We start from the raw sequence: 288358 nt of genomic DNA, 5'->3' as shown, positions 1-288358 counted from the left end.
CTTGCTGGTGCAGCCCACCTGAAGCCCCTTGGTGAGATCTGTTGTTTTTAATTTCTCGTTCTCCCATAGTTTCTAATTGATGATAAATCACTTCAAACAACTTGGGATATTTACACTTTAGAGACTGTGGAGAAATGTGTTCAAATGGAGGGCTCGTTTGATTTCTGCAAGGGGACATTTAAAGTGAAAACTATCATTTTAAATGAAATGGCTGGGGAAAATAAATTCCCCTGTTTTCCTTCATCTGCGAAGTTGGAATAACTGCAGTCATTAAAAATGCATTAAAAAAAAAAAAAATCTGTTTTTGCCTTGGTGCCAGGCAGCTGTAAATTGTAGGAAAACTGCTTTCTTGATAGCGTGCGCTGCAAATATTCCCAGCAGTGTTGAGAATTGGGTTGGAAAAGCTGGATGGAAGATTTTGAATCACAGAAAGTTTTATTAGTGAGAAGCTAATTGGACCTGCGCTTGACTCTTAAGTTAATGTGGTGTCTGCTCCTGTTGTTCCCTGCAGTTGAATTAGCACAAGTAATAAGATAATCGAAGCCTGTTTATTGCGATCGCTTGGTCTTAATGACTGTGTTGGTTGGTGGTCAGTGATTGAAGATATTCTTTATCTCATTATGACTTGCCCCTGAACCCACAGCACGAGCCGAGGATCAAACACCTGCTATCACAACCCTCTTTTCTATTTCACTCTTTTCTAACCTTTTGATTTCTTCATTTTTCACTTTCTTGCTTCCCCTCTCTGTCTTCCCTCTGTGTTTCACTGCTCCCATACCCCAAAACCAGTTTCTCCTTTCCCCCCTCTAATGAAAGCCAAGGGGAGAGATGAAATGGTGCCACCATCAAACATGCTTTATGTAACAGTCAAGGTACTGTGGGCTGTTTGCGCAGCCACAGCTTCCCAGTGGCCTAATATCCTCTTCTCCTTCTTGACTTGCCACTCTGGAGACCACTGCTGATGGACAAATATTTCTGCAGGCGCACACTTCTCATCACAACCACACCATCACCCGAGGCTTGCCCTTTGTTGGGATATGCGGCAACACAAGCCAACCGGGAAAACCCATTGCGGTAATGAGGGACACTCTGCTCAGGACAGAACAAGAATTAATTATCCTGCTCTGCAGTAAAGAGGGACACACGGTGATATCGAATCATCTGTGACATGCACATTTATGCCAGACTGATAATGAATCGCTTGTGGCTGAACATGCTACGAGGAGCATCTTTCAAGTTCGAATCGTATTCATGAGCGATAGGAAAATATGGCTAGAATTTTTTCCATGACCTACATTGGAGTAGCTCTTATTTTGTAGGTCTTAAACTCACAGAGGGGCGATCAAGATATAAGCTGCGGGAGAAATGTTATGTTGTCGGAAAGGATGCGGAGAAAATGTGTGTGAAATTTGCAGCTGGCCAATCAATCGGCAGTGTGAGAAAATTCCTCGTGCATCCCTAACATAAACATATTAATAGCACAGACTTAAAAAAGTCACTACACTTTTCTTTTCATCTTAAAATATCAACACTTAATTATAATTAAATGTGATCTGTGAGCCTGTTTTTCTTTTGGATGAGTAAAAACAGAAAAACTTTCAATTTCTTTCAAGTTTGTTTCCACGACGACGGCTTTCAGAGCCTCTGGAAATGGAACCTTTTGAAGACGCTGGTACAACACATGGTCGTACTAAATAGTTCTACACGCGTGCAAGGAGATAGAAAGTTACAATAAAGGAATCCAACGTTTTCGTGCTGTTCGCTCTTAAATTTAGCAGTACTTCGCCGATAAAATGTGCAATTTACCACACCATCATCTGGCTGACGTGTAGAGGCACGTTCCTTACCTCTGTGGAGTTTGAATGTAAGTAGAAGTAACAACAAAGTAGGTGAGATGAACTTCAGACATGCAAACAGCTCTTAAAGTGGTCATAACATTTACTGACATGAGCCTCTTATTTCTTGCTTCTTACATACAAACTGCCATCTCTTAGGCATTCCTCCCCAAATAAACAGGGGCTCAGTGAAATAGTAGCAGAATATATATATATAAAACAGCATATTGGAACAATGCTGACGCACACAATGAGCAGGACAGAGCGAGACGGCAGCTCTACGGCTCCCTGATTCTTTTTCACAGAGGACACAAATAATTGATACTGAACCCGCTGAAACTTTACAGTGAAGTATTAAAGAATGATCATTGCTGCACTTCCAAAAGTGTCACAGAAAAAGAATAAATCGCAAGAAAACAAGAGCAGAAATCAATGTCACTTTTCAAAGTGACGATTTAGTTGACGTCTAACTCAATCAAACCTCTCACAATTGCCCGTCTCATATAAATATAAACGCCTGGCATGATGCCGCAGCTGCTGCAGACAGCTGTGATAATGGGACGTGCGCTGAAAGCCATCTTGGTTTTCCCGCAGCCTCCCACAGAGGAGCCGGTGTTGACCTTTCCTGCCGGTTCGCTGTCCTTCGAGGCAGACAGACACATTCATTAAGTGGCGGCTCGCGTCAATAGCAGATCTCTGGTGGACATTTCTGCTTGTTAAAGCCAAAAGCCGTTACGCGGAGACGCAGTAAATCGAGATGAATCATAACAAAGGCCGAGGAGAAAGAGCAGGTTAAAGGGAGTGGAGGGGATGTCAGAAGTTAACATTTTAAGTGGGCTTGATAATCATTACTTTTATATTCAAATTAACACAAGTTGAACTGAGGACAGTAGAACTAACTAAAATAATTTTTTTAATTAATATTTTTAGCCTATAAGGAGCAGGTCTATGGAAAATATAAAACTGTTCAAAGTGGGCGCAACTGAATCACCAAAACTAAATTGATCATTGATCTTCCATTATTCTTTGTTCTCAGTATGTTTTGGTATAATCGTGAGCCACGCTTGAAAAAAAAACAAACAAACAAAAAAAAAAAACTGTTGAGTCATCCTCTGACACAAAAACACTCAGCCTCTGCACCTCCTTTTAAATGGAGATTCTAATTTTATTTCCACTTTTTGCATCAATATTGCAAGATTACCCAACGCCCTAGTGAGTGAGGAGTGTTGAGTGGGTGGAAAGAGGACTTTGAAGAGGTGATGAATGAGGAAAACGAGAGAGGCGGAAGGAGGGATGGAGGAAGTTCAAAGAACCAGTCAGGTGAAAAGGATGAAAGGGGCAACGGACGTTGACCCAGACGACATACCGGTGGAAGTTTGGAGATACCCGAGCGGGCCGTGGAATTCTTGACCAGAATATTTTACACGATCCTGGAAAGTGAGAGGATGGATGAAGAGTGAAGAAGGGGTGTGCTGGTGAAGATCTTCAAGAGCAAGTGTGATGCACAGATCTGCAGGAACTACAGTTCTACAGATAATCATCACACATTCAAGACATGGACAGGAGTTGTTAAAGGGCCAGCTAAAGTTAGGCATTTTACTTATAAAGCCAAAGACATGTTGACATGGTTTGGACGCGTGCTGAGAAGAGATGGTGGATATAATAGAAAAGGCATGTTGCAGACAGAGGATAAAAGGAAGACCCCCACAGTGAAAGAAGGAGTTGAGATGGACGGTGTGACAGGAGGGGAGGCAGAACGTAGGCTGAGAGGGAGGCAAATGATCTGCGAGGGCGACCCCTGAATGGAGCAGATTAAATATTTAGTGGTAGCGGATATTTTAAGTGACCTTGTGGGCCCAACATGAATTAAAAAAATAGTGCAAAGTCATGCAAGTCTGATTTGCATTTGATATTGCTGGGTCTTCAAATTTAATCAAGTCCTAATTAAAATCTGTTAAATTTCTGGGGCTTATGTGGAGTGGCGCTTGGCAGGGATTGGGGGGGGTCACCTTGTTTTGTTGAATAACTGCTCTAATACGTTTTGTACAGGAAGGTACAGTAAGCATTGAAGGACTTTTGTAGTAGATGATGAATTTAGAATTACTCTGGGAAGAGTGTGATTGTGATTTCAGTCTTTTGTTGATTGATTGTCAATTACTGTCTGGCAGTCAACCACAAGTTCTTTCTTTCTTTCTTTCTTTCTACTTCCTGGTTTAATATAATGAAAGTGAATTCAGTTCGTTTATTGTGCTGTGTTGGTATATATGCTGTTTGAACTATTTTGCTGTGACCTGTGGACTGGACCAATAATAATAATAATATTCCCCACCCGGTTGTGTCATGGGTTGTAGGGGTCCTGTGTTCAAGCACCGATTACAGTAGGAAAGGTTTACTGTAACAAACAACAGTACCAAAAAGTCTACGGTCAAAGCCATAACTCCAGTAAAAAATAGAACTTAGAATTAATCATTGACGTATTGCATTTATTCCTCCATATGTGTGTTTGCCTTCACTCTCCTTTCGAAAAATACATCCTATTGGCAAGACAACAATTCAACTGAAAACACCATTTTAGAATTTTTCATTTCAGAAATGTCAGAAAGACCAAAAACATTGGGTTGTTTTCACCACCTTTGGGTGCTGTTGTTTGTTTTTGTAATGAAACAGTACATAGACATTCGTAGGGACAGACGAGCAAGTTGGATTGGTATTACAGGGATTCTCAACTTTAAGACGAACAAGTCCCGTCAGAATATGGTCTTCGAGTCATGACACTCTGGAGGCAAACATTGTTAGTGTTCATCTACTGAGCATGTGCGACAGAACTATTTAATGAGCCCGAGTGTTTTCAAATAGTTGCACTGATTGTCGTATGAGAATGCTCTATGAGTTATGCCATTTGATTTAGATTAATCATGTGAAAAACATGATACAACACACAGTTTCTAGTCGCTTGCTTGTTTCCAATGCTCATACATAACCAAACCATCAACATCAAAGACTACTATGTTAATTTATTTACACAATTAGCAGCATGTGCCAATTAAGGAAGAGGCTACACGAATACATGTATATACTTTGCATGCAAATAATCAATCATTAAAACACGTAGTAGAACTTTTTTCCTTTTTTGATTCATTCTGATATCAGATTCTTTAATTCAGTTTTGAATCAATCAAAATTGGGTGCAACAATAAAGGTGATATAGGAAAGATTTCAAGTCATGTGGCCTTCATGTGCAGTGTTCAGTCTTCATCAGGTGCAGTGTTGTTACTTTCTTGTTACCAGGCCATCAACATATTCCCTATTCCAACCAGTGACTCATTACATCCCCGGGTGGTAAAGACTGATATCATACAAATGGGTGGTGGGGCAAGTTGATTTGCCTTTTAGCGTCTGAATATACCTGAAAAACAGTTTATAATTGAAATTATTAATATAGTATGTTATTAATAGTATTATTGACCAAGCAAATACATCTTTAGGGTTTTTTGGAATTTATTAGTTTTTTTGAAGTTTTGTAAACCCAACTGACACACATATCTTACCTGCTCGCTCCCAGTGGCTCCTCAAGGAGGTTTATTTAAATCATAAAGCTTAAAGAAATAACACTGTACAAGTTTTGTTGAGCTTCATTTAATAATGGACAAGCAAAAACATGATTTCTTGTCCATTTTTTGCTTATGTTTTCACATTTTGTTTTTTTTTTCGTGGGGGGGCACAATATCATACTAAATCATGAATATTTGGATGTCACTCTCACCACTGTCTAATTTCTGTTTGGTTGTGTTTTATCTGTAACATACACCATGCTATACATTTTTGTTTTATGTTTTTATTCCAATAATCTGAGCTCCAACTGCTCTTTGGATTATGCAGGCAGGAAGGTGGCCTGGCTGTCATGATGGACAGTGACTTCAAATGGAACACTCTGCTCTTGCTGGATACCTCATTCTGTGTAAAACAGCTTCACCCAGAGTCTGTGGCAGTGAAGTTTTGTAGATCTTCACCTCCTCCAGCTGTAAGACTTAAAGGAGACATATCATGCTTTTAAATCCTTCCTTTTTACATATAAATCATACAGTTGTGGTCTATACAACGCGAAACTGCAATGCTTGGGTCTGAATTCCTCATTATTAGAGCTCCACAGGCCCCTTTTCAAACCCTTTTCTGATGTGCTTCTGAGAGCAACTCGTTTTGGGGCGGTCTCTTCAAATGCAAATGAGACACTTCATACCCCTCCTCCTCTCCAGGTTGCAGAGGTGATACTCGGTTCAACGCCACCCTGTTCGGCCATCTTTGTAGTTTGATAGAACAGATACAATTATCTAGCGGCGCAGAAACTTTATATTCACACATTATTTACAAAATGTCAACAACGGAAGATTTGTCCATCCAGCCATACATGTTGGAGCCAGAGTCGGACCCGGCGGAGCGAGATGAAAATGACGATGATGCAGCTGCAGAACAACGTCTTCATATGGATGTAACGCAATGGTGTGTTACTATATTTACACTAACTTCTCCATCCATGCCCACTACTACAATACTGCCTGTATTACAACGACTATTTAACACAGAAGTTACATTATAATCTAAAACGAGCACACAGCGCTAACATATGAAGACGGTGCAACTGCTAATGCTAACAAAACAATGACAGGGACGTCTTATCATCACACTTTTTAGCGTTATATACAGCTTACCGAAGTGCTCTGTTCGACGTCTCCATAGATAGAAGGAACTGACCGCTCAATCAGACCAAGTCTTTCGGCAAATCCTTCTTTATACTGGCGGAGGTTGTTGAAGCAGTTGTCCTTAAAGTGATTCGCGCACACAAAAATGACCTTACCCACAGATGTGGGTACATTTCTGTGAAAAATAAAACTCAACCAGGCACTTCGAAAAGGTTCTGATGCTGGGAGACGGTGTAACGAAGCTTGTGGGTTACTACATCCAACAACCGAACATTTCGACTTATCCTCTCGTAACTTCGGTTGGACTACAGAATCGCAGCGAGAAACAAAAATGGCGGATTGCTCGAAATGTCGATGTCCTAATTTGGCAGTTCCGCTGAGAATACTGTGACGTCATTGTTCAAAAAACGTAATAGAGAATAGAAAAATCGAAACCGATCGCAAAATATGACCAAAACAGAATATAAAGATATCAACGGAGCACCTGAAGAGACTACTTTGAACTTTTCTGTACTTCTAAACACTCTAAATATACAACAAAATGCATTTAAGGGCTAAAAAAGTGGATTTAGCATGATATGTCCCCTTTAACAATACACACTGTAAGACCCCGCCACCCCCACCCACCCCTCGAAATACTGATTTTATGACTACGCTGTGTGCAGTATATATACTGCACTGTACGTAGTATGAATAATGTACATGTCTACTTTTATATGGGTTAAGATGCCTATGTTATTACTCGTGCGCTTATGTGTGGAATTATGGAGAATAGAATAGAATAGAATAGAATAGAATAGAATAGAATAGAATAGAAATACTATACTATTGTCCAAGGGAAATTCTTTTCCAGCCTTTTCAGCACATTTCAATATGAACAAGGCTTAACAGTGATGTTCCTATTTGCCTTTTTAATGTTCTGATAGTTCACAGATGAGAGCAGACAAATCCAAACAAAATTTCACAAATGGTAAAATGTATATTGAGCAGAAAGCGGTCCAAAACGACTAAAAGACGTCATCCCTATACCACCAGAAGACGTCCTCAGATGAACCAGAATGAAAGTTTGTTTTACGTCTTTCTTGGACGTTGTATTAACGTCTTGTCTGGACCTCATATGGACGTCAATGAAATTATGTTTCAAAAGAAAAAGGACAGGTCATCAATCTTACACAGGACACACACAGTCAATTTAGTATTACCAATTGCATGCATTTTTGGGGGAATGTGGGAGTGAACCAGGGACCCCAGAGGTAACACATGCACACACAAGTAAACTCCACCAACACCTCCAGCTGGATTTTGATGGAAAATTTGAGTGAGATTCCTAACTAGTGGGCCAATGAGACAATTGACAGTGCTGATAAAACATTTACTCATGTACATAGTTGTATTTACAAGATGAATGGTTATAAAAGTGGCGAGTTTCTCCTTGAAGACTTGAAAAGTTCAATCCCTTGCAACCAAAACAATAAATGGTCATAACTCAGACATTGTGCAGTCTGCATTAAACTTCCCATGCTGTCTCCTCTTGCCTGTCATGGTCGACTTCACTCAATATTTTAATGACAAATCAATAATTATACAGGCGGTTGGGCCTAACAGACAGCTTGTGACCTTTCCATTTGAACTGATTCTGGGTGTCTTAGATGTCCATCATTTTATTTTTATGTGTCATTTGTCAACTAGTTCTGGCTGTCAAAGAGACGTCCAGATTACGGCCTGGACAGACGGACGTGTCTTGGGCGTCTATGGACGTTGCTTGCTCAGTGGGGTTGTACATTTAAATAAATGTTTTAACCTATGTATGTACTAGCCTATAAATCTGTTCATATACAACTGTAGATGTGTTTATACATACATACTTACATAACTGCGTTATAAATAAGGTGTATATAGCAATATGCAACAATATGCTATGCTCATGGATAGATGGATGGGTTAACATGTCACATTGTAGTGTTTGTGAAGATGTAAACAGCGCCCTAATAGCGTGGAGGTTTTCCATTCGCTCTCGGGATCCGTTGCTAGACAACCACTCAACGCGGAAGTCCAGGATTTGTAGTCCAGGAGCGAGCGGATCCGCTGGGCGGACCCGGATGTAGAACTACATTTCCCAGCATTCAGAAACGACTCGTCCATGAGTTGAGTCACATGACTCGCGGGTACACCACTGAGCAACAGCAACCTTCCAGTTGAGCTAATTTTTGTGCAGCTAACGCGTGTTTTTAGGGCTCTTTTTTCGGCTTTTGGGTGTTTTAAAAATGAGACCGGTGTGTTTACTCGCGGTTCTTTGTCTTGGAGTGGGTGTAATGGCTGGAAAATACTCTCGGGAGGTGAACGAGCCCAATCCGAGCGGCAGTGATGGGCAGCCGGTGGAGTTCAGGATAGCTAAACTCAACCAGGTGTGGGAGAAAGCCAAAAGGGTGAGTTCATTAGACAACATCTGATTCAATTATTAACATTCACACGATTATACTGCTGCTTTGGGCCTAAAATGAAGAGTAGAAGCTTTCAATTTACTAAGATTGGAGCTGACACACTGTTCAAGTGGTACACACACACTTTTGATATCAAATTCAACTAGTTCTTAAATGTTTGTGTTAATTATGTTTGGAGTTGTGCCTTAGAAAGAAGATGATGAAGTAATCTTGAGATTTGTAAGCCATCAATCACATTTTTTTTAAAGATAAGTCCGATATAATGTTTGTCACATTACAACAGAATAATACCTAGGGAGTTGTGTATTGTTTTGATATTTAATATTACTTCAGCATCCCTCAGAGCTTTTTGTTGAGTAGTAGAAGTCAGGACCTCAAGTTGAGCTCATCATACTATGAAAACCTTTCCAGGAATGATCAATTCTGGCATATTTTATGCAATATTAATTGCTTGTTATTCATTTCCATAGTGACTTTAGAATAGCTTAAATACTTCGAGTTATACATGTACACAGATTGTAACGCTTTCTCATATGCGTTTTACACTCTGTTGAAATCCTTGACATACAGAGCTCTGCCTTAGAAGTATGCCAAACCTTTGGATTTTCTTGGTTTTCTGCAGTAATCAAACATAAATCTTAGTTCCAAGTAGAAACAAACGTACCCTGTGCAACACAAGCAATGTCCGAACGCGGTGCTCAAGACATCGACCGTATAATTTGAGTCATAATCAGACATGTGAAAAAGTAGAGTAAGCCCTTTACGAGTTAGCAGCTTCTGAGTACTTTCAGGCCACACATTGGTGAAGTGGTTAGTGTTCTTGCCTCACAGTGAGAACAACTCCAGTTCGAGCGGGCTTTTCCATGCAGAGTTTGCATGTTCTCTCTGTGCTTGCTTCTCATCCAGCAGTCAGAAAACATGCATTTGAGGTTCATCTGTGGCTCTAAATTGCCTTCAGGTGTGAAAATATGTGCGTTTGTGATTTCTCTGTTTGTCCTGTGATGGACTGGCGACCTGTCCAAGATGCATCCGGCACCGCTGGTGCTAACGTTGTCCTCTCCTTTCGGTGTGAACGCCCCTCATCTTTCTATCTAACAAGCTCCGTATTGTGCTGCGTTCGGTTTGATAGATGCAGTTGTCCCCGGTGCGCCAGGCTGAGCTGCACAGCGACATCAAGATCCAGGAGAAGGATGAGCTGCTGTGGAAGAAGATGAAGGTGGAAGGACTCGACGAGAATGGAGAGAAAGAGGCACAACTCCGGCGCAACTTCAACGGTGAGACGAGACTTTCTTTTGGCTCGATTTGTCGGTGGCCTTCACCGCGGTACGCTGTGTTACAACCTTTCTGAATTCTGAAGTCTTTTTTTAAAAAATCAAGCTGCCATCGAAAAATAAACTATATGTAACCTTTTATTTACCCGAGTGACTCGCTTGAGATTTGTCATCTCATTTTAGAGGAGCTCCCAACAACGAAAGAATGAATAAAATACAACTAATGTTATGATGTAAAACAAAAACAACTCTAAGATACTCTAACAACAACTAAAAGGCTCAAAGCAAAGATGCAATAGAAAGTATTTTCGTAAACAGTTGTGAGCAGTTTCACTGAAGTGAGAAAACAGAAGGGGATGATTTAATGTCGGCGGATGAATAAATCCAGTCAGATTGTGTTATTAACATGAACGCTGACGTGCCAGTCGTTTTCTTTACATGCAGAAATTTGAGATAGTTGCCTGACACACGAGTAAAAACTAAATGCCATCAGATATTTCTGTCTATTTGAAGAAATGTGATTTGTTTCGAGCAGGAGAGTTTCTGAGTTTGTCAAAGTTAAATTTGCACACGTCAATGTAAACCGTGAAAATACATTTCTCATTGATTTATTTGAATATGTTGATGAGGGTGATGCTGCCAGTGAGAGAAAATTTAAAGAAACCTTTTCTTCTAGCTGAAAGTTTATTACAAGGAATAGTTAAGTCCGTTAGTGTTGCACAATATATTGCAAAGGTGCCGTTGCCGCAATATTAACGTGCAAAAGGTTCCCATTGTAGACGACTGACGAAGCTGCAGTAAATCATGCCGACACGCACAAATCAAACTTTCTGAAACGCTGCCAGTGGGAAATGCACAAAAAGGCTCTGTGTTAAAAACTATTCTTAATGCATAAAAACAATAATATCATCTGCATAAGTGTATTGATCACAAATTGTATTACATGTTTACTTGATATCATGTCAGTCTCTCAAAAAGTGATTTGGAATTTTATTAAAGTTTTTCTGGATCTCCTTCTGAAATAAGCTCACATAGTGAAAAGCACCCTGGTCTCTGCAGTCTTGGAATAGATTGCGAATATGAAAACATTTCTAAATAAGTCTGTATTTATTTATTGACATCACAGGCTTTAGTTTTCAGCATCTTATTGATCCTGTTGAATAAGTGAGGTCTGCTGTCTAAATATAAAGATGTGGGGTTTAGGACTCTTACCAGCCGGCGCCGTCAATAGATGCCCCTCTCCATTGATTATCAACAGTATTGTAATGGAATATGTTTTAAGTTTACCACATGAGCTGAATTTGAGTCAATTGTTGTTACATTTAGATGATCAGTGTCTGCAGATAGGTATTTGGTTTCTATAAAGTATCAGCCAGGTGAGAACAATATGCTATAAACATTAACAATGGGGAGTACACAGACATTCGTATTGACAGACGACCAACAACAACTACTTACTATGGCCGTGGGGTGCAGTAGCAGCATTTCTGCCGTCTACATGGAGCGTTTTCAAAAAGTTCCACCTTGGGAGCCGTCGTCAAAAAGTTGTGTTCTTGCTCCGAACCCTGCGGTCGTATAAACAAATCTTTGAAACGCAATAAAAATGTTGCACTTTCACTTGAAAACGTTGTCGTGTAAACGAGGCCCCAGTTATAAGGTGACATAGTGCAACAGTTAATGATGAAATGCTTCATTACTTCATGAGAAGACCCTGGATAATGAGCATGAAGGGAGTTTTACACCTCTACATCTGTCGGCAGTGAGCCAGGCAGCAGTTGAGAGCCGCTGTGGACGCTTGTGGCAGCTCCACCGGTCCGCCTCTGGACCCGTGTCCTTCCTCCCTCCCCTGTGGTGGAGTGACCTTCCTGTTACCTGCAGAGCAGCACGCTCACTTCCTGCTCCTTAGCTGCACATATATAGATTTTTAACAAGGACGTCATGTAACCTTTTCCCCACTGAGCCGTCTCCATCTCCTTCAGTTATTCTTACAGGGCAAAATAAATGAATTTCTTTACTTTCTCGCCACACTTCTCGATGCGTTTAGTCCGACATGCCGAGAACCAAATGGCAACGCCTTCCTGGCTTCAAACTGTCTGATTCGGAGGCTCACTTTACTGTTTAACCACTTTAGTTAACAATCTCACGATCAGCCTTGAAAACTGAGTAATATGTGAGTTATCCGAGTCCAGTAGAGCTCCAGAGCCTGCGCACTACTGCTGTCATCACGTTAATGAGGCTTTGAAATGAGCTCTTTTATGTCTGGACACCCTTGTAATGAAGTAACAGGAGTTAATAAGTAACTGTGATGAGTTACAACAACGCTGAGGTGGTGCTGAATCAGCTGCTGCCCTAAGAGTTTAATAGAACAGGAAGAGAGAGCTTCAGGTCTGACTTTATTCTCAGTTTGATAGTATTTGAAGTGTTTAACAGTTTTTGCTGTTGCACACGTAGGTTTCCTCTAAGTCCACATCCATAAGTCTTGGTTCCGTTTGGTGACTCCGAGTTCCCCCGGAGATGCGTGACATCTGTGTACATGTGGACTTGTGACAGGCGGACGCCCTTTCCTGGGTTCAACCTGAATTTCACCCTCAGTCAGCTGGGACCAGCTGCAGCTCCTCTGTGACATTATGGTGGATATAGAGGAAATTACAGGATGGCTGGACGAAATAAGATAAAAGAAATATAATGCTGTCATTGGCGAAATCTTTGAACAATGCAGATTGATAGATGACGATCTCAGTCTTTTATCGTCACATCGTATCACATGTGTTTAACCATTTATAGAGAGTTTCCTGTTTTTCTTTGCCGTGGTGCAAAGTAAACGTGATGGAAATGTCTATATTTTCACGAAACCAAACAATTACTATTGAAAATGACTCCAATCTCAACATAAAGCCAATTTTAATGAAACCTGGTGCAAAATACAGTAAAAAATCTTCTCCTATAGCTGCTGCTTTATGCATGTTTTTACAAAACCACCCTGACAACACAGCTTTGAAGCTAGTTTGATCATAACGTAGAGGAATCTATCTTTAATGACAACATCACTGATATCTCAGCTCAGGTCTCAGGGTTGTGTTGTGTTGTGTTGTGTTGAGTTGTGTTGTGTTGTGTGGCTTCTACTCTTATGAAAGTTGTTTTGAAATTTTTTTTATTAATCTTTACAATTTGCCAGTTTTGGCCCACAGGCCTCATGTTTTAAACCCTTGAATTAAACTATGGCTTCATACTCCTGAGTACTACTGTCCTCTAATATGTTCTTTTCAGAAAAACTAAAAGCATTGGAGAATGTCTTGAAAATTGCACTAGTTTTATGGGTTTTTTTGTATTTCTTTATTACGATATCTTCAAGTTAAATTCATAAAATTGGTCAAACTGGGAATAAATCCAGCGATATCACGTCCACAGTTTTATTTACTGCCACCAGCAGCGTAAAGTCATTTATTTGGATCAGTTCCTGTCAGCTTTTCTTACTTTAAACCTTCTATGTTGGCCCTCATTATGTCTCCTCTGCTTTTAATTTTAAAATTTGCAGCCACTTTCTTTGTAATTCATGAGTTACCCTCATGGGGTTTAGTCTTTTTTAAATTACGAATACCTGTGTCTCGGACACTTTGGATGCTCTCGCCTCTGTTGTTTCCCCCTAATGGCCAACGTTGTGATCACTCGCCACCGTTTTAAAGTCTTCTGATCCTCTCGCGCAGTGATCCTGGCAAAGTACGGGATGGATGGGAAAAGAGACACGAGGCCACTGGAGAGCAACTCGCTGAAAGACCACGACAGCAAAGAGGGGGACGTATTTGAAGACCCCCGACTGGACAAACTCTGGAACAAGGTCTGTGTGCAAAGCTGAAATAGTTTTCATGTATGTCCCTTTTGATGGCGCTCTCTGGAGAGAAACACAAAAACACTATCACAGCTGATAAGGCGCACCAAACAATTCACAAGGCTGCACCTCTCCTATGCAGCAGTTACAAAGCTGGCATCCAGCAGCACCAACTCGTTTTAACTTCTGCACGGACACAATATCCGCACTGCTCGTGCTTCGCAGGCTTGTATTGAGGGTTTATCTGTGGGCACATTCACTGCTGCAACACTGTAGAAAACGTTGGAAAAAGAAAGGGTGGAAAGGTTTTCTTCAGATATTTATCCACCGTTGTACAACATTGTTCCAACCCGGGCTGAGAGGTGAGGAGCAACATCTTCTCTCCCAAACCAATAAAACGCTGATGGTTAGAGTAAAAAAAGAAAAGAAATTCAAATGCTGCATCTTAAATAACAATCAAAACTTTTTCAGGTTTCCTCTAAACTTACTGAATAAGAATAAAAATAAATAACTCGATCTATTTTCCATTCTTCTCTTTCAAAGCAAAAATACAACTTTTTTTCTTTTTTTTTTTCTTTTTCTATATATATAGGAGCATGAGTTGGGGCCGTTTGCTTTTGTAATGAAATCACAAACATGCACGCAGATAACAATACAATAAAAACATTAACAATGGCGAGAACACAAACGTTCATATGGACAGACGACAGTTGGATTCCGGGTGACTGCAAACTATAAAACTACCAAGTCTCGGGAGAACATGGACTGGGAGTCCTGACACTCTGGAGGAAAACATTGTTGTTACTGTCCATCCACTCATGCACGTGAGGAAGAACTAGTTACTGCAGCCGTAAAGACTGAGACCGACTGTTTTCAATAAGTTCCAGCTTGGGAACTGTTCTCAAAAAACTGCCTTTCCGGTGCATCGAGAGCACTGTTGTCGTGTAAACGGACACCCGGAACCCAACAGAAGTTTTCCATATTCCCTCGAAAACGTTGCTGTGTAAATGGAGCCTAGAGCTCGGCGGGCTGCACGTTTTTACTGACAAAAACCAACAATTCCACATGAGCAAGCGGAGGAGATGGTAGAGAAGGAAAAGCTCCATTTTAACAGAAAGAAGCCTGCAGAACCAGACGCAGAGGTGGAGATGTCCTGCTGTTCCAGGTGGGGTCAAGGGATAGAAGGACAGGTTTGGGAAGGGTGCAGAGAGTCTATAAATTCAGCTTAGCTTAAGCATAATTAATCACATTTTGTGTAAAATTGTGTCTGATTCATTGTATGATGAAAGTTTTCTTGCTTTCGGAAACTAAAACTATCTCAGCAATGCAAAATATTTTCATTCCCTTGTCGTCCCTCCTACACCTTCTCAGACGTGTTACTTGTGGCTGCACAGTATTGATCCGACCCAGAATGCAAAACGTCCCCGCGCTCCTTGAAGACTCTCTTTCTCGCTCCGCTCTTCCTCCGCCAGGCCAAGAACTCGGGAAAGTTCTCCGACGAGGAGTTGCAGAATCTGAAACGGGAGTTCCAGCACCACAAGGACAAGATCCACGAGTACAACATCCTCATGGACACAGTCAGCAGGACGGAGGGTGAGCCGTGTGACTCACTCTCTTTGCACCGCTGCCAAAGCAGAGGTGTCGCGCCACCTCTGCGTTGTGTTTTACTTCTACCTGAGGCCGAGTTCCCGAGCCTCTGGGCTTTGTTCTCCTCTCTGCTGCCTTGTCCTGGTCTTGTTTAATCGCTCACTGCCGCGTGCCGCGCACGCTCTCGGTCTTCTCAGCTCCCACGTCCTCTTTTCAAGCTTTTTACTTTTTTCTTTTTTCAATACAGGCAAAGGTATTGTTCTGCTGTCAGCTTTGCTCCCAAGCCGGTGGAAGAACTTTAAGAAATAGAGTTTTGCATCAAGGCACAGTAACAGAAGATATATACAGTATATAAATAGATAATGCGTCTGAGGTTTCATGATGGTCGATATTCAGTATCTCTATAGCATTTCATGCATCTCAGCGAGGGGTGAGGACAGGGTGCTATCTGAGCAGGTTGCAGAGAGACAGACGGACAACCACAACCATTAAATGTTGGAAAAGTGTGTGAGATCAAAACGTGGAAAAGGCGCTGGTGGATCCTGAACAACAGTCCAACCGAGGACAGTTAGCGCAGTATCAAACACTGCATGTCAGTATTTGATAGAAGAAGCAACGTTTTCCTCGAGCCCCTCATGCTCACTACATCGTTTTCAGCATTTGTTCCGTTTCCATGTAAACAGAAAACATTTTCAAAACGTTGCTGTGTGAAAGCAAACTGAAAAACGATGCATTTTCACTTGAAATGCTGTGTGAATGGGCTCTAAATGTTTATTATCGGGGTGCTCTCATACATGCTTTCATACTGTTTTTTAAAAAGATATCGTCCCCCATCAGACCGAGCAGTGCAGTCTCACCTGTCTCACGGATTACATTTATCAGCCTACTTCTTCTTCAACATTCAATAATAAATAATACTGTGTTGAAGTCCCAGCCTTACTTCAAGTAAACACTGGTTTCTATATTTTAGACAGCTTAGTTGATGGCCTCGAAAAAAAAAAAAAATCTCCTTTTCTGCCTAACGTGTCCATTGGGGAGCAGTTTTGTAGGTGTGGACTCTGAAGTCTGAGCTCTCGCTGTCTGTTCAGCCACGTGGTCGTGTACGTAGGTGGCAAGTATCAGACTGCACATGTTGCCACCCACCGCTCTCCGCTCTATCAGCCCATGTCACATCACATCACGCTGTGAGTTTTAAGCGGGGCTGACAGGCCCCACTGTGTTTTCAGATCGACGTGTGGAGGACCGGCTCGTCTTTTGTCGGATGTGACTGACACGTTGCAGCTGTTTTGTGCCAGAACTTTTCCGCGAGCGCTCCGCTGCGCGACGGCTCTGCCAAACAAGCCGGGGGTATTTTCTGCCTGTCTGATGCGTTTAAAGCCCGAGCCAATCAGGGGTTGGCTGGAGGGGAGTCTCTGTGCATCTCCACTGCAGCACCCCCCCCCCACCCCCCTCGTCCACAGCTGGGACGGGCTTTCCATTTGGGTGTTTTTTTCAGTTTTTCTGTCTGAATGTCAGCTGTTATCGTTCAGCTGTTACGCTGCTGTCCACCTTGAATGTGCCTTTTCCTAAATTCGCAGTCAGCTGACGAAGTTTAGAGTCATCTTAAAGGCAACATGAGGTTACTATAATAAAAAAAATAAAAAGATTTAAATGACTTGCTATAATTATTAGTTTTTCAGGACATTTTCATGAATATATTAAACATATTCCAATCAGAATATTTAACCAAATGCAACATTACTTGAATAAATTATTTTTTAAACAGTCGAAACAGAAAACGTAAGTTACTTTTGACAAAAGTAAGAGAATCTATTTGGACACGTTCAAATCCTCCTAAATTAAAACTAAATAAAGCCTTTAAAACCAAGTCTATATTCAGTAAATATACACCTAAATTATGGTGCGCATGCAATAACATCTGAAAAGTGGCAGCTGGGAACTCATTTGGTTGCTTTTGCAGAATCTGTGAGCCAAATTAGTAAAGTAATAAGATGACAACCAAAAATAATGCAAAGATGCACAAATAAAATAATACAAATTTTTTGCTTTTACGGAACTAACAAAATGTGATCCTTTTAAAAGAAAAATAAGTGAAATTTCAGCTTGAAAACAGCAGGAAAAGGACGAGGCCTTTTCTCAGTGTATTTAGTTTTTATTGTTTATAGTTTTTCCCCATTCTAATATATACTTGAAACTAATTTATCTAAAGATTCTTTTGTGGCTCATCTGTGCACACTTTGAACGCCTGTGATTAACACGGATGTGAAAAACACCTCAAGTTGTGAACATGTCTGCAAATCAATATTTGGGAAGCTTGCTCATATGAATTCTGCTACGTCACGTTGTGGTTTTACCGAAATACATGTGAAGATATGTAATAATCCCCCGAACATTTATGAAGTGACTGTGTTGAGAAAAAACTAATTGATCTCAACTTTTTCCTGTCTATTCTTCTTGTTTTTCTTCTTGTTTTCTTTCCTCTCACTCCCCTCCCGTCATGCCTCATCACCTCCCCCTCATTCTCATTTCATCTGTCCCCCCCCCCCCCAGAAATTCACAAAAACGTGATCTCCCCGCTGGAGGGTGACACCAAAGAGCACGTGCTGCATCAGAAGCACACGGAGCTGAAGGACAAGATGAGAGGCCTGAACCAGGGATTGGAGCGGCTGAGGAAGATCAGCCACGAGGGCTTCGGCGACGACAGCGGTGAGAACGAAGGAAGTGGCACGCTCTCCGTCTCACTCTGCCGGCTTCCCGGTATTTCTTGGCGAGTCTTTAAAGGCTGAAGTGTTAAGGCCCCTACATACTCCCTTTTTGAACCATAAGAACAAGAAGAAAATTCAGCAGTGACATCAGCCAGCTGCAGAAAAAAAAGCTTTCTCACCAGGACTGTTCATACTCCGATAAGAAGCTGCCGAAGTCGCAGGCCACGCCCCCTCGCAGCAGCCACACGTCTGTGATGCGGCGTTTAAACTTTTCAACTGCACAGTTTATTTCTGGCGCGATGTTGGTCCGCTTTTAACTACAGGAGCTGGCAGCTGTTCGTGATGCGTTCAGGTGCATCACGTCAGCCTGCTCTCCGACATTTTAACGGGCTGCGGCGCTCGTACAGTAGCGAGGTTACAAGCTAAATATGATTAAAATATGACTGAAAGTCATGAGCGAACTGGAACACGCATGCGCAGCACACGGCAGTGCAGAAGTTTCGGCAGTGCGGCTCCCGCATAGTTCGGCCAGGGCGGTCGGCATAGCCGAAACTAATTTCTTCGGCCAGAGGGAGCTGGCCGAAGGAAATGACGTAATTTTGTTCGGCAGGACCCCGCACTGCTGAACTTTCGTCTTGTTCCTATGAAGTATGAAGAGGCCTTTATGTGCCTTCAATTTGAAAACCGAAGTGACGCCCACAATGGACAGGATGTCGCAGAGAAGAGTTTATTTAAAGCAACTGCTGCATTCATTCAGTGACGTAAATGAGCTTTGAAAACGGTCGTTGCACTTCTGCCCACAGTTTGCAGCCTTTTACCTCCCCGCTCCTCACAGAAACCTTGCTCGTGATGAGCCTCTGACTTCGCCTCCTGCCCCTCCAGGTTGTTTGTCATTATATCACGCTTTATGTCTCTATAGATTTTATTTGGCGGCGGGGGGGGGGGGGTCACATTAATATGTCACGAGCACAGCAGTGGAAGCAGGAACAACCTCAGTGACTGGCTTTATGCCTGCAGTTCTTCAGAAATCCGTTGGCGAAGGAGTGAAAATGTGTTGAAGTTGCACCATAAATAAAAGAGTCTGAATCATTACAGCTTATTAACTGCACTGAGGTCTTCAGAGCACTTTTAGCTCCTGCCAAGTGCCTGTTTTGGTCTCATAAGGACTGTATGTGTGAGTAGAAGCTGCCAATCCCAAGAAATCCATGTTCACACTCTGACTGACTGAGACCCCAAAAAACCCCACCCAGATGGAGAAAAAAAGAGAAGCGAGAAAGTGGGGTGAACATGGGGTGAACATCCGAGTCCAAAAGGTTTTCCTTTCTGGACTCGGATGTTTTATGTGGAGGGGGGGGGGAGGAGTCTCTTTCCTATGATCCCTCTTCCCCCACTGGGAGTCGATGGCACAATAAGTTTCTCCGCCGGCTGATAACTCTCCTGAGAGTTGGTCTTCCACTTCTACAGTAAAGCCATACTCGAAAATGCTTCAGCCCCCGTTCACACGACAACTTCCCAAGTGAAAACGTATCATTCTTGTTTTTCTTTCAGAAATGTTTTACTTTGTTTCGCAGCCACCGCAGAAGCACTGAAAACGACGTAGTTAGTATGTTGGGCCACTAGTGGGTGCTGCTGGTTGCTTTTGTAATGAACCCACACACGCGTGCGCACACAGAGAAAAATGCACTATAAACATTAACGATGGTAGTACACAGACATTCGTATGGACAGACAACCGCACAGAGCGCCGCTGTTGTGTAAAGGGAGGTCAGATCCTGAGTGTTTCTCACCGTCTTGTGAGGTTTTACTCTGAATCTGAATCCCTTCATTGCCATCGCATCGTCAAAAATACTTGTGTTGGGTTTTTGCAGCACATCGGCTCTGTAAAAACCTGGCTGAGAGGCGTCTCTTGTTCTGAGGTCAGAGATCAAGTGGGGATTCTCACAACCTTAGGCCATCGTTGTACCATTTGTGCAGTGCGGTGGATTTCAAAGCATCCGTCGGGGATCTGGAGAGAAAGAGGAGGACTCTAAAGGCCAGCTGGATTTATTTTTAAGAAGAAATCCTGGTTAAAAAAAAAAAAGCTTTTAGCAGCTCAAACTTTGGATTTTAATTCCATTAAAAGACACATTTTTAAGACTGACTTGGTCGTAGATATAACGGAAATTAATTAAAATCATAAACTATGTTTTAATAACCATTGATAGCAGACGGTACATAACGACTCATCAAATATTTAAAGTTAAAGCTTCTAACAGGCGTGAGGGAAGTTATTGCCATGAGATATTAATACGATCTAATCTGAGAGGAATATGAGGCATTGAAGGACCCGGGGGGGGGGTAAAGCACTTTCAACACATTCTAATCCAAGTTACTTTGTTCATGTGAATGTTGTGAATGCTGAACATTTCCTTGGAAGCGGGATGAACAGTTTACTTTTCTTCTCCGTTCTAATTGTTTATGACGGAGAACCAGGCCGCTGAGCGTCTTTAACGTTCACGTTCAGTTTCACTCCAGAAAAGAAGCGACTGGTCTGTGAACGGTGAGGCTGTGATTGCTCTTGCAGTGGCTGAAGGAGGAGAGTCATTCTGGGATGTGCCGTTTGGCCCGAGGCCCAATGTAACCCAGACAGTTTGTGGAAGACTTTCTCAGAAAGGGAAAGTAGTTTAATCTTCTCGCTGCCACTCGGCGCCGTCTCGGTTATCTTCTGTGGTCAGTCTCAGTTATTTTCACAACTTGCAGCCCTCCCGTCTCCTCGGTGAAATGTCGTGTCCAGCTGCTTTTGGTCCAGTTGGTTTCCGAGGAGCTTCGATGGACAGGTTCAGATTGAAGCAACACGTTTTCCGTCGGTTCATCATGAATATTCTACTTGTTCTTTTCTCATGCTGCTCCAGGTGACGTCACAACTTGATGGATACATGCCTACATATTCATAGTGAAATAAATATTTAGTCCAGACTAAAATAAAGTACTAGAATGGATGAAACTGTAGTAACACCAACATAACATATTTTCCAGGGAATATTTATACAGATTAAATACAATAAACTATCATCTGTTCATACAAATTAACTGATGTACAGTAACAGCATATTTACCAATATGTACAAATTAAATATAGCACTTGCATATTTAATGATGCCTCCAGATTGAAAACACTAAACCAATATACATTATATAGATTGTATACGGATTAATAACTCCACAATTAACAGAAGCATCTTTATACAGAATAAATTCTCACCAACATATTCACCAATAAATACAGATTAAAGAAAGGCGAGTTTATTTGTTAGTGCCGTTCATACACGAGGCAATTCAAAGTGCTCGAGAGGCAAAGAAATTAAAATTACATTAAAATCATAGAAATAAAACAAGATATTAAGGAAAAAAAGAGCATTTAAATGGTTTAAGGCAATTAAAACAGAAGAATTGTTATAGATTTAAAATTAAACTAATAATTAAATAATATACAATAACAACATATTTACCAATAAGTACAGATTAAAAACACTAAACCAACACATCCAATATTAAATTAATTGAAAAGAATGAAATAGTTCCTAATGTTATATTGTTGTATTAAAGGTGTAACAGAGTTGGTGTTGTGTGTTGGGTGTCCTGAGCTCCACCATGTTGAACCGTCTCTCCACCTTCCCTCCGTCTGGTTGAGTTTTGTGTTGTTTTATATCTAGAAAGCTGCGACTCCACCTCTGAAATCTGAAATCAGCCGTTTCCTCCCCTCATGTTTAGTTTATATCAACAAGGTGATTGAGCTCGGAGGGTGTCTCGTTTCCCTCCCAATCGTCCCCCCAGAAATATCTGCTTCTCTTCAAAGCTTGCCGTCTCTCTGGACGATGTCTCACTTCCTTTCGATGCTCCGCAGAGTTTCGAGAGCCTCGTGTGATTGAGCTGTGGGAGTCTGCCAAGCGATCCAACCTCAGCCGAGAGGAGCTGGACTCTCTGAAGGTAACGCTGTGACAGTCCCGACTCCTCTGTTTCACTAATCTCTTTCTAGACCGCTGCCTTCATTTCGTGGTCCCGACAACTCTTGGAAACGTTTTAATCAAGTGCATTCTGGAGATCGGCCGTTTTTAACGCTGCTGTTTGGCAGTTAAGTGGTCCTCGAGCCACGTAGCCAAGAGCACAACTTATTATAATGAGAATATTTTACCCTCCTATAGCTCTTTGAGCTCCTTCCACCTTTTGTCACTTAAGCAAATTAATGCAGGGAACAACTCCAATTTAAATTTAAAAAAATTTCAAAGCGATGTGGCACAAAGACGAGCTTTATCACAGGGAAACATTCGGCTCGACTTTCCTCCGTGACATTTCCTCTCCAGTCGATGCTCGAGATGCGTATCAGCTCCCCTGTGCAGCTGTGCATGTAATTAAAGGTGCGCTGAATTCATCCTCGCGCTCTCTGACATGCTAATTCAGGAGGAGCTGCATCACTTCGAGACCAAAGTGGAGAAGCACAGCCATTACCAGGAGCAGCTGGAGCTGTCCCACCAGAAGCTGCGACACGTGGAGACTCTGGGCGACAAAGAGCACATCAAGAGGACGCAGGAGAAGTACGACAGCCTCGCCGAGAAGACCAGAGACATGGGATACAAGGTAGGCGAGCGACGTCGGGCGCCCCCTCGCTAAAGCGGCGATGGAACATCTCAGTCTGAGATGGTTTTCATAATGAACAAGAACTTCAAAACAAGTTTAAAAACAAATTCTATCGTAAACAAAAAAACACAAACAAGTGGAACCAACTTTCCAGACATTCAGAATTCTTTCTGCTTTATATCTTTCATGTTTGGTTCAAATCTTGCCTTGTAGCTTTCTTCTCTTGTGGCAACATTTTTCTTGCTGTAGTAACGGAGGTTTTCCAGTGCGACAGTTGTCCCACAGAGACATCTAGTGGTCCCAGATGGCATGTCCCAATATATTTTGACATTCATGTGGCTTAACCAGCCAAGCGACTCCAAATACTGTGACTTCTAGTCCAGAAAATACGGTAATCACACTTGTGTTTATGGAACTAAACTACACACAAAAACTAAAGAAACTTGTGTCTTTGGTAGATTATATCTTTGTTAATGAAGTTTAAACCTTTAAAAGTTCTGATTGTTTCATTCTCAAGTAGTACCATGTTTGTAAGAAACATGCGTTTGTGGATTTCTCTGAAAGAATCTGTCAAGAAGAGCAGTTTCACCACAGAACAAGTCTGATTTGTCCCGAAATGATCCTTCCCTTGTCTTTTTCCTGTGATTCCAGATGAAGAAGCACATGCAGGACTTGTCCAACAAGATCTCCCGTCAGGGACTCCAACACAACGAGCTCTGAGAGGCTCCATCGTCACACAAACTCACACACGTCCCTTCATTCCCTTTTAGCTACCGTTAAAAAGAACAATAACAATCTGTGTTTTCCATTGAAGATTTTTTTTTTTTTTTTACTTTTTCTAGAACAAATTGAATGAATGAAATGTGTTTTGATTGTAAATACTCTGCAGGTTTTGATATAAATCAGCTGTTGTGATTGATGACTTGATCAGTTTATGTGCAAAAATCAATAGTGACGAATAAATGTTGATAAAAATGTGGCTTTACTCCGTTTTAATTGGTCTGAAATGTGTGGGAGTGACGGTAACATTACTATGGAGACTATTTAACAACTGAGCAAAGGATGACAGTGAGCTGAGATTTTTGTTCATCATTAACTATGCAAATAGAACAGATAAATAAAATTACAGGACAAGCCTAAAATTGAGACAACTTCCCATTTCATAAGGCTCTGATTGGGCGGGGGGGAGTTTGGGTGTTTTTATTGTAGTTTTCTGTGTGCATGTATGGCTGGTTCCGTTACTATTATTACCGAAACGACATTGTTTTTCAAACTTTTGTTTGAATGAAAACAGAAAGAAATGTCATCTTCCAGTTGGTCCATCGGGTAAAGCAGGTCTGCAGCATTTAAAAGCTTTTGAACATCTTGTTAATGTATAGCACCTTCTCACTACCCCGGTTTGATCACTTCCAGGAGCTGAATATTTGAGTCCAAATACACTTCAGACATTTTTCCCCAAGAGAAAACCGTCTTCCACTCAAACTAACCTGCTGAAAAAGTTGTAATAGTTTTGTACTAATCGGACAAATTAATACGTTTTATTGAATCACAGAAACATTAAAATAAAACAGCAATCTTTAATATTTAAAAAGGTACAGATGCCAACGATACAAACTGTTTTAAAAAATATAGTTCCATACAATTCTGATTGTCTTTGCATAAATAAAAGTTCCTATTTACACAGGTCGCAGAGGAAAAACGTCTCGACTTCTCCCCTTCCGCCTCGGAGACGCTGATGGAAAACTGAAGCCATAAAAATACACTTGCATCAAATACTGGACGATTTGTCCCGATGATATCTGAAGAGGGAGGCGAGAGATCCGAACAGGCAGCGCTCATCACTTCCTGTCCGCTCACACAGGCTTTCATTAAAGTGATGAATAACGCTCGGGGGGGGGGGGAACACTCGTCTGAAATAATGTCGTCAGACGAGATTTGACTCTCGGATGCTTCTAACTGATGCAGCCTCGCATTTCACACCTGATTGAAATGATCAATCTTATTTGAGAATCCGCTTCTTCTCCAAACGGAGCGTACAAATACAACTCCAACTAAATGACGAACTACACTGAATTGAATTATTAGAGCTTCCAGGGAAAATCGAACAAATTCGAACACTTATATACTGAACTTGAGTTTTGCGAGCCAAAATTCAGAAATAAATAAAAATTGTTGTAATTCAACAGTTTGAATTAAATTATCTTGTTATATTATATGCACCTTTACGCCCCAGCCTGAAGAAAGTAAATCAGAAAGACTTCTATCTACACATTTGATAAGAAAAAAAAAAACTATCCAAGCTGTTGTTTTTCCATGTCCCATCTGTAGCAATGACCCCCCCCCCCCCCCCCCCCCCCCCAGTAATTACGACCGTTTACACTCAAAGCAAAGCAGTCATCTTGAGAGAAAAAAAGTTTTTAAAAAAACACACATTTTCCACAACCCTCAACAGATGTAAGTGCTGTGAAGCAAAGCAAAGTAACATTTCATGGCGTAAAATTGTAAATTCAAACACAATAATGTGAGAAAGACAAGACGAAGATGGCAGCTGCATAAGAGACCTCCCAGACTTGTAAGTGGAATGGACTGTTTGTGGGAATTTCTGAACTCTGTTTAAGTACGTCGATCGACTACGCCGTCGATTACGCGACAACGTTTTCACAAGCAAACGCTAAACGTCCGTTGCGTTGCTTTACAACAATGGCGCCACTGAAAGCACAACTTTTTGAAGTGAATGTCCACACACTTGCCATTGTTAATGTTTAGAGCGTGTGTGTGTGTGTGTGTGTGCACTTTAACACAGCACCCACTAGTGGCACTACTGGAAAACTACATCGTTTCGCTCAAGTGTCGCCGGGTAAGCGTGAAACTGTTCTGAAACCTAAAACGATGCGTTTTCACACGAAACATTGTCGCGTAAACGAGGTCCGCGAGTGAGAGGTTTGTTCATAAAATAGCTTATTGAAGATGGAGAGAATGAAAACTGGGCGTCGCGGAGTCACTCCGGTGGCCGCCGCCACTCGCGCCACCCTGAACAAGCTCCGCCCCCACCCTGGCGGGTGTGTCGAGGCGTCCGAAGCCGATGGAGCGCTCGTCAGTAACTGCTGGGAAACACAGGAAAGGCCAAGTCAACTTAGAAATGTGCTGTGATGTGTAAACGTGTATTTCTTCATCAGGGATTAAAAGATGTAACACATCATTGAAACTGAAGCATTTTTCTTGAAGTGGCTGCATCTTTTTCACAGGTCAAATATCTGTGACTGTGCTACATAAATTAACTTCCTCTCATTAAGATATTCTTTCTTTTAACAGTCTGTTCTCAGTGTGATTCATTCTTAAACATTCTTCCCACAGCTAATGGAAAAAAAACAACAGGATTTTAATGAAACTACATTTATTAAAAGCCTAACCCAGTCTCTGATTTTGGCAGCTACACTACCAAACAGACATTAAATACATCTAAACGCTGAATTATTGTGTTAGTTTGACTGAAGGTAGAATGATCGAAAGAGGCCTGAAAGTCAAACAGCCTGTGGAAACGAAGAACCTCCTGATGTGTCACGAATCCCGCGGGAGAGGATAAACCAGAAAGCTGAAAGATCGCTGAGGTCTGCTTCATTCTTAAGATGTTTGATTCAGGCATTGTCTTCTCATGAGCGCTGCTGCTCAACACTGCCCCCCCCCCCCCCCCCCCCCACAGGTCATTAGTGGTATTACTCTGCTACCTTGAAAACATAACAAATCACACAAGAGGACAACATGCGGCCCGATTTGATCTTAATTGTGACAGAGCAGGAATATGAAGTTTTTCATGTAGTTTTAGTGCAAAAAATATGAAAATGTTTCCATTTGATGAGCTGTAGCACTTGGAAAGGTCTGCTTACTAAAACAGTGGACAATCGAAAAACAGCAGTGAGTTTGTGTGAGGTTTTGTTAATTTGCTGTTGATTGTGACACCACAAGAGGTCGTGTTTGACACTGACTACATGTTTTAGTGAATAAACTCACCCGATCGCTTGTGCTCTAAATATTCATGGACAAATATAAGCAGGTTTCTCTCTGTATCGTGTTCACGCGAGTTTAAACTCTTATGAGCCACATGTACATGAAATATATTTGCATGATAATACTGTGTGTTCTGGCTCTGCGTTCAGCATTATGTTTATTCCAGATGTGATTTACCTCCCGCGGCGCTGCGTGAACTGGGCTCCCGCAGGTTAACATCCATATACATCAAGTCTGCCCTTTTCGCCTGGAGGGGGCTAAAGTGGACATTGACATAATTAACGGTGGCGTGGCCGCCATTCGCGGCGTCCGGAGGTGCGGACGCTTGGTGAGGAGACCGGAAGAAACCTGAAGGAAAAAACGAGCCGCGGCAGAAGAAACCGTAAGCCACAGACGTCGACGTGACGACTCCCTTCATTAGAGATGCTGTTTTAATCTCCTCACCGCAGGCTGATGTGGGTCCGAGCGCGCTGGGCGTGACAGGGCGAGGAGGCGGCGGTGGGGGGTCGGAGGGGGGCAGAGACGCCGCGGACCTCTTCAGACAGTCCTGCTTACAGCCGACGACCCCGCCATCGCTGCACGGCGCTCTCACACACAGGAAAGGGGCTGCGGGCGGATTGTTAACACATTAGTTCAGATTGACACGTTCACACGTGTTCCTCCTGAACCGTAAACATCCGCAGTCCTATTATTTCAATGTGATTTACAGGATTTAATTCAGTTCTTTTCCCATTTGCTGCAAAAATTTCGAACCCACACTTGTCTGATATACAGTGTGTGTGTGTGTGTGTGTGTGTATATATATATATATATATATATATATATATATATATATATATATATATATATGTATATATTTATGTCTAGGGGAGTGCATGCACAAAGTTTTTACTTGCAGTCACAAGTAAACTTGCTCCACTTCTTTCTTTCTTCTTTTCAATTAACTTACTTAAATTACAACTTTCACAATATGTAGCCATTAGGTGTAGTGGAAATACTTCAAAAACAAATCTGCACTCAAACTCACCTTGTGTATCAGCAGAAGCCGACAGGGTTGAAAAGTCGTCAGCCTAAGAAATCAAAAGACATAAATCAGTTGGTTTTGCTTTTTTCTTTTTCTTTTATCCCAACGCATTGCTGGATTTCCATTATAAAGTTTCCTTTTCATTAAATCTCACTTGTAAAGAGTAAAGCTTGTTTGAGTTTCCTTTCCTTTGATTAAAAATGGTACCTTCCTGCATAACTCTCTCAGAATAGCAGCCTCTGTGGGCACGACGATGAAGATAATAGGACACTGAGTTTCCACTCGTCCCTCATGACTCTCTGGAGTTCGCTGCTATAAATACACAAACATTTATCTGTGGCGCGTTAGTCCGTACTGCAGCTCCAGTACAGAGCCACTTCGCAGCGAGCTGATATAGTAACTTCCACATTTCTTCCTGTTTGTGTCTCTCTTTGACTTACCCTTACAACTGAAGTTGTAATATGGTGTACCCCAGGGAATCATTCAGGGTCTGTTATTATTCATATTATTCATTATATATAAGCACCACACACCCCTGGGATATAGTTTGACAATTTCCATTATTATGCCAATGACACACAAATGTATAGTAACAGGTACTTTTAACAACACAGCCCTCTCTTAAAAACATGTATATTTATATTTGATTGCTTGTTTGTTTGTAGTGAATCACTCCAAATCTGAAATGATCATAGTGTAGACTGAAGGGAAACTTTTAGGCTATTAAATCAGTTTAATGTGCTTCTTCTTCTTCACCTGTCCTCCGAGTACATACTAAATGTCAGAAAGGACGTCAGAAATGTCTGATTCTTCTTATTGTCATCATCATCATTAGTGTTATTAGCACAATTAGCAGTAGTATTATATAAACACAGTTTATCCACATTTATGACAAATTATATAGCAATGACTTTTAAATATAAGTAAGTATTTTGAGTTACGGAGGAGGACTGGATAAGTGAAACAAAATCCAAACATCATTTTGTTTTTGTTGCATTTTGGTTTCTTCTTTTTTCATTCCGTCCCTTTTGTGTCGTGTTTTGTCAAGTGTTCTAATGTTTGAAAGAAGGAAAGAAATAAATCATCGCTTATGGCTCACAATAAGAAGCCGACAGTTACGGAATACGTGATTAACGGCGAGGTGTGTGTTGTATGTGAATGATTTCGGAGGCGTTTTCTGCTGATAAACACTGTGGCGCTTCGGCCCTTTGCTCTATACGTCTTTCTTACTTTCAATCTGCACCTGATTTGAAAAAAAAGGACAAATATGTGAATGAATTTGGCGCAAAAAGACAGGATCTCCATTTTCACACCGATGTAAAACACTAGAGTCTTGGATTCAGATTCTTTGCAGACGACTTATGATATCATGAGATTGTAGTACTGAGGCGCTTAAGAGAAAATCCAGTAAAACCTGTATGTCGTTCATCGATTACTTGCGAAAACCTTTATGAGTGCATCGTGAAGGGTTCATTTCTTCTGAGCTTCTATTGCCTGGCAGTGGGAAGTGTCCTGCTTCCTCCTCCTTAACCGTATAAAAGCTCATTTATGACTCTGAAGTAGGCAGATAGGATCTTACCTGAAACAGGCATCTGCCCCTCGCTGACCGCCACTGCGCCGGTGTAATGTAGTTGTCTGCGCCCAGGCTGCACTGAGTGGGGAGACGAGAGCAGTTATAATCAAGGAAGGTTAATCACTTTTTACTGCAACGGCGTGTCTGGCTCGGAGGGAAACTTCGGCTTTTTGAAGGTTCGACGGGAAACGAGATGGAAGGAGACGGGAGACAGAGAGGCTTGATTGGAGGGAGGAGGAGGCAAAGTGTAGGCCAGGAGGTGAAAGAGTAAGAAAAAAATAAATAAATAAAAGAGCTGAGAGGACAGAGCTGACATCTTTAAAGGTGCCAGACGGGAGACAAAAGGGCGTCTCGGGCAGACATGAGCGACAGTGTGTCCCAATTTACCGTTTCCTCCTCCTCCGCAGTTTGGAGGACGACTTCCCAGCCTGCACTTCTGCTTCACTCAGGCAGCGCTTCATTATCAAACATGTAGATTTTGAACTGCTGACACTTTAGGAACGATAAACAAAGGGAAGTCGTTTGTGCCTCCTGCAGCAGGATTCTCCTCTCCCAGGGTTTCTGTCCGTTTCATCACTACTTATTAACTTTGTCCGTCACGTTGCTGTTTCCAATTCTCCGGTCTTCATCATACACATGGTGTACAACACACACACACACACACACACACACACACTATCTGTCAGAACTCACGAGTCATGCTGTTTCCTCTCCTGCTCAGAAGATCATTTAGCCTCTACGAGGGGGAAACGCTTCTCACAGCCCATCAAAACATTAATTAGACACAATGCAGGGAAGTCTCTTATGAGCGCTTTTAAGGTCTCAGACAAAAAGAGTCAAACAATAGATGCCGACAGGTCCGTGACAGACATCCACACCAATTAAACCAGGTCAGCTTTTTAGTTTGTTTTTTGTTTCTTTTAAATCTTTTATGCAAGACGATAAATTATGTATTCAAACGTCAGGCTGTTCTGATCAGCCATGATCACATTTCTCATTTTATCCATTGTTCTTTTTGCCAGAAACAGCTGCTGCTCGCTCCATGATGTTTGCAGCAGATCCTTTGAAACCTGGGTTTAGGTTGTGAGTCATTTAAGGGACAAATCTGTTATTGAACGCAGTTCAAACATAAGGCCCGTGGACCAAAACCGGCCACAAGAGGCTCCAATCCAGCCCGACAAACCATCGAGCAAATTGTTAACGTTTCAAATAAAACGTTGGGATTTTGAACTAATTGAGAAAAAAAACAAAACATGCATAAATATTTTTCACCAGAAGGTTTCACTAAAATTGGCCTCGTATTGAGATTGTAGGTATTTCCAATAAAAAAAAATTTCGTTTTCAGTAGAAATTTCCATCACGTATACTCTGCACCAAAACAAAGAAAAACTTTAAAAGGTTAAAAATTTAAAGGTTATTTATTGCACTATTTTAAGTATCCGACCCACTCAACATGAAACGGGATTGCATGTGGCCCTGGACTCACATGAGTTTAATTCATCACTTTTCTTTCCTTGGATCATTTCTGATCAATACTGACAACTGCACATCAGGAACTCCCTTAAAAAAAAAAAAAAGCATAGATTTGGCAGATGTGGGTCACTGGTCGTCCAGTGAGGACAAGTTTTAAATTTTTCAACTTTAGCGACAGAATTTTGCCTAATGTATCCCGGCCACTAATAAGCGGCTTCATCAAGATATAATAAAGTCTTGCAGAGTGTAATTGTGCAGCAGGAGGTCCAGTCACAGCACAGCAAGAAGGATCCAGAAATAATTAAAGTTCTGTCTGCTCAAAGTCATCCTTAGTCCCTTTAAATTAGATACTGAAACTCCCATATAAAAAAAAAAGAAGGCCTACAAAGTGTGAATGAGTAACTCCTAAAATCTAATATAAATACCAGAGCCAACGAAAAGACACATTGGTGTGGTGCCAGTGAGGAGTGTTTGTGAAGCCAGGACTGCTTTTTATTAAGAAGTGACTGCTGTTTAAGCTTCACCCGCTCTTCTTTTTCTGCTTCTGAAGCAAACTGTACTTGGCTTTTTGCAGTGTGTTCCACTCTCTAATGATCCTATAAGGCACTGAATACTGTAAATCACAATTACAAAAGCAGCCACCCGAGTGGGCCATTAATTCAAAGTATCCGTGCGTGCGTGCGTGCGTGATTGCGTGCGTGCGTGCGTGGAGAGGGCAGATAATTGCTGCTTGAGGTTCTGGTGCCTCAGTGGCAAACACTGCAGAGCTGAATAACACTGAGAGGCGAAAGTTAAAGTGATGGTACGAGAGCGGAGAGGAGAGGAAAACTGCATCGCAGAAGTGGACCCTGATTATCCAGGCTGGCGATGAGAAGCCATCATTTTTAACAGATTGGTAGAAACTTTATGAGAGTGCACTTTTAAGACAAAACATATGATAACGTTACAAAAAAAAAAAAGACAATAAAATGCATTTTTTTGTATCTTCAATACAATATATATGCAATTTAGCTCAGTGGGGGTCTCAAGCAGATTCCAGCTGAACATGGGAATATATAATATATTTAAATGTTAAACTTTAGTTATGGAAGGCCTTTCAAAGAGTCAGAGAAGATAAATCATATCCACTCGTTCAACACCAGTGGAGACGACGTCCAGACAAGCTGCTTGCACACCAGGGGGGGGGGGAAACATGTTTTTCAGCTTCTTACTACCTTTTTGTTTTATTGTTCTGAGACAGAGGAAAGAATCAGTAGGGGGAAAAAAAACCACCATACAATGACAGGGAGAACATGCAAACTCCACAGTGCCAAAGTACAACCCAGCGTGAGACCCTGCCTGAGATACTGTGGAAGACATTCGCCCAACAACACAAAACTTTGGTTGTGGAAATCGTTTCGTTGTTGCGACAGTAATTCCATACCGCCGGTCTCATACTGGCACCATTAACAACTCGGTTCACACGGAAGCGTTTGTGTTTCAAGTATTTTCTCATCAAACTGCCAAGTCAAGCCCGGACCGCTTACATACCGGGTGTGAAAAATATATGTGGGGCTTGTTGTGTGGTGGTGGGACTTTGTGCCGTGATGTCTACGGAGCTGAACTCAAACCTGCTCTAATTGTTTGTGACAGCAGGTGCCAGCCTGGAAAGCCTCAGCTGTCATGTTACTCTTTCTGTCCGTGCTCGTATCGACGAGGAGAACTTGTTTTCCTCTAACGTCATGGAATAGTTACAGAAGACGTATTTGCATAAGAATAACAATGACACGGAGGCTTTCAGAAATGCAAGCAGACGCATTATGGGGATTGGCGTCTGTGGGAGAAAAACCCCGGAGTGATTAGGACGACGACGGTAAACATTTGTTTTCATTTCACTTAATGGGAATGTAACAGCAGACAGGGGGGGTAACAGAGGAGAGGAAGATGCTCGGAGTGACGTGGCGAATACCTGAGTTTCAGCAGCGGGGAAGGCTCCGGGGAGCAGCGGCGGTGTGGGTGTGGAGCTCTCAGCACTGTCAGCAGAGGGCGCCCTCTCGCTGCCCCAGGAGTGCGAGCGCTGCATCGCTGCCTGACGCTGGGCTCTCAGCCCGGAGGTCAGATCACCGGCCGCCTCGCCACCCTGCACGGGCGGCGTTTTCTGGGCCAACCGGTCCGCCTGCAGCAGACTCCTCGGGGTGTCGTACCACAGCCGCAGCAGGCTGGGGATGTGGTACTCGTCACTGTGCCGACGAGCCGCCCGGGAGTCGGACCTGGAGGAGCAGGAGGAGGAGACACGAGAAGAGACGTTCTCTGGGTGGGGCGTGGGCTGCTGAGGAGGAGGAGGAGGAGGAAGAGGTGGCGAAGAAGGAAGTGTCGGTGCAACGGGGAGACTCGCCGCGGAGCCAAACTCCTCCCCTCCTCCGTGACTGGAAGCGTCCAAACTGCCCGTACACGAGGAGGAGCTCCCGGAGTACGACGACTGGCCGATCCCGATCCCGCTGTCCAGCGAGCTCTGCCGCCCGCTGTCATGGAGGCCGCGGGAGTGAGGCTGGGCGGAGGCCGGGCGGCTGGCGGAGCCCGCCATCACCGCGGCGAACAGCCGGTCATCGGAGCCGGTCAGAGTTTTCAGCGTGGACGAGCTGGACGCCGTCTCGCCGGACGGCTGCGAGCGGGCCAGCGGCTCGATCCAGAAGGTCATCGGCCTGCTTCCGTAGCTGGCGTCCGACTGGCTGGAGGAGGAGCTGGAGATGCTGCTGTGGTCGTCCGTGGCAACCGATGTGCTGTAGCTGTAAGTGGAGGCTGAAGAGGAACATGAAGTTATTAGATCCTCATGAAAAGATTCAATAACAAATCTAACAGACACTCAACTGAAAGAAAGTTTAGCCGTTACGTTACGCCGCTCGAAACAGACGGAATTATCATGAGATTTAAAAATGTTTAATTATGCTCTGACTAATATATACTGAAGACTCTGAAATCAGTTTTCAATGATCACTTCTCACTTTCTGCAGTTCAAGGTATTTGAAAGTGTTTCTGTGCATCATTGATGAGCACGAATCAAAAGTATTTGCAGATGTCAGCAGAATTGAATCCTCAATAATCTGCAAGATAATGATTATTATTGCTGATCGGCCACATCAATGTTAGGAACGAGTGCGATTCGTCGCCTCAAATATGAGCGTTCCCTCCTCTGCAGGCTCGCACGTGTCAGAATAGAAACGAGCAAATAATCACTCTACTGGAGCAAAACATCTCAGAAGTTTTGGATAAAACCCGCGACTGCTGCTCCTGTGAACCACATTCTGCTGAGTCGACATCGTTTACCCGGAGACGCTGTGATCCGTCTCAGTAGATAACGCCGCCTCCTTTTAACGTTGTTGAAAGCAAAAGCCTCAGAGAGTCACAGGAATGTGTTGACCTCAGCTACCGGGCGGAGTCCACAGATCCAAGTACCTGTGCTGCTCGCCAGGCTGCAGTGAGACAACATGCTGAGTCGTTTCTCCAGATCCGACGTCTCCTGGCTGATTCGCTCTTCTGCTGAAGACGCCTCGGCGCTGGGATCTGCTGCTGATTGTGACGCACACAGTCCAAAAGATCACAAGCAAATCATTTTTTTATACAAAATTAAAAGAGTCTCAACTATAACAATAATCTGAAATTAAACAAGTTCAATGTTGTGATGAAAGCAACAATTTTCTACTTCAGGTCATCTCTTAAGACTTTATCAGATATTTTAAGAAACTCCTAATTTCCTAATGTTTCTTCAAAATAAACCATGAAGACGTGGATTTTAAAAATGTATGTAAATGATGGTAAAACATGACACAATAAAATTTTGATGTACTCACATGAGCATAGATATGTTTTGGAAATTTAATAAATTATGAATAATTATGATTAATAATGACACTCAGTAAATGTAAATACTTGGTGGGGCAAGATTTTATTTCAGGTCTAGTGACACCACTGAATTCCAAAGTAAAGTGGGTGCACAACCTTTTAGCCACAACATGATAACAATGCTGATCCCGTAAAAAATGTTGAACTTTTGAGATATCCGATCGAAAAAATTATTCAATTAAAAAAAAAAAATGTTTTACTTGATGGCAGGACTTCGAGCAGGCATTTCTAATTGTATAGCGGAGGCTAAACCACTCAACCACCAGCGAAGATGTGATTTCATGAGATTTTTAGAAACTCTTGCTCACCATGTAATTAAGTTTACCACTAGTTACCTTCACTTTCTCCGCTAAAGTAAGAGTTTCAAACTCGTACTCGTGAATAATCAACCTAATATTTTGATTCTTAACTGTTTGTTAGCTTGAGCTGCTAACACGCTGGTATTTGTGACGACTGGCTCCGGTTCTGTGAAGCTCCGCCTCTATCAGCGCCAGCCAATCAGCTCTGAGCATCTAAATGACGTTGTTAGTGGGGCTTCGGGCTTCAAGCCCCACTAGACATCAAAATCACGTGAACTGAATGAATGGAGCCACAGCCTGAGCATGCGCACTTTCACTTTACTGCATCCAATACACACTGAATAGTGAGAGAGGGGCGAGCTACACTAATGCACCATCGGTGTGGATCAGGAGGAAACAACCTGAAACCGCAAGAGGAGACCAATAACCAGGGAGTACAGTCCTCACACAGTAATTATGTGCTATATAAGAGGAAGTTTTATTCACAGACAAGACAATATTGTAGATAATCTTAAAGAATTAATAGCATACTTTGCATGCAGTCCTTTCTGCTGACACCAGGTGGGGCTCAGCCCACCTGCCCCTAATGACCAGACACTGATGAATAATTGTGATGAATAATTATGATATTGTATTAAAATAAACATTACCAAGAAAACAAATAAGAGGTAAATGTCAGAGGTAGTTATTGAGCATTTATAAACTCTAAATAAAACACAGTTGCACATTTTTAAACCACAAATCAGGAACTATATTCAATTCTGCTCAGTTTTAGACTATTGCTAAAGAATTTATTATAAATACTTGAGACATGCTGATGTTAACAAGGTACTTTTGAGATAGTCATCTGGAATTTGACCGTTTAAAAAGTAATTTAATGAGTTAACGATAAAGAGTTAGGCTGCAAGGTCCCACACTGTTACATATTAAATATTGTGTTTTACTTTGGTGAGGATAGTTTGATTTCCCCCCCAAAAAATAGAGGACACTCTTTACTCAAAGATGCCTTATAAATTTAATGTATTGAAATTATGCCTTCTCTGTATCTTTACACAAAGAGAATAAAACGCTCTATTATTCCAGACTGAAATGGTGATAAACTTTTCAAAATTTACAGCAAAAGCTGTATTATGCTGAAAATACATTGTGTTTTACAGAGCCATAAACTTAGCAGCAGAAATTATGGCTACAAATTTATATTTTGCAGCCACATAATACTAACTTGATGCTGAAATACTATTTTCTGGCCATGAATTAGCAATTTCAGGCCACAAATTAATCATTTCTGGCCACGAAATACTATAATGTGGTCATGGTATAGGGATTTACGACCATGAAATAGCAATTTGTGTGCAGGAAAGACTATAATGAAGCCATGATATAGTAATTTGATGCCATGAAATAGTAATTCATGGACACAATTTAAACTTTCCTTTCAGAAGTCACTTCACGGGCTTTATAGAAAATGAATGATGCAAATAAATTTTTTTTTTTGAAAAATTCAAAGGTGGTAAATATAAGAGATTTTATTCATGCTGCTTTAATCGTCTTTTTCTGTGCAGAACTGAAGCGTCTTCCTGTTTGAGCTGCACAGGAGGATTCATCACAGGCAACCACAAAGATATTTCTATTATTTATTAAATATTAGACGAATAGTTGAGAAGGTGAATGTTGGGTAAGATTATCCACGGAGAGGGCACGCAAAGGTGAAGCTGCGAGTCTGTGAGTGTCTGCGTGTGTCGAACTGTCGCTTCGTAAATGTGACATCTCCCTCAGGGCGCTGAAGGCGCCTCGACCATCTATTGAAGCTTCGATTTAGTGGAAAACCGGCCAATTACACACCCGATGCCTGCTGTATATACATATCTGTGAAGGTGAGTGAGAATTAAAGTGTGTGTGTGTGTGTGTGTAGGTCAGAGTGTGTATGAGTGAAGGTGTGAACAACCGAAGCTCTAACTCTCGGCCTCTGGACCGCCCTGAGCTCCGCTGAAGTTCCTTCACTGCGCTCTCTGAGGTGTCAGCTAACATTTGCTAACGTGGCCGATCGGTGCTAATTTTAGCGAGTTGGCAGCCGTGAATGTGGTGAGGTTACAGAGGCCCCGTCACGACCCCCCGACCCCCCGACACGGGCTGGAGTCACTCATTTTCACCTGGATGTTTTCCATTCGTCTTCACTAAAACTGTCAACAATCCTGAACCACAATGAGGAATATTTAATATGAGTGTGAGTGTAAGAGAAAAGTCTTTTGGTGAAATGAGGTTTAATGCTGAAATACATGAAAATACGATTCAATGAACGAGGACTTTTATTTCGGATGTAGGCTATAAATATCAAGGGGAGTTCGAGTGAAAGCTGAGTGAAAATATTGAGGAAAATGTATTAGGAGTTTCTATTTGTTAAGAAAAAGTTAAATAAGTTGATGAAAATATTGTGGATAAACTTAAGTATGATTTGATTTAAAATGCATCAAGAATGTATAAAAGAAAACAGATTTAATCATTTAATTCATTCCAGACATCTGGAAACATACAAAAATACAAATCCATATTAAAAGGATAATATCAGTATCATTTCCTAAGTTTCTTTGATCCAGTGAAGCAAACAAAACACTTTTGCAGAAATAAAACTATTGAAATACGAAGACATTTACTATACATATCTGATGTGTTTGTAAATTTACGCAATAAATAGCCGAAAAGAAAATTCAGCATTTAAATGAGCCCTCCAGCATTTCTATAAAACCACATTTCTGTGTAATGTTTTGGGTAAATATTCATGAATGTTTGCGTTCTATTGCTTCATTTTTTTGGGGGGGGGAAATAATCTACAGCTGCTTTGCCCCAGAAATACACAATCCAGGAGCAGAGGATCACAATACTGCAAAGCAAGAAACATCGAAAGTAAACAATACGCATCTCCAAGTGCAAAAATGAAAGTTTGATGAGGAGAGACTCCGATTCAGCAGCGCGCAGCGAGTTTCCCTCAGAAATAACGAATAAACAGGAAAGAGAGTTTGTGAGGAAGACTCCACGGGACTTCGCTGGCTGCAGCGAGGCTCCGGGTCAGGACCGACCTCCAACTTCTGGCTTGATTTGTGGCCTCAGCAGTTTGAAACCTCAGCAGGGCATAAATAATTCTGGGGGAAATGTATTGATCAGTATGTTGGAAATGATCAGGAAAACGGAGTCTGAGTAAACATTTTCAGATCAACTCTTGACTCTGCAAAAAAGTTTTTCTTTCTGCGGCTGAGCTTTAACCCGTCGTCTGCCAAGCGAACGTTCGCATTTCATGGCCACAGATTACTATTTCGTGAGACCAGTGATCAGTATTTCACGGTCACAAAATAAAAGCGTGTGGCCACAATTTAAAGTTTTATTTTAAATGTCAGGTCTGGGGCTCCATAGAATAAAAAAAAAAAACAACAACAAAAAACCCATAATGGATAAATATAACTACACCATTCACCGTACCGCTTTTTGTGAGCAAACCACACAAAAACGGCAAAAAAGATAAAGGATGATGATGAAAATTATGTCATATTTTTTATTATAGTTATGTTTTATCATATTATTAAGCAAAATGTTACTACGGTATTTGCTCAAATATTTTATTACATCATTGGCTTTATCAAATTTAATATGGGCAATATTCTTGTTCTGTTATTGGAAAGTATTACATTACTGGAATAATAGTACATTATTAGAGAATTCAAATTCAACGAGAACAGGAAGCGTCTTTTGGCTGTTTTCTTTGACACGTTCAAATTCAATTACAACAACATCAGAGCAGGAAAACCCTGAGGAGCCTTTTACACGACAAAGTTTCAAATTAAAACGCATCTATTTTGCATTTCCAGGCGTCCATGTAAACACTGTTTACCAGACTTGATCTCAATCGCATCGAGAAATCGTACGGCCCTGACATGTTGATCACGTTTACAACTGATCACGAGTGTGGAAGCACGTCATCGCGGCGAATTGAGGCCCGTCTCTGCGTCTCTTCCTGACATATTCTGGAGCTGTCAGGTCCTCGCTACGTGTCCCGTCCAGCTCGTACCGACGGAGAGCGAATGCCCTTGAAATTAGCAGGATGCTACCAGGGCAAAGAAGTCGCACGCAAAGCCGCGACCCTTTAATCTGCAGGGCGACCCCTGGCGCCTCGAGCATGCGGCGTTTCCGTTGGAGCCCGGCACAGGTTCTAAACACAAAGCAATAAACAGGCAGTAAACCTCAGAACGGGAGTCAGAGAGTCGCATTCCAACGGGACTGATGGTTCCCTGCAGGGGGGGCTGATTTGCAGATTCTCTCTTGGGGAAAATATTCTCTTTCATGTGATTCGTTTTTTTGTGTTTTTTTTCTGATGCTTTGCTTGAAGTCTGCACGTGTTGACGTTTACCTGGCAGTTTAGGCCGCAGGCCGTGTGGCGCCCTGCTGGGCGTGACGCCTCGCACGACGCAGTCGAACAGGAAACTGATCTGCTCTCCGTCTGAACAGGACAGGAAGAAAACTCCAGCCCCTGCGGGAGGCGGGGGAAACAGGGGGGAAAGAGACTTTGTCACGAAGAGCCTGCACAACGCAAGCCAAAGACGTGTGATTTACTAAGAACAACATCACGAGTGACATAAAACTCAAACGTGAGAATTCAAATGAGGAATTGGAGTGTTTAAGACTGGGAACAACAAAATAGTGCCATAAAATTAATCGTCTTGGTGGCTTGGCGGCCAGATTCTGGTCTTGCGGTACGTTTTGGCCGACAGGCCTTGTGTTTTGACACCTCTGATCTAACATTACCTCCTGCCAGCATTTTGCTTCATCTGGAACATTTGCATGGTTTTTATAGACTCAGAGATTCAGTAGATCGGTCCCACAGTGTGTAAAGGAAAAACGATGAATATCTCAAAGACGTTGTTGGAGTAAACAGTGCGGTGACGAACAATAGCGGTAGTAAAACAGTGACGCTTGGGGGTAAAATCTAATTTCTTGAGCAAGGCCAAACAATAGTCATTCGGGTGTAAAAGCAAGGCCGCTCTTTGAGCTTTTCTCCTAAAAGGTCACGTCAAACGTCCATCAATTCGGCTCCTGCTGTCCGATGGAGTCCACACGGAGGGAGGCGTGAGCGAAAAGACAAGAACAGCAGGAAAAAGAGAGAAGAAAAAAAAAAAATCATGAAACATCCGACTCTCACATCAGGGAGGAAAACACAAAGTGGGCTCTTACTCGGGTTCGGAAAGGAGAAAACATTCATCTTCTTCTAAGTTTGCTGCTAATATATATATCTTTTATAAATCATGTTCACAGTATTTATATAAATTAGATTGCTACTTTTATTAGTTTGACTTAGAAAAAGTTAAAAAATGAGCGACAAAGACGAGTTTTAATTCCGCAGCTAAAACGTTGACACTACAATAAAAACACACCAGCAGAGCGCCGCGCAGCTTCTCAGCCTGACCAAGTGAAAGGAGTTGAATCATTACCGAGTATTAAACATAATGGATCCCAATTAGCTCAATTAGCTGCTGAATGGCTTCTTATGAAGACGGTGGGAGTTTTATACAAGAAGATAAAAAGAAAAAAAGAAAAGAATCCTGATGCGTGCCCTTGATTGGCGCAACAGTTTACACTCTGCTGCTGGTAATAAAGAGTGGACTGAAAACACACAGTGTGAAAAGCAGGAGTTATAAAAGCTTCTGCACACACAGTAAAGTGTAAGAGTGGGGAAAAAAAAAAAAAACGCCGCTCTGAGGTGAACTACGACCTCTGGAGGTGTCGCCGGCTCACGGCAGAACTGCACCAGGACCTGAATTAACTGTTAAAATCTCGCGGCAAGCACATCTCATCTTGCGTACGCCCCCTGACCCGCCGCGGTTTCCTCCCTCGCCGCGCCGCACGCCATCGCCGCGAGGACAATAAACACCAGGTCCCTCTAAATCACCGTCCGCCGGCAGCCGTACCACGCCGTTTAACTACGCGATAAAATCTGCTCGTTCGACTCTCTACTTCATAGAAAAACATTCGCCACCAACCCGAGGAAGCTTTTTATCCTGGGCTATTCCAGGGAGTATTTCTCAGGTGTCACGGAGGAAAAGTTATCGCAGCGTTAATCACGTAATTTAGAGAGAAACGGGACTCCTGGAAATAACTGGACAGAAAGGCACGGGGGAGAACACGCAAACTCCACACAGAAACGTGCACAAATGCGAGACGGCAGTGAGCGACACTGAATCGACACGCAGAAGACAAAGACGTGTGCATTTAGAGAAAAAACCTGTACAGACATGTAGCGGCCATCTGTGAAGTTTAACCTCCAGTAATATGATCAGTTCTGGTTTATTTGGTCACAATTATAGTCACACTATCGATACGAGTCAGTTCAGTTGTCATGGTGTGTGTCATCAGGAGTATTTGAACGTACGATATAAGGACAAATAAACATGTTTTAAAAAATAAACGTGTGATTGGTTTCTCCCAAAAGTCACGATTTGAGGCAAATTATTGTTATAATATGAATTCATGTCATTGAAATCACACTAGATTAATGGATCATTTCCAACACGAGTGTAAAGTTGATGTATTAATACAAAACCTGTTTTTTTCTTAACGTAAAGGACAGAAAGAAAGAAATGCACATACTAATCAAATACCAGATATTAAAGGAATACTTGGAATATTCGATCATACGATGAAATGAATTTAAAGAAACACTCCCGGCTTTAAATCACATTGAAAATTAACAGTTTTGACACATTTTGTGCATCCAAAGGTTGAAAATATAAGTATTGAATATGTTGGAATTAGATAATAAGGAAGAGTTTTAGGGCCACTGAAGAAGAAAAAACATTCGGAGGCTAAAAAAAAAAAAACCTTCATGCACTTCAGAAAAAGTCAAAAATCAAAGTTGAGATTTATTTTTTTCCACGGAGAGACGTCTGTCCATCCCTCATCATTTTCCCGTAGATGTGAAATCACTTTAAATCACTTCATTCTGACTATATTGGGTTGTTTACTGCTTATGGACATGTGATTTAACACAGGATTTCCTTGATTAATAAGAACACATTTAAATAAGCAGCCCGGGATCCGTGCCTTTGTCCTTCGTACTCGACGAACTTCCGCGACGGAACAACGCAGCAGGCTGCTCCGTCTCTTCTAGTCCTGATACAAATGATAACTGCACCGTGTTTATGAGCTAGATTCTGTCCTGAAGCGTCTTTTCACCACTTCATCAAACCGCCTGCGATGCATTTTGAGGAAGCAGTCACAGGCACTGGCATGTGGATGGACGGACTTTGTAAAAAAAAACACTTTATTTTCCACCATAAAAAAAAAAAAAATGGCGACTTTGATTTTCGACTCCATGAAGGTTGTTTTTTTTTTTTTTTGAGCCTCCAAATTTTTTTTTTTTTCTTCAGTGGCCCTAAAACTCTTCTTTAAGATAAGCTCTTCATAGTTTTCCTCTGAAGATATTTGTTAATTTTCCCATGAATGGACCTTATCACGTCCATAACTTCATCTTCCCTCCTTGTAACCGAAGCAAAGCTGCATGTTACTGAAAATAACTCACTCTTTCTGTGTGTGCGTGGGACTGCTGTTGATCTTGTTTGTTTCCATCCGCGAACACGATAAAGCAAGTTAACGGGTAACATTTGATTAAAAAAAAAAAATCACACCCCGTTTCAGAAGTTTTCCGGGCGGAGAGACTGTAACGAAAAGCAGACAGTCGGAGACGGCGAAGCCTCTGAGGGCCGCTGACCCTCCGGATCGCCTGACAAAGCGCTTGCTAAAGTTGGATCCCACTCTTAGAGAACATGAAAAAGCTCGAGAATAACCCTGGGGTACCGCAGAGAGCGAGAATACCTCAGAGAGTGCGAGCACAACGTGCCAAGAAGAGCACGTTCGCACGTGGGTCAACATCCTACAAGAGCGGTGTGTTCGGGGCCCGCTTTGGGACGACGGATTGCTGACACTGCACGTCAGCTTCGGATGGCTTTTTATCCAGATCACGAGGAGCTCTGTGGCCGTCCGAACGCCGCCGAGGAGCAATCTGTTACCCCCGTCTGCAAACGAGCACCGACGGACGGCGCGCGAGAGCCTGTGTGCCGCGGGGTCGACGGGGAACACGTGTCGACCCGATAAGCCAGAAAAAATATCTGTCCCGCTAAGACGTGGGCTCGGCGCCAAACGCCATCGATTACAGGGCACATCGGCCTCATTATCACGTCTAATAGAAGCCCAGGCACCGATGCCGCTGCCGCGGAGAAACGGCCCGTCATGTCGCCGCCTGCATTCGGCTCCGCCGCCACAGATGGGATCATCTGAGACGCAGCTGACTTTCACAATGCAGCTGCAGCAGAACGAAAGCTCCGGGTTCAGCAGCATCGCGACGGCGAAAAGAGGAAAAAAAAAGGCCTCCAGGGAAATGAGGGCAGCTGAGAGGTTGAAAAGAGGAATTCTACATAAAAAAAAAAAATTTTAAAATTAAAAACGCAAAGTAATAAAGAACTATGACTCTTTAGCGGTGTGATTCTCCAACATTTGCACGGATGACGGCGGGATAATCTACGATGGAAACGTAAAGACAAAGTGTCAGTGGGACGACGAGGTGGGAAAAGAGAAAACCAGTGATAAACAATTCAGATTCCGGTTCTTATACTTGGTAACACTGCTGGCTTGAGTGGAGTTAAAAACATTCATTTTCATGAGCCACGTGATCACAATAACTTCCACATGTATTTGCACCACATTCCTCCAAACGTCCTCACATGCTCAACTCCAGTAAAAGTACAGGTACTTCTGGAAGTTAAAGTACCAATTAAACTCTACATGCAAAGAACCCAGATAAAAATGAATTATTCCAGTTTTTTCCAGGTGTGCTCATAGAACAGAATCTAATTTATACATACACACACTCACACACAGTTATTATTGTAATTCATCATCAACTTTTATGTAAAGGGCATCTCGTTCAACAGCTTTTTACCAAGTGCTTTACAATAAAAGAAAATAATAAATTACGTTTACGAAGGGGCTGATGAGTAGAAAGAAATTCAAAGGACTGTAAAAGTGAGTTTTAAAGGAGCTTTTCTTCAATAGATACTGAATCTTCTTGACTCCACGCTCTGGTTGTTTGAGAGGCTGTGATCATGATTCAACTTTATATAAAACACTAAGAACGCCACCAAAGACTGTCATCGATATACCGTCATCACTCTTTCTGCAGCTGCAGTAGAGATCACTGTAACTCCCAATTGTGAAGTTTATCACGAGGAATGAATCAGTTTGAGGAAAGTAGAACGTGCAGATCGCAGTAACTTCTGAACTCCACGTGTGTGGATGTTTTGTGAATCTCACGCGTGAAGTGCTCGCGAGAGATTTGGAGTTATGCATCGATTTATGGCAGGACAGCAAACACCCCGTCATACACATACTTTTATATTTAATGGAATATTTTTTTCTAAAAGTGTCAAACGAACCAAACCCGCACGGATTTATTTCCACAGTGTAGTTATCTGGAACAAATGGAGGATAAACATGATTTTAATTCGTGCACTGTTCCTACATGTTGAAAATCTACGTGTCGTAACCTGGAATAGACGGGAGAGTTACCAATCAGATTACTTGTTAAAAGGATTAACTGCAGGTTTTTCATTTGGCCAATGTGGGTCCAGATTGCACGCAGTGATAATCTTTTACTTTTTTCAAAACTTCATCAGCATTAAAATGAATACTGTGTGGATGAATTAGTGAAAGCATGCACGCCGAAGGCTGAATCTTTCTGCCAGAGAGGCGCTTTGGTTAACATTATAGTAAAATTCCTTTTCTAATATAAATGATCGGTTCTTCATATTGAGTTCTGTAAAAGGTGAATTAAATGTAAAGGTTCTCAAAACGTATGCTGCTGCTGCTTGAGGTGACTGTGTTGTATTTGGCGCTATAAATAAAAATAAACGAATGAGTGAATTTTAAAATCTACGTGCAGGTCCAAAGGTTTGTCAGCACTCTTTAGATTCCTGCTTCGTGTTGGTGAGCGTCACACGTCTGGACTCAGTACAAATGAACATGTGAAAATGTAAACTAACACTTGGTTTTACTTCACACCCACGCGAGGAATGTCACTTTCTCTCCTTCTGTCTGTTTCTCCTGTCACACTTAAAGAGGGCCCCTCTCCTCCTGCCCCACAGCCTGCTGGGTAATATGCAGATGAGGTGGCTGAGAGGGCCGGCGATTGGCCGAGGAGCAGCGGGGGACCTGCTGATTGGCAGCGTGTCCAACGACAGAGGGAGGCTGGTATTTATAGCCGCATCTCATCACATCACTGAAACCAGAGCCTTGTGGACCTCCTGGTTATTCCTGTACACGCTCAGACAGACACACACTGCAAACGTGCACACGCGCACACACACACACACACACACACACACACACACACACACAAAGAAAAACTAACTTCTAGTTTCTGATTGAGGCGACGGTGAGGAAAACGCTTCTACTGTGAAGAAAAGAGGGAGACATTTTGAGGAGCCTGGAACAACATCCTGACACACACACACACACACACACACACACACACACACACACACACACACACACACACACACACACACACACACACACACACACACACACACACACACACACACACACACACACACAACATAAAGCTGCCTCTCATTCTTTGCATTCAAGCCTCCATCAGCTGGACATTCAGATGATACCTGAACCCTGGCGCGCACACACACACACACACACACACACACACACACACGCACGCACGCACGCACGCGCACGCGCACGAGCATATAGGCAGGCTTCACTCACAGAGCACTATCTAACAGGGATTATTCCAGACTATAAACAACTACATTAAATAATTTATTCCATGTGGAGTTTGCATGTTCTCCATGTGTAGGTTTTTCTGGTTTCCTCTCAATTTGGGTGAGTTGGTGATTTTTAATTTCCTGTACGAGTGTGTGAGGCCGTCTGTCTCTTGTGCCTCTTTCACAGGGAGTCGGGTTGAGATGAAGTATGAACACAAATAGTGATCAGATTGGCGTCACATCGGCACAAAGCTGCTATTGTTGGAGAGCTAAAAACTGTTTTGTTTTTTTTCAAACCAGCCTCCAGACTGTAAAGGTCTGAAGACTGGCTCCGCTTCTCGGTCTTTAAGGTGAAACGGTGACGTCAGAGGCCCAAATGGTCATGAGCCTGCACTCACCCTGTCACCCTGCTAACCAACAACACAACAAGAGCGACTCCAGGGTTCTACAGTGCTCATGTCGCACACGTTAATGTGTTGATTTTGGAATCCAGTGAGACCCAAAGCAGGTTTTCCTCTCCTTTGCTCCTGACAAATGATTGATTGTCCCTGTAGGTTTTCAGACTCTGTGTGGATGAGTTCACATTTGCTCCATGATGGACCGATGATCTTGTAGACCACAAGATATGATCAGTTTTGTTCGTCTTCATTGTTCCTTCATCAACATCTTCTCTTGTCAATTGTGGGGTTTTTCCCCACAAAGTTGATTTTGTAGATTTTATCCTCATATTAGTTTGATAACTTCCTCCACCATCATGTCCAACTCCAGACGTCGTCACATTTTATTTTGCGCTCATGTTTTTTTTCTAACCTGGGTAAATCATGTTATAATAATGTTACAATTTCTTATGTTACGGTATTTTATTTTAGAATTTGACATAACATAATATGACATGTTGCGCTAAAAAAATTTTTTTTTAAGTTTTTTAAAAATCACATTTAAAGTGGGTTTTTTTCAGATTGCGTCACATTTGCTCCTGTTTCTAAAGCAGTGTGATCCTCAGTGAAAACATCACAAACAACAGTATCGACACTGACAGAATCGCCGCCGGCCTGAAGTTACTCACAGAATCCACAGCGAGTCCCGCCCTCGAACACGAAGCCGTTCGGGACGGCGCCGTATCGTCTCAACGCCGACAGCTTCCAGTGGCCGACGACGAGCGGCGGGACGCCCCGGCTGAGCACCAGCAGGTTGTTGCACAGGTGGAGGGAGGCGGAGCCGCTCTCCAGCTTCGTCCCGGGTTCCACGTTGACACTGAACCTGTGGACTGAGGCGGAGAGACGACGACAAGAGTTCACGCCGCGATCTGAAGGCTTACGGAGAGTTTGACGGATCATTGATTCTACAGATTATCAATCATGATAGAAGTGAAGCACTGAAGTACATCAGCATCACTCACACACACACACACACACACACACACACACACACACACACACACACACACATTAACACAAATATAAAAGGATGGCTGTGGTTAACGATGATAAAGCCGTTCTTTAAGCTCTGCTGCCTGTAATTTGCCATCACTCACGTTGTGCAGATGGGATAATTTCAGTGCCAAGGACTGCTTCTCCTTCTCTCAGTCTAAACTCTGCCTTTAAGCTCAAATACAGACACGAGGCCTGCGAATAATAAGAAGTGCTGCGTGTAAGTATAAAACTAGCCGCAAGCTATACATACAAATTGCAGCACAAAGAGAGAAAACACGTTTTTTTGGAGGGGTGAGGAGTCGATGAGAAGTTATGAATCAAATGAGGGTCAATTCATTCCAACAATTATGAATGTGGAAGCTTCATTTTTACAGTGTACGGATTTCATGCCGTCCTCCATCCTCACACAACTGAAACGTTACAACTTCTCAGACAAAAACATCAAATAAAGACACAAGAACTCGACTGATGCAGAGCAAAAAACAGTCGAAACATTAAAACCAAGCAACTTTTTAATGATATTCATAATGAGCAGTTCCAGTGTTTTTGATGTGGACTATTAATTGGGCTTTACAGTTAGAATCAGTAGATTTAAAGAAAAACCAAAGGCATTTCTTGATGTTTAGTTCAATTGAGTCTAACAGATTAAAACAGAATATTTTATACAGCAAGTCAAGTTGTATTAGGTTACTATCTATGCAGTATGAATACTATGAATGGTGGGTTAATTGCACTGATTACTGACTTTAAAATTGTTTAAAAGACACTAATAGACGGCGTCCACAGTAAGTCACAGAGATTTCAGGGCGAAAGTAACAGGGGTCAGCTTAAAGACCACACAAAGACAATCCCTAGAAATGCATTCTGAACTCAAGCGTTTGCTCAGTGGTCCTGAGGGGCATTTATAAATCTGTGGAGATGATCAGAACAGTGTGTGACGATTTGGATGTCCTGTGTTGACGATTCACTGTGTTTTATCCCGTTCAAAGTCGGCACAACGTCACAAATGTCAAATCTAAGGCCCGTGGGCTAAAACTTATCGAAACAAGAGGCTCAATAAACCAGCAAACAAATGCAACAGCTACAGAAGTTTAGACCTTTAACTGTATTTTGCAACATTAAAATGGACTTTATGTTGAGATTATCGTCGTTTTCGGGAGTAATTGGTTTTATGAAAACAGATGTTTTCATCATCAAAGATGCAGATTTCCTTCTTTCTCACGACTTTTCAATCAGTGTCAAAACTAGAAGTAACTAGTAAGTGTATTCAAGTGTAAAACTTATTGAACTTGCCCAACATGGGGTGTTACTGAACTGACTGCGGAGAATCCACCTGAACAACTGAAGGCTTTTATTGATTTATTCATCTATTTTTATCCAACCATTATTAAACCAGGTGACTCATTAAGGTCAGGTAAAAGCTCAGGTCCTTGGAAAGAGACGGTGAAGAGGCTAAAACAGACTATAAAGTTAAGATTATCAACAGATTACGTATAGAACGAGTTATGAAATAACCGTAAAAACATCCAAAACACAAAGTCCATATCAAAGCAAACTGTGCGTCACTGCTTTGGATCTAAAGGTCGATCACCTAAATGGAGCAATGATGTATACAGGCTGACAATTTATGAAATATTTTAACATTTTAAATGTAGAATATGCATCTTTCTAGTTTAATGTGGATAAAGTAATATACTCTAAACTAATCATCTGAATGAGACAGGATGCCATCTCAAGTTTTGCCAAAATAAAGTCGGATGTTTAGTCCTGCAATACACGTTTGGACCACTAGATTATGTGTTGAGTTCCCTAAAGAAGCAGCTGAAGGAACGATCAACACAAGCAATGTACATATAAGTGTATCTATGTTTTCACAGTGTTAACCCTGCCCTGCGGACGTGTTGAAGGTTCTGTTTGTCCTCAGGCTCAGGTTCTGGTTCTGGTGTTGGACTGACAGTAACAGAGTCCAGGCTTCGACCTGCTGCTCCGGCATGCCCACCTTTTGGTTGATTCATTGCAAGTAAAATATAATGTAATCAGTTTTACATTGATTGAAATTATTGGGCTCAAAAAACCGAAGAAACTTGCATAACCTTGTTCTTATCGTTTGTTCATTTGTTTTACAAAATCTCTGATGTTCTGCCTTTATCTTCACTCCAGCTCATCAGCAGGTTCCAGGTCTGACCACCAAACAGGAAGAAGGGACTCATCAAGTCTTTTATGGTGAAGTGAATGGAACGTACCAAGTGTGGCAGATTGGAGGGGATAATATATATTATATACACAATATACTCTTTGGTTTTCCTGGATGTCTGTTATTTTAGGACGTTGGTGGTTATAGAATCATGATGAGCTGTTGGTATGGGTGAAGTGTATTTGTAGCAGCTCACAGTAAAGTATATTCATTCATTCATTCAATAATTATTGGTTTGATCTTATGGGACGGGCAGCAGGTATATAAAGCCTGCAGGTACGATTGATAGACAGGGTTGAGTTTTTCTAGATGTGGGCTTGAATCAGGACTCCAAGGTTGAAGTAGTAAAGCGCTGTCAATAAAAACAGCTGGGGAACAAAAACTCCTGCCTCGCTGTGTTTCCTTCATCACTCCACCAACAATCAAATATATGATGATGATGATGCATTTTTCCACCGGACCGCAAACCAAACAAATATTAGCTTCTTCTGAGCTATATACCAAACTATCTTTAATAATAAAAACTGGCTCTAAACATTATTTTCTAATGAAGTATTGACTTTTCTTTAGTTCTGCAAATGGAGGCTTGATGAAGCGCGTCTCCCACCGCAGGAAGAAACTCCAGAAATCCAACATCAACCTTTAAGGATGCATCAATAGCACTGTGAGCATCTCCCTACATAGACGAAGCGCTGAATCCCCACAAACACGCCGCACCGCACAATGTTCTTATGTAACCCAAACTGTGTCTTGAAGGTGGAAAATGATTACTCGGAGATACAAAAAGGTGAAGTGAGGAGACGCTATTCAACATTTTACAGAGGAAACTTCAGGCGTGAAATAGACTTCTGTGTTCTGCAAAAACAGTAGTGACCTCCAGAAGGAAAGAAAAGCATGAATCAGCACTTCAAGGTTGAACTAGTCAAGACAAACTGAGGAGAAGACAACAAAACAGAAAACTATAAGACAGATTGAAACCAAAGGATTAAAAGGCAGAGGGCTCGAGGGGCTCTCGTGCGAACTCTCCGTGAAGGAGTGAAAGCAGTGTGACAGAGGTAATGCTTGATATGAACCAGCAGCAGGACGTGAGTCTGGAAACAGTCCTGCAGGTGAGACTTTGAGAGAACTGACAGTGCCGTCTGCGGCAGTACAACAAAAAAATAAATAAATAACTTATTTCAACTCGCAGCTATGCTTTGGAAAAAAAAAATCGGAAATAAAATTATAAAATTTAAGCAAATTCTTTCAAATCCGGGACAGTTCAGGGAACATTTCATTTCAATAAGGCCCGGCGTGAAAAGCATGTTTAATTAGAAGGAGAATAATTTTCCAGAAGATTCAAGGTTTAAGTTTGACATGAATCTTTTTATTAAAGCCAGAAGAAGCACGAGGGGTTTTAACTTCGTGGTGCGAAGAGGGCTGAAGCGGAGAGAATGACACATAACAGTTTGAATGATTTGCCCTATTATGCAAATCAGTCCAACTTTACTGGGTCGCGGCCCGAACATCTTCTGAAGTAATGCTGAAAGTCATGCACACCTCGGCCGGAGTCACTAGTCCTTCTGCACATGCTCAGTAGGTGGACAATCAGAACAACGTTTGCCTCCAGAGCGTCATGACTCCCAGTCAATGTTCTCCTGGGACTTGGTAGTTTTATAGTTGACAGTCACTTTAATAACAATCTAACTTGGTCGTCTGTCCACAGGAATGTCCGTGTCCTCCCATTGTTAATGGTACACGGTTAAAGTATTTCTCTTGTATAGCATTTTTCCGACGTGTGACCGGTCCCTCAAGCTCTTTACACTGTTACTCACATTCACACGGCAGAGGAGGCGGCGGCCATGCAAGAAGCTCAATCCATCTATTGGGACGCAGCGTCTTGCTCAAGGACACTTCAACATGTGGACATGAGGAGATGTCCAATGAGCCGCAGCCCCTAATGTTTATAATGTTCTCTGCGCACGTGTGCATGAGACTTCCTCAGAAAATTACATTGTTTTCAGTGTTTCTGTGGAAATGGACATAATCTTCAATATTTTGCCGTTAAAAAGGTTTTCTGAACCAAAAACGATGGGATTTCGATTATCCTGAGTGGCCGAGGGAGAACACGCAGCCTCCATCAGAAAGCACCGGACAACTAATTCAGTGTCTGCATTCAAACATTCCTTTGCCTTTTAAAAGGACAGACAGGATGGAGCGCTGCGCCCACACAAACACACAATGAAAGTGACTAAACAAAAAAGAAATAAATCCCAATAGGGCAAAAAAGACAAACAAAAACATCTTACTATAACGTCTGCAAATTGCAACACATCAGCAAACTTATCAAAGAGTGATGTAATCAAACAATACAAGCATTTTCAGATGTAGTGAATCACATATTTTCATTAATCAGCTGGCATAAAGTCCTCCCAGCATTCCGTGTGATCTGACAGACGCGTCTGACGTTTCATATTCATGAAGGCAAACGCGATAACCCCTTAATGTCGCTTATTTTGCACGTCTGTCCGATGCAATCCTGCACACCTTCAGTGGATCAGCCCCTCAGGGTGTGAGCTCATTACAGTCCATCACGGAGAAACAAACTATCGCCTCCAATCACGACTCACACGAATAACAAATCAGCCGACACGATCGTGTCTCCGGATTTCAGAAGGAAGTTGGAGAAAGAAAATAAATAAAAAAGCTCAACACACGCAAACTCCATCAAAGCGGGGTCTCCTCCCTGACTGTGAGGAATTAGTGCAAACCAAAAGGAAGCAAGCTTTCAGCAACTATGAGCTGGAAAAAAAGCAACATCAGAGGAATTCAGTGTCTCGTAGAATCTTTTATAGTTTCCTCTGCTCTCGACTCTCCAGTGAGAAGGAGAAAGCTCCGCAGGCGACACGGCAGACTTCACCGACACAGACAGAAGCTCCGTCATATCCGTCTGTGAAAAGGGTAATTTCTCTGTCTCTCCGCCACTGACCCCAATGTTTTCCTCTTAACCTGCACAAATGACGGCGGAGTGGAACAGTCTGCTGCACATTTCAGCCGTCGGAGGACTTTGTGCTGAGGTCACACTCAACGGACAACTTTCAGGCTTCAGCACTTCTTCGGCATGTGAAAGTTCAACCTACTGACAACGTGTTAAGATGTCATCTCGGGGGGTGAAAAACATCTCCTCTTGTTGCATTTTTTATTTATTTATTTTTTTCAATTAACCGAATACATGACGCCTAAATCTCAGATCCAATATTCTCATTCAAACTCGTCGCTGTTCTCAACAAGCCTAATCTGGATTTAAAATGAAAAGGCCGCCCAGAATTAAAGGCTGTTTTCCCTGGAAATGTCAAAAGAGCTTAAGAAATATTTGATGTCCTTTCAAGACCATTAAATCTTCTGTCATTCAAACTGATTAAAGTGATCGACAAACTTTTTATTCCTTGAAGCTCAAAGGATTTGGTTAAATGAGCCTTTCCAAAAATATATATATATGGTGGAGTCGAAACATGAGCAAAGGGCAGTTTACTATACTGACTTCAAAATAAAAAAAAAACAAAGGATCAAACCAAAGATTCAAAGAAAAAAAAAATAACACGATGGAAAAATACTAAGATGAGGCAATAAATGAATGAAAAAACAAAAAGCTAAAAGAGAATTAAGAGTGAGTTACATGAATAGTTATATACAATAGGCAAAAGATTATTAAATAAATGGTTAAAAAGACGGGTCTTTAAGTTTTGAAATATGTGAATAAAATGATGGCTCACTGTGGACTTTTTAATCCAACTTTAAGGACAAACGGGCCACAACCTGGAGACCAAACGCCTCATATGAGAATAGAATAGAAAATAACTATAATTCTATGTTATTTCCTGAGCTGATGACTGTGACTCGCTCCCACTGACCTTCTCCCAGGCTGTAGCGGATGCGGGCGTCCCAGGCCAGCATGGCGTCCCTGCTGCTGAAGCCGAGGACCAGCGTGTGCAGCAGGCAGAGGATGGAGAGGGTGTAGGAGACTCCATCATACCCGGGGCCCGGCTCCACGCCGCAGATCCCCTGGAGGAGCAGCGGACATGTTCATTAAACACACTACGAGTGGAGCGAACATATGGGAACATATTCCCAACTGGTAAGTTTCCCAGTGTGCAGTTTAGGGCTAAATGATTAATTGCATTTGCGATAATATCGCGATATGATAAAACGGGATTTTCTAATCGTAAGTGCTGCGATTTGACTGCTCACGTGATCTGGTCACGTGACGACTTGCGAGTCCTGCGCGTGTCATCGGCCCACCTTGCCAGAACGGGCTAGTGGTTTTTAGGGTTGGAGCCGATTCAATCCGGGATCCGATATCAACGTAATTCACGCATCGGAAATTTCTGATCCAACCTGCGGAGATTTCTGATCCATGAAGCCTCGTCTGCTTCACGGTTACTGAAATGACTCCACCAGTGTTTCCCTGCTGCTGCAAACTGTGGACTGGATTTCCTGAAGGGAGGCGGGTCTCAATGAGACGAGGAGGAATGAGTCAGGAAATCCATTCCACAGTTTGCAGCCCCCGGCTAGCTCAGTTGGTAGAGCATGAGACTCACAATCTCAGGGTAGTGGGTTCGTGTCCCACGCCGGGCGCCACCTTCCTGTGGCTCACCACCTGCAGGAAGGTTAAATGGTGCAATGCGATCTGGGTGACAGTGCTCAGACTGACACCCCCGTGACCCAGAAACGGATAAGTGGAAGAAAATGAATGAATGAATGAATGAGTTTGCAGCCAGCGAGCAGGCTAGGGAAGTAGCACTGTGCTATCCAACTTTTCATGACAACATGTTGCTGTTTGGACGGATTATTATGCTCACAACACCACAAAGCAACACAGCAACGTGGATGTTTGCAAAGCAGTTGTACAGCGAGGCCGTCGCTTTGTCAACAGACGTCACCGTTTTAAAACTCCAGCTCGCCGAGGAAAACGTCACTGACCGCAGCATCAAAACAATGATCAGCTCGCTCCTCCGCTGTAGCAGGCGATTCACACCTCCGTGAAGCTGCGTCCTACTCCGCGCTAAACTCCCTGAAAATAGTCCCAATCATTTGTGTTGCGTTCGAGCTGGAAGCACTGCTGTTTGTGCTGCGTCGCTAAATTATTTCCCCAGGAATTTATAAAGTGATTCTGAGGTTTGAAAGATAGAACTAGTTTATTATGAGATGATGACGTCACCCAGACCCCCACATTGTCCAAATGGAACAAAAAGTAGTTTGTACTGCTTCTTTTTCTGTTCTGATACTAACCTCAAGTTGTCTTTTGACAGAATACATGCATACATTTGTACAATTCATACATTACTGTAGAGAGGAGTTTATTACAGCCTCATTTAAAGTCAACAATGATGATAATAATAATATTAAAGCAAACAAAGCTCTGCTATCAGAATTGTATCAGCAGATATTTAAATTTAAGTATCGGCATCGGATCGGAAGTGAAAAAACGTGGATCGGTGCTTTCCTACTGCAATGTAGATGAGCAAACTGCTCAAAATCCTTAATGTCCAGCCCTGCATTAGTATAGTGACCAAGCCTGGGTTTAGGGCTTCGAGAAGCACAACGGACTGCAAGTCACAGTACTTAGTAAGTTTACAACTGTAATTGAAGAAGAAGATAAATAAACTGTCTTTCATATTAATACATGCTTCATTTGACTTTATCTTAACATAAGCCTCGCCTATAAGAAAGAACAATTTATGTATAATAAATCTGATATTGTTTATTATAATACAAATTGATTTATTGCTTGTGTTTGTAGAAAAATACACGAGAAGAGGACCTTGAAAAAATAATCGCATATTAAATTGCAATCACAATATTGAGGGGGAAAAATCGTTCAGCCCTAGTGCAGTTGCGTGAATGCTGAATTTGCTTAAAATGCTTAATCAATCTGTCTCATCATCAGTTCATAACATTTTTAGGTTTGATAACAAAATAAAAGGATCAGTTGAGTGGAGAAAAACTTGTATTCCCGCAACTATTGTCAACTAGTGTCATGATGATTATCGATGCATTACTCTATCAGGTAACTACTTATTTAGATGTTTAGGCACTACCTTTCAAAATAAAGTCCTGATTCTCAGTGGTTCAGAGTTGATGACTCTGAAGCAGAAGGAGGACTGAAAGTGTGTGAAGTCAAACCACCGATGAGCCGTTATCAAGCGGAACGTACCTCCAGCGTCACATTCAGCCTCTCCTTGTGGCCGCCGCCTTTCTCCTTCCATTTCTTCTTCTCCTTGTACACCAGCAAAGACAGGCAGTCTGGGGTGCACACACACACACACACACACATAAACACACAGCGATGGGGTTGCACTTTACAGACCAGCAGACACAAAAGTAAATGTTGTCTTTAATAACTGAATAAGAAAAGTGTCACTTTCTGTGATCCCTCGCTGCATGCCTGTCTGACTGTGGAGCCACAGCTGTCACAACAGAGCCTGAAACAATGAACTGATCCACTGGCACAGCTGATGATGAAAGTCAAGGCTTGCACACACACACACTCACTCACACACACACACACACACACACACACACACACACACACACACACACACACACACACACACACACACACACACACACACACACACACACACACACACACACACACACACACACACACACACAGGGCAGAGTTGCTTGACATTATTCTCGCCACTCTTGCCAGTTTCTTCAAGGACACAGCAGTAGCCCTCCAGGCCATATGTTTTTGTATGCTGACAGGCTCAAAATCTGTCCTCACAGCATCTCAAGTGAAGCACTAGCCCCCCCCCCCCCCCCCTTGCCAAGCTTTCAAGGGGAACCTCTGCTGGACTGAGGCAATGTCAAGGTTTATGCGTTTTTGGATGGAAGGCTTTCGTGTAATTAACCTCACATTTGAAGGCAATTTCAGTCCCAGACTGTTGATTTGAAAGGTGCAAACAGGGGTGATCTCATGTCTGTGCCGTTTTATATCACCTCGGGGTTCAGTTTAGTGGATTTTCTCCGGATCGATTGATGTATTTTGCAACATCCACGTGCGTCGACGCACACGTTGCGTTATGGCGCACAGCCAAGAGACAGATTGGCACCATATAATTGGTTATACAGCAGGACATTAGCGGGGATTAGTAATGGGAGATGTCTGAGAATAAAGTGGTGTTTGTGTTCATTGTGAAAATGGGAAAATTTTAAGATTTGATCAGATCCAAGAGAACTTACCTGCGACTGGAGAGGGCTTCCGAAGTACGACCCAGCGCGTCTTCCACTGTGGAGAAGTTTGCAAAAGAAACAATAATTCACTCAATATATTCCCGGCGTTGGTACGAATAAACTGAGGTGCGTTTTAAAGTATCAAATGAACAAGAAAAGTTGGGTTATTAACCTTTTTTCCATCTCTAAATTTGACTTGTCCCTCCGCGACAACTGTATCCGTCATCTTCTGTCATGGTTCCGAGCAGCTGTGTGTGTGTGTGTGTGTGTGTGTGTGTGTGTGTGTGTGTGTGTGTGTGTGTGTGTGTGTGTGTGTGTGTGTGTGTGTGTGTGTGTGTGTGGTGGGGGGGGGGGGGCTTTTCAAAATAGCCTTTACAGCCCACCAGGCTTCAGTCGCTCTCTGTTGTGCCAAACGAGTCCGGTTGCCATCGCGCGTCAGGCTCGTTGTTGTTTATGCGACTAATTCGATTAAAAAAAGAGCGCATTACTGGCGCACCTTTCACTTCACTCCAGGAACTCTGTCTCTCTCTCTCTCTCTCTCTCTCTCTCTCTCTCTCTCTCTCTCTCTCTCTCTCTCTCTCTCTCTCTCTCTCTCTCTCTGCTCTCTCTCTCTCTCCTCCCAGCCGGGTGTTAAAGTGGGATTCATGCCGCCTTAATGCTGATCTGTGGAGCTTCAACTCTGTCGGACTTTAATCTGGCTCAAGAATAACTCCAATTAGGACGCAAGATGAGTGAATTCCTTTGGAAATCCGCCGCAATTGGCGAAATAAATGATTAGAAAGGAGGGCAGCTGCAACTGTAATCGTTGCACTCAAGTAAAAGTAAAACTCTTGTGAAAAAAAGATACACTATTACTTTTCACCCACATTGTCAGAAGGACAAGAAAGAAGATTACTTACCAGGACACATTAACAATCACCAAACAATGTATATTTTCTATAATTAAAAATATGATCTTGAAATGTATCTTACATATAAATGCTAATTTACTGTTATAAGAATATTGGCTGCACAAATGCAGGTCAGCAAGTTTGGTTAGTTTGGTAGAAATCGTAGAATTTTAAAGTATTGAAGGGGATTACGTGGTGTAAATCTTTCTTAAGAGAAAAGAAGTAACCTGATTGGTTATGAGTATTCGAGGTCAGAGAAGCTCATTTTTAGTTGTTTCTTTTTCCTGTACTTTTCCCATGGAGTGAATCGGTGATTTGCAGCACTGTGTGAACACATGAACACATGAGCTTACCTTGAATTGTGGTCCAGCTGCTGCAGGTTCATGGCAGTCAGGATTCGAACCAGTAAAACTTACCAGCTTGTTTCCTAGAACCCCGCGTGCTCAGCACTGCCCCCTACAGTGACGCTGAGGTACTGACTGTCTCACGTTTTATTACTAAATCAACACCTCTTTAGTTCAATCGTCATTGGAGACAAAAAACTGAAACATGGCCGGCCAATTTTTTAGAAACTAAAAGTTCAATAAGAAGTTATCAATGTCAGGTTTTACGTTCAAAATCCGACTTTCATATGTTAAAATTTCACTCCCTGTGTTCGAAACTGAACCATTGCATAGCAGATTTATGGGATGAGTTAGTATTTTTGCGATATTGACAGAAATGTCAAATGTTACAACTCTCTCCAGTCAGCGGGACACGATGTTGAAGGATTTGTAATCACAGTGACACGACTGCTCTCATCCTGAGGTCCATTCGTCTATTAAGTGAGTTATTCCAGAGGTCAGTCATCCGAGCTACAAGGTCCATGTGGAGGTTCAATCTTCCTCCAGCTGCACTTAAACAAGCGGTGTGATGGAATCCGAGGATAAACTCAAGTGACCTCAATTTACCATTGAAATCTTTTATTATATGATGTATTTTACCCCAGAAATCCAGATTTTGAAGATGCTAATACTCATGGTTTTTCGCTCATTTCAAAGTGCCACGACTTTACTGAAGAGCAACACGTCGCTTGAGTCCTCCTTCAATTGAAAAAAAAAAGGAAAAAAAGTGCAAAATTCCAGTCCATACTGGCTGCGTCCCAGTTCTACACCGTGTAACCTTTAATCCTCGTCATAGCCAATAATCTGACTCAGTTTATCACTGCTGCTGCTCATGTTCACTGCAGAGTCAAAGAATCAGCGAAATCCGTTTATTCAAAAGCTGCAACATGTAAACTTGAACACACACACACACACACACACACACACACACACACACACACACACACACACACACACACACACACACACACACACACACACACACACACACACACAGAACCCACAACACGCATGCACTATGAACACACACTGTTCACACATACAGTAGTGTGTGTGTGTGTGTGTGTGTGTGTGTGTGTGTGTGTGTGTGTGTGTGTGTGTGTGTGTGTGTGTGTGTGTGTGTGTGTGTGTGTGTGTGTGTGTGTGTGTGTGTGTGTGTGTGTGTGTGTGTGTGTGTGTGTGTGTGTGTTCAAGTTTACATGTTGCAGCTTTTGAATAAACGGATTTCGCTGATTCTTTGACTCTGCAGTGTGTGTGTGTGTGTGTGTGAGTTTGTAGTGTATTCACAGTGTGTTTATTGTGTGTTCACAGCATATATGTGTGTGTGTTTGTATGCACTGTGTGTTGGGTGTGTCTTTTTGTGCACATCGTGCGTTTGTTGTGTGTCCACAGTGTGTGTGAAGCAATTAGCTCAAATAACTGGGAGTAATTTCCGCTTCACCTCCGTCTGGTACATCCCTCCTTCTCTTCTTTACGTTAAAACCAACTGGAGAACAATTATCTCCACTTAAAGCAGAGGAGTCTGCATGTTTGAGCCATGTCAGTGTTTCTTCTTACTGCTGATTAAAGCCATGAAGACTTTCAAAGAGGGAAAAACCAGGATGCTTCTTTTGGGTGTAACAAGCGCAGGGAGAACATGGTGGAGGCGGAATAATGCAGTGGAGCAGAGTTATTGAGTTACTCGAGTAACTGTACTGCTGCTCGGCGCGGCGTGTGAGCACACAGTGTGGAATTGGGACACAGCTTTGATTAATCTCAGCCTGCCGGCCTCTAATAGCGGTGCTCCGACGGGAGTCGGGGAGCAGCTGCACGCTTGTTGACACCGGGCCCTTTGCCTCCACTTGAAACTGAGACGATGCTTCAGCTGCTGCGGAGACGAAGCCGCCGCGGGCCGGACGAGGCTCGAGTCGGCCAGACGTCCTCACACAAACGTGGCTTTCAGCTTATTGCGCTCTAGTTGACCTTTGACCTCGCCGCGCTCCGACTGCCGTTTCGCCCTCACCATGGAGGGCAGGTCTGAGGTCTGGTACACGGCCGACCGCATCCTGCCGCCGCGGCAGCGCAGCTCCAAGGCCACGCCCTCCCACTTCCTGTCCAGCTCCGAGCCCCGGGACCCCCTGTGAGGAGGCTGCCGGGGGTCTTCTGGGTCGGAGCTGGCATCGATCCTGTCCAAGTCCAAGGCTCGTTTTGGGGTGGCGTGGGAGCGGGACGAGGGCGACTTGGATTTACGGCGGGAGCGAAGAGGAGGCCGGGGCGGAGGAAGAGGAAGAGGAAGAGGAGGGAGAGGAGCAGAGGAGTGGAGGGTGGAAGACGTCGTCTTCCTTCTTGGCATTTTGATACCACCTCCTCCTCTTTCCCTCGCTCTCCGCCCGTCTCTGTCTTTACCTGAGGAGGAGGAGGGCGCTTTAAAAAACAAGAGACGGAGCAGAAATGGCAAAGCTGTCACTGCCACGGCAAACCGTCTGCATGCAGAAAGATTCAGACAGCAAAGAGTCACTCCATCACGCCATCCTCACAACAACAAACACAAAGCTGCTAAATCTCCTGTCCGGGGTGGAGGAAAGAAAGAAAATACTAAACCACACACAGCTTCAAGCTAGAGTGTGTGTGTGTGTGTGTGTGTGTGTGTGTGTGTGTGTGTGCGTGTGTGCGTGTGTGCGTGTGTGCGTGCGTGCGTGCGTGCGTGCGTGCGTGCGTGCGTGCGTGCGTGCGTGCGTGCGTGCGTGCGTGCGTGCGTGATTATTCATCCAAATCAATCTCTGGGTTTTAGGACGCTGGAGCTGATCTCCGACTACAATCACAGAAGATACACCCTGAACACACACACACACACACACACACACACACACACACACACACACACACACACACACACACACACACACAGTATGAACTGAAAAAGTAAAAGACATACACACTGTGAAAGCACAACATAGACAGTACACACACACACACACACACACACACACACACACACACACACACACACACACACACACACACACACACACACACACACCCTGCACAATCTAACTGTATTTCCCACAATGTCACTGCCGGCAGCTAACATGAGAATATCTGTCACATCCACTTAGTTGCAGTCTGGCCACAGCTCTGTGTGTGTGTGTGTGTGTGTGTGTGTGTGTGTGTGTGTGTGTGTGTGTGTGTGTGTGTGTGTGTGTGTGTGTGTGTGTGTGTGTGTGTGTGTGTGTGTGTGTGTGTGTGTGTGTGTGTGTGTGTGTGTGCAGCCTATCCTCTTGTCTCTGTACATACTGCTGCCATCTACTGGCTGAATGAAAGAACAACATTTGGTCTGACTTGTTGCTGATTTGGTTTCTTATTCAAGATCGAGCAAAGGGAAACCTTCTGGGTTTGCATGTTCTCCCTGTGCATGTGTTCTTCTTCCAGGTACTACAGTTTCCTCACACACTGTAAAAACTTGCACTTTGAGGTGAATTGATGTTTCTAAATGTGTTTGCCTGTCCAGGATGTAACATGCCTTCACCAAGTCACCAGGTTGATTGATTCCCTCACTGGGTCTTTTTGTGATTTTCTGAAATTCTTTTTCACAGATTAAAAATCCCTTCAACAGTTGGGAAGCTACTAGTACATTTAGAAATGAATGACAGATTCATATTACAGTAATCAAGATATTTTTTGTACTTTTTTCCTCAAACAAGTTTAATTCACAACTTGTTGGGTTGTGATGTTCTTCAATCGTTAACAGTTTAATATTCTCAATCTGAATTTTTGTGACCAATAATTTTAATATTTGACTGAGAAATTTTAATTTTTTTCTTACTTAAGAGGCAGTAGTGATTACAAAAAAGAAAAAAAAAGACTTTTGTAAAAGCAAAAGTACCGATTCAACTTGTTGAGTGAAAGTAAGAAACTCCTTGTTCTGAAATGTAATGAAATGTTTTGTTTTTGGTGGAGTTCGCTGGGTGGAAGGCGAGGGGCGTGTGTACACACGTACACACATTTGTGAGCTTGTATTGTTTGTTTGGAGTCGGAAACTAAATACTGTCACGAAGAAGAAAACCAGGTAAAAACCTGTTCTTCATTTAAAAAAACACTATTAATTCAATCTGCATGTTCTCCATGTGTACTCCGGTTTCCTCCCACAATTCAAAAACTTGCCCTTGAGGTCGGTTGATGAGTCTCATGACGAGAACGTGAGGAATTCTGACTGGTTGTCTGTCCAGGAGGGATGGAAGTTTAAGCCTGAGTAACTAACTGGAGTTCTAACAGCCACGGTCGAGGCAGGATGCTGTTCTTGCTCAAACGGGAACAAAAATGTTGTTTTCAACCGTTTCTCTCCTCTTTCCTGTCACCACTCTATCCTCCAGCCGTTTGTGATGCAAAGCTAAATTGTGTTCATGCGCTCGGAAGCAATTATTTAGTTGGCCGGCGGACGTGGGCGTAGGAACGGCCAGCGAATGCAAAAAGCCGAGCCAAGACTGGATTCAGATAGCTGCTCCTGCAGATGAGGGTTTCCCATGTAATTAAAGCCACAATCAGATAATTCAATGGGCCCGAACAGGGACGACACCGGGGACCGGCTCGCTGACAGGGAAGAGACGGTCTCTCTTCTTATTCAAATGAGATGTCTTCATCTAACTCAGATCCTCTACTGATTCCACTGGTTTTTATTTAAACGTTCTCTCCTCTGGTTCAGCGGCACCGAGGCTCCGATAACAACCTCCAACCCATCTCACTGGGATTAAAGGTGAAGCACAAGCATATTTTTTATCTCCGCGGCTTCGTGCAGATGTGCTGTTCTCAGTGGACCGGTTGAACAAAGTCAGTTTGCTTCCGCCGTCACATGTTTGTCCTCGAGGAAAACGCAAACGCAGCCGACGACAATGAACAATTACTCTCGTGAAAACCGCCGCCGACCGAAGTCGTCATGTGATGCAAAAGATACACAGATATCGAGAGCCTGTGTGTGTGTGTGTGTGTGTGTGTGTGTGTGTGCGTGTGTGCGTGTGTGCGCGTGTGCGCGTGTGTGCGCGTGCGCGCGTGCGTGCGTGCGTGCGTGCGTGTGTGTGTGTGTGTGTGTGTGTGTGTGTGTGTGTGTGTGTGTGTGTGTGTGTGTGTGTGCGTGTGTGCGTGTGTGTGTGTGTGTGTGTGAGGAAGAAACAGGACCTCGTTTTGTTGGTGGGCTACCAAAGAGCCCAGCACCACAAAGCCAGACTAACAAGGCATTGAGCAGAAGGGAAGCCATGCATAACTAATAGACCAGTCCCCCAAAAGCCTTTGTACCCCACAACAAAAGCCCGGTGCCACACACACACACACACACACACACACACACACACACACACACACACACACACACACACACACACACACACACACACACACACACACACACACACACACACACACACACGGAGAGTAGAGAGGAATATCAAGTGAGATAAATGGGAGGGAGGTCAGACTGATGGGGGACAGAGGACAGAACCAGAGAGTGAAAACTGAACCAGAGGAATCTTTTCTTTAAGGTTTTAGATCAAAGTTTAATAAACTCTTAATGTTATACCCGTTATGCGTATCACGTTTGTGTCATTTGGGCTATTTTTTGTTGTTGTTTTTCCAAAAATGCTTTTTTTTTTTACAAGGAAAAAACTGAGTATCGTATATTTATTTGCAGTTGAAGTGACTGTTTTTAATTGTTTGAAGTGGTTGAGTATACTCTGTAAAAAGTGTAATGGGAGACAAATTAAAATGCAAAATAAGCTTTTACAACCAGCTGAACTCCATCACATTAACACCGATGAATATTAAACTGAAGCTCCAAGCACATAAAGAGTAATGCTCTTTACTGACTATGGATCCCAACAGCTGTTCACTATTATAGCTTCTATACTGCTTTATCCTGTGCAGGGTCACGAGGCGATGGAGCCCATCATAGTACACATACTCTCACAATTTAGGGTCATAAATTAGCCTCACGTGCATGTTTTTTTGGGGGGGTTAACTGTGGGAGGAAACCGGAGTTCTCAGAGAAAACCCACGCACGCAAAAGAGCACGCAAACTCCACACAGAGGCCCGGCTGGTATTTGAACCGGAAGCTTCTCACTGTGAGGTGAGAGCACTAACCACTGCACTGCCATTTAGCCCTGATTAGATCTTGTAATATGAAAAGAAAAGAAAAATAAAGTCTTTAACAACTTTAGTGAGAGTTTGGGGGCTTTATGGTTTTAATGTGATGTCATCAATCCTACACTTTAACATCTGGATTTAATAGAGAAACACGATTTCCTAATGTTGGAAAAGCTTCTAAATCAACACCATAAACACAATATTTCTTAGTCTAATATCATGATAATCTGTGAAGGGAAGCTTTGGGTGCTGTGCAGTGGTTGGCACCGTCACCTCATGGTGAGACATTCCCCCGGTTGGGCTCAGAGAGCCCTTCTGTGCAGTTTGCATGTTCTCCCTGCGCCTCCAGGGGTTTTCTTAAGGGTTCCTCCTTCACAGTCGAAACAGAATTGAGGATCAGCTCCATCGCCTCTGGACTGGATAAAGTGGATAGAAACATCTGGTAGAAGGTATAAAGACTTAGCAGCCTTGAAAAATACCCCATGGGGTTATTTAATAGAAATGATCACTGCTTTGTAAGCAAATTCCTCAAAGACTGTACTAATCTGAACGTAAAAAGGCTCTTATCAATGTGGGATGATGTTAAATATTTTTTTACCAACTAAGCCTTGGTAATATTAACCATTAACCATTACTAATCAACATTTGAAAGCAAATCTGCATGAAAACAGTGAGAAGCACTTCTGCAGCAGCTCGGGGCTGAAGTGACACGGACGAGACGTTTCGGACAGAAATAATATCTGATATATTACCGAAAGTCTAAGAAGAGGAGAAGAAGAAGAAAAAAAAGAAGCTTCTCACAAGAGGCTACAGAGAGAGTTCAACCTCTAAAACATTTATTTGATCTATTTACAGACAGTACAGTCCACTGAACAAAACAGAGAATTGGTTCCTGTTGTGACACAACTGAAGAAAACAGCAGCGCTGCCATTCAACAATGACTACATTTCACAAAGGATACTATATACAAACCAATACTTGTGGCTGAGAACGACGAGAGTTTATTGTTTTTGTTGTTTTGTTTTTCTTTGGGGGGGGGGGGGCAAAGTCAGAAAACGTGTCAAATTCTGTCCAGAGCGCGGACAGAAAAGAGGGAAAAGTGAGCTTTCAGAGTCGGTGCAGAAGCTTCTGGATGATTTGTTCCGAGAAGATCGCATGCATGAGCGCTCGCTATACTGTGTTTTTTCCTTTTTTTAAATAAGTGACACGAGAATGGCCCGAGGTGAGAGGAGAGGAGAGGAAACACAGAATGTACTGTGCTCCGGACGATAAAGAACAGCTGAGCAAATGAGAGCGTGTGTTCACGGTGCCGAGGCATATGTTTGTATTTATGGGGTCAGGTCTGCCGAGTCAGTATGCGGTGTGCTTAAAAGCATGTAATGAGTTGAAAATACCACATGGTCCACGTATAAGTGCCGCGCTGGAGCTGCTGAAACACTCCGGAGTGAGATTCAGCACATATCCATTGTTTTTCTACACCTTGCAACGTAAAAAAACAAACAAAATGAAGCAAAGAAAATTATGATTTTTTTTTTTTTTTTTTTTTAAATGTCTTGTTTGGAATTGGCTAAAGTGCATTGTTAGATTATGTACATGGGGGGGGGGGGGCTGATAGAGATTTGGAGTTTGGCACTAGACATCACCAAAATACACTGAAGCTCGTTCTTGAGATTACATCTCGGGGGGGAAAAAAATAAAATAAAAAATCCACAGCAAATCCGCTGAAAGGTTCACACAGATACACACCAAACAGGGAAAAGAGCAGGAAGGAGTTCTGTCCGAGCCGAATGCATCCACGTTTCCTCGTCGTGTATCAGAGCCAGTTTATTAGAAGACTGCAGGCCGCTTCATAGTGCACATGCTGCTGAATCCACTTCCTACTGTAACGTTATTAGCTCTACCGTTTACATTAGTTGTGTTTTCTCTCTCAGATGAACCTGAAATGTGTGTTTTTCGGTTAAAACGTGAGTCGGGGAGGAGACCTAGATGCATTTTGAGAGCGGCCGACGAGTCGGTTCACGGTGACTTTGGTGGACCTCTGGTCCCTCTCCCAGCCACGTGAAGTCAGAAGAGAAAGTTCGAAAAGGTTCAAACGTTCACACGGGGGAAGTACCTGAGCTAGGCCGACCGTCCTGTGCTTGCTGTTGGGGTCGGGGGTGGGGCTTGCATGGGACGGCTGAGGGGGTGACGTAGTTGAGGCTGGGGCTGTTGAGGTCCGCCTCTCCCACCAGAGTCAGGTCAGAGAGGGTGTCCTCCTCCAGCATCTGGACCGATTCCCCCGCGCCAGAGTCCTGGAGGAGGCCGCGCTGCGAGCCCTGGGCTGCTGGGTGGACGGGGGAGATGGTGCCCGGGAACGGAGGGGGCGGCCTGGCTTTCCTCCCCCCTCCGCTCTCAGTACCCAGAGCAGAGTCCAAGCTCTGGGACTGATAGCTGGCATTCAGCAGCAGGTGGGTACCTCCTCCTCCTCCTCCTCCTTCTCCTCCTCCCCCTCGGTCGTTGCTGTTCGCCTTATTGCCCCGGCGACCGCCACTAGGGAAGCTGCCGTTGTTGGGGTTACGGGAATTGGGGGTGGAGCAGCTGGGCTCGGGGTCGTAGGGAGGCGGCGCGCTCTGGTTGGTTGCCACTGGTGACAGGCGCAGGAAGTCCGGAAGCTGCAGGTCGCTTTTGTTTAGCAGGCCTCGCTGGTCGTCTGCTCGGTTGCTCTGAGCTTTGGATATGAGGTCGAAGAACTCTGCAGGCAGGCAAACACACACACATAACACAGCGTGCAAACACACGCGCGCCGCACACACACGTGAACGTGTGCGCCAACACCTTCCAAAAACAAACAAGACCATCTGAGACCACGCTTTACTGGGAATCATTAAACATGCAGCAAAGTGTGTATTAATTATTCGGACAAGTCAAAGCTACATCCAGTAGAAGCAGAGGTGACTGTGCTACAAGTAGCTAGCTAGCACTGAAAGCGTTCGGTGCTTCTGCAATACTGCAAACAGGCAGAAGGGTTAGTGTGATCACAGCAACACGGCTACAGAGACTAGAGAGAAGGGAGGTCGTTCAGGCTTTACCTTCAGCTTCGTCTATATTTATCTTTTTCTGCTTTCGTTTCTCCGGAGCCTTATGGAGAGAGACAGAGTGGTTGGGTAAGGGCTGGCTGCTTGTGTCAGGGCGGGGCCCAGCCTTGCCGTTTTCCCCATGGGGGTGGGCTGGACCGGCTTTCCCTGACGGCCCGTCCTCCCCCTGGGGGCCACAAGGAGAGCGGAGCCGGGCATTAGAGCCCTGGTGAACGGTGCACGTGTCGGGAGAGCTAAAGTTACCCTCCTCCCGATTCGGAGGATAACCAGTGGTTTCAATATTAAAAAAAGAAGACAAGCTTATTGGGCATCAACGAGAGATGAGTTTACAGGATTTGAACTGTTTTTCAAAGGAAGATGAAGACGTTTTGTAACAATTACATTATGGGCTTGATGTGTTTTACAATTAATGACAGAATCAAATGAAACATTTATGGTTGATCAAACACAGGTGAGATGTTTGCGACATCCATAATGTCCACTGTGTGTACTCAGCATCATCAACATGTCGGCTCGCAGTAACGCACACCACAGCAGCAGAGGGACTAACTACTCACTACTAGAGCTTCACTACTGCGCACAAGGGAGGAAAAACACTTGGGCAGAAGAGTCCACAAGCTGAAAAGGTAATAAATGACCAGCTGGAACCCCAAAGTGACATGAAAAACCCAAAAAGCAGTCGAAAGCTGGATTTTAACCTAAAGCACCGGGAAGCTTCAGGTGAAGGGAACTAAAAAGGTTTACATGAAGGCCTGCGGTTCGGGGTGTTTTATGGCTCCAGGTTGGTTTCTTGGTACTTTTTAAATTTTTAAGGCACTTTATTGATACTTTTTAATCTTTACTGGGAATTCATTGATACTTTCTTTAATTACATTTATTACTACACATACATATTATCCTCTATCTCGGAGACACATGCATATAGAGCCATCGCTATTTCAACTTACTTAGAAGTGGCAGTATTGAGGGGCTACTAGTTGGCAGCATAGCAGCAGGCACAATCAAAATTTCATCTGAAATTTTCTAGTTTATTTATAATGAAAAACACACACACACAATCATGATAAATAAATGAAAACAGGGTTTTGGTTTTTTTTTAAATGGTAAAACCCTGGGAATTAAATTCAAAACTCTGGAAACGTTCTGGCAATGCAGCTTGAAGCTCTACGACTTCCACCACCTACAACGGCGTTCAGCGGCGCGGCAGGACTTTTTCACGGTACTAACGACCAGAAGGAGCTCTGTGAGGCGGCGCGTGCTTTGCCTGGCAGGAGGGTTTTGTTATGGAAGGAAGAGAACCAGCAAACCAGAGAGAGGAGTTGATGATGCATTCGGCCACAGGCAGACCACAACAATGGAACATTAGGAACCTTGACAGTGTGAAGGGGGTTCTGGACCCCCACAGCAACAGTCCACAAAAACATGGTCAACAGACACACACACACACACACACACACACACACACGTACATGTACATAAATACACACAGCTGCACTTTTAAACACTCTGCAAACACACACGGCTGATTGAACACGGCGAGGGAGACACTTAGTAGCGTGATATCATGGAGAAGGAGACATTCGGTGGGTTATGGAACATTCCAGAGTGAGAGGAGGGGAAGACAGATGAGATCTTACTGTTGTTGATTGGTTTCTGCTTGTGGAGGCCTGAAGGTGACTCTTGGAAGCAGCTACTTTCTGTTTATCTAGCGAGAGAAAGGAAGGAGGCAGGTGCGGAGATACAGAGGTAATTCAGATCTCACGGTGATTCATTGAATGAATTCAATGTCTTCTTTTTAGGTTTATTGAATAACAGGGTTGGATAAATGACCAGGAGCTGTCAATCTTGCAGAATGGATATCTGCTGTGAAACCTTTTAAATTCTGTTGCTGTCATGTGCTACATGAATGACCATCAATCCAACGCGTTACATCCCAGACTTTCTGGGATCCCGTTGTGCTTTCTTAGTTCTCTTATGGCACGGAGGTGTAATGGCCATCGCTACCAGTGTCCAATATCCTTGGTTGAAGTTTGGGTTTGAGTTTGCATGTTCTTCCTGAGTGGATGGGGGCTTTTCTGGGTACACAGTTCAATGACATGCGTGAGCGGTTAAATAGTGATTTCAAACTATCCATAAATGTTGACGTTTAGGTGAAAATGAAGCCGCACATTTCTCTCATCGTCATATTATCAAGTTGTTGTTTTTTTTTAATCTTGGTTTTGTTAATCTGAGCCTTTTCTTATTTAACCTCATTGCCCCTATAAACCCTAAAATGGGGACGTTACACAGCCTTTCTCAAGTAATTTATCAATTCATTAGAGGAGCAAAAGTTTTTGGTTTTTTTGCCGCTCATAAAACAAATTTAGCAGACTCTGACCATGCAAAAAGAGTTGAGCTGGTAGTGTCCAGCAGACAAAAATATCTCAAATGATGAGATGATCAACTGGACAGCAGAGCGGAGAAGAATATTAAATAAGGAATGAAGCTTTTGATGTCGTTACATTTCAGGTTTTCTAGAACTTAAAGAAATCCAATCCCTCAGATCCAATTAAAAGTTTATTTTATACTGCTTGTCTTTTGAATATCTCTGTAGGAGAAAGTCTTTACAAGATGTTGCTTTGTCGTGTTTTGGCTGATTTTGTTGTGTGAGACAGAAATACAGTATGTCACCTCAAGTTAATTTTCCACACGTTTAATTCAACTTTATTTGTTACTGACAGACAGTGTGTGTGTGTGTGTGTGTGTGTGTGTGTGTGTGTGTGTGTGTGTGTGTGTGTGTGTGTGTGTGTGTGTGTGTGTGTGTGTGTGCGTGTGGGTGTGTGTGTGTGTGTGTGTGTGTGTGTGTGTGTGCGTGTGTGTGTGTGTGTGTGTGCGTGTGTGTGTGTGTGTGTGTGGCATACCTTTTCCAGGCGCATTTTCTGCTGTATCTAAAACCACTCGCAGCCCATCCAGGTTGGAAATAGGAAGACCTAGATCTAAAGGCTCCGACTCCCCACTCTGAGTCACACACACACACACACACACACACACACACACACACACACACACACACACACACACACACACACACACACACACACACACACACACACACACACACACACACACACACACACACACACACACACACGCAATAAGAATTTAATGTCATTACCTACACGTCTGTCTGTCTGCAGCCTGAAACGTGACTTACAATTCGTGCCACCAAGTCTGAAAGGTGCAGGCCGTATTTGGCCACCACAGGCCTGAGGACCTCGGTCACTGGCTTCGTGGGCTTCGCTTTCAGACCCACCGAACGGTTGATGGGGACCAAGTCGAGTCTAGGAAAGAGGAGACAAGATTTATGCATCTTTCTAGAGTCGGAAACAGATTCAAAGTCTCGTCTGTTCCCGCTTTATGGTTAAATTAGCCAGAATACAATTTTTGGAATTGCGTGTGACCGTACCTGAAGAGGGTGCGTTTTTCTAGTCTGAGGTCCCGCGAGCACAGCGTCATACAGTCTTGATCCAAAACAAGTGGCTGAGAGACACGGAAACAGAGCAAATGGATCATGAACGACGTCCAGATGAACCTCATGTTCATGATAACACTTTAACCACTTGGGGGGGAAAAACTCAGCAAGATCACTACTACCTCATAAACATGCTCAGCTACCCCATGTGCTCTGAAGCTGATATGAAGTATTTAAAACATTTTAGCAAGTGTTTTATTTTTTTTTTTTTTTTTATTGATTGGTGACAATGAATCAAAGCTGTGTGAGTGAAGACCATAAGACAATGGCGTCCAGGGTGAAGTTTGGTACTGTTATAAAAGTATCATTAACACCACACACAGTTACAGGGTCATGTCTTCATGGCAAAAAGTTGCTTTGGGGTTAAAAACACTCTTTTCACGAGTTGTTTTGATTTAGAGAATTGCCAGAAAATGAGCAATGAGTTAGAGCTTCTAAAATGACTTCATGCTTAAATAAGGCCAGAAGGATGCAAGTTGAATTCCTTCGTTTTCTGAAGGTGTCCATGGTGCTCTACCTTTTCCCCTCCAACCAGGAAGAGGTCTATAGCTGCCAGGTTGATGCAGAGCTTCTCACAGAGGCCCAGGAGCAGGTCCCTGATCGACACCCCAGCCCTCAAAGGCACAGAGCAACAAGAACCATCCGGCAAGCTGATGTTGCACTGCCTCAAGGGGGCGCTGCCTCCTCCTCGGTCTGTTGACACGGCGCCACGAGAAGCATCGGCCTGGAGGATGACCAACAAGAAGAAACAAACTGAGAAGTGAGGACGAGGTAAGTTTCTGAGTGTTTTCACTTAATTTAAGTCGTGTGGCTGTTGTACATTAGGTGGCGGTGTTGAGTCACATTCTGTTGAATCTTTTTTTTTTTGCCCCGGCTTTCAGAGTTTTGGCTGTTTGGTTGGTAGTTGCATAAATGGTCTAAACTCAATTATTAACCTAAAGTTTCAGTCTGTGTTACCTAATCCTCCAACTGCCATTTCGAGTGACTCATCGCACCCTCATGTGGTGCAAACGTGCACTGTAAGGCCCCGTTTACACAACAGTTTAAGTGAAAACACAATGATTTTGCGTTGGATTGCTATTCTGCGTGACTCAACTGTAAAACTATCAATCCCAGGAGAATATGGACTGGGAGTCATGACACTCTGGAGGGAAACGTTGTTGTTATTGTCCACCTATTGAGCATGTGCAGAAGAACTCTTTACTGCAGGCACATGTGCAGTAGCAGCGTTTCCAAAAAGTTGCATTTTACCCCCATTTCTATGGGGATAGATTCTGAGCTTTTACAAAGTTTCACCTCGGGAACCATTTTCAAAACACAACGTATATTTTAAATCTTCACTTGAAAAACGTTGTTTGAGTAAAACTAAACTAAAAACAAACAAACTGAGACAACTTGCTGGCTTTGCCAGGTACATAACAAAAAAAACAAAAAAACAAGATATTGTACCTTCAAAACAGAAATGAGATGTCTCTGTGCCCGTCAGAGATGATCTGACTCCAGACTAACCTCGTTCTTTCCTGACCCCGATGTCCCGAGCTCCAGACTGGCTCCTGATGACAGCGAACCCTGCGACTCCCGGCGACCATTACTGCCAGAGAAATCTAGAAAATACACAAAGAGCAAACCTTAGCCTTAGCGTTTCAGAGAAACATGGGAGTAAAACGGAACCACTAAAATAGTAACAAAAAACAAAAACAACTACTGACTGTAGTTGAAGTCCGTCAGGTCTCGTTTCTTGGGGCCTTTGCCGAAGCTCCTGTTGCGAGACCAGGAGAAGAACATGCCTTTCCTCCGGTCTCCTGAATCATCGCGGCTGTCATCGTTTAAAGATCGACCGGATTTGCTCTTTTTGTCCTCCTGTAAGATTACAAAAATAAATAAATAAATGAAAGCAGATGCAGAAAAGTGGACACCTTGATTCAACCACAAACATTTGTCTTTTTTATTTGCGAGCTTTGCGGAGTGGAGGGATCGGTGTCACGTGCCTTCTTGGGCGTGGAGAGGTTGGAGCGGTCCGAACCGGTGGTGCTGTGTTTGGAGGTGGGGCTGCTGGGGATGTGGTAGGGGTCTGGTAACGGCCGGCCCTCCACCTCTGCCAGCATGCACTCCTGGTACAGCAGAGACTTGAGGAACCGTGTGTAGCTGTCAAACTTCATCAGGTTGAAGATCTAAAGGTGGAAAGAAGCAATAAGAGGGAAGAAAAAAACATCAGCGCAGGGAAAGAAATCAGCAGAAGGAAAAAAGCCATGAGGGAGAGAGGATGGAAAAACACACTCGAGCAACAAAAGTGAACATTACAGCCGGGATAAATAATAAAGAAAAATCAGGTATTAGAGAAGATTAAGAAGAATGAAGAACAAAAAAACCTTCAAAAAGATTGAAACAAGATGTTCAGTGGGCGACAGCTGAAGCTAAAACCCAAATAACACAAGATTTATTTAAATCTGAGCTTCATCTGCAGCGGGAACATCCAAAAGTCCCATCTCCAGGCCAGTCGAGGCCTAAAGTCAGATTTTATACTGCGCATACTTTCTGATTTAAAACTTTTTTTTTGCTACAAATTCAACCTGCAATTTCTATTTTGGACTCAAGGTGGCAGCATCATTTTGTAACACTCGTGCAGATGATGCCGCGGGGAGACCAATCAGAGCCTCGCTGGACTTACTGGAGAAGAACAGACGAATTTAATACATTTGACACTTTCCAAGAAATACAAGTGTAAAATCTTCTGTGGAGGAAAAGAAGGAAGGTGGGAGTTGTGTTCGCTTTTCCACCAAAACCTTTGCCTATATCACATTTCTGACCACCCAGACAATAATCATCAGGCATGAAGAGGAAAAAAAAAAGCTCTGTTCTGATGATCTGTGGCAAACAAACTGTGAGAACTTCCAAAAGTTTGGCAGCGAGAAAAGAAGGACGTCAATCTTTTCTCACAGTGGAGCGAGAGAACAAACTTCTCTGTTCTTGTTGAGTTCAATGTGCCGAGGGCTCTGCAGGTGAACGCTGTCGGTTCACTTTCTGAGGCGAATTAAGTTTTAACTGAGCTGCAGCCGACACAGCTACCAAAAGAAAAGAAAAGAAAAAAAAGACATTTATTTCTACTGAAAACTGAAGCGTGTGTGTTTGTGGCCATGAGGCTGTTGCCTGGTGTAACTCTGTATACCCGTGATTCATGGCCAAAGATTCATTATGTCACAGAACTACTAAATTTAAGCATTTTAATTAAAAGCTTTGGCAGCGGGAGAAAAGAGAAAAGCATCAGGCTACAAAGAAAGATAAATCTGTCGAGTTTTCTAAGAGGGCTACATAGAATCTGGCTTCAATGAAGAAATGGAGAAAATTAAAGCCGAATTCATCTTTTGTGGTGAAAAACTGAAGAATGAAAGTCAGAAACTGCAAAATGAACCAGACCACTGAACACCTCCAGACGGAGTGTCACCCCAAAGAGTTTATCCCCGGAGAAAAGGAACTCATCATTACAGAATATAACAAAGAAACTGTATTTCACATATAGTGTTTTATGAGGTTCCTTTAGCTGTTTTTGTAATTGTACAGGGTGTAGAGCGGGTCGCCTCTTTACAATAGCAACAATTGTGAAAAAGGTTGGGAAGCACTACTTTATACAATCATTGAAATACTTTAAAATGAGGTTGTCAAAGGCTTTTATAAGACTGTAACATTTCAAAGTCAGTATATTAAAGGAAATAAATAAATACACCGGCCGCCCTAAGAAAGCTTCTACAATCCGGTTAAGGAATATATTGTAATGGCAAAGCTAAACTGAAGCTTTTCAATATCGGCAGACGTCACCAGAGCTACGGAGTGGTGGTTGGTTGCAATCCGTGTTAAAACCTTTCAGAGGAAGTCAGTTTAACGGAGGCGGTGTTTGCCATGAGAGGAAGGCAAAGTTTGATCTAAAGTGTCACATATTTGGCAGCCAGCACAAACAAAAAGAAGCAAATGCAGCTTGCAATGTCGGGAAATCTGGTCCTCATCAATCAAAAAACAAAAAAAGAAAAAGAAGACAAAACTGTAGTTTGACGGAAAAATGTGATAGTTGCCTTTGAGCACTTTATTTTTACTGAACCACATTAGATCTTCTATTTTTTTTTCTTCTCCCGAACACAACAATCTCTTCCACATGACGAGGGGATGACACCAGAAAACAATACTGAAGAGCACAAAACAGGTGAGGCTTCTTGTGTGTTTGTTTGTTTGTGTGTTTGAGACACTTGTGCACATGTGAGCCAGAAATCTTCTTTCAGCGGTGCCACGAGGTCTTAACAAACCCACGAGCTTCGATGAGTGTGTCCGCAAGAGAAAATGTTTGATGTGCGTGTGAGTGTGTGTGTGTGTGTGTGTGTGTGTGTGTGTGTGTGTGTGTGTGTGTGTGTGTGTGTGTGTGTGTGTCGGGAGGGGCTTGTGACTCTTATCAGAGTTAGAACATCTAAGCTGAAGCTGTTGAAATCAATGGAGCTTTTCAGCGACCGCTGCTTCAACGTGCACATCCAGAATGCCAGCCAGCGATGGTGAATAGTTGACCTTATGCGTGAGCGCACTCGACGCTGTTTTGCAAGTACGCTCTCATTAGGCATTTATTTTGATTCAGCGATGTGAGTAATAACCCATTTGTCCTTCAGGGAAAACCTTCCACGTGGAAGGTCGGTGGTCGGGAGGAAAAAAACATGCAGATGAGAAGCTTTCAGTTTGATACATATGGCTACAAATAACTAATGATTCAGATTAGCAGCGTCCGTGCATCACACGGGATGAAGACTTGGGTCATCTATACAACACCTTACGGGTAAAATGATTGACAGTCAACATCTGATCCATGAGTGTCAAACACATTTCAGTTCAGGGGTCACATTCAGCTTAATGAATGAGAGGGTAAAATAGTGCTGTAATAACTTTTAAATTGAAATCTAAAGTCTTTGTTGTGGCGTGGATTATACATGATGAAAAAGTCTAAATTAAATTAAAACAACAAAAAAAAACAAGCAATTACTACCCAAAAAATGGGTGCATTTTGGGTGCATTATGCATGTTCTTGCAGACTCACCCTCTCACCCTGACAGCATGGCTTTGAGGCTAATACTTTAGGATGTTGCAGCGAGGCAGCTATCAGTTATTGCAGCATCACCGATATGTCAGCGCGCTGTCTCAGCATTGTGTTGATAGTGTCTCTTATAGACCTCAGTCAATGTGTGTCGGGCGTACGCGCTACCTGCAGCTGCTGCTCCTTGAACATGTCGGGTTTGGGGGCGTTGAGGATGTCGTCGGCCAGCTGAGCCTGGCTGTCGATGTTGACCGGGGTGGTGGCTTTACTGGACAGGAAGCTGTTGTAGATCTCTCTGGCGCGCTGAGAGAGCTGGAGACCGACAGGATGAGAAATAAAAACGGCGCTGATCACGGCGCCGGCTTCTCCGAACGTGTGCACGCACGAAACGGGACGTTTGGTACCTGCTTGTTGTCGTTCTCAGGGACATGGCTGAAAAACTCACAAGCCTGCCAGAAGAGGATGTTCTCCTCACTGAACTCTTTTTTCAGGAATTCCTGCAGCCGAAAAGACAAAACCACCGCTTACCGCTGGTTAACCAACGTCACAACCTGCTTCCGATCAGCCACATTCACCCATTCATACTCAAAAAGTATGTCCACACAGCATTGGGAAAAACTGGGGAACGCTTACATGGCGAGACTGGGGGACGAAAACAATACAAATCTGATTTTGTGTGAGGCAAAGTTTTTAAATACCCTGGAAAGTACACGGTAACAACAAAAGTAAGTTATATTTGTTGGAGTAACTGATCTTTGAGGATAAAATACATCTACTTAAAATACTGATCAGTACAATGTTGAAAAGTACAGGCGCACCTCAAATTATTAGAAAAGTTAATTTTTTTGTTATTGTTATTTCTATAAACATAAAATAGAAACTTTTTTTAATTTTAATTATCTCTAATTATTTAACCATCTCTGGTTAAAAAAATTTAAATCTGACCTTTAGAGGTAGCATTTTAAAGTAGAGAAATCATAAGGAATATAATGAATTAAAAAAAAAAAAAGTTTGAAGAACAAATCTAAGCTATATGAAAGCATCTCTTTAAATGTAATTATGGCAAAAACAATCCAGTTGAAAGTTATGCACGCATGCACACAATCACCCTCAGGTATCAGTGATATCAAGAGTGCCGCGGCGCTGCTCTGTTGGCTTACCGAGAAGTATCGGACCCCCACGGGGTCCTGCAGCAGCCTCTCGAAGCAGACGGCCCAGCTGGCCACTCTCCTCTCGGTGTGGCGCCGGTGACTCTGGACGCTGGGCAGGCTGGCATTACTGTTCAGACTGTTGTCGCTGCTGCAGCCCTGCAGCTCCACGCTGTTCAGTTCTGCACACACACACACACACACACACACACACACACACACACAAATACACACGTTTACCACTGATGCTGCAAGTCACATAATCATTTTAACAACAAATCATAGATGATTGATAGAATTAAATCCTATATCAGAAAAAAATTAAATAAAAAATGCTCTTTCATAATAACTATAACCATATATTTGTATTGGACCCTGTTGATCTCTGTTTACAAAGCCGGGAGTGTGAATAGCACAATAGAAACGATGAGACTAATACGGTCTGTATGCTGTCATGCAGCCTGTTGGGTGCGACTGAGCCGTGAGACAGAAGTGGCGCTGATCGCAGCAGTGCTCAACAGAGTAAAAACTGCATTAGAAAAAGTGCCTCAGCAGGAAGGTGGAGGGGTTTACGTTCACAAAACCACAGAGGTTTGATTGTAATCATCGTAGTACGTGAAAACACGGCACGCCTGCATCAAAAAAAACAATCTGGCATATCATCACTCCACTGGAGCAATTTGCACACATATTCAAGTGTGAACGTTTCCCCATCGTGGGGCATATAAAGGCTTATATGACAATATCTTATCTTATTCGGACTTTATCCTGGAAGAACGACTGCAGGCAAATATAAGAAAATACAAAAAATTATTAAAAAAAAACACAAGTTAACTAGGACAGGTAGATTTTCGCCAATGCCACATTTGTCACCATGGAAACCAATGGAATTACAAGGTTATTTGATCCACCACACCACTTCTTCCATTATTTGTCATGGAGGTTTGAATTGCTTCATGTTTTCAGTGTTTGACACAGATTTACAGACATTTTTCAATGTCCATGCGACGACCCCTGACCTTTGACACCCAGCGGCTAACCAGGGCAACGACATCCACTGCATCACGTGGCATCAGAGGATAGGGGATTGAAAACGGGACATTTTTGGCGTTACTTTGACATCAATTGGATTCAAACTGATCATGTTATAACAAAAATATGTTTTTGAACTTTTCGTGCAGTAGAGCTTGACCTTTGACCCAAATCACCCAAAACAATAAATAAATAAATAAATCCTTGCAGACAAAAACATAACCTTCGCCCCAAACTTTCGTTGGTGAAGATTATGAAAGCTAATCACATATTAGCTATTTCTGAGTCATATTCCTTATTTAATCCCATTTGTGTGGACGCTTTTGAAAGTCATGAAGTTTGTTTTTTGAACTATTTCCCACCTCGTTTACGTGAAAAGTTAATCCAGCTGTGGAGAACAGTTGTTGTTGAACCGAGTCGTGTAAAACCCAGAATGTTTCGCTGCACACCGATGAACTGAACTATGTCAAAATAGAAGATGTACTTCCGCTACCTTTCATTAGTGCAACCAAAGTATTTCAAGTAGAGTAACTGCTTCCCTGCAGCTCCATGATGTTCAGATCAAAGCTGTTATGTGTTTGCAAAATCATCGGCTGCACTCTCTTGCAGTCTTTGTGAATTTTATATCCTCATTCATGTACTTTTGATCACTCTCCAGCAACATTAACAGGAAAGCCTGTTGCAGACACCATTTAATATCATACAGCTGTTACAAACCAACTTCATTTATAAGAGGCGCTTAGTGAATCGATGCTTATTCTCTCAAAGAGCAGTCACCGGGCATCTAAGAATGACTTTGTTTTCTCACCACTAGACCATGGCGACTGCACGCCGCGCCATGTTTGGACCAAATCAGACAGCAGAGACAGAAGAGGCACACAGAGAATAAACCGAGAGTATCCAGAGGACGGCTTCAGGCCTGCTGAAATGAAAGTGGGTTGCTAAGTTCAGATAAAACAAAATACAAGTCCTGCCAGAGGGGAGACACCAGCGGTCAGGTGCCTGCGACCACGCAAATCCCGTAAATAAACTGAAAGAGCAGCATCCTGCCCCGAGCCAATGTCCCGGCTGATCCAAAACATGGAGGCCGGCCTATAAATGGACTATTCTCAATCCTGCTCGGACACATTTCTCATCTTTTTAACACCATCAATGACATTTGGAATCGTTCTCCCGGAGCACTCGGCCCATTCACTCTTATTCAGCTCGCAACAGCACAGTAAACAATACAGAGCCGCCACTTAACATTAACGGCCATTTATCACAGTGAATAGGAGGCTCACATTCATCCAAGCGTTGCCTGAACGTCCTGTTCAGTGTCACAAGAGCTGCAGTTTCTCCCTCCGCACAGTCCGATCGACTGTCGATCATCTAGATCAACTCCTTATCAACTCTATATTGACTACAACAGGCAACCCCATACCAGAAAACAACAAAGAAAGAACTTCCGGGGGCCACAAACAATCTCAATTTCATCTGGAGTCGACCCGGACCAGTGCAATAGTAAAATGATCACTTTTAAATTTAAACTTGAAAGTTTTTTTTATTAGAGGGCAAAGTATATATATGATGAAAATAGCTGTATTTTCACAAAACCAAACAATTACTGATGAAAATGACTACAATCTTCACATAAACACAATTTTAAAGAAACCTTCTGGTGCAACATAGTGAGAAGTGTCACAAAAACTTCTCCTGTAGCTGTTACATTATGCATCATTTTACAAACTCATTTTAAATGTTTATTGTGAGACGATGCGACTCTGTAATCTATTCAACTTAAAACTGCATGTTGTCTAAGCTCTGAACAATGGGAACAACACAACTTTCCAATACATTTGATTGGATAAACACATAATACAATGTTCTCGTACCTAAGATAATTTTTTCTATTAAAAGATTCTGATCTTTTTGTTTTCCAGATAAATAAAAAGTTCATATGATCGTAGTGTAGCAAAACTTTTTGAACTATTTACTCGAGGAAAAAAAAAATGAATATTTGTACTCAAATACAAATGCTGCTACTTTACCTGAGTGCTGCTGTTAAAACATACTCAAGCAAAAGTACAAAGAATTTGTCTCTAAAGCTTATGCAACAATCACGCTCATTATTTAACTGTTTTATTAACCGGAGCCTTTTGATTTAATATCGACATTCAAAGCATGCGAATGTAAAAATGGCACGACAAAGGTAGTACGAAAACAGGAATGGTCTCAGTTAGAAAGAAACATAATGCAGAATGAACTACTTAGATGTTTAAAATTGTGCCCAAAGTTCCAGTAGTACCAACAAAAGCCACTAAATTACAGCTGATTGTTCCCACTGTTTGGATTAACCAAAGTTTTGAGTTTCAACACTTTATAAATAGTAACAAATGTCTTACAATTAAACTTTAAGTAGGATTAATAAATAATTTAGTTATGTGGTCTCAACCAAATCCAGTGAGAGGTTATTGTTTACTGTAAAAATGTGGCGTCAGAGAGGATTCAAATGAAGCAAAACTAGTTTGTAGGATTGATTAAAATACCAACAAGTTGTTATCTCTATATTTACTTGACGAAGGTGTCCAGTAAAGAGGAAAAACCAAGACACCGCAGCAGCAGCAGCATTAACAGCTGATTAAAATCCTCCATACAGAAGGATGAAGCTCATTATTGTAATTTGATGGCTCCAAAAACATTCATCTACAACTTTCCCATATAATCAACATCATAAACTGCGCTCTCTGTCATAGTCTGTGTTTCTTACATCCTTCTGCTGGAAAACAAGCCCCCAAACCTCCAGCGGCCTCCTCACCTGGGTAGAGCTGGTAGGAGCCTGTGTGGTGCCAGCGGGGAAGGTAACGAGTCCTGAGGGGCAACCAAGCCCCTCCATCCATACTCGGCCTGTCAGGGCCCCCCTCTCGGCCTCACGGCCTCACGCACACCCGGCCGAGCACACAGGCCAGGACGCATCCGTACACACCCACAACACACACATCACAGCCATCGGAGAACGAGGGGAAAAGGAAAAGTAAGAGAAGCTGCTGCTGCTGCTGAGCAACCTGCATGACAACTCGAGAAACCACAGGCAGAGTCAGGTCACAACACGCACACGCGTGTTGCAGTGTGCATCCACACGCACACAAACCTCTCAGGGCTCCCTGCAAGGTAAGTGATACAAGCACACACAGGCCTCAAGACCGTGAATAATTCAGAGGCCAGAGAGAAAACACACACACACACACACACACACACACACACACACACACACACACACACACACACACACACACACACACACACACACACACACACACATGCGCGCGCGCGCACACACTGCAGTATTGATGAGGAGCTTGTTAAGGGAAGGCCGTGACTGGGACTAATAAGGCCTGCATACACACATGCACAAACACGCACAAACAAGTTGCACCACAAAATGAACTTGCCAGTAAAGGAATTTATTTTTGGTGTTCGATGTAAAAATTAATCTCAAAACAGTCGAAACTTGTTGATTTCCCTTTTGAAAGGAGAAACGTATGTAAGGAACATGCATTTGTGCAATGATTGATTTCAATGAGAAATCTTCTCTGCTGTGACTGGTAATAGTCGGATGGGATGATGAAACATGACATGTTGGGAACAGTTCATTCATATTCTTTAGTATTTCGATAAGATCTGTGATAAATACGGTGCTTTGACATTTTTTCTTCCAAATAAGAGTACTTTTACACTCACTTTCTACCAACTACGATTTATTTTTGTTTTCATCTGCAATTCCCTCCAGAAGCATTTTAGAAAACAGAGCAGCAAGTTCACTTTGTTGTTTTTAAAACATTTTTCCTGATTTGTATGCTTCTGATTTCTGCCATATGGGGCTGTCAATTTAAATGTTTCAGTTAGTTAATTGTTTTTGTGAATTAATCATGATCGGATGTTTCTTTCATATTCACAATTCTGTCATATTGACTTTACAGAGCATCGAAGCACTTCATGTAAGCATGGTGATATCGTGGTACAGGGAATTTGAATACACTGTGCTGCCCATGTCCCTCATACTCAGCTCTGCTGCTCATCCCTCAAATGCAAATGCCTTAAAAACGTGACATGATTAAAAAGAGAGATATGAAGGCTAAAGATTATTTGAGTTCAAATGGAAACTATTTAACAGGACTTGTCTGGAGAACTTCACTATGGGGGAAAGGAAGTATTGTGACTGTGTTTACTGATGCTCTTCTATTAATGTCTGCAGCAATCTGAACTACAGCAGTTGGATGAGAACAGATATTCCAGTCTTCGCTCCTCGTGTGCATCAAAGAGCCTCGGCTGTTCACGACCTGATTTGCTGCTTCTTCTTCAAACCACCTCTGATGGGAACTGAACAATGCAGCCCGGGAACACTTCTTCAAACCGCTTGTCTCGCGGTCACAGTTTGGACTTTGTCAAACTCGCTCAAATCTTTAACCCTTCAGTGGGAAAGTGAGCATATCTGGTCAATTCCAATAACATTGTAATGACAGTCACCAGAATCCATAATGTGCGCTACACATGTCTAGTCAGTGGCTATAAATATCCTATTTGGGGGATTATTTTCACAATTAGAACTCAGAAAACTGCAGTACAGAAGGATACAGCAGTGTGAAGGTTGTGCCAACAGGCTGGCGGCAACAAACATCGACTGAATATGTTTTAAATTCAGAAGCGTTTTTAAGCTTTGAATCAAGAAGTTAATTTTCCTGCACATCTCCACAGATTTAATTATATAGAAATATCATATACACATACATTCTTTCATCCTATTATTCTAAACGTAAAGGAGTATATAAAATAAAGCTTGTGGGAAAGCTTATCCTTTTATAAGCTCTATCCCAATAGAGGAAACGATACCAACTAACACTGGAACCTGGACCCATTATAATATGTGGGCTGATATATAAGTCGCCATTAACAGAAGGATTCCTGAAACGGTAGAACAAGAGAGTTCCATCTGCCATAATATGCGTATTTATAGCCTAATATTTGATCCCAATATGCTGCTCCATGCCCAACAAACATAGACTGTATGGCCACACACTGTTTCCTGACACCCTTTCTATTGAACCAGCATTAAACTTTACAGCGGTTTGAGCTCCTGTCACCTGTTAGACCAACACAGCCGTGCCTTTGTTCCGCCACGCAAATTCACTTTCTCTGCTTTTAACATCAACTTTAAAGTCAAAGCGTCCATCTGCTGCCTCACACATCCCACTGAGCCAACAGGTGCCGTTTCAAAGAGACAATCAGTTGTGTTAATGTCGCCTGTCAGTGGCCAAAATTCCATCGCTGGTCAGTGTTACTGAATGCAGGAACTTTCCAGTATCAAAGGCATCACGTGTTCAAATCCAGAGAGATTCTAAGCAAAATAAGTAATAATTCGATTTGGAAGCATTGAAAGAGACAAACACCGCACATAATATAAACTGGCTCCCTGAGCATACTGTAGTTTGTACAGCACTGATAAAGACGCTGCCAAAACTTCAGCTCGCATCTCTGATCTCTTTATTTTCTCACAGTCATAAAATAGAAAATCCAAGAAGTGAAAGCAGATCTAATAACAGTCCACATAATAACACACACTATTGATTTAGAGCATTTACCCTCATTAATATGGAATACCAGGTATTCTTTTTTCCTGGATCACAGGACAAAACTGGAAGGAGTTCAGGCTATTGAACAATGTGAAATGTTTTTTTTTTTACTCCCTCTGAAAACACTTGCATTGTTTATCGAAGCGAATTTCCTTTATCATATTTGAAAATGACGTGCAAATTGGCTCATCTTCCACCAGAGATGCTGCTGTTATTGTGGATAGAGACATTTCCTCAGTTGGCTTGACTCCTGTTTGCAAAAATTATTACAAGATATTGTTGGACCTCAAATGTCCCCAAATTCAGATCCATTTTCAGCAGAATTCCGGTGGGTATAGTAATTTTCTCCACCGACACTTCCAACACATTTCTGAGCTTGAGTCAGACCCCGTTTAGTCAACATTTCAGGTGAAAATTTATTGTTTTTGCATTTTTGTTTTAAAAAAATGTGGCTTTTATATGGCAACATTTCAGAAACGCTGTAAGTTGTTAGTTGTACTAATAAAACCACACATGAGTAGAGAACAATAAGCTATAAACATTAACAACACCGACATTAGTACGGACAGACAACCAAGTTGGATTTGTTTTTTACGGTGAATGTCGACTATAGAACTACCGAGTCCCAGGAGAATACGCACTGGGAGTCATGATACTCTGGATTAAAACATTGTTGTTATTGCCCATCGACTTGCACACGTGCTGAAGAACTAATTACTGCAGCCGTGGCGCACGTGTGCAGCGTTTACGCCGTTTCCAAGGAGACGCAGGGTTTAAAAAAAAAAGTTCCACCTTGAGGGCCATTTTCAAAAAGATGTGTTCTCAGTGGCTCGGGGCACAGTTGTGTAAACGGAGTTCAATCCCTAACGTGACGTTGTGAGTTCACACAAATGAAAATGGAAATGGTACAGTTTAGATCTCAGGTAAATAGAAGCCGAAGGACACAAATCCGCAATCTGAACGCTCCAGTTTGTGATTAACGTTCTTTACTCTCTTACATGACAGCCAGTTCATTGCACTTTTGAGACGGTTCAAGCTGTAAGTGCATTTGATATTGATTCTTCAGGCAGTTGTTTTCTTGACAACGATCCTGCAGATCCGAGGGGGTTTATCCCTAAACGGGCGTTTGTGGAAATAAAGCCTATTTTTAGAGATACAGGGATCCTTGCTATCCAATGTTTTGATTGCTTTGACACTGCACAGCAACACTTCACTTATTTCATCCGCTGGATAGTGATCTAAACACAGGAGGAACCAGTAAATATTTTCACAAGTTCCTCATTTATTATGCTCCCTACATCACATGTATGAGACGAGACAAGTTTCCCCTTCACTGACAATGGACACCTTCTCTTTTTGAGATGCATGTGGTGCGAACGAGCGGCCGCAGACGCTTCTACGCCCCGGCTGATCGTAAACATGTTTTCCATGAGATTCTAAAGCTCTGTTGTTTGGCTTCTCACCTCCTCGTCTCCACCTTTTATCTCCCATCTGCCATCCACTTTGTCTTTTGGGAGCATTTGCAAAGCACCATCAGGTGACTTTGTGGCACATGCTAATGTTGTGAATTGTGTACAAAAAAACCAACACTTTGGTGGGAATCTATTTGACGGCTTGTTTGCAGGAGAATGTTTACAAGTGAAAACTGAAAGCTTTTGTTGCGCATGGAGAGTCCGTTTACATGACAATGGTGCTGGGAGCTACTGGGAAAACAACTTTCTGAAAAACACTCCGGAACTGTCGTCGGGTAAACGGGCAAAAACGCAACTTTCTGGAAACGCTGCTTCTTCAGCATTTCGGCCATTGCTGTGTAAACGGCAATTGTTTTCAGAATGTTCCCGTGTAAGCAAAAGCAATGCATTTTCTCTTGAAACGTTGTTGAGTAAATGGGGCCTAAAACAATATTTGACAACAGACTGACGGATTTACTTTCCAGATTAAAACGAACATTGCTCAACTAAATAAGAAGAGGCAAAAACAGTAATTTCTCAGATACATTTAAATAGGAAACAGGAAATGTTTCATTGATTTCTTTCTAAAAATGATAACACAGTCAACTTCATTTAGTTTTTGCAGATATAAAGACATGTTAGGCAATGTTCCCCAGACGTTAGGTCAAGACCTAATCCCAATACCCCAATAGCATAGCACACATATAAAAATCCCCAAAAGCCCAGTCTGCTAGAGGAAAGGAAGCGCATGTCTCTTAGTCTACGTTGTATTTACGACTTGTCAGTGCACGTCCTCATATGCAGGTGATGTCTTCACTAATTCGGGGCTATTTCCAGTTTGCACCCTGCCAATAACAACACAGCAGGCAGAGGTGGAGCAGACACGTCAAACCAGATCCTCAGTTCTTGTGAGGGTTGGAGTGAAAGCAATCAGAAAATCATATGAAGTGGAACGTTAAAGTTTATGGACGTTTTCACCCAATTCACTAATTAGCAGGTCATTTCCTGTTGAGGTTGGTCTTGAGTCGCGGGACATTAAGAGATATTCGGGAAGGTGTATTACTCACCTCCATCGGAGACTGCAGCAGACTGTAAAAAAAACACAAAAAGACATGGATTAGGAGGTTTCTTCATCACTCACACACATGAGCTCATTTAGTCTCTGAGGGCCAACAGGCAGCTGTCTGAGCATGTACCATTTGACCACATGGAGTCACGGACCGACTGTGTTTTTCAACAGGACCAATCCCATTATCACACACACACACACACACACACACACAGACTTTCACATCATGACACAGTCAGGTCAGCGCCCACAAGTCTTTGTCTTCTGCGTGGGAGGAACCGTCTGTGAACTTGCTTTGCTTGCTCTACAGGAAAACTTCCTCAGAGGGGGCGGGACTTACACTGTGTCCGTGTGTGTGTGTGTGTGTGTGTGTGTGTGTGTGTGTGTGTGTGTGTGTGTGTGTGTGTGTGTGTGTGTGTGTGTGTGTGTGTGTGTGTGTGTGTGAGAAAAAGGTTAAACAAAAAAATCTGCTCCCAATTTCACAGTTGAGTTTGGAATGTGTTTCGCTCATAAATCTTTTTTTTTAATTACTAATTATTACAGAGAGCGAAACATGCAGTGACATATTAATTCTCCAGTACTATTTCAATTCGCAGCAACCCCGCCCCGGAAACACACAGACATACATACGCTCAACACAGTTAACCAGATAACAGTAACTCATGATCAAACACTGAGACACAAGGTTTCAGGTGAAAACGCATCATTTTTGCTTCAGAGCAACGTTTTTTAAAATTAGATCTGTTCAGGCTTGGGGTTTCATAAAAGCCACGGCAGAAACGGTGAAAATGGTGTCAGTCTGGGCATTTTCACAAAAGGTGCATTTTCCCCGTTTCCATGGAGACACCGGTGGAGCGTTATTAAAAAGTTGCATTTTCAGTGATTTAGAGTGCCATTCTCAGGTAAAGGGACACCCAAACACATAAAGAATGTTTTGCATTTTCACTTGAAAACGTGTTGAAAAGGGTCTTAACACATCACACAACAAAATTCATAACAAAATGGTCAAAATGAAAGGAGACGGGAGGAGAAAGCAAAAGGAGGGATGAGTAGAAACCCGAAGCCGACGTGTTGATCGGAGAAAATGAGAGAAAGAAGAGCACCAATGGAGACAGTAGAGAGTAATAAATCAGCTCTCTGGATGTACTGAACTACATTGTCAACATAAAGCTTTTCATCAATGCCCTTAATCTGATCACTAATCCCCCTAATGAACAGCTTTACAGAAGAGATTGTGAGGAGCAGAGGACACGCTGGCTCTAGAGGCTTTTCTATAGTGCATCAGCATTTAGAAATGATCTTTAATGATCTCAGTATTACTCTGAACGAACACATGGGAGTCGTCTGCCTGTCTTCAAATTTCTGTCGGATCACGTCACATGCAAACTATTCCATTTCATTCTGGAGAGGCTATGTGCTTTTTCCTTTAGTTTGGCAAGTCTCATGACACCAAATGGATTAATCACAAATTAGTCTGACCGTCTGAATTCAGCAGAAAACACGCAGACATTAAAAGAAAGTATTCATTTACACTTCTTCTTTTTTTTTTTTAAACGTTGATGACGCACCCTTCAACTTCAACTTCAGTTTATAATGGGAGTTATTTCCCTGAGTCTTTTCAGTTGTTTAAATTACCTAAATTAATCTCAGCAATTTACCTTTGATTTAATACAATTGGGCATTAACGTTCAAGTCATGGCGTTTATGTCATACATTTGTCCCACTGTATTGCAAATAGCTTGGATTGTGCTGCTATATATGTGTGAGTGTATCATGAGTAGGTCAAAGTACACTGTGTGTCTGATTGTATACAGTACTGTATGTCTGCCAAGTGAAACTGATCTCTTGGAGGTAAAGGGGAAGCTGGGTTGGATTGGACAGAAACAGCGGTGGATGGTTGAAGATTGTTCACACAGCCGTGCCTATAAAAAGAACACGACTCTCAGTGCAGGTTTGGTAACACCAGTGCCAGATGCCACCACAGCGAAAGGCAAGTGATGTTGTTTTTTAAACTTAAGAAATGTGCAGACTACAGAATAAACAGTCGGGCTTGGGGCTGCATGCATGATATGTTTAAGTTAACTGCTGCTGCATCTTCAAATAAAAGTTCTGGAGAATAAAGAAAATGGTTTTTTTTCATTCCAGTGGAATTTGTAGGAATGTCAATCCTTTCAAGTCGGGAAATTACCGTACACAGGAGGGATCAAATTGACAACATCTACAGTGTGTGTGTGTGTGTGTGTGTGTGTGTGTGTGTGTGTGTGTGTGTGTGTGTGTGTGTGTGTGTGTGTGTGTGTGTGTGTGTGTGTGTGTGTGTGTGTGTGTGTATATATATATATATATAATAGCTATGAGTGTGCTATATGCATGCCAATATGTATATTTATTTGAGTTATAGTTAAGAGTGTAGTGTGTATAATTTGGTGTGCTGTATATATTTTTATATATCTGTGTATGTATGTTATACATAGGTCAGAGTATCTATATATGGCTTAGTATATTATGGATGGATGGCTGGATAGATAGATAGATAGATAGATAGATAGATAGATAGATAGATAGATAGATAGATAGATAGATAGATAGATAGATAGATAGATAGATAGATAGATAGATAGATAGATAGATAGATAGATAGATAGATAGATAGATAGATAGATAGATAGATAGATAGATAGATATAGATAGATAGATAGATAGATGTTTGAGTTAGAGTAAAAGATTATTGGAGAAATCATTCATCCAAACTCAAATAAGCCCATTTCTGCTGCTGAAAGCTACACTAATCCTCCGTTATGAATTACACCTCTGGTTTTTGGAGTCTTCCAGTTCACAATGACAATACAACCATTCTCTTTATGAAACAATCCAAGATTCCTCAGCAGGTAAAAGCTTTTGTGAGAACCTCAATCCTAATCCAGTGTACCCTTCTTTCGCCAACAAGGTAAATCTAATTAAGCTGACCTCTGGGTGCAGCATATGTGCGCCTTTGATTTGTGTGTCTTGGTCATTTCCTCTCTGGAGTCAAGCTGTGCTGCCCAGATGGCACAACCAGCAGAATCACCGGGATTAGCTGGTAATTTGGCACTGGCGGCTGAAAGAAGATTTGATGTGATTCAGAGGAAGCTGATTGTTGCTGCAACAGCAGAGGCAGAAAGCAGCTACCTGATGCTTATAATTTTCTGCCGCTCTCAGAGTTTTATGTGGGTTTAGCAAACAGTGTGCATGCATATGGCCACCATATGTTAAGAGATGTCTCTTTTGTGTGCAGGGCGCATTCTTTAGCAATTCTGTGTGTGTGTGTGTGTGTGTGTGTGTGTGTGTGTGTGTGTGTGTGTGTGTGTGTGTGTGTGTGTGTGTGTGTGTGTGTGTGTGTGTGTGTGTGTGTGTGTGTGTGTGTGTGTGTGTGTGTGTGTGTGTGTGTGTGTGTGTGTGTGTGTGTGTGTGTGTGTGAGAAAGAGAGTATCCCTATTCAGCTCCAGTGATCACTTCCAGACACACACTGCGGTGGAATGGTTTGGCCCGTGGTTTAGGCCCCAAGTCCCCTCTGTTCCATTTTCCTCACTTATCTCCCCTCTAACCTTTTCTGTTTGTTCTTCCCCTTCTTCTCCCCCTCCACTGTTATCATCTTTCTTAAACCTCACATCGGCCCCCTTTCCCCTCCTCCAGCAGCCAATCCAGCAGTGTTTCCCCGCTTCTCTTGGCACATCCAGGTCATTCCTGACAGCCCACAGAGAATGGCTGGGGTTTTCCACAAATTCCCTCCTCCAGAAACTGTTCTCAGGCCTATACATACACATTAGGGGCGCACACATGTGATAAAAAAAAAAAAGAAAAAAGAAAATTGATTCCAGATAACCATAACACTGAATGTGTCTCCCATTATTTCTAACAAAAAGGGCTTACCACTTCACAGGCCCTATGTGACTTTAAGGCCCCGTTTACTCGACCACATTTTAAGTAAAAATGCATCGTTTTTTCATTTTTGTTGCAGGAAAGTTTCACGTTTAGATGACAATGTGTTAAAAAGGAAAGAAATGCTGAAAATAATCCAGTTTCTATATTAGGCCACGAGTGGGTGCTGTTGTTTGTTTTTTGTTATGAAACCTCACAGACATGACACAAAGAGAACAACACGTTATAAACATTAACAATGGGAGTACACAGACATTTGTATGGACAGACGACCAAGTGGGAGTGGTATTACGGTGACTCAGCCATAAAACTACCGAGTCCCAGGAGAATATGGACAGGGAGTCATGACACTCTGGAGGAAACATTGTTCTTATTGTCCATCTAATAAGCACGTGTAGAAGAACGATTTACTACGACCGTTGTGCATCATGAGCAGTAGCAGCGTGCCAGAAAAGTTGAGACTGTCTTTGTGGCGGAGTCGGGGTGTTTTCAAGAAGTTCCAAAACGCAACAAAAAGTTGTCCATTTTCACTTGAAAATGTTGTTAAGTACACAGGGCTTTAGACTCCACAGCAGTAGCAGAGTTTTCAATAGAGACTTTTTACTTATTTCCGAACATTTCAATTTAAATATCTGTACTTTCCACTTCTTACTTTCTGAAAAGTCTGTTACTTTCCTAACTTCTATATGAGGATGATGCAGTTGAAGTAAAAGGATCATAGCAGATGAGGGTCACAAGTCGACACAGGCTGACGAATAAGGGAGTAATCAAGCAAAAGTAAAGTTTTAGAAGATCTCAGTGTTTTAGGTGAAGTCCGTTTTTCTCTTTATAAAGTAATTAAACAGCTACTGTTGAATCGTGATCTATTTTACTGTTGAAGATTAAGCTTGTGAATGCAGCTGACTAACAACAGCCATAATGTGCACCAATAAATAAATGAAAAATCAATATTTACTTTCTACTTTCGTACCTGAACACATTGTACCCAGATACATTGAATTAGTATATTTACTTTTACCAAAGTCTTTTTCACACAAGCATCTGGGCTACCTAAATAAATAAATTTAAAAAAGTGGGTACTTTTAGTGACTGTGGATGTCACAGCCCCTTTACTGTCAGCTCACACCGACTGTTCATGGATGTTCGGGAGCGTTTGTGTGCCCGTCTTGCAGTAAATACACCAACACCATCGGCAGAGCTTCAAACAGCAGTGGACGACTGACAGCCGCGATTACAGTCTCCACATGTGAGGAGGGTGAAGGGAAAAAGAAAAGCATGTAAAAACTCAAGAGTATGTGTGTATGGTTCTACTTTTGATGATTTCGGAGCAGAGCTGTAACGAATGCTCACTGTAGTCCATAAGAAAGTCCATATTTCAGTTAGTTGACATTCAAACGGTCTCATATGGAGTCCATTGAGAGGCTGCATGACAGCAGTCGTAAACGTATTTTACTACAAGTAAGACTAAGAATCTGTACTGCGGAACATCTCATACTTAAAGAATACACGTCGAAATGTAATACTTAGAACTACCTAGTCTGTCTCACTTACTTGTCCATCAAAATGACTGAGACGCTCTGATTTTGGTTTCCAGGCACAGCTGTGACTGCAGAGGAGGTGAGCTGTGACATGAGTTTAAGGAACCACTATATGTGAAGTACAGTTTCTTTGTTATATTCTGTAATGATGAGTTCCTCTTCTTTGAGGATAAACTCTTAGGGGTTTACACTCCGTCTCGTCTCGGACTTTCATTCACCAGTTTTTCACCACAAAAGCTGCATTCAGCTCTAATTTTGTCCATTGCTTGTATGAAGCCAGATTCTATGCCAACAATCTTGGTACACTCTTCTTTTTTTTTCTCTTTTTGACACATCCATCTTTCTCTTTTGCCTGCGGTGCCGCCATTTTTTCCTCCGCTTCTTAAACGTTTAATGGAAACGCTTACGCTTAGGTGACTTAAACGCTGACCCCATCCCCCACAGCAGTTTACCATAATGTCGCATGGAGTAGCGGAATAAAAACATTCAGTTTTAAAAATCTGATTAAACATTAAATGATTAAATGTTAAGAAGGATCCTAACAAATGGGGAACAAGATATACCACTCAGCCCAAACATCACGACCACCTGCCTCACACGCTGCCTCTTACCCAGAAGACTGTGATGCACAGTGCAGTTAGTCACTGTTCTAACAGAACCAGATTCACGGCTTTTCCTTCTTTGGAAAATGTTTGGAGTGGGGAAAACCCTGCCAGAGCTGCTCTGACTCAGTTGTCTAACCGTCGCAATAAAAGTTGCTCAAATCGTTATGCCGGTCCATTTGTCTGCAGCGCATCTCACCCGCGAACTCATGCCATGTTAAAGGGAGGATGTCACGTACTTGACCATAATGTTATGGCAGTGTTCCGCACATGCCAAGTGGGTCAGTTTACAGTCGTCTGAGGTTAATTCCAAAACATTTGTTGGGCTTCAGTGGATTTCGCAGAATTGATGTGTTTCGAATAAAGTTACAGTAGAGACATAAATAGTTCGATCTATTCAATAAGATATGAATATGAACAAAAGAGCAAAATAACAATTTATTTAAATGGTGTAAAACTATTTCTAAACTTCTTGCAATATATTGTGATTGACGACTGATGTGAATCCTGATCTTGCCTAAAAGCTTGTTCAACTATGTGTCTCTGTTGGTGTTGGCACAACTTGAAATGGAACTTGGGATCCATAAAATTGAGTGAATCCCGCGAAGGACATTATTGGTTTTTTTTTTTTTTTTTGTAGAGGGGAGATTCTCAGAAGTTCTTTACGCTGAACAGTGATACAGTGGAAGTGTTGTAGACAGTTACACAATGAATTCCCATCAGGATGAACGATAAGATCACAAGGGCACAACACTCGCTGGAAACACATGTGGATGGGAATCAGATGTCCATCCATGTCTTTTTTTTTCTTTCTTTTTTTTAAATTTGTGGCCTTACCGGATGAAATCTGTAAGATGCAGCTGGTTTCAGTAAGCACACAGTGTCCTTTTAGCTTTGAATTTTCATCCTCCAGTGAGGAAAATAGGTGCGGTTAAATACACGATTTCCCACTTTTCTTTGTTCGCAGGTCAAAACTTGTTTGCTTTCCGACATCCTCCCGCTTTATTTACGTTACATTCCACCTTGTAGCCGCACGTCTGGCCTGTTTATGTTGTTCTTATGTGTATGTGTGTGTGTGGGGGGGGGGAGTGTTTGGTCACTGAGTGTACAGGTCCCGTGTGGTTTATTAGCTGTGACTAGTGGGGACACGGTGGCTTACATCATCTGTTATGAAGCCTGGACACCGGGATCGAACCACGTCCAAACACAAGGAACGATTTACAACCGTTCATTATCACATTTATAATAATATTAATGCTTTAGGAGCCGTTAAAAAAGATCACCTTAAACAGTGTCAAGTTTGTGTACAAGACGGTCTGTTTTACTGGATGAGATGCAGAGCAGCCGGGAACACTCGACAGGGGGAACGAAAACGTCTATCTGTGAGAGAAACTGTGAGGGATAACATGCGCTCTCTCTCTCACACACACACACACACACACACACACACACACACACACACACACACACACACACACACACACACACACACACACACACACACACACACACACACACACACACACACACAAAGCCAACACTGTTTGTACCACAGGGAGGAACTCCTGGCTGCATCCCTGGATCCTAACTGCCACCTTTGGTAAGGAATGAGGCGCTGCTCTCACTTGTATACAAGTGGAAGATAACTGAAATATGGAAGAACAGCCCAACATGTCTCGTAGGCTTTTGCCCATGTGAGCGCTGGCATTACGTGAGCAGACCACACCTATAACTGAACAAATGACACACACACACGCACACACACACATAGATGTGTGCACGCTGTCCTTAAAAGGTGCCTAAGATTTCACACACACACACACACACACACACACACACACACACACACACACACACACACACACACACACACACACACACACACACTTGGAGCTGCAGAGGAAGCTGTTGGGCCCACGGCCTCAGTGTGTGCGTGCTGGAAGTGTTTACTTTTGAATATGAGGTGAATAGTGGCAGCCATTGAGGAGGCCGGAGTCATCCTGCCAGGATCGGCAGCCATAAAACCGCGCAGCATCAGCATACCTCGGCTCTGAGTGGAGAGGATGGGGAGGACAATCGGATCCCCGTGACTCAAAGCGAGTCAAAGGCAAGAAGTCTGCGCAGGTGTGAGCAGGGTGAGGACGCACAAACTACCATCTCATTAACAAACAAGCAGACAGAATCTGTGTCAAAAGTCTCACGTGTTGCTGATTTCACGAAGCCCACAAAACTTTTTGATTTGCTCAAAAGTGAAAACTGCTGCGGTTGTTTTAAGGAATTCCTGGCTGAAACCCTGAATCCCTGCGAGGCATCGGGAATCAATATCCACTCCCAATGAAAGGAAGGAATGCAGATAATGTTTGCTTCCCTACAATAGAGCCACACAGGAGATGTGACTCAGAGGCTGAGCGGCTGATAAATGTCTGTTTGACTTGGCCGGTCGCCTCAGACACCGAGAGGAGAGGCAACAAGACATAAACACAAATTAATGTCGTCTTAACGCCTGCACCGGATCGCAGCTGCCTGTCCAGATGCTGGATTAGGCTCACCTTTTCTTTGTCCTACAGTTTTCTAAAACACAGAGGAGCCTCCGAGGTGAAATGAACAAACCATATGACTAACGGGGGCACGTAAAAGGGAGCGCTCTCGGTCTTTGTCTGCATTGGTCTCAGTCTCCGGCCTCGTCTCTCCTCCTGTTTCTCGCTCCGGGATGAAGTACATCTGGCTCTGGGAGCAAGAGAAACAGCCTGGAGCGTATCAAAACCTTGTTAAGTCCTTCTTTCCTGCTGTGCCACTTTACATTTGCACACACTTCTCCCTCAGCCTGACACAAAAACACCCCTTCTTTCGTGAAAACAATTTTACTTTATTCTTGTTTCACTCCCGAGAGCTTCCACTTTCTGTATTTTGTCTTCATTCATCACTCATGGTTTTGTTTTCCCTCCCGTCTGCTGTGAGGTTATGGACTCCACTTTCTCCCTGTGCACTTTGCTGCAGGTAATAGTCCCTTCTCTCATAGATCTCTTTGTTTTTTGTTTGTACCCCTAGTGAGCATAGCAACACCAATAGGAATCCTATTTTCACTCTCCTGGGATATTACCTTTAAATGCACATAAAAAAAAAAAAAAAGAAAGTTGCTTGATATTTTCTGGACGGATTTCTTTTCTGCCACTTGAGCAACACTACATCACACAGATACATCTGGAGCTAACGCAGTAAAGTAACAGTGTATTGGATGAACAAGTTTGTAAGTACTCACAGCATTGAAGTTCCAGACCCGCTTGAAGGAGAGCCTCTTCCTCAGGCTCATCCTGCTCTCCTCTCAGAGGAGGAAACACCACAACTGCTCGATCCACATATCTGGACCACACACACTCGCTCACGCGCACATGTGCGCTGACTGCGTGTTTTCGGTCGCTATCTACAGGAAACTCGCGCACACAGCTGATTTGGATGGAGCCATGCCTCAGCTGGTCTGCACACACACAGCACAAACACACACACACACACACACACGCACACACACACACCACAGAGTCCGTTTCAACTATCTGCTAAAGTAGTACCTGTGAATCACTGTTACTGAATCACTACACACTCCACACACTGAGCTGACAGACTGACGAGGAACTCCCATTCTCTTCTAGACACACACACACGTACACACACACACACACACAGCTCAGTTTCCATAGTGACACGCCCCCATCGGGCAACAGTTACTAAGAAGGGGAGGGAACAAAGGTCAGCCTGCCAATCGCGCTGCAGCACGGCCGTCACCTCTCCTCCCTCCTCTGCGTCCTCTGCGTCAGGTTTGGGTATAATCAAATCCAACCCGTACGAGTCCCAGCGTTCCTCATCATGTTAAAAAAAAAGAAGAAAAAAGAAAAGCCTGGTTCATTTTTGAAAAGCGCTGAAAGAGGACAGGACGGATTCTTTCATGTTGTTAAACTATTAATGGAAATCCTGCAGGTTTGTTCAAAAGGTCAAGTTGAAGCAAACAAAGGCACTTCACAGGACAGAGCAGCCCACTTCAGCACGTACACTCACTCTCACACGCACATTAACAAAGACCGCAATGTGCACACGGCCTTGAGTCTACACCTAGACTCCCCTTAATTTCCTGTTTTGCCAAAAGAAAAAAGAAAAAGTGGGTTTCTTTCACACCGTCACTTAAACCTTCATCTTATTGATGTCACTGTCTTGACTGGGTGTCAATTATATACTGGCACAACACACACTCTGAATGACCGCCTTTTTACCTGCTGTGACTCCTGCAGGCGCGAAGCTACAAAGCTGCACGGTGTGTTTATGTGTGCGTTTGATTCAAACATTTTATTTGTTCTCTCTGAGTTTGACTCTGAAGCTGGAGAGGATGTGAGAATTCCTCAAGCTGCATATTAAAAAAAGAGGCAATGTAAATCAACATTAAGCCCTCATTTATACAATGTTTAAAATAAACACGCATGGTTTTTGTGTTTTCATTCAAGAAAAGGTTTGCGTTTACACAACAACATTTTAAAAAAGATGTCCATTTACACAGAAGCGCTGTAACGGAGCTTTCCTGTATAGCCACTAGCGGGTGCTGTTGTCTGTTTTTGCAATAAAACCACACACATGCACGCATGCAGAGAACATAACACTATAAACATCGACAACGGCGAGTACACGGACGTTCAAATGGACAGACGACCAAGTTGGATCGTTATAACGGTGACTGTCAACTATAAAACCACCAAGTCCCAGGAGACTATGGACTGGGAGTCATGACACTTTGGAGGCTAACTTTGTTGTTGTCCATCTACTGAGCATGTGCAGAAGAGCTATACATTATGGCCGTGGTGTGCACGACCAATAGCAGCCTTTCTGACGTCTACGAGCGTTGTCAGAAAGTGGCATTTCCCCCCGTTTCCATGGAGATGGAGTCGGAGCATTTTCAATAAAGTTTCACCTGGGGGGAGACGTCCTCAAAAAGTTGCGTTTTCAGTGACTCTGAGCAGCGTTGTTGAGTAAACGGACGCCCAAAACACAAACGAAGTTTTCTATCTTCACTTGAAATCGTTGTCGTGTCAACGGGCCCTAAACTTGTCTTAGTAAAATGCCGATGGCAGGTTTTTGTAGGTGAATGTCTTGATGTGCAACCGGATGATTTTTGGTTTGTGGTTCAAACAAGACAACCTCACAAGTTGGTATTTAATTTCCATATTAGAAGGTTGAGGCCCACATGCCGCTGCACCTGATCCTTTATCTTCATAGTTTACATGGTTCACGTTTGCGTAACCCGTCGTGCGTGGCTGTGTAGTAAAGCAGTGTTGCTACAGTTACCTTGAAAAAGTAATCCAATTACTGATTAGTAGTTACTCCTTTAAAAAGTAACCTAGTTACTTTACTGATTACTTGTTTTTAAAAGTAACTGAGTTCGATTACAAGTGACTTTTCAGTTACTTTCGGCAGCTGTCGACAACACCCTCCACCATCTCTCTGCTGATCACTGCCTGGCCTCCTGCACTCTGCTAATACTTATTTAACCTTTGACCTACATTCTTTGTTGTATTTATATCTGACTCACGCTTTTATTATCAGATTTTTTTACTATTAATGTTGAATAATATTTACCCGGTGATGTAGTTGTAGTCTGTTGTTACACTATTTATCTATTTGCACTACCTGCTCTGTGCGACCTTTTAATTGCCCCCCCCCCTGGGACAAATTTAATATTTCATTGATTGATTGATTGAAAAAAAATTGTGTGTGTGGGGGGGGGGGGGCTTCCTGCCAATATATCTTTTTACTCTATTGAAATAGTGTAACATCTCTGCAGTTGTGTTCTTGTTGCAATGACAAGGTTTTGTGATTGTTTGTTGGTTCTGACTCTTTTGCGTCACCTGAATGCACCTTTGTGTCTTCATGACCAAAATGATGTAAATATTGCTTTAAAAGTGTTTCTGGATCAACTATTGGAAGTAGTCAACAAGCATGCACCGCTCAGAGAACAGTCCCGAGTAACAGTGCACCTTGGGTGGATAATGAACGGAGATCTTCAATGCTACAGAGGGATAAGGCCAAAGATACTGCTCAGAAATCAGGGAATCATGTGTACAAAATGAAGCATTATAAAAAGAAAGATTAGTTTAAGCCAGAAATCTGCGATTCTGCTGATGACAGCAAAATACTGTGGAAGACACTTAACGTACTGATGTGCAACAGGAAGAAGTCAACCCCAAGGTTTGTGGAATTGGAGAGGAGATTTATCACCAGGCCAGCAGATGCCACCAACTATTTCAAATGATTTCTTTACCAACAAAGTTAATGGTTTGAGATCTCAGATTAACTTAACTGACAACTCTTTATGCATGACAGAACATGCCACTTTAATCTTCAGACAGTGGATGACAAGACTGTTGAAAGGTTGTTAAAGGGTATTTCGGAGGATACTTCTCCTGGTATTGACGACCTTGACGGAAAAATAATTCAAGTTGCGGCTAACATGCTTACAAAACCAATTTGTCATATCTTTAATCGTTCAATCACTAGCGGAAAAATTTCCAGACCTTTGGAAACAATCAAAAATGATTCCTCTACCTAAAGATGGAAAACTGCTATTTACTGGTTCTAATTGTGACCAATTAATTTACTCCCTATACTCAGTAAATTATTAGAAAGAATTGATTTTAACCAAATTATGAAGTATTTGAATGAAAACAAACTCCTTACAAGTGCTCAGCATGCATATAGACAGGAGCATTCTACTAACGTGGCTCTAGCTCATATGACGGATGAATGGTTGACATCCTCCGATGAAAATAAACCAGTGGGAGCTGTTCTTTTGGGTCTCACAGCAGCTTTTGATGTTATTAACCACTGCATTTTAATTGCTAACTAAAAATATTATGGGTTCTCTCAAACAGCACTCAAATGTACGAGCACTTATCTTTCTAATCGTGTTCAACAAATGTTTTTTAATGGCAGTTTGTCAAATACTAAAATGACATTATGTGGTCTGCCTCAAGGGAGCTGTATGGGTCCACTTTTATTTTCTATATTCATAAATGATTTTCCACTCTCACTGATGAAGGCCGGTATTGTAATGTATGCTGATGACATTACCCTGTATTCTTCTTCAGCAACAAAATCTGAAGTGAGCAGCACTCTAGAGGAGGAGTTGGACCTGGCAGTGAAGTGGGTGACAATTCATAAACTTGTGCGAAACACATCCAAAACTAAAAGCATTGTATTCAATAACGTGTGTTCAGCCAGGTACCAATGCTCTTCATCTTTCACTAGAGGGAGCAGCAGTGGAGCAGGTCTCGAAAGTCAAGCTGCTTGGTATCAGACTGGACCGGTCAATGTCCTGGTCAGATCCGATCAATCCTACAGTTGGCATGATGGTCCAACAGTGACGTGGACACAAAACGACAAGTGAGTCTTCCGATGTTTATGCATAAAGTTTTGAGAGACGGAGAGCTCAGATTCTTTCATGATAAGCGAAGAGTCAAGGGTTTCTGTCACAATTATTTGACTCGCCAAGTGACATCAGGGGATTTGGATGTCCCGAGGCACAATCCTAACTGCATGAAAAGAACTATTGCTTACAGAAGAGTAAAAAGGCCTGGAACTCACTTCCTTTTAATATCAGAGACACTCAAAATAAATTATTTTATAAAAGGAAGATAAAAGAATGTCTATATAAAAAGTAATGCATTCTTTGTACCACAGCATGCTGTGTAAAGATTAGTTTTTATTACTATTTGTATTATAATTATTATTACTGTAATGTGTTTTGATGCATTTTTTTTTAATGTTTGGTGAAATGTAAATTGTATTTTCATCATTGGACACCAGGAAGACTAGCAACCACTTTGTGGGAGCTAATGGGGATCCTAATAAACAATAAACAATAAACCTGTGCGCATATCTGTTTAATAATAAAGCGGCTTTGCAGACAAGAAACCCGTCCGGCGGGACGTTACAACAGTAACGCACAGTGACTTGGATAAATAACGTTAATCTGATTACTGGTTTGGATATAGCAACGTGTTGGATTACTCGTTACTGGTCATATGAGAGCAAGGCGTTACTAATGAACACGTTATACGGCATCACCGGTAGTAAGATATTAAAACATTTATCTGAACTTTTCACAGTCACTCCAGAAAGTCATCAGACGCAGAGCGGGGGCAGTAGGTTGTAACATCCTGCTTTTTATAAAGTGACATTTTCATACATAGGAGAATTGATTTGAACTCATGGTTCTTTAATGCCAGCTTTTCATGTGGCCCCCTCGGGGAAAATTAATTGCTCACCCTCGTTCAAGACCAAACAGCTAATTTGGCCAGCAAATCAATAAAGAAAATCAACATTAGCTGCACTCCTAGTGTCTGTTGTAGGTGTGTTCCTGCAGCTCACAGTCGGTGAGCCCACCGGGAATAATCAGAAACGTCAAAGCAGTTCTCTTACAGATCAGGAAAACTGTCAAAAGTACAGGTCTTTTAAGATTACTGAATAATCGGACTTTTTCCTACCCTTCTTTTTGACACCATAAGGACCTTTTGAGCCCAAAAGCTGGACTTGCGGTTGCATATCGTTCCTAAAGTTAATGTTAACCTTCTCGGTCGCTGTATCATAGCAACATCAGGGACGGCTCCGGCACGCAGCGCCCCGACTCCCATCGCATACACAGCGAGGCTGCAGGCGCTGCCAGAGCTCTAATTACCACAGCTTCTCGTGCTAAAGAGGCCGCTGTGTGGAAGCTTAATTTGAAAAAAAAAACAACTTTCAAGTTTGTCGAGCTCAGCTAATTATGTGAAATGCATGTCAAAGACCGGCAAAGCCACAGTGTTCAAACCCAGGATAGGGTTTTTCAGAGCAGCTCGCTGGACGCTCACACAGTTCTGAAAGAGCCACGGGAGGCGATGTTAAAGTAACTTGGGCTGGAAGCTGTAGATGCAGGAAGGATGAGGAGGACGAGACAAAGATTCAGTTGGCTGGAATCGCACACCACCAACCAGAGGAGAAGAGAGGGAAGAAAAGAGGAAAGAAAAAGCAGATAGGAAAAGAAAACTGTTCTCATGCCCCCCCCCCCCTTCAGCCTAATTCCTGTGGCCGAGCCAAGCAGCTCTTTGCTTTGTGTGGACCCGAATTCAAGCTCTTTTAAAGCAGGAATTTAATCGTTTCTGCAGATATCACACAACACACAAAGACACACAGACACTTTATTCCTCCACATACGGTATTTCGGTACACGTGATAGGAGATATTAAGAAGTTTAAAGAGTAAACATGCAGATCACATGATCCAAGCCCAGATTTTGCACCTACAACATAAAGGCTGGCTTCACCCTACTAAATATACGTGTAAATTACAGTTAGATTGGGATTTTAGGGCAATAATTGTTCTTATTTTATACGTATTTATGAGTGGAAAACATTTCTTCTCATCGCTCCTTGTTTTTCTGGTCGTTCTTCAAATGTATACTGTAAATAAATCTCAATTGCTAAAAGAATTGTTTAAAAACAGGTATTTTGTTGGACTCAAACAAGGAAAAGTTAACAACACTTGAAGGACTTAACTGTCACTCTTGTCTGTGTTGATGTTGTAAAGACGGGACAGAAAAAAAGGCTTTTAATCATTAAGTGTCAAATAATGTCCCCTTGGGATTAATAAAGTATTTCTATTTTGATGAGATGAGAACCATGGAGATGTATGTTGTATCATGTTCAAGAATAAATAGAATAGAAAATAATCAATCACTAAATGTGTTTTTTTATGTCTATTGAGCAGTTCAGAGTTCAACTTTTATCGGTTTAGAAACTTCCTCATTCCTTTCAAACAAACAATGATGAGTAAATGACAAAAAACAGAATACATGACAAAAAAACGGATGTGACACATTAAAACAGCTGCTGCTTGTGTCGGATTCCTAAAATGTGTGTAAATAATGACGGAGCGTGACGTTTCTGCTTTAAAGCTGTCCTCAGAAAACCTCCTCTCACTCCCAATTAATACATCCATGACGAACACAATATTAACGTGGAAAAATTGAGACATCGAAATGATTCGCAGTTCCCATAAAACAAGTGACAGATGATATTGGCGGCACATTTTGCAACCTCTACAAATAGCAAATTATACTTACATGTACTAGTGTGACCTTTAATAATCTCACAGATTTAAAGGAGAAATAGATACATTTTTAACTACAAATCATGGAAATATGTAGAATTTGGGTCGCTTTTGTACTTTCCTCAATTTGATCATGCATAAATGGCACATAATGGTGTGACTTTTTATTTTTTATTTTTTTAATCTCAGGATTTTAAAGCCTCGGTCAGACGTTGCAACTTGAAAAGAGTCCCGAGGGCTGTAATTTTTCACTTTTCACGAAGACTACAAAGTAAATGAACAAATCGAATCCTGATATTAACCCAAGGTTATATTTGGGTTATTATCAGGATATTTTTCAGTAGAGAACTGATTATTTCACCATCTCTCTGTCTCTCTTGAGGATAATAAAACTCAACATTGCCCTCTGCTGTCCTTATTCAGGTGAGACACTGAAACGAGCAGAGCACAGAGAATCGCATGTTGTTAATTTGTTTGGGTTAATCTTCCCTGAACACTGAAGTAAAGACTTGATGTTGATATGAGATCAATCAGTGGCAGAAGAAGGAGGCTGGAGCTGATGACCAGCCTGCTTGTGCTTGGCCAAAACGAAGAATGTGTCGGCCACACTTTTTGTGGTAAATTTGCAAAAAGCACCATTAGGTCGCCTCATGTTTCCATCCTCCTCTGGAGATGGCACATTTGACTATTTCTGACATTGAGATCAAAATGACTCATGTGCTTCTCTCTTTTTGAGCTTCAATTTACCATGGCTGGTGGTTAAGTAACACTGGGGGCTTCACACAAGGCACAAGAGAAAAGAGCAGCGATCTCAAGCATCACGATGAGTCATGACGAAAAGAGAAAAAAAAAACTACTCAAGTAAAGAGGAACACACAAATGGACTTTCATCAAAAGACCGGCTGAGCCCCCCACAAGGATCAACAGGAGCACAAACTGGAGATATGTCTGATGTTCCGGACCAAACAAATGAGGCCGAATGTATCCTAAAACTGAAACATCACATGACACAGTTAGATTTTGCTGATGTAGGAAATTGCACCATCTGGCACTTGATACATTCAAAAAAAAAAAAAGAAACACTTGTGATTATTTTAAATCAGAGCAGCGTCTAATGTGACTTGCAGCCTCCTGAGGTGATTCATGTACAGGAGCGGTGTTGATCAAGTCTCATCATCTGATTTTCTTTTCCTAGTACACTCTGCTTTCTGCTCCCAGGGGATGTCACGAGGAGCACACGCACACACACACACACACACACACACACACACACACACACACACACACACACACACACACACACACACACACACACACACACACACACACACACACACACACACACACACACCCCAGTGCAGCTTCTTATTGTTGGCTGTCCAGTTGCATTTTTTTTTATCATTTGGGGGGTGGGGGGTATGAATGAGTTTTTCTGATTCTGTGTGTGCCGGGTCAGAGGGGCGAGCAGCCTTCTCTTTTCTCACTACTGTGTTTAGTGAAATAGTGTCCTGTGCTGCTTTCCACCACCGTGTCAAAACTCCTTCACTCAAAACTTCATGTGCATGCGCACACACGCTCGCACACACGCTCGCACACACACTCGCACAAACGCTCACACACACAACTACTGGCCTGTTACACTGCATAAACAGATTATTTAGGACAACATATTCCAACTGTGTACATTGCTAAATTTACCAGGACTCACTGCTTGTATGCATTTATTAGTGTACACAGTTGTTATATTTTAGAATCAGACATTCAATAACATATATGTTGGTATTGATGACATAGCAATCCTTCAGACAAAGCCAAATGTATTCCATACGGGTGAATTATTCTAATAGAGGGAATGAAAGAATCAACATGTTTCTCTTTAACTGCACAGAGCAAAAACACCGAGCCCACTGATTGGCCGTCACATGTCACATGACCGGTCATTCTGAGATAGGCCTGATAACTAAAGTTTCAGTTATTTCAACTTGTATTGATATGAATTGGATCACAGCTGATTAGTGATGAAAAGCAGTGGAGGAAAAGTGATATGAAACAGGTGAAGGCGCGTTTTAGGTTTGTGAAGCATCACAATGAGCAGCGACTGATTGTGATGCGACTTTTTGGTCATTGTATTTGTATTCTTAACTGATATCACAGAATCCGCAGCAGCAAACTCTGATCTAAAACTGTCAATATTGTGTAACACAGTGTAAAACTGGTGCTCTGAAGCACATGCTGCATTATCCACACACACACACACATACATATGGACGTACAATACACACAGAAAGTCTCCCACACACCCACACAGCTGGTTTACTCACTGGATCAGTGGCCGTTTCAGAATCCACGCTCAAAGTTTGCTGCTCCATGAAGAAAGAGACAAGTAATCCTCAGCAGCACGGCATGTGGGAGCGCCCCTCAGTGCACATTGTCATCAGCTGTTGAACGTCTGCGCTCGTGAGGGAGAGCGAGGAGTGAAGGCTTGATGGCTTTCAAATGTCCAAACCGCTACAGAATGTCGCTGTCACTAGACTCCCCTCCCCTCTCTCTCTCTGTCTTCCTCCCTCTCGCTTGCTGTCATCCCCCTCCTCCTCCTCCTCTTCCCTCTGTATCGTCTCCCTTGCCCTGCCTCTCAGCTCTCCCCCTCCTCCAGCTCTGCTTTTGCACCCACCCCTCGTATAATTTCTATTCCACCCACACTGCTGTGGGCTGACACACACACACACACACACACACACACACACACACACACACACACACACACACACACACACACACACAACACTAATGCGTAGGCACGGCTGCGGGGGGAGACCCCTTGCCATTAAGGAACACACCCACACATAAAATCGGTGCGGAGTTGAATGTGTTACCCTCAGTGCTCTTCTGTCATCTGCTTAGTATGCCCCACGCATGTCTGCAGCAAGAAGAGTAAACTGACATTCATGACGGCGAGGAGGAGGAGGAGGAGGAGGAGGGTGTAAAATGAGCGAAACAGGGAGAAATTGCTGCTCTGGGTGTTTAGAGATGATGATCACCCCTGGAAGAGTGAGACGGGAGGTCATCCAGCTGACAGCAACGATCGCTATCTGCAGCAGTGATTAGGCTGCGAGCAACAGGAGTTAAGAAGTCGCTGCATTCCTCAACATGCCTTGACATGGAGAAAGTACTCACCCTAACACACACACACACACACACACACACACACACACACACACACACACACACACACACACACACACACACACACACACACACCCTCCCGCCTGTCCTCCACTTGGCCCTGGGGTGAGGACAGTGAGCGGAGCGCCACCTCACTCACATCGTGCACTGATGAACAGCCAACGCACACAGGAGGCACAGTGCCAACTGGAACACGATGTTTTTCACAATTTTTATTTTTTTTTAACAAATCAACATTTTCAAACATTTGTTGTGCTTTTCTTCAGGAAAAAAACTCTTCTTCCTTAGTTCAGTTCAGGACTTTCACTGTTGCTAGCGTAGAGTTAAAACAGCTTTTTTTAAATCCATTCTTGTGTGACCACTGAGGAGGTGAAGTGAATAGCGCGTCTTCTCCTTTGTCTCTCTGCTGCGCAGCTCTGCGGCTGCCACAGTGTGAGCCACATGTTTAAATTGGTACAACTTTGATGAAAGATACTCCTCCTGATGCAACCTGATGCCACCACTGCTCTAAAGTGAATCACACTGATCTACCTCCTCATCTTGACGCCTGGTAGTGCATGGGAGGGACACAGTGAGAACATGTTGTCCTCGAAGTTAATATTTTAGAAGCATAAAAATTGAACATTGCAAGGATTTGAGGAGGTTTGATGAGGACGGGACGAGAGCATCCGAAACTGCAGCTCGTTCAGTTTACTTCCGGTTCACAGAAGTAAGTAGTAATCAGCAGTGGTTTGAAGGCGGGCAGGTTGTGAACCGGCGACAAGCTGAAGATCCATCGAGGCTCAACAACACACAGGCTGCAGAAGTTAACACGGGTTCTGATAGGACAGTGTCAGAATAAGCAGTGCACCAAAGTTTGTTCTGTATGAAACAAGAAAAGAGGGGATTTACACAACATGAGGCCCGTGGTCATAATGGCCTGACTGATCTGTGTTACTACTGCTGATCATTGTATAGTACCAAGTACCAAGCTGGCTTCAATCCGTCAATCAGTCCATTGCACTGGATGCCAGATTGCTCCCAACGGAGGTCAAACACCTTGCGTGGGCGCAGTTTGTGAGTTACAATGTGTATGAATGTGTGAATGTGAATTAAAATCTAAAGTGCTTGGAGACTGCTGCAGCAAGGAAAAGTCAGTGGATGTAATATCGTCCATGGCTATGAAATATACCTCCTAAATTTCTAATTTTTCAGTTTGTTTCATGTGATAGCGAAGGAGGATGCAGTTGACAATATGGCATTACAGAGATGCCTGAAGAGCGAAGACTCTCAGTCACAGAGGTCAGGGCTGGTGAAGAGGGGCTAACGCAGGGCCAATTGCATTTAACTTGCTTGAAGTCGTTTCATGTCTCATCCAAGTGAATCCTTTGGTTTAATGCACACGGTCATGAGTCCACCCAAGAAACGCATTGTTGTTGTTGTTGTTTTCTTTTGACCCTCAAAGCCTTGATCGTCTCTGGAGCAGGGTTTTATTACAGTGTCTTCCAGCTATCTTCAGGAATCAGATTTGAGGAGCAGACATTGTAATTGTTGGAATCCGGGGTTCGTACTCGTGACATTTGTAGAAACAATATTTACATTTTTCTTGTAAGCTTTCTGATCATTTTAATGACTCGTATAAATACTGCAGCTCTACGACCCTGTTTTCTGAAGTCAAGGAGTCCTTGTAAACTATTTAATGAGAGTAACGGCCGCTGCATACTCCCACAAGAACCCACAGAAACAAGAAGAAAAGTTTGGCTGTGACATCAGCTCGCTGCGGAAAAAAAATGCTTGTTCGGCAGGAGAGTCCATACTGGCGTGAAGAAGCTGTCAAACTCGCAGGCCACGCCCCCTCACAGCAGGCACACATCTGGGAAGCTGCGTTTAAACTTTTCAACTGCACGGCTTATTTCTCGCTTCAAATGTTTTCAGAAATACATTTCCCTGAACTGTTTCAGTAATAAGCGAGAAGGTTTGTGTCCGGGCCGCGATGTTGGTCCGGTTTTAACAGCAGGCGCTGACAGCTTTGAGTGATGCGTTCAGGTGCATCACGTAACTTTGCCCACCCGCATGTTAACGAGCTGCGCGGCTCATACACTAGCCAGGTTACATGCTAAATATGATTAAAATATGACTGATAGTCATTAGCAAACTGGCCTTAAACAGAACTTTTCTGTTTTTATTCATTGTTTTCCGACGTGATGGGATTCTGTATCACCATGGAGAGAATGTTGATAGTCTGAGCTTGGAGGCTTTTATGTGCAGAGTTTGCATGTTTTGCGTATGAGGGTTTAAAACTCTGGTTTCCTCCCACAATCTCAACATAAAGTAAATTTTTAATGAAAAATCCAGTGAAATATCAAAAAAAAACCTTCTCTCCTTGAACTGTTGCATTATACTTCTTTTTGCAAACTAAGGTCTTCTCTATGAAGGATGTGGGTGGATGCTGCATTTGAGCCTGACAGGACGTTTAATAAATTGAACAGTTACCTGGAAGTGAAGCAGAAATCAAATGAATGCTGATCGGTCAACGAACAGCAAGGAGGACAATGATGAATTTGGGTCTGTGTAAACTCTGCTTCCTCTAATTTGGCTTCTTCCTGAAGTCTCGGCCCAATGCAGAGACAGTTACCGATACAAAATAGGTCTCCAAGTGCCCAAAATCACAGGATCAGGAGGAAGCTGCTGGTGTCAGAGTGAATGTAGTTGGAGAGAAAGTGGCTTGAATTAGAGTGGAGAGGAAATTGTCAGGTGGATGCCTCGGGGTCAAGGTCATGATGTGAGTTGGTGATCAGCTTAAAGCTCCAAACGGAAACCACAAATAAACAGACTCGTGTTTGTCTGTGAGAGGCCAGCATCAGTGGTATAATTCAATTTGCTTTTGGAATAAGTCACACACACCAAAATGTGAAAACAAGCAGTCATACATAAAAGAATATTGAACTGACCTTATAGAATTGAATTTATTTCCTGCGGCCAGAACTATTTCTTTCCCCAATTGTTACTTTAACCAAATCGTATTCGCAGGTCTATTCTTGAAATCTTGTCTTTACCCAAAAACGATCTGACTTCACCTGTACACACACAGTCACATGTATTTAATTATTTTGATTCCCTGATAGATATGGCTGTGACTAGAAAGGGTGTGACCCTGAAACAGAGGATTTGTAAAGTGTTGAACGTTTTCGCCTCCAAACAAACGAACAAGCGGCTCCCGCGGTGGAACTCCCGTGTAAACGGAGGGAAAACACAACCCTCTGAAAACGCTCGGGCTCAGTTTCACGGAGACGAAGGAAGCGCTGCTTCTGTGCATGCGCACAACAACCACAGTAAATAGTTTGTCGGCACACGTGCAAGTAGATGGACAATGTCAACAATATTAGCCTCCAGAGCGTCATGACTGCCAGTCCACCTTCTCCTGGGACTTTGTAGTTTTATAGTTGAGAGTCACTGTAATACCAATCCAACTTGGTCGTCTGTCCATACGAACGTCCGTGTAATCCCGTTGTTCACGTATATATTCTCTGCACAAAAACAACTACATACTAGTGGTACAACATGAAAATGACATCATTTTCAGATGATTCTCAGGTGTTTTGGTGCAGGTCAATGTGACAGGATGATCACATTTTGTCCTTCTAAAACATTGAGTCCGTTTGATGATGATCTGACTTCTGGAGCGGATGATTACAGTGATGCTCTAAGCAGCAGAGTGTTTTGTGCCTCATTAGATATTTGATTAGGACGAATCAGATTAACACACCTGGATTTCGCCAAATTCCCTGAGCCACCCCAGTTCATCTGATTTCATTCCGTCTTTTACACCTGCACATGTGAAAAGGAGACGCCAGGGTTTTCACTTCAGCTTTCAACCCTGATTTCATGCATTTCTTAAATAACGGAGAACATCCCCGCGTCATTACAATGGTGTGGACCTGAGTTATTACGAGCATATCAATAACACCTTCTCCAGCACCAGCAGAGTGGCTCATTGTGGGTTCGGAGAGCTGCAGTGCCGATAAAGACATCAGAAGCTGAAAGAGTGAAAGGATAGAATTTTTTTATAAACAATATTGCGGCACATTTTGTCCTGTGCAGCGGTGAGTGCATCATTTCGACTGCATCTCCTGTGTGTAGGAACACAGTGTTACACTGCACAGATATATATATATATATATATATATATATATATATATATATATATATATATATATATATTTAGTTTGTTTCCTGCTGGATTTGTCTCCAAGACAAACACTTGAGCTCCACTGGAGAGACATTTTGTCTCCTCCCACCCACCACTGAAGAGGGCAAACAGCAGCAATCAGGCTTGCAATCAGCCCAAGTGTTTGGAGGCTATATTTGTGCATTTGACAACTCAATGATTACTTGTGACTGTTGTCATTTTCTACTTGGGTAAACAGCGGACACGTGGGAACGATTCAGTGCAGTTCAGATCACATCCTTTTACGACAACTTGTGAATGATTGCATGTGCATCAGTGTCTTTTACGCGGGTAATTCAGTTAAAGCCGTACTTGCCAGTTTAGGTTTTTTTTTTAAGAGTCACTAAAAAAGCATCTTGTGGTTTTAAGCACTGGTGCATTCAAAGAGAGTTCTATTGCGATCATCCAACAACGATCCTCAATATACATGTATGTGTACAGAGATACAAGGAAATTTACAAGGCAAATGAATTCATCAATGCAGAAAACCCAGAATCCAGGACACAGAGCCGATGCATCAGTCAGACTTCATCACTCCTAACTGCCGTCTGCTGACATAAGAGCTGTGTGCTCTGAAGTGTCGAGAAAGCTCTTCTAGTGATCAATAGCAATAAGTAGCAGGCGTCAAGGTTTGTCTAACATATACATATAACACACACACACACACACACACACACAGGCAACACAAACACAAAGTGCTGCATGATGTCAGAAAACTACAGCAGAAGCTTAAATAGCACCACTAACAAGATGGCTGAAAGCTGTGTCTGGAGCTTTTGCGTGCATACATTGCACGAGTGTGTGTGTGTGTGTGTGTGTGTGTGTGTGTGTGTGTGTGTGTGTGTGTGTGTGTGTGTGTGTGTGTGTGTGTGTGTCTCTTGGCATTGTAACTTGTTTGTGTGTCAATATTGCAAGATGTTTTTGGTATGTATGTGCGCATATATGATTTTCAATGCGTGTGTATCTGCTCAGTGTGTGTGTGTGTGTGTGTGTGTGTGTGTGTGTGTGTGTGTGTGTGTGTGTGTGTGTGTGTGGGTGTGTGTCTACATACTGTAGGTGCCTTTGTGTAGCAGCTTCACTAACGAGGTGGATGTCAGCTTGTTGCTCATCAGAGCTCATTAGAAGTGCAGGCTAACACTTAGAACCCCAATACCCCCCCCCCCCCCCCCCCAACACCACCACCACCACCACACTCTCACACACACACACACACACACACACACACACACACACACACACACACACACACACACACACACACACACGCACACACACACAGAGATCTGCAGCGCCTCTTCTTCCCTCCACCAACACAAAGCCCTCTCTGTTTGTGGACATTACTGCATGTGCAGTGGGAGAAAAAGGCCTAACGACCGGAAGAAAAAGGTAGAATAGAAGCGGTGGGAGGGGTGAAGAAGAGAAATAGAAGAGCGGAGCGCTGCCATGGGATGTTCTGGCAAAGGGACATACACCCCTGTGAATCCAGCACAATGGTGGGCAGCTCAAGTGAGCAGAAATTCCACGGTGCTCACCAGAATATGAATATGATGGGAAGAAACAGACTTCCCACGTTAAGAGGGAATTAAAGTTCTTCCTCACTGCACGCACCAGTTTAGGATTCCACTTTTCCTGCACACTCCTCCTCTCCCGAGCTTCCTGTTGCTCTCTGTATGCCAACCGATGACGGAAAAATGCCAAAAATGTATACGAGGGAACAAGATCACTACAGAAGCAACAGTTATTTGCTTATCTCCTCCCAGGGTGCCCTCGTCATCACTAAACAGCGGAAGCCATTTGATTTTTATCTGTAAAAACCCAGAGTCACTGTTATGTTCTGGTTCTGCCTGTGGGGGGCGTCGTCCTGGGGACTGTTCTGGCCACGGCATGGTTGGTGCTCTGCACTGTGGTTCACTGACCGTGGTGTGGGCTCCTGACCGGCTGGGTCGGGGCGGTCCGCTGTGGTGGGGCAGTTGGGGTTGGTGGTGTGTGTGTGTGTGTGTGTGTGTGTGTGTGTGTGTGTGTGTGTGTGTGTGTGTGTGTGTGTGTGTGTGTGTGTGTGTGTGTTGTATTTCTCTTTTTAAAGTACGTGAAGCACTTTGTGCTACAATTAATTGTATGAAAAGTGCTATACAAAAAAGTTTGATTTGATTTTGATTTCATGACTTGTGCTTGACTTTAACATTGTCCTGCACTCTTTACACGCGGGACGCATCCAGGTATTCAAAACAAATAAAGACTAGTGTATATATTGTATTGTCCTCGTCTCGTACCCTCACACACATCCCTTAATACGTGTCACGTTATCATAAATCTATTGGATTCTCACTAATTAAAAAACTCCTGTAAAACAGTTACGGCAAATGAAATGCTGTCAACTCAATTCCAGTTATAATTAAAATGAACAACACTTCATACAAATGAAAGCAATCTCTGTATCTTTCCAGTGAGTACAAAAATAGCTGCTGTCAACTTGGACATTATTTATTGCTGTAACCAGGACTAAAGAGGCATATTGTTAGGCAAAACTCATGTTTCTCAAATGACTGCATACTGGGTCGTTTCTTGCAGCTAAAATAGGAACAAAAGCAGAATTCCTGGATCTTTGTAGCCGCACCGCACGCAGTCAGCCGGACATGAACACTTGGTGTATCTGTGAAGTAATTTCCTAATTCTCTGAGGTGTTAGCCGTCTTAATCCAAATCCACAAGCCGAGGAACGTGATTTGTTGCTTTCTATAAGATGGATCTGTCCATGACTGTCTGTATGTTGCCACGGTGATGTGAGAGGAGGGCCGGAAGTGTCATGTGGGGATGTATAGTGAGCATAAGCTGCTATTATTAGAGATGGACGCTGCAAGTGTGGCTCCAATGTGACAATAGCACGGTGGTCAAGGCTGAGCTGGAGCACCGGCAGTAACGCCCGGCGCATGCTGGGTGCACTGCTGCGGCGGATGCGATATGATCCTACCTCCAGGTCGTCCAGAGAGCGGGCCAGGCTGAGGCGTTTGGAGCGTCCGAAGGAGCGGCGGGCTGCAGAGCGCTGGCCCAGGGGAGGGAATCCCATGGTTAGACCACGAAACCGTCCACCCTGAGGCCGGAGGAGATTCACATGATCAGTTCACATGAGAGCGTTCAGTTTTATTTATACGCTCCCAGCGAGCACACAGTCATCTCATGCCACTTTACAGTACTGATTAACCAAAAAAAAAAACAACAACAAGAAAAAACAAACAAACAAACAAACAGGCGTTGAAACATTCAATTTACATGCTGAAGCTCTTATGAATGAGAATATTTATGTGCTCATTGAGCTCGGAAATCAAATATTACCTGTTAGGATTTTCCCACTTCCCATTTTGGAGCGTTAATAACTCCACAAGAAACCACACACTTCAGCATTTATGGATGAATGACCAACATTTTCATCGTCCATAAAAGCGAACACATGTCATCAAAGCATAGACGGCAATACTGCAGTTTTTTTTTCAAACTCAGATAACAACAGAGGGTGTAGTGCAGACATGTGGTCCTTTAGCTCTGCTCAATCAGTCCTCGGGGAAATCTTCAAACAAATTAATTTTACTGTTGTTATTGGCTTTGTTATATATAAAATGCTCCGATTTTTCACATTATTGATGATAAAGATGAATCGGTTAAAAAAAAGAAGTAACCAGGAGAGTTACAGTACGCAGACTCTGGATTCTGGATTCTGTGATTGAACAGGGTGTGGTGGGGATGCCTGAGTTTACAGCTCAGTTGATAGACTGGTTGACTCTCAATCAGAAGGTTGCTGGTTCAAGTCTCCTTCACTTGAAGTGTCTTTGGGAAAGACTCGTCCCCAATGAATGAATTGGTAATGAAAGTTTGAGTCCCTCAATAAAAAGGTTGTGATTACACTGGTACATTTAGAGTCTTCTCAGAAAACCAGCTGGAAATTTCTCACTTACAAGATGTGTAGGCCCCAAAAAATGAAAATATGTATAAATAATACGTGTCACGAAATTAGAAACTGTTGGTGAGTGCCCTGTAAACTATCAACTTTAAAATGTTAAAAAAATCTGAATGATTGTGTTCACAAAGCAGCTGCTGTTATTTCATCAATATAATTTAATAAAAGCCCACTCCTCTTATCTGGCAGTAGTGGATGTAATATTTTATTGCCGGACTCTGAAAGCCTTCCACTGTTGACTCAGCTGTTAGTTTAACAGCTGCTTGTCCAGGTCTCAGGTTCATCTGTTAATAATAACGGGATTATTGGCCCAATTTATCCACATGAATGTTATACATTATAGTTGGGTTGCACGGTACGAATCTACGTTAGAAACTCAATTTATATCAACTAAACTTTAAAACCTCACGTGGAAATAGTGCAAATTGAGAAAAGACAGGGTACGTGTGCAGCTTTTTCTCCTGTCCGTTGAAGACGGGTTTTCTCGTTTTTTTGCCACCTAAATGTTAAATTCCACATGTTACACGCAGGCATGTACGGGCCTGTGGTTTTGCCTGAAGTGCCACATCGATGTTTGGTCGACCCCACAGTGACGACAGAAAGACAAAATGACCGACACTGATTTTACTATTGATCCTATTGATCGGTATCTACGTTCAGTGTTGGATGGACTCGAACTTGGTGGACGTTGTAAATGAATTCATTGAAAAAACTAATTGGAGGATTTAAAGTTTATTTATATTTATTTATATACTTTTAAAAGAGACTGAAAACCTTCCTATTGCGCAACTTTTCATTTTTATTGCTGTTTTTAAGTCTTATATATGATTGTTTTTAGCACTTTAAGACTTATGTAAAGTGCTTCACAAATAAAATGCATTATTCTTATTATTTATCTTATTAATCCTATTATTCCTAATCACCCTGCAAAAAGAGTAATTAATAATTTTTTGAACTTTCAGAATATTTTGCCATATTTATCAACTGAGGCAAGAGAGCAATTATTGTTGCTGTATACTGATTTATGATACAGAAGCTGCATTATTGTAATTTGATAGTATTTTAGTACCGTTGATTAATGAAGAGAATATCTTAAGCATAATAAATCATTTTAAAGCCCTTCATCATGTGTTGTTGGTAATAAAGACAGATTATCCTGTTTTGCAAACCTTTTTTGTATTTATTCACATCCAAGAGGAATACAGTGAAGACATCAAAATATATCATAATTTAACTGTTAAGTAAAGTCAACCTAAAGGTTTGACTTTTTGGTCAAACTGATAGAAATACTGAGCTATGGCTATTCTAATTGACCTTCATATAAAGAGAAACTCTTTAAGAAACATTATTATCCATGTAGCTGTAATATTGGGGTAATTGATGCAACACATTTCTTTCCCAATTTCCCAGTTAGAAATTCCCAGTTTGACATGTCTGGAAGTATACTCTCTTACCAATTATTCATTCTTTTAGACTGATAATTGTATTCAACATGTTGTACATTTAGATTGTGACGACACAGTGCAGTATGCAGGGAACATCATGTTAAAACCATAAGAAGTAGAATTGAACTATTAAGTGAGGTCAAGCTAAAGTGTCGTCTTTTTTGGGTCAAACTAATTTCACGTATGATTTTCGAAGTAAGTTTACCATTAAAGCTATTTTATAATAGTGTAAATTGAGAAAAGACAAAGTACCTGTGCAGCTTTTTCGTCAGCTAAACATGCCTGCTTATCAATATACTCTTTTCTTTATTATAATGTCTGATTTCATAGATGAATAAGATTTCTTGACTGCATTGGGCAAATAATTTCTGACGCAAATTTTATTCCACGTCGTCAAATATGGCATCAAAAGAGTTCATCGAACCCCAAAACCCTAAACAATAAAACGAATTGCTTAAAAAAAAAAAAACAACGTAATTTTTCTGACGAAATGTTGCTTGTTTGATTTATGATGAGTGAAGATTTACTGTTGTGGAAATCTATTGTTTCAACGACAGTTCAAACAGCTCAGGCTTTACATGAAGCCATAAATCGCTGCCGAAACACAAGGAGATGAAGACACGGGGTCATTTAACTTTATTAGTCCAAGTGATTTACGGATGATGTAACCACTGTAAACCAAAGAGGATTAGCGTTGGTTTGACACAGTCACAATTCGCCCCCTTGTCTTCTTTTTTTTCTGCTTTTCTTTTCTTTTTTCCCCCTCATCTTTACACAAGAAGTGAAGTGTCTTCTTTATCCCCCTCTCACAGATGGCATCTGGCTAATCTTCTGGTTCTGGCACTGTAGGGGAAACGCAAACACAAACCAGCCCCGGTTGACTAATGAGCAATTAATCAACGCTGACAGGTTTCACACCAGTCGGATGTGACTGGCTGGCAAAGGGCTGATCTGCACTGCATTTCATCAGGCGATGACCAGTGGTGTTGCCTGGATACTGAGTCAAGCCAGCATCTGTGAGAGAGTGAGGGTGTGTGTGTGTGTGTGTGTGTGTGTGTGTGTGTGTGTGTGTGTGTGTGTGTGTGTGTGTGTGTGTGTGTGTGTGTGTGTGCGTGTGTCAGATAATGCAGATCTGAAGACATGATTACATGTGTGCACACACACGTCAGTTAAAAACTAATGGAAATGAAGCTTCAGCAACACATTAGGTTGTTCGTTTTATTAGAAGAAAGGCGAATGTTTGAGTTGAGATAAACAGTCGGCGTGACTCTGTGACGGTGCTGGGATTGTTTTTGGGTATGGCTGTAACGGGGAGACTATTTATTTATTTTTTCTTCCTCTGAGGAAAAAACTGAAATTTTTAGAGGAAAACTCAGTTCTTATCACACACACACACACACACACACACACACACACACACACACACACACACACACACACACACACACACACACACAGACACACAGACACACAGACACACACACACACACACAAAATAATGGGCACTTTGTCATTCACAGGAATTGTAGTAAAAAGGAAACAGAATGCACTGAGAAGTTACGCAGCTATTTTTAACTTATCGCTTGAAGTGCTTGAACAATAAGTATATTATTCGCACACACACACACACACACACACACACACACACACACACACACAAAGAAAGGCTTCTGACACCAAAAAGTGTCACCCAGTGAGCAATCAGCGTTACATGTACAGCATCACAGTGATCCCTGTGCCACTTTAATGTGACCGCTTGTTCCTCCATAAACACGACACTTTGAGGGGTTGTTTTTTTCCCATAATATTTTCTCCCATCGGAGACTTCAACTTTTGCCCATCAAAACATCTTTCAAAGCTGACATCTGGCTTCTTCTTCTTTTTTTTTTTTTTTTTTTAAACCTGAAAACCTGAAATTACCTCCCACGGACAGTCATCAAAGTGTGGGAGTGGAGGGACGTTTAGGTGGTGAAACAGTGCCACCATGTGTCAGCCACTGAGAGAGAGAAGCGGGGAGGACGCCTGCACATTACCAGGAGGCAACAAGTTGGTGTGAAAAGCAGCAAAGACGCATACGTCTCACCACAAGTGTCCAGGAGAACGTTTTCAGAGAGGTAACCGCCACCTTCCTGCCACCGGCCCTCAAAACACTTCCTGTGATTGTCCCCCAATGTCCGTGAGACATTGTCCACACAGAGCTTCATCAGGGGAAGCCCCAGCCTCCTCCAGAATCACAGATTATCCAACATATAGGCAGAGGCTGCTCCTGTTTCAGACACACTGCTTGAAGGCGGTTAATACAGAAGGAATCCAGTCCGGCTGGATTTATCTTTCCTTCTTTGTCTGGATCTCCTCCTTTCTGTTGTCCAGAGGAGAAACAAACCTATTCTGACAGAATAATGCAGATTTTTTTTAAACCTTGTGTTTGACTACTGGTTTCCAACACATTAGCATCCACTTTACATGTATTTCTATAATGTAAAGTATGAAGGATCTAATTTTAATCTAAATAAAAAAGCAGAGATTGTTTTTATTTTTCACTCTGAAATGGCTCAGAGTTTAGTGCTGGGAAGACTTTTTTGTTTCAAATGGTAGCAATTACTTTCATCTGTTGTCTTACTTGGTGGAATCTACCAAGGAAGAAAACAGATCCTACACATTTTAAAAAAAAACATGTAATTGTCGCATAATATAAAACCATCCATGTCATTTTCAGACAATTACGTGAAAGAAAACCAAAGTTAAGACAGATTGTCTTTTCAAATCGACCTAAAGACGACAGGAGGGTTTAAACGATGAAAGACGGACTAGAATATACTTCATATCTACAACACAAAACCTCCCGTGCTGCTGTACTGCTCTCTTTAAGGCAGGAAACAGGTGGTTTTCAGGTGAAGGCAGATATCAGGCTCCTGCATAATACATGATCTGATACTGGAGTCGGGAGGATAAATAACTTATCAATCCGCCGGCACTCACTCCGGGTCGGGAGCCAACTGCCATGCTCGCATTAATTCACTGCGCTACGAGGGTGTCGGGTGGGCCCGCACATGGTTTATGGTCATTTTGACGGAGTGAGGAGCGTTTTATGTGCGAGTGAAAAAGTTCCCGCTCCACGAGAGCAAAGAGCGAGTTGAATCGGAGGCCTTGGGAAAGTGAAGGGTGAGAGTGCAAACGAGAGCGGAGGGATGAGCGCGGATGGATTTATAGCCTCAATAAACTGGACCTGGACACACTGGAGTCGGGGTAAATTTCCACAACAGGGATGTGTGATGGGGGATGCTGCCGACTGCCTGGGCTTCTCATCTCATGGTCAGTTTTAACACAGCTCTCCGACAACACACAAACTGGCGCGGCACATCAGTGAATGCCCTATTGTTGGAAATACGAGGTTCAGTTGGGAAAGTAGATTTTTTTAAAAAAACAACATAAAAACTTTCCAGATGATTCCCTTTTTATAAATGTATTTAAAATGGTACCTTCTTCTCTCCGTCCTTGGCGTTGCCTCCTCGTTTCTTCTCTGCGCCGCTGCGCTCCCTGTCTCCTGAACCGAATAACTTCTTAGCCCACTCATCCTTATGAGCGGCCAGCCGGTGGGTGTGAGGATGCGAGGGAGGAGGGGGCTGGCTCCCTCCAGGTGGCGGCAGGTGGTCTCCGGGGGCCAGCGGAGCCCGGTAGCGGTCGGCTGGGATCTTACTCATGGGTGGGGGCAGGGTGCTGCAGTTGGCTGACGACCACCCGTCGGTGGACTCGGCGTAGGACTCCTGGTCGCTGCTCAGGCCCTGCAGGTGGCTGTGGTGGTGCTGCTGACGCCAGTCCCTCAGCACATGGACTGGCAGCCACCGCTGCGGTTCCACCCCTGCTGCCGCTGCCCCGCCCACCCTCCTGTCTCCTCCCCCGACGGCTCCTCCCAGCTTCCCCGGCGGGTAGTGGTGTGGGTGGACGCCTCGTGAGTGCCTGCCAGAGACGTCAGGGTGAGCCAAGGGCAGAGGATGAGGGAGGTCGGCCAGGTGTGGATCGTGACGGTAGTGGCCGTTCCTCAGCATGGGAGGGGGCGGGGGTGGGGGGGGGGAGCGAGGCCGCGGCCGCTGCCGCCCCGAGGGTGGGGCTCCAGGCCTGCTGAGATGAAGGAGGGCTGTCCCAGTGGCGCGGCCCGGAGGTGTGATTGTGATTGGGAGGCCCTCCGAGGTCAACTAAAAGCACCCTGTTGCTCTTCTCCTCCGGTAGAAAGTTGCCGATTCCACTGTCGCTGTTGCTGCTGGTGCTGTGGTTCTGCTGAGCGTCGTTGTCCGGATCGTGGAAAGCCCGAGCCCGGACGCCCTCGATGTTGTCTCCCATGTCCCGGTAGAGGACGGAGACGAAATGGAGGAGAGGCTGAGAACTGGGGGGGAACTCCAGGCAGCCTCCTGTGTCAGGATCAGGAGTGCATTCGAAGCCAAACCTCATGGCAACACCGAGATGGACCTGGAGAAACAAAGAATACTCTATTAACTCGCTTTTTTTGGAGCGTGTTTAGTGGAAACCAAAATCTTTCCTATGAGATGAATGAGATCAGGCTCTGCACGGCCCTCCCTGTAAACCACATCTATATATACATCTCTGCTCCTTGTCTTTTTAATTAGTTTAGATCAGTGGTGTCAAACACGTTTTAATTCAGGGGCTGTGTTGTGGTGCAGAGATACACACAATGAAAACGTTAATATTTTCAAACAAACCAAACAATTACGAGCAAAAATTACTACAATCTCATTAGAAAGTTAATTTTAATGAAACTTTCTAGTCCAAAATAGAGTGAAACCCTCCTCTAGCTGTTGACTTGTGCATGTCTTTACAAGCTCACCCTGACAGCATGGCTTTGAATGGAACTTGCCTTTCATGCCAGTATCACCGAAATCTCAGCTCGGGTCTCAGTGTCATGTACTCTTAAGAAATGTATTTTAAGAATATGTTTTCTTTGAAATGTTTACAATTTGCTTGGTGGTTTGTTGGGCTGGATTGGAGCATATTGCGGGTCGGGTTTGGCCCACAGGCCTTATGTTCAGCACCCCTGGTTTAGAGGCGACTCCAATAAAACTACAGTTTTTTTTTTAATTGTATTATTTGCTGTGTTGATTCTACAGAACATTGTCAAACTGTACTTGATGAGAAAATGAGAATTATCTTCTTGAGTTGATTCTATTTCAAAACGTGGTTTCTAATGCTTTCCTTGCACTTAAGTGTTTTTTTTTTTAATGTTTTTAACCTGATGGAGACAAAGTTCTGGGTCCACGATGAAGACGTGACAGGAAGTCCTCAAGCCCGCCTCGTCGTCTCGTCCGTTGATGAAGTGGTCGGGGTCGTCGGTGGCTTGCATCGTGACCAGGCCGAAGAAGCGCCGGTCATCGGGACAACACGCACTGAACGCGAGTTTCTCTGCAGGGTAGGTGGCCAAGACCTGACCTCGGTCGCTGCACAGCTGCACGCAGTCATGCATGACCTGGTGGGATTATAATTAATGCATGTTAAAACTTGATACCGGGAGAATAATGAAGCAATCACAGCGAGCTGAAAGTGTGAGGACAAGCAACCATATGAAGTCACTTCCTGCTTTTTCCTCGTTTGAAATGGACAGAATCCATCTCCTTTCTAATAGAAACCTAGTCCAGGATCATGTGGTGATTTCAGCGACATCCAATGATCAATAATTATTGTGTCATATTGATCACATTTAAACTTTACATGTGAATTTTATTACATATAAATAAAAGTTTAACAGTTGAAATTCCCCAAAAGACCAGTATGAGTTTCCTGTATTTTTCAATATAACTGCTTTTCTCTGATTAGTAAAGGTAACAGGTCTTTGCTTATCGGGGGAATAATAAGGTTTAGGTGCCTGCTGGTGATTACATTTAGGATTCAGGAAAAATAAGAAGGGAAGAAAGAACAAAAGCTGCCAGCTGCACCTTCATGAGGACCAGTGAATGGATTTTCTGCTCGGCTCTGAGGCGCCTCATGCTCCCTCTGATGGCTTGGATGCTGTCGCTCTCCAAGTTGGTCCCTGTGGAGGCCAGTTCAATGGAGCCAAGGTATCCCACTATCATCCCCACGTTGAGAATTCCCTCGCTGGGCTCCAGGCCCAGGTCACCTCCGTCTCCTACATCCACATGTTGTTCCTCGTGATGGTGAAGGTGGAGATGGTGGAAGTCCGACTCCAGGAAGACTGAATCGTCGTTGAGAACTTGGGCCATCTCCTCTTCGGAGAGAAGATTGGGATTGCTTTGGGACCGAGAGGCGGAGCGGTATGGAGGGAAGTCCGGGTCAGAGAGTGGGCGTGGCTTCGAGGAGCAGCTCGCCCCGGGCCTGTCCTTGTCCGAGCTGCTGGAGGAGTGGCTGGAGTTCTCGAAGATCATGTTGAAGATTCCCCCAGACTGCAGCTCCGCCACCACCTTCTCCGCCCTGTTGATGCCCAGCTGCTTGGAGTCCAGCTTGGGTTTGTACCAGCCTCCGCGGCCCCCGCAGGCCGACCTGCTGTTGTTATTGTTGTTGACGCTGTTGTCATAGAAAGCGTCCAGCTCGTCATCACTGGAGCAGGAGTCCAGGTAAGACGCCGCCATCGTGTTGCTGCTGTGGTGGCGGCTGCCGGCCGAGCGCTGGTGGTGGTGCCGTCTCTGTCGCTCCCCCTCGGCGATGACGAGCTTCAAGACCCCGGTGCAGCGTCCGATCAGTTTGACCACATCTTCATGAGAAGCCTTAGAAACGTTGATGTCGTTGACGGAGAGGATGTAGTCTCCAGAGCGCAGCCCCACGTAGTCCGCGGGGCTCCCCTTCAGGATACAGCTGAGGACACAGGGGCTCTGGCCCGACAGCGTGAACCCGTAACCCGTTCGCCCTCTGGCCACCTCCACGGCCCGAATCCGGCCCTGCTGGATGGAGGAGGAGGACGGTGGAGGAGGAGGAAAGCTCATCCCACCTCCACCACCTCCACCACCACAGGGTCGCCTTTTAGATGACGCATCCATTTGCCGAGACATCGTTCCGGGAAACTTTCTCTTGTCCATCAACTCAAGAAGTTTTATTTCTCGGAGGCAGAGCTTTCAGATATCAAGCAGAAGAAACTCAGTGGAAAGACACCGTCTCTCCTGGAACTTCCTTTCAATGAAGGTTTAATTCTAGTCGAGGCTGATGCAGATGAATCTGTGCCATTTCTCAGTTATGTTGTGGGATCTTCCTTAAAGCACCAAGCATGTCTTCTCTGCTCGAAGTTCATTCATGTGACACCTTCGCATGTCATGAACGCTGCGTCCTTTCTCTCCTGCAGTACGTGCTTTCCCTCTCTGGCCTCTGTCTCTCTCTGGACCTTCCTGCTGGTATCTCTGCCTCCTGAACGGCAGGTTCATGATCTCTGCTGTTTACTGATTGACGTCTATGCTGTTGAACAGGTTGTAGTGGCTGGCCAGGCGGGTATCGTTTGTCTGTTTCTTCCACTTAAAAGTGAATGCTGTTAAACTGATTATCTGCCTCGGACGGCCACATGAACGAAAACTGAATTATATTTCACTTTGCTCCCATTATAAGTCCTCGGGCAAGGAAACTTGCCACGTCCAGGGTCTGTCAGCCTGCTTAAGAGCTCTGCTGTCAGGCCGCTATGAAAAAATGAACATCGGCTCCAAATGCAGCAGAGGGATGAGAAGCTGGCCGCAGTTTTGTCACGGCCTCGCGAGCCATCCCATCCTGGTGTGACCCTCTCCTCCAGCCAGGTCACCTGAAACACAGAAAAACAAGCAAATCAGGAGAGTTTTCCCTAATTCAGCATGCTGGACTTCAGTTTTCATCACATTTATTACATATAGATTAAAGTTGATTATAATATGATTTGAAAAAATTCCTCTCTGGGATTAATAACGAATTTCTATTCTATTCTATTCTATTCTATGTGTGCCATCTATACAGTGACTCCCAACCAGGAGGAACTGTGATGTCCTCTTGGTTTTTAGGCAGGGGTGTCAAACATAAGGCCCATGGGCCAAGACAGGCCCTCAAGAGGCTCCAATTTGGCTGCCAAACCACAGAGCAAATTGTAAATATTTCAAAAAAATAAAGATTTTTTTTAAAACAAATATATTAGCAGTAGCAGCCACAATACAACACTAACACTGGAGCTGACATATCGTTGATGGTGCTATGAAAGATAGCTACCCCATTGACTCAAAGCCATGATGTCAGGGTGAGTTAATAAAAACACCCATAATGCAACAGCGATAGGAGATGTTTTTAGGACATTTCACTGTATTTTGCACCAGAAAGTAAAATTGGCTTTATGTAGAGACTGTAGTCATTTTCCGTCGTGACTATTTGGTTTTGGGAAAATAAAGACATTTTTCATCACACACATATATACATATATATATATATATATATATATATATATTCTGCGTCACAACAATGAAAAACTTTAAAGTTTAAATTAAAAAGTCATTATGACACTATTTTACTCGCCTGGACCACTCAAGATGAAATTGGGCTGTATGTCGCCCCTGAAATAAAACATGTCTAACACCGCTGATTTAAGGGGTATAACGTTTCATATGTCTTAAAAAAAAAAAAAGAAGAAGAAGCTGAGTCTGCATCTAATTAACGTATGTCATAAATTTACAAAGTTTAGGAGAAAAAAATGATGGCCCGTCAGGCTAAAGATGAAGACGAATCGGTCTTTCATTGAAAATTAGAGCTGAATTCCTCTTTTATGGCGAAGAACTGGCAAATGAAAGTTTGAAACTTCAAGCTCTTTGAGTTTACACACTGTCTCGGGGTGTACCCTCAGAGAAAAAGGAAGTCTTCTTCACAGAATATAACAAAGGAATTCTATTGTGTGTTATGAGGTTCCTTCAATTTCTTTGCAGTCGTTTCGGGGTGTGGTGGAGTGTCACCCAAGTTTACACTGGAAAACATTTTGGTCACTGAGGGAAAAGGTTAGGAACCACTGATCTCCACACTGTGTGTTGAGGGGAGGAGACTGAAGGTGACACACCTGAGCAGGTAGGCAGGGCAGCTCTGACAGGTGAACAAATCCAGCCTGCCTCACCCGCACAGAGGACCAACTTCCCACTCATATGTGACTCTACCCTGCGTGACCTTTTTGATTATTGTAGAAATTAATCGGATCTGTGCGACATTTTTGACGTTCGCTGACGCGTTAGCCGTGCATGCTAACAGAGTTAGCGACCCTCGGACAGCGTGTCAGGAGAGAGAAAACAACACTTTGTCTGTTACTTTCACAGTGAGACATGCATGTTTTCCTGTCAGCTCGTTGAAGATGATTTTAAAAAAAGTGTTTTTCTGTGTCTTGCCGTTACTTGTCGCTCAGAAGTGCATCCACCCGTGCTTAACCCGTAGTCCCGCCCCCTCCGCTTCCAGGTCTGTGGAATGTCGGCGGGTAACCATGGCAACGGCCCCGTACACAGACTTTATACTCGCTGTCATTGGCCCTCCCGGCTGTCGATCACACCGTGAACAGTTATCCAGACAAATTAGCTAAAGTTTGATTGAGAAACCCGAAATTAAAAAAAAAGGAGTTATTCCACAAAACACAAAAAAAATCCTTTCAACGATTAACATGCGTTTTATTTGAAGCAGAGTAAACAGGATGTGTGTAATAAAGCGGCGCGCCGCACGTAAGAGACGACAACAGCTGGCTGGAGGAGGTCTGAGTTTAAAAAAGTTAAATCTGGAGTGGGAGCAGGTTTATTTTCTCACATGTTCCGCTGAAAAAGAAGTTTGAATCTTTTTTTTTAAAAAAAAACGACTTACATGAATGCGTCCAGCGGTGGTGCTCCCTCCATAGCTGTGTAACTAAGGTTAGATGGGTAAACAAAAGAAAGACTGCACCATCTGGCGAAGTGGCCTTAAAGAAGGAGGAGGAGGAGGCGGAGGGAGGTGTGTTTAGAGGAGGGTTTACAAGGGGGGGGCACTTCCAAACTCCTGCAATAATTCCCCCAAAAGCATGCCCCTTACTTCATACTCTCATCATTGGGTGTGGAGGAACTCAAGAGTGCAAGAAACCTGCACATTTTAGTGCCTTCAAGTCAGAAATATGTGTTTACATGAATGTTTACAGAGGGGAAACTGTTTTGTGTATGCAGTCATACACAAAAAAAACATGCTCCTTGAATACTTCATATTCTCATCAGTGTGTGCAGGAGGCCAGTGGTGCACATCTGCAAGAAACCTGCACATTTTAGTGTCTTCAAGTCTGAGATGGGTCTCTCTTAAGCACATTAACATCCATTTAAGGTGTGTAGAAGAGGGTTTACAGTGGGGACACGTCCCAACAAAAGCAGTCACACATAAATCCGTGCATGTGAGGAAACTTGAGAGTGCACACCTGCAAGAAATCTGCACCTTCTAGTGTCTTAGAGATAAATGTGTGTTTAAAGGACTTTTACAGCGGGGGAAACTTCCAAACTCGTGCAATCATACTCTAAAATGGCCAGATTTTTTGTAGGTGTGATTATAGGACCATGTTTTGTGTCTTAAAGTCAGAAATATACATTTCTTTAGGAGGATTTCCAGGAGGAGAAATGCTTCTAAACTCCTGCAATCAAGCCAAAATATCATTTTAGTTAAATAGTGAATACTCTTATCAGCATGTGTGGAGGGATTTAATGTGCACATATGCAAGAAACTTGTACATTTTGGTGTCTTAAAGTCACAAATGTGTGTTAAGAGGCTTCACAGGGGGAAACTTCATAAACTTGTGCTAGAATACCTAAAAGAAAAAACAAAACATTCTCGTTAAATACGTGTTTCTTGCCACACTGATGATATTAAGTGCACTTCTGCCAGAAAACCTGCACGTCTTTGTGTCTTATATTCAGAAATGTTTCTAAAGCAGAACATCGATGAAGATTTTGCTGAAATAAAGCATGCAGCATCACTACTATGTGTTCATTAAGCTCTAAAGTTCGTCCATAAGAAGCATTAATGCCTGTGCCATCCTGATTTCAATGAACCATATGGCAGCTGCCTAGTAATCCCATTAATACCTTTTAATCACAGCACCGCTCTCATTGGGCTCGATCAAGCAAGAGCAGGTTTCCATCTCGACTTTAGTTCAATAAAAGTTGAGAGAAGGAAATTGTCGACAATGTGATAACTGGCCTGTGGAAGTCGAGTTGTTGTCTGGAAACAGGCTCCACTCTTGTTTGCTTGCAGTTGGCTGGCAACAGCTTGTTTGCTTCTGGCAGAGGCCGCGATAATGCGGCACGTTTGGTGTGCTCGTATCCTCGCAGGTTGATTGTGTTAAGAGACGGTTAATAGATCCTGCGAGTGCCGGGCAGACCCGACTCCAAACTTTATCTACTAACCCATAAAACGTTTGCAGCTGGCGCACGGGCAAAATCAAATCTCAAAGCCGTTTAACATCTTTAAATAATTTATTTGTTTCTACAACAGACCATATGCAGTGATTAATCTCTTCGAAAATAATGTCATTAACTGAAATACACAATCTCTTTCAGTCTTGTCTTCACAGGCAATTGTAAAAAAAAAAGAAAAAGAAAAAAGAAAAATGTGACGGAGGCTCCAGCCTGAAGATGACGGGAAGGGAATCGCTTCATTCTCTCGGTGTTTTCTGGAAAGGACAACTTTTGAAGTAAAGCTTAATCATGCTTAGCACAAAGTGGACATCGCGGGCCATGTAAAGTACTCAGCAGACAAAAGTTACTCTTCCGAGTTCTTTCTTCATGACGGGAGCGTGTCAAATCGATTGAACATGACCTTTGTACAAACGCCCCTTCTCCCAAAACCACAAAAGATTTCTGGCTAATCGTATTACCCCCCCCTGCAGGGGGTTCTCTGCCTCTCTAGTGCCAGGGGGAGACACTGAAAGATGGGCTGTTCTCTACTCTTTAAAGAACTATTTAATTCTTAAGTAGTGCATGGAGGAAAATGAAGGGTTTCTGTCAGTTCATTTCTCCACAAATTAATGACTTTAAAAACGATCCTCGTTTCTTTCCTCTGCTCCGGTGAGGCCTCGCAGTGGAAGAGGACTCCAGTGGTTTCTGTGGTGTGAATTCATTATTTCAACATGATCAAAGGAAAACCAGTCGTTGCCTTCAAAGCTGGAAAGTGGTAAACGTAGTTAGCATACAACCCGCTATGGTGTTTTATTTCTGCAGGACTCTTTGCATATGGAGAAAGCGCCTAACATCGACATAAGAACTTCAAGTTTTTTTAAGTGCTGCATGTGTTCAGTATTCTGCACAAAGACAACGATGAAATATTGACCGATTCTTCAACTGAAACTAATTAAAGCTCAACAAAAACGGATAGAAAAAAGAAAGAGAAAAGTCCGGCCGTGACGCGGCGCCGCTACGCTACACGTCCTCCTCTGTTGATTTGTCAATGCTGCTGTTGGTCGCTAAGGTCACGAGGCTCCCTTTGGATTGTGTTGCATCTCTTCTCACACAACAGTCCTGGCAATCGTACCCATGGAGACGCAGTATTCAAGACGATGCAAGAAAATCGCAGTAATGTTACGCATGCTTTCAAGCTTTCAGTGTACAGGACATACATATTCAGTCTTTTCTCTAAGGCAAGTGTATGTACAGAGTAACGAGGAACCCGGCGCTCCACCGGGCCACAAAGTCTTTCAGAAAAACTCCTGGAGCTTTCTGCCGTCTGCTGAGTCTCTGATGTGTCACTTTCCTTTAGTGTGTGTGTGTGTGTGTGTGTGTGTGTGTGTGTGTGTGTGTGTGTGTGTGTGTGTGTGTGTGTGTGTGTGTGTGTGTGGGGTTCAAAAAGAAAAAGGAAAATGGCATCCCATTATCTTATTGTCCGAGCCCTCTCATCTTTAGATTTCATGCGCCATGGCTTTCATGTTACTATACAATTACTTTTTACAAGGTACGAAGGACTGTAAATTACAACTACGGTATTATGGTCACATCTTACATCCTGAGAATTGAAAAAGTACAAGAAACTCGCCGGTGGAATCCTTCTAGAGCAGACGAGACTGATCGAAGCAATATAAAATCATACGAGAGGGAAGCCGCTTCCCCTCCTGCTACCGCTTAAAGAAACATCGCATCGCTGCAATTTTGGTATTTTTCCTGTTTGAACGGGTTATTAATGTGTAGATAAATGGATCCTCGAGGGGTTTAAAACTGTGATTTTGGAGAGGTGAGATTTTTGAGTTTCTTTTTTTTTTTTTTCTTTAAATACTGCCCAGCATCAATTTAATTCTTGTTCTTATCAATATAACATCTATAATAGTTTCATCAAACTAACAAGTGCAACACCAATCCCCTGTTTCTCATCAAAAAAAAGGAGGGGAAAAACAAAACCTCACTATGAGTGATCATTCTCACACATAAATTATTCACGGTTTTCCACTATCACGGGTCAGAATGAGCACGAGTAACGTAAATATAAAAACTTCTTGAGATACACTATCGACAACATTTAGCAGGCGTGTATGTCGGCCCTGTGTCAGCATCCGAACCAGAGCAACAGAACTCACTGAAAAATAGACGACTCGAAACTTTTAAATATAGTAAATACTTTGCACTTTCGATTTTTAACTTTACCGACATCACAATACTCAAGCAAGTCCGCACAGGAAAATAAATCCAATTTTGTGTTTTCATTAACTTTTTTTTTTTTCTTGTTTGTTTGTTGTTTTTCTTGCCGAGTTTTGATAAAAAGGTGCTGGGTGGGAGGAGGTGAAGGTCTGTGTGTCGGGTTGCAGCCAGTGTCCTTCACTACGATGCAGAAGCTGGCAGCTTCTTTTACATTTAACTTTCTCCAGGCCTTGCCCTCTCTACATAATCATGACTGGTTTAGTAGTTCGACTTATCGAGGGGGAAGGGAAGAGGCTACACTAGGGTTTGTTTTTGTTTTTTCCCGTTCTTTCCATCCACCATCGGGAGGTGAAGGTCTAATCTCTCACTCCTAATCCAGCCTCAGAGCGACGTGTCCTGGTGGATGGACTGCAGGCAGCCCAGCAGCTGGTGGTACGGGCTCCCCGGCGACGCCACCGTCTCAAAGACTGACTGGAAGGCCCGGCGGTCCAGCTCCTCGTCGATCTGGTGCCGGTAGAAATCCATGGCCACCAGGCAGAACAGGTTGACATCCACCACCTCGCTGGAGCCCATCCGGCTGATGACGTGTGGCAGGCTGAAGGGAGGCGGCGGAGTTAAGGACGGTTTGTATAGTCCAGGGGTCTGCAGCCTTCATGACCAAGAGAGACATTTTACCACCGAGTAAAATTTAACTGGAGTCGCAAAACATGTTTAACCTTTAAATTATAGCTGTGATACAAACACAAACTTTATGAAGTTTATAATACCTGATAGCACAGCAGCTGTGTTTACATCGAGGGGGGGTAACTAATTTCCCCAAAAGGTCACATAATAAATAGCTCTACTATCGAGGTATCTCAATACAAATCTGTCTTTTTTTTCCCCCAGACATCCGATCATCGTCCAGCTGAAGCGTTCTGAAAGGATACAGGGCCGAGATCCACTGGGACGTGGACGCAGAGACGAAGAAGCAGGACAGGCTCCACATGGCCATGGCCACCGGAGTCCTCTGAGTGAAGTTGGACAAAGACAGCAACACCCAATCTCGCACCATAGAAGACTGGCCTGTGGCATGAAGTGTCTGGAAAACCTGTGAGAGGGGGGACACAGAAGAGAGGGAAGAGATAAGGATCAAGAAAGCCCTTCTTTTTTTTTTTTATTGCAGTTTTCCACTGAAGCTTGGTCTGAAATATTAACTGTTCAAGTTCAAGAGTGTTTTGGAGCCACAGAACTTTTTGAGGACGGTTCCCAAAGTGTCTCTCTGGAAACAGGCGAAAACGCAACTTTCTGGAAACCCTTGGGCTCCGTCCTGTGTCGACAGCGGAAACGTTGCTACTGCACATGCGAAGCACGGCCATGGTAAGCAGTTCTTCTGCACATGCTCAGTAAACGGACGATAACAACAAAGTTTCCTTCAGTGTCATGACTCTCAGTCCTTACTTGGTAGTTTTATAGTCGACAGTCACCGTAATACCAAGACAACTTGGTCGTCTGTCCATACGAATGTCTGTATACTCCCATTGTTGATGTTTATAGCGTGTTGTTCTCTGCTGCATGTGTTTTTATTACCAGAAAAAAAAAGGAGACAGCACCCACTAGTGGCCCAAAATGAAAACGGACGTCGTTTTCAGAACGTGAAACATAAATTATTTGCTTTCACTTGAAACGCGTCGACGGGGTCTAAATTTGAGCGCTTCATCTTGAACTAATGAAACCTACAGTTTTTTGCACCAGATTTACACTGTTCATACAAAAAAATTCTGTCAAAACTTTGGTTTGATTTATTCGGAAATCTCAGTAAAGCTCCTCAAACACGTTTAAAGACTGTAGCATCTGGGTGAGGAAAGAAATTAAATATGCTCTCAACCTTCCCTTTTTTAAAATAATAAACTTTTCTTTTTTCTGTTTGTACCTTTCCTTTGATGGATTATCAGGTGGGATCACAGGCTTCAGCTTCCCACAGCCTTACCTTGGACAGAACGGTCACTACGGGTCCTGAAGCTCACCTTGTAGACCACTGTGGCCATGAACTGCGGGTAAGGCTGCTGATTGGACAGGAACTCGCCGATAACCTTGTTCATGACATCCTGCGGCGGGAAGAAGTCATCCAGAAACTGGGGCAGGATCCTGGAGACGACGCGCGCCTCGCTGGGTAAACCCTTCCTGATCCTGGGAACAAAACAGGAAGCCCACCCCCCATAAAGAAAAGCCAGTGAGGACAGGAAAACTGCCACAATCTGATCATTTCTAAACACGGGTTCAAATATTACACAGTGAAAACACGGTTTTGATCTTTTACCTCAGGAACACGATGTACAATGTTTGTGTGGATGCGAGTACCTGTCGAAGAGAACAGAGACCCTCTCCATGGCCACAATGATGGACTCGCTGTCGGGGGCCTGAGGGTCGGGGTGGGCAGGGCGGCTGGCAGGGCTGGCTTTCTCCTTGCCTGAGGAGAAACCAACATGACCCGCCGTGACGCCCACCGCCTCCGCTACCGCAGCGTCAGAGTCAACCTGACCTCTAACCCCTGTAACGTCTGAACCCGACGCAAGCACCGCTGGGAAGACCAGAGGGGGGGTGGCACCGGGCGAACCAGTGGGGGAAAGGTTAGAGCGGGAGTCGGGACACGCATATCACAAGATTCAGGTCAAATTTAGAGAAAATTAAGAGGAAAATCTCAGGAATGTCGTTGGACTGAAGGAAGTGCCTACAAATTAACGGAGTGACTGGTGTTGAAAGTATCAGAGACTTGAAGTGCCGTGTTTCCTGGGTTCTAGACTGAACTTGTGTCTGATCTGAATGTGCTTCAGTTTGCCCATTCAACACAGACGAGAGGGGGAAAGTTAGGGAGTGGATTTGCATTGGCAGAGCTCAGAGAATTTGGCGGCGAGCTCTCGGCAACAAAGAAGTCCTATTTACACGGTTAGAATAAGACTAGAGGAGGGTTAGTGAGAGCTAACGGAAGGGTTAGAGGTAGGGTACATCAGAGGTACGGATGTAATAAGATCTCCATGCAGGAAGCAAGCAAGCGTGTTTACTTTCATCGGATACATAGATATTGGACTTTTATCGCTGTAAAGAAACATAACAGAAGTTAATCACTAGTCGGTAAGTGTGAATATGTTGGTATGACAACAGAAAGTATAGTGGGTGATAGTGGGTTATAGAGCAATCTGAGAGAAAACTTTCAGGCAGGAAAATATGAAATATGTGATTATGGGTGGTTTCACAACAGAGCTGATCAAATGTTATTCTTTTTGAGAGTGAATCCCTTAAATAACAATAATAATAATAATACCATATTAAATCCATTTCTATGTATTTTCAACTGTAACTTTGGTGGCATGCACAGTCATGCATCATCTCATGAGTTCAAATTTCAGTCATTTCATCGTAGAGGCAGTAATACATTCCTTTCTTATTCTGCAGATTACCCAAGTTTATAACTTCTGCTTCATTTTAAAAACAGTCTCCTATAATTAACAATACAGCCGAAAACAAGAAATCTTTAATTCACAACTCTCGATTGCTATTGCAACCCGAGTATCCAATGGAAATGAGTTTTGCATTTCTAATGGCATTTTGGGGTTTGGGATGGGCGGGAAGGAAGGAAAAAAGGCTCACACTCTATAAAGCCAGCAGGGATTGGAAACAAGTATTGATTCAGCCAAGATGAAACGAAATGGGGAAAGAGTGCCACAAAGAACGAGTCCAACAACTTTAAAATGTTAGTTTTCTCGTACAGTTAAGAAATCGTCTATGGTGAGATACATGAAATACACACGGTAACTGATTTCAAGCATTTTTAATAGGGATGCACCGATACCGACACCAGCATCGGGCCCGATACTACACAGAGTATTCGCACTCGTGAAAGCTCCCCGATACAACCTGCCGAGTTTTACGCAACGTCATATGTCAGCAACATCGCCTGCGGGTACACATGAGAGGATGAGCGATGTCCACAGACTGGTCTTCAGTATTAAGGAGAATGACAAAGGTAAGAAACTGTAAATGATATTCTGCCAAATTATCAAACGAAGATGAAGGATAGTTTGTACAACACCAGCAACTTTATCAGCAGAGACATTTGGACCAGCAGAGTTAGCTGATTGTTGTTCATTCGTGTAACTGCTCAGTGGATCAGGAGGATTTTACTCCAAGCCGTGCTACATGCTACATGCTAAAGAGTTTCGGGGCTCACACAAAAGCGACGCTACATGCCAACATGATTGAAGTGTGACTGATACACTCATTCACAGCGAGCGAGGTGTGTGTGTAGCATCAACGCAGATGATGTGCGGAGGTGGTTCACTGCAACGCCTTTAAGGGCATTTAATAAGTATTATATCTGTAGTCGGTATCAGCAAGTAACTAAAAGTTAGTACTTGTCCTTTAAAAACGTATCGGTGCATCCCTAATTTTTAACAATTTTTTTTTTTTCAAAGGCATGAAATGCTCCATGTAGAAGTTTTTCCCAGAGTATAAAAGACCAATTACTGACCAGCAACCTACCATCATAGATTGAGGAGACGTTTTTGTCTATTAAAGTAATTCTGCATTGAGGGAACCAGGTTAAAGCATCATTCTTGTGGCACTCTGAAGCGACTGTACAAGCGCTCATGCAGTTGAGTTAATCAGCCAGGTTCACATGCTTGCAGGCGTTTGTGGAAGTCAGTCACAGCAGCAGTAGTTCCAGCACCAGTCGTAATGCTACAGACGCTATTCAGTAAGCACCGCGCTCTCTTACCGGTGTACATGCAGGTGAGCATGAGGCCGAGGGCAGCCATGGCTCTGTGTGGCGACGGCATGTTGACTCGGTCCACGCTGAGTTTGACCAGTGCTTCTCCGTCCACACGTGACAGCTGCTCAGACAGCAGGAGGCGCTCCAGACCGCGGAGCACGCAGTGGTAGATGACCGAGGGGGTGGAGTCCTCGCTGGCAGACACCATCACGCCACATAACTACAGTGAAACACACAAAAAATACTGAGGGGGGAATTTTCCTGAAAGAAATCGCAAAGACTAAAAAATCAATCCAGTTGTAGAAAAACATCAGGTTTTAGTTTACACGACTTTACCTGAATAATCCCAGCCATAAACTCGGCTCCCACATCCAGAGGGTAGTTCTCCATCATGTAGAAAGCCACAGCACACATCACTAACACATGCTGCTGGTTGTGAAGGTTCACACAGCTGGAGAACAGAAAGAGGAGACGCAGAACAAGGGAATTTAAATCTAAAATGGTGGTTCATCCTGCAGTTTCTAATCTTTATTCACCAGTAGCTCACTATCTGCATTTAATTCATTTATGTCACAAAACTACAAAGTTGTAAAACATAAAAAAAAAAAAAACTTAAACCGTTTAAAATCAAGAGGGTTTCGCGACTCTCCTTGAATATTTGGCACCCCTCTGGTCGGGAATCACTGATCTAAAATAATTAACGAAAAGCCTGTCCATGCACCTCGGGGCCAAAAGCTGCACTGCATGCTTATTTCAATCAGCTTATTCATCTGGATTAAAAACTAATTGATACAAAGATCCTCTTAAGAGTATGTGTGTAGAGGAAGAGAGCCATTTGTGTAATGTGACAGTAAACACAGCGGCTTCCTGAGGGGCTCTCGTCATGAATGCAGCTCATTAGGAGGGGAATCGAGGTCAGCTTCTGCATGCCGTTCAGATTAGAGAGTCGGACACTCACTGAGCGATTGCTCTCAGGTTGGATAGAAGGTACTCGGACACGGTGGGGATAAGCTGCTTGGCCGTGTCGTCCAGCAGGTCGCACTCCAACACGTAGAGCACCCCGTGCAGCGCCCCCATGCGACTGGGAAGATGGGTGCTGCGCAGCGTCGTCTCCAACAGGCGGCACACAGGCTCAGCTATTGCTTTGTCCTAGAAAATTTCAAAATTCATTTGAGTGATTCCAATCAAACAGCATTGTCCCGTCTGGTCCGTCCGCTCACCATCCCCAGCACAGCAGCTGCCTTGCAGATGGCGGGCACCAAGTACTGATTGAGGATCTCATCTTCAGGAGGGTGGAGTTTCTGCAGCTCCATCAGGGTGGAGAACATCATGTCAAACTGGTTCCTCTCAGTGAACAGGTCCGACACCGCCAGCAGCTACACAGACACAGAGGAGTGTGTGAGATCCTTTATTGGCGAAAAGGAGAAACTGAACTGATCGCTGTACGACTGATCGCAGCTCACCGATCGGACGACTTCACTGATGAGGATGGTCGGGGTGCGTCTGTGACTTGGGGAGCCGGGGATCAGCCACTGGCTGTAGAGCTCCAGCAGAAACTGGGAACATGAATGAATGTCCACTCCTGCACGGTGCTTCCTGAAAGCAAAGGGAGCCGGCAGGTGAGAGTGTGCGTACATCTGATTTATGTCTGTTCAGGTGCGTGTTGACTGATCTGACCTCGAGTTAATGGGGGATAGCGGAGGAGAAGTGGGCGCTGGAGTATCTGCCTCATCCTCCTCATCTTCACCCCATTCTTCCTCCCTCAGAGGAGTGATGTTGTTACCCAACCACACTGAATGGATGGAGACCTGAAGAGACAGAAGCCACATAAAATAAACATTAACCCGTGATAAATACCAACGGATGGCCGTGATCTCGCTCAAGCTTTCATACCTGCCCCAGCTTGTAATCCATGTTGCCCATTTCCCTCTCGGTGTTAATCTGAAGCAACAGCTTCTCGTGGCTGATCAGCGTACCTGCTGAAATGAACACAAGCAACAAATTTACTCTCACGAAATGAACAAGTACTTGATGTTAGAAGATTTCCAAGATTTGAGGACTGAGTTTAGTTTGTGTGTTACCTGCAGAGGCGGCTGACAGTGAGGGAACGGGGTCCCAGGCGTGGTACGGGTGATGTGTGTGGACATTATCTCTCTTTGACACAAGAGCCTGAATCTCTCGCTCCACCTCTCCCCTTATCACAGCAAGTTTTCTCCCAAACCTGAACACACGCAAATAAAACCCTCACTATCTGCCTCATGGTGTTGTTGAGCTGCCAGACGGGTAACAGACGAGCGGCAGACCTACCGTGTCTCCAGCGCTTTAAGGCTCTTGTTGCGGGGCTGCTGTTCCAGACAGCTGACTGCAGGGTTGCCGGCAGTGGGCAGGGTCATGGCACTCAGCACCAGGCTGGTGATGGCCTGCACGGCTAGCACATTCAACTGGGTACGCTCCAAATCCTCCTAGAGAGAAATACATACACAATGAAGATTGTAGAAAAGGCAAGTACGAAAATAAGGAGACATTTACAACACAAAACAAAATCCAATGTTGCCTTCAGAAAATAAATGGCGGGAACTAAGTGAGCCATTGTTCTAGTGCAGTGGTGACAAACCCTTTTTACTTCAGGGGTCACATACAGCGCAAGAGGCCGGACCAGTAAACTAGTGCCATAATCACCTTTAGAAGTACAATTTAAAGTTTGTATTTGTTGTGGGGCAGAGTATATGTGGTGAAAATGTCAATATTTTGGCAAAACCAAACAATTACTATGAATAATTACTACAATCTCAATGAAATTCAGAACTGTTGCATTGTTGATGTTTTTACAAACTCCCCTTGACAGCATGGCTTAGAGGCTAATGCTAGTTTGCTAGCTGTCCTGGCAGGATCACTGATGGCTCACCGCCGGTCTTATTGTTAATTAATGTTTTCTTTCTACTTGGTGGTTTGGCCGCATTTGAGCCTCTTTGCAGGACGGTTTTGGTCCACGTTTGGTCCAGGATTGACACTCCTGTTCTCGTAGCATTTATGGACAGAAAAATAATCGAGGTATGAAAGTAGATGAAAACCTATACGTTTGACACAGTGGCATTGTGCAATGTAGTGAGGCGTCAGTCGTGAAATATCTGACATCTCAGGCTGTCTGAACACGTGACACTGAACCCCTCTCATTGTATAACATAAGACCAGATTTGAAGCTTAATTGCCTGTTTCCCATCTGCTAGTCAGTATCACAATGCTGGCTTTCATCTCACTAACCAGGATCATGCTTCGTAGATTACATTTCCTAGGTTCTACATTCACCTCCTGTTGAGTCTCCTCCTCCTGGTCCATAGTGATGGGTTGGGTGACCAGCACCCCCAGCAGAGTGGCCCAAGTCTCCTCAAACTGAGTCCTACTGCTCCAACCTAAACACAGCAAATCAATCAGTGGAAATACAAGTATAACTCGGAGCAGAGAAAGAAATGTTAACAGTGAATGTCGTAAAAAGTACAATGTGGTGAGATCGTATACTGAGACAATAAGGGGGAATGTGCTTTTGTACCGAGTGTGTTGATGCGATAGAGAAACTCTCTGAAGACATCCTTTTCCTGCAAGAAGTCCACTGGGATCTCAGGCAAAGTTGTACCGAACTCTCCTCCTGGCTGAGGGGACCAGCCCAGTTTCCAAACCTGACAAGACACACACAGCAGTTAAATAACACAAACACACTCGTGTATCTGAACTGTGCTCCATTCATTTCAAACACTGACCAGTGGAGGTACTCGGGTGTAGCTGTTGACCAAAGGCAGACGAGACAAACTTATAACGATGTTGCGCAACGTCGGTGTGAGAAAAGCGGGAAATTCAATGTTTCTATGGTGACCAAGGGAAAGAACGCTCTGCAGGCCTTCCACCAACTCCGCCATGATCTCACACGCCTGCCACTCACACATATCTGTAACACACAAGGACTGTTAGAACTTTGCAGACTTTTAGTTAATGTGAAGAAATCGGACATTGCTTTGAAATGATTACTCACGATCAGCACGTGCTGAATCCACCTGGTCTTCTTCAGCGTCTCCCTTAGATTTTTTCTTCTCTGGATACAGCAGCTGGTCACCAGGACTCACAGCCACTGTGACGCCAGAGTAACACATTTCAAAACTAAAGAAATGACACATTGAAAGCACTTAAACAGATGCGTGTTAAGTGCTTTTCTGACCTGCAGCAATAACGAGGTGCAGGCAGTAGATGAGGGAGCAGGTGTGTGTGCTGTACTCCGGGGTGGAGAGCTTGTTCCAGACACAGGGCTGCTGCAGAGCCAGACACAGACAGGACAGAGCCCACTGCAGGTCCACGCTGAGGGGCAGGCGGTCCTGGAGTAGATGCCACACGACGACCTGGGTGGACATCGTTATGATATGAGACTAGAAGATGGATTAAAACACAACCTCTCTGAAAAGCTGCTTCTACGTGTGCAAACAGTTGTTCTTTACATGCGAATGTAGAAGGACAACAACAACGTTTGCCTCCAGAGTGTCATGACTCCCGGTCCATATTCTCCTGGGACTTGGTAGTTTTACAGTCGACAGTCACCGCAATAACAATCCAACATGGTCATCTGTCTGTACGAATGTTTGTTTACTCCCATTGTTGATGTTTACAGCATATTGTTCTCTGCACATGCGTGTGTGGTTTCATTATAAATAAAATGAACAACAGCAGCAACTAGTGGCTCTACATGAAAACTACATATTTTTCAGCATTTCTGCTTTCTCGGTGTAAACAGACATCGTTTTCCAAATTTTGCCATGCAAACACCAAACTTTTATGAATTGAAAAGTAAAAAACGATACGTTTTGACTTGAAACGTTGTCGTGCAAATGGGATCTGCAGCTGTAGTAGTGCTTATAGATCCTGTTTGCAGCACATGTGCTATCAAGGCATTATTCGTTTGTGGAGATTTTGTGTATTTCAAATAATTTAAATGACACTGACTGAAGTGGGCAGGTTTCAAAACTTGAGTGATATACAGACATTAGAGAGCAGAACATCAGAACATGTCTGGTTTCACCTCTGCGGCAGTGCAGGTGAACGTGGTGATGAGATGCTCCTTGTCAGAGGGAATACGCAGTGAAGACGGCAGCTGGCTCACGCTTAGCAGATACTGGGACAGCGCTCGGCAGAGCGACAAGACCCGGGGATAGAAACCTGGCTCATCTGAAAGAGGCCGTCAATCATGCAAAATACAGAGTTAATATTCAAAAGTTATATGTGGAATGAGTTAAGACTGAACGCCAACTCCTTGTCCTTCTCTTACCATAAACGACGCCCAGCTTGTCCCAGTACGGCTGTGTTTGTGGAGGTGGCAGGAAGGACTGGTGAGGGGCAGGAAGTGACCCGGTTACCCCCGCTAGTTGCTCGAGGGTCACCTGCAAGGCTGTCTCTAACAAAAGTGACCCTTGACCCCGTGCTAACCTCTGCATTCCCATACTCAGACACGGACACAGCAAGCCGAGATTGAAATCCTGGACAAAAACAACAGAGGCAATATGTTACATGTATATAAGTATTTAGGCACATTGTTGAAGGGTTTGATTACATGGGAATTTGTACTTTTCCACCATCTTGTATCAAGTCCATCAGCATTACCTTGCAGCTCATGATACTGAGGAGATCTGAAGGAGGTAGTTTGGTAAGAAGTTCTGTCGTCTCCAACAAAGAAACGTCTCCACGAAGACAACACTGAGACTTCACCAGAGCAACATACCACTCCTAAAACAAAACACACATGTGGGATTAGTTGGATAATCTAGCTCTCTGTGCAAAATTCAATTGTGTGTAATTCCTCACCTTGTCTGCAATGACTAGTTCAGGGGCGGGGGGAGGATCCCCATCCAGGGGGTGAGAGGTCACAGGAGGGGAGGGGCTGTTCGCATCAGTTACTGTGGCTCTGAACCTGTCTAGCAGGGAGTAAAACCTCTGATGTCTGCGGCAAAGAAACAGAGCAGGAGGCATATTAAATCACTGCAATGTGACAGATCTGTTCTGATAACTGAAATCCCATAATCAGCAGGTAATAAAACATTCTCGAATGACAAAGAAAATAAGATCAGATACCACATTTAATAACCAAGATGAGATATACTAAAAAGAGCATTAAAGTTAGAGTTTTGGTGGGTAAAAACAAGTCCCTATTTATATGACAACGTTTCAAGTATCGTTTTTGCGTTTTCTAACATGTAGTTGGCATACCAGCCACTATTGGGTGCTGTTGGTTGTTTTTGTAAAAAAAAACACATACTTGCATGTGCAGAGAACAATACGCTACAAGCATTAACAATGGGAGTACACAGACATTCGTATGGACAGACGAAGTTGGATTGTTATTACGGTGACTGTTCACTATAAAACTACCAAGTCCCAGGAGAACTTGAACTGGGAGTCATGACACTCCGGAGGAAATCCTTGTTGTCACTATCCATCTACTGAGCATGTGCAGAAGAACTACTTACTCACAGCCGTGATGCGCAATCGCAGTCACATTGTTCTAGTGAGGTTTTGCCTAGTTTTCAAAACGTTGCATTTTCTATGATTGCAAGCACTGTTATCATGTGAACGGACTCCCAAAACACTCCGAAAGTTTTCTATCTTCACTTGAAAACGTTGTCGTGTAAATCTGGCCAAAGAAGCAAAGACTGATCAATATGGGAATGCTTTGCTTCAAACTTCAACCTCAGTGCTTTACTGAATATCGCAGTCATGCATCAAGGTTACCTCTGCGCCAAGCCGCTGGTCTGGAGGTATTCTTGGATCCTGTCCAGTTCCTCCACTGGCAGCTGAGCTCTACTGTTCTGGAGGAGAAGGACCGACATGATAAGAGATATGAGAGACAGCACTCAGAAATATGTGTCTAACAAAGAAAGACACAAACTAAACTACCTGCAGCGTCTCGGCGAGCAGCATCTCCACCCTGCGACATGCCAGCGTGTCCACCATGCGAGCCAAAACTCTGAATGGAGTATTGAGGAGCTTGTCCACATAAAGCATGAGCAGCGATCCAGACTGACTGAGGTGAATCCCTTCCAAGCACTGCAAAGTCTTCTTCAGCATGGTGGGCTGCCAAGAAAAACAGATGAGAGTATGAAATACAATGACAGCATATTGAATCTCTGAGTCATGAGAAAGTGTCGCTCTTCATACATACAGTGCTGAGGTTGTCACAGCGGGACTGGATGGCCTGGATGAATAGGCCACTGGCCGCTGAGTTACGGTGGACAGCGCTGATGAAGTCCTGCACCGGAGGCTCATGGGACAGGCTGATGAGGTCACGCACGTGGTTGACAATCAGCCAAGTGAGATGCTCAGAGTCATGGAGGTTCTGACACTGAGGAAGAATGGAAGAGCAGGAGTCCATTATTTTCTTCTTTTTTAGATCCGACTTCAGTGTGTTGTGGGTAAAGTGTCATTTGAGTGAATGTGTATTCAAAGTATTTTAACAGCCTCACCACATAGTCACAAAAGAGGATCAGAGCGCCCCTGCGTACGATCTCTCTGTTGACCATCGCCAACCGTGACTCAGGCTTGTCCTCTTCCCCTTCCCCGGAGGAATGAGGGCTCAGCAACTTTGTGCACGAGAGGCTCTGCCTTCTGTAGAAGGAAGAAAGATTAGATGTACACAAGGTGGATTTAAAAAGTGCTTCTAATCCATTCATTTTGTAGAGGGCCGACACACAATCACGTTCACAGATTTAGACTCCTTCCATTTTCACATGAAATGTTAATTAAATGGTTTCCCATTTAGACGATTTGCAAACGATGCAAGTTTACATGGCTACAGCAGAAACACTGAAAAACAAGTAGTTTTCCTGTTGGGCCACTAGTGGGTTCTGTTGGTTGTTTTTGTTAAGAAAACATACACACATGAGCGCCAAGGACAATACACAATAAACATTAACAATGGAAGTACACAGACTTTTGTATGGATAGACGATCAAGTTCACTTGTTGTTACGGTGACTGTCAACTATGAAACTACCAAGTTCCAGGAGAACATGGAGTGGGAGTCATGACACTCAAGAGAAAAGATTGTGGTTATTGTCAATCTAACTGAGCATGTGCAGAGAAACTATTTACTACAGCCGTGACATGCATGCACAGTAGCAGCGTTTTCAAGAGGTTGTGTTTTCAGTGGATCCGAACTCTCTGCTACAGACACAGTATCTCCACGGAGAGAGCAAGTTGCTGCCGTCTCCCTCAGTTCTTACCGGGGCGTCTGATGGACCTCTGTCCACCAGGAGTAGTTGGTGTAGTTGATGATGAGGAGGACCTGACACCACAGGAGCACCAGCGAGGGGTGAGTGGTGATGAGGCACTGCACCATGCTGTTCAGGCCCTCTAATGGGTAGAAGAGGCTGGCTTCAGCACCCGTCTGTCCACCAACTCCTTCACCCTTCAGGAGCCGGCTGGCTGCAGCCGTGATTCTGCGAAACATTCCTGAGGAAACAAAAAGGAAAAATAAAAAAGTCCCGTATTTTTAAAACATGAAAAGATTCAAATGTACTAGCATTTTTTATAGTGCTTCTGAAGTTCTCACCACTTTTGAAGACGTGTATCAGACACATGAGCAGCGTGCCCAGCTGCTGGCAGTAGAAGGTGTGCTGCTGCTCAGTGATGTCCACTTTAACCTGCCTGGTGGAAATATCATCCAGCAACACACCAACCAGCTGGAGCAGGAACCTAAACGAGGAGGGAAAGTAAATTTCAGGAAAAGCTGGAAGAGAAACATCCACCACCAGACAGTAAATACGGTCACTGACCTGGCGAAGGTTTCCTCCGGTGGAGCCTTCTGTGCCTCTCCATTAGATTCCTGGTTTCCGAGTGTGTCAGCAGGAGGAAGACCGCTGGAGGAGGGGCTCTGCTGGTGCAGGTGGCGAATGGTGTGGCAGGAGAGGAGGTGCGGGGAGAGCGAGAGCTCGTGGATCCGAGACAGGACGATGTCCTCTGTGGACTGGGAGACGAGTACCCGGAGTACTGCCAGGATACCAGACACCCACAGCTGGACGGTGGCAACAGATGCCTGTGAGGAACCAAAAACTTTAGAAAAACCTTGAAATAAAAAGTTGAAGTGGTGTTTGGTGAAATCAAACAGGACATTTGGTCACAAGCTTCTTACCATGTGTTGGGAGCACCTGAGAAAACTTAACATACCCTAACAGGATGGCCGATTAGCTCATTTTAGACATTTTCAAATAAATTTCATTAAATCGATCACCTTAAAAAATTGTACTTCCTGTCTATGAAGCTTTGAATGGTCTTGGGGCGAAATACCTCTGAGATTTACGAGTAAAATATGAATCATCCAGAACCCCGCGGTCGTCAGGAAGAGATTTACAAAGTGTTTTCAGAGTCAGAAGAAATGAGGTGAAGTAGCTTTTAGTTACTACGCTCCTCAACCGTGAAACAAATGTCCTGCTGACACACACACTTCTTTTAAAGAAGGACGGACTTAAAATGCTAGAATTTGCTCAGGCTTTCCATTGAACAATTATGACTGATTTTAATACCATTATCTTAATCGTTTTTACTATTATTTATTCTCCATTTAATGCCTTTCTTAATCTCCCCGTTTTTATGAGTGTCCTTTAATTCCTTGCCAAGTTTTGTGAATTTCATTGTGTTTGAATGGTGCCAGATAAATAAATCTGCCTTGCATTAAGGAAAAAAGTATGACAATGAATTGAATGATTTCTGACTGTCTTAACACGTACTAAAATGGAGAACGAGCATCCCATCACAGTTACTGACCAAACGTCTGTTATCAGACAAGGTGTCTCACCATTGTGGCCGGGATGGTGAACATACTCTTTAGCAGCATGTCAACAGGTCTGAGAGAGGAAGGAGCCACCGATTCAAACAGTGTGTTCAACACTCCTAACGCCTCCGGAGAGTCCAGATGCATCTGTGAGGAAACGAATCAAATGTGCTCATTAAAAAAAAAAATTATAAATCATTAAAAAAACACACAATCCTCCACATCATTTGGGTACGCACACTGCAGACTAATTGAATATGAACACATTAAACAAGATGATAAACAAACTCCCGCTCATGTTTTCAAACCTGCTGTTTAGCGATCATAGGAAGTATGACGTCTGCGATCTGTCTGGAAAGTCTCTTCCACTTGTCTTCGTTTTCTTTGTGGCACTGCTGCAGAACGAGGATGAACATCTCCAACACCTGCAAGCAACATGGGACCATACATGTCAAGAAAAGCGTTTCTCCAGCGTGTGACTGGATCTGCCGGCTTACACCAAGTGAACGTACCTGGTGGTGCTGTACGAGTCTGAGGAGCATGGAGACCACCACCTCTTTCTGCGTGTCCAGCTCTTTGCCCGCGTCTGCTTTGTTCGAGCCCCTCAACACAAACAGGTCGTGAACTATTGGCTGCAGCGCAGGGATGGCTGGAGGAGGACGACATTACATTCATATATTACATGGCTGTGGGCACGTAGAAAAGATACCTTGTGAGATGTGCCTCCAAGTTGTTTATGGACTTGTATCTATACACAGAACTGCTATTTGTATTTTTTGTTGCCATTCTATAAAGTACATATGATATTATATTCTGAATATTTTTTTAATTATGCCTTACATACATAGAACGAGTGGTGTGTGAGATTTGAATTAATTACCGTGTGTGACAGCTTTCCTGCCGCTGGCCATGATGCCGTCACACAGCTGGATGATCTTTGGGATGCTGATGATCTGCTTTGAATGGTATCGCTCGTAAGACAACAGGACCAGAAAGAAAAAGATGTTGGGAATGATCGCCTCGGAGTCTCTGTGAGAAAACCAAAAGTTCTGTTAGTTTAGAGCAGGGATGTTAAACACAGTTTAGCTCAGGGGCCACATACAGCCCAATTTCACGTAGAGTGGGCCGGACCAGTGCCACAAGAACCTTAAAATTTTAACTTTTGTTTTGCAGAGTATATTTGATTAAAATATCTATATCTTCACAATCTCAGCCTAAAGTCAATTTTAATGAAACATTCTGGGGCAAAATACAGTGAAATTTAAAAAACAAAAAAAAAATTCTATTGCTGTTGACTGAGCACATTTTTACAAACTCTCCCTAACAGCATGGCTTTGAGGCTAGCTTGATAGCAACGAGGTAGGTAGCTTCCATGTCGATATTTCAAGAGTCTCAGTGCTGTGCTGTGTCTGCTACTCTTAAAAAGTTTAAAGGGGATTTTTTTATTTTTTATAAATCAATGTTTTCTTTGAGAGTTTTTTCAATTTGCTCAGTGGCTTGGCCATATTGAAGCCTCTTGAGGGCCCACCTGCCTTATGTTTGACACCCCTGGTTTAGAGACTGTTCTTATAGTAGTACAGTTTCATATAACACGAGATCTACAGAGACAAGTTACCTGAACTGCCCCACTTCAATGTACTCAAACTGCTTCAGGACGAAGCCTATGAACACCTGAAACATACAGAAATATTGGAGTGAGATAAACTCTACGATCTGAAGGTTTATGCAGCCGCGTGTTGGTGCCTCACCTGATCCGAGTCGAGCAGGCAGTAGTTGACCCTGAGCTGCACAAGCTGAGCGAGCAGGTCCAACACCTGCCTCTGCAGGGCCACAGAGGTGCTGGTGGTGTACTGCTTCAAAGCTTTGATCACCAGAGGCTCAAACAGTCGGATGTGGTTGTGAATGGCATTCTGAGAGTGGGGGGGTGGGGGGGAGACAGAGGGAACCGCAGCTTTCAGATCTGCAGTACTTGGTGTTTTGATCTCCAGCATGTGTTGTTGCCGACAGTACCTTGTCTCCTCTGTGACGCGTCGCGTTAGCGATGTTGGACCTCAGCTGGGTGGAAGCTTTCTGAATCACATCGAACCAACTGAAAGCGACAGAAAACCACTTGATGACGTCCTACATGAGCTTCACTTAAAGCCCCCACATACTCCCTTTTTGAAGCCATAAGAACAAGAAGAAAATTCGGCAATGACGTCAGCCAGCTGACTGGTCTGGTTTTAACTGCAGGGGCCGACAGCTTTGAGTGATGCGTTCAGGTGCATCACGTAAGTCCATCCTCCGACATGTGAAAGAGCTGCGGGGCTCTTACAGTAGCGAGGTTACAAGCTAAATATGATTAAAATATGACTGATAGTTATTAGCGAGCTGGAACACGCATGCGCAGTTGAAGTTTCGGCAGTGCGGCACCCACATAGTTCGGCCAGGACGGTGGGGCCAGACGAACCAAATTTCTTGAAATGACGTCATTTTGTTCGGCAGGACCCCTCAGTGCCGAACTGTCTTCTTGTTCTTATGGAGTATGAATCGGCCTTTACACAAACCTACTGGTTATTTGAATACAACTCACCCAGAAGTGTCCTGGTCCTGTTCGGCCTGCACCATGTTACGGAGGCTGGCGTCGGCCAGAGCCTGGGTGAAGTGCGTGTATGGAGCCATGAAGCAGTAGTGGTAGAGTCCCGGACGGAGGCTGGAGGAGCCGAGGCGGAGCGCCTTGCCCTGGGAGCGGCTGGGCCCACTCAGGACCCCCTCGTACTGGGACGCCAGGTTGGTTCCGAACAGGGTTTTCAACAGCTAAAGAAAAAAACATCAACTATTAGAGCTAAATTAAACATCTAAATAATATTCACCTTCAAAAATAACATCTCTATTTTCAACCTTGATTATATCCATCAATTAGATTTGTAGTTACTGTGAAGACAAAACCACACTGCATTAGTTAGAATATCTGTACAGAGTCTCCCTTTTTGACTGGGAAAAAAATCTTTGAAAGTGTGAATTTGAAAAGGAGGGCTGTGGGTTATATGAAACTCAAGAAGATGGCAAAAATCTGCCATTAAAACCTTCTAAATTATTCAAAGTTGCATCTTAAGGCACATCTATCAATAACAAACCCTGGAAAATTTTGTTTTTAAAAGTTGTTCTTGTTGCTATTTGGGACAGAAAATTAAAAGATCTGCTAAAGCCACAAACACATGGAAACTGCAGCAATAAAAACAACTGTCCAACATGGAAATGGTCACAGAAATCTGACTTCAAATATTTGTTAAGAAGTACAATGTAGATGCTGGTAAATGACTGCAAAAAAAACATGTAAAAAAAATATAATATTAATAATATATTCCCAAACCTCAATGAACTGCTTGCATTGTTGTTATGGCTGGAAAATCTCCCAGGTTAAAAATCTGTTTTGGTTTATATTGATATTTATTATAGTACCACTGCTGCCAACGCCGCCTCCAGTATCAACAGTAAATGTCAACCAGAAGACCGTCAGCTATTACGAGCGTATGTGTTTTTTCACTTGAATGAAACCATTTTCAGTTTTTACATTTTAGACTGTTCTGCTTGCGATAATGTTCAAGGTGTTTAAGTAAAGAGCAGGTAAAAAATAATCCAGGTTTTGTAGAGGGAGAAACTTGAAGTTTTCATTGCTGCTTTGCATAGAGTTTAAATGTGAAGCATCAAGAGAAAGAAAGGTTCTATTCTGCCTCCACAATGGTAAAGACAAAAACAACGTGTGGAAGCCAAACCAGAAACCACAAAAGATTCTCAGAGCAAAACAGAGTTTTTGCTCGTTTCCTGAATAGTTTAGCTTCTAAACAGGCACTGGTATGAAAAGGAAACTCAACATGGCTACAGAACAGGACACCCACAATGGTGGAAAACAATCCATTCCCTCAAAGTCATCGGATCACATTTTCCCCTCTTATGGCTTTGACTTCACAAAAGTTATGAGTATTTTCTTGAGGGTGCTTCGTTCAACAAGAGAAATGTTATTCTGTCCTCAATGCATGCTACTTGTGTTGCTGAGATAATACATTTCAGCTGCATCTCGATAGGCTGTTGGTAGCAGAAGAACTTTAACTTATGAGGATATTATGTGTCTCCGTCGACTTCGGGGCGTCAATGAGTCAGTTGGCCAAACTGAATATTGAATGTATGGGACCATCGCACAGGGAAACCGATAGCTCTGCAGGCCCTGTCGGCAGGAACCAGCCTCACTCTGTGTGGAGTCACAGCGGTATCGGCACACTGCTCAGTGCAAAAACCATAAAGACCACCACACACACACACACAAAGTGACAGGAGGAGGCAGAAACACAGATTACTGACCTGTTGGACGCAGACTGTCGCCATTGTAGGTTCTCTGGAGAAACAGGACTTGAGGTAGCCCAGAATTTCCTCCACACACTGAAAAACAAATGTTTGTTTAGGTTCCTGTTCAGGTTAAACACAAACTGACTTTCCCTAGTAGTGACAAAAATAACTTTCACCCATCAGCTTGTTAAATGATGCAAGTTCATCTTCGATAGTTCCAGTTTTATAATGTTTATAACGTAGACGAGCCATGTTTACCTTGCTGATGTCGTGCAGTGTTGCCAGCTCCAGCAGCTGACACAGAACGTCTAAAGCGGACCGCAGGAAACCTCCAAACTTCTCCTGCTGGCCGTGGAGGTCCAGCGTCACCTGTAGGTTAAAGAGCAACTGTTACCATGAAGCTTCAAGCAGAAACAAACGTTGTTCAACACGTTAGTTAACGAGATAAAAGCTGTGACCTTGTAATTGGCGTGCGTCGCCTTGAGCACATCGTAGAGCTTCAGGTAGGGTGGTAGGTGGTAAAAGCTTCCCAGAGTGGTGGATTTGTTTACAGCTGCTGATCCTGTGCCGTCACTCGGTCTGCCTGCTCACACCAAAGCATCTTGATAACGTCACACTGAAGCAGCGTTCAAACCTGTATCAACTCGGCGAGGTGTGATCGTACCTGTGTTGACCTCATTACTCTTCTTTGGGCTCATTGGGGCGGCGCCCGGCTCCGCGGCGTCCTTCTCTTTGCCTTTCCTGCGTATCGGGCTGAGGGACGGCGTGTTACTCAAAGATGGAAGAGCAGCCTGAAAGGTGGGAACAGAACACTCAGCTCTCAGTAACTGCCTTTAAAAGGAGAATCACAGTTGTAAAGTGGCACGTGGAACATGAGCCTCGCCTTCACCGCTGGTCCTGGTGGTGTGTCGTCCAGCACATGCGCACAGATGTTGAGGACCTTCAGCAGATGGGAGAAGAGTTGTTCCACCATGCACACCAGGGAGCGTTCGGACAGTGCGGCCCAGGGTTCCTCCATCTTATTGGGGCCTGCGGTGGTGTTCCCGCTGCTGGTTTCCTCCTCTCCGGCCCAGGGGTTGCGCATGCATTTCGGAGCCACAGCTAGGAGAACGATGATAAGAGCAGCTTCTTTTTAACAACTGGGCATTTTCCTTTCAGTATAAAACTGAGGGTATGTTTGTTTGTTTTTTTAAACCTACCAGCAAGCAGGTTACCAGAAAGCAACAGTGCATCTTGATGTGAAGAGAGATCGAGTGGAAACCAGGCAGAGGAGAGCAGAGAAAGCACCATGTTGGCCATCCCCACGGTGAGAGTCCTGCGCTCAGTGTCTGGAGCCGACGAGGTGGCTGATGAAGCGGGAGCACTGCTGGGCTGTGACAAACTGCACCACACACAAAGAACAAAAAGTCTTTACAAAGTAATAAAAGCAAGCTAAAAAAAAAAATGACTGGAACGGTATTCACAGATGAGACAAACCTGAGGGTCCTGCCCCTGCTGCGGTGAAGACTAGAACGGGAGGAAAAGCTGCTACTGGAGCTCACGTAGCCACAGTGCCAGCCTGTGCTCCAAGTGCCCACTGGAAAGTTTGTAGCTAGAAGACACAAAGCCTCACAGCAGCCAAACTACACAGAGACAGAGAGACAGAGACAGAGACAGAGACAGAGACAGAGACAGAGACAGAGAAAAAAAAAAGCATAATTTAGATTTCATATACCAGACCCTGCTACAGGAAATGAAAGTTCTTGTTGAAGACTTACAGTCAGTGCTCTGGAGGTAGATGAGGTGAAAGCGTGGGAGACGGCAGTTACAACTCTGGACAGGTTGTTCTCCAGAGTCACATCAGATACCGAGGTGGAGAAGTTGAAGCCTCGGTACATTCTGGAAACCAGGACAAGCGTCAGAGCACTCGAACCCTGTACTAATCTCCAGTCGAAGCTGAAATGAAGCCTGTTTTACCTTGTGATTGTGCTAACTGTGAACTGGGAGGGGGGCTGTGTCTCGTGCATGAGCAGCTGCAGGTAGACTGAACTCTGGTCCCGGGCGATCGCCACCACGGGGTCTACCTGGCCCTGATCGCAGTCGTAGAACAATCTGGAAACCAGTCTTATCGGCAAAAAAAAGCACAGAAATAACTCAGAATTAGAGGATGTAAGGAAAATGGAACAAACATTCAATTGAGCAGTAGCCAGTCTACAGTGCAGGGCCATTTGTAAATACTTCATGATACAGTATATTGAGAGATAAATACCTGCTGACAGCAGATGCAGCCACATGTCTCACTCTGGGATCATCATCTCCCAACAGTTGGATAACAACATCGTGCAGGACCCTGTCTTGTAGTCGAAGACACTGAAAATAAACATTATGATATAAATTCAGAGTCAAAGCCTTAACGCTCATTACCTGAGATAACAAACATGTCCTGGGTATCTGTGAGTTTAGAAAAACATTTAGGACATGACTTTTGCAGAGCAATGAACACAAAGAGTGCAGAACTTACCCTGGTGTAGTGATGATCACCTTTGTGTAACGCATCAGTTTTCCTCTCCAAGAAATTAACTAATCTAGAACACAGGAAAGAGTACAAATCTTTAATGTTATGTTACATTTTTATGGATATATTCACTGGCTTAGAGAAACCTGGACCAGGTTACAGGACACAAAAATATTAAGATATTAAATCAATCCTACCGGAAGTCTAACTCAGCCAGGGTTTCTAAGAGTTCGGTCCGAACGAGCCAATAGGAAGAATCCTTGAGAGCGAACAGGTTGATCACCAGCTGCAAGCCGAGCTCACTCAGCGTGCTGCTGCACACCGTCATGATGCAGTGCTGAAACAAACAAAAGTCTTTTCTCAGACTCAAACACTAAGCGCACGCATTTCTGTCGTACTCGTCTCTCTCGTCCTTACCCTCACTGCAGAACACGCCATCTTACAGGTGACAGAGGATTCATCTTTCAGAGTCTTCTGGAGCAAAGGCACCAAGTCCACCAGGGACAGAGGGTTACCTGAAGAGCAGAGAAACAGGCGATAGAAACGCAAACTCATCTCACAACACCAGAAACACACACACACAAACACACTAACCTGTTGCGCTTTGCACACTGGCCAGCCAAGTGTGTATGTTGTAACGTGTTTTTGTGAGCGCAGCCTGTATGATGGCTCCACAGAGGATGGCTGTGGCCCCCCTGATCTGAGGGTCACCATGTTCGATTAGTCTCAGAACGTCACTGATATACTGCTGCTCTGCAAGCGGACAGACGGAGAGAGCGTGGTCACAGACGGCTCTTTTCACACTAATACAGGTTTGAAAACATTTTGGAACTTTCATCCAATAAAATAATGTCCGACAGCCAATCTTTATTCACACAGTTCACTGCCACACTTTAACATCGGCGCCAACAAGATCACCCATAAAAACCACCTGCATTATTGACCTAAACGTTTTACACACCTATATAAGATAAGATATCCCTTTATTTATCTCGCATGTGGAGAAATTTGCAGTGGTACAGCAGGATAGTACAGAGAAAGAAGCACACATAGCAGGAACTAAAAAAAAGCAGATAAAAATACAATATAATAGAAACAATATGCACACGGTGCCTATAAGTGTGGACATGTACAGAATATGGGGTGGATGTATTGCACAAAAAAGCAGGTAAAAATACAATATAATAGAAGAATATGCACACGGTGCCTATAAGTGTGGACATGTACAGAGTATGGGGGAGAATGTATTGCACAAAAAGCAGATAAAAATACAATATTGTAAAAAAAAAAAAAATGCACACGGTGCCTATAAGTGTGGACATGTACAGAATATGGGGGTGGATGTATTTTACATAGTAAATACATTCTTATAGTTATAGCACCACTTATTGCCCAGTTGGAGTGGAGTGATATTGTCCGGTTGTGGTGTGCAGTGGTCTACTGGGAGACCGAGTTAACAATTCGTCATGAAGTGTTCCAATTTTGACCCTTTCTTAGCATTTGACCAATATGCATGTACTGTTTAATAAGCATTAGTGAAACAGATCTGGCTTAACGTTTTCGTGATATTCTTACCATCCACCGGAACGCCATCCAGCGGTTCCAGGTAGAGAGAATTGAAGAAGGCTTCAGGGTGCAGCGCTGCAGCGGCTCCGACACAGCTGACTGCTAAAGCCTTCACACTCACTCGCACCTCTTTGTCAGGGATCAAACCTGGAGAAACAAACCAGCATTAACTACCTTTGACCAGACAAAAATCCAAAAGTTCGATGTTATTGGTGAAGGTTGGTGATGGAAATTATCTCTCGATTATTTTTCAGCAGTGTCAACAGCCACTGACCGTTTTTCTGTCCAGTCAGCAGAAAGGAAGCAGCGAGAAGCCGGACGCAGTGAACCAGTGGCTCCACCTCCCCGTCAGTGTAGTGTCCAATCGCACCTTTGATCCGTGATGGCTGACAGACGGGAATCACCATAATGGAATCACTTCTTCCACAAACTACGATCTCTACTTTTGTTGTAATTAACAGCAGCTTTTTTGTGGATACAACGTTACCTTATTATCTGGTTCTGGTTCAGTTAGTTCATCCTTTGGTATGAAGCGGTCCACGCTGCTGTCGGAGCCCTGCCGGTTGTGACCCCGACCTTCGAAAAGGTGTGGTTTGCTCAAAGCTGCAGAAGAAAGAAAACTTAAACCTTTAGAAAAAGGCACTTAGAAATTGAACGTTCAGAGTGTGATCAAAGTATATTTAAAGAGGTAATCAACACTTTTGTGTCATCTTACGTCTCTCTGCTTTGATGAAAATAAGCAAAACTCCGACTAAAACTCCAGAAATTCAGCAATTTTTAGAAAAAACGAAATTAGATAGTTAGATAGAAGACTACCACCCACTACTGAGGACACCTTCCCTACTATATCATTTTATATTTGCAAAGACTTATCATAAATAAGACTTTTTTAAAGCCATTATATTCTGCAAAATGCCAAATCTATTCAATCAGATGCACTAACTTGAGGAGAGTTAAGCTCCATCAAAGCAAAGAGGCAAAAAAATATTATTTATGTTTTCTTTATTCATTCATTTGGGACTAATCAGTTAAAATAAATGCGGAAGTTATGATGACTTGCCCCATAAAGCATTAACATCTGTCAGGGGTCTATAGTAGTGAGGTCCAACCAGCTTGGGGTATAATAACTTAATGTGTATAAACCCTTTTGTTTTAGTGAAGAATAAATGTAAAACCCTACAATCAATAACTTAACATCTATTTTAAAAAGAGGATCTAAGATTTGAGAAAGTAAATGTTGAAGAAAAAGCCTGTTGCTCTGGGACAGTTTCTCCATGTTTTCACCAACTCATCCAGACAGTATCAAATTTTGGTAGCTTTAAACGGTTGTTCCGTTTTGAGTCTCCTTGTTGCGTTATGTCTACTTCTTCGTCGTTTGGCCGCTTCCTTCAGTGGTCACCATGAATGACCATCAGGCTCCATCGCACTACGTCCCCTGCTATATACACATATCATGTCTCCACACACACCCAGTGCTGACTGCAGGAATGGTTCAGGAGGCTCCTCCTGTGAGGAAGATGATACGGTTGCTGCTGCTGCTGCATCATCTTCTTCATCCTGTAGTGTTCCGATCTGCATCCCGGAGTATTGACTCTCACTGCCATCCAGCACCTAATCAACACACAAACAAGCATAAAAAAAAACAAAACATGTGAATGTAGAAGAAAAGGTGGAGCATGCGGCAACATGCAGATGATGTTGAAAGTCATTGAGTTAGATTTGCTGAAGGACAAAGACAGAACACAGATTACTGAAACCGCAAGTCAACATTCCCTAAAGAAATGTCTACGCAATCATGCTCGGGTCCACACAATTAACAGCAAATCAACTGCAAACAGGAAACGGCAAAGGCTTGAGAAACTCCACGTTTGTTTGGCTTCGATCCAGAGGAAGAGCAAGCTTTTGATCCAATCAGCTTTTAAAGTATACATTTTTTTTATAATCGATATATAATTAAGAAACATGTGATTTTACTATAAACTAGGCCGATGTCAAGGTGTCGTCCCATCAAGAGTCATCAAGGGAATATTCTTGAAAAAGTAAATACAATTGGTTTTATTCTGTTTGGCTTCTGCTGGAACAAAAGCCCGTCACAGCCTCTCCAAATGGCAGAGGGACGCGAAACAATTGAAGAATAGTATGTCTTCATGCCTCGGAAATTGACCAACTACAAGCCAGTTACGAAGGGGATCAGGTCGGCTTGTTAATACAAAAAGTCCTTCAAAAATAATGTCATTTTTGGAAAGGAATCACATTAAACAGGGAAAACAAGAGGGGGAATAGTGTTTTGTCACTGACATCAGGAGGGAAAACAAGGTAACAAGCCAGGAAATGTGTGTGCATCATGAGTCGAGACCAGCGAGCCAACAGAAAGAGAGAAAGCCAAACGTTCAGAGACAAGCAAGCCGATTCTGTTCCACTCAGAGCGTCCCATTGTCTGACCTTATCACTAGTGCTAGAGGAGGAGGTGGCATAGAAGGAGGAAGAGGATGAGAATGAGAAAGAAGACGAGGAGGAGGAAGCAGTGCAGACGGACGAGTCGCTGTCGGTGGCGTCGGGACCCTCGGTGGAGGTCGGTGAGGGTGGGGACGGCTCGGTCGCCGACGGCAGTGCAGTGCGCGACTGTGACGGAGTGAGGAGAAGGACGGAGGAGAGGGGGGCGAGATCATAGAGGTAGAACTGTTAGAACGGACAAACTGCAGCGTTCTCTGGGAGGAAAGTCCCGACAACCTCCAAATGACTCACTGTGACGCGTAACTGCATGTTTAAGACACCAGATGTTAAATGGGGATGTCATTCAGTGTTTAATCATTCGTTTCCTCAGGTGGGATCGGTCGCAGCCTCTGTGACGACAGCTCGAATAAAGCAAATGAAGGATGGATTTTCACCAGACTCACAAAAGATGAGGAAGGAGCTTCACTGAAAATTAAGTTTAAACATGTGCAGTTTATATTAAGTGACAAGGAACAAACTCTTTTGCAGGAGTCCTTTCAACGTGTACTGTAACATTAACCTTTTAGTGTCAGTATTTCCGATAGTTTTAATTCAGTAGTGTAGCACAGCAGTACTGTAGACTTTCTGAGCTTTTACGGCAGATGTCAGTCCTGCTTCAACTCGAGTTCGTCACACTTTTATAATGAAACAGGACAAATATCAGTCCCTGCACATCAAAACATTAACACCTCCCGCTGCTTTCTCACCCACAGTGCAATAATTATTTGTATTTATAATAGTGTTACTAAGGATTGTGTATTCTTGTATTGTTTAAATGATGAATGTGATTCGTTGCACACGGAAAGAGGAGCCGGATGTGAGATTCAAGCCGTCACATTGTCGATTTTGCAGAGTAACAACTTGAATTTCATGCAAATGAAGTAAAAGCGGCAGCAACAATCTTACAAGCTGATGTGATAAAAACAAAAAAAGCACACAAAGGTGCAGGAGGTGCGTGATGATGTAAATGCGTTTTGAATGTAGGACAGGCAAAATCTAAGACGAACATCCTTATGGCAAGCCAACTCTATTTTCATACTGTGCCTCCCAGCATCACAACTTTTAACTGAAATTACACAATAATTGTCTGGTCATCTTCATATAGTTAATACGCATCCTTTCCCATTTAGACACCGATGAAAGTATCCACTCATCTTTTTATTAGCTATGGACATTGAAGACAAGAAATAATAAAAATAAAAAGAATAGTCTGTGTGGCACGAGGTTGAGCACTGTACTTGGAACTCATGCAATTTAAGACTAATTAAAACACAAATCTAGGAAGTTCCAAAGGATTCACATACTTTTTAATCACACTGTTGACTGACTTTATTCAGGGTTTGAATCAAAAAATTTAAAAGTTCATGATTCAACTTTTATTGTCTGCAAAGTTGCATCGTAGGTTAATTGTAGCTTAAATGTTTTAAGGATAGAAAGTTTTATTGAGTTTATCCATAACGTGTTTCATAAAGTCTTCAAAGTCCAAGAAGCATTGTAGGTCTGATTAAAACAACCGTGTGACTTTCATTCATAAACAACTTCATGATTCCCTTCAAGAAGCAGAAAGTGTTTAATACTTGGTTTTCTGAATGTTAATTACTTTGGTGAAACCATCTTCTAGTAAGTGAACGTTATCGTGTATAATCACCATTGAATGAGAAGAGGTTTGTAAAGAGGAATAAAGTCAAAAGAATATTGTAAATTTGGAAAATAAATCCAACAAGATCCTTCGAGAAAAGGCATGCAAAACTTCCTTTGTGCAGCATTAGAAAACCACCCCAGTAAAGAGTGAAAAAGTGGTCCATCCTATGTAGTGTAGCATGATTCTTAAAGTGAGGAGAGTGTCAGGAGGGACTCAGGGTTCAAAGTTAATTATATCATCACAGTGATTAAATCTCTCATTGACTGGGGAAGCACTCGGTCTCAGATCACAATAAATCTCAGCCACACTGACCAGTTCTGCCACGTCTGAAGGAGTGACGGCCGAGTCGGGACCCTCTGTGGTGGTCTGGGAGGAGTCGCTGGGCGGGAGGGAGCGGTCGTTAGTGCCCAGCAGTGTAACACCTTCTCCCAGCGGCCCTCCCTCCGGGGTGGTGTTCTCCGGTGTGGTGTAGTCCGCCGTCTCGGGGGTGACGTTGGCGCCCCCGCTGGAGCTTTGACTCAGCATCTCCTCTTCGTTGTCGTTGGGGGACTCGGGCGTGCCGGACGCAGACGTCCCGCCTCCTCCCTGCTCGGAGGACGCGCTGAGGTCCACAGAGTCACCGGGCTGCAGGGTGTGCTGGGAGGAGCGCGGCTGCTCCGTGATGATGTCCACCTGAGCCGCAGAGGAGCCGTCTGCACCGACTGAGGCTGAAGGCAACAGAAACACAAAAATAAATCCTTTATTCAGATTTTCTGACGTTTTTATGAAAGAAAGTTTGCAAGAGCGCCACAGACAACCATGACTTTAGATTTGCCTCAAAGAGGGTGCATCTCACCTGTGAAGGCACCAGTAGTTACCTCTGTCCTCTCAGGGTCATCTTCCAACCCATCCTCCTCTCCAGAAAGGATTTTACCTGGGGAAAACACATTTATTGTCAAAGAGAAGCAGTGACACTGAATCCCACTTGAATAGTTAAGGGCAATTTGCTTATAATTGGGTGCAGAAAGAGATATGTTCTGCATAAACATATTGTAATTGTCCCAGAGTGGAAGTTGACATTCTGAAGTAAAGCCACTGTCTGGGGTTGCTCTGTTGAAGGCAAAGTTGCCCGGGAACATCGGGGAAACATCAGAAAGCAGGTAGAGGTGAGCAGAGGAAATAAGTAGACCAGTCACCTCTCTGTTTCCTGAGAAGGAGCGGGCTGCAGGAAGACCCTCCCCCCGCTGCAAATGGCAGGAAAACAGGAAGCAGAGACCGGAAGTGAGGAGCAGAGAAGCAGCAAAAAGCTCAGAGGGACTTTCAGGTTACAGATATTTGGTTTAGAGACAATAGCGAAAGTTAGACAGCAAAGAAAAAAGCCACAAAGCAACTGTGAAAAAAAGAAAAGAGCACTAACACAGTTTTCCGGCAAGTTCAGTAAAGGTGAAAGAATATTAAGGTTCCTGAAGCCCATACGATTGTGTCTCAGCCAAGTGAAAACGTTGCACAGCAGATTGCCCTGATTGATTAACGTGATTACCGATGAGCTCCAGGATGCTGCCGGAGCGTGCACGGCTCTCTGTGTCCTGACGAAACACGGTGGCGTGTGAAATGCTGCCGGCTGTGATGAGCATGTGCAGAAGCTCTGGCGGGGGCGTCCTGAACACCTGCTGCAGCAGCTCCAGAGAGGCCGTGACCACATTGTGATCCCAGTGCTGCGTGTAGTGTAGGGTCAGCTCGTACACCTTCGAACACGCACAGGGGAAGAGTTTAACAATTGAGCTGCAGGTAGACACGTCGCCTCACTTTCTGCATCCCCAGTCACCTGGAGCAGCTGTTCTGGTGTCGGCTGCACGTCCGCCTCTTTTCTCATGACCCCAAAGCTTCCTTTGAGGCTGGTGGTGTTGACCTGCTGCTGCAGCAGAGGCATTAGGTAGCGGAGAGTTAACAGCACCCCAAGAATTAGATGGCTGGGATGCTCCTCATCAACCGGAACCACCAGACCTGCAGAAGCACATGTACACATTTACTGTGTATAAGCTGAGAAATAAGCTGAAGTTAGTTCAAACGAGCATACTTGTGAACTATAAAATGGAACGCGGCTCCACAGAATGACTTTTTGGAAGGACCTACCCAGCAGGACATTGAGGAGCCAGGTGTAGAAGTAGCTGCAGCGTCTGGAGTGTTGACACACACTGACGGCCGAGCTGGCTGCTGTCCGTCTGATGGTGGGTGAGCTGGACTTCAGGTTGGCTACAAATGACTTCAGCAGCACCTGGAGAAAAAGTGGTCCATTTTTGCATAAACACTCTCAAAGAGGCGGCCTCGCCTACACTCCAACCTTATCCTGCCACTACATTCACATGTGCTGCGCACCTTGATCTCGCCATCATTGGCAAAGTGGCCCAAGGCCGTCATGATCTTGGGCATTGCTGCGGCGAGCGTCTCCTGCACCGTCTCCTCCTGTCGCTTGGCGATTCTTGTGAGGCACGGCAACAGGTTGACCAGATAGGGCCTGCAACACAAACACAAAAAAGTGAGCAGAGAAAAGTGCTTCGGCCGTCATCAAACAAAGCTAATTTCAAAACTGCAGCTTTTTAAGTTTTAACCTGGGAGGATTTTCACCTGCATTTCTGTGGTCTGATGAGGTGGGCGAGCTCCGCAAACCTCCACAGCGCTGCCCTCAAACTCCGAGAGGCACCGTTCTACAGAAGCACAGAAGCACACAACTTACAGCACACTCAAACTTCGCCACCACTCCTACTATCATCGTGCCTTTCAAACTCCTGCACAGAAAGGCACCCAGAGAGCATGAATCCCTGCCTGTGAGGATCCAGAATATGACCTGGATTCTGCCCAAAGTAAAAATAATAATTAAAAATATAAGTCTACATATGTGTTTGTCTGACAACTCAAAAACTTTCACAGTCAGATAAAACTTAACCTGTTCACAGACAAATCAACGGCATTGAAAACATTTAATTCCTGGTGTGGGGAAATAATGAACCTGGAAAAAGACATTTCTTGTTATTAGTGCATAAAAAATGGCTTATTTAACTCTTAATAGTGTACTCATAAAAATACTTTGTGTGAATGAAGGACATTGCAAGACACTGCACAGTATTTAATACCACTTCCCTACAATATAATCCATTAAGGGGAAGTATTGTGGCCTAAAAACATTGTCCTAGAAGCAGTGGATGTATATTTAAAGATTACACTTGCTCTCGATTTAAGTGCCCACTTCTTTTCTTCAAGCAAGTTTCTGCTTTAAGTATTTCTAAGTTATGTATTTGATGATACATTTACAGTGGTTTTGGAATGTAAAAGTTGTTAAATACAGTAATTTCCCTGATAACAGTTATAGTTACCTTTTTTATTTCTTTATACAGCTCCAGCTGCAGTCGAGGCAAGTTAGAGTCCATCAGGGCCTAAATATAAAGAAACAGTTGTTTTGATGTATATTCATCGCAATCATTTTTATACACATCTGTCTGCATGAAAAATCCACTTTAAAAGGTAATCAGATCAATTTATCCAGGAGATAAAGAAGTAAACGAAGGGGAAGAGTTTAGCTCACTTTGATGATTTTGTTCAGGCACTCGTCGGCTACCATGCGGACGTCTGATTCACTGTCATCGCTGCAGAGCAGGAACATTTCCATGGCGATGCCGAGCAGTTTCTGAAACTCGGGAGACGTTCTGCTTTCAGAACCATAGAGGAAAGTTAGGATAATGTCATTATACAAGAACATTAGTGGTGAAAAGTTTTCATTTGGACTTTTTCACAAACACCACCATCATGAGCCAAGTATCTATTAAAGCCTTTATTGGCTACAACCTGATCTACTGAGTCCTAAAACATACAGCTCATGACTTACCTCAATGAATGAGCCACGATGTTTTCACATATTGTCAGGCAGTGGGTCACCCTGTCCTTCTTTGTGGTAGCCTGCTCCTTTTTTCTGTGGCGGGAAAGCAGCAAAAAGCATTTTGACAGGCATAATATCTCTGCATGTAGATAAAATTAAATCTGACAGACAGCACAGTGGATGGCATACAAAATCCAAACTCGGTGTCACCCCTAAACACACTGCGACACAGTTAACCTCCACAAATGTCACGGAAAAGATGCAGACAAAAGAGAGCTATAGAGGACACGAGAAGTCTGGTTCAATCTGAATCAAAGACAGCAATGTTTGAAACAAAATCTTTTTAAATGGTTGAGCTTTCACTTTAGTTGAAACTTACAATATCTTAAACCCTATGCTCTCTATGACCGTCTTTCATAGACATATAAAGCAAGAAAGAGTGTATGATCGGACCATGAGCTGCAGGAGCGCCATACTCCATTGAACATTAAAAGCAAATGTAAAACAACTCAGGGTGTTATCCATATTTGAAGATCTAAAAGAGACAGTACATTTACACAATTTGTATTGGAAAAATTTCAATCATCTCTTTCCATCTGCACAAAAGTTATCTATAGTTAACATTTTATTACAGAGCAAATACCAGATGATATTTTATAAGCAACAGTGCATGACATACAGATCAGGAAACATTGTCTCACGTATGTTCAGCATGTGTGCCGACAGTGTGAAGAAATCTGCCCTGAGCAGACTCACACATGTGGTTTTATCTTATAGAGACTCCAAGTAGTTGTTTTAGCTGACATAAGAAATTTAATTACAAATGCATGTGGCTCCCTGAGTAAAATCCTTTTAGAATTTGCAGTTTTATTAGGCTCTAGGATATGAGAATGACCCAGGTTCTCTGTAGAGATGGCATGTTCTCCTTCGTACACCGAGTTTCCCCTCAGGTACTTCAATTCATTCAATCATCCAAGAATATGCATTTGTGGTTAACTGGTGATTGTAAATTACACGTTGGTGTTAATGTGAGCGTGTGAGGCTGTTTCTGTTAGCAGTGTGTCGGATGAACCCTGTCTTCACCCACACGTTGAACAAAGCTGGGTACCAGATGATTGGATAAAGGCTCTGAAAGTTATCTTAGTTGTATTCAATCAAAAGGTGGCCTTTACTGAGCAGTTTGAGCTAAGCAATAACATAGTGACGCATTTGAAGGACGCAAATGTTTTCAGCTTTATATGAAAACGTTGTGCAATTTGTGTTTTTGATTTCTCCTAATGGTAATGGATTGAGATAGGGGCGGGATGTGTACGAGAAGCAGGACTGTCATTATTACAAAAAGTATATATCATTGAAGAAGCATAATACTGAGGGCCATCGCATCCATCCATCTTCTATACAGCTTTATCTTTCACAGGGATATCAGGGGGGCTGGACCTTATCCCAGATGACCACGGCTAAAGGTATTTTACATCCTGGACAGCTCAGTCCATCAACACAGAAATACACAACAAATGGCAATTTTAAGCGACAAAAAACCTTAAATGCACGTTTTGGGACTTTTGTGTTTTTGGACAGGATGTCGAGAACTGACTTAGCTTGGCATGTACCGATGAGGACAACCAAAACCAAGTTAAGACATGAATCAGATTGCAGTGCACGTGTTCACGAAACCACAATTTCCTCCCAAATATTCAAAAGCTAGGTTGTTGACAACAAATTAGCCATGACGTCAGTCCTGAAGCCCTCGTGTCAGTGCACCTGATTACAGACAGGAGCAGATTTAGGACACCTGCATAGGCCCCCACTTTAGCTTGGAGCCTCCACAGGTGATTATCGATCAGCGATCAATCATCTGATCGGATCCCAACAGACAACGAGCACAAAGATATTAATCCCTGCAACGTGGAGCCCCAGTGCCAGGCAACAAGTAGCTCTAGAGTCTCGGAAGTTTAATTTAAGATATGCACTCGTTAGTAGCTCTCACATTAGCTTAACTAGCTTCCCTCTGCCTGTTAACCCTTTCTGGGAGGTTAAGCGCTGCTAACCAGCTAGGCTACGTGCGTTAGCACGCCGTGCAATTAAAAACCCACTTACTGCCTCTGGACCAGCTCCTCCGCGGTCGGCGGGCCCTGCTGTTGCTGGAATGACTTCAGAGACTCAAAGGCCTTCATCAGTTTCTCCATGGTGGCCATTTTACCAATCTACAATGAGCTAATATTTACTACGGGAGCTAACTAGCTAGCACAAGTTAACGCCAGCGCGCGGAGAGCGCGAGTGGTGCGTAGTGCGACGAGAGTGCCAACACTGCCCGCGACAGCTACCACCGGCTCTCCAGACGTCTTTTATTCCACCACAGTGTGGTTCGTAAATAAACCAAATGTTGGTCGATAATAAGCCATCTTTGATGCAGCGCTGCGTTCCCCCGACCAATCACACCAGGAAGTTGGCATATGTGACAGTTTGATAGAGAGAGGAGGAGCGTCACATCAGTGACCAATCAGAGAGCTGTTCTGGATTGAATGACGTGGAAAACAGCCAATGAGAGGCAGCATTTTTCTTCCCATTGTTGTTATTGTTGCAGTCACGGGACCAGTGAAACAGATTGCAACAGTGATTTTTTTTTCTCAACAGTATAAAACTGTGGCTTTCATCAACTTTATCCACAATATAAGATTGTTAGGAAGTGTGGGAGAGGATGAGATTCAAGGGAGAGGGATCACGTAAAAAAAAAAACCACGTTGCTCGTCATCTAATCTGGAAAATCTGTGATTTCAGTGGCTGCATACAACACGTATTTACTTTCTTTTTTTTTTTACAAGATTTTTTATCAGGTCTTTTGTCAGGTCTTTCACAATGTTTCAAAGATTAATTGTACACTTAAAAAAATCCTACAAGCTAAAATCTCACCTGTTTAAAATATCAGAAATATTCTTTTGAATTTTTAAAAGCATTCAAAGATAAAGCATGACGAGGTGTCAAACTAACTTCACTAGCCCCGAAGAGCAGTTAATAGACAGAAAGAACAACCTTTCAATGAGGACAACTAATTTGTACCTCAATTCTTGTGCAAAGAAGTATAAAGTGTCACAGTGGTGGAGTGATTAATGTTCTTGCCTCATATGTGGCTGATTCAAGTCCAGGCTTTTTATGGGAAATGTGCATGGCTTTCATTGAATACTCCAGTTTTCTCCCAAGATCTAAGAAACATACTTTTGAGGTGAAGAGGTGACCCAAGTTCTGCGGATGCGTGTTTCGACATTTACAGGAGAGCTGTCACACGAGCTTTAAAGGCGGCTTGCTTGAACTGCAGAGAAACCGCGTGCATTGCTGCCATCTAGTGTTTGATTACAATACAAACAGCAGTTCACGTGCTTCTCTGCAATTTTCACCCTTTGCAATGTCATCATGCAGGCCCGATTGAATCCTCTTGTGGTCCAATTTTGACCCACAGACCAAATGTTTCACCACCCTGCTCCAAAGTGTTTAGTGATTCCCTTGGTTGATCACTGTTCTAGTTGTTTATGGTAACTGCTGGCATTAAAACATAGGAATCATGAATATTTTACAATTTATACTTAATATACTGTACAAATAGTACCTGGCTGAAGAATCTTAACCTTGTTTTTCTGTAGAATACCTTTCATCATATGATGTACGACAAAATTGGAGAGCTGCTCCTCCCACAGTGCAAATGAACAAGATGTCACAACCAAAAATAGTGCAATATAATAAATAATTATTGTAATAGGTTCACAGTAGATGGTTCGCGTCATTTGTGATGTGCAGAAAATGTGTGTATCAATAAATGTGCACATTTTTTGTGGTTATTTGATGGTTAAGAATGGGTCACTTGAGTGTCTTTGTCTTTGCTTTAATACACCTGAAGCACCTGCTGGAGGACAACAGGTCAAACAGGTGCGAGCTGACCTGGATGAAGTATTGGGCCCTGCTGAGGCATCGGGAGCTGTGTACTGGTTTATGCCTGTTTGAGAAAGACCCATTTACTCACAACAAATAACAGGACACATATAAAACAAGACACTAGAATTTTTTTTTTTTATACAAATGGCAGTGTATTATTTCATAATTACAAATGTCAGATATGGTACAACAACCAGTGATACAACTTGTACAAGAATTAACAATGACTGCAGTGGTTGAACGACATGACTGTACAGATACAAAAAAGAAAAACAAGAAATTAAAAAGAAAAAAAGAAAAAAAAAAAAAGAAAGAAAATCAAGACGTCCCAGGCCCAGTTTGAATATCAATAATGAGTTTGTCATTCCTCCCGTCCTTGACTCGTCATACTCATCTAAACAGGAGCGGAACCTCCCCGTTTGTGTTGTTGGATCTCACAAAAATCAAGACAGATCAGATGTCGAGAACATTCGCTTCTAAATGTTGAGTGCCACCTCGGTTTTAGGGACGTAGTTTAGACTCACCACCAAACGCCTTTGGAAGAAGGCAAGAGACGAGGAATGCTTGTTATGTATTCAAACCAGGCCAACTCAGCTGGTCACCCTGCCATTCAGAAAGTTGTCCTCAGATACCAGTGAGATATGTTGGCACTAGCAGGTCATCATTTACATATACAAGGAACCTGAAGTATTACAAACCGATACATGCTTGAGTAATAAAAACATATGCATTATTTTAAAACAGGCATTACAATGCACTTAGTGCGGACATTCAAAACTGTTGAGCTGTTTAAAAGTTCCTCTATGAAGAGGAATTTTTCAGAATGGACGGAAGGTTTAAAAACAAAAAGAAGAAGAAGAAGAAAGGAGGAATAAAAGACGAGATGTTCAAATTAAAACTTGGTAATTGGCACATATAAAGGCTGTCAGTCTTTCTTGGATAAGTTCTTCAGATCACAAACAAGTCTAATTTAGTTAATGTTGCTTTTGGTATCACTGGCAAAAAAAGTTAAAGACACTTCCTATAGTCATTGTCAATACACACCATAGTGCAATGAAACCAAACAGAATCTCTTCACTGCTGTTAAGGGTGTTCGAAAGAGCAAATGTCCTCAAAAACAACGGCGGAGGCATGGGTGGCAAACACAGTTTAGTTTCCCTGTGACGTGAATGTGTGTAAGAGCTTAGTTACATGTTTTAGAAATACAGAATTTACAAGGTTTTTGAGGCTAAGGAGCTAAAAGGCTAAATTCTACATAGGCAAGCGAAATTAGCTTCAAAATGTGCCTGAGAGCAATTAAAGAAGGAAAAAAAGAAAAAAAAGAAAAAGAAAGACTCTCTGAAACTGAAAAGACGATAAACCAGCAACAGCGCGATGCACACGTCTGATTACTAATAATGGAATGTGCAACTGGGGACAAAGCTGTAGAAAAAGACCACCTCCTCAGTGTGGATTAGACTGGGGACTACATGCGTACCATTCTAAACACACCTGGTCTTCAACCGTCAAAAACTAACTCACAAATGTTCCAGTCCCGGTATGATTTTTACTACTGTACTGATCAAACTGCAGACGTTGCTCCTTTTTGGGGAAAAAAAAAAAAATAATTATCACAAACAAACTCTTCTTTTGAGTAAAGAAATTGCACAAAAGTCGAGCGAAGTTACTTGAATGCATTAGATTGAACAAAGCTGCTTTAGCTTACAGTGTAATATACACGCACATAAAACCAACATGTCAGAGATGGGGGGGGTGGGTGGGGGGTGTGTGTGGGTGTGGGTGTGGGTGTGTGTGTGAGTGTGTGTGTGTGTGGGGGGGGGGGGGTATTCACAGCATTAAAAACAAGTGATGGGGAGTAAACAGCAACTGCCTTGAAAGCTGAATTCAGTAGAAGGATTTCAAATGCTTCTGAAATGGAAGTGAGAGTCAAGGTAAATGCGAGAACAGATGGAGGGGTGTATCTGATGGCGATGGCGACGGGTTCAATTGGAAGCAGCTAACACCTCTCCTACAATAAAAACAGAACAGATGTGGTTCTGGACGCTTGCACGGGTCCATTTGGCACGGTCTGTACAAGTCTCATTCCTCCGTGAGGACATACAGGACGTCAGTGGAGTAGTTGAAGGCGAGGCGCCATTACAACCGACTAATCTTTTATTTTATCGCTTATTTATTTATTTAGCCTTTATTTAGTCAGGAGAACCACATCGAGATTAATAATCTCTTTTACAATCGCATCGTTATCACGACCACAGGTGAAGCCGCAGGATCTAAACGCAGGTCATCTATCGCACTGTCTCGGGTCAAACGGGCTGAAGTGCAGGGGCTAATAGCTGTGGACAGAACGATCGATGAAGTGAGGCCTTCGTCAGCTGCGGGTCAGATCACCACTGTCCCATCATCATCATCAGTCTTTTTCTCCCACTCATTCTGCAGTCATCCACTCCGAGGCTATCTGGTTTGACTAAACTATGGACAGCAAATTACTAAGAAACGTCAAGGGGAAAGGATTTCCTGCTCACACACAAAATAACTCGTAACATCTGGGCACCGTCAGTACAGAAAGTAGAAGCCAAGTACTAAAACTGAAGCAGAACGAGACAAAGACGGAGAGAGGAAAAAAAAAAAAAGATAACTGACCAAAAATATTCTGCCTGAGTGAATAATGTAACAGACATTTACTTAACAGCTGTGTTCCCAGTGGAAACACTAATGGTTGAAGCCAGAATGTGGCTTCCACAGAAATGAAGAGTGTATCTTAATAGTTGCACACGCTGACTTAGGAGATTGTCAGAAAGGAATCCGAGTCGTCTCTTGTTAGATCTGAGCTGATACAGGCACCTTTAAAAACACTTTACTACACTTTTCATCCAGTCCAGTGCAAACCTGCCTGACTGGGCTGGGGGAGGGAGAGAAGATCACACACTCACACACTCACACACTCACACTCACACACTCACACACTCACACACTCACACACTCACACACTCACACACTCACTCACTCACTCACTCACTCACTCACTCACTCACTCACTCACTCACTCACACACTCACACACTCACACACTCACACACTCACACACTCACACACACACACACACACACACACACACACACACACACACACACACACACACACACACACACACACACACACACACACACACACACACACACACACACACACACACACACACACACACACACACACACACACACACACACACACACACACACACACACGGATCGAAACTGGGACATACGAGGGAAGGTAAAGCAGCATGGCATCAACACAGCAATAACAGACTGGATCAATTCTCCTCCCCTCCAGAATCATTTGGATCCACGCGATTTATTCAGATCTGCCTGAGCCTCGAGGCGCGACGAGGCCCAGGGTTCGTTTGGGATCAGGTGGAGCTGATGTGCTAAAAAAAACAAAAAACCACGTCACATTGGCCAAATCAATGACACATAAAGCACATAAGAAACAAAACAAAAGGCCTTTATGCTACATTGAGAAAATTAAAAAGACTACAGGTACTGTGCTTCTTAAAAGAAAAGAAAAAAAAAGTCCCCAATACACACCATCCATACTCATTCCAAAGGAACATAAAAATGAAATAAAAATGTAATGTATGCATTCAAGTGGTACTTTTATGGCTTTTTGTACAATACAACCTTTAGTGAAAATATACATCTAGACATAAATTCAAGTACAAATGTACAAAATCTTTAAACTCATACTTTTTTCTTTAATTATAATACACTTTTAATACAGCTCATAAATACAGGTCGACATTCACTGAGTTCCTAACGTTTGCGCTCGATTGGAGTTTGTGGTGAAGTTCTGCGGCGGGGTGGGTGGGGGGGACATGGGGGGGAAGCAGGGTGGGGGGGGAGTGGTTTAAAGTCGTGAGGGCTCTTCGGGTTCGTCGTCACTGTAACCGCTCTTAAAGCACACCTGCGGAGAACCAAAAGTGAGCATATTTCCGAGGTTACAAACTATTTATTTTTTTAATACAGATAGAAACAGTGGTGTAGGTCCACTGCTGCAGAATAGAAAAGTGAAAGAAAATATCAGAATGCACTTTCCAATGCAAGCCATACCTATCACACTTACCTTTTTAGTGTTAATGTGAATCAACTTCTCAACCATAACTTTACGAGATGCAGTTGATCGTTAACATTACTGCTGTAACTTAACAGTAATAATCAAAGGCGATTCTGAATGTAATGGCCGACGGATGATGGTTTTCTATGCAGACATTCTTAAGGGTTTGTGGCCGACACAAGTTGGGACGTGGATAAGAACGGAGGACAAATTCATACTTTTTTTTTTTTTTTTTTTAAATCAATAAAAATGATGCTTGGATTGATTGAAAATTTGTATTTAAAAACAAGCGGATTATAGGACACAACCAGAGGGTTAACAGATGTTTGATGAATTCATAGTTTAGCATGATAGCAAAGCTTTTTTTAAAAAAAAAAAATCCCTTTTATCAAACACAGAAAGTCCAGAAAAAAATAAAAATAAATATGTGAAGGAGATCAACAAGAAAAAGTCGGGCCTTATTCCCACAAACTCAACCCAAATCAATTAAAACCAAGTGTTCCAATGTCATGTTTCACTGGTTCACAGGCCGAGTCTGGACAAGGCCGGGAAACAGAGAGACGGAAGGAAAGTAGGAAAAGGGAAAGTACCTTAGCCCCCACCCCCTCGCACAGTTGCCGGAGCACTAGCACTTGCCTCTCTTCTGAACAGGCGGTAGAAGAAGCCTCTCTTTGGTGGAGGGTTAGGCCGGTTCATGTCCAGGTCGGAGCACAGCGTCCCGTCAGTCTCGTAGACGTTGATTTCTTTGAAGCACTCCATCTCGATCATCTGGGCGGGACGACAGAAAGTTAGTCAAAACTTCTAGAATAGACTAGTGCCGTCAAAAATGACGCGTTAATTAAATCAATGGATTTGAAACGTTTAACTCGCTAAAAATCTTTTTACTAAATGAACGCAGTTTTATTTTCTTTTGTTTCATTTTTTTACTCCCTTACCGGAGCAGCACCATGTGCAACGTCTCCGGATGCACCGTGGAATAATATTAAGGCAGAAAGTTTGACTTTAAAAAGTTCCCTGACGGCTGATTGAGAAAGTGAAAGTCATTCGCTTTACTTTGTAAAGCTGAATTTAGTGACCACATAAGTAATTCTGCAGCAAAACAGCAGGTTGGCATGTTGGCTGACATGAAGCCACCAAACTGCTAAAGCTGGAGGAAATATTTCTCCTCTTTCTCTCTTTCCCTGGCTCTCCTGTGTAGTGTGTGTGTGTGCGTGTGCGCGCGTGCGTGCGTGTGCGTGTGTGTGTATATATTAACTTTGTTTCTAGAAATATTCAAATTCTTAAAGTGGTGGACCTGCACTCTAACAAAACCCAGACTTACGTTAGATGTGGTTAGATGTGTATTAATTAATTGATGTTTTTATTATTTCCCTAATCTTGGAGAGAAACAGCATTTATGCAAAGCTAAAAGGACGTTATCAAAATAGTCTTTGAATTTAAATATAATCTGTGTGTTGAGTCGGCATTAATTCTGTGGTTTTCCCTCAATAAATATCCATTAAAAGCTTCAGTCTTCATTAGAAAAACAATGCGATTAATCACAATTAGTTACAGAAAATTGTGCAATTAATTAGTACTTTTTCTTTTTAATCGATTGACAGCACTATAATATACATGACAGTACAAATAAAAACACCATGCAATTTTCAGTTTTATTGTGTTTTGTCCTAGTGCGGGGGTGGGGGTCCAAGAGTGCTCTCATATTCAACACTGAAGGTATTTCTTAATAAACTGTAGCTGTGTATTTGGAGTTCTTTCCTCTGGTTTGAAGATGATGTTTCTCTGATTATAAGATGAATTTCATGTTCAAGTGGGTTTAACCAGCTTTAATTAATGGCATCTGGACAGGGACACATGTTTAATACTGCAAACGCTTCCAATGTAATATACACGGTCCACAACCTTCTTTTTTTTTTTTTTTTTTATGCAATTACATACACAAAGTCTTGAGCAGCAACGCTGTGCATTACAGCGCCAGAGCTACACATGTTGCTCACAGGTATTTCTGTGCTCTGCATCTGTCCCTGACATCATCTGTGCAGGCAGAGTGTGCAGTACCTCATTCTGCCAGGGGATGGAGACACTGCCCGTGACAAACTTGTGGTAGAAGTCGTCATCTGTGGGGTCCAGGTTGACGCCTTTGACAGTGGAGAATTGCTCGATGTCCAGCACATCTTTACAATACACGGCGCGAGGCTGCCGGAGGACAAGCGAAGACAGAGAACGAGTGAGACACGATGCAATACTTACAAATATCTTTTAAAAAGCAATTAGGTTGTGTTTTTTGGACAAATTTACATGTTTACTTAAAAAAAAGTGCTTCTGATTATGCTCATAATTAGAATTTTTGTGCAATTTCTGTTTCCAATTGTTGAGTTTATTAAAAAAAAAAAATTATTTAACAGAAGCCTTTCGTAAACTAACAAATAAATACCTGGTTCTCTCTTCTGACTTAGCACGCAAGTCTTATGCTCATATTTTCTTTATACGGTATCTAAATAAAAAAATAAAAGGAACATACACAGAACTTTTTAAGTGCAAATAGCTTTCAAAACAAAATCGAAAAATATTTAGTTGTGGGCCAGAAGTGTGAGAGTCAAACGCCAGAAAAGGGGCGCGAGCCAGCAGTTTGAGACCCTAGCTTTATGTGTTTTAAAGGTATTTATCGTATACAGGTAACCGGAATCACCTCCTTTTAGAAATCCAATCAAAAGTGTTAAAAAAATTGTGAATGGGCTTGACGAATACTATACAGTACATTCAACATTTAATTTATTTTTTTAAAAAGTAAAAACTACTGAAAACTACAGGTTTGCCCGTAGAAACAAGTTACATTTATTTTCAAATACAAAAGACTAATAAGTCTGTACTACTGTGTGCTGTACTACTCTTGTAAATAACAGATTGTATTGTATCACACTATTACTCAGTAATGTATAAGGGAATTTTAAAAAGGGGCTAAAGCCCATGTAGAGAAATTTTAACTACAAACGCAGGAAAATGTGTAGGTTTGGTCACGTTTACGTCACTTGGTTTGAAGTATGATTTAATAATTGGCTTGTGGTGGGTGGATCGAAGTACAGAAATGTCTCTTCAACAACCCTGAGGTTGAAATTCTCGATTTATTTTCACAAGATCTCCCATGAAAGCTCAACATTACTTGTTGTTTACTAAAGTTTTTTTTTGTACTTTTCCCACCTCTGGAGGCAAATCATGCAAAACAAACCTGAAATACCCAAGATCAGATGTTGGACTTTCATGGACATCATGCCTGAGGACTCGTAGCCGCAACTTCTTCTTCTGTGTGGCCCTACTGACCCGAATATTCCGAAATAGAAAGGCAGATAACACTATCTACTTCCAACTATTGATTTAACCTGTCAGGTCGGTCACTCTCCCTCACTCGCTCTATTTACGACACTGGAAAAAGGCAACGGTTCTGGCTTTTTTAATCCCTGCATATGAAAATACACTCTACAATCTACATGTAGTGTGACTACCATCGCCTGAATGATCGCCGTGAAGACGTGCCGGCTGAAGTGACGCCACAGAAATGACACGCTTGCATCTGAGCGGCCCTGCTGACCGCCCGGATCACAAGTCGTTTGTTTACTTGTGACAAGGGTATTTCCTGTGTACATGCAGCCTGCTGCTGCTGTGAATCCGGTGTGTGGCTCTTACATCTGGGCTGAAGGGAGGGTCCAGCATGTTGGCCTCTAGCCGTTTGAAGTTGATGTTCCTGAAGATGGGGTGCTGCTTGACCTCGATGGCCCCGCGGCCCTGACAGCCCAGTCTCTCCTTGGGGTCCTTGGCCAGGAGCTGGGACACAAGCGGGAGGAAGAGGAGGAGAAGATTTAAAAGGCGGCGGTCTCGGGCAGATATTTTATCGCTTCACATATTTGCCACGAGAAAGAGAACATTAAAGAAAGCCTCTGTTGAAGACGGCTTCTCTCGTCATAAATCACATGCAAAGTCTGGAAGAGGGGCTTCCTGTGATGTTGGATAACTCCTGACAGCTTTATGACTAATCCATCTGGTTCAGTGTATACACCACACACACACACACACACACGTCCATATTTTGTATGTAATCCTGTTGACTTTATGTATCTGACCCCCACGTAATCTAATAAAGACCATAGAAATCCGAACACTCTGAAGTTAATGCAGCGCTATCATGGAGGGGCCTCACAGAGCATCTCTGTGAGGAGTTCGCAGTATTATTGCCGCCACAGCACGTCCGGCAGAGCAGGCTTTACCAAGTGGACGGGGGATGTTTGACAGCTAAGCTACGAGCAAACACCCACTCGGGCCCTGTTGTCACCCCAATGCCAACGGCTTTCACAATCAACAAACGGACGGCGAGTCACTTTCACCACGTCTCACTCTCCCTTTTCAACTTCCCCGTTTGCCTCTCTCGTCGTTGCACAACTCTTGGCCCAATTACGCCAGCATCCATGAAGATTTTCGCTCTCACCCTCTCCCTTTTTGACAACTCGCATCACTCGTCTATTTTTGGCGGCGGTAATAGTCATTTCCCTGGCAGGGCAGAGGCAGTGTCCCCCTCCCACCACCGCCCCTCCCCCCGCATTCAGTCTTGATTCTTATTATCTTTTGCGCATTTCTCACTGAAACCTTTCTTCGCTCTGTTTCCCCAACTCCTCCTCTCCCTGGGGAGCCTTTAAATCTGTTGAACCGTGGGTCAAAATGTTCCACCACGTCACACACACACACACACACACACACACACACACACACACACACACACACACACACACACACACACACACACACACACACACACACACACACACACACACACACACACACACACACACACACACACACACACACACACACACACACACACACACACACACACACACACACACACACACACACACACACACACACACACACACACACACACACACACACACACACACACACACACACAACGTCCCATCGCCTGCTGCTCGGGAAGCTCAATGACGAACAGAGGAGCTGAAAGAGAGCCGATACAAACAACATTTTCTCTTAAACTGAACAAAAGCTTCCAATCCACAGTCAGAAAGTTACAAGTAGGGCATGGATTAAGCCAATGGTGCGTTTTAAAACTTTTGCTTTTCATTTCAAAGACATCTTCGACCTCAGACTGTGTCAACAAGCGTTCATTCCAACGCACACTGATCACTCTATATCTTCTAACATAGATTTAATACAAAATTAGAAAACTTCACAAAGTCACGTAGTCAAGTATTTCATATTCTTGTTTTATCCGGACTGAGTTGAGGGAGTTGGTTCCAATCCCAGGTGACAACAGGTGAAACACGTTGAGAATAAAATAGAAATACTTTATTAATCCCAGAGGGAAATTCTATTAAACCACTAGAGGCGGCTGCCATGTAAGGCGCTCCAGCCATCCACTGAATGGCAGTTTGAGGTTCAGAGTCTTGTTCAAAGACACTTGGACAATGGGGAATCGAACCTGCAACCTTCTGACTGAAAGACAAAAACTCTACCAAATGAGCCACAGTTAAACAACATTCAAATGGCCTGAAAGGTGCATCTTAGGTCAAAAAGTAACTTCCAATCAGCCATAAATGTTAAATGGACTGTAAATGCTTTGCATATAATGCTCAAGCAGTTTAAGGGACCCACTAATGTTTTCAAGTGAACATGCTAAATGTTTGTAGCGTTTTGAGTGTCTGTTTATACGCCAATGGTGCTCAGAGCCACTGAAAACGCAACTTTTTGAAAACGGCTCCCAAGGTGGAACTTTTCAAACACTCCGTCGTCATGTAGACAGGAGGGAAAAAAACGCAACATTCTTAAAAACTGCTCATGCACAGTCTCTGTGTAGACGGAGGAAACGCTGCTATTGCGCATGCGCACCACGGCCATAGTATATAGTTCCTCTGCACCTGGGCAAGTAGATGGACAATAACAATGATGGCGGCGTCCAGAGCGTCACGACTCCCAGTCCATATTCTCCTGGGACTTGGTAGCTTTATAGCTCAGTCAACCGTAATACCAATCTAATTTAGCCGTCTGTCCATACGAATGCTCACCATTGTGAATGTTTATAGCGTTTAATTACAAAAACAAAGAACGTCACAAACTGGTGGCTCTACGTGAAAACAACCTTGTTTTCGGTGTTCCTGCCATCTACGTGTAAACGGACATCATTTTCAAAACATCGCGGCGTAAAACACTAAACTTTTGTGAAATGAAAAAAGAAGAAAGGTGCTTTTTCACTCGAATCGTCATAAAAACGGGGCCTTGACGTGATTTACAACCATTCTCACACACACTCGTACACCGATGTCGACAGCTGCCTCGCAAGCTGCTCTCACACCAACACGGACAAGACGACATGAGGAATCAAACTCCAACCACACAACAGCTCCGACTGGGATGAAGTGGTCGTAGCAGAGGGAACTCTGTGGACCAGCGTCGCTTCCTCACCTGTCTGCAGATGTCTTTCGCCTCCTCGGAGAACTTATCGGAGTATTCCTCCGGGTCTTCGCGCACTCGTCTGTCCACCTCCTCCCGCTTGACGCGCTCCTTGCGCTTGCGGAAGGGCGACTGGCCCTGGATCATCTCGAAGATCAGACATCCCAGCCCCCACCAGTCCGGGCTGAAGGTGTAGCTCTCGTTCTGGATCACCTCCGGAGCTGGACGAGGACAGGATATCAGAGCAGTCATTCAACGGTAGAGGCTGAAAACAAATTATGCGAAGAAGGACGTCGCTGAGGAAAAAGGCCATCAGAAGGCCAAACGGGATTAAAATTCTCACCCATGTATCCCACTGTGCCCACTCTCCCTCGTATCGTCTCTGCTTCGGGGATCTGAACAGCCAGGCCCAGGTCTGAAATCCGGATGTGTCCTGAACAAAACCAAAACAGCAGTTGCATTAAGTACACGCAGAACACCCAGTTTAAGAAGTGCAAAGGTCAAAGCCATCGTCTTGACAATGGAAGAAAGAGGAATGTGAGAGTCGAGGAGATAAGTGCACGACATTCCTCTATTTCCAGATAAGACGGTGAATAAATGTTACGGCCATATGACTCAGAGGAGAGCGTGACGTGAAGAAGTTGAAGGGATGACTTTCTAGCTCGGGAGAGACGGAAAGACACAGAGCTGCTTGTTGTGCTCATTTCAAATAAACAGCTTCCTTGTTTTGTGCAGTTAGAGCTGCACCTCGCAATACAAATGTGCACAACGAGTTGAATCTACTGGCGTGTGGACACACAGTAACCCACTGCTTGATTACAAATGAAACAAGGCTTGGCACGTACCACGGTCATCCAGAAGGATGTTCTCCGGTTTCAGATCTCTGCAAAAGGACAAAAAGCAAACACATCAGGGAGCAGCTATGATCCTGTGGTAAAAATAGACGCTGAGAACAAGGATCTACCAAAAACCAGCCCAGGGTAAATATTTCTTCTCCTTTTCATTCCGTTGTCCTTTATTGCCCCCAAAACGTCTGCAGTCTCATGTAAACCATTGGGACGTTTAATCTGTACACATAATTATTAGTTGTTTGTCTTTTTGTGTTTTATTGCATAGATGTGAATAAGACTGACTTCGCTTCAAAACGTCAGCACTTTTCTTTCATTTAAAACATCTAAAAGTCATTTTTATTGGAAGGTTTCAACTGAGTCGATCTTGATTGCTTTTGATCTTAGGTGGAAAAAAAACAAAAAAAAAACAAAAAACTTGGCTATTTATTACAATGGCTACAAAACCTAAGAGCTGTGGTAAGAAGCTACTTGCCAAATGCGACCGCAGTGCCAACTGTGGGACTTACCGTAACACATGTAAGGATCAAGGAACACGCTCTGTGTTTATAAGAACATGGGCCATGTGTATGTGGGCGCGTGAGTCTTCTAAGAACACGGGTGTTTATGTTAGCATTACTCCCAGGCTCCACTGGGCCCGACAGGGGCAGTACACCTCAGAGAAACCAGTGCATCATTAATCCAGTCACACTTCATCATCCAGGACTTTCCTTCCCGGGTTCATCCCACCGTCACACTCCTGCAGAATAAATCTCCTCATAACAGCCTGGCCGGGACAAATAGTTGTACACCGGAGTTAGTTTATGGTTTGTTTCAAGCCTCTTCATTATCGTGGCGCGTCAGCAACAGAGCTGTTTACTTCATCATTGCGTCCAGAAAAATACTGGACTGGCAGTCAAAAGCCGAAGCATCTCGGATCTGTCGCATTCACCTAGAAAACTGGAGCGAGTATCCCATTTGGGGCATGTTTCTATTACTGCAGACCAAGTATGGCGAGAAGATTACTCGCTACACTGAAGTGAAATAAAGCTACGGTGATACCGACGAGCTAAATCCTGGCTTCCTTCGGGTTTGGCCACAGATGATCATCTTCTACTGTTACAGCAACCACCTTCTGAGGTCTTGCTCTTCTCCTCCTGTCTGGCAGCTCCAACATCCTCTCCCTCTACTATATCCACTCTCTCTCCTCAGCAAACCACCTCAACCTGACCTTTCTCTCTGAACTGCTCAGCCCACGCTGCGACTCTGATCTATTCATCCTGATCACCTGCAGCTTCAGGCCAAAGGCAGAAACAGGTTCAGCTCGACTAGATATATACTGTATATTCATGGACCCAATAGTATTTGGAATTTGGTCAGGGAGGTAAATTTGACGAGCGTGTTTTCCCTCACATGCAGATGGAACTGCAGCATTGATCATCCTGATCCAGTAGCCGCTGTTCTTCCAAATAGATCTGAATTTCTTCCTCAGCGCTGGCCGTCATGCTTTCAGCCCACAATTTGGTTTTCTTCATCACGGTAACCGTTTCTCTGCTTTTCTCCTGTCGCTTGCAAGTTTCTCAAACACTCTAGACTCTTTCTGCTCTCTTATAGTTTTCTGATGTATCAACAATTAAGTTTAAGTTCTGCGGTGTAGCCTTTTGATTTCAGGGAGTTTCTCTTGCAGTACAAACCGCATAAATAGGCACACACACACACACACACACAAAAAGTGTAATTTATAGTGCAACAGGGGTGTCAAACATAACCGGTCTGCAAAAGGTTCCAATCTGGCCCAGCAACCCAACAAAAATTGCAAATATTTCAAAGAAAAAGTTTTTTTTTCTTTTTCTTTTTCTTAGTAGTTGTAATAGTTTATTGGGTCAACCAAATGCAAAATGCAGCAACAGAAAATGCGACAATAAAAAGAAAGGGTAAACAAACCGAGGAAGACCAAAGGGTTTAGGCTTAAGTTTAACTTATATTGCCTAACCCTGTACATAATAAACAAAGTTTCTGCAATTGGTGTGACAAAAAACAAAAACAACAATAAAAACTTGCATTTTCTTTGCCATTCCAAAATTACCAACTGTCCTCTCAGGGAACGCAGTTGCTTTTAATCTCGTCCCTTCTGAACTGGATATCTTTTCAACCCAGAACCCCTGAGCCCATATCAACTCTCACTATGTTTGAATAGTTTTTGGATACGAGCTGGAAGGTTCTGATGATGAGCCTTATACATTAAGAGCTCGTGTATTAAGGCTGACAATGTCGTGTATTTTTAGTGTCTTGGATACGGCAAACAGAGGATTTGTTGGAGCATGATAAATCAGTTTGATTTATGATTGTAATGGCCTTTTTCTGCAGTAAAAAAATAGGTTCAGTGTTTGATTTATAATTATTTCCCCATAGTTCACATAGGGAAGAATAAGGGAGTTTAATTATATTAAATTGAGTGAATTGTTATTTATTAGTGATCTAATTTTGCGAATATTTCTAGCTCATTTTCTCTTCAGAATATTTATATGTGGCTTCCAGCTGAGCTTTTCATCAAAAAGTGATTCCTCAGAATTTAATTACCTGCACTTGTTGAATTTGTTCACTATGAATTTTAATATGGGTTTGACTGTTAGTATCCGTTTCCAAATATGTCATGTTTAATCTTTGTCAACTTTGTTATTATCAAACCAGGTTTTTAATACCGTGAGCTCTTTTTCTACCGTGTCTATGAGCATATGCAGGTCTTTTCCGGAGCAATAGAGAACGCCGCAAAGTCATGTCGTCAGGGTGAGTTTGTGAAAACCTGCATAATGCAGCAGCTATAAGAGACTTTTTTTTTTTTTGTACTTTTCACTATATTTTCCACCAGAAGGTTTCATTTTCATCGGCTTTATGTTGAGATTGTAGTCATTTTCAGTCGTAATTGTTTAGCTTTGTGACATTTCCATCACATATATGCTACGCCATAAAGAAAACAATCGAAATCCAAAGATTATTATGGCACTATTTAACCCATTAAAGAGAAAATTGGACTGCATGTGGCCCCTGAACTAAAATGTGTTTGATACGTCCGGTGGACGGCATGAAAGGTGGCAGATTTCTCGCTTTAGTTGGTTCTTGGCTTGTTGCTGCAGTGAACTGACGTCTGTCCTTACCTGTAGACTATTCTCTCACGGTGCAGGTCCTCAAGGCCACAGCAAATCTCAGCAGCATAGAAGATGGCCCGTTGCTCATCAAAGCCAGAGTTGCCCATGTTGTAGATGTGAAACTTTAAGTCTCCGCCATTCATTATGGTCAGAACCAGGCACAGCGCATCCTTGGTCTCATAGGCATAAGCTAGACTAACCTGCAGGAGGAGGGGTGAAGTGAGGGAGCAGGCGAGAAGAGAGGAACCGGTGGAGAGGAGGGGCAAAACAGACGGGAAGAAGGAGGAGGAGAGGTAAGAGAAAGGATGGCTCGAGGAACAGGAATGCTTCATTTGGTTTGCTTTAAACAACAAGCACTCATCACACGCAAATGTACACAAAAGAACACAAAGACACGTGACAGATAATTTATCGTATTTCCGTCACTCGTTCCCATAATCCCCCCGGGTCAGTGACACGCGGGCCATGGCGTGTGTATGTGTTATTGCGCACATGCAGGATGTTGCTGCCAATGGGAGGAATCCCATCTGCTCTGGAGCGAGGAGTTAGAAACAAGCCACAACAGGGGATCTGAGATATTCTTATGGGCCAAGTAAACACACACACACACACACACACACACACGGTACCCAAACAGCTTAGAGCCAAATCAAACAGCCTTCCATGCAAACAATCACGTTTATGCATTAGCAAAAGACTTTTGCTGCCCACTGTTTGTTCCTACACCTTCCAATCAGAATCGAATTCTGCAGCTCTAGTAACGGCTGGATCGGACCACACAGGTCATCTTCCACTCCCAGCATGCTTCAAAGAGCCTCAGCCACTCATCATCAAACTATTTTCAGCCCTTTTGATGGATACTGAACACTTCAGACGGGAAACACGCCAAGTTAGCTTTGAATCCCGACACCTCATACATCACCTTTTAGTGGTCATAATGTTGTGCCTGATGAACGTATACTCCTTTCTTTCTGAACCTTGACGGCAAGATTCATAGCAGCAGTATTGTTTATTTTTATTAGGGCGGTTCTGATGTTAAAGAGGACTTAACAGCTGGAACTTGTTTCTAATTCCAAATTAAATTAATAAAATGTCGAAAACGCTGATCTTTGCACTCGTTCGCTTCAATCACAGCAACGACGCAGACATGATATTCCTTTGTAAGGTAATGAACAACATGGCCAGTTATTTAAAGTAAGTCAGACTTGTTTTATTGGCGGATTTTTTATTTTTTTAATTCAGGTGTTTTTGTCAGATTGCCAAAAGTACGGGAAAAAAATCCCCCCCCAAAAAATGACTGCAGTCCAAATGTGGATCAAAGTGTGGCTGCATTATCTCTTCCTCACCTCCTCGCGTACATACACACACCCACACGGTGAAAACATGTGAGAGCCGATGGGTTAAATATACAGTCAGCTAACAGTATGCATCGACTAATGGTATGCAGGGATGACAAAAAGCTAAAGAAGATGAAGAGCGAGAGAGAGAGAGAAACGAGGGGATTGAGAGAGCACTTGACTCTTCTCTTTGCTGCTGCTGTTTGGTCAGTGTTGCTAGGCAACAGAGCTGCTCTCGTAGGTAGAGAGGCACATGAAGAGTCATCAGTTCTGCCTGCAGCACACACACACACACACACACACACACACACACACACACACACACACACACACACACACACACACACACACACACACACACACACACACACACACACACACACACACACACACACACACACACACACACACACACACACACACACACACACACACACACACACACACACACACACACACACACAATCATGTGCCAGTCCCAGGTGACAAAAGCAGCAAGTCTGAGGTTCTGTAACCAACCCACTCGTGTGTGTGTGTGTGTGTGTGTGTGTTCCGAATACACATGCTTCTGGAATGACTCATTCAAAACAAGGACGCACAACACAGCTCACACTGCATCAGAAAGCAACTAATCCAACACGGTACCACACACACACACACACGCACAGAGTACACACATACACTCACAGGACAAAACACGCGCACGCACACGCACACACACACACGCCAATATCACAGTTACACATTCTTCTAAAGTATTTCAGCACAAACAGACAAAGTACAAACACATTCAAACATTTACATCGTTCCTGTGCCAACAATTAAATATGAGCTTTCACTTCATTCTGTCGTCTTTTTTTTTTTAATTAAAGGAAACGGCACCAAGCTAAAGCTGAGCACCTGAGCTGTGTGTGTGTGTGTGTGTGTGTGTGTGTGTGTGTGTGTGTGTGTGTGTGTGTGTGTGTGTGTGTGTGTGTGTGTGTGTGTGTGTGTGTGTGTGTGTGTGTGTGTGTGTGTGTGTGTGTGTGTGTGTGTGTAGGCAGGAAATGGAAAGAGAGGCAGAAATTATGAGTTTTCCAATTGAGTCCTGATGTCAACCCACGGTGGTTAAAAGTCAAACATTTCCGTTATCAGGCTGGATGAAGGTAAAGAATGAAGAAGACATCCGGATTGTAAGATTTGTTACACAGTCAGAGATGGATGGATGGATGGATGGATGGATGGATGGATGGATGGATGGATGGATGGATGGATGGATGGATGGATGGATGATGGATGGATGGATGGATGGATGGATGGATGGAACACCATCACAAACACCTTTGGGTGATTTAGTGACTTTGTTATTGTGTAAACCTTGTGTAATCCTGGAATTAAAAACTATGCATTTTCACGTGAAACGTTGTCGTGTAAACGGGGCCTTAATTCAACCCTCCCAGAAGAAGCTGAGGTAAAAAAGTCAATCTCGGTTTCCTACTATGTCATGCTTCTTTGTTTGAATGCATGGATTTTATTTCATATTGACTCTGAATATACGCTGGCAACATTATAAAGACTTTCGGGATTTAAGACGGAAGTGATCTGTCTTTCTAACTTTAAAACGTGCTGGTCTGAAGAGAAATGTCCACAACAGAGACTCACTGCTGCCACCTAATGCACAAAAGCAGCATGACTTGAACTGTACACACTGCACCTTTAAGGAGACACGATACACAATCATCAAAAAGTTTACCAGACCCTTAAATCAACGCAACACTCGTATCAACAAAAAGCATAAAATCAGACAATATTGTGAGATCAAAATTAAACAACAATCATAACAAATACATTGACAAATGACTGAAGGCTCCAAAATGCTGCAAAAGTCTTAACTGGCATGTTTACAACAGAACAGACATGGTCTGAAAATTTAACTGTACAGTTGGAGTTTGCTTTTAAACAGATTTAAAACTATGAACAGAACCTTTAAAATTGATCGATCAACATTTCAGTCACACAAGAAAAAGATTTTTTGTGAGTGAACAAGATCAATTTGAACATTTTATTTTTAAATTAAGATAAAATTCTGTATTTTCATAATATTTTCTCATTTGTCAATACATAATTTTATGTTACATTTTGAATGAATAAACCTGTCTTTATTATTATTATCATCATCATAATTACTATTACCAATGATCCCTTAAAGAATTTCTATTCTGTTCCATTGATAAATTGTATCTCCTTTCTAAGAGTGGTCTGGTGGTTTATTCTGACATTTCGTTGCTACTTTTACTCGTTGATAAAGTTTTTTTTTGTGAAAATATTTCTGGCTGACACAGGAAAAAATACCTTATTTAAATGCAATAGGCAGCCATAAAAATAACTGTTGCTCATATAAAGTTTGAGTTCCTGAATTCAAAATAAGAAAACAAAAAAATAAAATGATGATTTGATTTAGATTTTTAAAAGTGGGTAAACAATATTGTTGAAAATAAAATTGATATCAATTCAGAATTCAACAATATTTCAATAAAAACATGTTAATTCAGAAAACATTAAAGAAAATATTTTTTTAAAACAAAAAAACTGCAGAATTGTTTTTCAACAAAAACAGAACTTATGTTTCAGTTATTTTATCTACAACTCTTACAGGTTGATTTAGAATCATTGTTGCATTAAAAATTTTCTTTCATTCAGAATAATCAAATTTGTGGGGGGAGTTAATATCAATTTTTTTCTTGCGTGAATGAAAAATATTTCTGTACTTTATTCTGAAGGGCACATGTAAATAACATCCAATGGACACCTTCACTAACATGCCATCAAGTTTTACTTGCAGGATCCTGAAGCCACGATCAACAACACACACACACACGCACACACACGCACACGCCCATGCACGCACACACACACACAGACAAACAGATATTGTGTTGAAAGGTTGAATAAGAAAAAGGTAGTACTTACTACAAAACTACTGTTAACTTTTTCTAAAATGCGTTTTTCGTTTAGTGCCATTGCTTCACCTTTTCTTTTCTTCACTCGCTTCTTTTCCAGCTTTTTACAGGCGTACATCTTACCGGTGGCACGTACTTGGCAGGCACAAACCTGGAAAACAGGCAGCGAAGGAACGTGATCACACTCGCATTATAAACACTTTTTATATAAAAAAATAAAAAAATAAAAAAATAACTCCACTAATGGAAGTTAAAGTGTCACATCACAGAATCCTCCACCTCGTGTCACTGGAGTGAAGGCAGAAACTTTGCTGTATTAACTACCTGCTAGAGGTCAATCATTAACAGCTCAGTCCCAAATGCGACGCGGTTTTAATAAGCACAACAACACAAGCGTGAACAAGGATCATTCAGAGCTTATTTCTGGACGTCTGAGACACTCACCTCGCCAAATCCACCTTTTCCGAGTACTCTATAATGTCTGAAGGTGTTTTTGGTTACTGGTTGTCTGCGGAGGGGAGAGAAGAGACGACAGAAAAAAGGAGAAAATAAATGGGACTTTTACAGATCGTGTGACGTCGCAGACAGAGTAATGGTCTAATGTATTATTAATTCACCCTGATGACTGCTGTTTCCACCCCGCTCCGCTCGCCCAGCCATTATGCAAAGCGACATCAATTATTAACCACTCGCACAGAAACAGTGATGGGCAGCACCACCCTTGTGTTTTAGTGCAAACATCACTCCTGCTGCTGGCCTGTATATACTACCATGTTTATTTCCTCTGGGGTTTTATTAACAATTATTGTTTGAACACTGGCTGGTCGCTGCAGGAAGCGAGAGAGAGCAAGAGAGCGAGAGCGAGAGAGAGCGAGAGAGAGCGAGAGAGAGAGAGAGAGAGAGAGAGAGAGAGAGAGACTGAGCTCTGCCCTAAGCAAACACGCAGAATGAAGGACAATAACCTGAATAGGAAATAGTCGACGCACACGTAATCACAGTTGTCATTTGGAGCACAATGGCTGGCAAGTTTTGACTGAGGGTGTAATCTGCAGCGACTACCCACCTCTCCAACCATTTCCACTGCAGGAAGCGTGAGAAGTACATGGACTCCTGGTAAGAGGAAAATGGAGCTCCACTCAGATAATCACGAACTATTCTGGAGGGAGGGAAGGAGGAAGGGAGATCGTTTTAATAACATTATAAGCATGTTAAAATGACAACCAAGAGAAAAACAATCAAACGTACATTTATTCAATTCCTGTGAGTAGTTATAGAAAAAGAAAAAGACAGATTTATGGCATTATTTCTCTTGATTTAACCAGTTCTAGTCATCGCATAAAATACACATATTAGGAGCAGCGGGCAGATGGAGGGTCTGGATTCAAATCGGTGATCCTCCAAACACAAGCTTGCTTCTCTGACTTCTAGACCAAGGGTGTCAAACATGAGGCCCGCCGGGCAAAATTGGCCCAGAAGAGGCTCCGTTCTGGTCAAACAACCAAGAAAATGGTAAAAAAATAAATAAATAAAAAAATTCAAATAACACCTTTTTTTTTTTTTTTTTTTAAACAAATTTCCTAAGAGTAGTGAACAGAACTCAACAGTGAAACCTGAGCTGAGATATCCAAGATGTCGCCATGAAAGCTAGATTCCTCACTGCGGTCAAACGAGCCTCAAAGTCATGCTGTCAGGGCGAGTTTGTAAAAACACCCATAATGCAACAGCGATAAGACTTCTTTGACGTTTTACTGGATTTTGCACCAAAAGGTGTAATTAAAACGGGCTTAATGTTGAGATTGTTACTAATTTTAGTTAGTAATTGTTTTGGGGGGGAAACAGACATTTTCATAACATATACTCGGCGCTACAACAAAGAAAAACCTTAAAGTTTAAATTGAAATCATGGCACTATTTTACCGTCCTACCCCAGTCAAGATGGCACTGGACTGTATGCGGCCTGTGAAATAAAATGTGTGTGACAGCCCTGGTCAAGACCAAACATCAAGACAAAGTATAGTTATTTCTTTCAAAAAAAGCATCTTTGACATATCAAGCCACTGACATTGCAACCGCCCTGTAGTAGATGTTAGAAAAAAAATAAGTGTTTTTACACATTTTAACAAGCCAAACGGAATGTTTCTGCAGAAAAAGACACATCACATCTTCATGTTTGTTATCTGTGAGTTTGTGCCCCGGTTCAAAGCCGTTCTCCGTGCAAAGAAGGAAAAATCCTCACCGCTGTGAAGAATGACAAATGCCTTTGAATGGAGACATTCCACTCAGCTGAACCGGGAAACTGGATATTTTTGGTGGGGAATGCATCTTTTTTGTATTTATTTTTTTATAAGGGTTAAGTGGGACGTCTAATCTCAGAGTACCATCCCACGTGAGCGAGCGTGGGTAAACTTCTCCGATCGTATAAACCTGCAGACGCCTGCTGAGAGTCAACACAGTGACGCGACGACCTGCGCGGGGTCGCGAGGGGTCGCAGTCTCCTCGTCTCCCGGCCAGATGTCAGCCGTCACTCCACCGAGAGTTGTTAGAACATGACTTCTTGACACGAGTCTGTCAGCCTCGTATATCCAGAGCCCTTTTCAACGCCGCAGATGTTGTTTGACTTGAACGGATTTCCCTCTTTAGCACCGAGGTACCAAACGGTCTTCGGCCAAACTGAGCAGAGACCAACATGGAGTTCGTCTTTTCGCAGGGTTCGAGATTTCACAGGAAAGAGGAGAGAAGTCTCTCGAAATCCCTTGAATTTAATGCTTTAAATACCTAGAAGTATCAGTTTTCACTTTAAATACCATCTTCTGGAAACCATTTTCACCCAAACACATAACCAGAACTCTTTACAAATATAACCCTTAAATTTAATTTTCCACATGTAGTATAGATTTTTATTTATACATTTGTGGTGATTTCATAAATTCCCTTTTGTATCTCTATGTTTTTGGATTTGTAGTTTTTGCATGGTTTTATTCTTTTTTTTTGTCGCATGCTATATTTTGTCATGGTTTTATGGATGTAAAGCCTTTTGGGTTAGTTATTGAAAGTGGGAGCAAAACAAAATGACATTACATCAGGAAAAAAAAGGCAACTATTGTGCTCATCAGAATTTAGCAAATTCCTGAAATAATATACAAAACAAGTCCGATGACCTTATAAAAGGGACAGCTAAACCCGGAATATCAACGTTGTGTAAAAGTAGAAAATAACGGTCTGGAGTATAACCATGCGAGTGCGATGCTCCCAGTCTCATCACATTTAGACGTAAAGGAAACGGTTCACGTAGCCAGAGTGAAATCACATCAAACATCCCATCAATCTTACTACCGAAAATGGATTTTTAAACCTAAAACTCAGGTAGGGCTTTCTTCCACTGTGGAAGGTTTCTGCGGGTCAGAAGAGTTGCGCTCATCTCCAGCTGGACTTTTCTTGAACCATGAGAAACATCAAGGATCACGTTGGCCGCACTCTGGCTGCTGCCGACCGGAGAAAGAAAGTTACAGCACATATTCCTACTCTACCACCCAAAACGTCGAGGAGATGCTCATATTTGGCCAAGAAATTTTCCTTGACCGTTTTTTTTTTAAGATTACTTCATCACCATGGAGCACGAGGAAAGCTGCCTGTGGTTACCAGCCGGGCCGGAGTAGCTGTTCTTGGCAAAGGGTTGCAGAGCAGAGAGTTTCCACAAGGGAAGCACCCTTTACTGGGTAAGAGAGACGAATTATGTCATAATGGGACCCAGTTGGTCTGAGAAGGACGTGAGCGTCCATCTAACCTGACTCCATCTGGACTGTTTGTAGAAGGGCAGGGTTTCTGTTGTTTTCAAACCTTATAATGATTTAACCCTCCAGTTTATATGTCATAACTTTGGTTTTTATCTCGCGTGTGTGAAGTGTTCCGATTAGACTTAATGTTTTATGTGTGCTTTATTAGAAGTTGTCACATCTTTTGTTGGAATTGTGAGAAAATTAGCTCCGAACATATGCTGCCATCAAATAAAGTACTTTGACACATTCAAATCTGTGTTATCTTATTAACTTGTTGTTCCCCGGATCATAATCCAAGTTTTTTTTCCGCTATAACACATCTTACAACACTAATGGTTGAATGTATTGTAGTGAGTGGGAAGCTGGTTGAATAAAAAGATTTTTATTCATCATATGTTAAAATCAGTGAAAACAAGCCAAATGAACCTGGAGGAAAGCAAAAGGTGTGTATTATAAGAGAAGAGTGTGTTTAAAAAGAGCCGATGAGCTTGCAATGGCAGAACCACTAGTGGGTGCTGTTGGTCGTATTTGTAATGAAACCACACACACATGCAACAATGGGAGCACACCCACATTCTAATGGACAGAGGACTAAGTTGGATTGTTATTACAGTGACTGTCAACTCTAAAACTACCAAGCCCCAGGAGAACATGAACTGAGAGTCATGACACTCTGGAGGCAAACATTTTATTGTCCATCTACTGAGCATGTGCAGAAGAACTATTTACTAGGGCTGTTTCCCCCCGTCTCCACTGACACCGAGTGTGAGCATTTTTAAAAAGTTGTATTTTCAGTGGCTCCGTCGTGTGAACGAGCCCTCATATAAGACACCTTGCTTTCATAAAAGTTTCACATCCTTTCCCCCTTGTATCAAGTTTCGTCTCAGTTCTGTAGCAATAATACAATAACTGTGAATAGGAAGTTTTCTCCGGTTAGATTCCCCATCAATTCTCACTTATCTTATTAATAGGCTTGAAAAAGGGCTCCAGAAAACCCAAGAGTCAAGCTGTGCCTGGCTTAGAGCGGCGCCGGAGACAGACATCACTGCGCGTCGAAATAAACACGGCGACAATATGGCTTTTGTTGCTCGAAGGGAGCGGGAAGGGGAAAAGAAAAGGGAAAAGAAAAATCAGCAGAGGGACCTTTGTCAAAACAAGCGATGATACACTCGCACACTAACGGGCCGCGCGCTACTCTCCGGGATGACATAACCCCGATGTTCCACTGCAGCACAAGAAAATCCATGAGTGAGCTAATACATATTTGTTAGTGGGAACGAGGCTCTGCCAGAAGTCACGTTTCCACGTGCGGTACCACGCTTTCCTACAGGCTTTCCCTTCTGAGGGGAAAAAAAAAAAAAAACACACTGAGTAAGACCTGGGTCAGAATTACACATCGGAATAATAAAAAAAAAAAAAAAAAAGACTAAAAGAAAATCAGTAGTAATAATAGTGGAAGTGATGACCAAACATGGACACTAATTCAATTCAAAAACATGTGAAGAGCTGCTGTGAGGCTGCAACACGTGACGGAGACCTTCTGCTTGCACCCCTCTTTCCTCAACACCGTCTTTCCATTTGCCCCCTCACATTTCTCCGAATGTCCCGTCATTACTTTGTGGGAGTTTTTCACACCAGCTCCAAACACCGAGCTCTCGACTGCGGCACATGACCTCATCTTTTGCTCCGTTTTGAATTCTACTTTCATTTATTTGCCGAAGAAACCATCATTTGCATTAAAGTATCAAAGAACGGCGTTTATTAAAACTCCTTCTGAATTCGAATAACAAGAACTCGTGTTTATTAGCATCGTCCCTGCTTTGTCCACACAGAGTTGCAGTGGGCCTGTGGAGCAGAGACGCACAGGCTTCGCTGTCCTACTACTGGTTCATCTGGTTCAAACGAGGGATTGAATCTCTTCAGCAGGTCTTGAATCAACCGAGAGGAAATTTAAATCAAACCTGAAGGCATCCTGAGATGCCACATCGTACCGTCACGTCTTTTATCTCTAAATGTATTTATGTTGAAAACTGACCAGGAGAATTGTGTCCACAAATAGTCATCTGCGATGACATACAGAATCTAGATTTCTGGATGAGAAGCACAAACGTTGTGTTGGATATAAAAGACTGCTCCTAATTAAAATCTGACTGATAAAATAAATCTAGTTTGTTTTTTGTTTTTTTCATTGTGGAAATGTGTTTAAATGACACATGCAGAGCTGCATCTATTCAATGTATGCGCTTATTGAGTCGCGTATCTTATTGTGTGCTTGGATCAATTACAAACTGGTTTCCTCACACTTCACTTATGCCCTTTATTGTGAGACATTGACTGTTTCAATTGTCCTCTGAACTCCGAGTTGTCGATGTCTGGGCGTTTTGGGATTTGCTTTTAGAAACAACTGTTATTGTCTTGCCCCCAATTTACACGAGAAGAAGAAAAGGCAGTGTGTTGACCTCGGATTTGTCCTCTGTGGCCATCAGGTATGAAAGAATTGGGGTCGTCAATGTCTCATATTTAAAATAAGGCTATTTTTGTATCTGCAGAGCAGAATTCAAAGTGCATGGAAAGAGACGTTATCACAGTTCAGTCTGTCTTTTGCAATATGTATTTTATGCATATTGATATGGCAGTAATGAACGATCCTGCAACCCTAATAGACACTCTTTAAATGTTGTATTTACAGCATCTAGACGTCGTTTCTGACGCTTCACAAAGCCTCCAGCCAGCTCTTGTCTCCTCTGCTCTGTTCCTTTGAACGAAATCCATCTCAAAAGCAATTGAATCAAGTCAACTGGACTCTGTCATGCGTCCTGGAAGACCTTTCGTCACTTATCCAGTCGATGATGAAGCCAGTTCTCGACTCAGCTGGCATCGAAACACCACGCAGTTAATTTATTTACACTCCAAGGGCGAGCGCTACAGTTTTCCTGGAGGCGTCTGTGGTTTTCCGACTTGCAATTTTTCATGAACTGGAACACTGGCTTTTCCGAGAAAGTGGAGAACAGAAAGAAGGAAACTATTTCTCTGGGTTATATGGACACAACAGTTACATAAGGTTAAGTTAAATGTCTCGATGAAAGCTTTTCATATGATCAGGTTGTTGCTGCAGCCTTGCCTCTGTTGAATAAGCAATCCTGCACCCGAGTGGGACTTATCTGGTTAAATAAAGGCCCTTTGAAATGAGAATGAAGCCTGAATGCCAGTCCACCTTTAATTACTTTTGAAGGCAGAAGGGAAGGAAACCGACCAAACAGGCCAAAAGAAAGAAACTGGACAGGTGTGTGTGCGTGTGCTGGGCTCATCGTGACCACAGCGAGTGACGTTTACAGTTTCAGTCAAACAAACAAACCCACACTGCCCTGTTCAGTCTCCCTCCACCGGCACATTTCGGTCTCTCTCTCTCTCTCTTTTTTTTTTTTTCTCGAATAAACAAATCCTGCTGTGTCTCTTCAGTCGCCTCTTTCTTTCTCATCCTCCCAGCCCTCAAGCAAATCCTCCCAACACACATAAAAAAAAAAAAAAATTATTTTAAAACGATATTTGAATGAAATTAGGATCAACTAAACAAAACGTCAAACTCAATTCAAAACATCTGGATGTAAAATCTCCAGGGAATAATCCATCAGCACATTCATTCAGCTTGAAATATTTCTGGCTTCAGTATAACGGTCTGTCAAGGCTAATACGGACGCCCAGACCGGAAGATTTTATGAATTCAGCTGCTCCTCAGCAGCTCTCTCGTGTGATCTCCCAAGATAAGAATGCAGACGGAGAACATACAGTACAGTGGTTTTTCCCAACTATGATTCCCACTTTTCCTACGTTTCTTCGCAGAAATTTAGATTTTTTATTTTTTTTTCCCTGTCGAAGCTAAACTGAATCACAGCCTGGTCAAACTTTTTCCAATCCAAATGTCTGTGTGTGGCCACATCCTGAGACTTGGGTGATTCAGGTTTGGCCAGGACACGGAAACGAACGCCTGGCTTCCCGTCAATCTATCGAGCGCTCTCCAGATGATATACAGTCATCAATCTTAGTACATTTCTAATGACATATGTTTTCAATAAATTAGAATGGGCTGTGCTGTATAGGAAAGGTGTGATGAATGAGAATTTCTTTTCTTTTTTTTTTAATGTGAGCCCATAGATATCACGGTGGGAGGTTCAGTGTGATTCTTCGCTTCCTGAAGATATCGCCCCGGATGTCAATCGCATTCAAACGGTCACAAATCTGCATTGGGATTAGACACAAAGACAATTTGTTCCTCTGTGTCGGAGGAGCTGATAGGAACCAATTCAACAAGGATGAGATGATGTTTTTCCGTGGCAACACTGTCGCTGTCGTACGAGGTTCTAGCTACATCTCGGAGATATCTGGCGCTGTGGTTTAAAACCGAACGGTCAAGTGGACAGATTGTAACACGGAGGTAACAAAGGAGAAACATTCGGCGGTATTCTGGAGAAAGAGGGCAACCTTGTACCAGTGGAACTGGAAGTTCGTGGCCTGAGCCTCCTGAAGAAATGAAATAATATTGGATTGGATTGCAGGGCTGTGGAGGAATGACTTCAACTTCTGCGAAGCTTAAAAAAGTCCTTTACGGCTCAGTAGCAGGAAGAGTCTGGAATTAGTTTGGGAACTTATAAAGTGCAATACAGATTTATTACATACATTAAACTCTTTTTGATGATTGTCACAGACTATAAATAAAGACTTACAGTTCATTTCAACTGAAGGCATTGAACCAGCATGAGAAGTGTTTTCATTTCCTACCGATCCCCACAATAACGTCAAACTGCAAGTCATCAGGCTGTTTTTCATTTAACTACAAATCACTAATTGGTGTGAATCAAAGCTTGTGGGGATGGAAGAGTGTAAAGATCCCCATGTGCTTTGCGCTCTTTGTTTTACAGTGTCAGTCTGAAACCCGATGTTCTATAATAATGAGTCCAAAGAGAGCTAACACAGATGATCAACTACACATGTAGATAGAGCGACACCTCCAGGTTACTTAGAGTCACCACTTATTCTAGAGCACCACTGTTAAGTGATGAAGTGAAAATTTGCAATATGATTGTATTCATTGTGCATTACATGACTTATTATTACCAACGTATGTGAGGTCCTTTCATCAACAGTCCAGCGCAGCTGAATCAGTGTCACAGTGAAATTAGTGGACTAATACAAAGTTAGTTTGAGGTCTGTGCTTGTGTGTGTTGCGCAATGAGAAATACATTTGGGACTAATAATCCCTGGTCTGTTTGCTTCTCCAGACTCTCAGAGCAGGAAGCAGAAACACCTGCAGGCGTGCAGGCGTGCAGGCGTGCGTGCGTGCGTGCACTGAGGTGGCTGTTGTTCTCATGCCAGCCATCCGGATGCTCTCTCTGTGCAATGCTCTTTTTCCATTGAGCTCTACTGTGTGTGTGTTTGCATGTCTATGTGTGTGTGTGAGCGTGTGTGCAGGTCTATACGTGTGTATACAATACAGCCCTCCAGGTCCCACCTTGATTGTGCATCCCCAAACAATAGAATTATAGCTGTGACTTTAACATGATTCAAGTGAGTATTTTGGGTTTAATTTACACACATTACCTGCACCTTTGCAGTACACATAACATGCCATCATTTAAATGTAACGTCAAATCTGCATCTGTGCCGTGAAACAACTAAATGCGAAGTGAAGATGTGCAAAGATGCTTCAGTTGGAATAGAGGGATGTTTGGTGGATCAGAGAGCTTGGAGCCATCACAATGGTGCCACTCATTTATAAATGTATAACAAATCAGCTGTTGGTCAGTGATTTAAGTCGCGCTGATATTCATAACTAAATGTTAGTGTGTGTACAGTCTGTAAATGTTTACATCTGCATCTGCATCTCCATCTGGAAACAATACATTGAACAATGACCTCTGCTCCGGACACCTTCAAAACACAAGTGACCGACACTCAGCCTGTCCCTGAAGGTATCTCACACAGACTCAAGTCCTCACTGCTCCTCCACTCAACGTGCTTTAAGTTGGGACGCCAAATGGTCACTGTGTGTCAGGTGTATTCACACCTGTGCTTCCACGGAGCTGATTGAGACTGTTAAGAGACATGTTAAAGTGTCCTCTGAGTGTAGGTGTTCTGACCACAGACTTACTTGGTGCAGTCATTGAAGAGCTCCTTACACGGACTCTGCTCCAGCCTCTCCCGGCACCCAGCGACGACGTCCTGGGGAATATCAGGCAGATGGGCTGCCGACTTCAGGATGAAAGGGACACGGAGACCGAAAATGAAGGACAAATTTCAGCATGATAAATCAAATGAGAGTCGTCTGATTTCTGTCCGCGTGGAGGCATATTCACAACTGTGAGGTGTGTGTTTTTCCAAAATGTTTTCATGACTAATCAAGCGCGGCACGCTTTCATGTTTACGTTTTCCCTCGGGGACCAACGTCCACCTATATTTTCCTTTTTTTTGCACCATTGCTTCACCACGTTCCCACCACAGCCCACAATGCAGTCAGTCAAGACTATCAGAGCATATTTACCTCAAACCTGTTGGTGTGCACCCTTGGGCGGTTGCTTTCACACTACACTCCTTATGTTATGTGGCCAGAAAAACATAATTGTTTGGATGTGGTCGCCCTGCTTTGTCTGGTTTTAAATACTAACTGCAGTGAGGAAAGTGTAACAGCTCACAAAGAGCAATAAATCTGAACCAATCGGCCCCAATTCTGCTTCACTTCACTCAAACTGTACAAAAAAAACATAAATAATTAAAAATGTAATCTTCACTTTAATGTCAAAGTTCGAACTGTATAAAACAGAATGAATTCAAATGACTTCACATGTATGTTGAGCTCTTCTGTCACTTCAGTTCATGATTCGTAGAATTGATTAAAAATTTATTTTTGAAAATTAATTAATATGTAATAACATTTCACCATGTTTAAGTCATGCTGTGTTATACATTTTGTTGTGACACACCGTTTTAAACTTTTTACAGTTAATAACTGAAATCTGCATGTCAGTGGCGAACCCGCGAGAATGTAGAAAGAAAATATTTCAGACAACTACTATATAAAACTTTTAGTTTGGATTTCTTACATATAAACCAACATTTTGCAAGCAGTTTATGTTTGAATCTTTGTTTGATCTCATGATCCATTAAAATAAATGAGCATCAATATATATGCAAATATTCCACGAGATGAAATGTTTTTCCCAATTTTTTCTTAATGGAAGTATGTAATTATTCATCAATTTTTGATGATATTCAGTTTTTTGAGATGCAGTGGTGTTGTAACCCGAAGAGAATATTGCAGTGTGTCACACAAATAACAGAACTGAAACTTATTTTCTTTCACTTGTAATATTACCATTTTATCTTTATGTGCAATATTATTTAAGAAGCAAATAATCAAGTTTTAAAGTCTTAATTCTGCTAAGTCACCAATAAGTAGACTAAAAAGGTTTATAGTAAGGGCTGTCAGGGTGAGTTTGTTTCAACATGCATAATGCAACAGGAGAAGATTGTTGGGCATTTCATGGTATTTTAAACCAGAGGGTTTCATTAAAATTGGCTTTATTTTGAAATTGTAGTCATTTTGTGTAGTAATTGTTAGTATGCTAGACATTTTCATCCCGCATACTCCAACAATAACACATATATGTAATATATCCTTTGCTTTATTCCAGAGTATGGTCAAAATGTGACAGTACTGTTACGATAATAAACATAAAACAGGTCATTTTGGAGGTGGATGGTTTAAATTGCTTGCTGTGAATATTTTTTTAAACTGATGTCAGAATGATTAATGAAGACATGAGGGCGCGTTCTCGTGGAGCTGCAGTGTTTGTGTGTCTTACCCCGTTATTAAAGTATGTGTCTAAAACATTCAGTCCACAGTCCCTCCTCTTCTCATCAGGAGCGAGCTGGTACATGGCCTGTCGGAGGAAAGCAGAAGCGTGAGCAGCCACGCCGGGCCGTGCTCGTTCAGCCATCTTTAATACCTCTCCAAATAAGGCCAGAGAGACACGGGCACCAGCCGGCGAAGAAGAAGACACAGACAGGAGGGCGGCGGGTTAATAAGAAAGAAATGGAAATAGAAGCGAGCGTTAGACGGCCTACGAACAGTGACATGTTAGCCGTGACAAAAACACGCCATCTCATTCGGGCCGGAAAACTGGCAACCGTGTTCACGCTTTCCCGCGTTACATCTGCCACCCACCAGGGCGACGCCTCCGCTTTCGCCCCGTCACACCAGCGCAGATTGTGTTTTTGATCAAATATGGCCGTACGCAGGGAGAGGGTCTGGAGTTCGACGGCTTGGAGGCTCGTGTTTTGTATAAAAACATTTTCTGAAGGGAGGAATGGGACCGGGTCGCGCTCCGAAGCATCGCAGCCAAGATGTGAAGTCCTCTGGGGGGAGGGAAGCCCGGCTCAAAAGTTACTCATTACTTTCTGGGCTGTTTTGTCAGTGGGATTAAGTATGTGCGACTCCCAGTGCTTGAACCGTATGCCCACCTTTAAAAACACTAAAGTATTTTCTCATTAAATAAGCATGATTCCCCCCCCCACCACCCCTTTTTCCTTTCTCGCATACCACCAGGGACCCAGACACAAGCTGGGGCCTGTGTCGGCCTGCTCCCCCAGGGGAACTGCCTCTGACGTGGGCTTGACCTCATGGAGGAGTGCATGGAGGAAGAAGGGGAGGGGTATGATCCATGACAGCCCGTCTAATCACCCCCCTCGCGCCCGCTCCACCCCGCCCGCCGTCCTGCGCTGCTGCCATGAGCAGGCGGAGGACTTTCCTCTCCTGTTTATTCCCGGCTTCACAGCTCTGGTCCGTGCCGCTCTCATGGGAGAAGTCACAGGCAGAATGAGAACACGCCATAGACAAAGACACAGGAGGAAACACCACAGGCACAAGGAGAAAACCAACTTCACATATAAGACAATGTGAGAACACGCAGGAATAACAGCTCCGGCGAAAGTCTTACCACAGCGTCCATGAACTCGATGCAGCGCTTCAGCTCTGGCCTGGTGTCACAGTACTGACGGAATAACAGCCGGCCGATGGGCTGCTTCTCACATAGACTGGTGTAGTCCCTCTCTGCGAGGAGAAACAGAGGAGGAAGCCGATCGTGAGGCGGGAAACAAGAGAGAACCTCTCTCTACATCTTCAATATGACATGTGAGGCTCCAGCTCGTGATTAATTACTTCTTTCATCGTCAAAGTTTCACACAAACGTTCTCTTCCAAAGCCTAAACATGTTTATTTGTGCTGACAATTCAAATAGAGTTGATCATCTCAGCTTAATATGTTTCATTGAAGCACGAAGAAAACACAATTATCAGGAGGGATTTTAGTGTAGTTACTGTTATTGTTGTTTCATATACTTTGTTGCAGATCCGTGCGACGTCTCTCTTTTTATCGTCTTTGCCATGCGTCACTGTATCTCGTATGAAGCTGTGACGTCAATGTGGAACATTTGTGGGCGTGTCGCTTCTTTGTATTTTGTTCGAAATGAAACCCATGAATAAAATATTCACATTCAATGTTATGCAAAACCCTTTGTTTGTTTTGGGATTTCTTTCCCCCTGGACGTAGTTCTGTAGAAGTGGCGTGTTTGTATTTTTGGGGTCTAATTTTTAGCTTTCAGTGCTGCTGGATGTGATTGAAGGACACCGGTCTGAGTAGGTCAAGGGTCAGGTGCACATGAACGGATGACTCGATGACTAAGCGGAATACAAACCAGCTGCAGAGACTGGATGTGGTTATTAACAAGGCTTTAAAATGCTGCATCTTAAAAATCTTGAGATGGGAATGAGGATGATGCTGTGTGGGAACATTAATCAGTCGCACATTGCAGGAAGTTGTGGTTTTAAATGTAGTCAGTCTGTGTTTGATCACTTCTTCTCCATCATGTCAGAATATTGCTCAAGTGAGTTTCTGATTCTCTGTTAGATGCATCTTCAGTTCAGTCAGGTCATCAGCTCGTTACAGAGAGACACATTCACACTGATGGGAATTTTACAGTGAACCAATACTTTCTGGACTGTTCTGGAGTGGTGCACCGTTTGCACGACAACGTTTCATATTTACATTTTCATGCTTGCATGGCAGCGTTTTAAAAACGATGTCCATTTATATTAAAACAGCAGAATCACCGAAAACAATGTAGTTTTCATGTTGGGCCATTAGTAGGTGCTGTCATTTGTTTTTGTAACGAAACCACACACACACATAAGCAGAGAACAATATACTATAAACATTACCGATGGGAGTACACGGACATTCGTTTGAACAGACGACTAAGTTGAATTGTTACTAGGCTGACTGTCAACTATAAAACTAACAAAGTCCCAGGAGAACCTGGACTGAGAGTCCTGACCCTTTGAAGGAAAGCATTGTCGTTATTGTTCATCTACTGAGCATGTGCAGAAGAACTGTTTACTAGGCCCGTGGTGCACATGCACAGCAGCAGCATTTCGCGCGTCTACACGGACACAAGGTCTTGAGCGTTTCCAGAAAGTTGTGTTTTCCCACGTTTACACAAAGACAGAATTGGAGCATTTTCAAAAGGTTGCATTTTCCTGCATGGACAAATATCTGAAAGCACAGTTCTGTAGGTCATGATATGTGTATCGTGCATGTGGATAGCGTGATGAGTCTGAAAAATGTTGTACACCCTTACATTCTGAAGCATTAATATTGATCAAAAACCGAATAAACGACATTTAAACAGAAAATTTGGAAACGAAAAGGCATTTCTTTTCACCGTGTGTTCTCCATGCATGTTTCTCCCGTGCAGCTGGCCCCGGCCTATTAGCACTAATAACCTCCATTTGAGTCATACTTCCTCTTGCACCAAATGAGGAAGAAGACTCAGAACATTTTCCATCATTGCATGAGTACATGTGTCTGCCGATTGTCAGACAAGATAAATGTACAGCCCAAAATAGGCTACACACATTCAAATATGTGTGCATTTATGTTCAGGAGAGGAGGAGGAAGAGGAGGAGGGGTGCTCAAGATGGAAATGGTGGCGACAGCCACAGGACAACCTCCAACTATAAATCAAATCTCTGCAACTGCCGGGCCAGCTGCACTGTTTATCACACAGCATTCCTCTGTGCTCTGCATGGCCGCTCTTCATTCAAACTCAACACTCACAGGACCACAAAACCAAACTTATCACTTTAGTGAGCAAACAGAAGAGTGCAGAGATATGATGGGTATTTTTATTTTTTACGACTTCCCCATCCGCAGCTCGGCCACTGTGTGTTCAAACTGAACAACAGAGGCCCTTTCACATAATCTGACTGAGATCTTTAACTGCATTGCTTTAGACTTGCCTTCAGACATTCGCATTTATCTTTGATCACAGAGAGGCCCGATTGTGGTGGCTCCCCGATCCCACAGCATTGGTACAGTAGTTAATCTGAACTGCGAAGTGTTTTCTCCTGCAGCGTGATCATCTGACCAGGTCAGAACAACAGTCAATGGGTTGTTCATAACTACGTAACTGTATCAAAATGTCCCAGCATGTGGATTTCTGTCAAGTTGGGTCCAAATTAACATGTTGACCTCACTTCAACCCTCTTAGCAGGAGGACGCTTAGGTTTATCCTGATTTTAAGGCTGTAGCATTCTCGAAAAATGTGCAAGCGAGTGTTTTTTGCCTATTTTACAAAGATTACTTTCAAAATCTGCCAAGCAAAAGTGCTGGAGGTCACTAAAGACTCACACATGGGTGCAAAGATCTGCATGCCAGATAAAGTCAACGGTGTTAAAATAAGTTATTCTGATAACAACCAAAGGTTGCACAAAATTTAATGAACATGTGATAACATTAGGCTTTGCGAAAAATAAAACAACATAAATAGAGGTTATTGTTGTTGTGCCTTGAGATTTGTTCCAATAAATAAAAGCACCCTGTCGATTCATAAGAATACTTAAATACCCTATTGTTCCCAATAGACACGCAGTGCGCGAGTGAAACCCTCAGGGGTGCGCATCTATTGGGAACATGCACAGATTTAACAATGTAATTTTCATATAGGGCCACTAGTGGGTGCTGTGATTTGTTTTTTTATTGAAATCCCATACATGTAAGCACAGAAAAACGCACTATAAACATTAACAACGGGAGTAGACGGACATTTGGTATGGACAGACAACCAATTTGGATCGTTATTACGGTGACGCTTAACTATAAAACTAACAAGTCCCAGGAGAACATAGACTGGGAGTCATGACACTCTGGAGGAAACATTGTTGTTATTGTCCATCTAGTGATGCATGTACAGAAGAACTCTTCATTACGGCCGTGGTGCACATGCGCAGTGGCAGCTTTTCAGAAAGGTTCCCCGTTTCCATGGAGACGGAGTCGGAGCATCTATGAAAAGTTCCACCTTGAGAGCCATTTTCAAAAAGTTGTGTTTTCTGTGGTTCCAAGCATCGTGGTCATGTAATCAAGGCAGTTTTGAAGTTCTGTCAGTCTTACAATATGTATGTCGTGCACATTAATGTTAAGGTGCGTTTACACGTAAGCACGAAGTGTTACGAACATAATTTTCCCATCATTCCTGCCACATTCCTGACATTCCTTATGTGGCATAATGCATTTGAATAAGGTTCTTTAATGGGCGTATCGGTGTGTGACATTCCTGATATTTGTGAAACATGTCTTAGGCTGCCAAAAAAAAAAATCTTCCAAGAATAGCAAGACTTGTCTTGATACGTGAAGTTCACAACTGAGCAAGTGGATGAGTTGTGATGCACTATACAGCGTGACAGCATTCGTTCCCCTGCTGCATCCTCCTCTCTACACAACCCTATGGCATTTCTCTGGATGTGGCTCAATCTGGAGTGTGTGAACTGTTCAGCAGCTTATGGTAGAATGACTGGGGCGTGTTTGGAGCCACATCTATACACCCAGTCGCAGACCTGGCTTTTGTTACACCCTGGGTGAACACCCGCGCTTCAATCAGACTGCATCTGGTGATCCTCTTTTCCTCTCATGGGCAGCGCGCTCCTTCACAGATTGAGCCCTGGGCGGCTGCCCACATCTTTCAGAGCAAAATCCACCACTTTATATACCAAATTCTCCCGATTCGCCACATTCCTGACAGATTGGTGAGAGAAAATGACAACGTGCAATGGCGCGCAACACCGCGGAACAATATTGGTGATCATGCGTAATGACTTGTGATGATTTGCCAGCGTTTCATGCCATTACTTGTAACGCATGATAACAGATCACGACTGTCTGTAACGGCACGTGAGGCCTCTGCCCTGAATCATAGATTCGCTCGATTCCTGACTTGTTGTCGTTATGTATAAACACACCTTTACGACAATGATAAATGTGCGATATATTGAGCAGTCCTATGAAAATCTGCCCCTTGTATGTGCAGAGCAGCTGTGAACACTTACATCCTTGATCTTGTTGCTTTGCAAATGCAGCCAAAATGATCTCAGTCTTGCATTGGATTTGACTTTGAACAACTAAGTAAAGCAATATAATAATGATCCTGGTGTAGGTTCAGCAAGGGAGCAACCATCTTGTTAGAAAATCCACGAACCAATTCTACTCTAAAAGATCTCCTTCCTGTGTTTGAGCAGTTTGAGAGGGTAATTATAGTGGATCGCAGAGAGCAAATCTACATAGAGGTTTTATGTAGTTTCACAGTTGTTGGCGTTCAGAGATTTTAAAATCAGTATCCAATAAGGAAGCTTCTTGTTTGATCACGCGTCTTCAGTTCAAAAAGCTCATTTGTTTGCGACTGTGATGTGAAACTACAATTCGAAGACCAGCAAAGTCAACTTTTCCACTCTGGCTCAGATGTAGTTTCAATAGCTTCTCCTCCGGGGCGACCGCGAATCCTGCTTCCTGATCCTGTATTGCATATCGTTACACCGAGGGCTTTAAAGGCAGCGAGCAGAGGCTTTGCTTTACTATAGCCCTCCAGATAAGGTTTCAGACGAACAGGTTTGAGAGCTGGGGGGTGGGAGAGGGGTGGGTTCAGGACAGTTTCAGTCTGATTTGCAGGCTTTCTGGCTGTTTCAGCGGACATCGGATTCCACCATCACGCTGAATCACAGCACCGTCTGTCAGTCACTGAGGTGACACAAAGAAACCGTGGCGCAATGTGTGTTCCCATGTTTCCGAGTAACCGACCGATTGAGCAACACGCCACATGGCAGAATTTTGGGTGATGCATACATCTGTCATATAAATACTCTTTTACGCAAGAGTGCAAAAGTGCAAACTCAGAAAAAAAAAAAAGAAGAATATTACTACATCAAACTTACCATCTCTTAAAGCTGTGGATGGGTAACCTGCACCGTTTCCTCTTTCAATTTCAGCATCTAGTTTCACATCAATAGAGGCCTTTTTCCGATCGGGATGAATTCTCTCCATCGATTCACGCCCCGTTTATACAAGATTTTCATATGAAAACACAAAGCTTTTGTAGTGTTTTGGGTGTCTGTTCACACGAGAACGGTGCTCGGAGCCACTGAAAATACAACTTATTGAAAAAGGCTCCCAAGGCGAAAGTTTTTGAAAATACCCTCACTACGTGAGAAATGGGCGAAAACACAACGTTTTTGAATCCTGAACCACTAACAATGGAAGTTTAGCACTTTCCATGGCAGCTGTCACCATTGAAGCATGATTGTGTGCATAAATGTGTCATTCTGACAAACAATGCGAAGTCCATTCACTATTTCCGTTAAACGGTGGAGGACAAAAGGAAAAAGTTATTATACATCTGGACTCATCTGAACTCTGTAACAGATACTTTAACATGTCAACACCAGAAATACATTTTAAAACACTTTCCTAGGTAATATTAATGTAACATTGTGTTCCAGTTGTCTCTGACCACAGGATTGTTCACTTGGAATTGCATCACTTCCTTCCACACTGGAATAATTTTGACCGATCTGAGCGAGGTCGCTAGAAACACCTCTGCTTTAGAGTCGATACTCATCCACAAGATAAATTTGCCTTTTTTCCTGATGGATGACGTTCTTTTTTTTTTTTCTCAACACATCCGCAGAACTTTTTTTTTTCGTGAGATGCCCGATAACTTCTGTGGCCATAGTTAGTAGCATTTCTGCTTTTCCTCTGGCACGAAAGGCGGTGCAGGAGTAGGAAGATCTGACACTTCCTGTCAGACATTAAGACACGTAAATGGCTGCGAGGACTTCTCTGAAGTTTCTTGCGACGTCTGAACTGCCCTGACCAGAATTACGGTTGTTCTTGTTGTTTCCACCCTCAGAAAACAAACATTTCTCTGCCCTCGCAAAGTATTTAACTACTTTTAAGCCAGTAGGGCAACTTATTTACTACTGGAACAGACTGTAAGGCCCTGAGGTACTTCAGAGGATCCACTGGAAACTGCATTGATTTTAGTTTCAGAAAAGTATCATGCTCAGATAGTAATATTATAAAAATGGCCACCGTACACGTGTAAATACTGTCAGGCCACTAGTTGGTGCTCTTTGTACGCATGCACTTAGGTTAAAGAAGCTTGGATGGTCACATCATTCTGCTATGCCTTTCTTTGTCACACATGCCCGCTCAGTCCCTGTAAGAAATGTCTCCACATATGCAGATCATTGTAGTAATTATTGCTCGAAATATTGAGCAGCACAAACTGCCTGGTATCTGTCATTTCTATTGTTGTCCATCTACTCATACATGTGCAGATAAACTACCGACTACGACCATATCGCACATGTGCAGTTTTGCATTTTTTTTTTTTTTTTTTTTTTTTACACGATGGCGAGTGAAGCTGAAAGCACTGAACAGCCAAAAAGCTACCATAGGTTACCGTTTTCACTTATAAATGGTATCGCATAAAGTATATCGACTTAGGCTGTAAGTGAGTGTCTCTCTCAGACATTTGAGAGAGAGAAACGATTGCGACGAGAGTGTTGCGTTGTGTACCATTTCAAACGAACATGGTAAAAAAACTGTCTGTGCCGGTGGTGAAGTACGACGCAATTAACTGAAACTCTCAAATGAGGCACAAACGGATGAGTAAGACAGTGAATGATCAGCACAAAAGTGTGTAATAGTGTCAAGTGTTGGCCAACGCTCACTACTGCTACGCACCGCCAGCTTTTCGCCGGCATTCAAAATCCCCCTGGTTTCAGGAGCGTGTTGGACAGGCGAACGTTTTCCAGGTTTGAAAGTACAAGATGTGATATTGGAGAGGGAAAGTGAGAAGGAGAGCTGGACGGAGAAGGAGAGAGGTCTGTGGCGAACAAGAAAGTGGCTGCAGCCCACATAATGTAATCTAGGCTTCCTAGAACCACCGCTCACTTGTCAAGGCTAAGGTCAAATGCCTGACATTATCAAGACACAACAAAGACACCACTATCAGTCGCCATACTGTATCTTTCCATCCAGTGTGCCTACAGTGTAAATGGGCTTACGTGTGTATCCTTGCAAGAGTATCTTTCTGTGTGTGCGCCTGCGTCACCAAACATTAAGTGTTTAAAAACACAAGGGGGATTATTTTGATCTCACACTCTCCGATACGGAAATTATGCAATCCCGTCTCTGTAACAGTGACGTATGTAAACCTGAACAGCTGGTACCATCACGTACGCATGCAGGCAGCCTATGAGTCCAGTCTCAGCTTCTTATGAAAAGTTTTCATAATGTGGAGGAATACAAGAGATTCACATTTATGGAACGTGCATGAGACAACGGATAAATTCAAGTTTATGAAATCTGTGGGTGCCGATTTGTGATGCGAAGAGAAAAAAACGACAAGGGACAAGTAGGAGACATAGGGAGAGTGCGTGCATCTACATCTTTCACTCTGCCACCCTCATATCCTTTCCTGTCCTTAAAAGATCTCTCCTCCTGTTGTAAAATAGAAAGACTGAAGGAGAGAAAGAGAGAGGTACAGATAGTGGGAGGGAGACAGAAAGAGAGGGAGGGTATGTGAGTCTGTGGGGGAGGGTAGCGCAGCAATCTCTGGCAGAGATAGCTGTGACGCACTACAACACGCACACACACGCACACACACACTTGCGCTGTGGCATTCAGGGAGCCACAGCGGGTTGGGGGTGGGGGTGGGGGGGTGGCGGGGTGGCGGGGTGGGGGAGCGAGGAGCTCTGGTCTGGGCCACAAAAAGAGAAAATCCTGCTGCCGGTGCTTTCAAGTTAAACCTGGGTGTTGGGGGCAGGAAGGAAGCTACGTTCCGATCCGATGTGTGAACAGACGCGCGTGTAACGTCGAAACAGGCTTTGATATGGAGAAACAACTGCAAACAGATTCCCAGCACACACGCACACACACGGCTTCCTGCCTGTAACGGCGGGTGGAGACGGGTAGAAGCAGGAAGGAAGTCCAATCTGAACTTCCCCCTGCAGACCGACCCACCCCAACAACGCAGAGTGGCAAAGTTATCTTTTCAACGCACACACACACACACACACACACACACACACACACACACACACACACTTACCAATGTTGCGGCGCAGCTCTTCACACTGGCTGATGTGCGGGAGTTTCAGCATCTCTTTCCATTTCTTGCTGCGACCGTTCCGCTTTCCGCCTCCACCTGAGAGACACAAAGACACGTTTCCATCAGCCCTTCACTTCGTCTTCAACTTGAATTTAAGCTATCCCCACATCTGATACCCACAGATCCATCAACAAAGGAAGTAACCGACCGCAGATTTATATTTTCTCCATAAATGCAGTACTTTGATTTTTCACGATTTCACATTTCAAGTTGAACTTAAAAACCCTGCAGAGGTTTGTTAAAGAACACATTTTCCATTCATATACTCATCACCAAGTCCATACGAGCATATTTTATATTTGTTTAACTGTATTTGACGTGAAACATCACAGCAGGGTGATGATCATGAAATAGTTGTCAGTTGCAGTAACTCTGATGGATATTGCATGCATCTTAGATTAAGTACTAATTTTGCCAAATTGTGGATCAAATTTGAGCTTTCCTTCCATAATTGGTGTTTTTCTCTCGCTTTGCAAGCGGAATGAGCCTGAAAAGTCTTGTTCAGGAGGTGCTTCTGCTCCAACAGCAGGTTATCCGTGCGTTTGAAGTGCTCAAAGCTCAGCACATAGCCGAAAGACTGTTATTATGCAGGTAAAACAGACACGAGTCTTAAAAACAAGCTTATGATTGAGGGTTGGTTCGTGAAAAAGACCAAGTCAGCACAAACAGAAAAAAAATTGGAAGACAGTCTGAAAAAAATATGAGGAGACAAAGCATCTCACCGTGCTGCGGGTTTTTAAAATGATAAATGATATACATTAAAGCTACATTTTCCAGACTGTGACAGGCAGTTTTTTAGTCTATTGGCTCTCTGCGAATTATTTATAAAACATACCGTGACATACCAACTGTGACCACTAGATGTCATTGAATGACCACAGAATGAGGCTACAGTACTAAAGTAAAACCTAAAATACCACAGTATTTGATGTGTATTTCATGTCTTTTTTGTTGTTGTTGGAAGCGACTTATAATCGAGAAAATACAGTAAGACCAAAGTGGTTTTCCTTTCCATGACACATATAACAACTGATGCAAACCAATAAAACAATCAATTGCTTTCACACAGTTGCGGATTTGACCCGCTGACGGCGTAATAGATGTGAACCTGATGACACTTGATCTGAGCGGCTCGAAGCGAGCGTCCCACCGAAACCAAACGCAGCGTGCGTGCCACAAGTTTGAGCTGAAATGACTCCCTTTAGTGCAAGAGTAAAGCGCAGATGACTGTATAAAAGCACAGCTCTTGCACATACACAAACGTTACTATTCTGCATGCGTGTGTTTGTGTGCGTGTGTGTTGACCTTGGTGTGACCAGAGGCGGGGACAGCTGGCTCGCCTCACCAGTCACCTCGGTGCGTCGTGACGGAGGGTGTGGTGAAGGATACATCTCGTCACACACTCGCAAAAAAAACCTGGACTCTTGCTGCAGCTCCGTAAAACCACAGATAACCAAAACGGATTACCTCCAACACACACACACACACGCACGCACATGCACACGCACGCACCGGTGTTGGGCAGTATGATTGGCGCACAACACCACGGTTTAACAGACGAGTGTATGCATGCAGTGGAGTGTGTTTGTATAAAAGGCCTGTGTGGAAGCCTCCTTGTCGAGGGTGATCTGAGGTACCTGCTCCTGTAGGAATCCAGATTGAAGCTTTTTATTATCACTACATGCACACATTTACATTTTAGAAAAGCTACAGCAGTTTTACACCAACATAAGCAGAGTATTGGGTGTAATTTACACTTTATAAGACCAAACTCGCCTCTTAATGTTATTGAAGTTCTTGTAATACGAGTTTAGTGACACACTTAACTGAATATTTGATTATTCTTTCTCGTCAAACAACAATGTCCTCAGTCAACCCCTGTAGGGGGCTGCGCCTCCCTCATCTCTCACCTCCGGATGCATGCTACATGTCATCCAACCACTGAAAGCACGTGGAAAAATTCAACCTTAAGTATTAAATCCTCAATTAGAGCAAATGAAATGTTCATTTCTTACAATGTCGTCTGTGTCTTAAAACAGTGAGAGGTGAATAAATATGTTTGCAACGTGCCAACTATAATAGTGCCACGTTACAGAAGCTCGCTGACGTAGAATTAGCGGATGTTTTGGTCGAAGGCTTTATGTTTAATGGCTCATATAAAGCACCGTCATTTCTTAAAATGTGCTTGTTTATTCTAACGTAATTACACAACTAGGTGGAGACCTTTCTTTTCATTCTTAAAGAACAATGTGAACCATTTAATCTAAGCATACACACCGTGGCCGTAGTGAATAGTTCTTTTGCAAATGCGCAAGTAGAGAGACAACAACAATAATGTTTCCCTCTGGAGTGTCATGACTCCCAGTTCATATTCTCCTGGGACTTGGTTGTTTTTATAGATGACAGTCACCGTAATAACAATCCAACTTGGTCCTTGTTTGGATAATCGGGCTCAATTAATGACAAATATCCGAATAGTCGCAGTATTTGGCTGCGAAAGTCAGCTTAGCGTTGCGGCAGGTTCATTTCAGTCTAAAGTTAAAGTGAAATCTGAGCTGAGAGAAGCTTGACAGGGCGGCATCGTGCTGCAGGGGTGGGGGATTATTCAGATGTCAATATTAATATTCGGACTCTGATAATCGGGGCAAAGCCTTGTATTTTCGTTACAAAAACAAACAGCTCCCACTAGTGGCCCTATATGAAATAAACATCGTTTAGAGGTGTTCCTGCCATTGCCATGTAAACAGACATTGTTTTCTAAATGTTTTTCTAAATGCAAAAACAAAGCATTTTCACTTGAAATGCTGTGGTTTAAACAGGGCTTTATTCTAATGTCATTGAACAACTAGGTGCGGCTCATTTTCTTCATTCTTAAATTTAACGTGGTCACACTTTTTCTAAATATTAAACAAAATATAACAAGAGAAACCATTTTTAACTACTTGTATTTTTAAACCGCATCTTTCTGCTTTTTCTTTTACATTTAAAACTTTCTTTTGCCGTCGCTCTTTCTAACTCAGTCGCCTTTTTCAAATAGAACCAAACAGTTTAATTGTGGTTTTAAAAAGCACTCAATAATAGCCTAAAGCAAGGGCGGCTAAACTGTTTCAGTCTTTCTACTACCACTCCTACAGCTACAATTACCAGTATATGATGTAATTACTATTTTCTTTTTTAACAGAGATCATTCTAAGAAACATCCAAATCTACCAGAATCTGACAGAAACATGTCTAAATACAGACACGGCTGTTCTTCAGATTTATATTCAATACGTTTCAGAAATATATTAAGATTGTGGAAAATATCCATGGATGAGTTTTTAAAGACTAAATTTCAAACCAGGGTGTCAAACATATGGCCCACAGGCTAGTTTTGGCCCCTAAGTTGACCTTATACAGGGGATAATTACAAAAAAAAAAGCCAAACTTCAAACCGTGAAGGAGGGAATGTTGAGGTATTGTTTTATTTGTAATGAAGGAGATGCAATTTTTTTGTTGACATTTTGTGAAGTTGAGGAAAGTGACACGATGCAAAAATTTGACCTATTTTGTTCATAAATGCAAGGGTATTCTTTTTTTCAAGTTTAATCAAACTTTCCTTTATTTCATTGCTTTGCCTTAAATCAAAGGAAAGAACATTCAAAACTGTGCTTATTCATTTATCATTATTATGCCGTTATTCTACTGGTCTGACCCACTCTCCAGTGACATTGTGTCTCCGTGAACTGAAATGAGACTGAAGCCTCCGATCTCAAACTCTCGCCTTGCATGCCCACACATGGCGGTTCGGTGTAACACATGAACTTTGCAAACCAGCTCGAGTTCAAGCGAGCCACACAGGCCAGCAGTTGGATGAGGACAGAAAGGGAAATCCTCTGCCCCCAAGTTCAGAGACACCAGCTGGCCGGCGGTGACGGGAGAGTCCGCCTGGTCAAGCACCTGCTCACCGACACACGGGGGCAACGGGCACGCTGTAACCTCCAGGAAAACATCCTCCTTTTTAAATATTACATAATCATATTGTGTCAGAGATCTCGAGAGCCACATGAAGCTCCCCGGCCACTCTGTACTGGCTCCTTGGAGATTTATGGAATTATATGGAACTAAACATTTTCATCATTTATTTGTACACCGGCCTATATTTCAAAAGCATTCAAAATCAGCTAAATAAAAAAATAAAAAAGAACAAAAATAAAAAATAGCTACAATGTCTAAAACAAGCAAAATGGCCAACGTTGCTGGAAAAAGATGTAAAGGTTTTAAACCAATAAAAAGGGTAAAAACCTTTTTTACAGGGTTTAAACGACATTTCATAGAGAAAATGCATAATTTCTGAATTTTCTTTTCAGAAAAGTTTCACTTTTACACAGCTACATTTTGATGTCAGTTTACATGGAAATGGCAGAAAGGCTGAAACTGATGTAGTTTTTATGTTGTGCCAAAAGTCTGTGCTGATATTGTAATGAAACCACATACACACACACACGTGTGTGCAGAAAACAAAATGCTATAATCCATCTACTGGCACATGTGCAGAAGAACTATTTACTATGGCCACGGTGTGAATGTGCAGTAGCGTTTCCACCGTTTGCACCAAATCCAGTAAAAATGGCCAGAAAGCTCTGAAAATGTAATAAAATGTTACGACTCTCAGTTGTAGCTATGACGTTCCATAAATACAAATAAAATATCTATACACAGCTTTACAAGGTGTGTTCTCCACGTTTTGAATAAGCTTTATGGGAGATTTTATTTAGGTATAAGTGTGGCTAAAGGATGCAGATCCCTGTACTATGTCCTCTAAACCAGAAGACGACATATCTAAACTACAATCCCATGAAGTAAACACGTTTTCAACCGACACAACTCGAATGGCGAGACAGAAGCGAGACAAGTTGTCGCTGTTGGCGAAGATTAAGAGATCCCACCTTGTTGTTGAGGACAGGTATGTTGACAGACCTGTTGGTGACTGACTGCGGGGCACACACGCACGCAGGTGAAACACGGGCGCGTGCACACACACACACACACACACCAAATGTTCTTGCTTCGAGAAAAGTGAAAACACTACAGAAGTGGAGCCATAAGGGGAAAAAAAACACACAAATGTACATTGGCAGTATGACGCTGTCCAGCTGCACCACCTGGTCTTTTCATTTCAGGAGAAACATGTGAACACACACACACACACACGCAGACACACAAGTGCCCAAGGCACACAGTGATTAATGAACATGGTCAAAGCAGCAAATACCACCAACAAATTGACAGAGATTAACTTCTTCTCTGTCTGTGGCTTGCATGGCGAGGAAAATTAAGTGTTGGTTTGTGCGGTGCCAGGAAGAGTTTGGACGGAAAACAGTTTGTGAGAATAACAAGAGACACCGAGCTAAAGTTGGATAAAAGAAAACAGGAGTGAAGACGCTGACAAGAATTATGGACGTTGACAATAACACTGAACACAACACAAGGAAAGGTCTGAGAAGCAAGCTCTCTGTGTGTGTGTGTGTGTGTGTGTGTGTGTGTGTGTGTGTGTGTGTGTGTGTGTGTGTGTGTGTGTGTGTGTGTGTGTGTGTGTGTGTGTGTGTGTGTGTGTGTGTGTGTGTGTGTGTGTGTGTGTGTGTGTGTGTGTGTGTGTGTGTGTGTGTGTGTGTGTCAGAGATGGCTGGGCCACCCCACCCTGTTTAATGTCACTCTGACGTCAAAGCCATGTGTGCAGGCCCTTAATGCAGACAGGATGGAGCGAGTATTTATTTAACTTTGGTTCTCCCCTCCGAGAGAACGGGGCCCTCCATAAACACCGACTTCAGAGCAGCTTCGCTCATTCATGGCCGAGCTGCAGCCAGCGCTGAGATCATCACGTAAAATCTTGAGACCGGCTGGCGCATGTGCGTCAAAGACGAGCTTTGAAATACTGAACCGTCGAAAGACAGAGACAGAGAGAGAGAGAGAGATCCATGTCAACACACCAGAAGGCACGCTGCACAACAAACAACATGCACGCTGCATTCGTCCAGGGACGGACAGGAGTGATACAATAAAAGTCTCTGGTTCCAGTTATCCTGGCCACAATCACCTCACATCACCCTTCTCTTTCTTTGCCGGTGTTTCCTGTCACTCACTATGGTCAGCCCTCCAAAACAAGCACAATGGCTCAGAACGACCACAAAGACGTCAGCGGCCAGACATGAATGGAGCATCCAACGCAACACCGAGCCGGTTTGAACCGTCACTTCGAGGTAGATAAAAGCCGCCCTGTCGTTTCTTTAAAAGTCAACACAAGTGGCATCGGTGCAAAATCTGATAAGGAGGTGGTTTATTTTTAGGGTTGTCACAAAAACTTGCAAACGTCGTCATTGAGCATCACTACTTAAAAACCAACACAGGAGAAGTTGGAGCTTGTGACTAGAACGCCGGCGGTGAAATCCCACTGAGGGTTGAGTCAGGAAGGGCATCCGGCGTAAAGACCCGCGCCAAGCCAAACGGGCAGATCCCGGTCTGCTGTGGAGACGCCGGACAGGAGCAGCCGAGCAGCAGATAGAAGAACACTGAACAATCTGACCACATCACCAGGAAGTAGAGAGTCCTTGGTGTCCATATCTCGGCTGACCTCATTCAGACTTCAAACACCTCAGATCTTTTGAAGAAGCTCCAGCAGACCGAGCTTCAGGAAGTTGAAACAGGCTTTGCCTCCCGACTTTCTGCTGCAACATGTCGCTTGATGGTGCAAAGCAGGAAGAACATGCAGCGAGTGGTAGAGCGCATCGTAAAGACACCAATACCTCCCCTCAGAGACATTGACACTGACTGACTACATTAGTTAGTTTTTTTTACTTTTTTCCCATTGGTTTATATGCGATGTATCAGGAAGCGACTTCAAACTATACCACCACATACCATGATGGAGTACTATGCCACTCTAGAGAACACAGTACAAGAGCTACACGGTTTTGAGAAAACAATGTTGAGTATGGTCACAAGGATTTGATTTGTGATAGATGCAAACACTGATGTAGATGATGCTAATGTCTTCATTACATTTTAAAACATTACGTTTATGCAATACATCATTAACTATTTGGAATTAAAACACTTTTCTTTCATCATTTATATCCCTGTTCTGCAAATTCAAAATTACATTTTTAGAGTTCATGGAAACAATTCATCGCAGTTATCGCATGCAGATATTCTAATAATGAATTCTGCCCTTCCATTTTAAAGCCTTATTTTAGTTTCGATTTTCAATTTTATTCATTCGTATTATATCTTAAAACTTCCTCCAGAGCTGGTAAACGTTTTTCCATAAATTCTTCATGACGACAACAAATTGAAATTTTGATTCTGATATATTACTAACAGTCCTTCTCCACTTGAAGTACAACCAGTTCAGCATATGTGGAAATAAAATGCAGCAGAAGAGACCCTGCGTGTTCATCAGTAGTATTTTCATGGCCATCTTGTTTGTCTGTGACTGTCCAGTGATTTACGGCCGCACTAGTGAAAGGACATTCATGCGTCTGTTGTCTCCTGTGATCAGTGCAGATTTCAGAGTTGATACGCGTGCAGGTTGGACACAGGCCAACACCACACCAAACACACTCTCTTCAGCTCACTCTTATCAGGAGTAGAAAGGGGTGGAACAGTAAACTGCAGAAGAATCGTCACAGGTCGACTCCTTCCTCCACTCCTCATCAGACCCTCCAGCTTTCACAGATCATTTATTTTAAAATAATGTGAGTTCATACATAGGCCACAACATAAACCCCGTTTACACAACATGTCAAGTGAGATTGCATCGATTTTGCTTCAGAAATGTTTAACGTTTGCGCGGCGACATTTTGAAAAACAATGTCCATTTACACCGAAACGGCAGAAACGCTACTCGAACACATGTAACGCACGTTGGTTTGAATCACTTAAAAAAAGATGACTAACAAAAAGATGTTAATCCAGTTAAAATTCCCCACATGCCCAAGAAGTTAAAATCCTCTCATTCATACATATACACAGAAAATTAATCATCATTCTGACAAAAAAATAAATAAAAAATATGAGTGAAACAGCAGTGATAAAACACTTTGAGGAGGGAAAAAAAAAAAAACTGCATCACTGGCAACTTCTTGTGCTGTGATTCCCAGCTCTTTCAGATGTGATCACCAACACGGAGCAGCGCGGCACTGCTGTCTTCACAACCCGTCTTTATTTTGACTCACCATATGGGAGAAGACGTTGGCCCATCTGATGAACACATGTCACACGCTGACACTCGGAATAACAGCCACAAGGCCAGAAAATCCAGCTCGTCTGCGACGGCGACAGGCCGACCACGGCAGCAAGAGGACAGTATTTACATCTTCCCACAATATGCTCAGGGGTTACACGCTCACAGATCGACTTATAATGAGCACGGGAAGGTTTAATTCATGAACTTTGGCATTAAACGCTGGGTGGAGATGAAGAAATTGGGCTCACTGTGTTGTAACATCCGATGTGGATAACTGCTTTTAAATAGAGGCTGTTTGAATGAATTACGTTACACTGTGCAAGCCAACATATCTGACCAATCAGAAGGAGCCACACTGCCATGGATACCTGGCATTGAAGAGTGTGGAGTGTTTCGTAAGCATTTTGATGTTGAAAGAGATACAGCGAGGGAAATCCAGTCAAAGAAAAAAAGAAAAAGCTAATCGGGCGCTGTTTGGATGCACTGAAACACTCAGGACTGATCTGACATTAACACGCTGCGTTACACTCCACGGACACTACGTACGTTATCCACAAAAGGCTATGTCGAGTCCCGCAAAAAAGAAAAAGAAAAAAAAGATCAAGCCATTCCGGAAGTTTCCCAACAGAAGGAATTGTAAATATAATATCTGGTGTTGATCCTATTTGAATTCAGGGCAAAAGTCAGCAGCATAAAAATCAACAAAGAATAAACAGAAACAACTGAAATGCTGCTGGTGGGAACTGATGATGCACACGTGGTGGAAAAAAAAAAAACAACAACCCAGTGACAGCTGATGTGAATTTTGGGAAAAAGAGGACGAGCACTGTTATTTAGAAGAACAATTCGCAAAGCACAAACACACTACCATCATCAGCATACGTGTTTATATTCATCACAAATCCCGACAACATTACCACATGTTCAGGTTGGGCAACTCCACGACATTCTCACACAGACATCAATTTCCCAAATGTTCAAAACACCGATAACACTGTTTACCCTGATATTTTTGGCTAAGGTAATCATAGTATGCGTGTTCGGTGCCAGCACATGCCTCTTCAGATTTGGCCCCCGCCCTGTGGCGGCAAACATAGGTGGAAGTTGGGATTGGATTGGCGGCGGTGCTCTCCCCAAAAACACGACTTAAATGGTAGGAAATGAGAGAGGGTCACACATAGTTTAGGCCCATTGTAAAGTGAGCATGCACACGCACATCGGCACAATGGAGCCGGGCTGTGATAAATGAACGGCCTGTTGCTGTTCTAGTCGCTCTCCCATACAGTGTGTGATTGGCTGGTGTAGCCCCTGATAAGGAAAACATGAGCTGCGAGTATCTGAGTGTCCTATTCAAAGCGAAGGTCCGGTGTTTGCGTAAGGTAATCCGTCTGTATACATGCACTGCAAGACACACATCAGCTGAGCGGGAGAGGGGGGGCAAGAGAAGGGAAACATGTGAACATCAGGCAGCGCTGCTCTATTCTTAATCCCCACGTCCCTCACGTGCTCATACTTCAGCCCCTCGCTGCCCCCCTCATGTAAACTGTTTTCCCGTCTGGTCGGGCCTTCATTAACTCTGTATGGTACTGCCCTGACACAAAGCCAGTGTGACGTGCAAAAGCTCCAAACATCAGAGTAAATTCCAGAACGTGACAGACGAGCGAGGCGGCGGCCGCTCGCGTGAGGGGAGGACATGCAGTTTTTCACACAAGGAGGCGAGCACACACAAAGGCCGCACGTAAACATGCACTTCTGCTCGTTTTGCAAGACCTCGCCTCCTCCAGCAGCATCTCCCCGAGCTCCAGATATTCCATTAAATCGAGCCGCTTGAAAACCGACTCTTGTTTTTACAGTGTCTGGGGGGCGAAAAAAAGGGGGGGGGGGGGGGGGGGGGGCAGCTGAGGGAACAGGGCGAGACTAAACTTGAGCAAGACACTGACGGACTGTGTTCGTGGAAGAGGACAAACTCAGAGGTTAATCATCTATACGTTATCTACAGCCGTCTCTCAGATGAAGGGCCCTGTGGTTAATTTCATGGTCGGGGTGAAGGGACGGTAACGTACACCCACGCACACACACACACACACACACAAAAAAAGTGGCCTCTCGCTGGGCGCCGAGCCCTTGAGAGCGGAACACATAGCACATATTACACCTTGAAGATTATCTTCGATAAGACAACACAACAAAGTCATATTTGAAAGTAGCACTCCAAAAAAAAAAAAAAAACCCTCTACCAAGGGCAGACGGGGAAAATTGTGACTCCAGGAAGGTTTTAAACTGATAAAGCACGAAGGACCTTTGACATTGAATACACACGCTACGAGCCTTTTTAGAGAAGTAAAACTTTTATTAGTGTAATGCACTCTCGCAGACCGACAGCTGGCTTCGCATAGGAGGAATGTGCATTTAAAGTTTAATTGGGACGACATCCTTATGTTCACAAAGTGCTTCAAAAAGCGCCTCTTCATGCTTAGTCAGCTTGCCAAGGAAGCGTGCTAATGAACGTCCCCGCAGCCACCCAGTGCCAACACAGTGCGTACCGTTCTCCGCGCGGCCCATTTGTGGGTGTAATGCCGTAAAATGAGTCCCACATCAAGGGGCAGTGACAAAGCAACGTGTTTTATGAGGCCCAGCTGGAGGAAACACCCCAGAGTGATGACAACAACTGTTAGCCCAGCTACGACCACAAAGCTAATAAAGCCACGCTGGATAACGTCACAGGAAAAAACCCTCACAAGTGGTGTGAAAGGACCTGCTCACCGACAATATGGAGGGTGGGGGGAGCGGGGGGGGGGGGGGGGGGGGGGGGGGGGGCGTTAGAGGTTAGAGGTTGTGTTTCCAAACATGTTCCTTTTCCTGGATTCCAAAAACTGATGGGAACAGTCGATCGGTAAACGACAGAGTCCTTCACAAACAATCTCACGCCAATCATTAACGCAACAAGCATGTCCACAGGTCACAGGAGGAAGCAGGAAATAAAACCCCAAATGTGAAAATTTCAAACAGAAATGGCCAAGCTCGTAATCAAACAAGGTATTTTGTCTGTGAGGCTGGAGTGCTAACCACTTCACCACTGCGTAACTCCAACTCCAACAAGCACGAGAGTGAAATCTGGTTCACCTTCTCTCGATTTTTTACATTTAAATATTAAAAATAATGCATTATAATGGTGAGTTCACGAGGAACTGGGAAAGTCCCATTTCCTCATGTCCCAAAGGGGTAAAAGATATCTGAATCATGGTTTTAGGCAGAAATTGGTGTTTTGGGTTTCCATCCAAAAATTATGAATGTCCAAAATGTATTTGGTCGGCAGGGGGCGGGGGGGATTTTGCTTCTTAAGAGTAATATGTTCCCTTCTCTCATTTCATTTTGGAAGTGAAAAATTAGATAGATGGACGGCTCGCTGCCTATGACCATGATCTGAATGCAGTGAAACTGGGAACTTCCCATCAGGCAAGCTCTAGGGTTAGAATATCTTTAAACACGGCAACAACTTGGTTGAAAATTTAAATTTTTTTTTTTTTTTTTTATCTATTTTTGCTCGTTTTCACAGATCCTCTTCCCACTTCAGTGGGACAGACTGGAGCAACGGTTATGTTCACTATATTAGTTAAACATGACCTGCGACGAGGTTGTCGAGTACTGTGATCACGACATGATTTCTCATGAATAAACATGACTCAACAGGCGCGTCTCTGTCTCTCTTTGGAAGCGGTTCTAAACCGTTCGTTGTGATCATCTGCAATGTTTGGGTAGCAAAGCAGTTGTTGACTGCTTTTGGTCATTTTAATGATTTTTTTGTGATTTTTGGCCTGTTGTCACCAAGTAATGTTGAAATGATGACGTGAAAACCGAAACCGTCATCAACACAGTCACGCAGGAGAGCTGCCATGGAAGTGTGCGGAAACATTTTAATTTCTTTTGCAGTATTTATATTGCAATATCAATCTGTGATATCCCGCAATCGCGAGACATCTAAAGAGGAGAAAACAAAGTAATACCTGCACAACTGTGCATGAGTGCACTGTCAAAATAAACCGTACCTCGGATCATGTATATCTCTTTTCTGGACGTGGACATCCCCACCGAAGCGCTACAGCCGTAGGCGGCCACGTTGCCCATTGAGAAGTGTCATGTGAATGCTGTAAACTGGGAAACGGGACTTTCCCCAACTGGTAACTGTCCCAGTTCCATGAATGCACAATAAGACTAACTAGGAAATTCCCGTGGAAATCTTGTGTGCCTTCCCCATCGCTGTTGATATCCTTTAGTCTCAGGGTCTCAATGGCAAACAGACGCTGATCTCCTTTGATTTCCTCCATGAGGTGTCTCTCCCGTCCGCTTCGTACGGGACATTATTTTCGCAGTTTTTTTTTGTGATTCATTCGAAAACGGTTGGCCGAATCATTAACAAAAGACACAGCAACGTATTCCCAAATGTTCCGCACGTTCTGGTGTGCTTTTTGTGTCCGTGCTCCCAACGGTGCAGGACTAATTACTCAAAGAAAAAAACTAGGGCAGGCATAAGAATGATTGTTCAATAAATCCTTTATTGCGCCATTATTTCTCTCACAGGGCTGCATTTTCTCTGCACGTAGAGCCAAGTGAGTGACAGGTGTTAGCTGATGGCTCAGCAGTTTAAAACAAAGTATTTTATCAACACTGAATTAAAACATTTTCTCCGGGAGTTCTGCACTTTCTATATCAATCGAGTGCAAGAATGCTCTGCTAATTTCCAAACCCAAGTGTACAAGACTCCAGTTGTAGTTTGGTTACATCAGTGAACCAACGCCACCACTTTGAAGATTAAGAGCTGATGTGTGCCGTCGGCGAGGTTTTCAGTGAAAGGATCTCTACAAATGGAAAAAAAAAAAGTTTTGCAGGCACAAAAAGTGCTGCTTTTCAACCTCACGTCTCTCCCTCGCCGACCATACCATCACAGCAGCTCTTTACAGCCACTATATTTATCGCACAGCTCAATTCTGCAACAGCAGCTTTGTTTAAAAAAATGTAGGGAACGCCGGGAAATGTAGTCCATCTCTCAAAGGATTTAAAGCAGAGGCGTCAGATTGCAAAATTTTCATCGTTAAGGGGTCAGCAGCTGCGAACCAACAGCAACAATCCCCAGAATCCCCGGCTTCGGTCCACATTCTCACTTGTAAACAGTCTCACGCAGTCAGAGTTCAGATAAAGTAGAATTACTTTTCCACATCGTCATAGAATATGTAAATCCCCTCGTGTGGGGCTCAAAAAAAAGGTTGCATTACTTCGTAGTTAAGCATGTAGAACGTATCAATATGGTGTTCAAACGGCAGATTGTGTGTTGCTCCATTTACACAACGATTCAAGTGAAAACGCATCGTTTTTTGCTTTTTCATTCAAATAAAGTTCCACATCTACATGGATATACTAAAAACGATGCGGTTTGTTTTTATAATTAAACCACACACACGCAGCAGAGAACAATGCGCTGTAAACATTACCAATGGGAGCACACTGACGTTCGTATGGACCAGCGACCAAGTTGGATTGTTATTACAGTGACTGTCAACTATAAAACTACCAAGTCCCAGGAGAAGATGGAGTGGCAGTCATGACACTCTGGAGGAAAACTTTCTTATTTGCTCATCTACTGAGCATGTGCAGAAGAACTACGGCCGTGGTGCCCAGCGTTTCTATCGTCTACACAAAAGATGGAGCATTTCCAGAAAGTTGCATTTTCTCCATTTCCGCAGAGATGGAGCGTTTTTGAAAAGTTCCACCTTTTCAGAAAGTTGCATTTTCAGTTACTTCAACCACCATTATCATGTAAACGGGGCCTAAAAATCTGATTTACAGACTTAAACGTGAAGATTGGTTTATGATTCTAATCTGAAGCATCCAGGTTTAATCTCAAGATTTATAGTCTGAGACCGTTTTAAAAAGAATGGTTTAAAAATTTGAGGTGGAGGAAATTCTGAAAACGTGTACTCAGGCACCACTACTGTCATATTGATGAAATTATATTGTAAGTATTCTTCACCTGAAGTACAAAGTACTCTTCTCGGTAACTAATTCCCGCCCCTACAATTTGATTGAAAGAACCAGCAATGGCCAAAAATAAATTATTGCGAAACTTTATTACTGAGACTGCAATCTGGATCATTTTGGCTTCCAAGTCATGAAAATCAATAACAATTATTAAAACTGTTTCTTAGAATCTATTCATTTGACAAGAATTCACAATTGATGCGTTTAAAATCTTAAACGCTTAAAACATTTTGGTTTCTAATGTTAGGCGTGTAGAATGACCTTACAATACATAACTTTTTAATTATATTACAATATTGAGAATATTTAGAAGTGTGGATGTCTGGATGCTCCTGAAACATTATAAAGTGCACTTTGATTTCGAAAAGCCGTCATTTGAAGACGAATCGCCCGTGTAGCGTGTGTATGAAGGGCAGCTCTGACAAATAAATGGGCTCGGAGCCGGGTCGTATTTTACTGCCTTACAGTAAACATTTTTTGCTCCACACACTTTACGCCACCATCTGCTGCACGATGATACGTTGGCCTGCCGGCTCAGGTGCCGTCAACAAGAAAGTCTGCAGCGCATACCATGATAACACCGCCTCCAAATGGTCTTAAGTGCCTCTTAACTGGATTATGCACCCATTTCATGTGATTGCAAACCACTATACACGCAATAAAAAAACCTGTAGATAACATTACACATCCGATAATGTGCGTTGGATTTATGCGAGTACAGAAATGAGACGGAGCGTAATAAACGAGATAACTTTGCTCAAAACCAACCTGTGAGAGCAGAGAACCTTCACCATCTGCAGTGTAAGCACAGGCACACCCAAAAAAAAAAAAAAAAGGAAAAGGAAATGCTGGCCTTCTTTGAGTCTGTTTGAAACTAAACCTATATGAGAAGTTCTCACAGGCAGGAGTGGAGAACGTCACAAGCAGCATCATCTCCAACCACTTCCCGTTGACATGTGTCGTTTTGACTGTCGCAGGCCAGGCACGCCCTATCGTAACATTTCTGCCGCAGCTTCACATGCATAGGTGTGTAAAACCGGCCTGAAAAGTGGCACTGTGCAGTTTCGTATGGAGTCAGAAACACAGAGACGTTAACGAGACTAAATAAAGGAACTCGTCACCAAACTTCTGTGCGCACATATTAAAAACAAAGCCAAACTTTTGGGCAACGACGGGAGGGAAAATTGAGATATTTGAGTAAAGCGTTGCAGCGTCTTAATTTGCGCTGCCGATCCCGACCTTGGGTAAAAACATGTGCGCACTCGAGGGAGCAGCTTTCCAGGAACTCAACCTGTGTCTGCAAAAACATGCTGCCAACACTGTTGAGGCTGTTCATCTCAAAACCCGACTAATTCTTGCATCAAATTGATCATGCATGACCAGAACAATCCCCAGGGCAGTGGGAGAGGTCACGGTGGGCCCCCTGTGCAGCACGGTTCACGTTCTACACGACTGTTGCATACGTGCAAATTGTCTTTACATTTTCTCATTGGTACAGTCAGTTTTGACCTTAACCCCCCCGTTGACTCCCGCAGTTTAAAAAAATACAAAAAAATTAAAAAAATGCTTCTGTAGGCTGGGTTGTGGGGAAATACAGTCCGGAGGCCACCACGCAGAGACTCCTGGCTGAAAGTCACTGACATCCGAGCCACAGGAGCCTGTTTGCTGGTTGGATTTGCGTGTTAAAAAGGTGGGATTTACACTACAGCCCATGACAAATGTCACAGTGACACATGGAAAACAGTTTGACAGCTGAGCCGCTCCCACCTCATTTTAAATGTTATCGGTCTCCCATGTGGCTGGGAGGGGTCGACAGGAAGCTTGTGGCTAATCAAGAGACTACGAAGAAATTAAAACTACAAAATGTCTGACAGTAGGAAGAAATACAAAACCCACTTCCTGTTTATTCAGGATGTTTGTTGCCATTTTAAACCCGCTGAAAACAACAGTCGATGGAAAACTGCAACGAGCAACTGGTGGGTATTGTGACTCAATAAACTGACAAAAATCAATTAAGTGCCTAACTGGTTGATCAGTGACTCTTTAAGGCTCAATACTGTAATTAAGTCCATCACAGTGAGCCCACACACGGTTCTTTCCACTGTTCCATGCACTCACATGTAATACTGAAAGCCGCTTGGAGGCTCTGGAGATAAAACACACGGGATCAAACAAAAACAAATACTCAGATTGATGTAATTCGGTAATATTTTTGAATTTTTGTATCGTCACTTCAAACTAGGTCTGCACAATGACTTGCAAATTCATTATTATCGCAATATTAACATTTGAAAACATGCAAAATCACCGGAGACGTAGTCATTGAGATTGTACGACGATAGTGGAGTTGCAATTTGCAGTGCCGCATGCAGACAAATAAAACCTAAATAGAGACATAACATCATTGAAGTCAGCAAAAATGTAATACTTTGTGTTTCCGTGCACCGTGTGTTCATGCTCTGCAAAAATTCTAAAAAAGTGAATTTTAACATAAAACTGAAAAATCCAATGAATTCACTTTTTTTTCTTTCTTTTTTTTAAATTGCAAGAAAAAAAGAGTAATTATTCTTTCATACCTGGTGGTTACAGGGCAATTTGTAAATGCAGGGTGTTTGGCAAAACAAATATCAGCAACGTTCAGAACATTTACCTAAATGTCTGGATTATGTGGTTTGAATTGGAGCTGAAGGACATCAGGTAACCAATATGTGACCAGCTCGTCCAATACAGACACTGGCTTTCACGGTGCGATTTGCTAATATCAAAATCTGAAGTTGAGTATCCAGTATCCCCTCAATTTTACTTTAAACTGCAAATAGATTGTTTATGTTATCAATGATAACTGCTGCTATAAATGTACTTTTGTTTATCGGCATTTGGTGTCTGTATCATGTAATGACGATTGAATTTGGTTAATACTGACAGGCAAGTGAGTATAACGGGTAATTTGTGCATATTTTTATGTTTTCTTCTAAACTGAATAAGAAATGCCTTAATATAGGGACCGAATTGTGATAATTACTCTCGTATTAATTCCCTATAATGACAAAGACCATCTCCCAGTTAGTGCACCTGACTAATTAATTAAATTACATTTAAGAAAAAATGTGAAAATGTCTCTGAACATCAGCAATGGAAATAGAAAACTGAATGAGAAAAAGAAAATACATCCAGTTAGTCAAATTTTATTTTATTTTTTCTAACTAACATGAGGTAATATAGTAAAATCCATTAATCTATCCACCGCAAGTTGAGTAAAACCAAATTGAGGTATTTTTTTTGGGGGGGGGGGGGGGGGGGTAACTGGAAATGATTAAATATGTGTTTTATACCACTGTGCAACAGAAAGATCATGGAACAGTGTGTCTTTACACTGAATTTTGTTTACATGTTTATAGAGTAGCCCGTTAAGATTGAGAAATAAGTCAGTGTGCGGTTTCCATGTTCTTCCCGCGAGTACACGGGTTTTCTTCCACCGTACCAAAACCTGCATCGAGGTTCATCTCCTGTAGTAGTGACTACGAGTGTGTGTCGTCTCTGTGTGTTTGCCCTGTGGCGGACTGCTGACCTGTCCAGGTTACTGCGAGCTGGGATCGGCCCCAGCGCCGCGGCCATATATGAAGCAATAAATAATAAAGCCATTTCTATTGGCTTGTAATTGAGTACCATTCAAGCCCTGTAACAGTAGTGTGTACGCTCCACCTCTGCAGGACTCCTGCAGGTATCAGGCCTGTAGCTCCTGGCAGGGCAACGTCAAACACCACGGAACTGCAGGCACAGGGAGGCCTGGCGCCCCTCGAGCGGAGACTGCTGCTCTGAAATGGATTCACCGCCTCTGTGAATAATCCATTTCACAGCAGTGTTGGCGTTTAGTGTCCAAATGAAGCGCATTGGTAATATAATGTAAACCACAAGCAGAGAAGGCCTGAGCCATCAGTAAGGGTGGGGGGGGGGGGGTTCCGTGTGAGATGAATCCACTCGCAACCACAGATCCTTCCTTCTTATGGGTGTTCAATCCGTTTGGAAATGGTTGAGGAGTAATTACACTTTTTTTTTTTTTGTTCCTCCTCTGGCTGCTGATCCAGTGTTGTACACCCACTCTGCGCCCACTCACTGGCTACTGAAGTATCCTCTCGGCTCTGCCACCTCCTGGAAAACAGATGGATGCTCGCTGCTGTTCCACCTCCAGGTGAGTTGCTGCTGCAGCGGGATCAGGATCACCGGCCCGCGGAGGAGCGGAGCACCGCGCACACCCGCGGCTGTGGCGCACGAGCCCGCCCGCCGGGGGTGCATGGCCTTCTCTACCTCCACAAATAAATAAAAAATTTAATAAAAAAAAAATACACCACAATCCCAACCCCTGCTTTTAATCAGCAAGCAAACGACAATGCAGCGACACACTCCTGCGTCAAACGCCACACTTCACCTCCCCAATTAGGCTGGAAACGCGCAGATACAATTTGCAACCGCACTCAACACGGCGTGATGGAGGAAATGCCATTAAATGGCCATTATGTCATCGTCAATCGTACAATATCCGCAGACACCCATCGGTGTCCAGTGTTTAGAAAAAAATAATAATAATTAAATTAAAAAATCCGCTCGGCGCCGCCGTCGAGGCGCGATGCTGCAAACACTCCCTGCGTTGTTTCATCTCCAGCCTTCCTGCGGGGCCTTGCGTTAACCTTTGCGGCTTTTTTTTTTTTTTTTTTTTTTTTTTTTTTTCCCCTCTCTCCTCTTCACACAGTTCAAACAGCTGATTCACAATCAAATGGGTGCAAAGACAAGAAAACGGTGCGCAGGGATGGGAGACAAGAGAAGGAGGCAGATATCCAGCCAGAGGACGGCGGAGAGCTCGCGCTCGTCCGTGGCCGCGTCGTGGAGGAGAAGAAAAAGATCAAAAAAAATAATAATAAAATAGAAATATGTTTATTTGTAAGAGATAGAAATCACAGGAGCGGGTGCTTACCTTCCCTTGCCTTCAGGAGAACCGTGTTGGCCACGATATTTTCAATCTCCATTGTCAGAATGTGAATCCCGAGCAGTCGCGATACATTTCACTCGGCGGAAAAAGACGGTTTTTCTGCGGTCAAGCGTGGAGGCGACGGCGGGGCTCCGGGGCGCGCGCGGGGCGGACGCGGCACTGGCGCATAGTCGGACTTTTAATAGTGGTCGTCGTTCCTCTCCATTGCAAGATGTTTTAACAAACCCTACCTACAGAGCGACGCGATTAGGACGAGGGCTTGTTAGCATTCAGAACCTCCCTCCCTCCCCTTCTCTCTCCGCCTGCCTTCCTTCCTGCTTCAGCTCCCTCCTCCTCCTCCTACTCCTCTTCTTCCTCCTCCTCCTCCTCCTCCTCCTTCTCAGAGTAGGAGGGATCAATTTACAACCACACACACACACACACACACACACACAAGTGCATTCATACATACATACATGCACTTTTCCAAGCTTTAGTGTCCTGAAATTATGGATGGTTATGTCATTCTAATGCGAGGCAGTCCGGGATTAAAAACGTGTGTGTGTGTGTGTGTGTGTGCGTGTGTGTGTGTGTGTGTGTGTGTGTGTGTGTGTGTGTGTGTGTGTGTCCTCCAAACTTTCCCCTGCAGGCACAGTGTTTCCCACCTCAACCACACTTTAATGTGATACAGTGAGCAGGCTGCTGGAAACATCTAGAAAGTATTTCCCTCATCTGATCATGTCAAACTGCCTTTCATCCAAACATGATCGAGCAGGGTCATTAAGTAAACTTTTCCTTCCCGAGACTTTGCTCCACACGCTTACTGCTGGCTGATGCACGGACAGAAAACACACATTCACACACACATTCACACACACACACACACACACACACGCACCATCAGCCACAGGTTATACCAGGGAATAAAATAGATAATTCCTCTCACTGGGCTTTGATGAGGGGTGCTCCAAAAACAAGCTTCTCTGTGAGATTATCACAGAAATAATGAGTCCATGTGTGGAATAAGCATGTCTTCCTCTGTGTGCATGGATGTATTTGTTTTTTTTAATTTTCTGGGTACTTGGTGTCCTTCCTCAATTCATAAACATGAATTTGAGGCTAGTTGGTCAGTCAACATGACTGTGTTCATGCTTTAGAAATGATATTTGCTGCCTTTTGGCCTTCATCATAGGCTTCTTTCATTGTGTCACCATGCCACTCCAACGTTCGTCTCATTCCCCTTCACAACATTACATTCAGATAGTTGTCACGATAATTGGATCTTTGTTTAGAGGTTGCCAAACCCGGAACTGATAATTTGATTTGACTTTAACTTGGGTTTAATTTGAATCTTTATAACGTCTCGGTCATAAACCATGGTGAATGACGTCTTTTATCTTCTACAGCCAGCTGGAATATTCCAGCATCCTGCAGCCCTGAGTAAGATAAAGCTGTAAGAATGTGGAATGAAATGTATTTATTTTAGTGTTAACATCCTAAGATTCTCAGTCCCTTTTATTATCCGGCAGAGCACTTGGTTCTCAGCGTGCTGCTTACTGGAGGTTCCTAGGTTTCCTAACAGTAGAACGGGAGGCTGAGCGTTCAGCTATCAGGCTCCTCTCATGTGGAACCAGTTTCAAGTAGGGAGGCTGACACAGTCTTTAAGACTTTTCTATTTAATAAAGCCTTCAGTTATGGCTGGTTCAGGCTATCCTGGACCATTTTCTAGTGGAGCTGCTATAAGTTTAGACAGCTGGGAGGCCTACACTGAGTTTCTTTCCTCTCTCACGCTACATTCATTCATATGTCACCACTGCATGCCACTATGACTGTCCACTGTCTGTCTATTGTTTCTCTACATTCCTGCAGGATCTCGAACAGTGGAACTGGAAGTTTGTGATCTGTGTTTGTTGCGCTCTGTCTCCATTCCAACTTTTTCTCTTTCTCTGTAGAAGTGCCGCGAAACAATGTGTTTCAAACTTTTATAAATAGAAACATAACGGAATTAAAATCCTCACAAGTGAAACCGCCAATTAAGCACTTTTCCACTCATGCCATGAAACTATTGCTTGGAATGTAAAGCTGAAGAAAATTGTAAAAGATTTATTCATCCATGTCTTAGCAATGATGAATAAAATTAAAAAGAAATTAAAATAACAGTCACCTTTCATAATTATGTATAAAAACTTAAGTTACTTCTGGTAACACGTCTTTATCTATCTGCTGATTTAGCATTTTTGTATATGCAACCGATACAGAATAATGATGCAATGCATATTAGAATAGAATACAATAGAATACAATAGAATACAACAGAATGAGTTCAACAATGTAATGTAACAGTTAAAAGTGTGATGTAACAGTTTCAAATGTGATGCAATAGTCTAAAAGGTTCAGTTCAGTCTGAAAAATAACAAATGAATCAACGACATCACATGTGTTTGTAATATTTTCTGCTCATATTGACAGATCTGTGTGCTCACATATAAATACATAGATTGTGTGAATTCATGGTTGTTCTGAATCCACAATTTTGTAACTATAAACAGAAGAAGAAAAAAAAAAAATCCAAAATGGTTCTGATAAATTCAATCAATGCCGCCACCTTGTGGTGAAGAGCCACAAATACAGGAGGATATTATTAATAAGATAAATGCCTTGATAACAACATGGCTGATTTAGAAACTGTTCAGTCTGAAGAAGAATCATAACATGTGTGAATGATAAATAGTCTATGTCTAATAATTAATATTGATATTTAATACCATTTTGATAAACTTTGAAATAGTTTCATGTATATGAAATGTATTCTGGTACGCGACATGCAAGATTTAAAGTACTTGTTTTTTTTATCATGGCTCTACTACAACCTTGCAGATCGTTAAATAATGCTATTTTATCGGATTATTCAACAAATTTTATCAAATGATGTTGCTTTTTTTAAATGTGCCTTTACATAAAACAATAACTTAATTATAAGAACTGAGGAGAAAACCATTAGGTTTATCTGTAGAAAGCTGCTCTGCCGGCTTTCATGTAATCATTTATATATAAAAATGTTCATTGTTTCGATAGATTTACACATTTGTAGCTTTTACTTAAAGCTAACAGTCACTTTGATTCTCATGTTCTTCTTTGTGTTCTGCGAAAAAGAAAAAAAATTCTGACAAATTGAGAGATGTATTTATATATTAATCGCCATACCAACTCCTTCTAACTATTGGACTAAGTCCATTATTGTCATTTCCACCCAGGCAAGCTCCTTGTGATACTGGCTGTTTAATATATATATATTACCACTTGCTTCATGGACACTCTCTGGGGGTATTTGATTGTGGTTGATGTCCTTATGACCTCATTGCCATGCAGGATCCCAAGGTACTTGTTATCCTGGATGTCCCTGATGTTTCCCTCTGGTAGGCCAGTCCCTTGAGTTGTGACCATCCTGCCTCTCTTTAGTTACCACACTTGTCGAGCACAAATGACATCCTTATGTCAGTACTTGTTCTTGGTGTACAGCTTCATGTCATCCATGCAGATCAGGTGGCTGATTGTTGTCCCACTTTGGAATTGGTATCCACAGCCAGTGTTGGGCGATCAGCTTTGACTTTACTTCCAGGCTCGTCTGAACCAAATCCCCTGGAGTTCTTTATGAATGCTCTCAGTGTCCTGTTGATCTCGTACAGTCGCAGACGTTCCCGTATCCATGTGTGTGGCACTGGGTCGCAGACCTTCTTGTAATCAGTCCTGGTGCTGCTCAGGCTGGTCTGTCTCTTCTTGCTGGCTCTGTCAACCGGGAGCTGTTGTTTGGCTCCTCTGGTGTTTGTGTCAATTCCTTTCTGTGCCTCACTCAAGTAATATTCAATATGCCTGTTGATCTTCGCTGCTATGATGCATCAGCTTCTATGTTGTACAGAGACGGGTTACCGGTTGGTAGTTGGACGAGATGATTCCCTTCTAGGGGTCTTTCATGATTCGGACTGTTCTGCCCTGGGTTAACCACTGCAGATGGGTCCCTTCCCTTTGCAGCTGAATCATTTGTGCTGCTCGTCTCTCGTGGAGCGAAATAAGCTTCTCCAGCCAGTATATATGGATCGTATATGTGCCTGGTGAGGTCCAACTCTTCATCTTAGACACTCTTTCTTGGATCTCTGCCACTGGCTCTTGCTTTGGGAGGTTACTGTGGTCGATTCTCAGGTCTCATTATCCATTCGGGCACCAGCGTTTTGTGATGCTTCTCTTTCCCAGATGCCTTTTGTTTTTTTCATCTCAGCGCTTTGTGGGTCTGACCTGCTGCTGTTATTTCCCTGCCATTGAGAGTACACCTTAGCTGGTTCAGTGGAGAACATTCTGTGTATCCACCTGGCTTCAAACTCTTTAGTGTATCTCTTTAACCTGGTGGCTCGAGCGCCGGAAAAAAAGCCACAAATACACAAGAACATATGGATTTTCAAGTTTTCATGTTCTTATATCCTTTCGTGAGACAAATGCTATGTCTCTTCATGCTCCGGAAAGCTGAAAAATATTATGGCAAAATTTGTAAAAACTATTCATTGTAAAAACATTTGATCCCTTCCAGATTTAAAGTAATTTGGCCACAGGTTATTTGCTTCTTGCAAGACGAGGCGATTGCATCACGTAGCCTCCATAAAGAGATGATAGACATTCATTTTAAGTATTTGATGTTGAGACAGGGGAAATATTCAAGATAGATGATTTAACATTGAGAAGCACCTACTTTGGTGATATAGCTTTTCATTTTTTTTTTCCAGAATTGAACTATTTGGGTTCATATTCTCAAACATTGATTGTTGATTGCGTTTAATGCATGTGTTGAGCATTAATCATGTTGAAGTGGTGCGACCTGGTCAGAGTGATATATTATCTACACATTCACAATCATTTCATAAGGTGACGACACCAATTGAGTCTTTTAATTGACTCCAGACAGACACACACTTTCTCACTTCCTTTTATCCGTCTCGCTTCTCATTTTCTTGACATCAGCCAATTATATCCATCAAAAAAACTAGAGAGTCCACGACAAGAAGATAATCGATTAAGTGAATCAAAATATCTCGATATGATCTTAAGAAACTAACCACACGATCAAGTGATTACTTTGTCTGTTTGTTTGAGGCGCAGACCAGTAGATTTAACTTTCCCGCATGAAAAAAAAGGGTCTATTTTAACATTTTCTAATTCTAAGAAAACTACATTAAAGACACCAGATGGTGCTGTTCACGTAGCAATGCCTATCCAGTGCCTGTGTGTCAGCTATTTGCGAAAGGTCTCAGACACAGTAAAGATTAATTAAACTAACCACAATAAAGATTTTGTGAATGCCTCGTATGCACAGTGTGCTCTGGACTCGTTGAAGACAAACTATAAAATGATAACTAAAGCGTATGAGTGTTGGATATAGATGTCTAAGCCTAGTTCTTATGTTGCGTTTACGTGTGTCTCTGCCCCTCATGGTTCCTTGTATTTCTGGTATTAGATTCATTATTTATGGTTTTGTTTTCCATATCCTTGTTTCCTATCGTGTTTAATCATGGTTCTGTTTCCACAGGTTTGTTGTCTTTGCTCCAGCTCAGGGGTCTACAAGACATCTGAAACAGGCAGGACAGGGAGTTTCCATCGAGGCTTTTACGTTGCTTGTCTGCTGTTGGTCATGTGCCCTCTCACTCCTCATCTCTTGGGTCTTGTGCCTCACTCTGATGACTCCTTCAGTGTTTCACCTGTGACTAGTCAAGGCCTCCCTGTTGTGTACTATGAGCTATCAGTCCATCCTTTGTGTCTTTGTTTTTTTTAGTACTTCATTGTTTTTGCCCCTGGTGTGGTTGCCCCTCATCCATGTATAAGCATTAAAGAGCCTGTATAAATAAATGAGAATGGCTTACAGTTTCCATACATGCCCCCATTATAGCCCCCATCTCGATCACAGAAAAACCTTTGAATAGTTGTTGGCAGTGATTTTATCACACTGTTTGAATTTTCATCATATCCATGCATTCTCTTAATTTGACAAATAAAGTGTTGGTGTGATCCAAATAATGTGTCTCACATATTTTTGTTCAGGGGCCACATTCAGCCTAGTTTCATCTTGAATTGGCCGGACCAATAAAATAGGTGCCATAGTAACCGTTAAATTTAAACTTTAAAGTTTTTCTTTGTTGTGGCGCAGAGTATACGTGATCAAAATGTCTATATTTTCACAAAAACGAAACAATTACAACCGAATTATTGCAATCTCTACATAACACCAATCTCAATGAAAAATTCTAGTGCAGATTACAGTGTTTATCTTAAAAAAACATCTAGTGTAGCTGTTGCATTACGTATGTTTTTACAAACTCACGCGGGCAGCATGGCTTTGAGGCTAATGCTGTGAGGTCACTACCTGTCATGGCAGCGTCACAGATGTCTCAGCTCTGATCTCAGTGTCTCGTTATGTCAGCTACTTTTAGGAAATCTGTTTAAAATCAAAATCTAAATTGTTTTAGAAATTTGCTAGATGATTTGGGCGGGCCTGAATGGAGCCTCTTGCTCCAGTTTTGGCTCACGGGCCTTATGTTTGACACCCCTGCTCTAGACCAGCATTTAAATAGTGATCTATCATCTATGATTCAATAAACTGAGATAATTCTAGATGCATGTTTTATGTGTGGTTCCGAAAAGAATTGGCATGACTTGTAGCATGCAGGATCTGAATGAAGTGTGTGATTTTGTGGGTGCAGGGCGACTTGTGTCTGTTGTTTATTTCCTGGCTCTGCGAGGCTTCACGTGACCCTGCAGGAGTCGGTGCGTGCGTCTCTGAGCAGCAGCACCCTGGAAGCAGCAGCAGCAGCAGCAGAAGAAGAAAACTCCACTTCTAAAGCTGTAAACGGGTCAAATTCATAAATTTTTCAGAGGGACAGGCTTGTCACAATCCAGGATGTTTTCACTGGGGGAGACGATGGATTTTCTGATAGGAAACCCGTTTTCCACGCCCGTCGGTCAAAGAATCGGTAAGCAACAGTTTCTCTCTGAAATGCAAATAAGTTGAGCTCCTTTGGCTTAAACGTCTAAACTTACATCTCAGAATTGTTCCTGTTTCACGAATTTGAAGTTATTTGTCTTTTTTGCTTTGATTGTTTTTTTCTGAAATGCATGATAAATAAACTTATAAACAAAGTCGTTCGGTGGAGGAGGCGGGACTTATGCGCTTTGATCTCTCATCTGATTGGTCACTTTGGTCGAGTGACAGCTTCATCTGCCAATCGAGGGGCTGCTTAGTGTTTCCTCTCACTTCCTCAATGGCTGATGTGTTTCATCTGGTTACAAATTCACACTTTGTGTATAACTGTGACTTTTCATGTTCAGCGGGGCTCTGTCGAGCTGCACAGCTCGGAAAACAGAGGAAGGTTCACTTTAACCGCGGCAGGAACCTTGTCAATGTCAAACCAATGAAAATAGTTGGCCACAAACATCCAGATGTGCTGCAGACACCTGAAGACTTCAGAGGAAAGTCATGTTACACAGCCATCTCAACCCTTCCTTCCTCTTATCTCCACTCACTTTCTCACACAGCCATGTCGGCTCCTTCAGAGGCGAACCAGAACAGAAGCAGCTGACAGTCACATGAAGTGGAGGCAGCCGTAAGGAGGGGAAGGCAGGGTGAAAGGGATTGGGAGAGCAGAGACTGAGGGTGTGCACAAGTGTGGAAAGGAATGAGGGAGATTTAGAGACTTATGTGCAACCGCTGAAGGGGAGGTGAAAAAAAAGAGTGCTTCAAAGTTTGTTACGAACATACATCTGAGGGGTTTTGATTAACTTTCTAAACAACCCCAACTCTTTTTCTCATAGAATCTGGATTTTGTTGTCGTTTTTAAACAGCAATAAAAGTGAGCTTTTGATGTGAATAAGAGCACCTTTCATTCACCAAGTCCAGCCTCGTATAAAATCATAAACCAAACGGTATTAACAGAGGCCAAAGCATAAAAACTGGATTAACTGATAGCATTTAGACATAACCAAAACTAATCAAGATTAATACAGACGATAACATCAAAAATAAGAATAAATCATTAAAAAGATCTTCTGTTAACAGATGACATCAGAACCCTTCAGTCTTAATACGACTCACTCTGAATTATGAGTAAATAAAAACTTAAGCTTTAGGTGTAGTTCAGCGACATTTCTAAACTTTAAAGTCGGTCTCAGTGTTGTCCATTATGTGTCAAGTCTTCTTGCAAATCGGTGTAAAACTGAACAACACACACATTTCTCCACTTATAGTTAAAAAATAAAATTCTAAATGTGCTTTAATACCTCTTAAATATTTCTTCTATAATAATGGTTACTACTGTCCTACATTACAATTTGCTCTTTAAAATGAATACAAATAGTATGAGGTTATAATGTTTTTGGGTGAATGCTGAAAATAACTTCTATGCCATAAACTAGTTTTGTCTGCACATCAAGCCTGATTTTGTCATATTTAAGGGAAATGCATCAACAGGTGCTCTATAGTAAGTTCGCTTCTGCTGGAGTTTTCTCCTTGTTGAAAATTAGTCTATCAACTATACTTATAAATTGGAGTTTGCTGATAAATTATCCATGAAAAGCGGGAACAGAAACATAACCTAGACAGGGAAACTGATATTTCAGTTTTCATCTATAAATATGTGATTGTTTCTATTCCTGCTTCTTTTATAATCTTTATTGAAAAAAGTGTGGAGTTTTTAATCAGCTGAAAGAGCTGGACAGTAACCTGTCTATTATATCAACAGGGAATCAGATTGTCCCACGCAGGCAGAGGTAAAACATTAGAACAGGCAAACTCCACATAAAAAAAGGAAATGTAAAATAATGTCAAAAGGTGTATGTTCGCTTCTAGCAGTACCACATTTGTGCTTTAGTTGGCGGTAATGAGTCACTATAACATTCAGTGTGACAATTAAAAAAAACCAACCAAAAAAACCATTTCAAACCTTTTATTTATGTAAAAAACAAACAATACAATTACAAACTCTTGCAGAGGAAAACAACATTCAGTGTGACGATGCAAGTTGTTTTTTTCTTTTGTGTTCTATTGTGTTCTATTCCATACTCTCCCTGTCCTATCCCATGTACTTCTCCCCCCAACCGGTCAAGGCGGATGGCCGCCCTTCCAGAGTCTAGGGTCCGCCCCACGGTTTCTTCCTGAAGAGGGAGTTTTTCCTGGCCACTGTTGCTTGTTACATCTGCTTGCTTTGGAAGGGTTTAGTTGGGTTCTGTTGTTCTCTATCATTGTAAGAGCGCTTTGAGATGTTTGTTGATGTGATTTAGCGCTTTACAAATAAAATTGAATTGAATTGAATGAAAGCTTACAATGAAGCTCGAGTGAGTTGCAGCATCCCCATGTGGTCCAAAAGGGTATTACAAGCAGCAATACTTCGTTCGATTCTCAGAGGATGACCTTCGTCGACTCAAACTTCTGCCTTGATTGATGTTTTCTTTAATTCTACCGACTATTTAATACTTCTTTTGAACATTTACAAGTAAAAATAGAATACATTTGAGTTTTAATGACAGACATCTCTAAAATTGAACTCAAAGTAATAATTAAACGCTATCATCATACAATATATATGTCTTGTATTTACATGTTACTGTGTCTGTATTAAGTCTTTATCTCACCAGGTTATCTCTTTCTGTTGACAGAGCGAGCAACGTGTGGCACTCTCCAGTCGGAGGACTGGGGACTCAACATGGAGATATGTGATATTATCAACGAGACAGACGAGGGGTAAAGAATGGCTTATACTGGGTTTATTGTTATTTGATTATCCCTTTTGTGTCTCGGTACGGACCATACGAATGCAGAAAGAGGATATAGTCATTTGTTTTGGTACCATTTCTAAATCCTCAAACAGTTATTATACTGTGTCATATGTAGATGAAGATGAGTGGATTGTTTCCCTCTCCAGGCCCAGAGATGCAGTCAAGGCTATTAAGAAGAGAGTCGTCGGAAACAAGAACTTCAGGGAGATAATGTTGGCTCTCACTGTGAGTAATTGTGCATTTTGCGGGGTAGTCCTCATTCTCGATGGCCTCAGGCAATTCCAGGGCGTAATTACGTGACTCATCTCAGTCTTTAAGTAAACATTCAAAGTCTTTGTGTTTGTGTGGCTGATATGAGAGTAAAAATGTCATTTCGATGTAGCCTAAGTCTTTTTTTTTTTGTGATGTTTGGTCACGTAGGTGCTGGAGGCCTGCGTGAAGAACTGTGGCCATCGTTTCCACGTCTTGGTGGCATCGCAGGAATTTGTTGAAGGAGTGTTGGTTCGATCAATTCTTCCTAAGTACAACCCGCCTACAGCCCTCCACGACCGGGTGCTCAGCCTCATACAGGTGCGACTTTGTAGGAGAAGTAACCATTTATTCTGAACATCCATAAAAATTATTTCCAAAGACGAAAAGAAAACATACAATGGGGCTATTAACACAATACATAAAGGTTTTAGGTCTTTTAAACCCATACAAAATAGAAATTTGATTATATAGCATCAGTTTTAATGTTAATACTTAATTCAAACCATAAACAAAATGAAAATATACATCTGAATGTGTATTGTTGAAAGCAGCTTTATGTGGAACTACGAGGAGTCAAATCACAATCACCTGCTCTAAGCGAAGAGGAAACTGTTTTAAGTAGTATTCATTATGTGGAGCTGGCTCTACTAGAATCAGTACTAGTATTAAAAACTAAAGACTAAATTCAAAGGCGATACTCAGTAAAGACATGATTCATTACACATTTCTCATAACTACAACAAAATCTTGAATGAGGGTGAAGGAAAAAGATATAATCCATCTTTTAAGGATGGAAAATTCATATATATCCATTTATTGAAATTCTTGTCTCATCGCATGCTTTATTTGCCGTGTTTGAAAAGATCTTTCAGTTCCTCAAGTCATTGAAATATCCCTCAATTATAACATTATCATTCTTTATAGTTCTTATTAAATTGCGAAATTCGTGTAAAAGATGGCGGAGATGTTGAATAGGGTTAAACTCTGACCTTCATTAGAAGCATCTAAAATCTACAAATAAAATGTTCAAGAAATGCTACGGACCGCACAGACATACAGACAAAGACAGCGAGTCACAGCAACACTGGATGGTAATCCGGGTGAGACACACGCAGGGCGGAGACGCTGCAAGCTGGAGTGAGAGGAAGTGCAAATGACACCACAGATGTGGAACGTAAACCTGAGAAAGACAAACATGGCTGCAACGTGTCGAGCTTTGACTTGACTGACACCAACATCAATGTGAAATGGAAGCAGGACGAGGCTTCACGTGAACGTGTCACGTATCACAAGACTGAAATGAATCTGATGAAAACTTGAATTGAAACCTTCAAAACAAGAAACTTCGCAGACACCAACATGACTATAACTATAACTGCATTTGATTGCATGTTTTATTAACAGGTTGAAAATTTTTATAGGTTATGTAGTAAATATTCTGATTTGTCCACCGACAAATGGACATAACATCTCATGTCTGTCTACTGTGGATTTGTTAACTTTTTATTTTTAAGCTACTGAAAGAAAAACCCTGAAACCACGAATGAATGTCAGAAGGTTGTGTTGTTGCTGGATGATCGTCAGTTAATAGTTCCCGTTTCTGTAAGCGGCTTGACCCAGTTTTCACTTTTTATTATCAGGAACTTTACAGGTGTTGGGAAATCCGTTCGCTCATAAAGTTTGCTGCAGTTGAACTCTCGTTATGTCTGTGGGTTTCCACAGCAGCGTTCTCTTTCCTGCTCTTTAACCCCTTCCCTCCCGTCATGTCATAGATTTAGCCTGCATACATACCAAATCCATAATTCTTACACCTTTAGGATATTGAATTGAATAGCTTTATTGACATTGTTTGTTGCATATCATGAAATTACAGGTGCAAGTCAGCGGTTATTTATTGATCTGGTGGCCCAAGGATCTCGAGAATATCTAGAAAACCTCAAGAGTACATAAAGTTGGAGAAATTAAAAATTAAAACGGATCAGGACTTCCTCAGTGAGACAGTCTCACCTCCAGACCGATGCATGTGTAAAAATATTACTCTGGTAAAAGAAACCTGAGTCAACTTCTTTAAGTGAAGTAAGGTTTTATTATGCACCAAAAATATAGAATTCTCTACAAATTAATATTTGCCAACTGGCTTTAATAAGTGAGTCAAACATAAATACTTGCAGAAAAGTGCTTTATGTAAAACACAATACATAAGCTTCGTTTTAGAAGTTTATTTATTTCATGTAAATGGAAGCAGGAAGTGTTGGAATTGCACCATTATAACATGATCACTGTTATAATTAATTGCCTTCTGCCGCTCCAGGCTGAATTTCTTTTCACTGTGAATGTTAATGGTGCTCATAGAGCAGGGGTGTGAAACATGAGGACAAAACCGTCCTGAGAAGAAGCTCCAATCAAAAGACAAAAGAAAACCGATGTAAAAAAAATATATATATTTATTTATTTTATTTACAAATTTTGATAAGATATCGCTGGTGCTGCCGTGAAAGCTTGCTTCCTCGTTGCTATCAAACTATCCTCAAAGGGCGAGTCTGTAAAAACATACATCATTCAACAGCTATAGGAGTTTTTGTTTTGTTTTTTGACACCTTTCACTGTATTTTGCACCAGAAGGTTTCATTAAAATGAATTTTATGTTGAGATTATAGTCATTTTCTGTAGTAATTGTTTTGTTCTGTGACGCTATTGACATTTTCCTCACATGTACTCTGCTCAACAACAAAGAAAAACGTCCAATTTAATAATGTTTATGGCACTATTTAACCGGTCCAGAACACTGGAGGTGAAACTGCCGTATGTGGCCCCTGAACAAGAATGTGTTGGACGCCTCTGATTTAGAGGTTAAAACAAATCAATTAGAAAAAAAAAAGTACGGATATTTGTCTTAAAAGTAAAAAGTCATCAGAAAAATTAAAAGTACAGATAAGTGCTGCAACAAGGTATGAAAATGCAGCCCTTCCCATGTCTGCTAATCAGGAGCAGGCGCTTTTACTCGCCTTGTTCAAGCAAGCAGTGATGTATATTTTTTAAATTCATCTCATGTTTCTTTTTTTGTTTCCCCTCTCCAGTCGTGGGCCGATGCATTTCGCAGCTCTCCCTCCCTGTCGGGCGTCGTCCACGTGTACGACGACCTGCGGAAGCGAGGTCTGGAGTTCCCCATGACCGACCTGGACGCTCTGTCGCCGATCCACACGCCAAACAGAGTGAGACCTATTTTTGTGTTCTAAATGGAATATAAACAACATTTTGGATGTTGAAATGGAGAAAGTTTTAGCTTTTTTAGGAAAATATTCGCTCATTTTGAATCTGACGGTAGCAACACATCTCAAAGTATTTGGAACAGAGGAAACGAAAGGCTACTGGAGTAATTGGCACAAATTGAAAAGAACTGAAAGAGCATTTGGCATTTAATTAGTTGAGTTTGCAGAAGTCAGTTCCTGGTGATAAAAGGAACATGCCGAACCCACTTCATGTCGATTCTATACATCCTATTATACTTTAAATGCATCTCGAGGTGTTGAGTGCGTGCATATTTTTTAATTTTCATCAAATTCTTTGATGTGAAACTCTTTTAAGCTGCATTTATGGGAGGATAGATGCCATTCCAGCTTTTCTTGCATTGGGGTTTTTATATTTGTAATGTACTGTACAGAGTATCCCAGAGAACGGGACTCCTGAGTCGCCCGCCGCCCCGCCGCCCACTCAGCAGTCAGAGCCACCGGCTCCCTCCAGCGCTCCCAGTCACAGTACACAACCTCCAGTCCGGCACAGCGAAGGGCCGGCGTCGCTTTCTGCAGCACAGGTATCTTTGCATAAAACCGCTTTCGCTCAGTGAAAACGTTTCCCAGCTGATGCTGAAATAATTCCAATTACATTCGGTCTCATTCAGCATTGTGCAGCAGCATAATTAGTACTTTTTTTTTTTTTTTTCTTCTCACAGCCACATAAAACTGCAGGCACCACATTTCTGCACATTAATGACAGTGTTTGTTGTTTAAATAAGGCTTAGTGTCGCAATCAGCTTATCATTTATCAGCTGATCTTGATAGATCTAATTAAACTCTTGGCTCACAAACATGGCAACTGCTTTGTGCCACAGATACCCCCCCCCCCCCGGGTGCTCATTGCTAAGAGAAGAAAAAAAGCCGAGTAAAAGTAGATTCAGACAAATCTGCAGCAGACTGGAAAAGGCTTGAATTGAATTGATCCTTATGCAAGAAGTTCACATGCAAACAGATTTCACATAAATGTTTTTAAGTAGTTTTGTACGAGGGCTGCTGTTATTCACATCCACAGGTATGTAGTTATTGTTATTGTTGATACATTCTCAGTTTCAAAACACAATATAAATCACAGATCATTGTTCTGTCCTTTTAAAATATTGTTTTATTTTAATTTGTAAAGCCTGATAACATTGTTGATTTAAATGTGTTATTGATGCTTTTGAATAAACATTAATATAAACCTTTCAGCAGATTTTGTGGTTCCTCTTGCCTCAATATAATAGTAATATTAGCTGCATTATGGGCATTGGTATCGCCACAATTGCTATATAATCAGGACTGACAGGGCGTGTCTGTATATTTCTGTGCTGCAGAATTGACCAGCTCTTTTCTTTTAACGACAGGAACAGAAGCTGCGAGGTGAGCTGGCCCTGGTGAGGGGAAATCTCACCGTCATGTCTGAAATGCTAAACGAACTCATTCCTGGACAGAGCAAGCCAGACGATGCCGACCTGCTGCAGGTGTGTTTATTTCGTCTGAATCCAAGAGACGGTGATTCTTCACATTCACACTCCCACACCACAAAATGATGATGATGATGATGATGATGATGATGATGATGATGACAAGACTAGACGAGACCAGATAAGACCAAACTAGTCCAGGTTCGCCTAAAAACGCTTGAAAATACTAAATGAAACTAGACGTCAGCTGTGTGTTTTATGTGCGTCTTTTGGTCGGATGTTAAAACTGCATATATTCCTTTTTTTTTTTTTTTTTTTTTTTTTTTATAAAAAGAGAAAAGAAAACAGCCTTGGTCCAGACCAGGAAACCACATCTCCGTCTGAACACGGCCGGACAAAAATGTACAGAAACACACAAAACAAAATAACACAGAATCCATGTACATATGAGAAACCAGAGATCTAATTCAACGTCACTTATCTAGATATTTACATTTTAATTGCTTCTGCTCCAACATCAAAACCACGGCCCCCATCTAAGATAGTAGATATACTGTATATTTGAAACAGGAAGAATTGGTCTCCATCGCTCTCTCTCCTTTGGTCCAAGCAGCAGCTGTTCACTACGTGTAAGAGCATGCAGACTCGAGTGGTGGAGCTCATCCCTCAGCTGCAGGACGAAGGGATGATTGAAGAGCTGCTTGTGATCAACGACGACCTCAACAACACCTTCATCCGCTATGAGAGGTCTGCCGCAGCCCGACCTTTTGGGACGGATCACATTGTTGCGTGCAAATCTTCTGAACACTGTCGTCTCACTGTCTCAGGTTTGATCGGCTGAACAAGGCTCAGGCGGCGACGGCGACGGCGCAGGTATAGTGACGTCGGCGAAAGTGTTTTATTAGCATTCGAGCGGCAAGCGTGAGATGACGCAGCTGTTGAAGTGTGACACACTCTGCGCCCTGCACAGAGCTGCACGCCGAGCCCGAGCGTCGTCAACCCCGACGCCGAGCCTGCAGCCGTCACGCAACCGCAACCTGCCGTCATCACGACAACCAGCCAACCAACAGTTCAGCGGCAGTCAGCAGCAAAACACAGTGAGTCAAGCAGTGTGAGGCTCGTTGCAACACAAAGTCCTCGTGTGTGTATCTTTGGTAACCGACATCATGTTTTTTGTTGGTGGTTTTTTTTTTTTTATGATGGGAGAAAAACAGGATGTTGTAACCCAACATCACATATTGAGACATTTCTAAAGCACATGATGAGCTGCATCAATGAATCACATTATTTTGTGAGGAATACAGTATGTTTTTACCCTCCAGTTCACTGTTTCTTTCACCACAATTTGAATAAAGGACATCCAGTCAACCACTGTGAATGAAATGTGAACCTGTGCTCTGCAGAAGAGGAGGAGGAGTTCGACATGTTTGCCCAAACCAGAAGCAGCTCGCTGGCCGATCAGAGGAAAAGGTGAGAGGTGATGAGAGGTGACAGGAAAAAGTGTATTCTCGTTTGGTATTCACAGTGTCTTAGTGGACTTAATGTAGTTTTACTGTAAAAGTCATAGAAATTCCTTTAGGTCCCAGAAGTCGACCTCTATAGACATGTTTTCTGCAGGCGCTTTAAATCGTGAAATATTGAGAATCCGGTTTATAATGTAAATAATGAGCTGTCACATCATGACGACCCGCCTGGTATTGATGGCAGTCCCTTAGTGCAAACTGGTGTCCAGGAGCGGCAAGAGTTTACTAGCACCATGACGCCAGTTCACCTCTATTCCTTCCTTCAGTCACTTTTGATGGATACTGAACTCTGTGGACTGGAAACATGCCACAAGTTGCAATTTTGATCAAGTCACGAAACCTTAGAGTTACCAAGTGCTCATTTGCTGCCTTCATATCCCACTGGCTCACAAGTGGCAGGATAAAGTGACAGCTGGTGTTGTTCATTCGCTGGTCGTAGTGTCATTTCTGATTGGTGCATGGCTTTAGATCCTAAATTTGAACCAGATTAGAACATTGGAACCATAATACTTTCCTGTTTAACACATAATTTAAAGTTCTGAGTCGTCAGAATAAGCTCTCCCGTCTTTGTAAACAGGATTTTCAACAGCAGTCCATCATGTAAGTGTGTTATTTGGACATTTCTAAATACTTAACGGTGAACAATTCAGAGAAGTATTTTAATCCTCGTCCATTATCCAAAACCAGGTCCTTCCGTTGCACTTTAGCAGCAGTTACATGTGTACATAAACCATTACTGAGTCAATTACACACATGACTAACTGTAATGTGGCCTGCATTATGCCCAGTTTTTGATTTTATTTTTTGGTGTGTGTGTGTGTGTGTGTGTGTGTGTGTGTGTGTGTGTGTGTGTGTGTGTAGCGTCAGGTACGAAGACCCCGGCGCGGTGGAGGGTCTCGCAGGAGCTCTGGACACGAGGCTGCAGGTCACAGGCGGGGTGTGTACACCAAAACAGCACACATATTGATTTAACGAAAAACTCTTAATGCACAACAGATAAAAACAAATAGTCGTTCCATGGGTTGATGTTTCTTTTTCTTAGATGCCACCAGCGGAAAAAAACTCCCTGCAGAACGATATTGACAAGTGGTTATCCTCTGATGTGGTAAGAAAAACCTGACATGCTTCAATGTTTTCAAAAAAAACCCTGATGTTTGTGATTTGTCACAGAATCTTGACTGCTTGTGTTTGAAACAGGCGGGCGAGCAGTCATCCGTGTGCGAGGGCGTGTCCAGTGAAGGTTTGTTGTTTCAAAAAGTCGCTCCGCTCCTCTGCTGTGCATGATTCTTTTATTGATACTGTCCTTCTCAGAGTTTGACAGATTCCTGGAGGACCGGGCCAAGTCCACAGACTACAGCAGCCAGACTATTCGAGACGTGCCGCCTTCCACCTCCAGACCGCCGCTGCCGCTGCCGCCGCCGCCGCAGTCCAGCCGGCAAGCGGACACGTCGCATGACCAGCTGTTTTCACTTTGAGGAGGACTGAACAGACCAGCAACATGAAAAACCAACAAGATCACACTCTCATTGTGCCAAGTCAGGTTTTAATTCCAATTATACAAACACGATTTAAAACCTGACACTACAGAACGCCTGCCCAATCAACAGATTTTTACCGATGCTGTATTTTTGTTAATTCTGCCGTTTGTGTTTCCTTTCTGTAAACAACTTTATGGGACTGTATTTAAGATGTGTTGATGGAGGCAAGAAGCTGATTGAAGCTTAAACTATGAAGAGCGGATATTATGTAGAAGAATATATGGGGAATCGTTCCCCAAACTGATTTTATCTTTTGAAATGTTTTTCTGACATGAATGACTTTTGTCTTTCATCATTGTGTTTGAAGTTGTACCACCACGTATCCACTGAATATTTGGAATTGGAGAAAATGTTGTGAAAAGTAGTGGAATTATTTCCAGCAGTACATTTTGACATCATTATATCAAAACTACAACTAACCTGTAGTGGCAGATGTCCAAAGCTCAGAAATGAATGAACAATCATAAAAAAAACATTTTAAAAACACTCCACTTGTGAAACACAAAGAGGCCCTGCTTGAAACTGAGTCTGAGAAGAGGATTTTGGAATTTCAGCCGCAGAAGAACAAAAACACAGACCTCATAATTTCAATACGAGACAAAATTGACTCGTATTGTGCGGCTCTAAAATCATGAAAATACATTTAAGCAGCAAATACAGCAGTGTTTTTTGTTTTTTTTTACAACCGGTCACACAATTATCTGTATCAGTTGGAGACGCAGTTACTGAGCGAGCAGCAGTGAGACAGCAGCTCGGTGGCTCTTTCACCTTTTCACCAATCTCATTTTCCTACTGGTCATCAATTATTTGTCCAATGTCTGATCGCACAGCATAACTGCATATTAATCAACATATGGAGCGTTTACATCTTTTACTGAACACTTTGCATTAACTTATGTTGTGCAAATAACATAAGGAAAACTACCCTCGAGATAATTAAATCAAGGCTGACTCGATGGAAATGTGTCCCTCATTGGAAAGGGTTAGGACCCCCTGTACTGGTTACAGCTAAAAATAGTGTTATCATAAACAATATTTTGCCAAACGCTGATTAGAGGATGTTTTTCCTCTTTATCTATGGCACATGCTCCAGTTATATCAATCCATTTACTGGACATTGCCACAAAGATATTCTGGTAAGCGACACCCTGCAGAACCAAAGCTGCTGTGGAAGACGTCAAAACATCAGAACCTTGAGAAAGAGGTGGGAACTCAGGTGGGATCAAGTTTAACGATAAGCCACTAGATTCGGCATGTTTATGTTTGAGAGCTCAAGGATGTCTGCTCGTGAGTCAGAAGCTCCCAGATGAGACGTGAAAGCCTGGAACTGGAGACCGGAGAGGCCATTTTTTCACTCGTCTGAGCAAGAGACCAGACCTGAAGAACATGAGCAGATCGTTTCATTTTGGTGTCTTTCTCTGCTGGACTTCCGTCACCCTTTGTCACACATCTCTGGCCTTAAACTCCAACACATCAAGCTATCGCCAGTTTGGGAATGACACTGATCGTGTTCACGAGAAGGAGGTCGCAGACTGGGAGCCGTCATTCGTCCAGCTGAGAAACAGTCTGCCGCAATACCTGCAGCCGATTCGTCCCTACGCCCTGCGGACGGATGCAGAAGATTACCACGACATGCCCAAACCCAGACATCACTGTCGCTCCCGTCTCCTGCGTCTCCTGGGATCCTCTTTCGACCCGTTCTGGATGTCCATAGACGAGCCGCCCGAGGCCTCGGGAGGACGACAACCTCTGCCGCTTCATAACAAACACAACAACAGCACGGCTTTTCACGCGGGGGTGCGAGAGGCTGCAGAAACCATTCGGCAGAAGCTGGAAAAGGAAGCCGAAGAGGTGGACCTCGGCTCTCTGCCTTCCGATGTCGCTCGTGCCGTCAGAAGCTGGTTGGTGTGGGCGGCTGCTTGCGATTTACACCAGCAGTGGGTCGACCTGGGAGCAGCTTTCTGGCCACGCTGGCTGCGGCAGACAGACTGTGGAGGATCGGACGGAGGTCAGAGGTGCTCCTTTCCTCATGGCATGGAGTGTGTGCGAGCTCACGCAACACACATAAAGATCCTGGCCTGGCACTGTGTGGAAGTCCGTGATGAAGGAGATGGTTCCGGAGGGATCAGGGGGGAAAGGTCAGACTTTGGGACTGAAGCAGAAACTATTCAAAAGTGTTTGTGGAGGAAAGTCTCTTATCCGGTGGTCACTGCATGTCGGTGTTCATGTGAATGAAAGTCTTCAAAACCTTCAAACTGTGGATAGACGTACTTTATCAACGTTCTTCAGGATTAGTTGACTGAGAGAAATCTGATTCAAGCCTCATCCAATCACTCAATCAGACACAACTTCTCCCTCTTTGTTTCTCACTTACAGTTATTATAATGCGAGTCTTCTTTAAAGATTCTTTCAGCATTCAAACCTTGTCGTTACAAACTTTCAAATTTCCAATTAAATGTCTAACTTGTCATTTCTCAGTTTATTCCGTCGTTATATTCTGGTGATTCACACCAGCCTTGTCGAAAGATTTAAGCTTTTGTTGTTGTCTTGGTTTTATTTTGACTGGCAGTGCAGCTTTACCTCAGGGTTTTACACCCTCATGACTCAAACGGCTTCATCACTTCACTGTTCAAGTAATAATAAAAACGTTTATTTCTCAAAATGTCTTCTTTTATTCCCAATATTGTATAGTAATGCACAACCATAAGTCGCAGGAGCAGATCGCTTTTCTTATTCTTACATGCCTGATCAAGGCTTTCAAAGAACTAACAGATACACAAGGTCAGGAGTTTCACACCAACAGATCGTCTATTCGTAAGCTTACAAAAGCCTCCGGACATAAATTCTGTTTTAGGATAAATGGTAAAGAAATCTTTTTCAATAAAAAGCTCCAGATGGGAATTTTGAGTTGTTTTGTTTTGAATTTTTAGACAGATAGATAGATGGATAGATAGATAGATGGATAGATAGATGGATAGATAGATAGAAAGCTACTTTGGCCAAACAAATAGTAATTTGAGGCCACAATTTAAAGCCATCTGCCCGTCATCTATACTGTTTTTGTCTATTCTAGGCTTCTGGATACATTATCACACAAAGAAAGCTTTTAGCGTTTGTATTGGCGTCAGAAGTAAAACTATCCACCATATGCTTTCTGCTCCTCCTTCTGGTCTTTATGATGAATTAATTCTTCACTCATGGTTGATTTGGTCAGAACAGTGGGATTCAGCACTCCTGTGAAAGGACTGAGTCAGATCTGTTGCCCTGGGAGGCCCAGAACAACCACATCTTGTTGAAATTTGCCCTTTTGAGTCATGTGATAGTGTTGTCTGGAAATACTTGATTGAGGAGGTCGGGGGATAGTTAGCCAGCTTGAAATGATTACAAATCTATAGAAAGAAAAGATGGGGAAAAAAAGTTTCAATTATAAAATTTTATTTTGAATGATGAATTCCACCTTTTAAAGAAAATGTATAATCAAACCCCATTCTTTAATCTAACAATTCTGACTTTTTTTCTTCACAAATCTGTCTATTTCATCCTATTTTCCTATGTCTATTTTTAACTATTTAATGAACAATAAACAAAATACAATGAAACACGTAAATACAAAAACCTTGCAGAGGGAAAATAGTTATCAGTTTCCTGAACTTTTGGAGAAATTGGCCATTTAATACATTTTGAGCATGCGTTTTCCAATGTGGGCCGGGTTATTGACTCCAGAAGGTTTTAATAACCTTTCATCTGTAATAATCATGACAGAATTTTGACTTAAGGACACTCTTAACAAACTTGTTAGCACATTTTCCTTTCATTTAAATAACAAGCTTTGGCAACACCGCTTTGGTGTTTACATACATTATACGACTTTTGTTTAGCTGAATCAATTGGAAAGGAATCGTTCTGCATATTTTGTTGAATTCTTGAAGACCACAGGTAATATTATATTTGTCAGGGAAAGTGGAATGGTCTATTATATCACCATTACCATCTAATAAATCTGTAACAAACAAAATGTCCTCGTCCAAACTCGTCACTCTTAAAAAAGGATTTCCTGTTGGATATCATCACTCTGTTGTTCCATAAAATTGAACAATGAAGGGAAAAGTTATGAGAAAAAAACGTTTTCCAGAATTGTAGAATCTGTCTATGAAGATTAAACAGTTTGATGGGCTTACTGCGTTTCTGTGTTTATGCCATATACGTCCTGTATAAAGGGCACGTGAATTTTGTTGGTGTCGACAGATAAATGGTGGCAATCCTTGTTTTTTTTCTTTGTTTTTCTTTCTTCAATACAAAATACAAACTCTTGCAGTGGACTATAAACAAACCTATCGCAAGGAGGCGCCAAATGTATTAAAACAGCAATAGTATACATATTAAATTAGATTAAATTAAATGCAAATACAGTTATTCGGGCATGGAGAATGCATAATTTAGAAATTTGGTGGGTGGTGATCCGTGCAGTTTTACAGTCTTTTAATGTTATTAGGGAGCTGTAATACATTGTAAATGTGTCGCTCCTTGAACGCAGATCGGTACCTCTCGGAGTTTGAGACAATCTGATCATTGTCAAAACACCGAGGTGTATTGAACGCATCAGTGCAAAGAAATCCGAGGTTCCATGAACGTAGCAGGCGGACGTTTACTGTACACAGACAAGATGGCAGCTTCAGTAGAAGACGAGTTTGAAGACGCTCCCGACGTGGAGCCGCTAGAACCAACTCTGAAGAACATCATCGAGCAGAAATCTCTCAAATGGATATTTGTGGGTGGAAAAGGCGGCGTCGGTAAAACGACATGCAGGTAAATTGGATTTAAAGGCCTGATGCTGTCTCGGATCGCGTTGCAAGCTGACAGCGGCTATGGTTAGCTATTACTGCTAAAATGACGCGGCCTGTCAAAAGCAAAGAAAAATAATAGAAATATGTATATATGTTCTACTCGTATCATAAATACCGGTTTTTGGTTATTGGCGCACTGGATTTAGTTTTTATTTTGCTAAGCTTAAGGTGCCAGCCGGTTGGATGCTGTCAAGCACAGTCACTAGCTAACGCTAGCGCGTGTTTTGGATCAACCGGTTCCCCTGTTAACTGGTGACTGACTTCCTTTAGTCGTTGCAACTAGGAACAGCGGAGGTTAAAATAAGGCTCATAATAGGTACGACACTCTGAAACTTTATTTTAATTGCAGTTTAACAGCGTTCGCAATGACAGCTACGGATTTCTGTTGGGTTTTTAATATCTGATGTTTCGAGCATCAGCGACAGACCCTATAGGAAGTTCGTCACCACTTAACAGGGGCACCAGATATTCCGTAACTCCGGTTGACACATGGAGTCGTTCCTCTCAGCTGGTTTGAGTTTCATGGTGAATAAAAACACACAGCCCTCTTGTTTTAACATCTCCTCCCCTCATCTTCCTTCATTTAACTCTCCACAGTGTGTTGTGTAAGAAGCTCGAGTTAATACAGGAGACGGTAGACAGCCAAAGCTCTTTTACCTTTAAGGTTTTTTGCGGGTTTTTTTAACAGTATACGTCACTTAAAAACAACAACAATAATCAACACGTTTGCTTTATTAATGCTTATAATAAAAAACAACCTTTGAGGATTTTTTGGATCAGGTGTAAATATTCTGCTGAATGTGACACAATTATTTACTATCAGAATGGAGATTAATCACGAGATTTTTGTTTATGATTTTTGTTTATGATTCACCTTTTAAGCGGTTTATATATATATATTCGTGATTGTTGAAAACAATTAAAAAAAATATCCCTCATAATAAGTTAAACTAAGGATGAACTACAAAATCTAAAATTTAATTGTAAATGTAAGTCGCAGTTTGGTGTGAAATGAATGGTACTTGACACGAAAATATTTTCACACCCATTTAACACTTCTGTACAATACATTTACTGTATAAAATCTGCAACACACACAACAACCAGAGTTTTTATGATTGTTCAGCTTCTTGAATAAATGATCATTTGTATTTTGAGAACCAATTTTCTTTTTTCGAGGATGCATTTAGGTATTTTCCACTCCACATCTTTGATTTGTCATTCTAACAAAATCACAGGCGTTGTCAATAACATTAAAGCTGAGGCAGTTTGAGAGAGGAATGCAGATAAATGAGCAGCTCTCTGACCGTTTGATCACTTTTTATGAATATGCAATGGCTGTATAGTTGAAACCAATGATGTACCATGTAAGAGTAGACCAATGAGACAAAATATAACTTTTACTAATTAGCAAGAAAAGTGAAAATATATATTAGAGGTGATATATATATATATATATATATATATTTTTTTTTTTAAAGGTTTCATGATGCATCACCTGGTTTAGGTTCTAAGTTGGTAGCAGCCAATGGTTCATTCTACATGTTCTGTCCACCTGTGTTGTTGATGTAAATGTGCTGATGATGTTGGCTGTTGTACAAACCTTCTTTTTTTTCTTCTTCTCTCAGCTGCAGTTTGGCCGTCCAGCTGGCCGGGAGCCGAGAGAGCGTTCTCATCATCTCCACAGATCCCGCACACAACATCTCCGACGCCTTCGACCAGAAGTTCTCCAAGGTGCCCACGAAGGTCAAAGGTTACGACAACCTCTTTGCGATGGTACGTTGCAGCTCAATGACGCCGCTTCCTGATGCGCCGTCGCAGTCATTTCAGTTCAGAAACGGCTTAAGAGAACACACTAACCTACAAATAAAGACAATTCCAGAGGTTTATTCCTAGATTTTGGAGCAACTTGGAAAAACTAGACAAACAAAGATGTTTATTTTTAGTCCTTTTGGAAAGTAATGATGAAGCCATGAGGATGATCCCGGTGTTGGTCGCATGGGTGCTGCTGTGTAACAAACTGAATGTCCAGAGGACCTGGAAACTTTCCCCCGGCCGACGAGTTTCTGTGGTCTGATGTGTGCAGGAGATCGATCCGAGCCTGGGCGTGGCCGAGCTGCCCGACGAGTTCTTTGAGGAGGACAACATGCTCAGCATGGGCAAAAAGATGATGCAGGAGGCCATGAGCGCGTTCCCCGGCATCGACGAGGCCATGAGCTACGCAGAGGTCATGAGGTGAAACACTAATAGTCTTGACCAACTTTTCTCTATTGAGTCATGATTTCGAACTCGTGTGTTGTTTCTACCTCTTTTAAACTCCTCTTCTGTTCACACAACACCGTTTTCAGGTGAAAACCTAAACATTTTGTTGTGTTTTGTTCCTCTTTACACGACAATATTGTTTGGAAAACACTTTTTGAGAATGAAAATCAGTGGGTGTGACGGTGCTGCTCCTCGTGTTTTTGACAGCCGTCGTAAAAAGGTTCTTCTGCACATGTGCGAGTTTAATGGTAACATCTCTGACCTGTGTTGTTTACGACTGTTTTTCCTGGCGTGCAGGTTAGTGAAAGGAATGAACTTCTCTGTGGTGGTGTTCGACACCGCTCCGACCGGACACACACTGCGACTCCTCAACTTTCCCACCATAGTAGAACGAGGTCTGGGCCGCCTCATGCAGATCAAGAACCAGATCAGCCCGTTCATCTCTCAGGTGAGGAGGAAGAGCGGCAGGTCTGGTCCCTGACTCCTTTTCACCCACGCCGATGAAGCTTGAATGGAACTTTTTTGCTTTTGTTGTTTCTCAGATGTGTAACATGCTCGGTTTAGGCGACATGAACGCCGACCAACTGGCCTCCAAGCTGGAGGAAACCCTGCCAGTCATCCGCTCAGTCAGCGAGCAGTTCAAAGATCCTGTAAGTAGTTTGAGTTTTTTCTCCACAGTTTGGGTCCGCTCTAGTTCTTCATTTATCCAGCTCTGAATGTTTAAATGAACCTCTTGAGATTATTGCGGAAGTGTAAATTCCCTCGTTTCGACCTGCCGAGCACCGAACAAGAAGGCCTTGATACGCGAATTTGCTTTGACCCGGTTCAGTTAAAGAGTGACCGGACTGCAGACCGAGAACAGGATGCGACCGACTCCAAAGTGCAGTTTATTGTAATCGAAGCGCATAAATAATGATTTTTACTCTTTATATTCATTCATCAGTCTGTCAGCGAGTTCTGAGAGAGCAAACATCCCACCACAAACGTCCAGCTTGTGTTCGGTTTACATCTTTGATGATTTGACTTTATTAAAAGAAAAAAGAATGGTTTTTTTTAAGTGCAAAGTGACTTTTTTTACCCTTTGCGGTAGAAATGTGTTGGAAGCCACCAAACATCCGCCGTCTATAGCAAGACGAACAAAGCTTATTTTCATAGGTGTAAAACCATTAACACACACTTTGCCAATAAAGGCGTTTATTAGTCTCCGCGGTCGTTCTTCCAAGACGCGTCGTCCCGGTCGGGTGACACTTGCTGCTCTCTCTGGAGCCTCGGGCCGTGGCTCCGTCCTCCGCTGTGGACGCTCGATAGTGATGATCGTAAAAACTGCAAGCGGCTCGAGTAGCAGTTGTGTCGGTCCGTGCTGAAGATTATGTAAAGTCAGTTTGCATCACTCTGATCCTTTGAGCGCGTCTCCACGTGCACAATGTGATTGAAGCTCCGAATGCAGTTTTGTAGAGATTAAATTTATCTGGAATTTCCGGATCCAGGAAGTGTTTTCACAAATTTTGGAAAAAATTGGACAATTAGAAGCCCTTTTTTTTTTTTTTTTTTACTCTAGAGAAAACAGTTTTTGTATTAAAAGTGTCTTGCTCTCGTCACCTCCGCCCATCAGGACCAAACGACCTTCATCTGCGTGTGCATCGCCGAGTTCCTGTCGCTCTACGAGACGGAGCGGCTGATCCAGGAACTGGCAAAGTGCCGCATCGACACGCACAACATCATCGTCAACCAGCTGGTGTTCCCCGACGGAGACCGGCCGTGCAAGATGTGTGAAGCCCGCCACAAAATCCAGTCCAAGTATTTAGATCAGGTACGGGCAAAAGACTTGACCTCCGCCTCCGATTCATGGAAAGGAAAGAGTTCTTCCCATTCACTTGTCTTTTCCCCTTCAGATGGAGGACCTCTATGAAGATTTCCACATAGTCAAGTTACCTCTGCTGCCACATGAAGTTCGAGGCGCTGACAAGGTCAACACGTTCTCTAAGCAACTTCTGGAACCCTACAAACCCCCAAACAAGTGATCCTCCTCCCCCCGGGCCTCCTCTGCAGTCTGAACTCGCCTCCCGCCTCCCTCCAACCTCAAACCCTCCTCAGCAGCAGCAGCCTCCAGACGAGCCGCTCAGCGCTCCGCTCATGGAAGGGGAGCCGATGGCGCGCCTCTCACTTCACCTTCTCCTGTCCTCCTATCCTCTGTGGCAGTGGTTCTATTTCCTACTTGAAGCATTTAACACCGTCATGTCTGTTCCCTCCTCGGACTCTCAACTTCACGCATTCTGTAGACGCATCGAGCATCCATCCAAATTCCTCCAGATTCAGGGTGAGACGGCAGGGCAGTGAAAGTACAACTAACTAATGTGGCCTGTGGTCTTTAATAATGTTTTGTTCTTTAGACCAAGAGCGTCTGTGTTCTCGCAAATAAAGAGAAGTGAAATGTGTTTTTCTTCACATGCCGAGGTTTAAAGTGCAGATTGGAACCGGGAGCTTTCTGTCCTCATGTGGCTTCGTTGTTTAAACTTCCGAGGCTGAATCCTCACTACAAGTTCCCATGCAGTGCTCGTCAGACGCTCCGCTCTGGGGTACCGAGGACTGTATGGGAACATCTGGAAGACATCGGCAGCCTTATTTAGTTAGAGCATTGTTCATTAAAATGTGCTGAATGTGCTAGATCAAATGAATGGTGAGCATCTTTGCCCTCGTGATTGAATACCGATTGGCTTCACTGATGCTTCCTTAATGGAAAGATACATAGATGACACGTTAATACCCCCCCCCCCCCCCCCATCCCAGCATTTCCCCTCTCTATCACTGAATGCTTTCCAGTCAGTAAGCCTCTGTTTTCTAGAGATTTTCTTTAAATTATATTACGAGTGTTAATTAAAACAATCTTGACTCTGACGTAAGTCTTCTTTGGTCATTTCTTTCTATCTAAATGCTTCGTATAAAGCAGAATGGGGAAGGAACGCTGCAGTTCACTTCTCTCTGAAGACGGTCTCAGAACAGTCAAGATGCAGAAATTGCTATTTTACTCAAATTATCCACCGTCCTGAAGAGATAATTCCTTACGTAAAAGATGAGCTCTTAGTTGTGTGATTTGTTGTTGAAAACACTAAAATCTTGAATTGTGCCGAAAAGATTCATTAGAAAAGCTCTAAAACCAAAAGTGGGGTATTACACACGAGCTGAAAATTCTCCGTTTTTAAATTGTACACATCAAAATATTAGACGTTTTAATCTGGGGCATGATTATCGCGATGAACATTAAACTTTTAAAAACTTGACAAAATCTGCAATTTTCCCAAACATATTCTATCTGTGTCAATGAGTTGAATCATGCACTTTTATGTCATTTGGTAAAGGTTATATAGGAATATGTGCACGTGATTAACTCAGAAGGACCTTTTCTTATTGGGAAAACATCTTCATATGCATATCAACTGAAGGAACGTCATAACTTGAAATTGTACCTGTAGCGTCTTAAAAACCAACTGTGCTTTAGTGTAAAAGAAAAAAAAAAAGACTCATGTCGTCTCATCTCGGTCTAAATATTCAAACTACAATCAAATTGACTTAAACACAATAATATAAAGAACAAAAAATTATACATTAATTAAACTTCCAACACCGTGTTTGTCTTTGTTCTAAGGTTAAAAAAAAAAAAAGATGACATAAGATCCAGTTTCCTGCGCTGTAAGATGATTTGCAACAAGCAGTGATTACAGTTCACAGTTCCAGTAATTGCTTGTTGTTTTCATATCACTTGACACGACAGTTTTCCACGGTCCAGTGGCCGCGCTGCGCCGCGCTCTTGCGCCGCGCTGTGCGGCCCTGTGCGCTCCCGGTGCCCCGGCGTTGCGGCCTGTCGCTTGCGGTCCATCACCGAGCCACGGGCTCCCGGTCGGGGGCCGCGCTAACGAGCTCCTCCTCCCTCCTCCTCCGTTTTGGGGATTTACCCCGGGGCGCACTGGCTGACCACTGGACACGCAGAGGAGGCACCGCAGATTAAGCCGACATGCAGCCGACTGAGCGGCGACTGGACGGTGCGGACGCCAGAGGACATCAGAGTTATGAAGCCGTCGAAGAAACACCAGTGGTGAGAGCAGAGGAAGCCACACAGCCCAGAGAAAATATGAATTTACCTTCCCGGCGGTGCCAATTACGCACGGAGATGCGCTGAGAAACGCACCAGGACGAAGCCCTCAAAACGGTAAGACAGTGCAGTTTTGTTTAATTTCCTTTTGTTTTATTTAATCCACGATTAAATATCTACAGGATTTGTTTGTTCAAATGACTTTTAAATGATGAGAAAGTTGCACAGTGTGGTCCCTTTGTCTCCTACAGAACACACTGACGTCTGTTCGCGGCCTCTGACCCAGCTGAAGTTGTTAATTGAGCGTGTTTGTTCAGTCTGGTTGACCTGCGGAATTTCTTTCACGCAGTTCTGGTACTGTGGGGACCTGCTGTCTGTCACTAATGACTGTCACCTACACGGCCAGAGTCGCGAATGCCCGATTCTGCGGCTTCTCCAAGCTGCTGCTGGCCTGGAAAGGGAGCATCTACAAGGTGCTTTACAAAGAGTTCCTGGCGTTCTTTGCCATGTATTCAGCCATCAGCATCACTTACAGGTGAGACAGAGAGGACTGCAGGGGAAAGGCTGCTCTCTCTCTGGTGTAACATGGCTATAATGAAGTAATATTTGTGTGTATTTGTCGTTCTACGAGTTTTTTGTCCATAATACTTAAGTACAACTTGTGTGTCTGTTGTTTTTTTTTTTAAAGCCGCTAAATGTCAATCTATTGTTGGTCAGAGAAATGTCCTTAAACGTTTGTGTTGTATTCAGGTAAGTTGAATCCCATCAGTGCTATTGACAATGCAGTTAAATGTAGTTAAAACTATGAGTAGTTTTTTGAAAAGAAAAGAAAAGAAAAGGCCTTTCCCATGCTGTTTTCTGAGATCATTTCAATACTTCAATGTCGGCATAAAACACCTTTTTCATTCATTTACACATAATGAAATATGTTATTCTGCCTCCTCTCGCATCTCCAGCAAACCTGAACAAGATGAACTGATATCGAGGATGGATTGATTATTAGAATGCACAAAATCATACACATTTCAGTTTCTTCCTGGAAAAAGTCTGTAAATTGAGTAAATTTCTCACTGGATTTCTGTAAAAAGTGATTCATGATGTGTTTTTGTAAAAGAAGTCACGCTGAATCCGACTTACTGAAAGCATTTGGTTTTATGTTTAAAGACCTTCCATTTGCAGCTGGGCCATTCTTTCCTTAATCACACATTTTCAGTGTTTATCAATTATATTTTGAAGTTCCTTGCATCAATCAGTTGAGCCAGCTGGAAGGAAAAGACGCTTTGCCGGAGCAAACAACAGCAATAATTCAATGTTTATCATACATATTTAATCACGCGTAGTATTGCCATTGATGTAAATCGATTAGTTTGATGAAGAAGTTACCAAATGTCAGCACACACTGAGTACGATTTAAAGGTTGGAACATTCTAGTTGTAGCCTTTCAATACCTGTTCAGCCTCTGCAAGTTCTCCGTCATGCATTTCTATTTTTCCTTCACCTTCTCAGATTTTTCCTCTTCGATGACCAGAAGAGATATTTTGAGAAACTGGCCATTTATTGCAACCACTACGCCAGCCTCATCCCCATGTCCTTCGTTCTGGGTGAGTCTCAGTGCTGCTCTGCTTTAAACTCTGTGGAGCTTCTCCGTCACGCTTTACGTCTGTCCTGTCGTTACCTCTTTAACTGTATATTTTGTAAGAAAGGTAGAAAAAAAAAATCAGCTTTATACTAAAGACCTCTTGTCTTCTGTTTGATGTGCATTAATAGAAATGGTGGGACACACCAGAGAGACATCTGATTTGAATTGTTAAAAATTCTTCTTTGGATTTGACCACGTTCTCGTTCAATTTTCAACTGTTTTGTTTACATGCTTGTCCAGAAATGTCCCTTCATGTCTCTACAATGTGGAAGAGAAGTCGCAGAAAACTGGTGTTAGTTATGCTGAGAACGTCTCAGGACACCTTCATGAACGTCAGGAGGTCACGGACGGATCCTGTGCCTGCAGGTTTCTATGTGACCCTGGTGGTGAACCGCTGGTGGAGCCAGTACACCAGCATCCCGCTGCCTGACAGGCTCATGTGCGTCCTGTCCGGGGGTCTGCAGGGGAGCGACGAGCGCGGCCGCCTGCTCAGACGCACCATGATGCGGTACGCCAGCCTGTCGGCTCTGCTCATCCTGCGCTCCGTCAGCACCGCCGTCTTCAAACGCTTTCCCACCGTGGACCACGTGGTGGAGGCCGGTGAGGTGGGGTGGGGTAGGGGGTGGGGGTTGTGTTTGACTTTATCATATGTGTGTGTTTAGATAGATTAAAACATGCTTCAATGAGCTTCCGATGCACACACACAGTTATAGTTTCCTCCGTACACACTATTTAACTCTCATGTTAGTGAATTTCACAATTTTGTATCAAATCAACTGTGAATGCAGCATTTCGCCTCTCGTCGACTATCCTCGCATTTTGAGGAGGCAAAACTAGCAGCACAGGGGTTGTGTCTTTCTAATATATAAAATCATAAAGGCTTTATTCAGTCTTCTACGCCGATAAAATGAACAAGTTTTCATTCATCAACCCTGTCGGAGGGGGTTGATGTGGTTGGAGCGATCAGACGCTCACATCATGAGTGTGCGCTCTTTCTTTCCCCCCGCGTACATTCTTCACATCAGCAAGCGCACAACAAGTCTCAAGAACAGGCACATCCTGAAATTCAGAGGCGATAAAGAGAAATTATCAGGTGCCAGTAATTATTATCACGAGACGCTGATGAAGCGAAGCTCGTCTGATTGTTTACAGAATCAAACACGGTGCGGCTTTGGAGCAAGTTTGAAAGAAATATCTGTCAAAATCAGTCGTTTGTGAGGAAATGTCAAAAGTCGCAGCGCGTCCTGGAGAGCTGGCCTACTATAGGCTTAATGCAAAATAAATTCTATGAGAAAGGGAAACACAAGCTGAGGTCCGAGACCGACGTTTGTAGTGTTTGGCTTCACTGCGATTTCTCGCAAATCAGAGACTAAAGAGGAAGTTTGCAGCTTTTCTTTAAATCAGGGGTGTCCAAACACATTTCAGTTCAGGGGCCACATACAGACCACATTCATCTTGAGTGAGTCGCACCGGTAAAATAGTGCTATAATAACCTTTAATTAAAAAAAAAAATGTAAGTTTGTCTTTGTTGTGGTGCAGCGTATACATGAACCTTTCTATATTTTCACAAAACCAACGAATTACTACCTAAAATAACTACAATCTCAACATAAAGCCAATTTGGATGAAACCTTTTGGTGCAAAATACAGTGAAATGCCCAAAAACCCTGTTGCATTATGGGTGTTTTTTACAAACTCACCCTGACAGCATGGCTTTGGCGCTAATGCTAGTTTGCTATCTTTCACACTATCACCACCGATACCTCAGCTCTGGTATCAGTCATGATTTTGCTGCTCATAAGAAATTTGTAAAAAAAAAAATAAATCTTTTTTTTTTTTTTTTTTTAATCTTTACCATTTTCTTTGGTGGTTTGGCCGATTGGAAGCTCTTTTTTTTTTTTTGGAGCCACAGGCCTTACATTATACACCCCTGCTTTAAAGCTATCTGAAGGCTTCCTGAAAACAAAAAAAGTTGTAGTAAACAGCAGTCCTACAAAATAAACACTCATCATTTAATTCTCCAGCAGGAAACATCAAACATGGACTAAAGTAGACAAATCCATAAGAATAGCAAATTCAGTCAAATATTTCAGTAAGTCCAAATGATATATAGAAAAGTGAGGACGTCTCCTCCTTTAACGCTCCCACTTTGTGTGGAAACAGTTGCAGCGGCTGAAAGGATTTTCCTTTGCTGTTATTATGTGAAGGATTCATGACAAGAGAGGAGCGGAAGAAGTTCGAAGGTCTCCACTCTCCCTATAACAAATACTGGATTCCCTGTGTTTGGTTCACCAACCTGGCCGCGCTGGCTCGCTGCGAGGGTCGGATCAAAGACGACCACACGCTCAAGCTACTGCTGGAGGTGCACCAGGACACACACACTCTTTCATGAGGCCTGTTTGTACAAAGACTCTCGGTTTGAGATTTCAGGAAGGTTTTCTGTGTGTGAGCAGGAGCTGAATGCGTTCCGGGGGAAGTGCAGCATGCTGTTTCATTACGACATGATCAGTGTGCCGCTGGTCTACACTCAGGTCAGTGCCGACTGAGCCACTTTCACGTGTTTTAAGTGGCATCAACAAAGAGGGAAATCCAATCCACGTGAAAATCTGTCCCTCAGGTGGTGACGCTGGCCGTTTACAGCTTCTTCCTGGTGTGTCTGATTGGTCGTCAGTTCCTGGACCCGAGTCAGGGTTACCCGGGTCACGACCTCGACCTCTACGTGCCCATTTTCACCCTGCTACAGTTTTTCTTTTACGCAGGGTGGCTCAAGGTCAGATGGATGCTTACAAAGAGTATCTTCTGTTTTTGATCAGGGAATATCTGTGAAAGACAGAATCGTCATCGAGGCTTTCTTTGGTTTGCTTGTTTCATTTTCTCTTTTCCATTGAAGGTGGCGGAGCAGCTGATCAACCCCTTCGGAGAAGACGACGACGACTTCGAGACCAACTGGTTGATAGACAGGAACTTCCAGGTCTTTTTAAAAACTTTATATATATTAAAAAAAAAAAAAAAAAAAAATATATATATATATATATATATATATATATATATATATATATATATATATATATATATATATATATATATACTATATTTGTCAGTAATACATTTCTCAGCCAGTGACTTGAATGGGAAATCCAGGATCTTGTTCACCGAACCTCAGGAGGGAGACAAAGGCTCAGACAGTTTATTCAAGACAGAAGAAAGCAAAGTACAGCAGTGATCAACCAGCCGGGCAACATCAACAGATGATGTAGATCCAGGACCCGAGAACAAGGACAAAACCCAGACAGGCTACAAACACATGTGGTTCACCAAAAGACTGTGACACACACACACACACACACACACACACACACACACACACACACACACACACACACACTAGAACCAGCAGAGACACATGACATAGAGAGACAAAGTGACTAATCAGAGGATGCTATGAATGCAGGACGGAGTCATGCAAGCACCTGAAATGACGTTTCCCGTCAAAAGGTGTGTACAAACATCCCAAGAACAGAGGAATGTGTTTGTTTACTCACAGTGACAAGAAGAAGAACACAGCTAGTTGTGGCCAGGACATTTCGTGCTTCACGAGAAGCTCCAGTGGAAACATCCTGAGAACATTTCTCCTTGTCCGTCTTAACCACGCCCACTTCACCCGTCCGACCAATCACACATGAGATGATGTGTTGAGAAAAACTCTGCAAGAAAACAAATTCGTCTGTTCTTGTGTATGTATAGATTGTTAACAGAGAAGAAACCAGAATGTTCACAGGCATGAATCAAAGCAAACCACAAGCTGAAACAGACGAAGAGTAAATCAGAAAATAACAACCGCCAATCCTGACTCAGGATTAATGATCAGGAACAAGACCAACATGGATCCATGATGGTTTTATGTTTCAGACTCACCTCCGGTCCTTTTGATGACTATTTAATCATTTTTCTATTTGACACATGAAACCTTGAAACATCCAAAATTACAAGATTGATTTATTTCAGACAATGTACCATAAAAGGGTTTCTTAATGTGTTGGGTATGTTAGGAAATGTTCTGACATTGTACACTCAGATATCCGTGATGCCGCCATGAAAGTCCGCTACCTTATTGCTACCGAACGAGTATTAGTCTCAGAGCCATGCTGTCCACACGAGTTTTCTAAAACATGCACGCAAAAGGCTGCAAAGTGCTGTTATAAATAGTTTTTTGTTTTTTTTAACATTTTACTGTATTTTGCACCAGAAAATATTATTGAAATTGTCTTTATGTTGAGACTAGAATAATGTTTGGTACTAATTACGAAACATTTTGCAGACATAGACTTTCTCAAAACGTTTTGGCTGAATTTGGCCCCTGAACGAAAATAAAGTTGACACACATGGTTTCAACGTCACTTACTAAAAAAAAAAAAAAAAAAAATCAAGAAAGTGATATAAGATACCAGGTTACTTTGATTTGCTGGGATGTAAGTATGAAATAAAAAAATTAGAAGGCCCAGGATAGTACCCTGTCGGACTCATTCCAGAGGAGTTGGACAGGAGATCACATATGTAGAAGTTTAGAATATCATTTGAAACCTTCCAGAAAGCAGTTTCTTTTTATAGTTCCACTAATAAAACCACAAAGAAACACATACATTACTACATAAAATCCTTTCCCAGATAAATGTGTTCAAGCTGAGCACATCAAATTCATATATTCCTGCTGCTAGGTTAACCTCCCATGATTTCCCATGCACGCTCCACCTGTTTGCATCTGTTTTCTTGCTCTGCAGGTTTCCATGATGGCCGTGGATGAGATGTACGGAGACCTGCCGATGATGGAGAGAGACCGTTACTGGAACGACTCCAATCCCCGGCCTCCGTACACCGCCGCCACGCTCTTCGTACTCCGTAAACCTTCCTTCCAAGGGTCCACCTTTGACATGGCGTGAGTTTTAATTTACGTTTTGTTATTATGACGCTGAGGTAGAGTCCCCCCACAAGGCGGGGAAATTCGGGCGGTGGAAATGAAAGTGTTAGATGAATAAAAACCACATTAAGTGGCTCCGGGGAGCTGACAGGGGTCAAGGTTCTTGCTCAAGGAGCCACATAGGCCAGGAGCCAGGTCCACCCCTCAGGATGTTTTTTTTGCTGCCCTTTATTCACTAGTATCTGTAGTTAGCCTATACCTTGGGTATCACCAGTTCATACCGACCACTCCCAACTCGAGGCCGTTTGGTCTCTGGGGCCAGAAAAAAACCCTTTCAGGTAAATGTTTCTGGCAAAGTTATGCAAATACAAATAATAAGGTAGTGCAACTTCATGATCATATAAACATGGCATTTTGCATGGAGTATCCTGACACATAGGGAAATGTAACAAAATAAGATTCTGGGGGCATGCTGCCTTTCTATTGTCAAATGTCACCCTGAAATCTCTCCACCTGACGAGTTCTCGTCACAAGTGATTATTTTCAAGCACTTTATTGAACATGTCACTGTCCCAAATGTATATAAAAACTTCCCAAATTCATAAGATTCAATTTAAGCCCAAGATGAGCTTTCTATCTTTAAAAAAATAATAAAAAAAATCTACACTTCCTGAGGCCAAACTTCTACACTGTACCTCAAATTGGGAAAAAAATGTATTTCAATCAGAGCCTTTCCAAATAGGAGTAAGCATATTTCTCGCATCAATATGTTTCTTGTATATATTTTGATATTTATATCTATATTAGGCTCCTGGCATGTCCACTGTGGGAATTGAACCTGCAACCTTATTGTTCCCAAGTCTGCTTCTCTCGTCTTTAGGCCACCACTCCCCCAATTCTCAAAAATAAAATGGCGTTCAGCCATCCATCCGTCCATCCATCCATCCATCCGTCCATCCATCCATCCGTCCATCCATCCATCCATCCATCCCTACATCCATCCATCCATCCATAATCTCTTCAGGGGTCATGAAACATCCGCAGGGCCTGTAATGTCGCCCTGAGACCTTTAAATAATCAGAATCCTCATCAGATAGCCCAACATGTTTGTCATACTTCAACTGTTCTTTAGAAGTCACACAATAATCAACAGTGTTTTCAGCAACACCTTCATGCCTCTCTTCACCTCTTGGCAGGATCCCAAAAGAGGATATGCACTTCCAGCCTCTGGAGGACATCGCCGAAAACCTGGAAGAATCCGGCACTCGTCACCCCAACATGGCCCTCTTCAACCGGCTCCTCAACGCGGCCCCGTCCCCCACCGGCTTCATGGGCGGCGCTCTCCGTCGCACCTCGGCCCAACTCCAGAGGCTCCGCCACTCCCCCAGCATCGATCAGTGCACCAGCGACGACGAAGACGAAGACAGCGGTAAAGTAGGTAAAGGCGGGTCTCTGCCGTCCGGGCTGGGGCAGGACACCCAGAGCACCGTGTGCAGCTTCAGGGAGGACAAAAGTGTGAGGACCCCTCTGTTGGACGTTCAGTTTGGACCGGAGCAGGACAGACCAGCGCAGCACGCTGACATCGACGAGAAAAGTGACTTGAATGGAGCGGAGAAGAGTGACGAAGAGCTACACATAAAGGAAGAAACCGACAATGATGAGATGGGAGAGATCTCCAGGTCTCCGTCACTGCTTCCTCCTCCGCCTCAGACGTCCACTCGACCCGTCTCCGTCATACCCGTCACTTCCCATCACACCTCTGCTTTCCTGCTTCAGCCAGCGGCCCACTCCAGTCTGGAGCACTGCAGCTCTCAGCCAGTGATCAACCATAACAGGGCCGCCGCCGCCGTCCTCAGACCTCCCTTCGCCAGGAACAAGATGTCCTACCTTGCTGTCCCATCCTGCCACGAACCCCAGCGTTTTCGCAGCGTGAGCATGGGATCCGAGCTCACCAGGCCGTGAGCCGCCCGTCAGTGACAACCTTCCCTCAAACTTTCAATGACGTCAAACAAATACACGCTTTCCGTGTCAACTTGTCAAGTTAAAGGAGACACTGAAAGTGGAAGTTCCAGTCTTAGTTTGAGAGAAATCACCCAGAGCCACAGAGATTTCAGGAATGAATTGAAGATGTGATGCACTCTCTGATTTTGTAACTCAGCTGTAATCTGTAATGAGTTTCACAGAAGGATAAATGAATGGATTAGGAAAGTTTTGCAAAAAGCAATTTTGAGGGATATTTTGTTATTTCCTCGTTTTCTGTTTTTAAAAAAAAGAATTCTTGTATTTTGTTAGCAAGTTACTCACTTTTGCAAGCCACTTGGATTTGTATTCACAATTATCAGAATATAATAGTCGGTCTTCAACATCTTAAATTTTAACCAAATGTTGCACAAAAATGCATGACGGGATGCGTGAGTGACCTTTTTTGCTTCATTCACCCTGATCAATATAGAAATCTGTCAATAACATGATTTATTGTGCATTTATTTTATCTATTTTAATACATGTAACGTAAACAGATTGAATAAACAAAATTACATAACCCAACAGTTGTTTACACAGTATTATTTCTAAAAGGAACAGCAGACTCAATTGAAATGACACAAATATTCTTATTCTTATTCTTCTTATTCTTATATTTTTTTTGCATACCTGGCTTATTTTCAAAAACACTTTCATGGCTAAAATTACTACAAACAAATGGTCAAAACAAAAGTCAAAATATCTCAAACAACTAGATGAATCAGTAAACACAACCAAAAAAGATTAAAACGGATATAATAACAACAAAAGGTAAAGCACTGAAACTATTTCTAAATTGTAGTTATGAAACGTCATGAATGTGCATTTAGTAAAATTACATAAATAACTTGTGTGTACGCTGTGTGATCTTTTCTAATTAAATGTGTTTTGTGGCTCCAGAGGACTTTTATTTGGTGGAAAGTGACAAAAAAAAAGTCTCTTTTGATGGGAAAAGTTACAGGAAAGGTTCGGCATGTGAATGTTAGCAGTACCAATATAGACCAGCAGGGGGAGGTAGAAGCAAACTTTAAAAAAGCAAAGCACATGAAAGGAAAACTCCAGTCAACTAAATGAAATAAATCTAGATTTCCGTCCTGTGGAAACGAAGCCTCCTGCCCGGGCAGCAGTCGGGGGCACAGCGCCCACCTTGGCCCGGGTGGCCTGCCTCTGCTGGGCCAGGAAAGACTGAGGCGGGCCTGCAGGTCTGGAGTCCTCACAGAGGTCGAGCTGCTGCAAGTGGGAAAAACAACTTTCATAGTAGGCTTATAAACCTGGACAGACTGTTCCAGTAATTTCCAAAACACAAAGCTTAAAAGCACCACTGCTGCTATTATTACACATGATTATGGGTAACATTTGCCTTCGAGCTGCAGCGGGCTCTTTGGGCAAACAGATGAGGTCTTTAACATTTAATAAAAGGGTAATAAAAGGGGCACATGTGCTGCACAGAGCTAAAAACAAGACTGCAGCCCAGTCTGTGTAGGAGGCATCGGTCTGTCTGAAAAGGGTGTGCAAAAAAAAAAAAAACATCAACAAGAGGTCAGTAAGGATGGGTAAGGATACTCATCCACTCATATTCATTCATTTCTTGTATTATAGAAAGCTACTTGCAACAGAAGCAAGACAAGATGCGGCAGAGAAATATATCTCATCCCTGTTTGATTCATCAACACGAGGCAGTGTGTGGTACTTCACTGTATCTCTGATAGAAGAAATTGTTCTCAATTAAAGCGGTTCAGACGCACAGAACTTTCTCACCATGTTTTCCCAGGCTGTCAGGGTCAGTTTCTCCTCTTGTTCCTGCCTGGATGATCCTCTATCACTCAGAGAGTCTCTAATGTTTTAAGAACTCTGAATACAACACCAACGCAGCAGAAACAAAGGAAGCCACAGACTAACTAACCTCTGAGGCTTCAAACAGAACGGCCTCCTTGTTACTGGTCATTTGTTTTTTCAAGATGGAGTCCCAGACAGACAAATCTGAGCAGATTATAACAAATAATATTTTTTCTTTTTTTAAATATACGTGTGTGTGTGTGTGTGTGTGTGTGTGTGTGTGTGTGTGTGTGTGTGTGTGTGTGTGTGTGTGTGTGTGTGTGTGTGTGTGTGTGTGTGTGTGTGTGTGTGTGTGTGTGTGTGTGTGTGTGTGTGTGTGTGTGTGTGCAGCTTGTGGCTGTGTCTTTGTGGCAGAAGCCCGGGTTCCGTTGTTCTCCTGACAGAACAATATGGAGAGGCGCTGCAGTGCTCGTGGAGAGGCTTAAGCGCTCTGGCTCCTCGCCACGCTGGAGGTTCCTGCTGACTCATCAGACACATCCACTGCTGGACGGTCGGTCACCGGGCAGAGGATTACTAGGTAACTACCATGACACAATACAACAATGGAATAGATGGAGCACACGTTAGAAGACTGAGGGTGACGTTGGAATATTTAAGAGATTCAATAATAAACGCCTCTTGATTTTAAGGAGCATCATTTTTTGGAGTTTCAGCGTTTACATTAAGAGTGTATCGTCACACATCTTTTGTGGCCAATAAAAGTTTAAAACTGTGCAACCTGAAGTTGCCCAAGTTCCCCAAACACCTCGGCAAGCTGTATAAACATAAAGAGTTGATCCTCAGAGAAATGGAAGTCATTGTCACAAAATATAGTAAACAAACCCTGTCCACATGAGCCAATAACAAACTTTTTGGTCCCCGTTGTTCTTAAGAAGAACGATGATGGTGCAGCTCCATCTGTGTCATGTAGTCCACCACTGCTGTGAGTGACGTCGCGGAGAGCTTCGCTGGGTTTTCCGGTCGAGAAGTGGGGTGATGACATCATCATTTTCAGCTTCTTGTCCATCCACACGTCCAAGTGGAGGCGGGGTTTTCAAATTTCTCCACTCTGGAGCCCTTTTTCAAAACAACACCACGTTTCCGGGGCTCCTGAAACGCCCCGCCGTGTGGCCGGTCGGCCAAAAACGACGGTGACATGGAACGGCGTTGTCGTGTGGACTGGGCCTGCGTGTCACATTTGTGATTGTGTTTGCCGCAGGGTGCGGCGGGGTCGCTTAAGTTTACAAAGGTAAACATTTGGGCGAAGGCTACGTGAACAGCATAAACCAAATAAACACAAGCCAGCCCACCGCCAAACCAGAGAGTTGCTGACTTTACATGGTGCCCCTTTAAGAATAAGCAGCAATTGTTTATTGTTTGACTTCTGACAAGTTCCCTAAAAACCAACGGGTCGTTATACATGTTTGTTTAACTGAGTCATCACCTATTTCAGAGCTAAAAACACTGTAGTTCCCCTAATTATCACCCCACCAGCACTGGAGATGAACTGTATTTGCATGTGAGGGAATTTCAAACTGCAAAAAGAGAATTGTTCATGCTCTTCAAGGCTACTTTTCTTCTTTTTTTTTTTTTAAAAAAGGGGGTCCTCTTTTCTCTGCCAGAGTCAGTGTTTTTTTTTTGTTTTTTTTTAAAAAAGGTCAGCCTATTCCGGTCTTTGTGCAGGCTTCAGGGGAAATGTGGTTAATGCTTTTGTCATTAAGTGTGAAAACACAAGCGCGGGGGAGGATTTCAAAGAACTGCATGTTTCTCTGGAAGCAGGAGAGCTTGAGGTCAGCGGGCAGGGCCTACTGGAACTATCTCGATTGAGACACAGATCTACTGTACAGAAGCCAGCGCGCCGTATTTACCAGCCCGCAATGTCCGTTTGCAAGCGCGCCGCGTCACACTCGTGTATATATATATTTATATCTCTGCAGACTTTCTGGAAAATAAAATATGTTCCTGAAAACGAGAAAAAAAAGAAAATGTGAGAGATGCAAAACAAAGAAACAAAAATGTGGGAAGAAAGGAAACTTTTGACAGATAAGTTTCTTGGAATCTGAAACCTGCAAGTGTTTACTGTGATGATGAGAGATGCGGATCGCCAGGCCACAACAGACAACCAGATTCCTGTTAGCTCGCACCGCTCGTACATGTGTTGTGAAAGCTTCCTCCCACTGCTGGAGTTTCTGTAGATTTCTGCTTCATCACACTCGCTCTCCTCGCAGCGTTTCTTCGCACTCAGCTCATTTTTAAAACTCCCACCCAAGCTACAAACAAATATACGCTCATGGAAAAAGTTCTGTTTTGCGCATGCTGTTGTTGTTGTTGTTATGATACGTAAAGTACAAGACGATGTAAAGAAACTGAGAGGTGGTGATGGAATCTGAGGAAACCATGAAAAAAAACAGTACGGAGTCGGGATTTCCCACTTGGGAACCGGAACAATTGGGAAATCCGTTCATCCAAACTGGTAAGATTCTGATTGATAAATGCGACAACAACCCATTACAGTACAACGAAAGTGTATAGTACTGTGCTTGTTTGTCTTTTATTTGCATATTTTGATGTGGTTGACATTTTGGGTTTCGTGTGAACTATTAAGAATTCCCCCAAATGGTAGATTTCCGAGTTCCCAGCTGCTTGAAGGCTCCAATAATCAGTCCCTGTACGAAAACCAGTGTAGTACATTCTTTGTTTATTTTTTCTTCAGCAGATTTTTCTGTGGTTAACTTTTTTTTTTTTTTTTTTTTTTGCTGTCTTGTAAATAACTGGAAAATGAGACTTTGCCAACTGGTAAATTTCCCAGTTTGCAGCTGCATGAATGTACTAATAGTCCCTAACTGAACAGTAAAACTGTATGGTGTATTGTTTGTAATTTATTAGAGAATTTGGTGTGTCTGACTTATTTGCTGTCTTGCAAACAACTGGTAAATGAGACTTTCCCAACATGTAAGTTTCCCAATTCCCAGCTGGATGGATGCACCGATGACAATAAAATTACGAGGCACAGTCTTTGTCATTTATCTGCAGATTCTAGTGTGACTAACTTGTCATGTGAACAATTCCAAAATAAGACTTTCCCTGCTGGTAACTTTCCCAGTTCCCAGCTGCATGAATGTGTCAATAGTCCATCACTATAGTGTAGAACTGTGATGTGCAGTGTTTGTCTTGTCTGTGCACGTCTTGTCGTGCTTCACTCAAAGAATTTGAAAGTGGGACTTTTCCAAGTTGTAAGTTTCCCAGTTCCCATCTGTATGCGACAATCTGAACACTGTACATTGAAACTGTGTGGTGTTTTGTTTGGATATATTTAGGATTTTGGTTTAGTCTGATTTGTTTGCAGTCATGGAAACAACAGGGAAATGGGATTTTCCTAACTGGTAAGTTTCCAAAGTCCCAGCTGCAAAAATGCACAACAAATCGGATTCTAAAACCGAACCTTGAGATGCAGTGTTTGTCATTTATCTGCACATTTTTGGTGTGGTGACATTTTGTAGCTGGGTTTCATGTGAACAACTGGTACTTTCCCAACTGGTAAGTTTCCGTTTTTCCAGCTGCAAGACTAAAACAAAAGTGTATGATGCAAAAACAAAGGGGGGATTATCATTAATAATGCTTCTGTTTTCTGTTTGTGACATCCAGCAATCCCAGACATTAAAATACACCTCGTTTGACCTGATCTGACATTTTGTAATTCTTTAAGAACCAGGCAGTAGATATTTAGACTCTGATCAGAATCTGTCAACTTGAAAGTGAAAGAGGGCTGGAAGCTCCATGTGAATGACAGATAGTCGTACATCAGTGGGGTTTCTATGGGGGAAAAAAGACAGGCTGATACATTAAGAAAAGGCCTTTTTCAAAAGACACACGCTGACTGGTCACAGTGTTTATAACTTCTTGTCTCTCGACATGATGCAACACATTTTTCAGTTCAGCCGTGTAAATACACGTGACTCCCGTCACTGCTTGTTGTACCTCGTTCTGAAACTGTACTTTCACATTTGTTTTTGTTTGCAGCGTGTGTGTGTGTGTGTGTGTGTGTGTGTGTGTGTGTGTGTGTGTGTGTGTGTCTCGGGCACTCCTTGTTTTACACGCCCTGCTCCTTGAAGACGTCCTCTCTGTGCACGAGGACCTGTCTGTCTTGTTCTGCCTGTGTGTGTGTGTGTGTGTGTGTGTGTGTGTGTGTGTGTGTGTGTGTGTGTGTGTGTGTGTGTGTGTGTGTGTGTGTGTGTGTGTGTGTGTGTGTGTGTGTGTGTGTAGCATCGTCTGTTAGAGACTGTCTGTCTGTCTGTCTGTCTCTCTCTCTCTCTCTCTCTCTCTCTCTCTCACATAAGCGTTTGTGCAGCAGTACCTGTAAGGCCCTTTTTCCTGTTAAATCACTCATTCCCACCATCACTATAGGACGTAGACCTTCCCCTTTAAACCCAAAGCCTAATTTTCAGCCTCTAAAATTTACAAAATGTTGTAGGTTTCATGCTTTTAGTCCCCAGAAGGTGATTCAGACCATCAAACAGAGTCTGCTCTCGCATTTGGACCCCACAAACTTAGGCCTCGTTCACACTGCAGGGAAAAGTGACCCAATTCTGATTCTTTGCTCACGGTGACTCGTATCCGACCTGCTTTGTGACCGTATGAAAGCTCCGATTCTGATTTTTTTTCACACCAGATCCAGGTTTCGTTCATCTGTGGATATTTTTCTCCATGCGACTGCCTCGTCTTTGACGCGTGACTGATGTCACGGGTAAACGACGGAGGAAGCGGCTCCGCCAAAATGCTAAAAGCCGTGCTCTCTTTTGTCTAGGTTTTGTCTACTTTTTTTTAACAACCACTTCAAAATAGATAAACACACGCTGACCACTGTTGCCAGATAAGGTGAGTATCCCCCGTTTGGGAAGCCAAATTGTCTTACCTTGTAACTTTGTATATTTTGTGCATTGGCGTGCTTATGAAGTGTTCTTTAGTACACATATAATAGATTTGGGCTGGTTTTGATTGAGGTGTGCAGGTTTTACATTGTTTGGGCTGGAATCAGTGAGTCACATCTGGCAACCCCGGTGCTGACCTGTCTGCCATCCTGATTTACGTCTGTCGACATGCTAAAGTGCTTTGAAAGATGGATTGAAAATATACCCGATATACCTTTTGTTTTTCCGAAACTCAGATTAACTCTCATTTCAAGTAAACCAGCCCCAAAACATTCATTCTCTATAAGATGGAATTTGAGCTGTTTTTAAATGTTTGAGTTATTTGAGTAGTTTTATCTGTTTCAGCTGTTTTTAGATATTTCGATCATTTTAGCTTCTTTCATTTTTAGTGGATTTATATATTCTACATCTATTTCTTTAGCCATTTTTAATCCGATTTAACCTTTTTTTCCCCCCCCAAACATATTTAGCTCTTTCAATCATTTAAGTTTTGTACTATTTCATGTTATTAGTGATTTTAAAAAGCAAATTTTAATGCTTTTTACCTATTTGAGCCATTTTAGCTGTTTTACCTTCCTCGGGAGGTAGTTATCAAACGTTTTAAATGTATATATATATATTTTTTTTTTCGTTCAATTTTAGCTGTTTTACCCAGTTGAGCTATTTCAATGGTTTGGGTTTTCCCTTTAGCCTTTGTTTTTAGCAGTTTTACTTGTTCAGCATGTCCATCAGATTACATTGAATAGATATATTTAAGTAAACATTCACACATGTGCATACAGTATCTTACATGCTGCACTGTACTGTCATTGTTTAAAGAAGAGCACGTTATCAGTCCTGTCTGATCTGAATGAATCAGCTGTTTGTAAACGGTCTGCCTGACAGTGGCGTTATCACTATGGATGGCCGTACAAAGACTTGTTGTGAAGCCTGGTTTTGTATGTGCATGTCTGCGAGCGAGTCTTTAAATCACCGGGCAGATAACAAGCTTCATTTAACTTTGTCAGCAGGTTTTTTTTTTGTGAAATTGACCCTGTTGGTGAAGTCAAATGAAACTCTGAGGTCTGGAGATGTTCTGCAGGTTTGTGGATCTTAATGAGCGTTACAGGTATGACTCATTCTTACAGAACGGTGGTTATCGGATCATTGACGATCTAAAGTTTATCCTAATTACACATTTTGTTCAATACCATAATCTCACCACTGCACACCAGTTTTATGAGTTTGTGAAAAGCTGGAAGAATGAACGTTATAACATCAGGCTGGAAACAGTCTGAACAACAGATGCATGAAGATTATTCTCAGCATGGTTGAACTGGTAATATAGCGCCTGATCTGCTAAAGGTTAGAATAATAAGAGCACACATGTGGAAACTCATCTACGAGCAGGACACATTGAGGATCACATCTGAATATCAGGCATCTGTTCCAGAACACGCACAGTACTGGAAGAAGTTGACAATTAATTAATACATTTACATCACAATGGAATTGACTTTTCCTTTAAAAACATTTACATTATAGTTTTTCTACCAATTCTTTATCCTACGATCTGAAGATTTTCTGTCACCCTCGGTTCTTTTCCCCCCAATTCTTGTTTGTGACAGATAAAATTAAACATTTTATTTTCTGTTTTTGTTCTTTCTTTTCTTTGCCTAATTCAGACTTATTTGCTGTTTCCAGCGGATTGTTAAACCGGCACATTCCAGTTCAGGGGCCACGATCAGCCCAATTTCTTCTCGAGTGGATGAAATAGTTCCTGTAAAAACATTTCAATTCAAACTTTAATGTTGTTTTTTGGTGTGGCACAGAGTTTACTCAATGGAAGTCTCAATATTTTTCAAAGAATCAAACAATTACTACAGAAAATGGCCACAATCTCAACATAAAGCCAGTTTTAATAAAACCTCCTGGTGCAAAATACAGTGAGGAAGCTCGCTTTCATAGCAGCATCGCCGATATCTCTGCTCTGGTCTCAGTGTGAAATCAATGTATTATAGAAGTAAACGTAAGATTCTGGACATCAAATCAAGTATGCTGCACAAAAACCCCAAGACACAGGAGTGGGAGGTAATCTATCTAAGAATTTAGGAAGATTAAAATTCATCTTGTCTAGTTCTCTCTCGACATGGGTACCATGAAGGAATCGACACATGAAAGCTGTGATGTTTTTTTTCTCTCCAGTCTTTAAGACTCATTCCTACACTTCTCTATTAGTTTGAGTAATAGATTACTGCAGGCTAGGTTCTGGTGTTTATGCAAAGCGATGCAAGCCATCTCCATAAACACTGATTATCTGGGAGTGGTGTGGGACGAAGAACTGGAGGGCTGAGAGGATAATAGAGTTTAGAGCCTCAAATGAAGTATAATTAAAGCGAAAGTCAAAGACTATTATATTCAGAGTAGGTTTTGAGGTGCAACACCTTCCGAAACTGGACAGATTATCGGTGTTTCAGAAAAGATACTCGTTTCCCCCGCTTCATGTTTTTGTACCGAGCACGGCTAATTCTCTCAAGGCTTCCGTCCACAGACATTTATCACCTGGCTCTTTACAGACATATCTGCTGTCTTTAGAAGAAAAGGTGAATGAGGATGAAATTAATTCCAATTTGTATGATTTATTTCTACAATGGCTAAAATGATATGCCTGATTTCTCTCTTCTGTGTCCCATCTATACTGTCAGCCAGGCTCATGCACAAACGTGTATTATCTGGTTCTTTACACACATGCTCTTTGATAAAGGATAAATACAATTTAAAAAATACATTATTTACATATTTCAGCCGTAGATAGTGTATTTTTTTTTTTTTTACTTGTGTTTTTCAGTCTTTATGTTAAGCTAAGCTTACGATCCCCTGGCTCCTCTTCACAAACATGTATTATCTGCTTCTTTATATACATTTGCTTATATTTTCACCTCACAGTCTCGGCGAGGTTCAAATTAATCGTAACCTCGCCTCACCGCTTAAACACGAGCATAAAAAGACAATTGGGCTCATGGGGTTTTGCTCTTCTCTCAGCTGGCATGAGATGACAGTTATATAATTCTGTACCCAGTTATATTTACCAGCTGTCAGATGTGATTCCAAAGGATCATTTCTAAAATCTAATTAAACGGGGTTCATGGTTAAACGTGGATCGGTTTTTATTGGCAGAGGGGTGGAAGCTGTGGGCGGAGGTGAAGCATCTTTGATACTTAAAGGCTTAAACGTGGGTTCACGGCTCAGCCTGGGCTCTTTAAAATGTCCGATCCTCCTTTTTTTTTTTTTTTTTTTCCCCACTGGTTTTTTGAGTCTGGAAGTTCTCAGAGTGTTTACACCCGAGTGTCGCAGCGCGGCGGCCACGTCGGCCACCGTCGCTGCGAAGGCCTCTGTTTATGTCTGCAGATCTTCAGCAGAGGCCACAAGCAGGAAAACATGTTTTTCCAGCGTCAGACTGCAGGTTATTATCCCCGGCCAGGTCATTACAGACCTGATTTACAGCCATCCTCCTCCCCCTATTCTTTAATTCTCTGCTTTGCAGCGGCAAAACCTCCTCGAAGTTCATCCAAATAAGTGAGGCGCAGGAATTTGGATTTGGGAGTATGGTTTTATTACATCCCTCAGCAACACCACTTTTGTTTTTATAGTTTTCATTGTTTGTGTCATTGGGCTTAGATGATTATTTAGATAGATTTTTTTATATTTTACAATGTTACTTAAATTTTTTACAGAGTTGTATATATTTTTCATCTGTTATAAAAGGTCACACAAGTTGTTAAAACAATATTTAATAGCACCTTTCATGATTTATAGAAAACATTTATCTTTAATTTTACAAAGATTGTCACTGGATCTCTCTCTCTAAAAAAAAGAAGCCTTTATTGTCCTGTTTTGTCACTGCTCACCACATGGTTCTAATGTCTTTGCATTTAATTCACAATGTTGAGTTTTAATGAAAGAACATTCATCACAGGATTATAGTGCAAATGTGACATATTTCTGCTACTTGTGCAAGAAGAAAGAAGCGTCCATCAGCTTTATTTGTCTGTTTAGAGTTGTGTGTTGTGGAGTGTGTAGAAAATATTGGAATAAAACCGTGATTGATGTAACTTTTTTCCATTGAGACACAATTAAATATAAAAAGCAGTTTTTGTACAAGATGAGAAACAACTATATATGGAGGAACCAACATACAGGAACCAGAGCCACTTATAGAAAAAAAAAAAACTCTTTAAAGAGGATAGAAAATACATAATTAAATAAGAATTCAGAAAATGTGAAGAAAATACAGCAGAATGCATTCGAGAACTAAATATAGAAACCATCAGCCTGACAACATTAGATCTGTATAGTTCTGCAGCTGTTAAATAATATTAACGCTCCTGTGTGTGTGTGTAAATCAGTTTAGCTGGTTTTCTATTGATATAGCAGGTTATTAGATAAACATTTAGCCAACAGATATAAATCTGTTAAATCACTGTTTCTACGTGGAAATCGTAACCTATGATAGAAACAAGACAGGGGAGAGAAAAGAGAAAGCAAATAATACAGTGTAAACATTTCATCAAGCAGTTCATCAAAACACAAAACTTAAAAAAAAAATTACATTGATGTCAAACAGTAGTGGGCCGAGGATAGAGCCTTGTGGAACACCACATACCTGTATATTTACCTGATGGCAAGAACAAGTCCCTGACGTTTCGACAGGGTTTATAGGTTTAGTGCTTGGTCAGAGTTCCGGTTGGTCAAGCAACATGTGACAATCAACAGTGTGAAATACAGAAGTAAAAACTAAGCCACTTTTAATGTTTGTACGTGTTTGAAGAGCTTAACATGAGTCTATATGCTGTAGTGTGGACAAAAGTCTGACTGGAAGACGTCAAATAAGTTATCCTATAGCTATCTAAAAACAATCTTGTCAACAGTTTTTAAAATCACTAGAACTGGTTCCATGGAGACCAGATTCCTATCTGGTTGATGTATAATCTCTTTCTGTACATCCCAGCTTCACAGCAAGTTTCTCACTTCTTTTAGTTGGCAAGTTAGCCGAATTATTGATAATGTGCAAAAAGATTTGACTTGGTTGGTTTGTTGACCTCCTCATCTGCTTTAACCAGTGTTGTCAAGTTACCAGAAATGTTTCCCATTAAAAAAGATAATTTGGCCCCGTCCAGAGAAACGTCTGGCTAAAACCAGCATGTGTGAGCTTATAACATCTGCATGGTGAAGAGATGGGGATGGGGGGGGGATGTGGTGAGGGTGTGTGGGACAGCAGGGCCGAGGGGTGACTAGTCAGGGGCCGACTCCCTGCCCTGTCCTCTCCTCCTCCTCCTCCTCCTCCTCCTCCTCCTCCCTTCATTCTCCCTCTCTTGCCTGCTCCCATGTCACCCCTGGGCTCCCTGATGGATGCTGACAGTAACGGCTGTCCCCCGTTCCGCAGCCCATCCACGCCCCACATTCTTCCACCCCTCTCCGCCCGTCTTCTCCTTCAGTCTTCTCCTTCGCTCTTGCCCATTCAGCTCTGACCTTCCTGACCTCGTTTTTGGAAGTTGTCGCCCCGTGGGTTGGCCCGTAGCGTCTCGGGACACAAAACGTCTGAGCCCGGCTGTCAAAAGCACATCCGGAAAGCGAACGAGCCGCCCATCCAAGGCTATGAATGTTTCCCAACACTGCACGCAAGTTTGAGGAAAAGTTTTACTGTGTGTATCAATACCCGTCAAAGCGCAATGTGAAAAAAGAAAAAAAAAAAAAATGCCTTTTTGAAATGAGTCAATTTAACACCTGTGTTAAAACAACAGTTACTCAATGCTTCCTACGTACGATCCCCGCCGCATGTCAATCACTTCTTCTAAACTAGGGTGTGGCGTGGCCCATAAATCTCTCTCACACACACACACACACACACACACACACACACACACACACACACACACACACACACACACACACACACACACACACACACGCCTTACTCATTGACTTCCATTTATTTCCTGCAGATTTACACAGATTTCAACCATAACTATTACTTATTGTAACTCTGTCCATTGCAAACCACGTCTCCACCCGGCCACCTCCCAGCCCCACCCGAGGGTGACATGATGAATCGTCAGGTCGGTGTGCAGTTAGGTTAGGTACACATTGACTTATTTTCTGCAGACTTACACACTTACACTAAAGTCAGGCATAACTACCAGTGATCTGTAATGCAACACTAAACGTAGACTAAAAGCTTTACAACACCTCCGCAAATTATTGCCCCCTCTTTGACACGAGTCTTCATGGGTGAGTGTGGGTCAAAGATAAGTCCTTACAAGTACAGAAGAACAAGAATATATATGTTCAGACACACACACTCCTTTCCATTTCCTCTTGTGCAACTTCATAAATTACCGTCAACGTCGAACTTGCAGAACTGGATAGAAGATGTCAGGTAATCAGGACGGAAGCACAATGTGGAAATAAAACTCGGTAAAAAAAAACACACACACACACACACACACACACACACACACACACACACACACACACACACACACACACACAACAAACAAGCCACACTCCACGCTGACATGGGTCAGTAATGATGAAGTAAACTTCACCAAGCAGCAGACGACAGAGAGGAGAAAGTGGCGGACGCCGTCTTTCGGTGGGGACATTTATTATTCATGCTGTCAGCGGAGACGTTGGTGAAGTCACAAGAGTGTAAGTAATAGTGTGTGTCACATAAATCAACAGCACTGATGACCTCATTTTACCGCACAACTCCCTCTGCTTACACACACACACACACACACACACACACACACACACACACACACACACACACACACACACACACACACACTCTCTTTAAGGAGCTCCAGATGCACTAGGGCGCACACGTGCGCGCGCACACACACACACACGCACACACCCACACACACACACACACACACACACACACACACACACACACACACACACACTCACACACACACACACACACACACACACACACACACACACACACACACACACCTTTGATTTTGCAGTTTTGTCTGGCATGCCATTTAAATAAACAAGAAAAAAAAAAATAAAAGCAAATGATGTTAACTTATTAGCACTTAATTTGCCAGAGTGATGCTTAACACTTTCTCCTTTATCGACACACGTTTGCATGCATGCTGGAAGATACATTCTTCACGATGCCCTAAATTATATATCTTGTCCCTTTCTCCAACCCCGGTCCTCGAGAGCCCCTGTCCTGCATGTTTTAGTTCTCTCCCTGCTTCAGCATACCTGAGTCTAATGATGATGTCATCACCAAGGTTGTGAAAAAGCCCAATAATGAGCTACTCATTGCAATCAGGTGTGTTGCAACTGGGAGAGAACTAAAACATGCAGGACAGGTGCCCTCGAGGACCAGGGTTGGAGACCTCTGCTTTAAATCTATTTAAAATCACAGACTCACATTTTAATAAATAGGAGTACTTGCTGAGAGGCACATAGGTTAACATATTCATCACGTTTTTAAGAACTACTTAAAGATATAGAAGCACAAGACAAGCGATATAAGACAACCAGTTGTCAGAGAAAGAATTTAACGTACAGCTGATATAGCAGATATTAACATGTCCTGAAGGGACAATGTTTAGGAAACATTGTTCTCGTTACCTGCAGCTTACGTCTATTGTGGCTGACATCCTGCTGTCAGTCATGTCAATACACAGATTACCACTAACCTCAATCCCTCAAACAAATACTCATGTGACAAACAGATCACATACACATGTCAGATAGAGGTAGTGAAATTGAAATATGTACATATGAAAACATGACCAAAGTACATTCATTGTACACCGAGAACTAAAATTCTATAAATCTTTGTCAGGCAAGAAAAACTGAACCAAACAGATATTTTAGAATATGCATTGTAAAGTTGCTCCATGTGTTGACTGCAGGTAACATTTGAGGCCATTTGAAGAAATGATTAAAACAACGATAAAATGATTAAATATGAATAAAGTGAGGCAATAACGCAAATTAAAATAATAAAGATTAAAAACAGAATCATAGAATATACAGGAAATATTGCTAACAACACTAATAGTTGAAAAAATGTGTCTTAATATTGGATATAACTAATATCACATTTTCCTACTCATTGACATATCTTAAAGAGCATGTTGGCAGCATTGCCTTGTTTGATTTAAAAACCCATCCTAGATTAAAGACACTTGTTGGTCAGAACCTGGCTGCCAATCCCTCCGGGAGTCACTCCAAAAGACTGAGGCGTCACACACTTCTTGTGCACAAAGCATTTAATTGCGCCGTATCCGTGCATAGAAACGCTGCCCTCAGTGGAAGGCGAGGCCCTGCGCTCAGCACGTGTTTACACGCACGAAGAGGTGGTCCCGAGTACTTAGTTACCTTCCACACTGCGCTCTGTGTTTGACTGTTGTTTGCGAAAATGTCCGCACAGGTGTTGTACCTGGCAGCCGAGCCAAACAGCCGTCCGTCTACCACCACACCTGGCTGCAACCGCAGACAACTACAGGGCAATAAACTCTCATTCTCACACACACACACACACATTCACACACACGCGGGAAGGCATGAGTGTACATGGCAGCAAACACCCACACGCTACCGCACACTCACTTGTAGCCACTGATCAGAAGATTGCTGTGGTGCCAGTTGCCAGTCGTTCCCATTGTCAAAAACACAGACAGACAGACAGACAGACAGATAGACAGACAGACAGACAGACAGACAGACAGACAGACAGACACACACACAGACAGACAGACAGACAGACACACACACAGACACACACACAGACAGACAGTGAGACACAGGGACATTCTTGCCATGCAAATATGAAATGGACTACACTCCCTCTTTCCCGAGGGGAAAAAAAAAAAAAACCTCGTCTGAAGCCATGAGCTTCATTTTCCCATGGCCTCACAGCCACACACAAACAAAACTAATCATCTAACGAAATGCAGACGTGTCTGGCCCGCTCTGCGGAGAAGGCCTTAAAATACACTCCACACCTATAAAACACATGTCCTCCTACTCAGCTTCTCATAGCAATCTGTCCTGTGATCGCACCGTGAAAAAAAAAAAACTTAACTTTAAAAAGTGTTTTCAGCCCGCTCTCTCGTCTCCACGGTCCCTCGCCTCGGGCCAACCTGAAGCCGGGAGGGGATGTCAATAATTTCCCAAGCCTTTATTTTCCACCTCCATTCGCGGCGGTTCTTGTCTTGTCTTGCTGCCTGTTGTTTTGCCGCTCAGGAGCCTTGAGAGGTGATCTCATCTGCGCCTCGCTCCCCAGCCCCTGCTCCCAAAACAACATTGTATTTATCTGACCAAAATAGCCACCTCAGGCTGGAAAAACCCAAGACAAACAGAAATAGGCCAAGAGTTTCCAAGGAAGCCAGTCTGAGCCGGAGGTGATGCTTTTGACTGACAACAGCCACGGGGCAACAGAACAAAACTCTACACTTACGACGGTAAGGTGATGGTTAGAACCTGCTAAATAAAAGCCACTGTTATTCTCCAGCTTTTTTTTTTTGAAAACCACAACAGCTGTACTGTGCGAAGCAAGTGCAAACAACAGAGCCATTTAGGGTTGTAAGAAGCTGCATTTAACACGGGGCTGATGTGTTTGATCCACAGTTATTATGCGAATGCTTCTTCTATAATAATGTGATGCTAACGTGATTTATGGAGGACTAAACTCTGTAATAATACACGCTACAGCTCTTTGGAAGGCTGCTGGAAAAAGGGCGAGGCCAGTCGATTCAGCTGTATTTAGTTGGGCCAAATTCAGGTATTTCACCATCTATTTTTAGATCTATGTTTGGGTGTTGACCTTTGTAAATGTGAAACCATATGACTTTGACATCCACTGGTTTATTGAGGACTTTTCTTTGTGGTCCTAAGACCACTTTCATACTTGAATTTGAAATCTTAAAAATGCTAATAAACTCTGCCTACATGAAAAAATAGATATACGGGAGAACCTCTGACAAGCCGGCCCGTTAAGAGCGGACACCCTGTAACTGGGCGGACACGTCACTGTGCACGGACACGTATTTAACTGTTAACGGTTTAACAGTAGTTTATGTCTCACTTTAAGAGTTCTGTGCTGTCTGGCTCTTTATTTGCTTTTAAGTTGTGATTGTTCAGACGGGAAGATTGGAGGGTCTCCTCACACAAGCCCAGTAGGCTCTGGCACATGTGCAGTGTGAGAGCTCAGATCGTGCGATTGACCACAGAGGGTCGGAGCCTGGCGCACAGGGTGGATGACGATTTTGACGTCAGGCGTCCTCTGCACACATGAAAGTTTCACTTTACCTAAACAGCAGAGAACATAAGGCCCGTGGGCCAAAGCTGACCGTAAGAGGCTCCAATCTGGTCCCACCAAGCAAGGAGGTTATAAAGGATTTATACAAGTTTTTTTCTTTTTTTTTGACATTTCATTGTAGTTTGCACCAGAATGTTTCATTAAATTTGACATTATGTTGAGATTGCAATCATTTTCAGTTCTAACTGCTCTTGCAAAAATATAGACAATTTTATTCCATGCACTGTGACCACAACAAAGAAAAACTTTCAAGTGTAAATTTAAAGGTTATTACAGCAATATTTTACCAGTCTGGTCCACTCAAGATGAAACTGGACTGTAGGTGGTCCATGAAGTAAATTAAATCTGATTTAATAATTATCTTGTATACATTTTATATAAATATGTATATATGTATTTATATTGTATACATCTTGTATTGGTTCAGTTATATGCTTTTGAATAACCATAACATATTAGGTGTTTGGTTTGTTCAATATCAACTGGTCCTACAATTTGTCCTCGTGTCCCGTCCCTCCGAAGAGAGGACACCTGTCTTCAGGGGACACTTACCCTTGGATTTTAGGGCGGCCCTACATCACAGGTTTTACTGTACATTTACAAAAATGAATATTTAGATAGCTAAAGCCACACGTGTCCTTATTACAGTTGTAAGTTGTGTTTGCTTTAGTAGCTCGTATAAACAGGATACTGCTTGCATTAAAGAAAACTAACAACCTACATCTTTAATGAGATATATTCTGATGAGTGAAGTGAAAACAAGGGTACATTTTCATATCTTTTTTTTTTTTTTTTTTTTATAAAGGAACTGCAAAGGTTAATCAGAAAATGAGAGCAAACCACACGGTTTCTCACTTTGGTTTTTCGCTAATTGGGGTGCGGTTTCAAACCTGTGCCTCTGCGCCTCCCTGCATGTGTTTCAAGAGATTCGACGTGGCTTTGTTGTCACAGAGAAGTTGCTATGAAACCAGCAAACACTTCAGAAAGTCACGGCACCTGACGAGGAAATGTGGCAAGAACACAAATGAGATGACAAAAAAAAAAAAAAAAAAAAAAAAACAACCAATAGTGTGCATTTTGATTTCTACTGATTTTGTGCACAGATCAAAAGCAGATCAATAATAAGGTGTTTTGTGTGCGTTAAAATAGTGGGTAAATGGATGTTATTGCCTTCTTAACTAAGGAAAGATATCCATCTCCTTACTTTTAGCTTTATGATATATCATAAGCATGTCCAATAAGCTCAAATTTTAACCCTAAAATGTGAAATTTATGCTTAATATGCTTGATTCTGTTGCTTATTCTATATTAGTGTTCTTTGATCCACTGAGGTCAAACTCTGAGTCTTTCCTTGCTCCATTCAGACATCTGTGGAATAATTTGGGTTATCTTCCCCTGAGGTACAGGCTTGAGACATGCACAAGCACAAACAGACACACTGCGACATTCACACAGACAGACAAACATTAATTCATGGTCTGACCCTCCTACTCTGCCAAAGCGAGGAGGAGAGGGGGAGAAGACGAAGAAGAAAAAAAAACAAAAAAAACATTCCACTTCCCGTAAGGCCGGGAGAAGGAGCAGTGAGTCACTTGAACAGTTTGAAACGGGCCCTTTTTAGTCCCAGACGTATTGTCTTTGAACCTCTCCGCGGAGGGCTTTTAACCTCCGTAGGTCGTGGCAGTGAAACGGTTGTTGACGGTGCCACTCCAGCCTTCGTCTCACCTCTGGATGTTTGTTCAGTCTGTGCTTAAACAGCTCATCGACTGACTGCCACTCACCACGGCTGGTCTGACAGTGATCCTCGCTCGGTTCACCTGCAGGTCACCTCATCCTCCGATTGAGCCATCGTATAGAGTTAACACACTCTGCCTAATGTGCTTTATATTATTCCCAAGCTTTAAACTTGTAACACACACACACACGCACGCACACACAACCACAAAATGACACACATAATCACACATGATGTGAAGTCCCATTAAGAAAGCCACACGTTTACTCACAGCAAAGTGGCTGTAGTAGACGACTGTTGTGTTTTTTTCCCCCTTATTATGATGCCAGGAAAAGATTTTTTTTTTTACTGTAAAGTCAAATTGCAAAATAGTCACTACGAGGATAAAGAACAAACCCTCCACCCCTCGGTCCAGACAGAGGCCCCCCGAAAAACAGACTGAAACCCCAAACTGATGCTGGTTTTTCCATTTGGTTCACAGGCAGCAGGATCCTGAGTCACGGGCTTGTGAGTCCTGCTCCAATCACACACACGCTGACAGCTTAATTGACTCCATGGAGGAAGAGTCCGCGGTATCTGCTCTCTATCAACTCTCCTGCTGGTGGGACTGACTCACGCTGAAGTTCAGGTGGACCGGCTCTCCGCCGAGTCTGTTCGCACTCAACAGGCTGCCTGATTAACGGCCAATCGCATGATTTCCACCAGCTGGCTCCGAGCTTTCTCACTGGTGTTGTTGTCAAGTCATAATATTGTTCATCATTGATTTTGTTTTTTTGGGGGGGGTTACTTTCTTACCTTCAGGTCTTTACCAACGAGAAGCAACATTCACCTGGAACCAATCTGTGTCCATAATCACCTTGATGTATAAACCAGCTACAAGATCCAAACCAATTAATTTAACTCGGAATGTGTCATTATTCAAATTCAAAACACAACCCACACAATATACTAAAATCAGTTTAAGGTCACGTTTACACGCACCTGAGTTTTAGAAAAACGTACATTTCCCCCTCTACGTTTACAGAATAAACCATCTACACTGTTTTCAGAGTTTCCATGTGAACGGACATCGTTTTTAAAATGATGTGGCGTAAACACAAAATTCTTCTGGAATGAAAACATGAAAATGATGCATTTTCACTTGAAACATTATTGAATAAACAATAAACTGGGCCTGAGATGAGTTCTCGCCCCGCACAACCCAAACTTCTGTAAAGTAGGTGCAGAAGACAGATGGATGGAGTTGCTTTAGAAAGATGACTTATTATGTCTTGAAAATGATCTGTCCTGTAAAAAAAAAAGAAAAAAAAAAAGAAAAGAAACCCAATGGACTTCACCATGTGGTCGCTGACTATTAGACAAACTATAATCAGGTGGTGAAATGACTAGAAAACAACATTTTAAAAGAACATAGACTTGGACAGATTAAGTGTTGGACACAGTCACAGCCCTGAGTCATCAGAGCAGGGTGTTCAGGTCTGGGCAGCTCCACGGGACAAACACAAACACACACACACACACACACACTCACACCCACACACACACACTGAAATGTGCGAATGCTAATATGCACATATGTGCATACTAGCATGTGCACACTGCCTTCACTCTGAAAGAGAGGCTCCCCTTCGTTGCCCCGGCTGTGCACCCGAGGGGGACAGCAATGACTCACACACACACACACACACACACACACACACACACACACACACACACACACACACACACACACACACACACACACACACACACACACACACACACGGCCAAATTGCCAAACTACAGCCAACTTTATTAGTTGCAGTCCTCGGAGGATGTAAGAAGGTAAAAGTGAGCGACGTTACATCGAGAGTGAAACAGAGAGTTCGACACACTTAAATCGTACACAAAGCTGAAGGATCGGATGACATATGACCTTGTGGTCTGTCATCACATGAGGTCACTTATCTCTGTTTTTATCATCAGAAATGTTTCCACATGCAGCTAAAAACAAATCAATCACATGCAACTTGTGTTATCTTCAAAGGCCACGGGAGTGACAATGTGAAGTTATTTATTAGTGCTGAGGAATAACCCGTCTTCAATCTTGTTTGATGGTGGATTAGGGATTAGTCCATAAATATAGCAATTGTTCTCATGTCAGAATTAATCCATATTATGTCTCAAACATGCCAAAAGTCTTATACAAGGTCTTGGAACAACTGACAATTTTTATTTATGGCGATGAGTACAAGACGGAGAAAAAAAAAAAATCAAACCCATGTCAGATGTACAATGACAGCTGGACGGGCTCTCACTCAACAGATAAATAAAAAAAAATACGATTTAAGTTTGCCACGGGAGCATTGTTGTGTGTATAAATGTAGGTTGTGGATGCCTGGAAGGGATGGAGGAGAAGGGATTTTGGCTGCGTTTTCCATCCACTCCCCCGTCCTTGTGTAGAACCATTAATCAGAGACAATATGAAGTCATCGCTCCCTCGTGGGATTTTACTGCCTGTAAAAATAAACCTTACATGGCTCATAAGCAGAGTTGCTAACACTGATATCACGAACTAACAAGCTTTGGCAGGCTGTCGTGCGTTCTTCCTTTCTGGGTGAAATTTACTTTCTTCAGAAAACACACAAAAAAAGAGACAACTTTTTTTCTTTTGTCAGATGAAGGATGAACAGAGACGGGCGTTTGTGGTCAGTGAGAAATAACAGGAATCCTTCAGCAGGGTTAAGAGGAAATCTCTGGAGAGAAGAAGCAATAAAACGATAAGAAAGAGGGGAAACTATGAGGAGGAGGAGAAGGTTGAGGAAAAGGAGGGAAAGAAACAGATGCAGCGGGAAAAGGGGTGACAACAGGAAACAGGGGAGTAAGAAGGAGAAGAGAGGAAGAAAGAAACGAGTAAACAGATGCAGAGAGGAAAGAAGGGAGAGAGGCGCGGAGAAAATGGAAAGAAGCAACAGAGATAAAGGAGGGATGAAGAAGGAGGGGGGGTACGGAGAAATGAAATGGAAAGAAGAACAAAGGAAAGAGGAAAGGATCAGAGGACAGATGGATGTATGTTGTAACACAGAATGGGAGGTGAAAGAGGGCGGTTAGCTGGCATGGTGTGAGCGAGCAAATGTATGCGTCACTGAAGCTATTCCAAGATGTACAAATGCTCCCTCTCTCTCTCTGTGACACACACACACACACACACACACACACACACACACACACACACACACACAGACAGGATAGGCTTTGGCTGTTTCCTTGACGACAGTATAGTATATCTTAGGGGGATCAGAGGTAACAGATTTGTGTGTGTGTGCGTGTGTGTGTGTGTGTGTGTGTGTGTGTGTGTGTGTGTGTGTGTGTGTGTGTGTGTGTGTGTGTGTGTGTGTGTGTGTGTGTGTGTGTGTGTGTGTACGCGTGCGCACGCTCTCGACAGCTGTCAGAAGCTACTTAGTCAAACGGGATGTGGCCAAAATTGCAAAAGAAGGTCATTTGTTCTGATGAATTCGAGTGTTTTACGTCACTTACAGTGCGGGCAGAGAGCCAGGAGAGTGTGCGAAATACAGGGCCGCAACTTCAGCTGGGAGTGAGATAGAGTGCGATCGGCAGGACGATTGTGGGCAATAAATGAAGAGCGACCCCAAAGAGAACAGCAGCAGTCACCCACGGACAGAGACAATTAATGCTGAGTCACATGACGACATACTTTGAGTTTAAAGGAGATTATATGCTGTTTTATGGCTTTCATGTGTTGTATGGGAGAGTTCTGGGCTGGTCTTATTGTAATCTCATGCCTAAGTTTCTCCTCGCAATATTAAATCACCAGTCTGTTTGCCCCAGAAAAGTTTCACGTTTAGATTGATGGCGTTTTGAAAACGATGTCCGTTTACACAAAAATGGCAGAAATGCTGAAAACGATGTCGTTTTCACCTTAGACCACTAGTGGGTGCTGTTTTTTGATTTTGTAATAAAGTCACACAAACTTGCGTGCAGAGAACAATAAGCTATGAACATTGGGAGTACAAGGACATTTGTATGGACAGACAATCAAGTTGGATTGTTATCATGGTGACTGTGAACTATAAAACTACCAAGTCTCAGGAGAATATGGACTGGGAATCCACTATTCAGTACGGCCGTGGTGCACAGTAGCAACTTTTAACTGATTTAGGTTTACATGGAGACGGGGTTGGACCACTTTCAAGCACCGTTGTTGTGTAAACGGACACTCCAAACAGTTTTGCGTTTTCACTTGAAGCTTCCTGGGTGTCTCCTTCACCTATTAGTTATTTACTCGCACATGTGCAGAAGAACTCTTCACTAAGGCCGTGGTGTGAGTGCGTAGTAGCAGCGCCTCCACTGTCCACATGGAGACGGATTTGGAGTGTTTTCAGAAAAGCTTGTTTTCGCCCGTTTACATGACAACGGATTTGGTGTGTTTTCAAAAAGTTTCACCACGGAAGCCGTTTACAAAAGGTTGTGTTTTCGGTGACTCCGAGGTCCGTTGTCATGTAAACAGATGCCAAAAACACAACGAAAGATTTGGCATTTTCTCTCCAGGACATTGTCGTGTAAACGTTGCCGTAGAGTCAAATGTTTGAGTCTCAGGCTCGATGCGTGAGTTGACAGTCCTGGAAATATCCTCTCAGGTCATGTACTCAGACAAATATCATTGATGTCATTCAGGGACTGCAACAAAAATCTAAAATCTAAAATCGTGTCCTTACTGCTCAGAGGGAGATGATAAGCAGTGTCTATAAGTAAATGTTTTTTTATTTATGTCTTTGTATTGTATGTGAATGGTTAAATAAAGAATGAAAGAAATGTTATGATTGAAATAGAATAATATAACAATAACTGTATATATTTAAATTATAGTTATAATTGAGCACGTAAAATTGGACAGCATTGCTTTGCTAAACAAGGTGGTGTTTCTGCTCCATTGGTGTCGTTTGTCCAGCTCTCACGGTGGCCTGATGTTCAACAGATGTTGCTCACAATTATTTGGTTTACAAAGGAAATGAATGAGTAAAGAGCAGCAGTCATGGCATTTGACGCTTCACTTAATACCATGCTGATAAATGATTGCGACAATGGAAAATTAGTCATCCAGTTTTTGAAGTTTGTGTGAGCTTTATTCTGCTTGAAAACAGCGGCAGAGCTGCTGTCTCTCTCTCAGCTATGTTAAACTCTTTAATTAACACGTCTATTATTAGCACGAGGAGGACATTTTCCTTGAAGACGAACAGGAAGTTGTCATTTCTGCATTCGATTTGGAGACATCCTAATTCTATAGAAGGATGATGGTTCAAATATAGATACAATTTTACACACACACGCACGCACGCACGCACGCACGCACGCACGCACACACACACACTAGACATACACCCACAAATACACAATAGCCCCCACCTACACTTCACTACAGGAAATCAAGCGTTTCCTGCTGCATATGACACAGGATGTGAGGTTAGTAGCGTATTCAGCGTATTATGAATGAGATCCACTCTCGCTGTGCACCTGTCTCACTCATTGCACGTCTGAAGCACAATAACCAGCAGTAATCATATTTACATGAACCGTTCCTCTCCCACATGCATAACGAAAGAAGGTCTGAGGTTTTCATAAAAGCACTGGCAGTTTAATTGTTCGATTAAAAACAAGAAGCGAGCAAAGAGAACTTATTGGTTAACTCACTGGAAGTTTTTAGATGCATCTTATTGGAGCCATTTATTTATTCATTTATTTATTTATTTTTATCGTATCATGAATTCTCTTTGCTGTATATTGAGACAATCTGTAGGCTGTTTTTTGGGTTAAAATGTTCCAAATAAATATGGCTTAAGATTAATGACCTTTTTGAAGCATTGGTTTCTTGTGAAAACAGATAAAAACAGGACCACAAAAAAAAACTTTGCTTTATTGCTCCTCCAAACACTGGCAAGGACCTCCACCTTCACCCTGATGCAGGAGTTTATTGCATCAAACCTTTCATGTGCAGATTGATTCTCTGTTTCCCTTCTCATTGCTTCATTCTTGAAGTTTGTCCATAAACCTGAAGAGCTCATCTGTGTTTGATAATCTGTATTTGACATTCAGCGACTCCCACATCTGCAGAAGCTTATTAATTAACCCTTTAATGACCCGTGACAGGTACAGTAAATCCCCACTTCCAAACACAATCGCCGCATTGTTCTGCTGTAACCCGGGAGCCGTAATCATTAGATTACTGGAGTAACTTTGTGTTATTTATCAACTTCATATGAGGGTTCAACCAACTCAATTTGTTCTCAGTTTAAATCTTCTTCCTCTGTGTACATAAAAACAATGTTTTGTTATAGTGATTAAACTAATAGCACTAAAATGCTGATGTCAGTTAACTTTGAATTAATTGTTGGTAGCACTTCTTTATTTTTATGTTTTATATACAGTATGATGTGATGAAGACACCTTCAGTTTTAATACAGCCTTATTTGGCTCATAAATCTGTAAATAAAGTAAATATAAACATAAATAAGTAACCATCAGTAATTATTATTTTAAGAGACAAACAAAAGATGCGATAATGAAGCCTGCTTTTGTTTATTTTTACTGTTTTTTGTCAATTTTTTCATTGAGGGAATATAATGACTTGAAAATGAATCCCTGAGACATTATCTTCCATTGAAAATTCAAATTTTTTTCGGAAAACACAAATTCACTATAGTGCAGGTGCTGGCTTGCTTCCACAAAATCTGCAGATTTGAAGAACCATTGTTGGATCAATCCTCATGCTTGTCCAGTTTTCTTAGTTTTGACACCCAGGTGGAAGACAAAAGGTTGACTTGCTGCTTTATACAATAAACAGAATAACAGGAGCCATGATGAAGACATAATCAGTGCTCTTCTTCCTGTCCGTGGTCATAATGTTTTGGCTGATTGGTGTAATTCTAATTGAGGGAGGCTTTTAAAAGCATGTAACTGGAAAAGTAACTCGATTACTTCATTAACGCCCTGTTCACACGACAGCATTTTCAAGTGAAAATACAAAACTTCTGCTGTGTTTTGAAGATACGATTATATGACAATGCTGCTCGGGGGCACTGAAAATGCAACTTTTTGAAAATGCTGCTACTGCGGATGCTGTTCTTCTGCACATGTGAGAGTCGATGTACAATAACAAAAACGTTTTCCTCCAGAGTGTCATGACTCTCAGTCCATACTCTCCTGGGACCTGCGACGTTATATAATTGACTGTCGCCAGGAATGGTAATCCAACTTTATTGTCTGTGAAATGAATGGCTGTGTACTGCCATTGTTTTTGTTTATAGCATGTTGTTCTCTGTGTGTGGTTTCATTAAAACAAACAAACAAACAAACAAACAACAGCACTCACTAGTGGCCCGACATGAAAATCGTTTTCAGCGTTTTTATGTAAACGGGCATAGTTTTCAAAATGTTGCAGTGTAAATGGAAAATGTGTGTGTGTGTGTGTGTGTGTGTGTGTGTGTGTGTGTGTGTGTGTGTGTGTGTGTGTGTGTGTGTGTGTGTGTGTGTGTGTTGTAAACAAGGGTCAAGCGTTTCCCCGGGGGCAGAATTTTAAATAAGCTGCTTGTGCCAAGAATGACCACATTAAAAAACAAAAAAAAACAAAAAAAAAAACAGCCAGAGGGCAGAGACCATGCTCAGCAAAGCAGGAATAATGTCTGCATGCACACAGCGGGACGAACAGAGGCAGACAGATGGATGGACAGGACAGATGAAGAGCTGTGTGAACAAAAGGAGGCTGTTTTCTCGAGAGGAAAATAACTCAGATCTTTTTACACACTGCCTGATGGTTACTATCATACCCATCTGATTGAGTGATAACACCCTCCACCTCATTTCTGGGCATCAGACTCCACCGGTAATACCAGACAGCTGGGAGGAAGAAGAAGAAGAAGAAGAAGAGAGATAAAAAAGCAAAAGTGCAGTTTAACCGTTTCACTGCCAGACAGAATTGAGTTGGCTGTGGTGTTCTGACTAAAAAAGCTTTCTCTCTCAGTCTCTATATATTAGTGGTTTCACTCCGGTGAGTGTTGATGAACGTGTGAGCAGACCTCTCCCAGTCACGCCTGTCTCCACCACAACCTGACAAACTACTGCACACCCAGAGAGGGCTTCAGCCATCACAGTATTAACAATGTGTGGTTTATCAAATTCATCCATCATCAGGGCTCATCTAGGGGAGAAAGAAATGTTGAAAAAGTGAGTCAGTGCTTGTGTTTAGACTGAGGGGATATCCTTTTTTCCTCCCCTTATGACTACGATTGACTTTGCATTTTAACTTCTGTCTTGTGTCTTTTTCCCCTTCTGCTCTCATGGGAGTCTGAAGGGAGCGAATATAGAGGATGAAACTTGCAAATGTTACATGATTGAAAACAAATGACAACAAGGACTAAATAAGGATGTTTAGCCTCTTGTTGAAACACTTGGAAATGAGATTTTAGTTCACTGTTGTAGCTTTTTAAGAAAAAAACAAAATGCAGTTTGTATTTTGATTGAGCAAAACCCTATGTCTTTTATCTTACAAAATGTCTACAAATAGGAAAAAAACTATCATCCTCCACTTAATCAAAATTCTATCTATTCTTTTTTTTACCCCACATTTAATACACTGGTGCCTGATAATATGATCATGTTATTTGCAAAAAATGAGGCTGAAATATAACTTGTCTTATCAGGAAAATGTTTGAAAGTGCCTGTAACGCGCACTAGTTTTATATGAAATTTATGAACTGACATCTTAAGCATTTGCCTTTGTTTTAGAGCCGGTACATTCTACATACTTTTTTCACTCTATAAAGGTTTTAACAAAAATAAAAAAAGCATGATTGTGATTGTGTTTTTATCCTTGTGGTTCAATTAAACCTCTCTAAATAACTGATCATTTGATTGATTTATTTTCCAAAAAATATGAGACTGTGAACAAACATACACCTCATAGGATGTATTGCTATAATTGCAAATAATAAAAAATATACTTATAGTATAGACGATAGA

General features: G+C 42.6%; 9 protein-coding genes across 13 annotated transcripts; 5 read left to right on the top strand and 4 right to left on the bottom strand.

The window, feature by feature from the left end:
- Nucleotides 1–8663: 8663 nt before the first annotated feature.
- lrpap1 (low density lipoprotein receptor-related protein associated protein 1) lies at nucleotides 8664–25253 on the top strand. Of its 2 annotated transcripts, none has more exons than XM_080464411.1 (8): nucleotides 8664–8958; nucleotides 10103–10247; nucleotides 13949–14079; nucleotides 15543–15663; nucleotides 18208–18363; nucleotides 22246–22328; nucleotides 22800–22976; nucleotides 23628–25253. In XM_080464411.1, exons 1-8 carry the CDS (start codon nucleotides 8797–8799, stop codon nucleotides 23694–23696), a joined length of 1044 nt encoding a protein of 347 aa, XP_080320537.1. In that variant the 5' UTR covers nucleotides 8664–8796; the 3' UTR covers nucleotides 23697–25253. The 2 variants fall into 2 exon arrangements, with proteins under 2 accessions (XP_080320537.1, XP_080320538.1); XM_080464412.1 differs by having other exon boundaries at nucleotides 8669–8958; nucleotides 10109–10247.
- A 566-nt stretch (nucleotides 25254–25819) lies between these two features.
- dok7b (docking protein 7b) lies at nucleotides 25820–57142 on the bottom strand (the record flags this gene model as incomplete). The annotated part of the gene is made up of 14 exons (XM_080463588.1): nucleotides 57061–57142; nucleotides 56898–56943; nucleotides 55864–55952; nucleotides 53561–53711; nucleotides 47110–47310; nucleotides 39626–39745; nucleotides 34484–34594; nucleotides 33000–33829; nucleotides 29585–29656; nucleotides 28009–28051; nucleotides 27426–27587; nucleotides 27159–27329; nucleotides 25979–26077; nucleotides 25820–25857 (listed from the first exon to the last, which is right to left on the bottom strand). The coding sequence occupies exons 1-14, from the start codon at nucleotides 57112–57114 to the stop codon at nucleotides 25820–25822; spliced, it is 2187 nt and encodes a 728-aa protein (XP_080319714.1). The 5' UTR covers nucleotides 57115–57142.
- A 7943-nt stretch (nucleotides 57143–65085) lies between these two features.
- On the bottom strand, nucleotides 65086–125024 carry rgs12b (regulator of G protein signaling 12b). Its single transcript, XM_080463356.1, is given in 20 exon segments — nucleotides 65086–67001; nucleotides 67339–67510; nucleotides 68982–69049; nucleotides 70245–70341; nucleotides 70538–70664; nucleotides 70790–70863; nucleotides 71373–71579; nucleotides 72365–72459; nucleotides 72565–72715; nucleotides 72844–73026; nucleotides 76086–76229; nucleotides 76322–76414; nucleotides 77078–77247; nucleotides 86225–86246; nucleotides 112761–112880; nucleotides 118666–119251; nucleotides 119253–119650; nucleotides 120429–120662; nucleotides 121129–122927; nucleotides 124973–125024. Coding segments are annotated over 19 exon segments (4671 nt in total). The 5' UTR covers nucleotides 122224–122927; nucleotides 124973–125024; the 3' UTR covers nucleotides 65086–66366.
- A 3307-nt stretch (nucleotides 125025–128331) lies between these two features.
- htt (huntingtin) lies at nucleotides 128332–162095 on the bottom strand. The gene is made up of 66 exons (XM_080463357.1): nucleotides 161756–162095; nucleotides 159668–159751; nucleotides 159368–159488; nucleotides 159159–159218; nucleotides 158413–158492; nucleotides 158164–158302; nucleotides 157921–158062; nucleotides 157613–157791; nucleotides 157328–157532; nucleotides 156644–156721; nucleotides 156121–156515; nucleotides 153143–153284; nucleotides 152161–152276; nucleotides 151948–152059; nucleotides 151683–151820; nucleotides 150702–150860; nucleotides 150525–150622; nucleotides 150305–150444; nucleotides 150114–150177; nucleotides 149862–149962; nucleotides 149570–149716; nucleotides 149371–149491; nucleotides 149090–149235; nucleotides 148813–148994; nucleotides 148497–148714; nucleotides 148278–148404; nucleotides 148072–148196; nucleotides 147872–147982; nucleotides 147629–147706; nucleotides 145863–146086; nucleotides 145301–145379; nucleotides 145039–145200; nucleotides 144906–144961; nucleotides 144171–144319; nucleotides 143803–143939; nucleotides 143599–143715; nucleotides 143315–143437; nucleotides 142296–142555; nucleotides 142073–142215; nucleotides 141744–141972; nucleotides 140986–141127; nucleotides 140685–140864; nucleotides 140420–140596; nucleotides 140255–140331; nucleotides 139331–139466; nucleotides 139130–139252; nucleotides 138798–139005; nucleotides 138552–138697; nucleotides 137700–137877; nucleotides 137517–137612; nucleotides 137248–137432; nucleotides 137040–137166; nucleotides 136799–136902; nucleotides 135800–135954; nucleotides 135574–135713; nucleotides 135386–135471; nucleotides 135170–135300; nucleotides 134956–135088; nucleotides 134713–134868; nucleotides 134451–134641; nucleotides 133829–133943; nucleotides 133499–133712; nucleotides 131086–131305; nucleotides 130752–130914; nucleotides 129675–129835; nucleotides 128332–129340 (listed from the first exon to the last, which is right to left on the bottom strand). Exons 1-66 carry the CDS (start codon nucleotides 161851–161853, stop codon nucleotides 129127–129129), a joined length of 9543 nt encoding a protein of 3180 aa, XP_080319483.1. The 5' UTR covers nucleotides 161854–162095; the 3' UTR covers nucleotides 128332–129126.
- Nucleotides 162096–166744: 4649 nt separating this feature from the next.
- grk4 (G protein-coupled receptor kinase 4) lies at nucleotides 166745–223314 on the bottom strand. Of its 2 annotated transcripts, none has more exons than XM_080464148.1 (16): nucleotides 222954–223314; nucleotides 203668–203763; nucleotides 195166–195278; nucleotides 194032–194109; nucleotides 192321–192421; nucleotides 183463–183555; nucleotides 182844–182907; nucleotides 182410–182550; nucleotides 178133–178323; nucleotides 174996–175033; nucleotides 174494–174583; nucleotides 174163–174371; nucleotides 171376–171513; nucleotides 169753–169890; nucleotides 168331–168462; nucleotides 166745–167544 (listed from the first exon to the last, which is right to left on the bottom strand). In XM_080464148.1, the coding sequence occupies exons 1-16, from the start codon at nucleotides 223003–223005 to the stop codon at nucleotides 167488–167490; spliced, it is 1731 nt and encodes a 576-aa protein (XP_080320274.1). In that variant the 5' UTR covers nucleotides 223006–223314; the 3' UTR covers nucleotides 166745–167487. The 2 variants fall into 2 exon arrangements, with proteins under 2 accessions (XP_080320274.1, XP_080320275.1); XM_080464149.1 differs by having other exon boundaries at nucleotides 167070–167544; nucleotides 168285–168462.
- Nucleotides 223315–229687: 6373 nt separating this feature from the next.
- Nucleotides 229688–242042, top strand: LOC308110081 (target of Myb1 membrane trafficking protein). Its single transcript, XM_080464146.1, has 15 exons — nucleotides 229688–229957; nucleotides 232635–232719; nucleotides 232901–232979; nucleotides 233175–233324; nucleotides 236084–236218; nucleotides 236668–236817; nucleotides 237643–237759; nucleotides 238316–238449; nucleotides 238530–238575; nucleotides 238673–238799; nucleotides 239106–239172; nucleotides 240087–240162; nucleotides 240268–240330; nucleotides 240423–240465; nucleotides 240537–242042. The coding sequence occupies exons 1-15, from the start codon at nucleotides 229885–229887 to the stop codon at nucleotides 240698–240700; spliced, it is 1509 nt and encodes a 502-aa protein (XP_080320272.1). The 5' UTR covers nucleotides 229688–229884; the 3' UTR covers nucleotides 240701–242042.
- Nucleotides 242043–242149: 107 nt separating this feature from the next.
- On the top strand, nucleotides 242150–242998 carry LOC308110082 (noggin-3-like; the record flags this gene model as incomplete). The annotated part of the gene is made up of 1 exon (XM_080464147.1): nucleotides 242150–242998. The coding sequence occupies one exon, from the start codon at nucleotides 242150–242152 to the stop codon at nucleotides 242996–242998; it is 849 nt and encodes a 282-aa protein (XP_080320273.1).
- A 2408-nt stretch (nucleotides 242999–245406) lies between these two features.
- On the top strand, nucleotides 245407–251515 carry get3 (guided entry of tail-anchored proteins factor 3, ATPase). The gene is made up of 7 exons (XM_080464761.1): nucleotides 245407–245569; nucleotides 247236–247383; nucleotides 247694–247842; nucleotides 248167–248317; nucleotides 248412–248519; nucleotides 249482–249679; nucleotides 249762–251515. Exons 1-7 carry the CDS (start codon nucleotides 245427–245429, stop codon nucleotides 249888–249890), a joined length of 1026 nt encoding a protein of 341 aa, XP_080320887.1. The 5' UTR covers nucleotides 245407–245426; the 3' UTR covers nucleotides 249891–251515.
- Nucleotides 251516–251646: 131 nt separating this feature from the next.
- Nucleotides 251647–261430, top strand: best2 (bestrophin 2). 3 transcript variants are annotated; one of them, XM_080463531.1, is made up of 10 exons: nucleotides 251647–252073; nucleotides 252306–252491; nucleotides 253463–253557; nucleotides 253962–254195; nucleotides 255803–255957; nucleotides 256049–256126; nucleotides 256213–256365; nucleotides 256486–256566; nucleotides 258374–258528; nucleotides 259707–261430. In XM_080463531.1, exons 2-10 carry the CDS (start codon nucleotides 252340–252342, stop codon nucleotides 260470–260472), a joined length of 1869 nt encoding a protein of 622 aa, XP_080319657.1. In that variant the 5' UTR covers nucleotides 251647–252073; nucleotides 252306–252339; the 3' UTR covers nucleotides 260473–261430. The 3 variants fall into 3 exon arrangements, with proteins under 3 accessions (XP_080319657.1, XP_080319658.1, XP_080319659.1); XM_080463532.1 differs by having other exon boundaries at nucleotides 251833–252073; nucleotides 252208–252491; XM_080463533.1 differs by having other exon boundaries at nucleotides 251848–252073; nucleotides 252306–252429.
- The last annotated feature ends 26928 nt before the right edge of the window (nucleotides 261431–288358 follow it).

Source organism: Lipophrys pholis, assembly GCF_963383615.2.
Source record: "Lipophrys pholis genome assembly, chromosome: 5".
In the NCBI taxonomy this organism is placed as follows: Eukaryota; Metazoa; Chordata; class Actinopteri; order Blenniiformes; family Blenniidae; genus Lipophrys; species Lipophrys pholis.
This window is presented reverse-complemented; position numbering and strand designations above follow the sequence as displayed.

Coding starts and splice junctions, on each gene's coding strand:
- lrpap1 (XM_080464411.1), top strand. CDS start 8,797: ATGAGACCGGTGTGTTTACTCGCGGTTCTTTGTCTTGGAGTGGGTGTA. Junction 8,959..10,102: donor TGTGGGAGAAAGCCAAAAGG/GTGAGTTCATTA, acceptor TCGGTTTGATAG/ATGCAGTTGTCCCCGGTGCG. Junction 18,364..22,245: donor GGGCTTCGGCGACGACAGCG/GTGAGAACGAAG, acceptor GATGCTCCGCAG/AGTTTCGAGAGCCTCGTGTG.
- htt (XM_080463357.1), bottom strand. CDS start 161,853: ATGGCCACCATGGAGAAACTGATGAAGGCCTTTGAGTCTCTGAAGTCA. Junction 150,623..150,701: donor CAGTGTGCAAAGCGCAACAG/GTTAGTGTGTTT, acceptor TCTGCTCTTCAG/GTAACCCTCTGTCCCTGGTG. Junction 135,714..135,799: donor CTTAAAGCGCTGGAGACACG/GTAGGTCTGCCG, acceptor GCGTGTGTTCAG/GTTTGGGAGAAAACTTGCTG.
- grk4 (XM_080464148.1), bottom strand. CDS start 223,005: ATGGAGATTGAAAATATCGTGGCCAACACGGTTCTCCTGAAGGCAAGG. Junction 203,764..222,953: donor TCTCCTGAAGGCAAGGGAAG/GTAAGCACCCGC, acceptor TGTGTCTCTCAG/GTGGAGGCGGAAAGCGGAAC. Junction 174,372..174,493: donor GGGCACAGTGGGATACATGG/GTGAGAATTTTA, acceptor GTCCTCGTCCAG/CTCCGGAGGTGATCCAGAAC.
- LOC308110081 (XM_080464146.1), top strand. CDS start 229,885: ATGTTTTCACTGGGGGAGACGATGGATTTTCTGATAGGAAACCCGTTT. Junction 233,325..236,083: donor GGGTGCTCAGCCTCATACAG/GTGCGACTTTGT, acceptor TCCCCTCTCCAG/TCGTGGGCCGATGCATTTCG. Junction 240,163..240,267: donor GGCTGCAGGTCACAGGCGGG/GTGTGTACACCA, acceptor TCTTTTTCTTAG/ATGCCACCAGCGGAAAAAAA.
- get3 (XM_080464761.1), top strand. CDS start 245,427: ATGGCAGCTTCAGTAGAAGACGAGTTTGAAGACGCTCCCGACGTGGAG. Junction 248,318..248,411: donor TCAGCCCGTTCATCTCTCAG/GTGAGGAGGAAG, acceptor GTTGTTTCTCAG/ATGTGTAACATGCTCGGTTT. Junction 248,520..249,481: donor GCGAGCAGTTCAAAGATCCT/GTAAGTAGTTTG, acceptor TCCGCCCATCAG/GACCAAACGACCTTCATCTG.
- best2 (XM_080463531.1), top strand. CDS start 252,340: ATGACTGTCACCTACACGGCCAGAGTCGCGAATGCCCGATTCTGCGGC. Junction 252,492..253,462: donor GCCATCAGCATCACTTACAG/GTGAGACAGAGA, acceptor TCACCTTCTCAG/ATTTTTCCTCTTCGATGACC. Junction 256,567..258,373: donor TGATAGACAGGAACTTCCAG/GTCTTTTTAAAA, acceptor CTTGCTCTGCAG/GTTTCCATGATGGCCGTGGA.